Source organism: Neoarius graeffei, chromosome 26 (assembly GCF_027579695.1).
Source record: "Neoarius graeffei isolate fNeoGra1 chromosome 26, fNeoGra1.pri, whole genome shotgun sequence".
NCBI lineage: Eukaryota > Metazoa > Chordata > Actinopteri > Siluriformes > Ariidae > Neoarius > Neoarius graeffei.
In genome coordinates this window covers 48,401,353-48,689,710 of record NC_083594.1, presented here as the reverse complement: position 1 = coordinate 48,689,710, position 288,358 = coordinate 48,401,353, and the positions used below count along the sequence as shown (strand labels likewise).

General features: G+C 41.0%; 9 protein-coding genes across 27 annotated transcripts; 4 read left to right on the top strand and 5 right to left on the bottom strand.

The window, feature by feature from the left end:
• Positions 1–72,357: 72,357 nt before the first annotated feature.
• gata2a (GATA binding protein 2a) lies at positions 72,358–88,827 on the bottom strand. Of its 3 annotated transcripts, none has more exons than XM_060910456.1 (6): positions 88,583–88,827; positions 83,297–83,795; positions 81,659–82,230; positions 78,570–78,728; positions 74,968–75,093; positions 72,358–73,341 (listed from the first exon to the last, which is right to left on the bottom strand). In XM_060910456.1, exons 2-6 carry the CDS (start codon positions 83,520–83,522, stop codon positions 73,039–73,041), a joined length of 1,386 nt encoding a protein of 461 aa, XP_060766439.1. In that variant the 5' UTR covers positions 83,523–83,795; positions 88,583–88,827; the 3' UTR covers positions 72,358–73,038. The 3 variants fall into 3 exon arrangements, with proteins under 3 accessions (XP_060766439.1, XP_060766438.1, XP_060766440.1); XM_060910455.1 differs by lacking the exon at positions 88,583–88,827 and adding an exon at positions 84,020–84,395; XM_060910457.1 differs by lacking the exon at positions 88,583–88,827 and adding an exon at positions 84,020–84,394 and having other exon boundaries at positions 78,570–78,715; positions 81,658–82,230.
• A 21,566-nt stretch (positions 88,828–110,393) lies between these two features.
• rpn1 (ribophorin I) lies at positions 110,394–116,243 on the bottom strand. The gene is made up of 10 exons (XM_060909802.1): positions 115,872–116,243; positions 114,977–115,041; positions 114,203–114,509; positions 113,745–113,954; positions 113,428–113,620; positions 113,125–113,224; positions 112,797–112,935; positions 112,297–112,416; positions 111,364–111,609; positions 110,394–111,179 (listed from the first exon to the last, which is right to left on the bottom strand). Exons 1-10 carry the CDS (start codon positions 116,115–116,117, stop codon positions 110,997–110,999), a joined length of 1,809 nt encoding a protein of 602 aa, XP_060765785.1. The 5' UTR covers positions 116,118–116,243; the 3' UTR covers positions 110,394–110,996.
• A 907-nt stretch (positions 116,244–117,150) lies between these two features.
• pbrm1 (polybromo 1) lies at positions 117,151–156,188 on the bottom strand. 8 transcript variants are annotated; one of them, XM_060910976.1, is made up of 30 exons: positions 156,084–156,188; positions 154,569–154,729; positions 148,495–148,592; positions 148,075–148,222; positions 147,060–147,209; positions 146,855–146,965; positions 146,704–146,772; positions 146,527–146,625; positions 144,601–144,686; positions 144,400–144,491; positions 143,176–143,392; positions 141,415–141,556; positions 141,178–141,272; positions 139,094–139,373; positions 137,395–137,500; positions 135,443–136,082; positions 135,149–135,360; positions 134,723–134,908; positions 134,403–134,560; positions 134,044–134,298; positions 133,739–133,884; positions 133,487–133,644; positions 133,225–133,408; positions 131,145–131,349; positions 129,211–129,412; positions 126,843–126,998; positions 126,279–126,434; positions 125,817–125,881; positions 118,985–119,198; positions 117,151–118,002 (listed from the first exon to the last, which is right to left on the bottom strand). In XM_060910976.1, exons 2-30 carry the CDS (start codon positions 154,704–154,706, stop codon positions 117,830–117,832), a joined length of 4,941 nt encoding a protein of 1,646 aa, XP_060766959.1. In that variant the 5' UTR covers positions 154,707–154,729; positions 156,084–156,188; the 3' UTR covers positions 117,151–117,829. The 8 variants fall into 8 exon arrangements, 7 of the variants coding, with proteins under 7 accessions (XP_060766959.1, XP_060766960.1, XP_060766963.1 ...); XM_060910977.1 differs by having other exon boundaries at positions 125,832–125,881; XM_060910980.1 differs by lacking the exon at positions 126,279–126,434 and having other exon boundaries at positions 126,927–126,998.
• A 1,047-nt stretch (positions 156,189–157,235) lies between these two features.
• On the top strand, positions 157,236–164,944 carry gnl3 (G protein nucleolar 3). The gene is made up of 15 exons (XM_060910983.1): positions 157,236–157,303; positions 157,520–157,578; positions 157,852–157,992; positions 158,075–158,197; positions 158,439–158,528; positions 158,638–158,773; positions 158,862–158,965; positions 159,067–159,217; positions 159,366–159,453; positions 160,774–160,951; positions 161,279–161,421; positions 163,305–163,441; positions 163,569–163,756; positions 164,448–164,490; positions 164,659–164,944. Exons 1-15 carry the CDS (start codon positions 157,291–157,293, stop codon positions 164,766–164,768), a joined length of 1,704 nt encoding a protein of 567 aa, XP_060766966.1. The 5' UTR covers positions 157,236–157,290; the 3' UTR covers positions 164,769–164,944.
• Positions 164,945–168,031: 3,087 nt separating this feature from the next.
• glt8d1 (glycosyltransferase 8 domain containing 1) lies at positions 168,032–183,882 on the bottom strand. Of its 5 annotated transcripts, XM_060909806.1 has the most exons (11): positions 183,761–183,882; positions 183,551–183,604; positions 180,744–180,819; positions 173,975–174,073; positions 173,675–173,882; positions 173,478–173,586; positions 173,281–173,365; positions 173,088–173,200; positions 169,913–170,079; positions 169,657–169,769; positions 168,032–169,126 (listed from the first exon to the last, which is right to left on the bottom strand). In XM_060909806.1, the coding sequence occupies exons 3-11, from the start codon at positions 180,757–180,759 to the stop codon at positions 168,942–168,944; spliced, it is 1,095 nt and encodes a 364-aa protein (XP_060765789.1). In that variant the 5' UTR covers positions 180,760–180,819; positions 183,551–183,604; positions 183,761–183,882; the 3' UTR covers positions 168,032–168,941. The 5 variants fall into 5 exon arrangements, with proteins under 5 accessions (XP_060765789.1, XP_060765787.1, XP_060765791.1 ...); XM_060909804.1 differs by lacking the exon at positions 183,551–183,604; XM_060909808.1 differs by lacking the exon at positions 183,551–183,604 and having other exon boundaries at positions 173,675–173,876; positions 183,761–183,881.
• A 360-nt stretch (positions 183,883–184,242) lies between these two features.
• On the top strand, positions 184,243–186,721 carry spcs1 (signal peptidase complex subunit 1). Its single transcript, XM_060910469.1, has 4 exons — positions 184,243–184,368; positions 185,701–185,760; positions 185,852–185,938; positions 186,464–186,721. The coding sequence occupies exons 1-4, from the start codon at positions 184,333–184,335 to the stop codon at positions 186,584–186,586; spliced, it is 306 nt and encodes a 101-aa protein (XP_060766452.1). The 5' UTR covers positions 184,243–184,332; the 3' UTR covers positions 186,587–186,721.
• A 1,329-nt stretch (positions 186,722–188,050) lies between these two features.
• nek4 (NIMA-related kinase 4) lies at positions 188,051–213,478 on the bottom strand. 6 transcript variants are annotated; one of them, XM_060910463.1, is made up of 17 exons: positions 213,206–213,478; positions 209,434–209,700; positions 208,501–208,698; positions 208,076–208,183; positions 201,608–201,762; positions 201,394–201,520; positions 201,075–201,113; positions 198,760–199,299; positions 198,611–198,667; positions 195,808–195,945; positions 195,577–195,714; positions 193,791–193,857; positions 192,843–192,952; positions 191,083–191,204; positions 190,799–191,007; positions 190,478–190,611; positions 188,051–188,642 (listed from the first exon to the last, which is right to left on the bottom strand). In XM_060910463.1, exons 1-17 carry the CDS (start codon positions 213,290–213,292, stop codon positions 188,544–188,546), a joined length of 2,595 nt encoding a protein of 864 aa, XP_060766446.1. In that variant the 5' UTR covers positions 213,293–213,478; the 3' UTR covers positions 188,051–188,543. The 6 variants fall into 6 exon arrangements, with proteins under 6 accessions (XP_060766446.1, XP_060766449.1, XP_060766447.1 ...); XM_060910466.1 differs by having other exon boundaries at positions 191,083–191,174; XM_060910464.1 differs by having other exon boundaries at positions 192,843–192,949.
• Positions 213,479–216,785: 3,307 nt separating this feature from the next.
• Positions 216,786–224,512, top strand: LOC132874216 (uncharacterized). Its single transcript, XM_060910204.1, has 4 exons — positions 216,786–217,081; positions 217,373–217,655; positions 217,972–218,820; positions 224,375–224,512. Exons 1-4 carry the CDS (start codon positions 216,786–216,788, stop codon positions 224,510–224,512), a joined length of 1,566 nt encoding a protein of 521 aa, XP_060766187.1.
• Positions 221,106–288,115, top strand: camk1b (calcium/calmodulin-dependent protein kinase Ib). Its single transcript, XM_060910340.1, has 12 exons — positions 221,106–221,192; positions 230,700–230,810; positions 261,476–261,607; positions 271,526–271,600; positions 277,931–278,069; positions 278,544–278,670; positions 278,914–278,989; positions 280,750–280,862; positions 281,190–281,268; positions 284,410–284,497; positions 284,710–284,863; positions 285,590–288,115. The coding sequence occupies exons 2-12, from the start codon at positions 230,725–230,727 to the stop codon at positions 285,694–285,696; spliced, it is 1,176 nt and encodes a 391-aa protein (XP_060766323.1). The 5' UTR covers positions 221,106–221,192; positions 230,700–230,724; the 3' UTR covers positions 285,697–288,115.
• The last annotated feature ends 243 nt before the right edge of the window (positions 288,116–288,358 follow it).

Below are 288,358 nucleotides of genomic sequence, written 5' to 3'. Positions count from 1 at the left end.
CCCTATATTTTACTTATTTTGACTGAGAAATGTTTTATTGACAATTTTGATAACCCTTCACTTTTAATCCAGGTCTGTAGTGTGAAATGTTCTCGGCTGTGTTTTTGTTTAAAAATGTTTTCCAAATTGTAGCTGTGTTTAATTCATATCCAGAAAAATATATATTCCAATATAATATACTCAGCATAAACATTTTAAATAGATTCTATATTTTTGGTCCATCCATGACATATTACTAAAGTAGCCTATTTACTGTTGTTGATGTGGGTCACTTGCTCTTAGCCAATTCACTTTCTCGTACCAGGAGAGCTGAAAGGAACGAGTATTATTCCCTACCTTTTTCACCAAGTCAGTTTGAGGCGTTGGTCTACCCTGCTCTTTAATTTTAATTTTTTCCTCAAAAGGAAGACTGGCAAATGGCTTCACCAAAATTAAATCAGCAATGCTTGGCATCCGTGCGCAGCTTTCTTGCTAGCTGACTAGCCCCCTCAAGTTCAAGTTCAGTCACTCAAATAAACGAAATTTCTGGAACTAAGATAGCAAACTTGACAACACTATATTTACACTTTATTTACAATGAAAATATATACAAACTAAAAAAGCTGGTAGAAACCGTATGTAATGAATGAAATCGAAATGTAAGCTGATCTCTTACAATACACCACACCACTTGCGAATCTGCATGGGACTGAACTGAAATTCACCGCTGCCTGTCTATAGTTGAAATGAGCTGTCAATCAAAGAAAATATCCGGCTGCTTTCACCAATCACCAGTCTCCTCGCGGAAAGCTTTGCCATGTCACTGCCACTGTGAGGCTGGGAGTCCGTGGGGTGGGCGTTTTTGCAGTATTTATCCAATAACTGTCTTGCATTTTGAGATTGAAAAGCGCATAGCTCCCAAATGCCATTGAAGTCCACTGAGGCTGGGCTGCATCGCGCTGTCACGAGGGGGAAAAACTCACGCACACATTAGGCGAACTGGGGAAAGTTATAACGGAATGATTTCACACTGTAGTTGGGTTGAGCACATATATTTCTATGATTCTGGATCTGAAATAGCAATGTTATAAGGTCGGCTATAACATAAGCCTAGCGCAATTCATCCTACACGATGTTCGTCATTTTTAGAGGAGGCTGAGCCTCCCTCATTGTCTTAGAGCAATCGCCCGTGGTACACATTTACATGCAGGATGGAGAGAGAGAGAGAGAGAGAGAGAGAGAGAGAGAGAGAGTGTTAAATGTAAGTGGATAACTCACTTTAAAAGAAAGACTGTAGATGTGATTCTACACTGTATGTCTGTTGCATGTTAGATGAACACACAAACTTTTCTTTTGTCTTTGGTCTCGTCTCCACCCCCGCCTCGTCATGGTTTTACTTCCCAAACGCGTACACCTGTTCCTAGTTGTGCCCTTGATTAGTTTGTCTGTATATGCCCTCAAGTTCTTTTGTCTAGTTGCGAAGTCTTGCCAATTGTAATCATACATTGTTTCTAAGTTATAACTGCATGTTCATGTATTATGTAGATTTAACAGTTATTCCATGCAATCGAGTCGTACATGAGCTGATAGCCGACAAGGCGCATACGGTAGCACCCAGTCGGCTATCAGCTATATGCCACGAGATTGAGTGGAATAGCTGTTTTATTCTACTCACACTCATTAGATTTTGAGAAACAGAGCATTTTTGCAAATTTGATAAACAAAAATTTGACAAATCATCTGACAATCATTTCTGCTTAGAATGTAAACAAACCAGAAAAATGACAGGAGCAATTTGTGAAAAATGTGATCATAATAATCTTTGAAAAATAAAAAAAAAGATATGTTCTTACAAATAAAATACTTTTATTCCATATTTTGTTGCTTTTTTTTTTTTTTTGTATTTTTGGGGATGGTCTTCTTTAAGGTTTTTTTGGCAGTTGGCAAACCAACTTAAAGGTGCATTACTGCCACCGACTGGGCTGGAGTGTGAAACAGGAGATTGGAGGGGGGGGACCCCCCAAACAACTATCCTTTTAGCCATTTCTGTTTCTTTTAAATACTTGATAATATTTTTTATTCCCCACTGGCTGAAAGGCCCGAAGGGGGATTATGTCGTGGCGATGTCCATCTGTCCATCCATGGAAGGGTGCTCATCTTCTGAAATCAACTCCTCTCACAATTTTTGGAGGAATTTCATGAAACTTGGCAGGATTCTTTGTTATATATTGGTAGTATGCATATTGTAATTTTGTTCAGTTGGGTCACATTTTACCAGAGTTACAGCCCTTGATGAACAAAATTATACTTTGACAATTTCATGAGTGTGTGTTTTCCTTCTGAAATCAACTCCTCTCACAATTTTTGGAGGAATTTCATGAAACTTGGCAAAAGGCATCATTATGTGTCAGTAATATGCACATTGTAATTTCATTAAACTTGGTCGCATTTTACCAGAGTTGTGTCCCGTGATTAACAGCCTTGTCCTTTCACAATTTCATGAAGGTGTGCACGCCTTCTGACATCAACTCCTCTCACAATTTTTGGACGAATTTCTCGAAGCTTGCCAAAAGGCCTTGTTATATGACGGTAATACGCATATTGTGATTTAATTTTGTTTGTGAAAATTTTACCAGAGTTTTGACCCTTGATTAAATAACTTGTACTTTGACAATTTCATGAAGGTGTACGTTCTTCTGAAATCAGCTCCTCTCACAATTTGTGGAGGAATTTCACCAAACTTGGCAAAAAGCTTTGTTATATGACAGTTATACGCAGATTCAAATTTCGTTTAATTTGGGCAAATTTTATCAGAGTTATGCCCTTGATTATTAACAAACTTGTACTTCGGCAATTTCATCAAGGTGTGCTTGCTTTCTGAAATCAACTTCCCTCACAATTTTTATCCCCCGCTGGCCAAAAGGCCGGAAGGGGGATTATGTCATGGCGATGTCCATCCATCCCGGGAAGGGTGCTCACATTCTTAAATCAACTCCTCTCACAATTTTTGGAGGAATTTCACGAAACCTGAAAGGATTTTTTGTTATATCTCGGTAATACGCAGATTGCAATTTCGTTCAATTCAGTCGCATTTTACCAGAGTTATGGCACAGTTACCAGCGGGGGATACTGTGCTCTCAGAGCACTCTTGTGGGGTTTTGTTTTTGAGTAGAGTTTTTATTTCATTCTCGGTTAGTTCAGCAACATACGCTGCCATTTTGTTTCTCTCTACTCATGGTATACAAGCTGATATCCTAGTCGTAGAGTAGCCAATCTGAGCGTGTGATTGCTCATATCCAGTGAATGTGGATTCTAGTTGTGTTTTCCTTGTAGTGTTTTATTTCTCTTTTCCCATGGTCATTAGGCAGCCATTACAGTTTATTTATTACAGAACATTTACTTTTTATCTGCTTATAGTTACATCTAATGTACAGCAAAAGAAATTATAGCAGCTACAAACAGTGGTTCCTTCACCTTTCTTTCTGTTGAAGTGAAGACAAAAAAAAAATCAATTGATGGCCATATTACTAAGAAAAGAGCAGAAAGCCCTTCAGGTTACAGCTTTATCTCTGACATCTCGTCACAGATGATGTCAGAAATAAATTTCACCGTATTATTGTAATTATACACACACGGCATTGCTAATTAGAACATGTGCATTAATATAAACCTGTGATTTACCTTGTCGCCATCATTAGAGCTGCTATGCTAGAAAATTAATCAACACCTCCTTCTGACCAATCAGATTTGTGATTTCAATCGCACTGTGGTATAAAACTATACCATCAAGATATACTCTTTTCTTTCATATACACTCACGCAAAGTCAGCTATTCCATTTCTCAACTTTCCTTTCACACACTCTTAATGACTATTCCACATTCTCACACGTATACACACTTAATGATATCCTGCTCTACAACTCTGCCTTATCAGCGAGGCCGATCTCTCAAGCCGTGCGAGACGGGACTAATTTTTGTTAGACTGCTAACTTGTAACCAGAGACACTCTCGCCATCTCTCTCTCCGTCGATTTGGGTGGTGTTACAGGCTTTTACAGGTGCCCTGATTTGATTTCCAGGGCTATCTGAATGTCCTGAGTGCAATCGGTCTCCTCCTGTTTTTGTGCGATAAGGGCCGGAGGTTAGCATTACCCCTCATTGCATGCTCGTCCCTTTGTGCTAATAGTTTCTCGAGAAGAGACAACAGGTGTGTGTATTGACATAGCCATCGATCTGAGACAAGCTGTATAAACTGACCCTCATGAATACTGGAACAGTATTTTTATGCTTTTCAGTTGTGGTCAGAAGCTTACATACAGTGACATGAATGTCATCTTGGATATGAATGTCATGGCAATATTTGGGCTTTCAGTCATTTCTCTGAACTGTTCTTTTTCTGTGGCAGAATGATTGTACAGCATACATCTGTAATTTAAAAAAAACACTATAATTTGGTGCATAAGTTTTATTTTTCTTTGGGTTTTATGAAATCAACACAGAGTCAAAATTATACATACATGGTCAAAAGTTTACATACACTCACTTAGTTTATTAATTCAGAGGTGCTGAAACTTCCAAAATGTCTCTTATCTTGCCAAGGCCGAGGTTTCTTAACTTCCTGTTAGTGATCATGATTGACTACAGCTGGTAGCTTCTCTGTGCCTTCATAAAAAGGGTTTGTTTACAGCACTCATTGGATTGACCAACACACAGTAAAATGGGAAAGTCCAAGGAGCTCAGTGCAGATCTGAGAAAGAGAATCTCAGATATACATGACTCCGGAATGTCTCTTAGAGCCATTTCTAAACAATTGCAAATTCCAAGATCAGTTCAAACAATTGTATGCAAGTTACTGTGAGGTGTAGTGACTTTGCCAAGCCACTTTGCTTTAAGAAAACTCAAACTGTCACCCTCAGCTGAAAGGAAATTGGTTTGGATGATCAGGAACAACCTGGGAACCACCATGGCACAGCCCTGCCATGAACTTGAAGCTGATGGATCACTGTCTACAGTTCAGATCACCATGAACTAAGAGGCTGCTATCCAAGAAATAACCCCCTGCTCCAAAATTGGCACCTTCAAGCTTAAAGTTTGAAGCTGACCACACAGACAAAGAAAAAACCATCTGGAGGAAAGCTGTATGGTCAGATGAGACCAAGATTGAGTTGTTTAGCCACAATGACCACCATGTACAGATTGACACTGTACCAGCTGGTGGTGGTGGTAGGATCATCATGCTCTGGGGCTGTTTTGCTGCCAGTGGAACTGGTTCATTGCACAAAGTGGATGGAATAATGAAGAAGGAGGACGACCTCAGAATTCTTCAGCATCAACCATCAGAAATTTGAACACGACTTGGGACTTACAACAGGACAATGAACCCAAACACACATCAGAGCTAGTTGTGGAGGATAAAGCAGGCTAACATTAAGCTTAAAACAAGTCCTGACTTCATCTCTATTGAAAATATATGGACTGTGCTTATAAGTAGAGTCCATGCCAAGAAAAAAAACAAAAATTTAATCGAACTCTACCAATTCTACCATGAAGAGTCATGAAATATCCAACCAGAATTCTGCCAGAAGCTTGGTCATGGTAAACAAAAATGTTTGGTCAAGGTGAATCTTGCAAAAAGACATCTCATCTTATTATCTCTAGCTGCTTTATCCTGTTCTACAGGGTCGCAGGCAAGCTGGAGCCTATCCCAGCTGACTACGGGCGAAAGGCGGGGTACACCCTGGACAAGTCACCAGGTCATCACAGGGCTGACACAGAGACACAGACAACCATTCACATTCACGGTCAATTTAGAGTCACCAGTTAACCTAACCTGCATGTCTTTGGACTGTGGGGGAAACTGGAGCACCCGGAGGAAACCCACGCGGACACAGGGAGAACATGCAAAATCCACACAGAAAGGCCCTCGCAGGCCACGGGGCTTGAACCCGGACCTCCTTGCTGTGAGGCGACAACGCTAACCACTACACCACTGTGCCGCCCGTGCAAAAAGACATTTTACCCAAATATTAGGTGTGCTGTATGCATATTTTTGACCCTGTATGTATAATTTTGACCCTGTGTTGATTTCAGAAAACCCAAAGAAAATTAAAACTTGTGCACCAAATTCTAGTGGGTTTTTTTATTAAAGCTGTATGCTGTACAATCATTCTGCCGCAGAAACAGAACAGTTCAGAGAAATGACTGAAAGCCCAAATACTGCCAAGACATTCATATCCAAGATGACATTCATGTCACTGTATGTAAACTTCTGACTACAACTGTATGTTTAATGATCTGCTTGCAGATCACATGATCTTCACTTGCATTCAAGATGTACTTTGGAACAAAATTCTGAGTTAAACAGCTTTGATTGATATTGGTCTTTTCACATTGGTTAATGCAGTGTTCCATTTACCTCTGAAGCTGGAGCTGGTAATGATGTCACACACAAATTGACAGTACTCCAGTATAAGTCAGAAAACCAAGATGGCCAGTTTAGCCAATGTTAGCAACACCAGTTACGCGGTTTTGTGCATACAAACACCGTAGCAACATTCCCACAGATAAAAATTGGATAGTATTCTGTAGATGACTGTTTTAATGAGTCACAAATAAAACAGAATTCCGAATAAAAATTATATTATGATGACAGCTTTCACAATGTTCATGCACAGAGCAGCCATCTTGGATTTTGAGATTAGGACTGGTGAGATTCTTCCAACTTTCCAATTCAGAAATCCTACTTCAGGGGCGTTTCAGTTGACATTTCCAACTGGGAACTCGGAAATTCAGGCTTCCTAATTCAAATCGAACGCAACATAAGTTTCTTACATTATCCATCCTCCTGCTCCACTTCCTGCTCACAGAAACAAGTTTCCAAAACTCCATATTTCATGTCAACACCACCATCAGTGCAATCACCCTCATCATCTTGTTTGTTAACTATCCGAGTCGAATCTGTCGTAACTATGGCGCCTAGCTGCATTTCATGCCGTCTAAAGTTTGCTTCAGTGTCCCGACTATATCCAGATTTCTCATCGAACATCACTGGAAAACTGAGTGAGAAAAGAAGCTGTTGCTCTTTTTTTAAATTTGTTTTTAGGACCAAAACCATATTAATATCCCTTATGCTGTTTACATTTTGGCTTCTTCATACATGTCAACCTATACGGAATGTCCGTATTTTATACGGATTTGATTCAATAAACGTAGTATACGGGCGTATAAATAAAGTTATACGGATTCTTTAAAAAAACTTCAATATTTATTTAGAGCTATAATCAATTCCCACGATGATAAAAGAGCACATAACATTTACAAATGTACTGTACCCCACAGACAGCCAGTAAAGAGTCTTATGAAATCGCGCGTTATCTTGTGGTAGCGAGACTTCGTTCCACTTTTGATCATGCGCACACCGCATTGCGAGAATCCCGCCAACCGTGAAGTCATAGACATATAAACAGACGCCGCCTTCTGCGTAGAATCATACGTCATCCTCGCCGCCATATTGGATGTGGCAAAGTGGAGATTCTTCAACCGTCTCTGGTATAGCATCTAGACAGTAGCCGAGAATAAAGATGCCTCATTCATGTGCTGCGTTTAACTGTACCAACAGGTTTACCGTCCAAACGAGATCACATGGGATTACCTTTCACAGGTGAGACTGGAAAAATACTTTTCATTGTATTTGGTCATTATAACGTAATTTTACGAACAGATTTTCCTGACTTTGTGGCTAATATAAAGTCTCGTGCATAATAGCCGCTCGGTGAAACCTGTCTCCAAACAACGAAGTTTTTCCTTCATAACTACGCTGATAACACTGTGTTTTTGTCAAACACTGGAGCTTTGTATTCATTCTGAAGGTTTATTGTTATTAATATTGAATAAAAAGTAACTGGGATATATCATTGTTAATTATCATTCAAATTTTAGGTAAATTATTTTAATTTGCAGCTTATACGGATTTTATAAGGGAAATACAGATTTTGGAGGTTGGTTATACAGGTTTGATTGACCAAAGGTTGACATGTATGCTTCTTTGTAAAGGCAAATCGCTAAAGGCCCGGTCCCACTGGCCGATGGACACAAAACGTATGCAAAAAGGACACAGCAGACGAGCAAAATTTCGGGGGTGGCTCTATCCGTTTTCATCCGCTCCAGAAATGGACAAAATTGGCGAAAATTTGCGAAAACAGAACGGAAAAGAACGGACGTGGGTAGTATATAGCGGGGATGTTAAACGCATGTTCATAGGAAGCCTAGCGGATGAAAGCGGATGGAAGTGGATGACAGCTCCGAAGGGGTTACCGGTGATAACTGAGAAGCGGACGCATAGCAGAAAGAGCGGATGCATAGCGGATTAAGGGGATGCATCACGTACGCCTAACGGAAACAAAGGGCATGTTGCGCGGATGTATATCGGATGCAGACCGATTGTCCGCTAGTTGTCCTTCTACATACTCTAGACATACTCCAGACATCCTCAATATACGAGATACATCCCAGATATAAACGCTTTGTCCGTTTTGAATACTTTATATACGAGATGCATACGCTTATATCCTTTCTATTTCCGTGCTACTAACGATGAATAGACGTTTCATGTACCTTATCTTTCCTCCCTCTTTCCGTTTTCAGCTGCAGCGGATGTGAGTTGCGAGGATGCCCAGAGGATGCAGAGAGGATACAGCAGACGTTTAACAGATGATAACGGACATAGAACGTTTGTTGCTCGTATATGTCGCGGATTTACATCGTACACGGCGGAAAGTTCATCCGTTCTAAAAGTTTTGTGCAGCTCAAAACTTTTTGCGCGGATGAAATCACAGTGGACGGATGCTCGATGGATAGAGCGTATGAAGCACGTATGCAATGAGTACACAACGGATGCATAGCGTTTTCCAACGGATGGCAAAGATTTTTTTACGTTTTACATCCTCTTTGCATCCGTAAGTGCAGTGGGACCGGGCCTTAACTTCTGACAGAAATCGCAAACGGCACCAACCAAATGGCTGACAAATATTTCAACATGAGCGCGTTTCATGTGTTCCAGTATGGACTTTACTTTTCACACACCCTGGCTAACACCCTTCCCCCCCCCACACACACACACACACACAGCAACAGCGTGGCCTTTGCCTTTTAGCAAAGCTGCTAATAAGCCTAAATTACTGTCAAACAACTTGGAACCATCAAGTGCTTAAATGCTCAGCAATAATGACATCTGCTTCAGACAATTCAATTAGCGCCACAAACACCAGCAAGAGGTCCTCTGAGTGTGTGCGCGCGATGTGTGTGGGCGCATCTGTGTATGCGTGTGTGTGAAATGGACATAGAACGAGAGACAGAGAATGGGGTTGCCTCTGGGGCTTGTCAGTGAATTCACTTTGTGTGTGTGAGATACCTGCTGCTTTGGCTGGAAACTGTCACTGTCTGTGGCTAATCGGATTTGGAAAGCACCAGTGGCTAATGCAGGCTGTTGCTATCAAGTCCCCCATTTAAAGCACAAATGATCCGATTGCTGGAGTTTATTAGAAAATGGAGAAGCTCATGGTGTAGCCGCCAGCTAGCTCTCTCTCTCTCTCTCTCTCTCTATCTGTCTCCATCGCTTCCTCGCTCTCTCATTCTGCCTCATTGTTTCTCTCTCTCTAATATTGAGTGTAGATGGAAGTTGTTATCAGTGGAGGTACTTTAACACGGACTTGTTTTAAATGATTTAATGATGTAATGCAATTTCAGCAAACAGAAAACACCCCATCATCAATGAACACTTTGAACAGAGGCCAGGTACCACATGTCATTCGCCACTAGCATATCCATCCCATCTCTAACACTTCGCAACGTTCGGAAATCAGGTTTACAGCTTTACTCTTTTGCACATTTGAATAAACACAACTAATCATTGCACTTACAACATGCATCATCACTCCACGGATCCTTTTGAAGGCTCTGAATCATGTTTGTCAAATGAACATGTTTGTCAAATCTAAGTGCCCTGACCGGAACACATCAGTCACTACGTTTACATGCACATAGAGAGAATCGAATTTCTGCCGTTGCTCGACTGAAATCGAAGTTCAAAATGCTATGTATACACCTTAATTCGGCTGAAATTGAACCGAACTTGATTTCTCGGAATCGAGCTACACGACCTAGTTTATGCGATTTCTGCCGAGCTACTTTGTGCATGTAAACCCTATCGAGCTAGTTGTCGAGCTACTTCCGGAAGTCACAAGTGATGAGACCACAAGCGGGAAACACAACAGCCTCGGTCGGCATGACAACAGTAGTAGCGAGCAGCAGAAGAGGTCAGGAGGAACAAACGAAGAAGAGAAAATGGTGATGTAGAGCTCTCTGAAGTGTGGGTGGAGCACAGAGGACGGCAGGACAAAGCTTCTGGTACTAATAGGCTTTTTATTGTCAGACTTTTCAGTTTAACAGCCTACTTTTATTCTTGAGAGAAAGAAACACACACACACGCGCGCGCGCTGTGTTCTAGTCCCGGGATGAGCTCTCCCCTCTGCTCTCCCTCTGCCTCCTTAAATAGGGCGCGGTTACTGGGAAGACACACAAACACAGGTTAATTACCGTCAGGTGTTGTGATTCTGCCACTCACCTTCCCTGGCTCCGCCCTCCTGTCACAGACCGGCGCTTGACCACGCCCCCACTGCCACAGGCAAGCAGAAACGTGCACTTCTGGAGCAATGAGGAGACAGAGTTCATGCTCATTCAGCTTAAGGAGTTGAATATATTAAAATTCATGGACGGGAGAAAAACGCTCAATGGAGAACACGGAACTGATGACTTTGTTTACACTCTTGAATAGCTCTTCTTCATGACGACAACCGGAAGTGTACCAACACGATGGGGCATGTAGCGCCACCTGTGGCTCGGGTGCACAATGCACCTCACACAATAGCCCGATTTCATTGTGTGCATGTAGGATTGGATTTCTCTGGCACCCTGCTGGGACCTTCAGTTCGATTACCGACAGCAGCTCGATTTGGATGTGCATGTAAACGTAGTGATAGTTGTAGTTGAGTCACTAAACCTCAAGTCCAAGTCCAGTTTCGAGTCCCCAGTGTTCAAGTCTCCAGTGTTCAAGTCCAGGTCATCAAAGAAAATTTCGAGTCGAGTCTGAGAACAAGACTCCAACTGCACCATTTGACAGTGCCTGTTGCTGCCTTTATGTGAAAGTGTCTCTGCTACTGTGTCGGACAAAAGTTACCACTCAACTGCCCCATTTTAGTTAATAGGCTACAGATAAAAAGCTTGTTCATCGCTCAGCAAGCCCCGCCCACTAACACCAGGGCAAATAACATGAGACAGGGTTAACACGAGCTAGTTCATCGCTCAGCAAGCCCTGCTATCAACAGAGCAATGAACATAGTGTGTCACTTCCTTCTCTGGGTGGAGTCTCACCAAATGAAAATTGAAGTTCGAGGTTGTCCCCGTCGTCTCCTCTTTAGTTCTTCTACATATGGAACACATAGCAGTGCATTTTTTCCCACTGCACGAGAAGTCTGTAGCAAAGCGGACAATCCTGGAGCGTTCTCTCCAGGGATTTTAGCGCCATTAATGTTAGCTTGTTTCTGAACATGATGAATGAACAGGTGAATGCGCAGTCTCCTGCATGAAATTAGTATAAAAATTAATGTAGATATAAATATCTTATGCCAAATTATTATGGCATGTTACAAAAAAAAAAGAAAGAAAAAATGCACAAGTCCAAGTCGAAGTCGTCAGTGCTCAAGTCCAAGTCACGAGTCCTGGACTCGAGTACGACAAGCCTAGAACACATAGGTCATGTAACAACATAAGAAAATATTATGGTAAAGGTGAAGGATCTTTATTATCTATAATATTTATTATAACAGGATCTTCATTATCATCAAATAACACACAATGGAAAAAAAATAATAAAAATAAACAGTTGCAGAACTTGAGCAGACCTTAAACAACCCCGTGAGTGCAATTGTTTCTATCGGATGCAGGCGGAAAGGTCATGGAACTATAACGAATTGTCCCCAGAGAAGATGATTTCACAATGTGCTCTAAGGAACTGGTAAGAGAGAAGCCAGCACTTATTTGAATAGAATTTCAGGAAGAGTTGAAAGCAGCATTTCGACAAATTTGAATTATTTTGGTGCATTATACTCGTTTGATGAAAGAAAAATAGAATAATTTCACCTCATGTTTGGAGAAAGGTTGTGTGGATAATCCCTAAGAGCAGCATTATTATATTGGACTACCTCACTGTAAACAAAACTGGATGAATCATGAATGGAGAGATGTGCTGGAATATATTTGAGGAGAATTTAAAGAAACAAGAAGGTTATAATAACGGGATTGGAGGTTTTCATTGTCATCTGGTGAAACTCAAATGTTCCTTCTTCCCAGAGATCCAAACTCAGGTACCAGAATTTCCCAGAATTCCACTCCTGGAAGGACAAACATCTAAATGTGATATTGTCAGTGTAATGATGCTCATTAAACTTGATTTCACTATAAGCAGTGGATCACTTGGAGAACACAATCAAGGTTTAGCCCAGTCCAACATGCTCTCCATTCCTGAGAATTGGTGCATGGTTTTGTTTGTAACATAATGATCAGCACACTGAGAGTGTGTGTGTGATTGAAAAACAATGAGCACCTTGGGTACGTCACCTACCTACAAATAGAGAAAAGTGAAGTTTTAAATGAATTTTTATAGAGTCGTATACAGGTGGGGGGGGGGGGGGGACGTCACCATTGTGTGCAGCATGAAAATAAACGCGTTTGTCTTCGGCAGGAAACATGCTCCAGCTAAAACTCTGGATTTAGATCAGAGTGTGTATTTTTACCTCAGCATGTTGACCAGTTTACTGTGCACTGGGGCTGCTTTTGTGTCCAAAGGGTACTAGTTTGTCATTAAGTGCCAATATGTTGGAGGTCTGTGTGTTTTTCTATAACTGTGTGCTCACATTTGTGTGTGTGTGTGTGTGTGTGTGTGTGTGTGTGTGTGTGTGTGTGTGTGTGTGTGTGTCTTTGCCACATCTCGCCTCTCTCCCTGATGCCTCCTGATCTTTATCGCCACTCTGATTTTATTTGGCGGTCTCGGCTAATCAGAGGCCAACATCTGGCCAGTAACCATGGCAACAGCCTGACCAGATGAAGTCAGGGTAGGAGAGATCGACAACCATCTCCCCTGAGAGAGGAAGGGAGAAATTTGACAAAGGTGGCCTGAATGAGTGTGTGTGTGTCAAAAAAAAAAGCACACAAATGCGCACACCCATTCTGAAGCATAAACATTCTCAGAGCACGACAGGCCGCTCCACACCGAGGCCGACCTGTATTCTCATCTCCCTCGAGTTCAGGTTCCCACACACACACACATGCATGCAAGAATGGGTGGATTAAGCTGGTTAGAGCATTGTGTGTGCACGCAAGTTCGTGTGTGTGTGTGTGTGTGTGTGTGTATACATAATGCTGTATAACTGCTTATGTTTAACCCTTTGCTTTCCAAAGGTCCAAATAAATCAACATACAATTCTTTCATTCATTCATCTTTAGTAAGCTCTTGTTCCCGATCAGGGTCTCAGAGCTGATCCCAGGAACATTCAGTGTGAGATCAGAAAACATCCTGGATGGGACAACAGTTCATCGCAGGACACCATGCACCTCACATTTACACCTTCATTCACAACTACAGGCAATTTACAGCAGCCAGTCCACCGACCTGTACATTTTGTGGAGGAAACTGGACAACCAAGAGGAAATCCATGCTGAAACAGGAAAAATCTGTGAACCTCCAAATGGACTGGAACCCGAACTTGGGGTCAAACCAGGAATGTGTTTTTTTTTTTTTTTAGATTGATTGATAAATTAAATAAAGGTTTGGGTTCACGATGTAATGATTAATATGCCTGGATGAAAATCATATACACTCACCGGCCACTTTATTCGGAACACCCATCAACCTGTGGCTTTATGTAGTTCTCGAATCAGCCAATCCCTTGACAGCAGCACGATGCATCAAATCATGCAAATCCAAATCAAGAGCTTCAGTTCATTAATGTTCACTTACATCAAACATCAGAATAGGGAAAATTGTGATCTCAAAGTGTGATTTTCTTTCTTTCACTGTGGCATGGGTGTTGGTTTGAGCATTTCGGAAACGGCTGAGGTTTCTCCTGGGGTTTTCACACACAACAGTCTCCTGAGTTTACACAGACAGAATGGTGCAAAAAAACAAAAACCACTGAGTGAGTGACAGTTCTGTGGGTGGAAACAAAAGCCTTGTTGATGAAAGAGGTCAGAGGAAAATGGACAGATTGAGTAGTTTGAGCTACCAGGAAGGATATAGTAACTCATAGCAACTCTTTACAACCGTGGTGAGCAGAAAAGCATCTCAGCTTGCAACAGCAGAATAGAACAACACATTGGGTTCCACTTCTGCAGCCAAGAACAGGAATCTTAGAATCAAGAACAAGTTCCTTTTAAAGTGGCCGGTGAGTGTATATTGAAGTGTATTTCTGTTTGCTGTATATCAGAATAAAATAGAATTTAAAAAGAAATTAAAAAAAGAGAGAGACTACAACCTTCCTCTCAGATAAGTGTGGTTTCTTTGATTGTTGTGGCTACTGCCTCATAGAGGTGAAGCGAGGCAGTAGCCATTACATCATCGTGTTGTAAGAATGTAAGAATGAGTCTAACAATAGTGCACTGTGCATATGTCTAAGCATTACAATCACCAGAATGGCGAATTGTGATCTCACGATACGAACAGTTGATCTCGTGTTATCAAAGGTACACAAGAACGAGAGGCGGAGCCACCAGGTCATTGTGTTGTACGAATGTTAGTATGACTGTAACAATAGTGAAACTTCGTAACCAGTCAGCACTTGATCAAGTTCGATTACACGTTCTACTTCTTGATAAACTTCGGAACCAGTCAAAACCAGAAACGAAATCAGAGAAACCTCATTATAACTTTGTAGTATCGGAAGATAATTGGTAGATAAAAAGATAAACGAAATTCACCTCATGGTTCGCCAAGGCTGCTGATTCGATATCAAGTAAGCGGTGTTTGTTTGAAGAAAATTGACCTTTTGATTATCACAGCTTTTGTTTGGTCCTTCTGAAAGGTCAAATGAAAGGTTTTGTAAGTTTTTAGGGTTTTTTAGCTTTTTGGCAGCTATATTGAGAAGCCGATATCAAACTTCTGCTCTTCGCTTTAAATTTTTTTATTTTATTTTTGAGTCTTTACACTACACTTGTGAAACAAAATGTGCTCATTAGTAGTAAATAATGCTTCAAAGACAATTCACGAACAAGTGCTTTCTTACCATTTTGAAAATAGATCTAGTTCACAGCACTGTATTTTGAACAAACCACAGTAAACAAAATTGGGAACCAAAATACTCCAAGCCCTGATGCTGCTCACAGTTTGGTGATGCTTGCAAGAGATGAGGCGAGTGTAACTGATAACATGTATATATGCGATATTTACTGTATGGACATGGGATCAGAAAACTGTTTTATTTATAAGCAGTAGCCACACATACCCTATTTTTTTGTATATTATCATAAAGTGAAGTGCATTTATTGCCTCAAAGACAGATAATAACTGCGCAAACAACCTTGGGAAGTATTTTCAAAAATCATATGAATGTCCATAAAAAACAACCGAAGGAGAAGTTAAACTATCCTGATGTCGAGCTTTATGTTGATGTTACATAATTCAAATTCTACAGTTGAATTCCTTGCATAGTTCATATGCATTTGGTCAATAAAACTGATTTATTCACTCATTTGAATTTGTTTAAAAAAAAGTAATCGAAGCATACAATACTACATTTTATACAATAAGGAAAAACATGTATTTGGACACTTGTTTTTGAGATCAAATATGCTTCAAATGCACTTCAAATTTCAACATGTAATATGCATACTGTATTTTGACTTTTGTTTTTACGCTCATCTATGCAGACCTTCCTTCTCCAAAGATGATGAACTGAATTATCACCACAAAGATTGTTTCAAAAGAGTTCTGATTTGTTGAGAAGCTTTGACTTCATCTCTGTACTTATTTTGAATAGAGGAGTTTTGCGAGGAAGTGATTATGCTGCAGTTTATTGCTTATAGATCTCTGGAACTGTTCCTGCTGCTTTCAGGTTGTCCTGCAACTCTATTCAGTGGATTGCTGACTTCTCTCTAACCTTCCTAATCCATTAGTCTGAAAGTGTGTTGTGAAATCATGTGTGGCACACCTATCCTGAGACAGCTGGACTTCCATGAACTTTTCATATGTGTATTATTGAATCAATTTCCATTCCAGTATTGTTAAGCATGTCCAAGATGTTTATGGAGCTCCTTCAACTTCAGCATGATTGCATCAACATTTTTACTGCAATGATCTCAAATTTCATTTATTTTTATGGAACATTCACAAGCCTTTTTTTGCATTTAAGCACGGTCAAAAGATATTAGATGTGCAAATATCCACAACTTTCCCAAACTCTGACCTTTCCCATGATTCATTGCTGCATTATAGCGGAAGCTGGAATCTTTCTTCTGCTTCATTGTGTTGATGTTTGTAGCTAACGCTAACTGCAAGGTAGGCAAGATCAAAGATCACTAAAAGATGGTTATACGGGTCCGATTTTCTGATGTGCTCTGGGGATAATACGATCAAAGTGCCCCATCCATCTACCCTAATGAAACGGATAGACGATGAAGTTGTGGCCTGACATCAGCTACGTTAACATTGTCAATTATTTTATTCCTAGCAAGGGCGTTGATGGCGATGAGTGAAAGAACTACAAAAGCACAGAGGTGTACAATTATCTACACAGTAATAAAATTGGCAAAATTGTGTGTAAAAGAGGGAGAGGGCAAGTTTGTTCGCTGAGCCGAGCCAGAGCAAAAAAAGGGAAATCCTGCAGTCATGCAGTAGCTATCATCTGGAAGGTAGGCTATGTCAAAGTAGAGCGATCGTATTATTGTATTCGTTTACGAATAATGTAGTGTTTATATATTGTAAGTCGCTTTGGACAAAAGCATCTGCCAAATACCATACAGGCCCAATATGTATATGTATCAACTCAAGAAGCAAAAGCTACGAGAGAAGCATAGGCTAACCATTTTTAATGCAGATGCTGCCAAACTTTGGAAACAAACATACCATACTTCCAGTAAATAATTCCTTGTCTATGTATTTGTCCAAGCTTCCTCAACTTCTTAACTACCCTGATCATTCCAGATATTGGATGGTATCTGAAGACTATTTGTTGACACGAGTACTTCAGCACTGGTCACTCTTGGATTCTCTAGGCTCAGTGCTGTAGTTGAGTCACTAAACTTCAAGTCCTAGTCCAGTCTTGAGTATTCAAGTCTGAGTCATTAAAAAAAAATTCGAGGCTAATCCACTATTGATCCAAGTCAAGTCCGAGAACAAGACTCCAACCGCACCATTTGACGGTGGCTGTTTTAGCGCCATTAACATGAGTTTATTCCTGAACATGACATATGAACAGGTGAATTTGCATTCTCTTTATCAGGAAGTGTGAAGTATTCTGTCAGAGATGGTTGGGAGATGGATGTAAGTGCAGAAGGTATGTTTATTAATACAAGTGAAGACAGTAAACAATCCAGAACGGCAGGCAAAATCGTAAAACAGTGAAACAGGTGATAGGTCGAGCGACGCACAAACAGGCTATCATACTGTAGACTCGGCAGGATCAAAGACGAGAAACAGGAAATCAGGGATCAGGAAACCAAATAAGGAAATAAGGCTTGGTAATGTGTCAACAATGCAACTCAATACTTCGCAAAGTAAGTGTGTTTTCACAGTTTTCATACAGGCATGCTGATTGCGCCTTAATCCTGTGCAGGTGCAAGTCGTTTACAGAGCATGCGAGAGTCCACTTGGCGCGTGCGCTGTCCGGAGCATGCCTGAGGGTCTATCTGATGCACGCGCCAAGGCACGCAGGTGTGACGCTCTTGCATAAAATTAGTACAAAAATTAATGTAGATAGAAATATCTTATGCCAAATTATTATGGCAAGTTACAAAAAATAAAGAAAAAGTCTGTGTCCGAGTCTCCAATTTACGAGTCCTAATGCAGTTAATGCACGAGTCCGAGTCATCAGTCCTTACAATTAGGACACAAGTCCTGGACTTGAGTACTACAAGCCTGTCTAGGCTACATGCACTTACTATTCATCGATTTGAATAAAAACGCCAGACTATAATGTAGTGTAATGTTTGAATAGTGTACAATATCTAAACAACAATGGTGCTGGACAACATGTCTTGCAAGTCTGTTTGTGCTCAAAGCAGGTCCCATTCATAAAATCTTTCAGCTTTCGCGAGTTGTTTGTGCACATATTAAACCAGAAAAAGGCATAATTTACAAAGACGTGATCCTCTGACTAAAACATGGTTGTCGTAGCTACCGTAGCTCCGCTCAGCTACATTCGGCTCCCTCAGCTTCAGCTACTTGGATAAACCGGAACTCAAAGACCAGCATCCGGGAGAGGCGGGTGTCATGGAGACCCCCATTATCTCTCGCAGGTATCAAAGCCGTTGATACACCGGTACTGTATTACATTAAAAAAAAAGTCTCAGAATATGTATATACCATATATTTATTTTCTCTCCATTGTTCAGAACGTCAAAAGTTCAGACTTCAGTGTTGCCACAGCAACAACTAACAGAGGTGGACAGTAACGAAGTACGTTTACTTGAGTACTGTACTTAAGTACACTTTTTAAGTATCTGTACTTTACTTGAGTATTATTTTTTTGGGAAACTTATGACTAACTTCACTACATTTGAAAGGCAAATATCGTACTTTTCACTCCACTACATTTCTATCAAGGTCCTTGTTACTATGAAGCAGCTTTCAAAGTGGATTTTTTTCTTTTCTTTTCTAAAATGTGATTGTTTTTTTCGCAAGTGACACTGAGACAGCCGATCAGTAATCACTAGGGTCATGTCACATGGTCATATATCATGTATATGATTTTATACATAGACTGTATAAAATCAAGTTCAATTATTTATCAGCAGCATTATTTGAACATGATCAGTTGATGTCAGAATGGAAGGAGGCGGTTCTTCTGCGGAATGCACATACTCATGGCCCATGAACCCATATTTCAGTTTTCTGAAAGGATTAAAGATTTGTTTCATTTTAAATGTTTGCCAAAAACAAACCACATCACGGCCTCCAAAAACTCACTGTCCAACCTGCGGAAGCATATTGAGGTATATAAATGTTTTGTTCCAAGAGAAAGCGTGCAGTGATGTCGTCTGCGCTTTTAGAGCTAGCAATAACGTTGCAATAGCTATGCAGTCCAGTTAGTCAAATGACTTTCTATGGATTTGCCCGCCAAGTTGCCATCGCCTTGTCCACGGCTAACACATAGCTAGTTAACGTGGACACTGTTAGTTAGCATGTAAAAACGGAGTTACGCCAACATGAATAGTGTTAACTTATCTGAAGTCTTTTCAGAAATTTGTTTTAGCATAATCTTACCAAATAAACAATGTAGAAATCTTTCTTTTCTAATAGCATTAGCTACCCAATATGATTTTGAGTTTGAAAAGAGTTTGCTAGCGTGTCAGGTGGAGTTTCACTGACTAGCTAGCTTAACGTTAAACCACCATGATGGCACAGCATGCGTTCATTTTCTGAATTCACATTTGTCTCTTTGGTAACGGCATTAGGTTTTGTAAGCATTGTGGCAATAATGCAACAATGCATTGACAGAAAATGTACTTTTAATACTTAAGTATTTTTAAAAGCAAGTACTTCAGTACTTTAACTTAAGTAAAAATTTGACTGGAGAACTTTCACTTGTATCGGAGTAACATTTGACCAGTGGGATCTGTACTTTGGCTTAAGTAATGAAGTTGGGTACTTTGTCCACCTCTGACAACTAGCAGTACTAATGTCCTTAATTGTGATGAACAGAATCTGCCCAGTGACCAGTCAGTGTTAATGTTACGATGTTATGAAGATTATAACAGAAAGCACAATGAATATAAAATCAATTCAGGATATATTAATGATGGTAATGTGCGAGAATAGTAGAGTATAGTGTTAGTTCTAGATATACAGTGGGTGCACTTTAATACACCCTCAAATGTACACTCACAGTAACACACACTCAGTTAACAAGGTCCATTACACTTTGCTCCCCGAGGCAAGAAAAAACCTCATTTAGGCAGGTCTGTTGAGCCAAGACAGGAAGCTCTCCCCCCCTCCCGTAACTGGATTAAAGCAGGCTAGCGGATGAGCCCTAGGACAGGACACAGGGGTCCCGGCACTCTCGACCCAACCACTCCGGTACAGAACACAGAGACACAGGGATTTGGGATCAGGGAGGGAGAGAGAGAGTGAGACAGAGAGAGAGAATAAAAGAGGGATTGGGCATAGAGGGGGAGTTCCAACTGTAAAATCAAAATGTTTTTCAAAGCCGTGGATGTGAGCCAGTTTCTGTGATTTCCCCTGCTCTCTCTGTATATGTGTGTGTGTGTGTGTGTGTGTGTGTGTGTGTGTGTGTGTGTGTGTGTGTGTGTGTGTGTGTGTGTGTGTGTGGCTGGACAGGCTTAAGTACAGGCAGGTAGTGTGTAAATGATGTTCTGGAGCTGTAGAGTTCAAGCTATCAGAGCTTCATCTCTCTCTTGGAGCCACCAAGTCTGATTTGCGCTCTTATTTATACCAATAAGCACATAAAGCTGGAGGCCTCGCTTTCTGAGGCCTGCTATCAATCATACAGCATGCTCTGTCTTGACAGTACAGCACACACACATGCGCGCACACGCACACACACACGCACACACACACACACTAAACCGGTGTTAAATCATCATCCGCTCGAACACTATTACACACACAAAAGGCAGGTACGACAATATTAAAGAATAACACACAACCTGATTGCTTTTAACAACATGCTCTGACAAACACTGATTTCTTAATAGGAAAATGTCGGTTACAAAATAAAGGGGTATTTTGTTCTTCAATTCTATTAAAAGTTTGTCTTTTTGAGCAGTCTTGTTTCATGTGATCATGCGAGTCAAAGATTATCACGTGAATTGCGGAAATAAAATCATGTTAAAAAATGGAGTAGGATACAAAATGAAACAAAAATAAATAAATCATGTGTCAAAGATCACAGGTGGAATCGTGTCGAAAAAAATGAATCGTGTGTAAAAAAAAATTTTTAATTAAATGTGAAAATGAATTATATATAAAATGAATCATGTGCCAATAAAATGACATGTAAATGAACGAATGAATCATATGTAAAGAATCACATGGGAAAAAATGAAATGCGTGTAAAAATGAATCGTCGACTAAATTAATCGTGTAATAAATTAATCGTGTGAAACGGTCATGTGGAATGTTTTACAGCGTGCTTCGAAGATTCACATGTGCATCAAGTGACAGTGATGAAGCCAACAAAAACAGGCTTGAGTTAATAAAGGCTCGATTTTGTGTCATTTCCAATTTGGATGTTTTTTTGACTGACTTATGAATCACTTTGTGATTCTTCCCCTCGTGATTCTTCCCAAACAACTAGCTAACTAACTCTGAAAATCTTCAGAACATATTGTAATAATGTCTCCCAGATCACCAAATTGTGATGTCACAGATCTGGGAAAGGTGTTTTGTGTGTTCACAGGCTACAGGTTCATCATTTGATCCTCATTTTGAAAGAACACAGGTAATTACATCACTACAAATGGAAAAAAAATAGCTTGTACACACACACACACACACACACACACACACACACACACCTTGTTAATCTGTGTCCCAGGCACACGGCCCTGATCACAGGAGACTTTAATAGCATGATTGCTCGAACAGCGCAGAGGCTAAATTGTGCTGCATTGAAGGCTTTCACGGTTGAAGGAGTTTATCACTATACCCAGCGATAAGGAGCCTGAGAGACAGAGGACGCAGTGAGACACAGCAAAGCTCACGACCGTCGACAGACAGAAATACGGAGAGGAGTGAGGGGAATAAAAGATGAGCGTAGGAAACGGATTAAAGGCCAGAGACCGAGTGATGGAGTCAGAGAGAGAGAGAGGAAGGAAACTGATCAGAGTTCAGTGCTAACTATATCCGTGTTTGAAATTTGCAAGAGCAGTGACTCATAAAAAAATGAAGCACTTCCATCTTCTTTTCTTGCTTTATCTTTAAATTCATCTCTCCATTTTTCATGTAGCAGATCTCCTTCCTCTATTTTTGCTTAGCTTCTGCTATTTTCCCCTATTTACCACTTCCCAGCGTAATATGAATGAGACATTGATGCAAATGTCAGACTGAAAGTCTCAGAATGCAATGCAGCTCGACTCAGAGTTATGGCAGATACTCTAAGACAGGGGTTCTCAACCTTTTGCAACCTGGGCCCCACCAAAGCTGGTTCATTGCAGTTGGGGGCCCCTCTTCTCGCCCCGCCCCCATCCCCCCCCCAAACACACTCACCCGCAGTGACGCCACCCGACCTACAGCACCTTACATCGACCGATAGATAGATAGATAGATAGATAGATAGATAGATAGATAGATAGATAGATAGATAGATAGATAGATAGCCCTGGGCTAGATTATTATTATTATTATTAGTAGTAGTAGTAGTAGTAGTAGCAGCAGTAGTAGCATTATCCATTCCATAGAAATACATAGGCCTATTATCATTATTAGGCTATTGTTATAATTGGCAGTAGCACCACATTTCTAATCTGCTTTCGGGCATTATTATAATTATTATTATTATTATGGCCTATTATCATTACTAAGCTGTTGGCAGTAGTACAAGACTTATGTTCTTTCAGGCATTATTATTATTATTAGGCCTATTATTATTATTATTATTGCTGTTGTTGGTTGTTGATATTATTATTATTATTATTATTATTATTATTATGCTATTATTAATAATAGGCATCATTATTATTATTATTATTATTATTATTATTATTATTATTATTAGTGTTTTTATTAGGTATTTTATTAGGCTTATCATTAGCTGGCTATTGATATCATTGGGAATTGGGACCAGGCGTGAATTTAGGTTTTACTTTTTACTGTGCCTTTGTGATCTGCATTTGCGTTAATGCGAGACCTGAGCCTGCTTTGCCTTACAAAGATCCTCGATTCTTGGCGAAATGTTTGACAAGCACAGTCTCAAGTCATCCTCAATTTGCGCACGATTGCGATATTTCGTTTTGAGCGCAGTCATTTTTGAAAATCCTGCCTCACACAAGTAGGTCGATGCGAATGGGATGAGCAGTTTCAAGGCTACGTCACACAGTTGCGGGTACTCCTGCATCAATGCTGCCCAGAATGTCGAAAGAGGGCATGAGGTGAAGACTGCCTTAAGTCTACTGTCACTCTTCAGCTCAATAAGCTGTTCCTGCATGTCAACTGGAAGTTCGTCAGCAGTACACACAAATGGATCTCGAACCCACGCAAAAGAGCGATAATCCTCTGTGAAGTATGCCGCAAACTGTTTTCTCATTACCGACAGGTGCTCTGACGCTGCTTGAAAGACAGATGAGAAATCGTGGGAAGTGCCTGCATTACTGATAAAGTCTGCAAGGCTTGGGAACATATCACAGTTCCCCCGACTGATGCGGCCACACACACAAGATTTTATGATAGATTTTATAATAGTATTGATTTGTATGTAATAGTCCAATGTCCTGCATTTTGACATGGGTAAATGTGTTGTATCTGCTTAGCTACTATAGCCTGTTAGCCCCAGATTTTTTTTTTCCCTCCGTACATGAAGCCTACTCGCGACCCCCCTGGAGTACCTCCGCGCCCCACCAGGGGGGCGCGCCCCCCCGGTTGAGAACCACTGCTCTAAGAAAACGAGACAGCGACAGCTGATCTGTTGAGGAGATGAATGCGCTGCGTGGGCTAAAGGACTAAAGTGCCGCTGCATCGCTCTCTTTAGCTAAATCCCGGAACTGTCATGACTCACGTCGTTATCAATCCTCTGTGTGTTCCTACTTCAAAAAACACAAGTGCTTTCCGTATTCGTCTTTTGCAACATTTCAAGCCAGCCTAACTGTGATGAACAATGGATATTTACCTATAACTACTGTACTATTAGTATAAATACGCAAGTGATTATAGAAAATCGTGGGCGCCGATAGTATGAATTTCTCGACCAATTTCTCGATAATCATCTCAAGCGACTCGGCAAAATGGCTGCCAATCGCTTTGTCACCATAAGTAAGGAAGAATTACAGATTATGAAAGAGGATGCTGTTCTTATAAGCACTAAAGATGCTACGAAGTTTGGTCGAAAACTATTCAAAGGTAAAGTGGAATTGTGATTTATTTTATCGATTTCAAAACAAAAGTATTTTATGTGAGTCAGCGTAGATAAGTGACAAGTCTGCACTGCAAAGTTATTACATTTGCATGCTGCTTTTGAAGTTTGAAATAAATTTTTTTTAAATAAATCACCTGTGTATTTATACTAAAACAATTATCTGCCTCAGGCTTGTGAATATCAGTGATTATGGTACCTACAGGACACTTTTTTGATGGAATAAAAACGTGTTCTATTCCCTTGTAGCAGGTTTCATTCATTTGGTTTGATAGCATGCAATATTGTTAGCTTATCCTACGTGTATTACATCACTCTACCCAATGGAGAATGAGTGTTGAATATGGTTTACGATGTTGCATGGTTGTCAAGACAACATGGTGTCACACGTCAGAGATGTAAAACTTCAGTGCTAGCGAGTGAGCGACTGTGACAGTTGCCAGGTTTGCTTCGTTAAATACGGAAGATTTTGAGAGAATTTTGAAAGAGAAAGATGCGTTGAACACCCGAAAGGAATGTGTATGTAGTATAACCTTGTTATTATTGGCTGGCGTCTTTTTGTGGTATATCAGATATATTCCATTCAGTTACTCCCCAGATAGCAAAAGGGCATTGATTCGACGGGGAATCATCGGCATGTTCTTCGACCATACGCCGTCGAATCATCGTGGATCACCGGCGTTGATTCAACACCCCTTTGCTCATACGAGTTTGCGTTGAAACGACGTTGAAAAGTGGATGGTGGCCGACAGAGAATAGACCCCCTTTCACCCTTTATTCAGCTACGGATTTCGGTCGATTTATAGTTTAATTTAAGGCGATGATTCATCCAACTTTACTTCCTGTTTTATGTACAACAGGAAGGCTACAAATTAAGCAAAACAGGCTAAATTAAACTAGCTAACAATAAAGCATCGGGGCTCTTGCCTAGGATGAACACACACATGCATACTTCAACCATGAAAGTGAAACTTAATTTATATCAATGTGCGTAGGCTACGTCCTGTTTAATGTACAACAGGATATAAAAATGCATGCAACAATGCACCTCTCCTAATGTTTGTCAAGCTATCTAATGAGGCATAACTTTTAACATTTATAAGGAACAGAACACACTTGAACAAGTTCTTAGAAACATTTTATGATTAATTTATAATTGTGGCCTATTCCTCCTGCGGCGCAGACACCTGTACATGGAAACAGAAAAACATAACCAAAATTAATTTGATGCAGCATTGATAAAGAAAGTCAGCAGTAGGCTATGGGTTTCTAAATGCCACCCTACCTCATTATTTGGACATGGGGAAAAACTATATTTAAAATCCAAAGAGGGATGGAGGGAGGAAAATTAAAACAAAAGAAAGAAATGAAATATAGAGTAGAGAATATTTGATAAAATTAAGGATGTTTTTATTCAGTAAACATTTAAAAAAAATGTTCTACAACACTCTAGCCTAGTGACTTACCAGTAACAAAATAGACTTGAAGTATTCAGATCCGCTCTGCATAAAGCAGCTAAATCCTCTCTCTGTCTCCCGGCAGAAAGCTCCTTGGTTTGCTTGTTGTCTCAATCACAGCTGGTATTCTGTAGAAAGACTTCTTTTCACCTTTCCCATCAGCTTTGTTAGAACCCTAACACAGCACAAAAGTTTACCATTGTAGGTTTATGATGAACCAAGTGCCTCGTGGGTTCACATACCGCGCGCTGCCGTTATTTCCCCCAAATCACGAGTTTGTTGGTCTTCCAATGTGGCGCAGGGTTTGTTTACTTCCGGTTTCGGGTGACGTCAGTGAAAGGGGTCTAATGGGGGCATTACCGCCACCCACTGGATTGGGGTGTAAAGCAGTCTGAACAAAACGTGTAAACATAAACATAGGAGAAATGAACCCGTTTTTCTAACTCGTCCTCACTTAGTCTACTTTTCTTTTTTGATTAGTCTGGATTTGATATTGCAAATTAAAAAGTGAATCAATGTATATTCATCGGACATGAACAAATGAATAAATCTTGAGTAATCTTGAGGGGCGTGTGTGTCCGGGGCGCGGTGTCGCGGGGGGATCGAACGAACCCTCCGATCCCCCCTGGCTAGGGCCAGAATTAGTTCATCCTACCAATGTTGAAAACTGGCCGGCAAAAGTGACGATGGTTCAACATCGTATATTCGACCTTCTCTGACGGTTGACAGATCAACCTTTACCCACGTTGATTCAACAGTGATAAATCGACCTTCTCCGACGGCGGAGAAATCGACGTTTCACGGCGCCGTTTCAGTGTTGATTTTCTGACTTACGACGGAAATCGACCATTCTGACCAAGAATCGGCGCCGTTTCAACGTCCCTCTGCTATCTGGGTCGTTTTCAACTCGTTCAGCATCATGCTAGCTGAATGGAATATATCTGATATACCACTCAACGCCAGTCAATATTATTTAAATAATAGCCTCAACTCCATTTCACCTTCAGCGAATAATTGTTAAATGGTACAATGTTCCAGATTTAACAAGCTGATTTGTCTGGATGTTGATTGAACTAAAGCGAATGCTTGCATGCACAGTGTAACTTATTTAAAAGTGAAGAAGTGCTGCTTTGTTTACTGTCAATGCTGTGAGCAGTTGCTGATTGAACTCGGGTTTGAGAAGACCATCCCGAGTTGCTGAACGGGAATTCTGAGTGGATGGGGTTTTCTTTGATTTTATTTCAATGCAGCATTGTGCCTGGAGTGGCATTACAAAAACAACAACAAAACAGCAAGGTGGCTCATTTGACACGATTTGAAAGAAGCACGTCAGCCTTTAGTTTTTCGGCCTGGAGGTTGTCATGTGATGGAGAAGAATCAGCTGCCGATTGAGAACTGAAGTGAAAATAAATGGAGGAGGTAAATCAATTCAATAGACATGAAAAACAGTCATGTGTGAATTTATTTATGTTTTATAGACATGTCTGTATCATAAATCATGAAACGATCAATAGATATAGATAAGGCTGGGGCTGCCAAAAGTACAGCATGTGGTCTCGGAGGATGCTGAGGTACAAATACAGGTCCAGTCAAAAGTTTGGACACACCTTCTGTCCAATTCAATGTTTTTTTCTTTATTTTTAATTATTAAAAGTCACTTCATGTCTTCAAGTAATGATAGATGTCATTTCTCTTTACTTAGCTGTTCGGTTCTTGATATTACAGGTAGTCGTCGACTTACGACCTATGCGACTTACGACCGATCGACTTTACGACCGTCTGGTTATGACTGGCAAGTGTTTCCCAGCTGAGCTAGCTGAGCGTACGACAGTTTCCGCCCCAGCTCCCGGCAGTGCCTCTCGCCGTGTACAACAGTTTCCGCCCCAGCTCTAGGCACATGCGCAGTCTCTCTCGCGCTCTCCGTCATACAGTTTACGCCCCAGCTCCTGGTTTATAAAATGAGCAAATGCTCCCGCCAGCCTGAGCGCTGCAACAGCTGATGATGACGTAGACGACCCACAGCCAAGCACCAGTGATGCCAGCAGTCACTAAATTTTGTATTTTGCTATGTTTTACATTTGTATTTTGGTATGTTTCAAACTAAAATGTTTTCTATTTTTCACACCTGTATTATGTATTTTTTTGTTTTGCACATATTAAATGAATTGTACTGTATGCAGTGTAGTATGCAGTGTTTGACTTAAACCAAATAATGAGCCAAGGTAATGAAATAAGAAAATGTTGATAAAATAAGACTTTAAAATGATTACAATATCATTACACATCACAATATATTTATGTTCATTTAACACAGGCCGACTTACGACCAGATCGGTTTACGACCGGTCAGTCGTAACCAAACGTAGTCGTAAGTCGACGACTACCTGAATATGGATTACTACAGTTGTGGGTGGAATTGGGCTGTTTATTATTTACTATTTGATCTCAAACTCATTAAGGCGGCAATAAACTAGTCCACTAATTAACTTTTGACGAGGCACACCTGTTAATTGAAAAGCATTCCAGGTGACTACCTCATGAAGCTGGTTAAGGTAATGGCACTCGTGTGCAAAGCGTCATCCAGTGTTGTAGTCGACTCACTAAACCTCGAGTCCGAGTCCAGTTTCGAGTCCCCAGTGTTCAAATCTGAGTCACTAAAGAAAATTTCGAGTTGAGTCCAAGAACAAGACTCCAATCACACCATTTGACAGTGCCTGTTACTGCCTTTATGTGAAAGTGTCTCTGCTACTGTGTTGGACTAACATTACTGTTTGACTGCCCCATTTTAGTTAACAGGCTACAGATAAAAAGCTTGTTCATCGCTCAGCAAGCCCCACCCACTATCAACAGGTCAAATAACATGAGAGAGGGTTAACACTAGCTAGTTCATCGCTCAGCAAGCAAACCACGCTATCAACAGAGCAATGAATATAGCGTGTCACTTCCTTCTCTGGGTGGAGTCTTGCCAAATGACGTTTGAAGTTCGAGGTTGTCCCTGTCATCTTCTCGATAGTTCTTCTACATATGGAACACATACTGTCGCAGTGCATTTTTTCCCACTGCACGAGAAGTCTGTATAAGCAAAGTGGACAATCTTAGGGGCATTCTCTCCAGGCATTACAGCACCATTAATGTTAGTTTGTTCTTGAACATGACGTATGAACAAGTGAATGTGCATTCTCTTGCACAAAATTAGTATAAAAATTAATGTAGAAAGAAATATAAATATCTTATGGCAAATTATTATGGCATGTTACAAAAAATAAAGAAAAAATCCAAGTCCTCATCTCCAATTTACAAGTCCGAGTCCAAGTCAAGTCACGAGTCCTTAAAATTAGGGCACGAGTCGGACTTGAGTACTACAAGCCTGGCGTCATCAAGGTAAATGCTGGATACGCTGAAGAATCTAAAATATCAAATATTTTGGGGGGGGTTTGTGCCACATAATTCCATGTTCCAGATGTTATTTCACAGTTTTGATGTCTTCAGTTTTGTTCTACAATGTAGAAAATACAGAAAAACCTATGAATGAGGAGGGGTGTACAAACTTTTTTTTGGTACTATATATTACAGAATGTATACTGAGCCTGTAAAATATTGTTATTGTCTAGTTTTGTTTTTGTCCATTTAGTGTTACACTATAGCATGTTGCCTGTATATCAATATTGCTCGTACAGATGGTCCTCTGAAGGCTGTATTCTCCCAGGAACTGCTAATGCATAGAGAATTAGTTACTACATAAATATGGTTGAAAGTAAATTAACTAATAATAATAATAATAATAATAATAATAATGTCAGATTTTAATATGGTTAATATGCTGCTTTTGGTGGGTGAAAAAGTATAATATTTAAAAATAAATAAATCACTCATAAGCTCAGTGATGTATATGTTCTTTTTTAATAAAAAAGTACAAAATAATGTATTCAAAACATCCATCCATCCATCATCCGTAACTGCTTATCCTGTGCACGGTCGCAGGCAAGCTGGAGCCTATCCCTGCTGACTATGGGCGAGAGGCGGGGTACACCCTGGACAAGTCACCAGGTCATTGCAGGGTTTACACACAGAGACAAACAACCATTCACACCTACAGTCAATTTAGAGCCACCAGTTAACCTAACCTGCATGTCTTTGGGGGAAACCGGAGCACTCGGAGGAAACCCACTCAGACACGGGGAGGAGAACATGCAAACTCCACGCAGAAAGGCCCCCGTCGGCCACTGGGCTCGAACCCGGAACCTTCTTACTGTGAGACGACAGTGCTAACCACTACACCACCATGCCACCCTATTCAAACAAATAAATTATTAATAAGCTCTTACTTAGTAGTTAAATATGTTTAAAATAAACAGTTAACAATGTATATTTAAAATAAATGACTAATAAACTTCAACTTCAAGGTGGTTAAAAGTATTATTATTTAAAAATATTATTTATTGCTTAAACACATGACCGAGAAAGCTGAGACACAGCTCAGACAGGGTTAAATCTTATTTTTTTTTATTTGGAGAATGCATTCCTTATAGCCTTGAAAGTAGTCTAGTATATATTTTAAAAATTATATTCAGAAAAGTACTGAAATTCTGCCAAAGCTGATTAATTTCAAGCCTGAAACACATTTGTTTGATCCATTTTGCTTATTATTTGAAGCATTTATTTCGGGCAACAAAGCAACGTGCCACTACAAAATCATTTCAAGTTTGAAATTAATCAAAAATCAATCTGCAATCTTAATCTTAAACTCAGTGACAAATCTCAGATAAAGTGACTGAGAAACATTTTCATAACTTGTGAATAAAAGAGCTTGTGTTCGATTCCAGAGAAACACTGCACGACTGAGTTTCTTGTGCTGATAAAGAGATCAGTGATCAACAGGTCAGCCGACAGCGTGTAAATGCATACAAGTGACGTGAAACACACACAGTAACCCTCCGGTCTTTTTCTGCCTTCTATACTGACCTTGTTTTTTTTTCTTCTGAGGTGCCATCTTTACACACACACACACACACACACACGATGTTCTCTCTCTCTCCTCTTGAATTCTGTCTGGGGACCGAAGGTGTGACTGTTCTATTTGAGGCCTTCCAGATCACACACACTGCCACGAGTCTTCAGTCAGAGAATTTGTGGTTAAAAAAAAAAAAAAATGTGAACAAATACATCATTGTGTGATGGAAATATAAGAGAATCTCGGTTGTTATGCAATCTAAAGAATTAATCCTGATTTCCTGATCGGCTACTGATCACCTGGTCAATCACCTTTGAGGTGATTGATACGAATGGGTTCATTGCACCCAGAAATCTTCACAATAGCGTGTTTGAAAGTTGAAAGAAAAGAGACAGCTTGTGTTATTGGCATGGTTGTGCCACTATTGGTGCGTTTGAATGAGTTTTAAATGTAAACACAGTCCCGCATCCAGCTTGACAATGGACTGCGGAGAAATGGCGCAGAGGGACATTGTACCGTTACGGCAATTCCCTAAAGAGTGACAGAGAGCAAGGGGAGGCTGTGAGGCAGAGGCCAAAAGGTCAAGAGAGAAAGGGGGAGATGAAGAGATTGTCAGATTGAGAGAAAAGAAGGAAAGCAGCAGAAAGAATGGCGAGGTGGGCGAGTGTGTGTTTGTGTGGCAGTCACACGGTCCCCTCAGGCTTTGTGGTGATGAAGATGGACGCACAGCAGGAATGAGTTGGGCAAAAGGTAATTGTGTTAGTATTTCTGGCTCAGCCAATAAGCATCAATAGATCAATCTCAATTGCTACCTGTTTAGACTGAAGCTAATAGGCAGAGCTGATCTGAGCTCAAGCAGTGCTCTCTTTGTGTGTGTGTGTGTGTGTGTGTGTGTGTGTGTGTGTGTGTGTGTGTGTGTGTGTGTGTGTGTGCACATGCATGTACATGTCCTGAGTATTTCCAGTAGGAGACAAACTGGATAGAGATGCAAGATGAAGGGATAAAGGATTAAGACAGAAATAAAGATGGACAGGGACATAAATAGAGAAGGAGAAAGAGAATCAGACAGGTGGACGGATGAAAAGAGCAAGATAGACAGATAGAATGAAAAAAACTAAACAGGAGTGGTAAATGACAGACAGAGCAGGGACTTTGATAACCTTGCCGACTAAAAGCTTCCTCTCCATCCTCTGGCGCTTAATCAAACCCCCCAATTACACTGACAAGGGCTTTCTCCTGTCCCAGCATCTGATGTCCCCTTGATAAACGCAATTATTAATTAACCGCCACAATTAAATCTGTCTGTGACGGACAGGACATGGGGTGATTGGAACTGAAATACCTGACTAATTCAATCTGTTACAGTGATTCAGCACACACACACACACACACACACACGTCTCTCTCTCTCTCTTTTTTCTCTCTTGCCTACACAGACCACTACATTAGACCACCACCAACCTTGAATCCAGGGTTGATTAATTTTCCAGAACAGTAGCTCTGACAATAGCTTTGGCCTCAAGGTTTCTATTAAATGCTTTCTAATACATTACCGTTTCTATAGCAACACTTCATTCACAGGAATTTAAAAAAAAAAAAACATTACTCTTGGTGACTTTTCCATAAGAAGCTATTTATTTGACATTTATGGAAGGAGTCTCCAGTGTCAGAGTTTTGTAGCTTTGAGGTAAAGTACCTCATTCAGGATGGAGGACTTTGCACTTTTTCCAGTTTCTCACTAACACAACAATCTGAAGTTAAGTCTTATTAACTTCAGTTGAGATAGAAAAAGAGACACAGAGAGAGGATGGTGATGGAACAACTGTTTTTATTCTATCCATATTCACTGGGTATGAGTAATCATGCGCTCTGATTGGCTACTCTATGGCTAGGATATCGGCTCATATACAGTGAGGAGAGAAAAACAAAATGGTGGAGCGTATTGCTGAACCAACCGAGGATGAAATAAAAACTCTACTCAGAAACAAAACTTCAAAAAATACACAAAAAAGCAACAAAATATAGAATGAAAGTATGTGATGGGAAGAACATATCTTTTTTTAATTTTTCAAGAATTATATTATTATTGAGAGCATTTTTCACAAATTGCTCCTGTCATTTTGCTGGTTTGTTCACATTCTTCGTCTTTAAGCATTAAAATTTGTTTAATTTTTTTAGACTGGTTCAAAAGCTCAAAGAAGTTTGAAAATTATATAACTGAAATGTCCAAGAAAGAATTAAATATATGTCTAAAGCTATTCTATACCTCGGCACGACAGCAAGATGGCACTTTCTACAAAAAAAAACAACAACAACAATGCTAAAGTCAATTCATGCAGCCATCGATGGGTTTTTAAGAAGTCTGCCTAAGCAGAAATGATTTTGTCGGACGTTTTGTATAAAGTTCTTATTGACTGGATTTGCAAAAAATTTTTAAAAATGTTCTGTTTCTCAAAATCCAGTGAATGTGGATAGAATAAAACAGTTATTCCACTCAATCTCACACCTCTTCGTACATGGTTTATAGGCTATCAGCTCATGTACGACTCGATTTCTTGGAATAATTGTTAAATGGCTACTGTAACATGTGATGACAGGAACTAATGTGTTTCATGAACGGTCCCCAACATTAAACTATAAATGGATAAAAGTATGGGGTATAAAACTTCTGGATGTGCTATTATCGGAAGAGAATCAATCGTGGAGTGGTAACAGGAACTCATTTTTGAACAAAATGTCATGTTCTTGATTATTTTTCAAGAACAAAAAAGCAGCAAAAAAAGGAAACATTTAGCTTCCCAGATTTTATTGATTGTGCATCATGAAACTGGCATCATCAAGCATTACAATACTTTTTTTTTTTTTTACTATATATGCCCATATACGCCATTTGACTCAATATCACTTGTGTATTAAAATTGCAAAAAGTCTTGCTTAAAAAAAAACAACAATCGTGAAGTGCCTACAAAACTGGGAAATGCAAATTAGCACTTGATGAATATGCAAATGAGGAACCCCTAAACCTCTCGCACCCAAACAGTGGGCAAGAAACGTGTTGCAAAACCGGCTTTCACATCTTGAACATTTATATCTAATCTCACAACACCACTTTCTTATCACACAAATATTAACACTGGCTGATTGGATCCAGCTCCTTGAATATCTAATATTTTTGTGCAGTTTTGATAAATGATAAAATAGTTGAGTCTTATGGCATCAAGAAATATTATATATATATATATATATATATAAATCCTTGCATACACACCTAACACACATATTTGACTAGTTTGGGAAGGGATTATTCCTTCTTCCTTATTAAAAAAAAAAAAGAGTTTTAACTGACTGAATTAAATTGAAGTCATTTAACCTCTTTGTATGTGAATGTGTGTGTGTGTTTTAGTTTGGGAATGTTGTGGGTAAGAATATGCATTGGCTTGGCTTGGCTGGGCTGATGGTCTTGGGGGGATTGTGTGTGTGGCTTGTATGTGTTTGTTCATTCTAATAGGTGGAGGTTCAGAGGAATCAGATAAGGCCTCGTCACATATCAGAGCTATATTCACACGTTTGTGCTCCAATAAGAATAATGAGCTTGGAGGACACCAAGGGTCAAGGGTGTGTGAACGCAGTCATGAGGATGCTCTCAAATCAGAATCACGGCTCAGCGGTTCAATAGAAATTACCTTTGCATGACAAGAGGACTCTTGGGAGGTTCATCAGCACAATTCTATACATACAGACTTACAACCAGTTGCTTTAGGAACCATTTGGGATGTGAAGGATCTCTTGGGAATTTGAAGGTGATGGCTATCGGGTTGGGAACGGACAGTGGGAATGGGACACACCGGATTGGTCCGGTCTCACATTGATGAGCTAATGATCTATTGGACACTGTGGGGACTTGGATCACCTGGGGACCTCAAACCTTGGGGACTGCAAATTTCTTGATCTCTTTAGCATTTGGCACTTTCATTCATCATTCACCCATCTATACTTTTTTTTTAATTTTCATGCAATATACTACAAGTTTGTAAAATGACATGATTAAAATGGAATCCACAGAGCTTTCAGAGTGCCTCTGGACATGTTTAGGATCTGACTGAATGTCACGCCATCTAACAGTCATGGAATTTTCATCTTTAACTGTTGTCTTTTTGTTGTTACAGCAAATTACCTCCTTTGGCTTGAAATCTCTTGAAATGTAACCCACAGCAGTAATATACAGTATATATATACACAGTAATGTGAGACTTAAATAAAAATGTTATTCACTTGTACCATTACTCAGACAAATGATGCAGTCATGGCCAAAGGTGTGCTAATTAACATGGTTTGTATGTACATTCTGAAGCTAAAGAACTTGCAGAATGCTAACATCAACAAAGCCAAGCGCTCAAAAAACAAGAAGCCTACCTTACAATTGGAGAATAACTCCAAGCTATTCAAGAACAACCCAAAGCACACTGAATAGTGAAGGGTATATCATATTATATCTCAGTAAACCCTGCCCACTGTTCACTCTCTTGATTACACACCTGAGACAACTAATTAGCAATCAACCAACAAATCAACCTGAAAACAATCCTAAAACTAGAAGGGCACTCAGTAGAATGCATACCTCCACCAAGCCACATTTTTGGAATTGCATCAAAATCTAATCAATTGTTCCTTTCCTTGGTCTGTGGCTCACCTTTTCTCCAAATTTCATCAAAATCTGTTAACTATTTTTTGAGTTATGTTGAGAACAGGCAAAAAAAATCTTGGATCCGCATACACATCTGGATCCTGGATCTGCATATGGGGTAGCATCGTGGTATAGTGGTTAGCACTGTCGCCTCACAGCAAGAAGGTTCTGGGTTCAAGCCCAGTGGCTGACAGGGGCCTTTCTGTGTGGAGTTTGCATGTTCTCCCCGTGTTGCCGTGGGTTTCCTCCAAGTGCTCTGGTTTCCCCCACAGTCCAAAGACATGCAGGTTAGGCTAATTGGTGGCTCGAAATTGACTGTAGGTGTGAATGGTTGTTTCATTCAATGGTTGTTTCATTCAATGGTGAATAGTTGTTTCAATGGTTGTTTCAGGGCTATGTGTCAGCCCTGCGATGACCTGGTGACTTATCCAGGGTGTACCCCACGTCTCGCCCATAGCCAGCTGGGATAGGCTCCAGCTTGCCTGCGACCCTATACAGGATAAACGGCTATAGATGATGGATGGATCTGTGTATATATCTGGATTTGCATCAAAATATAAGCAAGTGTTCTTTGACCCATGGCCCAAATTTCATCAAAATCCGTTCATGACTTTTTGAGTTCCATTGGAAACAAGCAAAGGTGAAAACATCACCTCCTCCAGGAAAGCTGGCATAGGAAATCAGCAATGCTTTAGTCAGTTGAGCCAAGCTGATAGTACACTTCAAATCAGAAGCAGCAGAGAATAAATCAAAGATCCAAATCCATCCATTATCCGTAAACGCAAGCTGGAGCCTATCCCAGCTGACTACGGGAGAGAGATGGGGTACACCCTGGACAAGTCGCCAGATCATCGCAGGGCTGACACATAGAGACAAACAACCATTCACACTCACATCCACACCTACAGTCAATTGAGAGCCACCAATTAGCCTAACCTGCAAGTCTTTGGACTGTGGGAGAAACCGGAGCACCCGGAGGAAACCCACGGCGACACAGGGAGAACATGCAAACTCCATACAGAAAGGTCCCCATCGGCCACTGGGCTTGAACCCAGAACCTTCTTGCTGTGAGGTGACAGTGCTAATCACTACACCACCGTGCTGCCCGCAAAGCTCCAAATCCCAAATCCAAATCTTGTACAAAAACTTGTAAGTGTTGATATGGAGGACATTTGTGAAATTTTTTGGAAGGAGTCTCCAGTGTCAGTGTTTTCTAACAGCTGTAACTTTGTTTCCAGACACTGTAAAGTGTTCAGGACTTTCTCTGTAACATGACATGGCTGACAAAGAGATGCTGCTTCTGGGACGACTGTTTATAGCTCCTAGAATGAAAATAGGTACCCTATGGGTACATGGGGCTACTGCTTATAAATAAAATAGTTTTCTGATGCCATGTCCATACAGTAAATATATATATATATTTACTCTATGAGGCAGTAGCCACAAAAATGAAGCGTAATCCAAAAATGAACAATTTAAAAATCACAGAAGTAAAACAAACCAAGTGTCTGTACTTTATATTATTCTACTCTTACCTCTTACACTTTTCGAAACTGAAACCTCTGAACCGAGGCTGACATACACACGCTGTTGCCATGACCCAAACTCTTATTTCCCAGAAAAGGCCAGGCGCTAGAGCTCAGTGGTCTCAATACTCTTTTCGACAACTTCCTGTGACAACTTGGAAGTGCGTCACATCTCCATCACGCATGGGAACACTGGCCAAAGAAGGCGAGGAAAAGGGAGACAACCTGGAGTATATTTTAAAATAGGAGCGCACTTTCCCTCGGTAATAAGCATAAACGTGTCTGAAAGTGATTTCTTTAGTCTAGTCCATTTATTTCAAATGGTGAACCGAACTGTATACAGTCACCAGCCATTTTAATAGGAACACCTGTATGCGCATGCACAGTGTGCAATTGTTACACTCATTCTTACATTCTTACAACACGATGACATAGTGGCTACAGCCTCTAAGAGGCAGTAGCGTGACTATAAATGGATAAAACATCTATAGGAAAAAATTTGGGTTTTTTTTTGTTGTTGTTTGGCAAAATGCTCTTATGTGCAGTCGGAGGAATAAAACACTTCAGGACGTGCTTTTTAATGGAAATATTCTGTACTTCATGAGCTGGTGTGACTTACAGCATGGAAAATACTATTTGTCTCATCGACCCAAGACTTGGGTTTGGTGTTTTAAGCGTTCTCAAGAACACACATTAATTATCAGTGATTTCATTTAGTATTAAATGTCTTACAAAACTTTCTCGATAGAATAGGATTTATCCCACAATGTTCTGACAGATATGATGCTTTTCTGCAAGTGTAATGTGTGTGTGTGAGACTCAATCCAGTGTTTTCAGTATAGCTTTGACCGACAGACAACCTTTCAAATATATGAATGTTTCTTTATCCAGCTATAGTCTCCTCTAAGGCATAGTGTTAACATAGGGCTTTTGTCACACACACACACACGCGCGCACACGCACATGCAGAATCCGAGACTTGCCCGCTCCTCTTACCATGCTCTGACCTATTAACCTAATACACACAAACATACACACTGGAACACACGTTTGTTCACACACAATTACGAGTGCCGATCCCTCCGATCCCTAGCCCCATACACGTGCTCACTCGTGCACACGCACATTGGGAGTGTCGGACAGACAGACTGCCTGGCTCTCAGGCTAATTGAGTTGGGTGTGTGGCCCCGTGTAGCCGCGGCGTGACCTCGCTGTAGCCAGGGACGCCGCTGAGCTCCAGCTTTGATACATTTGATACGGTTTAAGTGTGGAATGAAGACCTAAGCCTGTTTACATTTGAACTGGATTAGCATAGGGGTGAGGGTGAGAGAGAGGGGCAAGGTGAGAGAGAATGAGCGTTGGAGTGCGAGGGAGGTGAGTAGAACTGTTTGTTTGTTGATGTACATAATTGAATTGGTGGTTCGGGTGCATACGGGCCCCGTGTGCTGTGATTTCGGGTGTGCTTCGGTTAGAGCATAGAGTAGCAAAAGACGTACACAAAGACAAAGGGTTAAACTTTTTTTTTTGCTTACTTTTAGGCCTAAAACAAACTGCAAAACAAAATTCAGATTTTGGATTGTCACTTTTTTTTTTTTTTGCATTTGTGTTTTTTTTCACCATTCAATTCAATTATAAAGGGAAGCCATGACCTAAGGTTAGAGAAGCAGGTTTGTGACCAAAAGGTCACAGATTTGAGTCCCTGGACCAGCAGGAATGACTGAAGTGCCCTTGAGTAAGGCATCTAACCCCCTACTGCTCCCCGGGATGTCCACTACTGTGGGTATATCAGGGTCCTGGTGTACATTGCTCTGGATAAGAGCGTCTGCTAAATACCTGTAATGTAAGACAAGAACAAGCCCAAACAGGAACCACCAGAACTTGAGTTTCTAGCTCATCTTCCAAGAAGCTAAGAGATGACTGGAACAACTGCACCATTTTTGCACACAACAAGTCCATTGTTAAGTTCAACCTGAGAGAAGAACACTGGTCCTGGTCAGCCTGGACATTTGCTTAACCAGTTTGTACTATTTAACACAATTTTAGGAAGATTTTAATAGGGCAGCATGGTGTGTGCAGCATTTCCCACCTCATATCTTCTCGGTTCGTTCCTGAGCTCAAGTGTCCATCTGTCTGGAGTTTCACATGCTCTCCCTGTGTCCTGTGGGTTTCCTCTGGGTTCTCTGGTTTCCTCCAAAAACATGCAGGTAGGTAGACTGGCGATGTTAAATTGCCCCAAGTTGTGTGGACGGAGCCCCGGACTGGTGTCACAGTTGGGATGAATTCTCCTGCCTTTCACCTGGTGTTTCCTGGAAAACACAAATTACTGACGATAAATGAAAGGCTCGATTAAATTTCAGCCTGTTATTAAAATATGACAAAACAACAGCAACAGGATAAAATGATAGTATGCATGCATTACACACTTACAAATAAAACCTTTCAATCTCAAAACTTTACAGGTTCTCTTGTTTGTCCCTTTGGGTCATCTTTAATGTTTGTTTTTTTCATACAAGAAAGCTACAAATCTTGAATTATCCCTAAAGAAGCCTTATAGAAACCTTTTTTCTAAGATTATATCATAAATGACGATGACGTAAGTGTTTCTGTTTGACGGCACAATAATAAAACCAAACGGCCGAGACTCTTTTATTCTGCCTTTGACTTTTGATTCTTTTTTCTCAACCAGTAAACACGGAATAGTGCCGTTAGCTCGACCTACCACAACCGGATCCTTAAGTCCTGGTAAGTGTGTGTGTGTGTGTGTGTGTGGGGGGGGGGGGGCACAGTTTGGATGTTGTTGGGGGGTGTTTTTGTTTTGTTTTTTTTTTGCACCAAAGGTTCATTAAGACTCATGACCCCCTCAAACAATCCTCATGACCTACAGAGCGTTGCAATAAGCAGTTCACTGCATGTCATGCTCTGCATGATTGTGCCACAAATAAAATTTTAATTTGAATTATGATTTGTTATACTATGCATTTTGGCTTGAAACAAAGGAAAAAATTATTTCTTTTGGGCAAAATTTAGGAACGATCCTCTCAAACAACATGCAAAATTCTAGTTTGTTGAATAACGTGTATTGTCGCTGCTCACTTGTGTTATTTTTATCCCTTTGTGTTTACGTCTGTCACTGTTAGTCTTACTTAGTTTCTTATACTACTGTCATGGTGTGTGTGTGGCAGAGAGAGAGAGAGAGAGAGAGAGTAAGCACATTTCTATTTGTGCCATCCTGGGCTCTAATTCACTGTGTAATGGTGTTTATTGTGGGTATCGATGTGCTTTTCTGCATTAGTTAAATGGGCCCCAGCACATTACTGTAATGGAGTGGCCGCATGAAAACACTGAGAAACCCGATATCTCTCTCTCTCTCTCTTTCTCTCTCTGTCCCCGTTTCCTTCTCTCCCCCTCTGTCCTAAAGTAATGATTTGATGTTGCTAATGGCTTCCTAAATTTTCTAGGAAGGGCAGAACCAGTATCGTCTTCGGTTACACTGGCTGGCAGACATCCAGTGAAGGGATGGGGGACCGGGGGAAGGGACGGGGGGGTTGTCTGAGAGACAGAAAGACAGGCAGAGAATGAAAAAGAGAACGCGTGAGAGCACAATCCATGGCCTTTTCACATTCTTTATCGATTTTTGATAAATACTACCCAAAACAAAACAAGATTTTGCCTGACATTTTTTCCCGAAAAAAAACCTTTATTTTTTAATTTCCTTTTAAAAAAAACAACCAGTGTCTTGTCTGAGACACCTGGTGCAAATTGATTCAACTAACTAAACTAAACAGAGAGAGGGGGGAGAGAGAGAGAGAGAGAGATTCATTGAGAGGTGAGCGAGAAAGGGAGAGACAGTCAATGCAGAGAGAGACAGAAAAAGAGTCATTGAGAAAAAGATGGAGAGAAAGTGAGAGAGAGAGAGACAGAACTGAAATTTTTCGAGATTCGTCATTTTGCATTTATTAAAGTTAACAAACCTTTGAAAGAACCTTGTTATATTGTGTTTTGCATTTTGTGTCAGAGAGAGAGAGAGACTTGCTCCAAAGAAGCAGCCAGTGGTGAGGTGTGACAGGCCAACACACACACACACACACACACACACACACACACACACACACACACACACACACACACAGGGACCTGTGATATGAAAGGCATAATGCCTTGTATTGTTGCGATTAGCACTAGCTCTCTGATTCAACCCCGATGAAAGAGACCCAGCCACATGCCAGTTAATATGTACATAAAATGAAGGAGAGATTGATCCGTCTTTATGTGTGTGTGTGTGTGTGTGTGTGTGTGTGTGTGTGTGTGTTTTGTGACTTTGGCAAATGGTGTCCAGCTCACATGATGGCCTATGGCAACCCCTAACAAACCGTGTAGGCGCCAGCAGGAGGAGGGGGGCACCGACGACAGAAGAGTCGGGCGGCTCGGGGTGCTGACTGGAGTCACATGACAAGGAAAGTTTCCAGCCAAACTCCCTCCCTTTACACAATGGAGTATTAATGCTGATGACACATGACCTGAGCTGAGGCGGTGTGTGTATCTGTGTGCGTCCGCGTGTGCAACTGTGTGTGTGTGTGTGTGTGTGTGTGTGTGTGTGTGTGTGTGTGTGTGTGTGTGTGTGTGTGTGAGGCCTCAATGCAGAGAAATGGAACAATCTGCAGTCTGGGTCAACATGCCTGTTTGCATCCTAGTCTTTCTCCTTTCTCTCCAACACACACACACACACACACACACACACACACACACACTTATATACAAACTAATTTATCAAATGTTTTTGTCGGCCAATCCGAATTAAGAATCCCCACCAGATTTTTTTCACTAATGCTAATTTTATTCATACTCAGGTTGATAAATGTTAATCAGCCATAAATCACTGAGTGAATTCACAGCACGGCTGATTTACCGTATATTTAGCCACGCCTACAAAACTCTATAAAAGGCAAAGAAATGAAGAAAATGACAAAATGACAACTCAATGGTCAAAGAATGCCTCCGAAATGTGAAATCTTTCAGCGAACTCCTTTTATAGAGTGCCATTTCTTTTGCCTTCATAGTCTTATTTGTCTTCATTCATGGATTTCTGAATGAATTGACAGATTTTCCCAAAAAGTTCATTAGATTTGTGTGTGTAATTGAAATAAAGGTCTGTCAACATAATCTGTCTACTGTAAAATTGCAGTAACTCATCTGCAGTTATGCGTTTTATCACTTGATGAGTCTCCTTTTTGTAAATTTAAACAAACTCAGGAGCTTGTAGTCTACGAAAGCTTTCCTGAATGAACTGGGTTTCGATGAATCCCACACTGCTTGTGTAGATGCTCCTCCAAAAATTCATCTCATCTCATTATCTCTAGCCGCTTTATCCTGTTCTACAGGGTCGCAGGCAAGCTGGAGCCTATCCCAGCTGACTACGGGTGAAAGGCGGGGTACACACTGGACAAGTCGCCAGGTCATCACAGGGCTGACACATAGACACAGACGACCATTCACACTCACACTCACACCTACGGTCAATTTAGAGTCACCAGTTAACCTAACCTGCATGTCTTTGGACTGTGGGGGAAACCAGAGCACCTGGAGGAAACCCATGCGGACACAGGGAGAACATGCAAACTCCGCACAGAAAGGCCCTCGCCGGCCATGGGGCTTGAACCCGGACCTTCTTGCTGTGAGGCGACAGCGCTAACCACCACACCACCGTGCCGCTCCCCTCCAAAAATTTACAAATAAAATTCATTTGTATCCCATGTGATAAATGAGGCCTGGTGTATGTCGCTAACACTGATCTAGTGTTAAAATCGCATATAAACACTAAACTTTGTGAAATGGTGCTGGAGTTTCATCTTAATAATAATATTGCAGGTAACTGAAATCTTTACCCTGCTAAATTGCCTCAGTACACGAAAACGCTAATGCTAACACGCAACTATTTAGCGATAGCTACAAACTGTGCTTGTCTGCTAATATTTTATTTATATTATTAACAATTATTAGCAGTCAATTATGAAAATCTCATCTCATCTCATTATCTCTAGCCGCTTTATCTTTCTACAGAGTCGCAGGCAAGCTGGAGCCTATCCCAGCTGACTACGGGCGAAAGGCGGGGTACACCCTGGACAAGTCGCCAGGTCATCACAGGGCTGACACATAGACACAGACAACCATTCACACCTACGGTCAATTTAGAGTCACCAGTTAACCTAACCTGCATGTCTTTGGACTGTGGGGGAAACCGGAGCACCCGGAGGAAACCCACACGGACATGGGGAGAACATGCAAACTCCGCACAGAAAGGCCCTCGCCGGCCACGGGGCTCGAGCCCGGATCTTCTTGCTGTGAGGCGGCAGCGCTAACCACTACACCACCGTGCCGCCCAATTATGAAAATAATACACTTAATATTACTGTATATATTCAGTATATAATACTTACACTGGCTCTGGAAGTTTACTTGACACAGAACAGGAAATTAGCGATTTATGCTAGCTGTGTCATAATACTACTGTATTTACATTTCACTCCTGTTTCACATTTCAAGAAATTGTTTTTTAACTGCTTGAAAACCTTTGTCCTTTGATTCTTTTCCTTCCTTTTAGCTTAACCTCCAGATGGGTAGACTTTTTAAGTCAGGGCAACGGTACTGTATTTAAAAAAAAAGCAAAAATGGAGCCATCTGAGGCCATTTTGGAAGGAGTCGTGTCCATTAGTGAATCTGTTAGACACAGTCACATAACTGTACAGTATAGTGTACAGTAGTGTATAGTAGATACTAATTTTTTGCATTATCTATGACTATTAAACTACCGGCATGCTACTATGAGGAACAGTATAGCGTATAGAGTGTATACTGGTTGAATATTGCATATACAGTGGACAAGTATGCCATTTTGAGACTTACAATTAAACACCAAAGGCAACAGACAATAATTAATTACTTTAAACGATCCAGAGCAGGAAAAACAAACAGTGAGTAATTCACACCATTCTGAGGTGTTCTTATCCAACTATCATTCAGATAAGATTTTCTTTGTTGTCCATTTTTAATATCACTAATATTTTTATGTAACATATAGCCTGAGAACATATCCCCCTACTGTTTTTTCAGACAAACTTTGTTATAGATTTCTATTTTATGACTTCTGCTTACATTATCAAGTCAAAACATTACAAAAACATTTTAGAGTTCCAAACATTTGTTTTCCAGCACAAAATTAAATGTTACATGAAAAAAAAATGTTTGTATCTGAGCATCATATTACCACCCCGATTCCAAAAATGTTGGGACAAAGTACAAATTGTAAATAAAAATGGAATGCAATGATGTGGAAGTTTCAAAATTCCATATTTTATTCAGAATAGAACATAGATGACATATCAAATGTTTAAACTGAGAAAATGTATCATTTAAAGAGAAAAATTAGGTGATTTTAAATTTCATGACAACAACACATCTCAAAAAAGTTGGGACAAGGCCATGTTTACCACTGTGAGACATCCCCTTTTCTCTTTACAACAGTCTGTAAACATCTGGGGACTGAGGAGACAAGTTGCTCAAGTTTAGGGATAGGAATGTTAACCCATTCTTGTCTAATGTAGGATTCTAGTTGTTCAACTGTCTTAGGTCTTTTTTGTCGTATCTTCCGTTTTATGATGCGCCAAATGTTTTCTATGGGTGAAAGATCTGGACTGCAGGCTGGCCAGTTCAGTACCCGGACCCTTCTTCTACGCAGCCATGATGCTGTAATTGATGCAGTATGTGGTTTGGCATTGTCATGTTGGAAAATGCAAGGTCTTCCCTGAAAAAGACGTTGTCTGGATGGGAGCATATGTTGCTCTAGAACCTGGATATGCCTTTCAGCATTGATGGTGTCTTTCCAGATGTGTAAGCTGCCCATGCCACACGCACTAATGCAACCCCATACCGTCAGAGATGCAGGCTTCTGAACTGAGCGCTGATAACAACTTGGGTCATCCTTCTCCTCTTTAGTCCGAATGACACAGCGTCCCTGATTTCCATAAAGAACTTCAAATTTTGATTCGTCTGACCACAGAACAGTTTTCCACTTTGCCACAGTCCATTTTAAATGAGCCTTGGCCCAGAGAAGACGTCTGCGCTTCTGGATCATGTTTAGATACAGCTTCTTCTTTGAACTATAGAGTTTTAGCTGGCAATGGCGGATGGCATGGTGAATTGTGTTCACAGGTAATGTTCTCTGGAAATATTCCTGAGCCCATTTTGTGATTTCCAATACAGAAGCATGCCTGTATGTGATGCAGTGCTGTCTAAGGGCCCGAAGATCACGGGCACCCAGTATGGTTTTCCGGCCTTGACCCTTACGCACAGAGATTCTTTCAGATTCTCTGAATCTTTTGATGATATTATGCACTGTAGATGATGATATGTTCAAACTCTTTGCAATTTTACACTGTCGAACTCCTTTCTGATATTGCTCCACTATTTGTCGGCGCAGAATTAGGGGGATTGGTGATCCTCTTCCCATCTTTACTTCTGAGAGCCGCTGTCACTCCAAGATGCTCTTTTTATACCCAGTCATGTTAATGACCTATTGCCAATTGACCTAATGAGTTGCAATTTGGTTCTCCAGCTGTTCCTTTTTTGTACCTTTAACTTTTCCAGCCTCTTATTGCCCCTGTCCCAACTTTTTTGAGATGTGTTGCTGTCATGAAATCTCAAATGAGCCAATATTTGGCATGAAATTATAAAATGTCTCACTTTCGACATTTGATATGTTGTCTATGTTCTATTGTGAATACAATATCAGTTTTTGAGATATGTAAATGATTGCATTCCCTTTTTATGTACAATTTGTACTTTGTCCCAACATTTTTGGAATCGGGGTTGTACATAGGAGAGGACTTTTCAGATTAAAAATGATTTACTGGATAAAGATTTACACTACAAGTCATTTTAAAGTGAACAGGTTCTCCAGGAAAAGTAAAAAAAAAAAAGACAAAGTGTTAAGTTACTGCACTCTCATGGGTATTGAGTAAGACACAGTGACTAGGAATATTTCAGATTTCTATAACAGGAGCCTGGACCTCTGTTTTAGAAGAAAATACAAAAAAAGTGTGTAATTTTTTATCTGTTCTGGGACAGAGAAGCCTTCAGGACGGAGAGATTTATGGCTTCTCAGTAACATGATAAGCTGTATTTTTTGTCTCGTGAAACTCGAGCTGTTTATGGATGCTATACCGTACTGTAAGTGATACCTGGAACTTATTCCATGAGTGAGTTAGTCTTGGCAAATTGCTGTCGTATAAGAGAAAGCAACCACTTCTAAACGTAATGATGTTGGAAAATAATTCACTTCAGGGTGGAAGTGGTACCTTTGCTTCATGTCAGGCCACAACACATCGTTGATTACTTTCCTACAGCCAGCTGTGGTTTATTCCTTGGCGTAATGTTGCCAAGTTTGCCAAAGCTCTACAAAAGCTGTAGGTATGTATTCTGATTTGAATTACGTTAATGTCACTTTATAGCATTTGAAAATGCATTCTTTGACTTTTACTCAAAAAGCGACGAGCAGCAACTAACACACTGTTGCAACACAATGTGAGACAAAAAGAGGATGTGCAAAGAGAATGAAAAACGCGCTCTGAGTGAGAAGAAGTGAATCTTTTTAATGTCACTTGTTTCGAGTGATCGATGGAGAGACTGGAAGAAGATGGAGCGAGAGAACAGAGTGGCCTTTTTCAGCACGTGGCTCTAGTTCTCACAGGCCTAACTGAGCTGTCATGTCCAATGCTCTCGGTTCATTAATCAGTGCAAGCGTGCAAGCTTGTGTCCTAATGTTTACTCAATGCCACACTGATCTCTGCCTGCCGGCCACACACACAGAAGGTTGATGGCATGCTGTGAAATGGGCCTGACACTATGTGTGTCCGTGTGTGTGTGTGTGTGTGTGTGTGTGTGTGTGTGTGTGTTTGTGTGTGTGTGGGAGGAGGAGGGAGGGGCACCTAGAGATAGAGGAAGATGATTCAAACATGCTTTCACAGGTCACTTTTTGTTTTTCACACGCCTTACTTATCTTGCATTTGAACCATGATCACACCATCTAAACTGAACCCAAGCATTACACTTAAATCTAGCTGTGAACATACCATTAGGCTTCCAGGGGTTCTGCAGTCAAAACAGTGTAACATTTCTGAGGAACTTATTCTTCGTTTTCACCCAAAACGACAAATCGACAACGTGTCACTAAACCCCCAGAAAGACATAACAGGAAACCATGCTGGTGAAAGAAAATGCTAGTCTCAGTGCTGGACACCTCGAGTTCCATAATGATGTCTGCTTCGTGGAAAAAATGACTTGGAAATGGAATCTAGTGAAATATAGTTGGTTGGGGTGGATCCAAGCGCTTGTCTACGCACAGAAAAATTCTACATTTAGGCTTTATGACTGCTTAAATCATCTTCTGCAACAAGTGGTGCGAATTAGCTAGGTAAGCATTTCACCGTTTCAAATAATAGCTTTTCAGCACAGGACATTTGATGTTCTATTTCATTTTCAGCACGCTGAAAAAAATACAACAGTGAAATCTACTCACATGTACACACACCATACACCTGACTGAGAAACACAAAGAGGTTGAACCAAGAAAACTTTCTGGAACGCTCGATTGTTCAAAAAATTTCATAATACAATAGCCTTCGGCATTAAAGCCAAAAAAAAAAAAAAAGAAATATTGAAAACCACTCATCCATAATACTGAAAATTAAAGTTCTCTGAATATATACACAAATCAAATTAAAAAGTCACGCCCCCACTTGCAGTATGTGATTGGTTCAAGAAAACTTTTTTTTTTGGCAAATGTAACCCAGGAAAGTAAAAATATACACTTTGGGTTTTTGTTGCAATTTATAGTCCATGAATTAATTATGAATTAACTTAAAGCTTTTAAATAATTCCAATTCCAGTATTTTTTTTTTTTAATGGCTGGTGTGGCTCCATGCCCTTCCATTCAACAGAAATGAAGCCAATATTCTTCCATTAGGTTCTCAAATTTGGAGCCAGAATCTGCGCCGTAGAGACAGGAGTCAAAGTCAGGTACCTGGACTCATATTTTAGTCCCGCCCCCTTCTCCCAATACCAATGTCCAGTGCATTGCCAAGGCTGTCAATCACTTCATTCCCAAGTGTATCCTTACCGTCTCATGATATAGCAGAATAACGTTTTAAAAACTGTGCGAAAATGATAAATATGCCGATATCAGCATCGAGAAAACTAACTGTTGGAATTAGACACTGTGGATAGAAAGGCAGTTTCGATGAGAAAAGTGACCTGAAGAAAAAGGCTGTTTTGTCATTGGAACACATGAGAATGGGTGGGGCTAGACATTATACTGCAGCCAGCCATCAAGGGGTGCTAGCTCTATCATGGTTTCACTTTTTAAAAATTTTACGCTGTCCATATTTTTTTACAGTCATTGAATAATTCTAATAAGATTTGTTTTTGTCATATTTACTGAGCCACTGAATCATTTTCAAATCATTCACTGCATCTTGGTCACAGTCATGAGGGATCCAGAGCCCATGGCAAAATATACACCAGCAATTTCACCAAATCTCAGATTCGGGGTTTTTTTTTTTGAGAGGTGGAAGGAAACTGAAGCATTCAGAGGAGACCCACACTGAGAACACATGACCGTACCTGGAGCATCAAATTCTAATCCATCCGTCCATTATCCATAACCGCTTATCTTGTGTAGGGTCGCGGGCAAGATGGAGCCTATCCCAGCTGACTATGGGTGACAGGCAGGGTACACCCTGGACAAGTTGCCAGATCATTGCAGGACTGACACATAGAGACACACAACCATTTCACACTCACACCTACGGTCAATTTAGAGCCACCAATTAGCCTAGCCTGCATATCTTTGGACTGTGAGGGAAACTGGAGCACCCGGAGGAAACACATGCAGACACGGGGAGAACATGCAAACTCCACACAGAAAGGCCCCCGTCGGCCACTGGGCTCAAACCCAGAACCTTCTTGCTGTGAGGCGACAGTGCTAACCACTACACCACAGTGCCGCCCAAACCGTAATGTCATTTTCCTAATTGTGTTTGACTTGTTGGTTCAAAATAAGTTCATCACAAAATTGCATTACTTGTTCCAATGAGAGGTCATTGACCAAACACAGTACACCTTAGTCCCAGCCTTGTTTTTAATGGCATCATAAAAATGTCTGATGTCCCTCAAGAACCCGATTCTGGAAGATCACACAATGCTATAACAGCTTTATGCTTATTATTATATTGGGTGGGAATGGTCAGCCTTATTGGAATGGAATGAGTTTTGGAATTAAGGGAAATGAACCAAGCTTTACAGTCTTACTCAGCAAGTCCGTCACTCTTCCTCTTTGCCCTCTCTCTCTCACCCCTTTTTTGTATCCCTTGATCACTCCTTTTTCCCTTCATGCCTGCATTCCTTACGGTTTTGTTCTCCTGCCAAGGAAACAAATCAAAAGCCCTCTACTTCTCTCTCTCTCTCTCTCTCTCTCTCTCTCTCTTTCTTTGCTTCCTCCTGACAGTGCAGTCCAGTGTGGGCTCTCTGGTGTGTGCACACTCCTCCGTGACCTGAGCAACTGATGATGTCATTGCCAGTTGACCCCAGGGCGAGTGTACTCGTGGCTGTCCTCGCGCGTGCTATGGGTGGGAGAGGGTCAGTAAGACGAGCTCGTTTCCTTTTGTTTGTCGAGCTGTTCTCCCACTTTGGCAATGGAAGAAGTTTTTTTTTCTCCTTTCACAGAGCATGTTTCATGGCAAATTAAAGCTTGATCTGTTGGTGCTGCCCTCCAGCCTTGCCTTTTCCATTCATGTCAAATGATTCTGTGTGCTTCATGAAGACTCTTTTCAGACTGTTCATTTTGCTTTGACATCTCAAGCAGATGGTCACAATGACTATGCAAGTGTGGTCCAACAGAAAAGCATAGTCTTCTCAGCGTGTGTGTGTGTGTGTGTGTGTGTGTGTGGAGTTGGTCAAGTTCTTCAAAATGACAATGATTTTTCTTCTAAGTAGTCCAACGGTGGCAGATTAGGCAATCACTGTTAAAAAAAAAAAAACATGAATGTGCAAATTTTGAATTTCCCCACGATAAACATTCCAGGGTTCTAGGTTTGATCCAAAGCTCTACATGGCATTTCACATGTCCTCCCTGTGTTCTGTCCATGTACCATTCCTACAGATTCTCCAGTTTCCTCCCACCTCCCCCAAAAACACACCAGTAGGATGAGGCGAGCAACTCCAAATTGCCCCAAGGTGTGAATGAGCATGTGAATTATACACCGATCAGCCATAAAATTAAAAACACTGACAGGTGAAAGGTGAATTACATTGATTATCTCATTACAATGCACCTGTCAAGGGGTGGAATATATTAGGCAGCAAGAGAATAATCAGTTCTCAAAGTTGATGTGTTGGAAGCAAGAAAAATTGGCAAGGGTAAGGATCTGAGCGACTTTCACAAGTGCCAAATAGTGATGGCGAGATGACTGGGTCTGAGCATCTCCAAAATGGCACCTCTTGTGGGGTGTTCCCGCTATGCAGTGGTAAGGACCTACCAAAAGTGGTCCAAGGAAGGACAACTGGTGAACCAGCGACAGGGTCAAAGGGTCATTGATTCACATGGGACACGCAGGCTAGCCCATATGGTCCAATCCCACAGAAGAGCTACTGTAGCACAAACTGCTGAAAAAGTTAATGCTGGCTGAAACAGAAAGCTGTCAGCAGGTCCCAGTGTTTACAGAACATTCTCTCCAGGTTATTTTGCATCAGAAAATGTTCCTGGAAAATTCTTTTATGGTTGCATTGTGCTTTTCACACAACATTCCTAATTAACTGGATTTTGGTATTTCTTCACAAAACCATACGAGGACTGTTTCTCAAACGTCGCACAGAGACTGACAGTGTAAACTGATGAGTCGGCATAATTACAGGATGAAATGGATTTATTACAATTCTTGAAGTTGAAGTTAATGGATTTACAGTCAAGCCGGTAAGTCTGCACACCCCTTTCACCTTCTCTATGTTTTATTATGTTACAGACTTATTCTACAATAGATTGAGTTCATTTTTGTCACAAAATTCTACACAAAATAGCCCATAATGACAAAGTGAAAGCAGGTTTTTAGACATTGGTGCTAATTTATTAAAAATCAAAATGTAAAATATCATATGTATACAAGTGTGCACACCCAAAAGTGATATGACAGCCAAAAGTGAGCTGAGGCGCATTTTGTTTCCACTGATACTGCTTGAGATGTTTCTACAGCTTAATTAGAGTCCACCTGTGGTAAATTCAATTGATTGGACATGATTGGGGATTGCCAACACCTGCCTATATAAGGTCCCACAGTTGACAGTGCATGTCAGAGCAAACTCCAAGCCATGGGGTCAAAGGAATTATCTGCAGACCTCAGAAACAGGATTGTGTCAAGGCATAGATCTGCAGAAGGGTACAGAAAAATTGCTGCAGCTTTACAGGTCCCAAAGAGCACAACAGCCACCATCATTCGTAAATGGAAGAAGTTTGGAACCACCAAGAATCTTCCTAGGCCTGGCTGCCCAGCCAAACTGAGCGATCGGGGAAGATGGGCCTTGGCCAGAGAGGTGAGCAGGAACCCGAGGGTCACTCTGACAGAGTTCCAGTGTATCCTTGTGGAGATGGGAGGACCTTTCAGAAGATCAACCATCCAGGCAGCACTCCACAAATCAGGCCTTTATGGTAGTGGCCAGACAGAAGCCACTCCTTAGTAAAAGGCACATGACAGCCCGCTTGGAGTTTGCCAAAAGGCACCTAGAGGACTCTCAAACCATGAGAAACAAGATTCTCTGGTCTGATGAAACCAAAATTGAACTTTTTGGCCTGATTACTAAGCGTTATGTCTGGAGGAAACCAGGCACTGCTCATCACCTGGTTAATGCCATCCCTACAGTGAAACATGGCGGTGGCAGCATCATGATTTGGGGATGTTTTTCAGCAGCAGGAATGGGGCAACTAGTGCTGATAGAGGGAAAGATGAATGCAGCTAAATACACCAAGATCCTTGAAGAAAATCTGCTCCAGAATGCTCTGGACCTCAGACTGGGGCGAAGGTTTACCTTCTAACATGACAACGAGCCGAAGCACACAGCGAAGAGAACAAAGGAGTGGCTTCGGAGAAAGTCTGTGAATGTCCTTGAGTGGCCCAGCCAGAGCCCAGACCTGAATCCAATTGAATATCTGTGGAAGGAGCTGAAAATGGCTGTGTACTGATGCTCCCCATCCAACCTGACAGAGCTTGCGAGCATATGCCAAGAGGAATGGGCAAAAATGTCCAGAAACAAGTGTGCCAAGCTCGTAGCTTCTTTCCCAAGATGCCTTGAAGCTGTAATTGCTGCCAAAGGTGCATCAACCAAGTATTAGGTTAAGGGTGTGTACAGATTCAGTATGTAACCCCTAAATAACCTAGTTTTGTCAGTAAAATAAAATTGCATATTTTCTAAAAACCTGTTTTCACTTTGTAATTATTGGCGATTGTGTGTAGATGTTTGAGGCAAAAAATGAACTCAATCTATTGTAGAATAAGTCTGTAATGTAATAAAACGTGAAGGTGAAAGAGGTGTGCAGACTTTTCGACTTGACTGTATCAATATACACATTATTACAAACAATTATTTTCAATGAGCAATGTGTACTGGGAAATTAACAATTGCTGGTAACTTTGTCTGGGACTTTCAAATATCGCTCCTAATATGACAATCGAATTGAGCATGTGCAGAGTGAGTGTAATCAGTCCTGGTCAAATGAATCAAATTCAAACAAAAAATTTATATATGATAAGTTGAAGCTCGTAGCTTTTATTACTATTAATTAATATTTTTCGGCTATTTATTTTTGTGCAATTTCTATCATTAATTTTTGTTTGGTTGTGGATTGTTCTTATTTTTTTTTTGTAAATTTTTTAATGAGATTTTTTGCATCTCAAGAAGTATGGGGGAAAAAGAGGCTGACTTGTCATCCTACTAATAGCAGATCATTTGAGCAAACCGTTAGAATCTTACAGATTCTGTTGCCCAAATTGCATCATGGGTAGATTATCAAGCCATATATCTTTACTGAGAAAATCTGTCGAAAACATGAGTGAAAGATTACAACGTGTGATTCTGTTTCCAAACCTACATGAAACATTTCAGAGTCGAAGGAGATTCTTATCAATGTCTTATATTCAGTTAGTGGTCACTTCCACGTACATTTAACCACCAACCATAGCATCTGGTGCCATCTCTTTCCCTCTCACTCCTCCATAGTCCCCTATCATGTGAGATTTTCCACTGATACAGTCCTAAACACACACCACAGGGCCCTCGATAAGGCCCTTCTCCAAGTCTGTGTTCAGCCAGCGTGTCACGCTGACGAGGACAAGCCTTTATCGGTGATGATGTTCATGCTGGAAACTGAGATCGCATCTTATTGATGACAATCCTGCACTGCTCCAGTACCATCACACACACTGGTTCTTATACACAAGCGCATCCACACATGGTTAAGTCAAGTGCAACCGCGTATGTTTGTTTACTTTTCGCTCGCGAGTAAATGTGTGCACACAGACATGTAGAGTATATTTCACCTTGGAATGACAGCTTAAAAGTTGAAAGAGATCAGCATACTGAGAGAGAGAGAGAGAGAGAGAGAGAATGAGTGAAGAGTGATGTTGAAACATATCGTTTGGCTCACGTATTTTATTTTTGGAGATTGTCATTTCCGACCATTTTGCAGATGCATATCAAATTCTGCAATCTGCCTCAGGGAGATAAGGCCCAAGAGATGCTGGAGTTGCAACATCCCACAGAGCGAGCAAGACAGCGCAGAGAGGTTCTCATAGCGATCTCGGAAAAGATACTGCTCTTCCAGCACCCTCAGCATCACTGATTACCATGCTAATCTTACAGAGACTGGCGTCTGCCAGGCTTCAGCACAAACAGACATAGGAACACAACCCTATCATGTGCAGGAACCATAACCATGCTACTAGCTTAGGAAAAAGAAGCTCATGATGGAAGTATCCAATTTGAAAGATGGCAGTCTTAAATCTCAACAGCTCCATGGATTTCCTGTCCAGTCTAGAATTTGAACTTGGGATCTGCTAGGGTTAGGCTTAAACCGACCTCGGAACATGGCCTTGTCACACGCAGGAACATTTCCAAGCTGAAATGTCACAGGACAGTCTTAAATCTCATGGCCAACTTGAACTTGGTGTCTTTTTGTCCCATGCAAGAACTGTATCTGTCCTCCAAGAGGAGAGGTTTGTGATGCAGGTATCTGAGGTATCTGCACTGCAAGATGGCAGTAAAGTTCTTCTTTTGCATGCAGGAACCATAACTCTGCTACTGGCCTAGGAGATAAGAGGCTTGTGATGGAAATCCAAAGCTAAAGAATGGTAGTAAAATCTCTAGTCCCAAAGCTTCTATGGAGCTCCATATCCTCTCAGTCCAGTTAACCTCCTTGAACTTGATGCCTGCCAGGCTTGGATTCAAACATGGCTCTATTCAATGCTGGAACCATAAATGTACTACTAGAAGATGAGAGGTTACGATGAAAGAGTCTGAGCTGCAATATGCCAATAAAATTTTAATTCTCAGGGCTTCGTGTGAGCTCCCTATGCTCTCTGATCAGTCTAGACCAAGAACTTGGTATCTACTAGGCTTAAACAGACCTCGGAACATGGCCGCATTGCGTGCGCAAACGATAAGTGTGCTATTGGCCCAGGAAAGAAGAGGCTTGTGAAGCTGAAAGATGGCAGTTACGTCTCAAATCCCATGGCTTTGTAGGACCATCATATACTCTCAATCTAGTCAAAATCTAGAACATGGCTCAGGTTGGTTTGAATTTGAAACCACAGACTTAAAAACAAATGAACTGAGAAAGCAATGACTGCAGAATCCATCATACTTGTTGCTCCAGCAACCTTGCAAAAATGAATTATTCATCCTCTTTTCACCGATCCATTAAATCAGTTGTGTTTGCCTTGAATCTTCAAACACTGCCAGCTCTTACTGAAGAAAAGCATTCCTTGGTTTATGCTGTCATGACAATACAAAGAAATGCTTCAAACCTGAATGTTTAGATTCAAAGAACCAAGATGGTGGTAGATGAGACACAACAAAAAGCAGAAGCATGTGTAAATAAGGTCGATGTTGCTCTAAACAGAGCCAAAGCTCGCTCTATGTGAATGAGAGGCCAAAACTTTATCAAATGAGGCCTATCAATCTTGGTATGCCAGGCTTTCTGATCAAACCCAGGGCTTGACTTCTTATCCATGGGGGCTAGGGGGTAAACAGAGTCTGTCAAATCCACCCTGAAATAAGACTTTACTTGTGCTTGGGACATTATTGTTCAGAGTAGCATCTCTCTCTCTCTCTCTCTCTCTCTCTCTCTCGCATCATTGAATAAGTGAAACATTGAGGCCTAGATTCTCTTCAGGTATCCAAATTCCCAGAGGAGTTCCTGCTGCCCTCTGTCTGTTCAGATACAGGCAACCACTGAGGCCTCACGGGGAAGATCTAGCAACAGACACCAGGTCCTCTCCATCTGTCTCTCTATAGCTCCACCACCCACATTCGGCTGTGGGCCAGTTTGGCCTGGCTTCACCCTCTCTGGTTACCTACTTGTGAAAGCGAACGGGGTGCGGATGGGGATAGCCTGTCCAGACTGTAGCTCCCCTGAGCCTGCTCTGGCATTAGCACTTGCCCCCTTCGTTCTATCAATGGGAAGCTGGATGAATGCAACTGTTTGTGCACAGACAGCAGGGATGAATTTGTCTACCTTAGAGAAGAACAGGAAGGCCTGAATACGTTGCCTCCTGGGAGGGTGCCATGAATGGTGAGACCATCTCAGGTGGTATGGATTAATGGCGTAGGAGTTGCTGAATGTTAATTCCCACAGGTGAGAGTGCTCTCAATCGTCGTCTCATCCTCACTGATATTGGTTCTCTCGTCTGAATGCTGCCCCAACGTTAACCGTTCTTGGGTTGTTGATACTCAAATAAAGCACACATTAGCTTAAGATTATCTGGAAGGAATATGCTTTCAAAAACTATTCAAAGATCAGCATAATTTTATTATTTTAAGTGTTCGCTCAAGTTATGCATTGAAAACCTGAGAGAGTAGGCTATTGCAAAGACAGTCTCAAAGTTAGGTCTAAATTGTGCCTAGTGCCAAGATTAATCTCTAAAACAGAATTAATTGTAATAATTTTAAATGATATCATCTTAGATGATTAGCTACCATAACTGAGAAATTTGGCAAGACTTTGGAATGGCCATGTTCCTGTTCTTGACTCGTCTCACAGTTTGTTCTACCTTGCGGTTCGCGAAAAGATCACTCTCGAAAGCAGGATCAGTAGCAATACTCAGTTCTCTCTCTCTCTCTCTCTCTCTCTCTCTGCTAGTCCTCTCAGAAGATTCGCTAGCACAACTTCAAACTCTCCCAAAACATTACTAGTCTCAAAGCTAGTTTTAGATTATTGCTAGCTGGCACAACTCAGAGCATCCAACTAGCCAAAAAAATCCAGCTAGGTTTTGTGTATTGTGCCAAGCTCTCAGGGGTAGGTTTAGCAGAAGTGCTATTTCTGATACACCATTCCTGAGGATGTCAAGTAGTAATTCAATTTGGTAAGGCTAGCTCTTATTATTTCAATGCTCCCTCTTAAAGGTGGCCCCTGTCTAACCTTCAGATCAGTTCCAACTCTCTGAGGTGTAAGATGGCTCACTGCTGCCTGTCCCAGGTGAGAAAACTGACCTATTTTCAGCAGCTAACATTGCAATCAGAAACACCTAAACTACACTCAATCCAGCAGACGTACTATACACTACAGTAGCACTAATATACCTAATATTGCAACTATTCCAACACAAATGCACACTGAGGCCAAAATGTTGTAGCAAGTGCAATGTCCATAGAGTGGCATCTAATTTTAGTAGTTGTACCACAGTTTAGATATAATTTACAGTTGTTTTTGAATAGTAGTTGTGTAATTACAACTTCAAGAGGTGCCAAATTGAAATTCTCCAAAGTGCAGTTACTTTCACAACACTGTAGGTCTTGCATCAATATGAAAAACCACAAGAAGCAATAAAAGTGGCTCATAACCACCAGCATTCATGTGAAACTCTCTCATACTTTTCTTTTTCTCTTTTTCACTTCTCTGCTGCGATGCACCGAGTCAGGGTGAGTCAGGGTGCTGTCTAAAACCGACACTCTGGAGAAACATACGCAGATGTATAACTTACATGCAACACGTCTGTCTGACCAAGCATGATGGTTCACTGCAAGGTTCCCAGCAGCTTGCTTTCTGACTTATTTGCAGACTTGTGACTCAAATGGAAGTAATAATAATAATAATAATTATCATCATAATCATCATCATAATAATGCAGTGGAAGTATTCCCTTCTTGTCATTTTCACTTCCTGTTTTCTGTATTTGGGGGTGGTTATAGACACTTATGTGCTTTATTAGGTGTAGGCCCAGCTGTGGTGGTGGTATGGGTGACATAGAGGGCAGACGGTATCAAGGCTGGGAAGAGACGTTAAAAAAAGAGTTACAGGAAGTGTATGCTTAAAATGCTGTTTTTTTTTATTTGCACTTTTGACACATTACTATATCTTGACAGATGTTATATATTTTGTCTTCCTCTGGAACACTTCAATGTCTCATCTCATCTCATTATCTCTAGCCGCTTTATCCTTCTACAGGGTCGCAGGCAAGCTGGAGCCTATCCCAGCTGACTACGGGCGAAAGGCGGGGTACACCCTGGACAAGTCGCCAGGTCATCACAGGGCTGACACATAGACACAGACAACCATTCACACTCACATTCACACCTACGCTCAATTTAGAGTCACCAGTTAGCCTAACCTGCATGTCTTTGGACTGTGGGGGAAACCGGAGCACCCGGAGGAAACCCACGCGGACACGGGGAGAACATGCAAACTCCGCACAGAAAGGCCCTCGCCGGCCCCGGGGCTCGAACCCAGGACCTTCTTGCTGTGAGGCGACAGCGCTAACCACTGCACCACCGTGCCGCCCCACTTCAATGTCTGAACATAAAAGTAAAGTATATTTTTATTAATGTTGATTATTGATAATGTGAAAACCTACCAAGCAGGTCTACATTCTCAATTTTCTTATTTTCTCACTTTTAATGAAGTAAACTGACATCTAGCCTTGTAATGCATCATAATTAGCATGACTCGGAAACGTTCAGTTAGTTAATGGAGAACATCTTGAGTAGCAACCCAAGACAGTTTGAATTGATTATTTTGGAACAAGACATGGATATAACGACACCAAGATGTTTATTATAGCATTATAGAATATTTAACAGTTATTCCACAAAATCGAGTCATACATGAGCTGATAGCCGACGAGGCGCGTAGCACTGAGTCGGCTCTAATCCATGTACGACAAGATTGAGTGGAAGAACTTTTTTATTCTCTCCGCATTTAGTGGATTTTGAGAAACAGAGCATTTTTATTTTTTGCAAATTTGATAAATAAAACTTTATACAAAACGTCCAACAAACTCATTTCTGCTTAGAATGTAAACAAGCCAGCGAAATGACATTTTGTGAAAAATGTGATAATAATGTGATAATAATAATTCTTGAAAAATGAAAAAAGATACGTTCTTACCATCAAATACTTTTATTCCATATTTTGTTGCTTTTTTTTTATTTTTTGGGTTTTCTTCTTCTTCACCAACTTAAAGGTGCATTACCGCCACCGACTGGGCTGGAGTGTAGAACAGGAGATATTGGGGGAAAAAACCCTATATTCTTTTAGCTATTTCTGTTTCTTTGAAATACTTAATAACAATTTTTGGGGTTTTGTTTTTGAGTAGTTTTTATTTCATCCTCGGTTGGTTCAACAACACGCTCTGCCATTTTGTTTTTCTCTCCTCACGGTATATGAACTGATAGCCTCATAGTAGAGTAGCCAATCAGAGTGCGCGATTGCTCATATCCAGTGAATGTGGATAGAATAAAATTCATTATTACAGAATGTATATGGAATCATTTCGAGATGCACTGACACACAGCTATAGGCTATAAATCTATTCTCTGTGAAGTTGATGTACCTCGAAGTTAAGTGTTACTAAGAATTCACATCAGATGCAACACAAGCAAGTTGTTATGGGAAAATAAGCAACGTCAGAGTTGTTGATTTTACAATAACTGAACGTCCAAAAGTCTTTCATTTTTCTTATATGACAGTAATTTGTTCAACACTAACCATTTTTTTTCTTCATTGAAATAACAGGTTGTAATTTTTACCATTTATGGTGACTTTTAACATTGTGGAACATCTATGAAGCAAGTTATTCCCTCTTATTGCTGATGTTATTGCTGCACTAGTCTCTTTTTTTTCTCTAATGAAGTTCGTAAGGCAAAAAAAAAAAAGACGCAGCTTGTCATGATAGTAACAAACCGAAAATTATTTTGCCCTGAAGGCTTTTCTGTGTCAGAAAATCACTACAGCTTTACCCTGTCATTTTTATTGCTGATATGGAGCATGCGGAAAATAATTAACACTTATTCCATGAAATCGCATAGTGTCGAGTCAGCTATAAAGCATGTACAACGAGATTGAATGGAATAACTGTTTTATTTGATCCACATTCACTGCATTCCGAAAAACAGAGCATTTTTATTTTTATATTTGCAAATTTGATAAATAAAAACTTTAGACAAAACAGCTGACAAAATCATGTCCGCTTAGAATGTAAACAAACCAGCGAAATGACAGTAGCAACTTGTGAAAAATGCGATAATAATAACAATAATAATAATTATTATTGAAAAATAAAAAAGATACGTTCTTACCATCAAATACTTTTATTCCATATTTTGTTGCCTTTGTTTTTTGTTTTTTTGGGGGGTTTTGTTTTCAAGTAGAGTTTTTATTTCATCCTCAGTTGGTTCAGCAATACGCGCCGCCATTTTGTTTTTCTCTACTCACGGTATATGAGCTGATATCCTAGTAATAAAGTAGCCAATCAGAGCATGCGATTGCTCATATCCAGTGAATGTGTATAGAATAATTCCCGAGGTTTCTCCCGTTGTTACTCTAGAACCGATCAGAGCTGCTGTTGTCGTAAAATAATCAACACCTTCTTCACAAAACAGTTTCGAGAATTCATTAGCATAGTGGTGTATTGTGTTTTCTCTAAGCTGCAAATACTCTCAGCCTTGGTCAATTGAAGGTCATTATGAGCTTGCTTACATTAAGCGCTGGGCAAAGAACAATATCCTGGTGTTTACCGAGGTAAATTTCCAGCGCCCTTGAGCTCATACAACTCACGCTAGTCTCCGTCTAGGCTTTATATTGGCTGTGATTGCTTCTCAAACAATGGTGTTAGAGAAGGTCAGGAAACTGGGAGGAATAACAGTGAGGAGGGAAGTTTGGAGAAGTGTTGCTGGTTTTCTCATGGCCTTGCCACAGTCCATCAGACAGGGGAAAATAAGTTCAAGATGGATTAATTGGTTTCCTCTTTTACTCTAGTAAAGCACTTTGGAAAAGGATTGTGTGTTGCAGATGGAGCTGGTTGTGTGTGTCTGTGTATGTAGAGAGAGAGGGGGGAAAGGAAGGGACACTTTCTGTACCTGTAGAATGTGTGACCGCCTACACAGTGTTCTCGAGCTATTGAGCAGTGTCGCTGTTACTCCTCCCCTTGCCTGGCATTTCACTACCAAGGGACTGTGCTTCTATGAATTTCAGTGGCCCCTGAAAAGAGGAAGTTCAGCTAATAATACCCAGTTTAATTCTGCACAGCGATGTGTGTGTGTGTGTGTGTGTGTGTGTGTGTGTGTGTGTGTGTGTGTGTGTGTGTGTGTGTGTGTGTGTGTGTGTCCCCGTCTGTCTCATCTAAGCCAAGCTGCTAAGCCTCTCAAAGAGCCGAAAAAGAGCCAAGTGATATTTGTAGTAGGGCCAGCATTTTTCATTCTCTCCCTCTCTCTTTTTCTCCATTTGTAATCTTTCTCATTAAAAATTCTCATGCTGTCTCAATATGAGCATTTCTCTCTATAAAGTCTTTCAACATTATCTTTTGTACAAAACGATCAAACATTCATCATCGAGCATCGATAACACAATCGAGCATTTTTACTTGGGACAAGAAACGCCACGTTATTGTTTTTGCCAATCGATATCAAAATGAGTGTGACATGCTGACACGTGTCACAAAAGCTTTTGCACTTTTTTAAAAAATCCAGGAAAGGAAGTGACATCGATAATGCTGGAGTAAGGTTATGCCTCTTATTTTCCTCTGTGGGGGAGATGGAAAGAGAAAGGGAGAGACAGAGGGAAGAGATAGAAAAAGGGAGGGCATGTTCCGTTAAAGCAGTTCTCCAAGGTCAGGCGTGTGACCCCGGGCGTTGGGAGAGACCCGCGGTTGAACTGCACTCTCCTCAGCTTTTATCTTTCATCTCGAGCTCCATAACTCGGCTCTGTGTGTGGACGGCCGGCGTACCTTTTGATTCTGTTAATTCAATTTAATACATAAACAAATACATGAGAGCGAGGAGGGAGAGTGAACACAGGGAGATGAAGGGAGATGCAGGAAGAGGGAGAGGATGAAAAGAAGAGAGGTAAAGGAGAAGAGGAAGAAAGAAGAGGAGTCTCGTCTCGATAATGGCTCTAATAAAGCTCTCACGGAGAAGAAGACAGGAGGCCACCATGCTGCTCTTAAAGCGGTGATCATAAGTTTCCCTGCACTATATTACACAGCCATTAAAAGAGCAGTGCTACATCTTATTAGTCATGATTTAGCCTCTTCATTAGGGAGGTAACATATTGTCACGGGTCAAGAATGCAACTGTGTTTGCTGTTTTTGTTCTGCTTCCTCACAAGATCAGAATAATCAAAGGAATCCAGAAAGCTCATAAAGACATAGACAAATACACAAACATGCACGGAGGGCACCACGCGAGATCGTCATGGTGGCTCATCTTCAGCGACGAATAAAGCAGCTCTTTCTCCCTCTGCCGTCTCTCTGACGCTGGCAGATCCTTTTATTATTTTGGGGAAGACAGCTCTTTCCCTTCGGAGGGGCCTCACTTGAGTCCGGTGGACATTTCATGCTCTGGGAGCCCAGCCAACTGGAACCACACTCACACACACACACATACACACAGAAAAAGAAAAACTCTAACAAGCAAACAGGGAAATAGAAGCTGTTACAGTAATGAAAGATTTTCATCCAAGCCTCCTGCCACCACAATTTCAGATTTTCATCCAGTTTCATCCAGTGATGTGAAGATTCAGGTGTAGACGAAGACCTTGATTTCTGTCAGTTGGATTCTTTTCAGTGGAGGCATATGACATTTAAACTTTGAGCGTTGTCAAGCTCCACTGAAGCAATGCATTGTTTCCTGAAACTGTCACAGATGTTAATAAGCTTTATCTTCAAACATGGCTGTCAAATAAAGTGTTGTTTGGTTTTTTGTTTTTTTTTTTGTGTGTGTGTGTGTGGGGGGGGGGCAAAGGCAGCAGGTGCTGGAAAATATTACAATTAGTCGTTATCCTTCATTTAAACAAACTATACAATCTCATTTGAGTATTGCTTTGCAAAACTTGTCATGAGCCTGATCATTTCTACAGTATATATGACAACACCAAATCAGAAAAAGCTGAGACTGTGTTCAAATTGAAATTAAAACTGAAAATAATGATTTGTAAAGAATCCTTGACCTGTATTGCAATCAAAACAATACAACAGTACATTATTTGATGTTTTTTTTACCTCGTTAAATTTTCTTTTCAAAATAAACACATTTCAATTTTGATTCTTGGAACACATTTTTAAAAATAAGTTGTCAGAGTAAAGCATTTACCCCTTTATAATGTTGCCATTCCTTCTCACAACACGTAAAAGCTGTTTAGCGACTGAAGACACCAAGTGATTAAGTGTTTCAGGTGATATTTTTGTCCCATTATTCCTGCAAACAAGTCTTCAGGTGTGCAGTAGTACGAGGTCATCATTGTCATATTTTTCGTTTCAAAATTCACCACGCATTCTTTATTGGGGACAGAGAGGTTGGGCACCCTCTTCTTCCACAGCCATGTCTTTGTAATGTGTGCAGAATGTGGTTTTGCATCTTCTTGTTGAAATCTCCCTGGAAAAGATGTCATCTTGAAGGTAGAATATGTCGCTCCAAAATCTCAGTGTACTTTTCTGCATTAATGCTGCCATCGCAGAAGTGTAAGTTACCTTTGTGAAGTTCACTGATGCAACTCCATACCATGACACACCCTGGATTTTGGGCTTGTTCCTGGTAACAGTCCGGATGGTCCTTTTCATCTTTGGTCCAGAGCACAAGGCATCCATTTCTTCAAAAAAAAAAAGACCTGGAATACTGATTCATCTGACCACAATACACGTTTCCGCTGTGTAATGGTCCATCCCAGATGCTTCCGAGCCCAGAGAAGTCGACCGCACTTCTGTACATGGTTAACATAAGGCTTCCTTTTTGCACAGCAAAGTTTTAACTGGTGTTTATGGATGTAACTCCATATTGTAGTGCTTGGCAAAGGTTTGCCAAAGTAATCCCAAGCCCATGTGGTTATATCAGTGATAGATGAATGATGGTTTTTGATGCAGTGCCATCTGAGGGATCAGAGATCACAGGTGTTCAGATTAGGCTTGTGCCCTTTACCCTTTACATACTGAAATTCCTCCAGATTCCTTGAATCATTTCATGATATTATGCACCATGGAAGGCAAAATATCCAAATCCCTTCCGATCTTTCTTTAAGGAACATTGTTTTTAAACATTTCAATAATGTTTTCATGCATTTGTTGACAAGCTGGAGATCCCCAGCTCATCTTTGCTCCTGAAAGACTAGGCCTTCCCTGGATACTGATTTTGTACCAAATCATGATTACAATCACCTGTTAGCGCCACCTGTTTCACATCACATCATTATTTAATTGTTTTTCCTCATTACTAGCTCTAATTTTCCCCAGTCCCAGCTTTTTTTTTTTTTTATCTGTGGCAAGCCTGAAACGCAGAAATGGATGGATATAAACAAATAAAATGAAGTTGCTTTCTTTTTTATTTGCATTTTCCATACCGTCCCAACTTTTTCTGATTTGTGGCTGTAATAAAATCTTCATCTCAAGTTTTTGTGAGGGCTCACAAATGTGTTAAATGTCTCACTTATTAGTTACCTGCTCGTCCTTTCAGTACCAGTAAAGAGGATTGACGCTAACATTGGCTCATTGGTCAGACAAATTGCTGTCTAACTATGCTAGCTGGCTAAGTACATGACAGTTGTCAGGATATGGTAGGTCAAATAAGATGATCTTAAATGATATTAGCTCGCTAATAATCATCATTAACGAGGTAGTAGTGACTGTATGTGTGCTCTGCAAGTAAGGAGGCCCCCAGAATAATTACTCACTTGGCAGGTGTTTTGCTCCAAAAACAACTGAGCTATGAAGATTGGGGGTTTTGCCGTGACAGGATTTGAACTCCAATCCAAGTGTCAAGCCTTAACCACTCAGTCACCACTGCTCTGCATTTGCTTGTTTGGTTCTGCATGGAAACTGCAAGTCATTTTTTTTTAATAGCCATTTTGTAAAATATTTTTTTTTAAACACATATATAGTAATGATATTTTCATCTGCCTTTCAGCTTCTGCCATGAATTTATTACAGATGTACTGTATTTGTCTCTGTTGTAAATTTAAACAACTTATTCATTCCTTCTTAATGAAATGATAGAAAATATTTAACAGTTATTCCACAAAATCATGAGCTGATGGCTGATAAGACGTGTAGCACCGAGTCGGCTATAAACCATGTACAACGAGATTGAGTGGAATAACTGTTTTATTCTATCCACATTTTCTGGATTTTGAGAAACAGAACATTTTTATTTTTATTTTTTGCAAATTCAATAAATAAAAACTTTATACAAAACGTCCGACAAAATAATTTCCACTTAGAATGTAAACAAACCAGTGGAATGACAGTAGCAATTTGTGAAAAATGCGATAATAATAATAATTCTTGAAAAATAAAAAAGATACAGTACATTCTTAACATCAAATACTTTTATTCCATATTTTGTTCCATTTTGTATTTTTTTTGGGGGGGGTCTTCTTCTTCTTCTTCTTCAGGGTTTTTTGGCGGTTGGCAAACCAACTTAAAGGTGCATTACCGCCACCAACTGGGCTGGGGTGTGGAACAGGCGATATTGGGGGGGGGGGGGGGGGGGAGTGTACCTATATTCTTTTAGCTATTTCTGTTTCTTTTAAATACTTGATAACAAAGTGTATGTGGCAGCGGGAGCGTGGCCAAGCATCGGTTTGTGAATGGAGGGAGCAGTCAGGGAAGGTGAGTGGCAAAGTCAGTACACCTGTTGTCGATTAATGTTGTGTTTGTGTGTTTTGCAGTGAAGACAGAAGGTAGAAAAGAAGGGACAGAGTGATGAGAGGGGAGCTCTCCAGATGAGAACACGTGTGTGTGTGTGTGTGTGTGTGTGTGTGTGTGTGTGTGTGTGTGTGTGTGTGTGTGTGTGTGTGTGTGTGTGTGTGCAACCACGAAGGAAAGCTGAAAAGCAAACTCAATAAAATAAAATTATTTGTGTGAACATCATCTCCCGCCTGCTGCGCTTCAGTATTCCACCCACATCAGGGAAATACCATAGTGATGTATCTGACTTGATGCGCTCCACCATTTTGTTTTTCTCTACTCACGGTATATGAGCTGATAGCCGAGTAGCCAATCAGAGCACACGATTGCTCATATCCAGTGAATGTGGATAGAATAATTCTAGTTATCCAAAATGGCTACCACCACCATGTTTCACATATAACAGTATAAGTGTCACAATTATTATATAACTACTTAATCACAATTACGTAAGAAAATTTCATGGTAGTGTTTGTACAGAAGGTTACTTTTGTCCAATAAGATAGTTATTTATAATAGGTTTGGTATGTTTAATATTATTTGTGCTCTGTCTTTCGTTTGAAATGTTGTACTGTTAATAATCTGATGTTATTATGTTCGGGGTTAATAAATGGCTGTCTGTATTATTATTATTATTATTATTATTATTATTATTATTATTATTGCTATTATTATTTCACTTATACTTTACAAAGCAGTACACAGATAAATCATTACAGTTCGCAGTTCATAATCATGATAGTCCGAGGTCATAATGTGACCCAAACCACATCATCAGTTCAGCATAACATTACTGAGGAACTGGATTCAGGTTAAGGCAGATATTAACTGAAAAGATTTCAGGTGAGATAGACTTCTGTTACGTGTTTGTCTGATCGCTCCAGTGCAAACATTAGACACTAAACATGTCTTGGCTGATCTAATGGTGCACATATTTGAGCTTGGGAAAAATATTTTTTAACCATTCATACATTTGATTTGAGTGGGGTGATTGATTGATTGATTGATTGATTGATTGATTGATTCATTCATTCATTCATTCATTCATTCATTCATTCATTGTGGGGTTTTTTGGGGGGGGGGTTTTACGTTTTGACAAATGTGAGTTTATATTGGATACGGAAGGAATTAAACAGAGATGTTAAAAAACCAGGGAAATAATCAATGAAGGAGTGGTGTGATTTGTGCTGATGTAAAGCAAGTTATTGTAATCAGTCAGAAGCTGATTACTTCCCAATAACAGCAGCACACCCAGAAGTGTTTCATTGCTCTTATTCCAAAGAAATTTGGCAAGGAATAAAATTTCTATTTATTAAAGTACAGTACATTTGCATGGCTGAAGTCCCTTTGAGCGAGGCACCGAACCCCCAACTGCTCCCAGGGTGCTGTAGCATAGCTGCCCATTGCTCTGTGTGTGTGTGTGTGTGTGTGTGTGTGTGTGTGCTTATTGCTCACTTGTGTGTGCAAGTGTGTACACTGCTTCAGATGGGTTAAATGCAGAGGAGGAATTTCACTGTGCTTGAGTGTGCATGTGACTAAGAAAGCCATTCTTCTTCTTCATTTCCATTAATATCTCTGAAACAGGGTGGCACGGTGGTGTAGTGGTTAGCGCTGTCGCCTCACAGCAAGAAGGTCCTGGGTTCGAGCCCCGGGGCCGGCGAGGGCCTTTCTGTGTGGAGTTTGCATGTTCTCCCCGTGTCCGTGTGGGTTTCCTCCGGGTGCTCCGGTTTCCCCCACAGTCCAAAGACATGCAGGTTAGGTTAACTGGTGACTCTAAATTGACCGTAGGTGTGAATGTGAGTGTGAATGGTTGTCTGTGTCTATGTGTCAGCCCTGTGATGACCTGGCGACTTGTCCAGGGTGTACCCCGCCTTTCGCCCATAGTCAGCTGGGATAGGCTCCAGCTTGCCTGCGACCCTGTAGAACAGGATAAAGCGGCTAGAGATAATGAGATGAGATGAGATCTCTGAAACAGAGCGGCACGGTGGTGTAGTGGTTAGCACTGTCGCCTCACAGCAAGAAGGTCCTGGGTTTGAGCCCAGCAGCCAGCGAGGGCCTTTCTGTGTGGAGTTTGCATGTTCTCCCCATGTCTGCATGGGTTTCCTCCGGGTGCTCCGGTTTCCCCCAAAGACATGCAGGTAAGGCTAATTGGTGGCTCTAGTTGACTGTAGGTGTGAATGTGAGTGTGAATGGTTGTTTGCCTCTATGTGTCAGCCCTGTGTTAACCTGGACTTGTCCAGGGTGTACCCCGCCTCTTGCCCATAGTCAGCTGGGATAGACTCCAGCTTGCCTGCAACCCTGTAGAACAGGATAAGCGGCTACAGATAATGGATGGATGGATATCGGAAATGTGTTTCTGTTCTCAAATTTATTATAACACCTGTAAACAGTCCTTCCCTTCCTTTCTCTTAAAGTTAATCCGACAAACTTGTCTTGTTATCAATCAATCCATGTCGCAGAAAATGTAAAATTACCTTTTGTTTTACTTTATCACCGTTTAGAAATCAGCAGCACATCAACAATTACACACTGTTTATATGAAGCATTCATGATAGAAGGCTTTTTCGATGTTGTTGGTATAGAAACAAAGAAGAAGAAGAAGAAGCCTTTATTTGTCACATGCACACTCAAACACAGTGAAATTCATCCTCTGCATTTAACCCATCTGAAACAGTGAACACACACATGTGAGCAATGAGCACACATACATACCCAGAGCAGTGTGTAGTTATGCTACAGCACCTGGGGAGAAGTTGGGGGTTAGGTGCCTCGCTCAAGGGTGCTTCAGCCCAAGGTTGCCCCCATGTTAACCTAACTGTATGTCTTTGGGGGAAACCGGAGCACCCGGAGGGAACCCACACAGACCCAGGGAGAACATCCACACAGAAAGGCTCCCGTCAGCTGCTGGGCTCGAACCCAGAACCTTCTTGCTGTTAGGTGACAGTGCTAACCACTACACCACCGTGCCACCTATATTAAGAGAAGAGCATTGATATCTACCTGTGCTCTACTGTTAGAGCTGCTTTTATAGAAAATGAGCAGCTTCTGACCGATCAGAATTGAGAATCAAGGTACAAAAGTGACTTTCCGAAGAATTATTTTCACACAAGGAGATCTTTTGATGGTTGTAATTTATCACTCTGGTGTAACTGTTAACATGAAAATTGTGTGTGTGTGTGTGTGTGACAGAGAGAGAGAGAGAGAGAGAGAGATGGCAGAGCTGGCCTCGCTTTTGTGCTCTTGGCCTCTCTGATTAGCTGCCGGTCTGGGCAGTGCTTTGCTTGCTCCTTTGGGTTAAATGCTCTCCAAATGAGAGCCGGTTAAAGGCTGTTTCCTGCAGCCTCAGCTGCGAGCACATCTGGGAGAGAGAAGAGCACTGAGCTCAAATGCCCCCCACGTGTTTGCTCACGGCTGGCCTGATTGCCTTTCCTTCCTCTGTCTCTCTCTCTCTCTTTCCCAGTCTCTCTCTCTTTCCCTCTCTCTCATGCACTCGACAGACTTCTTGTCCTTCCTCTCACTCCCCTCAGTGTTTTCAGAGGAATACGCCAGAGAGAACGATGACTGGACAAGTGAAGAAGAGGATGCATGGATGTGTGTTTGTTTCTCAGTGTGTATTCATAATAGTTCATGAGCATTGGCGTGTACTGTATTTTTGTCAATCTCTATCTATCTGTGTGTGTGTGTGTGTGTGTGTGTGTGTGTGTGTGTGTGTGTGTGTGTGTGTGTGTGTGTGTGTGTGTAAGAATTCTTAGCATGCACCACGTTTATGAGGATGTTGTTCTGAGTCAGACTGAAAAACCCCAACACTGGTAAACTACCACATGAGTGCTCAGGATACACACTCCCACACTAACTGAGGTGGAATTCCCTCCGAATGCAACAAGTGTGTATTTGTAGAAGTGAGAGGGTGTGTCCACATCTCTGTGATTAAGCTGTTCGTTTGCATGAATGCTTGAGTGAAAAGGAGTGCCGTGAGTAATAATGGTCTGAAAATGGAAAATTGGTCATGGTTTACAACAACACCACAAGATTCATATACAGTTTTCATGAGATTTAAAGATTTGCTCCAAAGGTGCTCTCAAGTTTACAAATGCATAACAATTGACATGACTCAGTTTGGAGGACAGAGTACAAAGGTTAAGCCTTTTAAGGGTGGAGTGAGCATTTGGGGGGGAGGGGGGTTGGATTAAATTGATTCAATTTCAGCCCTTTTTTCATCACATTTGTACAAATTTTTCATGACATTTGAAACCTTGAGCCAAAATGGTTGACAAATTCTTAAAAGTTCACACAATGTTGAAAATTTGTATGAAATTTTCTTAAGGTACGATTAGTGGTGGAGTTAGAATCAGTCCTTTTTTCAGAGTATATCTCTATGAAATTGACCCAAATCCAACCAAATCACACTTGTTTGTTTAATTTCTTCATGAGATTTGATCCAAAATGGTCTTTTCGCAAATTCATAACAATTCACACGCAGAGGTGGACTTTAACTTCATTACTTCATTACTTAAGTCAAAGTACAGATCCCGCTGGCCAAATGTTCCTCCAATAAAAGTGAAAGTTGTACAGTCAATTTTTACTGAAGTTAAGGTACTGAAGTACTTGCTTTTAAAAATACTTAAGTATTAAAAGTACATTTTCTGTCAATGCATCGTTGTATTATTGCCACAACGCTTACAAAACCTAATGCCGTTACCAAAGACAGAAATGTGAATTCACAAAAAGAACACATGCTGTGCCATCGTGATGGTTTAACTTTAAGCTAGCTACTCAGTGAAGCTCCAGCTGACATGCTAGCAAACTCTTTTCAAACTCAAAATCATATTGGGTAGCTCATGCTACTAGAAAAGAAAAATATCTACATTTTGTTTATTTGGCAAGATTATGCTAAAGCATATTTCTGAAAGGACTTCAGATAAGTTAATGTTCTTCATGTTAGTGTAACTCTGTTTTTACATGCTAACTAACAGTGTCCAAGTTAACTAGCTATGTGTAAACATCAGCCTTGGACAAGGTCACGGCAACTTGGCAGGCAAATCCATAGAAAGTCATGTGACTAACCGGACTGCATAGCTATTGCAACATTACTGCTAGCTCTAAAAGCACAGACGACTTCATTGTAAGCTTTCTCTTGGAACAAACCATTTATATACCTCAAGATGCTTCTGCAGGTTGGATGGTGAGTTTTTGTAGGCCATGATGTGGTTCGTTTTCAGCAAACAAAGCAAACATTTAAAATGAAACAAATCTTTAATCCTTTCAGAAAACTGAAACATGGGTTCTAGGTATGGCCATGAGTGTGTGCATTCCCCACAAAAACCACCTCCTTCCATTCTGCCATCAACTGATCATGTTCAAATAACACTGCTGAGAAATAATTGAACTTGATTTTATACAGTCTATGGATGTGACCCTAGTGATTACTGATAGGCTCTCAGTGTCACCTGCAAAAAAAACAATCACATTTTAGAAAAAAGAAAAGAAAAACATCCACTTTCAAAGCTGCTTCATAGTAATGAGTAACGAGGACCTTGATAGAAATGTAGTGGAGTGAAAACTACAATATTTGCCTTTCAAATGTAGTGAAGTTAAAGTCATAAGTTTCCAAAAAAAAAAGAATACTCAAGTAAAGTACAGATACTCAAAAAGTGTACTTAAGTGCAGTACTCAAGTAAATGTATTTCGTTACTGTCCACCTCTGCTCACACGACATAATTTGTATGAATAATTATAAAGATTAAGGTCCGGTTTTGGCACTTGGAGCATTTTATGACTATATTAGTCTGACACTGATGCAAATATAACTAAATTTCCATTGTTTAGCTCAAATTTGTTTCAGTTTTTCATGAGATTTGAAGATTTCATCCAAAATAGTCTTAAAATTCATATAGGTAAGGTTAGGGGTGGAGTTTGAATTTGTATATTTTTTAATAGCTGTTTTTCTATTAAATTGACCCAACTCCAACAATATTACACTTATCTGTCAAGATTTGTATACACTCTTCATGAGATTTAAAGATCCAAAACTTGAGCTCAAATTCATAACAAATGACATGACTCAATTTATATGAATAGTTATAAAGGTCAAGGGCAGAGTTTACAGATGTACCCTTTCTTCAGAGTTATGAACCATTCTCATCCCCCTTATTATCTCTAGCCGCTTTATCCTTCTACAGGGTCGCAGGCAAGCTGGAGCCTATCCCAGCTGACTACGGGCGAAAGGCGGGGTACACCCTGGACAAGTCGCCAGGTCATCACAGGGCTGACACATAGACACAGACAACCATTCACACCTACGCTCAATTTAGAGTCACCAGTTAACCTAACCTGCATGTCTTTGGACTGTGGGGGAAACCAGAGCACCCGGAGGAAACCCACACGGACACGAGGAGAACATGCAAACTCCACACAGAAAGGCCCTCGCCGGCCCCGGGGCTCGAACCCAGGACCTTCTTGCTGTGAGGCGACAGCGCTAACCACTACACCACCATGCCGCCCAATTTTGCACAAGATTTTATCCAAAATGGTCTGAGTTACAAATTTGTAACAACAACTCAGTTTGTACGAATACTGTTGTTACAAAGGTTAATGTAAGGTTTAGGGGCGGAGTTAGCATTTTTTACTTTTTTATGAATATATTTCAAAGAAATTGAGTTAAATTCAAATACTATATATGTTTGTTTGCATTTGTTTCCAACTTTCATGATATTTGAAGATTTCAATCACGTTTGCATGAAAAGTTGCAAAGGTTATGTAAGGTTAGGTTTAGGGGAGGAGCTAGCATTTGTACCCTTTCGTACCCCGTCATTCATATGAAATCCAACCCCGTTCAAATGTGTATGCATTCTGAATGAGATGTGCTTGAATAAAGTAATATTGTGTCAAATATAACCTCAAATTTCCATGAGACATAAAGGAGAAATTAGTGGATGATAAGTATTAAAACTTTATTTCTTTATTTGTGTAATGGAAAATGATAGAAACGTACAGTTCATCAATATCACCTTGGCTAAGATAAGTCAGTGTTCCTTTTTTTGTTCCTTTTTCCTTTCTTTTAATAATAACAATCAAATAATATTTATAACAATAAACATATGGTTTTGAGGAAAGCCAAAAAAAGAAATAAAGTGTGAAAATAAATTATCATAATAACAATTATAACAATAACGATAATAACAATCAGGCTTTATAAACATCTGTTTGCTTGCTAGTCATGTCCATAGAGTGTGCTCAGAGGCAGTCCGTGGCATGTGTGTATCCCAGCATGTTAGGCATTTTAAAACTCACAATTTTTCTTTTCTTGTATTTTTTTCTCTGGTTCAGAGTCCCAAAGCCATACATACACATAAGCCTGGTGCACACACACACAGTGACTCTGCTCTAACACACATCCTGTCTTTCCAGGCAGTACCAAAGTGACTTAGTACGAAATAAAGAAATGCTCGAAGCAACAACTGTCCTCGCTCCTTTCACGCCATGTCTGTGATTTGGGAACGGGAGGATTTATGAACAAGAAAAGTGTCCTCTTTCCACTTCTGGGTGTTTGTGTAAAAAAAAAACCTCACTGATGGAGGTCAAATAGGAAGGTTTGTTGATTTCAGGGATCCTCAGTGGGGCTCAGCCCAGACGGGCGAGCGACCCGAGTGATGCGGGTGGCTGAACGTTGGGTGGATGGGGGTCGGCGTGGGCAGCATGTGGCCTGAGTGGCTGAAAGGAGGCAGGTGGCCCATGTGGGGCATGTGGGCAGCCATGGCTCCAGCAGCGCCACCGAAAGGCAACGTCTTGTCATGCATGCACTTGGAGAGCTCGTCGAAGCCCTCGGACGCTCTCTTGTTCCGCTTGGACTTGCTGGACATCTTGCGGTTGCGTGTCTGGATGCCTTCTTTCTTCATCGTCAGTGGTCTGTTGACCTGCAGAGAGAGGGGCAGAGGGAGACGGATGTTAGATTGGCGAAGGTATCCATTTCAATCTGTGCCCGCAGGGACATTCAGCACATTTTTTAGTTCTAAAAATAATCAACAAGGCATGACTTTTATTAACGTGGAAAAAAGAGAGTCCTTGTTTGAGAAATAAGATGCATTTAATTGAAGCTTTGTGAACAAGGGATTTTATTTAGCAATTCTACTGAACCGATGCCATTCTCAATTATAAAATGAAAAAAAGATAAATATAATAATGCCTCTGAGGCCAATGCTGTTCTCAATTATAACAATAACCATTGCTGTGTTGCATGTCATGATTTTGTTTCTTCAACCTCAATGTCAAGAGCAATTATAAATACAGTCACCAAGGCGGCCATCCCAAAAGAGGTCCAGCCGTTTTGTCGCGCTTGTCTGATTAGGCTGAAAATTATTTATTCATCGGATTAAAGCACCTAATAGAAGCCAAGCTTAACATAAAAAAGGGGCGAACTTTCAGACGGCACTGAATCGGTTTAACAGACGCCGTGTGTGTGAATGGCTGTCCCATGCTCCGCTCTCTCTTGGGAATAACGCCTCCCATTGAAACAAAGCGGGATTAATCAAAAGCAAGAAACGGTCAGCGGCTTCTGCCTGACAGGAAAAAGCCGTCTTTGCGTCCCCATAGTCTCCTTCCCGTCTCCTAAATCGATAGAAGCTGTCCGCCCCTGTGACCGCATCGGCTTGGCCTTTCTGTGGCTGTGTTTTTGATGCACTGTGCTTGTACCTCACTCGGTTTATGATGAGGTGGCCTGGTTTATTTAAGGAACTGGATACAGGCTAATACAAACACTCGATGCAAATAGCTGAAAATCTATTATTTTAGATGATTTAAAGATTTATCTAATGCTGTATTACAGTCTTGAACAGGAAACTTGTGAACCGACACAGTTGTTCTCTTTTACACTGGCCTGAATAGGCTTTCACATTATTTGAGGTCAAAGTTGATGATTAAAAAAAAGCATATAGGCTCCATTAGTATAAAGTGGAAATCCATTATGAAATGCCGTATCACGTTTAAAGTGCCATACAAAAATTATTGGCTCTCGCCTTAACTCTAGGATTTTTTTCTTGAGACCGATAGTAATCTGTGGCCAAACTTTAACTCGCTAACTACATGTCAACCGGTCCTTCTCTTCATTTTCCTGTTTAATGATGGCAAGAAGGGGCGAAACATAAGGTTTTACTTTTGGGACCTGCATGGGGAAAGCAAGTAATGAAATGCGCAAAATAGCCAGCAACCACTTCCATGACAATACTCCTGTTAAAACAAGAACAACTTCCAAATGTCCTGACAAAACAAGTTTAAATTAACTCCCTTAGAAAGATTCGACTTAAGCCGACCTTGAAATATCCGAACCAATGTCTGGAGTTTTGAGTGGATTGTAAATATGAACTTGGAAGAGTGCAAGTGTGCATCTTAATAAAGTGTACGTCAGAATAACGATGGCTAGCATTTAATAGCATCCTTCTTTGACATGTTTAATGATGTGGTTTTGATTGATGACAGGCTCTGGAGAGTCTTATATTGTGTGGTAGTGTTGTGTTGTGTTTGTTGACATTGTGTTGACTACTTACATTGTGGAGTTTGTAGTAGAGGCCGCAGGCATTGCAAACCGGGTCACCATTGCCGTTGCGTCGCCACAGCGTGGTTGTCGTGGTCTGGCAGTTTGCACAGCAGGTTCCGGCTCGTCGCGCCGCTGACTGTGAGAAATACAGCAATGACCAAAGGGTTAGGGCTGAGCAATATATCAGTTCCTAATCAGTATTGTGATACATGTGATATCTCAATCAATATTGTCATATTCAAGAATTTCCTTCGGGATGAATGAAGTTCTATCTGATGTCATCTTATTTGCTTGTGTAGTGTTTCTTTAGCAGAAATCTACAATGCACACAGAAGCGCTTTCACCTGTTCCTGATTTCCAATTTCCAGCATATTTCCAGCTTTCTCAAAATAAATAAATTAAATACAGTAATCGCCTAATGCAAAACAATCTTTTATAGTGCTTTAGGATACTGCGAATCAAATAACAATCACGATATGCAGTCATAAGTATGCGTACAATATAAAATTCTGCTTTAACAAGATATAAAATGGGTGTGAAAATATGTTGTGCTTGTCATGAGTTACCCCTATTTCATGATTATGTTCCTCTCGAAGGCAGATATATGCAATATACAGTACACTATATCTCTGGTTTGGTTATGAAATGAATATTGCTACAGGCCTTGCTCTGGATGAAACCCTGACAGATGATAAAGATCTTTCTGGAAAAGCTGGGGTGGTGATGGATATTATGACTACTCCAGAGCAGGCAGAATTTCAGCGCTATCCCCAAAACAGCATCAAAGTTAAAGACACGACATGGGGGAGTCGAGTTAATGAAATATCTTCTGTGCATTTATGCAAGCTTAATTCAATTTTCCAATTTGCACCAGTTTTGCGTCTGGAAAGATTTGCTGGCTCTTGCTTTTCATGAAATGGCGCATTTCGGTAAATTTAAGCTACCAGATCCGTCATTAGTTAGTTGATCCCATTTCGACGCATTATTTCTCTTGATCCTGAGTGGAGTGCTGTGGGGGTGCAACGTCTCTGTTCGCATTGTGTCCATTACAGATCAATTTTTCACACATAATAAGAAACATTTAGAAGCGCACAATGCAATCCCCCTGCAGCCGGGGACGCGCAGAGCGCGCGCTTTCTGTTCCATTTACAATTGACGTGACTGTTCCTATTAACCCAATGCACAAAATGACTCCATACACACACAGACGCACACACACACATACAAAATGCCTTTGTTCATTCATGTTGAAGAATCTATCGACAACAACAAAAACACGCCATGCATTCCGATGCTTAGTGCCAACCGGGCAGGACAAAACAAGAGCGCGCGAGCGCCTAAATCCGGGGATTTTCCGCTCGCCGACTCGCACCGCGCGCTCCCGAGCTTCTCTGCTTAATCGCTTTCCACTGCCGGGCCTGGCGGGTCCATAGAAAATTCACTGAGGTTTGTTGAAGACGGAAACACCCGGGAGCCGTGGTTTCCTTATCGGGCCTGGCCACATATCCGGATAGGAAACAACTGGACGGCCTTTGAACGGGGAAGGGCTCCGAAAACAGCGCGGCCCACAAAACGCAGCGCGAGCTGCTGTGTACCCTGACTCCATGGAAAAAAAACAAAAAAAAAAAGCTTTTGGGCTTTTCATCTTTTATTTGGAGAGCACAGTACAGACTAAAGGCCGAGAACAAAATGTCTGCGGCTTCCCATAATAATAATAATAATAATAATAATAATAATAACAACAGTATGCACTCTCACTCTAGAACAAAATGGGTATCTTTTATCTAGAAATGTGCAGTGCACCTTCATAGCTTTAAAACGTATTCAAGGTATTTCCACTCCAATTATGTACCTTAAATACGTTTAAAGTGTCTAATAATAATAATAATAATAATAATAATAATAATGATGATGATGATGATGAAATGGGAAAGCTCACCCTGTGGTTGGAACAATGCAGAAAAAGGTTCTAATGGATGGAGAAACAACTATCCAGAAGGTTCTATCAGGTCTCATCGAGTAAGGTGTTGCAAGTTCTCAAGTGAGTTAACAAACCTTAGTAACCCTTTTTATTGGCTGTTGGCTTATGTTAACACCTATCATTTTAATAACAATAATATTAATATGCACTCTCAAAAAAAATGGGTATATTTTACATAGAAATGCACAGTGCACCTTCATAGCTTCACTCTGCTTGGTTTTCAAGGTATTCAAGAACATCTGGTTCAAGAACATATGGCTGTAACGCTCTAATTATGTACCATAAGTATGCGTAAAGTGTATAATAATAATAATAATAATCATCATCATCATCATCATCAGTGTATATACAACTCATTATTAATTTTAGATCCCATTTACAGTGTCGATGATCAATCCCGCCCATCAAAATCTTGCCTCATGCACTTTTCTTTCCTTGCTATTGGAGAATGTGAGAGAATCCCCTCAGAGATGTGCATCTTCAGTACCAACGGTCACTCAGGCAAGTGCAAATTCAATTATAACACCAGCCTAATGGAATAAAAGTGTCCCACTCAATTAAAACAGCGTTGAGGGTCGGCTGAGAGAGGAATGCAAGCAAACGACTAAAGAGAGGTCATGAATAGATATTTAAATACTCTACACTCTTTTTGGTGGTGGATGGAGGGGGGAAAGGGGGGGAGGTATGTAAACAGTTTAAGTAACTCCAAATGTCGCAAATATGTTAAATCCAATCTGTGAGTCGCTTTCGAACTCCAAATCCATTCCCTTGGGTTACCCGTGCATTGAATTTGATTTGATTTTATTTATTTGTTTTTTTTTTTTTTTAAAGGTGATTGGGTACAATTTGCATAAAAGCATGTTTTGTGCTCTGCTTTTTCTAATGTCAGCATAAGACTAATCCTGATCATCAACTATGAATGTTTTTCCTCCTTAATATCTTTTGAATGCACTTTCAAAAAATATTGGAAAGCATAAATATATTAAATATATATATATATATTAAAAAATAATACTTCACAATGCACCTATATACTTATTCCAATTTAAAAAAAAAAAAAAAAAACCTTGGCACTTTTGTAAAATACATTCCTGAACTGGAGGTAAGAAAAAGTTATGTAGTGATGACTGGTTTTGTGATTATTTTTTATTTTACTATGAATTCTTTGAAGATATATCTGGATATACAAACAATATCTCATATATATATTTAATGGCACCTAGAAGAACCAGATATATTTGAAGAACATATGGCTATCGGCAGTAAGAGGAATGAAATATCTTGTAAAGATCAGTCAGATTTCGGAAACATGTACAGGTCAGTCTGCACAGTCTTCCTGTCCCTGCGCTGAAGTGTTAATTAAGCTGGGTTAGGCATCGTGGGCATTGGTATCAGTAACAGTATCAGAACTAGCAGCAATAATGATCGCAGCAACAATGGCAATAGTAGCAGTATTGTAACAGGCAGTGGAGGGGATCACCGGGGGGTGAGAGCGACAAACAATTCCAGGAAGATCATAGGGAAAATATAACTTTCCTGGAATTGTGTGTATTCTCTCTGCTTCAGACTCCTATTTAGCCCTCATGTGTAAGTGTGTTTGTGTGAGACTATGCTGAGAATGTGCTACTCACCAGTCTGCGTTTGGGCTTGATCAGGGGCCGGTTCTGACCGTTCATCTTGTGATAGAGGCCGCAGGCGTTGCAGAGGTAGTGGCCTGTTCCATCTCTCCTCCAGAGAGGGGTGGAGGTCGCACCGCAGTTCACACACTCACGGCCCTCTGTGCAGAATTCAGATGGAGGGAAACCAAAGGGAATTTTATATAATTAAGAAGTTCACGTCACACTGATATACCTATCAACTCAAATGATCTGAGGCTGCAAAAATGTGTAAGGGGTCCAAACGAAGACACACAGGAGTGCACAGGTCATCGAGGAGGAATCTGGTCAGGTACGCTGTCCAAGTTCATTAACCAATATGTAATCTGACCGTTTCCATCGACAACGCATTAAGCTGTTCCTCATGATATAAAATCTCTCTCAAAGAATGATGAGAACAATACACATCCGTGCTTGGCTGACCCCAGGTCTGTCACTCAGCCTTGGTGAATCAGGAGGAATCAGAATGGACATAGACACCTACGTGTAAAGTAATCCACGAACGCATGGCAGAGAAGCAATGAGTGTCTAAAACCCAAGGAGCCCATTGAGAAACAGTATTACATAATTTATTGCTGAACATCTCTGTGTCTCTCATTTTGCCATATACTAAACATTAACATGTATAGTGCAAGGCCTGTAGGCTCAAATCCTAGCCAGTGATGTCACTCGCTAATTATACACTTCTAAAATGTTGGGAGTTTCCATGCACTCATTTGGCTTCATCAGCTTTACTGTTCGGATCCATTCTCATGCAAAAATAAATAAATAAATAAACCTCTTGGAGATTACTTGGTGCTTTAATTCATCCCACCTCTCTTCTTAGTGCTGTTTCTCCCAGGAATCATGCTTCCATTATTCTCTTTCTAATGTGTGAAGGACAAGCTGTCCCACCCAGCCCAGAGAAAGGAGTCCACCCTGGACAATAATGCTACTCCTTTTGAAGTGTATGTTTAGTAATTCAGTCATGGTGCTGCATTTTTCAGTGTAACCCTTCCTGTTATGCAAATGAAGCAGTATTGGTGCATTTGAGCTAAACTATGGGAGATGGGAGTGTGACGATAAAATGGCCACAGGGTTAGCGGGTTGGGCCCTGTGCTGCAGGCCATCTCAGAATCATGGTTGTTCAAAGATAACCAAATACAGCGTTTCATTATACTGACCCCTGACATGACTTCGATTCCATAATGGTTTTGTTTTACAAAGGTGTAGGATCAAGCTCAGATTTTGCACCACGCTCTGGTAAACAAGAAACAAATGCACGAGTGGGTACAATTTTTACAGTTATGATTCAATATACGAACTCTATAGGGACCACTAGCATGTTTTTTTTTCTTGGTCCTCTTTTCTTTTTATAGCTAATAATGTATTCACATGCTTTAAGATAAACTTGCCAAGGAGGAAGGATTTCATAGGATTGTCCATGTTTGATGGAAATTACATATGCAGCTTTGTAATGACGACAGGCCCCTGTCCAACTCACATTGTTCAGATCACCTTACCAGCACTCTGTGCCAGAACACACATCTTAGCTTTTACTACAGGAAGTAAGTCGGGAAGAACATGGCAATTTACATGGAATGATATTGGATCTGTGCAAAAATACAACATGTATGAAATTACACAATAGGGTGTTTAAGCAGTGTTCCCTGCATGTTGTTATTTGGAGGTACACTCACTCTCTCTCTTTCTTAAAAAAAAGTATTAAATTGTATGTTTTCACTATACATTTCTTGAGAGCTGGAGTGGTTCTTTTATATTTTGGTACACTAGATGCATCTAGGGAAGAGATGCACACTAAAGGTATAAAAGCTGGGAGCTTGTGGGTGCATGCAGTGACTGGTTTATTATAAGTTTATTACTCATGAAACCTGTGGTTTTGGATCCATATGGTACACAAATGAATATTGTATGAGTTCAACAGTGTAAATAATAATAATAATAATAATAATAATAATAATAATAATAATAATGATAATAGTTTGCTTATAGCCTACTTGTATCTATGCAAGCCGTAAGCCCTTCCAGATAACACTATAACATTAGAACATATAACCTTATGCTGTTAAATCTCACACTTTTGAGCAACAGGCGCTAGACTCGTGAGCCTCGTCCCGGTTTGTTGGCTTTGGAGTGGCGAGGGAGGGGAGCAGGTCGTGATTTGTTCAGTCAAAGGTACACAGGATGTGGCAGGAGCCAGTGCGTCGTGACTCCTGCATGATTTAAAAACGCAATAGAGCTCGATCAAGCACCAAAAAAAAAAAAATCTTAAAGTCGGTAGAAAAGCGCATGCGTGCGTCTGGACTGATTTAGGGCTTTATTCAATTTCATGACAATAAAATCAGATTTAATTTATTCCAGGGAACATTAAAAACCCTATTAACACCTCTCCTTGGATTAACTGTTTCTTCATATCCGACTGAACAGATAAATATGCATGGTTTTGCGCATGTTATTTTTCCCCACATTATCATGTTTTTATGCCTCATTTGTGCTTTAATTATTTTTGTCCAAGTCCAGAACATTTGTCTTTTGTCATCTCTGTTAAACCACGCTTTAAGTGTCTCATGTAACGGATTTTTTTTTTCCTTTAGCAATGACTCGTCTGGATGGGAACCATCACTGTCAACAAGGTTTTTTTTTTTTTAAGTTTGGGTTTGTTTGTTTTTTTTTCCTTCTCAGGAAAGACGTGGGGGGGGGGCATGTCTTTCGATATTATCTCAGCCTGTCAAATATTTCAAATATTAAACACACACACTCAAATCATAGAAACACGTGTCAAGTGTGTCCTAAGGTTGGGGTTGTAAATATACCAGTTCACCACCATATTTCACTCTGCATCTCGAAATTGAAAGAGCGTGATTAAAATTGACATTTTTTAAAATATATATGATGTGTTTTACAATCCCAACTCAAGGGCAGAAAACCCCCTTAGTCCAACACTAACTCTGTCGTGTCGATACCAAAATAACAACAAAATCCCATTTTGAATTATACGCTTATTATGTTTAAAAAGTGTTCATTTGCCTTCATGTCATGGTCAGTAAAAGTTGATGCAACTCACCCGAGCTGGATCGTGCCTTGCTCTTGCATTTGGGTGTGAAGTTAGAGGACGAGCCGCTGAGCAGGTTTGGGTGGAAGAGACCGGCTCCGTAGTCGTGCGCCGTGGGGAGCGAGTAGGCCGGGTACGTGGGGATCGGGTGGTGCGTGGACGGGGTTTGAGGTGCGCTCATGGCCAGGCCGCCCCTGAGAGGGCTGCATCCCTCCATCTTCATCCCGTCACCCACTTGGTACTTGACTGACTCCTTTTCGTCCATCCGCGTGACCGAGGAGGAGGATGGAGACGACGGTCCCGGGTCTGGCGACACGTCTTTCGGAGGCGTGGGAGGGAAGTTGTAGAGCGGGTGTGGGCTCGCGTGGCTCGCCGGTGCTAGAGTGGCGGAGGCGGGCGCCGTGGCCGAGCCGCCGCTGCAAGCGTAACTGGCGCTGGTGGCGTGAAGCCCGGCTTTGCTGAACGGACTGACCGCCCAGGCGTTGTGGTGCGCCGCTGAAAGAGCCGCCTTGCTCCCGTCCAGCCACGACAGGCCGGGACTGTGGAGGAGATGCGGCCGGCAGACCTGACTCCCAGTCAATCGAGCTGTAAACACAATTGATTTTTTTCCCCACATTAATTCATAATCAACACGCACTTTCAAATCGTTATTGATTAGGAACAAAAGCCGCAGTGCGCGCAGTAGATTTGTATAATCCTGTCCCGTTTCCTACCTGTTGATTCGGTTCCCGTATAGCACAAACTCGACATCTTCTTCAAACTAACACAGGCTATAAGATATACAACTACTGAAATGTTCACAGGAAGGGTTTTAGCCTAGTCCAGTCAAAAGGAAAGCCAACGCCTTGAACGTTTTCCTCTTGGAAATTATTATTATTATTATTCATCAGGCGAATAGATAATTATATCAAAAAATACCTTGTTCATAAAAGCGCCGATGAGCCGAATTCTGCTCCTCACACAAGTAGGTATGTGAACAAAAGACTGTTATCAGTGATTTTTTTTTTCGTTTCTTATTTTGTATCCGGGAAATGCCTCTCTCTCTCTCTCTCTCTCTCTCTCTCTAGCAGCCAAGAGAAGAAATGACACGAACTTCCCTTTCCTCCCTGTGTCACATTTTCTGAACATTCCCCCCCCCCCCCCCCCTTTTTTCTTTTAATCTTCAGGCCACGTTTCATCAGGATAGCAATTCAGCATCATCAACTCCAAAATTTAACAACGAGCTATAATCATTTCTCCAAAGCAAACAGCAGACTAACACACAAATAAAATGACATCATGCACTAACAGATTTTCACCTTTTTTTTTCCTTTGGATTGCAACTGATAACTGATCAGAGACCAAAAAGCATGCAGACAAGATGTCAGCAGGGTTAAGTTTGTTTACACTGTCCTGTTGAACAGTCGATGAAAAAGATTACGCCACTACAATCCCATGCAAAATATTCATGGAGAAAAAAAATACAGGAAAATATATTGATATGATAACTATGTTGTAATACAAAAAAAAGCTATAGTTTATAACAAGCAAATGTATTTGTAGAGAGGTAAATAGAATATACCAAACAAAAACAAATACAGGATTATAATAATAAAACACACTATAATAAAGGCCTGCACAAATGTTATTTCTCGAGCGCTTGTGTGCTTACCGTGTGCTTGGCTGTAGGACACTCTTGCCCTTGAGTTAGGGTAGTACGGATTGCCTTGTGAGTCCAAGTGATTTAGAAACACGTCTACTTCATCCGGGGGCAAAAGCGGCGCCATAGGCTCCATGTAGTTGTGTGTGAGGCCGTGATGATGTGAGTCCGGGTGCTGGCCGTTGAGCACCGCGTGATGATGCGCCATCCACCGAGACTGATCTGCAGCCACTTCCATACCTGAAGCCTCCGTACAGACGTGTCAGGAAATAGAAATCAAAATTTCCTGAATTTTTTAAATTATATGTAAATATTTTATCTGCAGTATTTAGGGCAGCTTTCTAAAAGCCGTGTTCATCTATAGTTCCCAAAACGCAAAGTATATGTGGTTAATCTACTGCGAAACAAAAAGAAGGTGGTTGTGGTTGTAAAAGCGTCCTTTTCACTTTGTGCACACTGGATGTTTGTCTTTTATATGATGAAGATGATATCCTCAGATGCTCTGATGCACCTGCAAAAACAAAAACGGACAGGTAGAACACATGAGTCGAGCTAATTTTGCACATCATTCAGACCCTGCAAACAAGCATGCCGATTATTATTATTATTATTATTATTATTATTAAAAATGGCAAACATGCACAGCCTAAAAATTCAGATTCCAATTAAAACCTTTTTTCCATTTTAAAATAAAAGAGAAAAAATTATTTTTGGCCAAAGAGGTAGCCTACTTACTGCACACGACTGCATTTCACTCCTCCTCCTTCAGTGTGTGTGTGTTTCTTTTTTTCTCTTTCTTTTTTATCTCGTGTTGGTCCGTTTGCAAATAAAGTTAATCCCCATGCTGCATCTTGACATGTTTGCCGCGGTTCTGTGTTATTGTGTTATTCGGTTGTTAAACGCGCTCTCTGAAGTGTTGTGTCTCCGTCCCGCGCGCTGCTTATGTTTCTTTTAATGAATCGCGCTCGCGCTCTGTCGGACCTGGCGCCAGCAAATTCCATATCACGCGAGTGTGGGCGGAGTCACGGGCTGCTGGCGACCTTCCGCCAGCCAATGGCAGATCGAGGTGGCTGTGATAGGCTCCTAGTGGCCTATGGAGCGCTGAGAGAAGCATCAGTCACCGGCGCGATTTATTGAGATCTACCTTTCCTTATGGCTTCATGCTCCGCATTCATAATGCCTTTTTTTTTTTTTTTTACACACCAGCTAAAAAGAAATGTACATGATTATTTTTTTTGCTTTTTATGTGGTTGAAAGATTATTATAGTCTACTTGTCTTTCATTATCTTTATTAAGCAAAAGTTTGCCATTTCATTATACCAAATATATATCATATCTTTAAAAAAAACACCATAATAAATGTATCATACAAATTTACAAAACAAAATTATCTCGGATCAAGTAGCCTAAACATCAAATCTTTGGTGCAGTTTCAAAGAGCCTGGAAAATATACTGCAGAGATATTAGGCCTATTATTAGTGCCATAAAGAAAACCATATATTAAAAAGAGAGAGACATGGCTGCAATCGTGCCGTCATTAAGACGAGCTCCAACCGTAAATGTTGGTTTGTCTGGTTTTTTTCTTCACGTCCAGCTGTAACGCAAACAAACAGCAGTCCTCACACCCCGGGCATTAATTTGAGGAGGAGTGCTTCATGGCCTATAAAGTGGGCGCCATTGTTTCGAGGAAACTAATTGTTTTTAATTAGTAGTCACTGCATTCCTCTTGCGCAAACATTGTTTTCTCGCAGGCGATCTCGAGCGATCAAACGTCGTTTTGCATCTTAATAGTCGGCCCCCTTTCCCCCTCTGCTTGCCTGGTGCCGGCAGGTCGCATGGGCTTGTCCGAAACAAGAGCCAATTGGTGGCCATTAGCGAGGCTTCGTTAATTTGCGCTGGCGGTGAAACGCTCAGCTCAGGCTGAACACCGCAGGCACGAAGACACGACGTCGCCAATTAGTTTGATAAGACCTGAGATAAACTTTGGAGCCAGATCAGCTAAAGAACCAGCATGCATAATATATAATAAGCTATTATACTATTTTTACCGTGGAATATACACTAATTTGCATAAGCTGGGTAGCGCACGAATATTACTGTCTTTCCGACATGTCGGAAAAAAGCTGAGTGCCAATACATTTCTTCAAAGTGGCATCTCATTGTTTGATATTTGAGTGTACTGTGTGTATTGTGTGTATTTAGCACAATTTGCATACAGAAATTATCACTGCACCAATAAATAATAAATGCTTCATTATTATTATTATTATTATTATTATTATTATTATTATTATTATTATTACACTTGAGCCAGAGCTTGCCTGCTCTCAGGTAACTCCAGCCCCAACCCAGGTTTGTTTCATTTTGTTTTCTTTAACGAGTCGCCCTTCATCTTCTGTTTCGCACCTTTTGTAACTCTGTGGTCTCTGACATCTTGTACTAACACTTTGTGTTTATTAATTATTCATTTAACTGCTCTGGATCAAAGGGAGCACTGTAAACGTTTTCTCAAGCCTGCGTTCCAGCTGGTCAAGTTCTGAGCTGCTTGCTTGCTTATTTATTTATTTATTTATTTATTTATTTTTGAGCAAATAGTAATTATGATGTAAAAAGTCTCATGTGAATGAAGCTAATCTCACATAGTCCTAGTTAAAAGCTACAGGTCAGGAACCTTGATGAACCGAAGAGCTTTATTTGTCGTGAATTCATTTCTTCTACAAATGGTGGCATTTACACTGAAAGTGTAAGAGGTCGCAGGTTGTCTGAACAAAAAAGATGATTGACAGATAAGAACCTGCCGACCTGCTGTCCCCGATTGACGTCACCAGATCGAAGGAAGAGAAGAAGAGTGCATGCTGTGTTGCTCATATATCTTGGCTGAATCTATGTTGTTTAGCTTGAGAGCGGTGAACATTTATGCATATGTGTGATAGTTCGTGTGTCTGTGTGTGAACATTTCGCTCCAACAGACTCCAACAAACCCCAGTCTGTTTAATGCCGACATCCCTTTGTTTTCATGGCGACTGGCCAGATGTGCAACACCCCTGGACTGTCACTGCCTAAAACTAATAAATAGTGTATTGCTTAATAAGGTGCATGGGCTCACTGTGCTATCATGCAGTTTAGGCAGACTCACATGGCATTAGGAGAATATATGCAGCCAGAGGCCTGTAGAAACAACACCATTGGCATCAGGGGATACATTCTGGTCATTTGGGACTGGTGGAAAATTTGTGAATTATGTTTAGGTCTCAACAGCACAGCAAGGCACCAAAATGGATGGTGACATTGCATCTAAGGCGCTTCATTTTATTGATTAAAAAAAAGTTTTCTCAGCCTCTTGTTGGGCTTTCTCCAAACATGCTAGTCATTAACTTTTGGTAGGCTAATTAACTGTTTATTAGAGCTTGATAAATGCTTTATAAAGTGTATGCAACACTAATGGTTGAATGGTTGCACTATAACTAAAGCAAGAATGATGCTAATGACCCTCCAGAATGACCCTGATCCAGCTCTTTTTCACACACAGCAGACCTCTTTGAAGCAGACTTGTGGTAAATGCTCACTTGTAATCCACCAGGTATGAATAATGCTTAGAACAAAGAGGAGGGAGGTTCTCTAAAGAAAAAATGAATAAATAAAAACCTCAGCAGCAGCATCTAGGTCTCTTCTACATGGAGGAGGGGATAAACGATCTCAAGGGCACTTTTACATGACTGAAGGCTCCATAAGCTGAGCACTTCTCCTGGCAACACGCATGCTAGAGCTCAGACGTCACGTGCGACTTGGTCTGGCGTGTAATGATGTCATCAAGGTCCAATTTTACCTTGAAACCAGTGTTCAGTGTGGGTTTAATGCGTAATTGAGGAAAGTCCCTCTAATTAACAGGTGCCACAGAAAGGGGTGCGTCCAGTCTGTGGGGTTTTATCAGGTTTATCATTCTTCCAGGGGTTAAAAGAAGGGAGGGGGGTACAGGAGGGTCTGTGAAGATAAGCAGACGCAGTGAGATGGGGCAATGAGTCAGAGCAGCTGAAGCAGCATTGTCCTTTACTCACGGGTAATTAGATCGGGACAGGGCATCGACGGTCACTCTTCTCTCTTTCTCCCTCTTCCTCGTTTCACCTCTTCACCGATTCGAGGCGTTTACCTCGGTTACAACCCCTCCTTCCTTTTCATAAGTCCTTACCGTCTCCATCTTTTAGGCGCGCGCGCGCGCACACACACAGTAGCCTAAACCAAAAGTTTCCAAAGCAGTGTGACTTTGATCAGCGCTGAAGTTATAAATCTCCACCATGATGACAGCTCGCCTTTCTGTCTGAATGCCTTTGCTCCTGATGCCTAAAAGGGCTCAGTCACAATACTGTAGAACTTCACGCGCACGCAGCCAAATCTTCTGCTTACCGTACATCCGTTATTGCATTCAGCCAAGCTACTTCTCCACACTAAGCATGACAACGGCACATGTGAAACGGTATCTGAAATATTTATCTTATAAGTAGCCTATACTGTCCTGAACTAAGCGAAATTATAAGGCAGATGCACTTGTGTACAGCTCACTTTTCAACACCTTGGATAATACATAAGCATCGTATGTATAGATCAAATACAAAATGTCTTAGCCTTTAATGAATACAATAAGCAACCTCTGTGGCATACACGAGTTTCAATAAAAGACGTTTTTTGACATATAGTAATATAATTCACAGGAAACCATCAGCAATCATATTGCCGACATTGTTTTTGTTTGTTTGTTTGTTTGTTTGTTTGTTTGTTTGTTTGTTTGTTTGTTTGGCTGATCTAAATGTACTCATGATTCTGGTTTTCATGACAATTTTTTCGTACTTGGAGTGAATCCATTAATATTTAAAAAAAATTGTATGTAGTACTGAGAAAAAAAAAAAAAAATATATATATATATATATATATATATATATATATATATATATATATATATATATATATATATATAAAATCCAGACTAATTTTTATATAATTCATGTCAGGCAGAAAATGTGACAATTATAGAGTATTAATAATAATAATAATAATAATAATAATAATAATAATAATAATAATAATATACACATTATTATTATTATTATTATTATTATTATTATTATTCCAAAGTGGCCATCACTGCCAGATATCACATGAAACCGGGTTGTCTCCTGTGTGTGTGTGTGTGTGTGTGTGTGTGTGTGTGTGTGTGTGTGTGTGTGTGTGTGTTGAAGCTCCTCATTGATAACACGCTTCAAAAGAAAACAAACAAACAACTCGTGCAGTATATACTTTCTCACCTGCTTTTCTTCTTGCGTCCTGTGTCTTCGGAAAATCTCTCCGTCTTGGAGGCAAAGTCCGTGTGCCAGTCCGTGTGGGTGCGTAAAGGATGGAATGCGGTGATTTCGGTTCGGTTGGCAGCGACAGAACCGACTACCGGACAGAAATTAATAAAACTAACTGACGAGCCCTCTCCGGTGACTCGTATGTATTCGTCTGTGCTCTCTCTCTCTCTCTCTCTCTCTCTCACACACACACTCTGTGTGTGTGTGTGTGTGCAAACTTGAGGAATAAAGGGCTGCAGACACGTAGCACTGCGCGTCAGCCAATGAAAAATAGCACGCCACCTATGGTAAATACGGTGGTATATTATTATGTTTTTACTTTTGGTTTTGTTTTTTGCTTTTGTTTTACATAATATTTAGCTACTACGTTCTGGCTCGAGTTTCAGCACCTGGAATCTAGACTCGAACCTGCTGGCATGTTTTTTTGTTTTTGTTTTTCAAGTCATTCACGCAAACCTGCAAGTGCGCGCGCATTGCTATGCACGTAGTACGTAGCTTGTGGATAAATCTCCACGTTTTTGCAAAGAATTGACACAGACAGGCTCTAGGGCTGTATGGACTGCATTTTTTGAGATAGCATGTCGCCTAGTTAATAGTCGGAATAGAGGGGTATAGGAGTGAGGCATTGTGACTTGGGCATCAACTTGCACGCTGTTCTCTGCTCTGCAGATGCTTTCTGAAGTGCTTTGAATATGTATATCTTTTGCCTGCATTAGAAGGCGACCCCGACTTAATGAATTCAATCCCCCTGCTTGATCGTGTCGATAAAGTGAGAGGCTGGAAGAAAAATAAATAAAGCGACTTCGCGCCTGACCCTGACCCTCCTCCTCCTTCTCCTCCTCCTCCTTTTTATTAAGAAGAGGGGAAAAAACACCCACACACGCATGACACCAAGTTTTAAAACATGCAAAGCCGCTGCAGTAAAGCCAAATCTCTGGCACGAGACCGTCCGGGGCTCCGCAAGCGTGTGGCTGCGCGAGGCAGGTGCAGGGCCGCGAGCCGCCGCCGTCTCACTGCGTCCCCACGGAGAAAGAAGAAGAAGAAGAAGCGAGCAAGATAGTAAACTCTGGCAGCCTTCATTCAATTGTCGGTTATAAAATGCACTAAGTCGCTAATGCAGTGTTTAAGGGCGCATGTTGTGTTTGGAATTCACGAGCTCGTGCAGAAGGAGAATGCCAAATCGGTTGTCAACACCACAGAACCGTCTGTCATATCCGAACAGTCAAACCGGGGATTACGATAAAAATCAGCATCCCTCCCCAAACCCCTTCTCCTTCTCCTTTCTTCCTCCTCTCGTCAATGAGGCTAAAATGAAAGATAAGAGGAGAGAGACAATTATTTGGCCACTCGACCGCAGAGATTCTGCCAAGTCCTTAAAACTTTTACTTCTGCACAAGAATAATGAGGCTCGTAAAGTAGAGGTGTAACACGCACTTCGTCCATCAGTTATCAGGACATCTTGCAAACACGGGGCCAAGTACTGTACACGAGGGCCCAAGCGTATCTTTTGCATTTCTATTCAACTTCACGTGCATAAAATTATCCCTTCATTCATTCATTCATTCATTCATTCATTCCCAGGTCCTCCAACCATGCACATTTTAGAACTGCGTTTTGTAAATGTCTGTAAATATCTAAACATGGCCTCGTGTTCAGTCCTGTAAACTGAAACACCCGGCTTCATCAATGCATCACTAATCACGAATCTACTGTACCATCAAGTACCACTTGAGTAGATTACATGTCTAAAAATGTGCATGTAGTGCAGCTTTAAAGATTTGTGATGTACATTCAATCATACACTGCTCAATATTAAATACAAGGTGTAAAGAGGAACCACTTAGTTTTGCAAGAAAAAAGGTACTCAGAGTACACACGTGCACAATTGCACCAGCTGTTGGACAAACTATTTGCAGAAGTTTGTAATAATAATAATAATAATAATAATAATAATAATAATAAGTTCGACATGGGTGTTGGTTGACCATTATTTGCTCCAGTTTATTTCGAGCATTTCCCCCCTTCTTCTTCTTGAGCTTCTTTTTTTTATTATTAATGCAGTCTTTTGTCATGCTAACTTGTCCTCGGCTCAGGTCGCCGCCGTGGCCTAAAGAAGCTCCGTCACGATGCGCCTGAGATAAGCGCTTATCAGCCGCAGCTCCAGCAGCACATAAAACCGGAGAGAGGCGCAGACACTTTAGACTAATAAAGGCGCTGTGCTGCAGAGCTCTGCCTGCTCTTTTCCTCATGTCCCACACACAGTGACATTTCCATCTTACCGTGTCCATCAAAGCAGGGCCTGTGCCTTCACAAGAAGAAGAAGAAGAAGGAGGAGGAGGAGGAGAATCTAATCCATATCTTGATAGTTCTAAAGACGTAAAGGTAAAATATATTTTTTTTGGGGGGGGGGGGGGGGGGGAATGCACATTTGTGGGATTGTATATGTGGGTGAAGGTTGTTGCAAAAAAAAAAGTTTTCTGATTAGTTTTACTTAGTCACAAATTATTATTATTATTATTTTTATTATTATATATTTTTTTCATGCGCATTCCAGCCTTCCACAGTTATTATTTATATATGCACGCATCAGATGCAGGGGCCCTTCTTCTTTTCATTATTAACCGGTGGTAATATTTCATCGGTGCGAGGCCATCTTTGTTCCGCGCGCCGATAATAAATGGCCTAATCGTTATCGGCTCGGCGCTGGAGGTGTCGGAGCGCACAGAGCTGCACGCGGGGCTCCGCAGAGGCGCTGGATAAATTGGTGTTTCTTATCTCACCCGCGCAGATTATCGGTGCCTTTTGAAACCCGGCACAACAAATACATTCAGCGCATCTAATGCATCATTCGAAAGGGGGGGTGGGGGTGGGTATGAGGGGAGTCGAGATCGTGCAGGTTGATAGAGACACACGGGCAGAAATATTTACACATTTTAAACGGGCCAATATGAGCTTGTTTTGAGCGCGTTTTATTGGCCGTTGCGCGCACACAAGCACACGCACACGCACGCGCCGCTTACCATATGAATGCGCTCCGTGCAGCATCGTTCATATCGCAGAGATGATAGATATCTGTGAGCTGATTCCTGCCTCTCATTAGATTTTGCAGCGTGTTGTATTAGGGGTGAAATTAGCCCGTTTGGTCCGATCGCTTGTTTTTCCCCCCTCGTTTATCCGCTCCATCCATATCAGCCAAATCATCGCCGCGTTTGCTGTTTTGTTCCTTTTGTGCTTCTTCTTGTTCCTTGCATGGGTTCATGTGACTGCTTTATTGCTCACCATGTTTTATTAGGCGGCTCAAGAATGAAAAGAAAAATCTGAATAGTTATTATGAATTGGGCGAAAAAAAAAATAATACCCGCCATTCAATTCTCATTTGCCAGCCATAAAGAAAGCAGACTATTGACTTCCCATTCAAAGTTTTGTCATGTCTATAGGATTAATCAGTGTGTTTTGATGGGGTCCTTGCTTTTTTTTTTAATGTCTGATTGATAAAAGTGCTGCAAAATGACAAGAATGAGCCTCGTGAGCGTCAAAATTTAATATGCATTCAGAACATCTACAACTAGGCTAATGATTATTATAACTATTATGACACATGAGGACACTGAGGCTATGGAGTATTTGTGGCACAATGATGTGCACCTCAGATTTCAGTCCACAGTGTGAAGCAGGAGCAGCAGTCTGTTCTATAAAGCTCTGGGTTGTTTTATTTTGGCCACGGATAAGCACACAGTGCATGGGCCAAGAGCATTTAGATGTTCAACCTTCACTGCTCATTAGTCACACAGGCCTGAGTGAATTGAATTCCTCTACTTTACAGAACAGGTAAATTGTGGAGAAACATTACACGATAGACCAGCTGTAGTCCAGGATATATAGGTGGATCTAATAATGAGGAATTTTTTTTATATCCAGTTCTACCACAGCAGACGGTAGACACACAAAACATGATTCTCTGTTCCATCTGATTCCTCTGATTGGTTCATGAGTCTATTTTTTTTTCCAGGGTTCGGCGGCATGGAACCCTCATCCTTTTTGTGAGGAACCTTTTTAGGAGGGTGCTCAATGGAACCTAGAATAATGCAATTCACAAAAAAACCCCACCAAATTATTATTATTATTATTATTATTATTATTATTATTATTATTATTATTAAATACATACATTAAATCATCATCATCATCATCATCATCATCGCTATCATAACTGTTGTTGTTGTTGCTTTTGTAGCCTGTATGATTATTAACTCTTATCAGTTTTCTACACAAGGTAACATTTCTGAATCTCTGGTTCTGACCGGTTTGCTAAATCCTATTTGTCGGATCTAATTAAAGTCTGCTGCGTTAATTGATGTCTTCAATAATTAGCTTGCCCAGGATGGTTTAGTAGCCTATTCGTGTCTACAGATCTCTGTCTGTTCATTTTGTTGAGACACCTTCTTTCAGTCTGTTATAATAATAATAATAATAATAATAATAATAATAATAATAATAATAAATAAATAAATAAATAAATAACCTTCTTTGCCTAACTGTGCTCTCCAACCCTTTTTTAATACTGGAAAGAAAACAGGTTCCCATTCATAATGGAGCAGGTACCAGAGCGCAGCCCTGAGTGACACTTATGACAAAAAAAAAAAGCGCCCGGTCCAATATACACAAACTCCCCCGTTTAATAACGCGCCATCTTCCCGGCGTGCGAGCTCCGATCGTCTCCATGGCAACCGCGATAACGGCGCCGCACTTTTCCATATCGGCGCCCGAGTCCATTATACAGGGGGATTAGCTCGTTTTTCCCCGAAAAGGTCAACCACAAAGTCATGAAGCGCGCTGTTTTCACCCTTCCGCGCGCGTTCCCGAGCACTGGCGCGCGCTGCCTGCGTCTCTGCACCGTTTAATTTCAGCTGATTTCATCAGAATAATTGCTTTCAGTGCGGCGAGTTTCGGGCCCGAGTTACGAAGCCTGTGCGTGATCAAGAGTTGGGGGGGGGGGGGGGGGGGGGGGGGGGGGGCATCAGTAATGTTAAAGAGCCGAGGAATTGATGGAAACCGTTCAATCTCTGGTGCTTTGTAGTGTAGCGACCTCTAGTGGTCAAGGAGAAATGTATACATGAACCCATAAAGTCCTTCAACACTTCGAAATGTAGTCTACTGGCAGTGCATGTTCATACAGGATGAACTGCTGAATCATAAAGGCCCGAAGTAAGTGTGTGTGTGTGTGTGTGTGTGTGTGTGTGTGTGTGTGTGTGTGTGTGTGTGTGTGTGTGTGTGAGAGAGAGAAAGAGAGAGAGAGAGAGAGAGAGACTACATTTCATGGTTGGAATGTCCCACATGGGATTCCCAATGGCTGCAAAGGAAGTGTGTGGAGTTCTGGCAGGAAGTGGACGCTGGGTGGGGAGAAAGCGGCTCGTGGATCATTTCCTGCTGCCTGCTGGCATTCCTCTCAACCAGCTTCAGCTCTGCAGTTCTGTTCTCCAAAACGGCTCTTCCGATTAGGCAGGTGACACATTGCTCTCTCTCTCTCTCTCTCTCTCTCTCTTCAAAATCCAAAATCCCACCTCCAGCATCAACCTCCAAAAAACCACCACGTCCTTGCCAAAAAGCTCTGCCAAAAACATCTCGACAGTGGTGCACTCCAAAAACACCAGATTCCCCAAAGCCATTCTTCAAAGAATCCATCTCAATCACTTCCATACTTGAACTGGCTGCATCACGATGTATATGTAGCCAAATGGTCACACAGGTTTTCAGTCCAGTGCTTCTTGGAGATCTTTCAAAATGTGTTAAGTGTAAGTATTTCACAAATTCTCAAACTATCGTGATGTACTCTTAGCAGTATAGACAATTTTTGGCAATACTAGAATAACAAAATAGAAGAATACACACATCTGAAACTACAATTGCTTTAAGTAGTGCATCTGTATTTCACACAATTGTGGTTGATAAAAAGTGGCAAATGTATAACAATATACAGTATAGTAAACATCTGAGACGATTAAAACCTGTTTTTCAAACAGCACTGGTGTACGGCAATATTCTCATTTAATATTTGACTCCAGTTTATCAAAGTGAATCTTTTGAGAATGTTTAATGGCAGAACGTTTATGGATATGCAAGACAAAGAACTAGATTGGCCCTAATTCTTATTCACATTTATCACCCTTAAAATATTTTCACAGATAAGTCTGTAGACTTCTTTAGCAAGAAGGCACAATCGCCACTTGACTGCAGGCCAAGAGACCACTACATTTCCTTTGCCCCAGCGCAAATGGCTGTTAAAGTCGGCTCAGGCGCTTGACTGGCTGCACAGAGGTCAGATATTAAAGGATCGGGTCAGGCCAACCAGCAGGCAAGTCAGTAGAGGGATAAACAGGAGAGGGCGCAAGACAGGAAGCAGCAATAATAGGAGGTTACTTCCTACGCATCTGCCAAGTTCAGGCGTCAATGTTGCCCTGGCCACTGGCATCATCATTTCTCTTGCCAGAACACCTGGCATCACCTCCAAATGTGTCTCATGCAGGTGGAGGCCAAAGAGTTAACGGCTTGAGGAAGGATGGACAGCTGGAGCAAAAGGAAGGGAAAGAAGGAGTGAAAGTACATCCAAAGTAATAGAGAGGTACATATATGAAATAGTGGAGGAAGAAGGAAGAATCTTTTTCCGTTAAGGTCACTGGACTGTCTGGGTTTCCTATCAGTTTTGAAGTGGGGGAAGTTGTCTTCTGGAAAGCAGAAGATTAGCTTTGTGACCAGTGGGAAGTGCCCTTATTCCTCTAATCAGTACGAGGAAGTGTGTGTCTAAGTGTGTATGTGTGTAAAACCACTCTATCCTGGTGCAGTTGAACAGAAATGCTGAAACGGATGTGGGAAGAGAGGCAAAACTAGAAAGCAAGCAAGTCACGCAATTACTCGAGGCCCTAGTAATTGAAGACAGCGTCCCGTGGCAATGGACACCAAGAAGGGCGTGTGCTAAGGAAACTTAAGCCATACTGGATTTTTAGTAATAAAATAATCAAGCAATGCATCAACTTAATTAACTTCTTATACCCCTTTTTGACCAACAGGGACTGGGTTCTTGAACTGGTTCCATTCAGGATTCTTTGAACTATGGTGCGAGCTCGTGATTCAGCCCATGTTTACACCAGTTTTGATCAGAACCGTTGTAATCAAGGATGCGTCATGAAAGGAGGGTGTCGCACAATTCACAACAGGAGTAAACAGTCGTAGCAAGATGGCGGTGCATATCGATTGCCTGCAAGCTTTTGGTCTGTTATTACAGATATTTGTTTTTGGTCCATTTTTTCTGAAGATGTGTCCTTTACTGTTGCGTTCTCCATCGCTGCACTCTGCTTCCTCTCCAAACTAATGACATGCCCACTGATGTCATCATGGCTTGCACTGGAAAAACCAGCTATATTTTGGTTCCAGCTGGGAACCAAATTTTCAGCTTCCAAACCGATTTATTTTTGGTCGAAATGCTCTAAACAGTTCAAAATTTGCTGCGCGAACAAGAACGGAACCTATTCCCTGTTGGCCAAAAAGGGGTATTCGTGGAAACATCAAGCATCATCAGGTAACAGGTCACCGCAGGACTCTAACATCCCCCTCTGCAAAGCAAAATGGGAGCAAAGATAGTCCTAATAAAAATGTCATGAAGATCCAAGGAGGTCACAGTCAGTACTACTGAGTTCATTAGAATTACTCTATAGCTTACAATCTGAGGTAAGAATGCTGTAAAATGGTGCACTATAATGAACATGTACTCTTAGGAATAGTCTAAATTAGGTAGGAATATCAGGGTAATGGAATGGTTCTCAAATGGCTTGTGTCCTCAGATGGCTAAGTCACAGGATCCTCTGACAGGAAGCTGGATATTTGAACCTGATTCCCGCTGAGGCAAAGAATAACTCACACACATTAAAAAACATTAGAACGGGATCTGACACACACACACTTTAGGTAGAGATGGACCAGCGGAGGCAGGAGACTCCCTGTGGAGGCCCCAGTGCAGAAAGCCTTTGATGGGATGCCATGTGGTGGAAAACACAGGTTGTTCGCTGGAGATTTGGACCGTACCGCATGAAGATGTAAAAATGCATGTGCACAAGAGCACACAAACAAATACATGTTCCAATCTGAAGGCAGCTGCCTCTGTAGCCATGTTTTTCAAAGTTTCATTGGACAGAATTGCAGTTAAAGAGGAATTTATGATGCATACAATTGCTCACTATCACTCACTAGTTCATCGATATACCTGAGAAGGATCTCAGACAAAAACTTGGGAGTGAACATAACTAAACCTGTTTACTGAATAGAACATGATTAAATGAAAAATTTGTGCTAAATCAAAGGCAATTGGATTCTGTTCAGTAGGATACAAATGAAATTCAATAATAATAATAATAATAATAATAATAATAAGCTCAACTTATATAACACCTTTCTCACACCCAAGCTCGCTTTACAATTATTTAAAAAAATAAAAAATAAAAAAAGTCCACCAAAAGAGCATCAGGATGTAATTCCAGTGGTGTAGCTGGAATCCCACAATCCCACCAAAAGGTGCATGAAGGTATATCCCACACCGCCTGTACAGCCACCGTGACGCCACTGGGCAACATCGCTCGGAACACCATGCCATGGATCCACAAAGTGAGCACAGAAACACCACCGGACAGAGTGCTGATATGTCCCAAACCGCCTGTAAAGCCACCACAATGGCACCAGGCAACATCGCTCGGAACACCGCACCAAGCAGAAAAGCACCGCTGGACAGAGCGCTGGATAACCCCGATGCTCAAAAGAACAACGAGCTCATTGCAGTCCATAGTGAGGAGCACAGGCCTCACCCACGGTGGCCCAAAGCCTGAAGGGAATCAACACCCAAAATTGGGTCCTGAGCTACGCCACGACCGGCAGACAAAACATTCAAACAAAGAACAAACGCCAAATCATACCATCACAAAAGAAAACCAAAGTGGAGAAAAAAATTAAAAATAAAAAGCTCCGGTGAGAAGCGGCAGCCAAAACGCACACAGCGTACTCTCAACCAGAAACAGAAACGGCTTCAATCAGTTCAAATGAACACCAACTTCCCATGGCTACATTTACATTAGACCGTATCTGTCTCGTTTTCTTCGTGGATGCACTGTCCGTTTACATTAAACCGCCTGGAAACGCCGGGAAACGGGAATCCGCCAGCGTCCACGTATTCAATCCAGATCGTGTCAGCTCTGGTGCTGTGTAAACATTCAGAATACGCGGATACGCTGTGCTGAGCTCTAGCTGGCATCTCATTGGACAACGTCACTGTGACATCCACCTTCCTGATTTGCTGGCGTTGGTCATGTGACGCGACTGCTGCAAAACGGCGCGGACTTCCGCCTTGTATCACCTTTCATTAAAGAGTATAAAAGTATGAAAATACTGCAAATACTGATGCAAATACTGCCCATTGTGTAGTTATGATTGTCTTTAGGATTGCCATCCTTCCACTTGCAAGTAGTAAGTGATATGCGCTGGGATCACACACACAGCGGCTCAGTCCCGAATCGTGGCTTGTGCACTTCACTCGCGCGCTGTGTGAGCTGCGCAGGGCCGGACGTGCGCACCCTCCAGAGGGCACTCGCTGTTCAGGGCGGAGTGATTTGGAGCGCAGGATGCCTGCGGAGCCGAGCGTATCTGTGTATTGGCGTTGCTATGTGCACGCAAATCGTGTATTGGTGTTGCTGTGTGCACACTAATCGTTTTAAAAACGTTAATCTGATGATCCGCTGATACGGTCTAATGTAAACATGGGCTAACCCTGACCTTCTGCTGTATCACATTGCAGATTACGCAAATCATTACAAATGTGCAATTTTAGCACCATGTTCATTGAATAATCTTTAGCTAGCTAGTTAGTTAAGCCAGAACTAGCGACATAACCGGGCGGCACGGTGGTGTAGTAGTTAGCACTGTCGCCTCACAGCAAGAAGGTCCTGAGTTCGAGCCCAGTGGCTGACGAGGGCCTTTCTGTGTGGAGTTTGCATGTTCTCCCCGTGTCTGTATTGGTTTCCTCCGGGTGCTCCGGTTTCCCCCACAGCCCAAAGACATGCAGGTTAGGCTAATTGGTGACTCTAAATTGACCGTAGGTGTGAATGTGAGTTTGAATGGTTGTCTGTCTCTATGTGTCAGCCCTGCAATGACCTGGTGATGTGTCCAGGGCAACTTGTCCAGCTTGCCTGCGACCCTTTAGGAGAGAATAAGTGGCTACAGATAATGAATGGACGGATAGCGACTTAACCTTAGACGCTAAATTAGTGGCTCTAGCAAGTTAGCTGAGTAGGCTGTACAGTTGTGTTACATTACGCTTAACCAAAGAACTCCTTGTCTTTCTATCTTAGTTTTAAAAAACTCTAAAGGAGTCCTCTGGAACCTTTAAGGTTGTATATACCTGTATAACCAGAACCCTTACAGTAGAAGTGTTCCCTTTCAGTGTGGTTTCCAAGAAAAAACCCTTTGGGAAGCTAGAACTCTTAACAACACAAAGAACCATTGAGGAACCCCTTTCTACAAGAGCATGAGGAGGTGTCGAGGTGGAACCCAGTGATAATCAAAGATGTAATGGAACCTAGCAAGATCATTCACACTTCACATTATGGGTACATGCAGAGAGTGCTGCTGAACATCAGTGGACACACACACACACACACACACACACACAATTTCATTGATATTTCACCTCTCTCTCTCTCTCTCTCTCTCTCTCTCTCTCTCTCTATATATATATATATATATATATATATATATATATATATATATATATATCTGTCTCCTTTCGCCTCCCTTCCCCCTCCCGGGTCCTCTCTCGGAAAGAATGCATCTCTCGGCACCCAGGACCCAATCCTGTGTTTGAAGTCTCTCCACCAGAGTCTTCCTTCCATCTTTCTGCCTCCCTCCACCCTGTCTTCTGCAGTGGCTGTCTGTCTGTCAGCCATGCTCATCTCCGCCCCCTGCAGCTGTGAGGGTGGAACAGACCATGTCTTTGTGTCCCTCGGACGCTGCCGTCCGCTTGTCACTTACCGCCCTGATCACACCTGCCCACCTGCATGGCACACCCACCCACCTGACCTTTCATCCCTTGCTCTCTGTCTCTCTCTCTCTCTGTCTCTCTCTCTCTCTCTCTGTCTCTCTCTCTGCCTCTCTCATAGGATGGAACGAGAGAGTGGCCAGCTTTCATCTTTCTCTGATTCTTTCTCTTTTTCTGTCTCTCACTTGTTATTCCTGCTCTCATTTCTTTTCATGTTTCACCTCTCTCTCTCTCTCTCTCTCTCTCTGAGTGCTTGTCAGGGCGGAATGGCTGAGACCGGCTTCACTCACAGAGCCCATTGTCATGCCTTCGGCCTCCACTTCCAAACCATCGTGCTCGCTTTTCATAAGCGTCAGGCCAAATTACACATTCTCCAAAAAAAAAAGTGCCAGAATGCACTGAAAGCTGTGTAGCTCTCTCTCCCTCTCTCTCTCTCTCTCTCTCTCTTTCTGTGTACAGGAGGAAAGATGAGAGCAGAGGAGAAAGGAGAGGAAGAGAAACCAGGATAAAACAGACAAGGGCTTGGAGTGTGGACATTTAGGGGTCATACAGTATGTCCACCTGCACACAGATGAGTGATATGTGTAGGATTGTACCTGAATGATCCAGAAAAGTCTGGATTCTTAGCGCTTTACTTACATTTTGCAGCCCCTTTCATTGTGAAAAAAATCCTACAGATGCTGTCAGTATCAATTGTCCACTGATTCAGATAATAAGCTCATTATTTAAATGTGTATAATAATATTCTTGCTGTTTATTAGAGCCATGTTGCTTTTTGTTTTTGAACTTTCCACATACAGGACACATTAGGTCCAAGTTTGGATTCACATTTTATCCACAGATCCCCTGTGGGCCCTGGACCCCAATTTGGGAATCACCGGTTTAAAGGATCTGGGGAGTTTTTTTTGTCTCAATATTGTGTAATTATTTATAGAACAGACAAGATGTTTGTTTAAAGCAGAAGGTATCTGTAGTACTGCCAGTGTTTACAGCCTTATATTATGGCTCTTTCAACGGCTCACAAAAATGCTGATTTTTGATCTGGGTAGAATTTGAGTTTGACACCAATGCTGTAATGTATAAACTCACTGGCCACTTTATTAGGAACACCCATTCATCAACCTGTTGTTTTATGCAGTTCTCTAACCAGCTGAACCGTTGACAGCAGCACAACGCATCAAATCAAGCAGATACAAATCAACAGTTTCAGTTAATGTTCACAATGTTCAAACATCAGAATGGGAAAAATTGTGATCTCAAAGTTTGACTTTCTTTCTTTCACTGGGTGAATGGGTGTTGGTTTGAGCCAGATGGACTGGTTTGAGTATTTCAGAAACTGCTGAGGTTTCTCCTGGGGTTTTCACACACAACAGTCTCTCAAGTTCACACAGAATGGTGCGAAAAACAATAGTTCTGTGGGTGGAAACAAACGCCTTGTTGATAAGAGAGGTCAGAGGAAAATAGACAGATTGGTTCGAGCTTTTTTTGCCAGGAAGGATATAGTAACTCATAGCAACTCTTTTTAACCGTGCTGAGCAGAAAAGCATCTCAACATCTCATCTCATTATCTCTAGCCGCTTTATCCTGTTCTACAGGGTCGCAGGCAAGCTGGAGCCTATCCCAGCTGACTACGGGCGAAAGGCGGGGTACACCCTGGACAAGTCGCCAGGTCATCCCAGGGCTGCATCTCAACATGCAACAGAAAAAAGAAGAACACACTGGGTTCCAGTCTTATGGAGAAGAACAAGAATCATAGAATCAAGAACAAGTTCCTATTAAAGTGGCTGGTGAGTGGAATCTGCAATGTATTTCATCTCATCTCATTATCTCTAGCCGCTTTATCCTTCTACAGGGTCGCAGGCAAGCTGGAGCCTATCCCAGCTGACTACGGGCAAGAGGCGGGGTACACCCTGGACAAGTCACCAGGTCATCACAGGGCTGACACATAGACACAGACAACCATTCACACTCACACTCACACCTACGCTCAATTTAGAGTCACCAGTTAACCTAACCTGCATGTCTTTGGACTGTGGGGGAAACCGGAGCACCCAGAGGAAACCCACGTGGACACGGGGAGAACATGCAAACTCCACACAGAAAGGCCCTCGCCGGCCCCGGGGCTCGAACCCAGGACCTTCTTGCTGTGAGGCGACAGCGCTAACCACTACACCACCGTGCCGCCTGCAATGTATTTATTCAATAAAACTTCTTTGAAACATTTAAAATTGGAGACATTTTTCTACTCTGGTACCTTGACACACACACGAAAAAGATGTCACCAAAATTAAAGACGGTTTCAATACTGTTGTTAAAGCAAATGGAGCGATTTACATTTTTACAGGAAAAAAAACTTGGAAGAGAATTTGGTTTGAAGGATGCAATAGCTTTAGGATTAGGCCATAACTGTTAATTGAAAACCTTTTTAAGTTGTAAATTGTTGTTAATGTTGGTATTAGATAATACAGTGATGAGAGAACTGGCTTTTTTGCAAAGCCAGGTTTCTCCTGATGCTTCTCGCTGTTGCACACTGAAAACTGACCAGTTGGAAGCATCTGAACAGGCAGAATTAAATTAAAGATTCAATTTGGATCTTTCTGGATGCTTTCCTGAAACACGGACAGTCTGTTTAGCAGGATTGTATAAAAATACTACTAGAAGTGGATAGAGTTGTATGAAAGTCGATGGATATAAGAAGCTGAAGATTTTCTCAAAGGCATTTCCTTCGACAGCCTGCACACGGGTGCACGTTCATTTGTATATGTGTGTGTGTGTGTGTGTGTGTGTGTGAGATGGAGTGCGGACAGTAAGGGCGGTGGCTCTGTCACCGTGGTGATTTATGAGCGTGCTCAGTTGCGAGGTGCACAGTGCAGGATATTGTTCCCTGACACTGACTGTTCTCTGCAGGCTGTCAGGGAGCGTGCCCATGTGTGTGTGTAGAAGGCCTGCAGGTGAGCCTTGCCAGCCCAATCAATCAGCAGCATGTTCAGTCCAGCCTTGCTCTGCGCTTTCTGCTATTGTAACTTCTCTATCACTAATTAACACCAGCCAACCCGAACCTCTGCTTTGTATTTTCGTTGTCTTTTCGCCTGCTGGAGCTTTGAGCTCACATTTTCAGAGGCTGTCATTCAAGCCTATGCACAAGAGAATGTGTGTGTGAGCACGACCACATGGTTTCATCTAACCTATAACCCCCCATCTCTTCTCTCTCACACACACACACCTCTGTGTGTGCATGGCAGCTTTCACAGTACACCACGTCAGGATACAGTGCTGCTTGTGGATTCCGGTTTAAACAGAATTTCAGCTCCGGTTTGGTCAACAGCTCAACCGCAACTCTGGCACAACAAGCCGTGTAGAACTCAGCAGGGGAGATACATAGATAGAGAGAAAACAGAGAGAAAGAAAAACAAAGAGAGCAAAAGGAGAAAGTCAGTGGTTAGATAGAGAGAGAAAAATCCACACTAACGAACTTCAGGCTTTTCTATCTAATCTACTAATCAGCACACATGTGAATAAATAAGAGTATGCTCTTAGAAATAAAGGTACTAAACTGTACTTTTTTTCTTGTTTGAGAGGTACTATCAAGTACCTTTAGTGTGTATTGTTTGCTTGGGAAGTGCAACCTTTAGAACAGCTTTAAGGAAACATCAGTGGGCCTTAATGCCAGTCTGTCTATCTATGTACCTATCTGGTGAGGGTTTTTGGTTTATCCTTAGGTTCCTACTTATTATTATTATTATTATTATTATTATTATTATTAAGGGCGGCACGGTGGTGTAGTGGTTAGCGCTGTCGCCTCACAGCAAGAAGGTCCTGGGTTCGAGCCCCGGGGCCGGCGAGGGCCTTTCTGTGCAGAGTTTGCATGTTCTCCCCGTGTCCGCGTGGGTTTCCTCCAGGTGCTCCGGTTTCCCCCACAGTCCAAAGACATGCAGGTTAGGTTAACTGGTGACTCTAAATTGACCGTAGGTGTGAATGTGAGTATGAATGGTTGTCTGTGTCTATGTGTCAGCCCTGTGATGACCTGGCGACTTGTCCAGGGTGTACCCCGCCTTTCGCCCGTAGTCAGCTGGGATAGGCTCCAGCTTGCCTGCGACCCTGTAGAACAGGATAAAGCGGCTAGAGATAATGAGATGAATGAGATTATTAAGGGCGGCACGGTGGTGTAGTGGTTAGCGCTGTTGCCTCACAGCAAGAAGGTCCTGGGTTTGAGCCCCGGGGCCAGCGAGGGCCTTTCTGTGCAGAGTTTGCATGTTCTCCCCGTGTCCGCGTGGGTTTGCTCCGGTTTCCCCCACAGTCCAAAGACATTTAGGTTAACTGGTGACTCTAAATTGACCGTAGGTGTGAGTGTGAATGGTTGTCTGTGTCTATGTGTCAGCCCTGTGATGACCTGGCGACTTGTCCAGGGTGTACCCCGCCTTTCGCCCGTAGTCAGCTGGGATAGGCTCCAGCTTGCCTGCGACCCTGTAGAACAGGATAAAGTGTCTAGAGATAATGAGATGATTATTATTATTATTAAAGTCCTTGAAGGAACCTTCTACAGTTTTGCTCTGAAGAACATTTCCTGGAACCTTCATTTTGAAATCATTTGAAGAAAAGGCAGTTCCAATTCCAGACAAAGTTGAACTCCTTTAGCAAATAAAAACCTTAACCATCCAAAGAACCTGTGAGGAACCCCTTTTTTTTTATTTATGTTCATTAACTGCATTATGACTCAGGATGTTAGATGCACATTTACATGTAACATCCTGAAAGAAGCTCACTCTCAGAAAATAAAGTACATTATTATACATACAGGACACTTTTTTGATGGAATAAAAACGTGTTCTATTCCCTTCTAGCAGGTTTCATTCATTTGGTTTGACAGCATGCAATATTGTTAGCATATCGCTTATCCTACATGTATTACGTCACTCTGCCCAATGGAGAATGAGCGTTGAATATGTTTTACGATATTGCATGGTTGTCAAGACAACATGACGTCACATGTCAGAGATGTAAAACTTCAGCACTAGCGAGTGACTGTGACAATTTGTAAATAAATATAGCTACCAGGTTTGGTTTGTTAAATATGGAAGATTTTGAGAGAATTTTGAAAGAGAAAGACGTGTTGAACACCTGAAAGGAATGTCTCATCTCATCTCATTATCTCTAGCCGCTTTATCCTTCTACAGGGTCGCAGGCAAGCTGGAGCCTATCCCAGCTGACTATGGGCGAAAGGCGGGGTACACCCTGGACAAGTCGCCAGGTCATCACAGGGCTGACACATAGACACAGACAACCATTCACACTCACATTCACACCTACGGTCAATTTAGAGTCACCAGTTAACCTAACCTGCATGTCTTTGGACTGTGGGGGAAACCGGAGCACCTGGAGGAAACCCACGCGGACACGGGGAGAACATGCAAACTCTGCACAGAAAGGCCCTCGCCGGCCCCGGGGCTCGAACCCAGGACCTTCTTGCTGTGAGGCAACAGCGCTAACCACTACACCACCATGCCACCCTTAATAATCTCATTCATCTCATTATCTCTAGCCGCTTTATCCTGTTCTACAGGGTCGCAGGCAAGCTGGAGCCTATCCCAGCTGACTACGGGCAAAAGGCGGGGTACACCCTGGACAAGTTGCCAGGTCATCACAGGGCTAACACATAGACACAGACAACCATTCACACTCACGGTCAATTTAGAGTCACCAGTTAACCTAACCTGCATGTCTTTGGGGGAAACCGGAGCACCCGGAGGAAACCCACGCGGACAACATGCAAACTCTGCATAGAAAGGCCCTCGCCGGCCCCGGGGCTCGAACCCAGGACCTTCTTGCTGTGAGGCGACAGCGCTAACCACTACACCACCGTGCCGCCTGAAAGGAATGTATAATAATAATAATAATAATGGCTGGCTTTTTTCATGCTATATCAGATATATTCCATTCAGCTAGCATGATATTGAACTCATATTTGACTCGTTCAGTATGATGCTAGCTGAATGGATTATATCTGATATTCCGCTCAACACCAGCCAGTATTATTTAAATATTTTATCTTTCGGGGTACAGCAGCTTGTCACTGGGGCAGTACCCTCTAAGGTACTTATTTGTACACTTTATATCCTGCTTGGGAACATATATGGACCCTTTTGGCCCTGAAAAGGTACACATAGTTACCTTGAGGTCCAAAAATGAGCCTTAGGGGTCCATTAGTGCAGACCTTGGGGGAATGAAATTGACTCCCCTTGTACCCCTATTTTTGACAGTTTTTTTTTTTAAGCTTTATACCTTTTGAGGAATCTTTAAAGGCTCTATCCAGAACTCTACTTCAGACAGGGATCCAAGCAAAATCCCTTTCAGGGCCTAAAACCCTCAGTTGTCTTGATGGGATCATTTTCTTCAGTGCTGCTAAATAGAAGGTTGTGAGTTCAAATCCCAAATCTAGTTGAACTCTCTGAGTTACAAGAACGAGACATGGTACATTTTATCCATTAATAGTGACAAAACCAGTCAAAATTTTGGACACGCCTACTCATTTGAAGATACATTCAAAGTTCTTGGAATTTTCCAGATTGACTGAGCTTCATGTCTTGAAGTAATGATGGATGTTGCTTCTCTTTAGTTACTTGAATGGTTCTTGACATAATTTGGATTACTACAGTTGTAGAATAGGGCTTTTGACACATCCTGTATCATTGTTATTTACTACTTATTGTTTGGTCTCAAACGCATTAAGAAGGCAAGAAACAAGTCCACTAATTAACTTTTGACGAGGCACACCTTTTAATTGAAAAGCATTCCAGGTGACTACCTCATGAAGCTGGTTAAGATAATACTAATTGTGTGAGAAGCTGTTTCAAAGAATCTAAAATATAAAATGTTTTGCTTACTACATAATTCCATGTGTTATAGTTTTACAATGATGCTTGAAAGTTTGTGAATCTTTTAGAATGTTCTATATTTCTGCATAAATATGACCTAAAATATCATCAGATTTTCACACAAGTCCTAAAAGTAGATAAAGAGAACCCAGTTAAACAAATGAGACAAAAATATTATACTTGGTCATTTATTTATTGAGGAAAATGATCCAATATTACATATCTGTGAGTGGCAAAAGTATGTGAACCTCTAGGATTAGCAGTTAATTTGAAGGTGAAATTAGAATTAGATGTTTTTAATCAATGGGATGACAATCAGGTGTGAGTGGGCACCCTGTTTTATTTAAAGAACAGGGATCTATCAAAGTCTGATCTTCACAACACAAGTTTGTGGAAGTGTATCATGGCACGAACAAAGGAGATTTCTGAGGGCCTCAGAAAAAGCATTGTTGATGCTCATCAGGCTGGAAAAGGTTACAAAACCATCTCTAAAGAGTTTGCACTCCACCAATCCACAGTCAGACAGACTGTGTACAAATGGAGGAAATTCAAGACTAAAAATCATGTGGACAAGCCAGAAGGCTGTTGGAAAAATGTTTTGTGGATGGATGAGACCAAAATATAACTTTTTGGTTTAAATAAGAAGCGTTATGTTTGGAGAAAGGAAAACACTGCATTCCAGCATAAGAACCTTATCCCATCTGTGAAACATGGTGGTGGTAGTATCAAGGTTTGGGCCCGTTTTGATGCATCTGGGCCAGGACGGCTTGCCATCATTGATGGAACAATGAATTCTGAATTATACCAGTGAATTCTAAAGGAAAATGTCAGGACATCTGTCTATGAACTGAATCTCAAGAGAAGGTGGGTCATGCAGCAAGACAACGACCCTAAGCACACAAGTTGTTCTACCAAAGAATGGTTAAAGAAGAATAAAGTTAATGTTTTGGAATGGCCAAGTCAAAGTCCTGACCTTAATCCAATTGAAATGTTGTGGAAGGACCTGAAGTGAGCAGTTCATGTGAGGAAACCCACCGACATCTCAGAGTTGAAGCTGTTCGGTACGGATGAATGGGCTAAAATTCCTCCAAGCCGGTGTGCAGGACTGATCAACAGTTACCGGAAACATTTAGTTGCAGTTATTGCCGCACAAGGGGGTCACACCAGATACCGAAAGCAAAGGTTCACATACTTTTGCCACTCACAAATATGTAATATTGGATCATTTTCCTCAATAAATAAATGACCAAGTATAATATTTTTGTCTCATTTGTTAAACTGGGTTCTCATCTCATCTCATTATCTCAAGCCGCTTTATCCTTCTACAGGGTCACAGGCAAGCTGGAGCCTATCCCAGCTGACTACGGGTGAAAGGCGGGGTACACCCTGGACAAGTCGCCAGGTCATCACAGGGCTGACACATAGACACAGACAACCATTCACACCTACGGTCAATTTAGAGTCACCAGTTAACCTAACCTGCATGTCTTTGGACTGTGGGGGAAACCGGAGCACCCGGAGGAAACCCACGCGGACATGGGGAGAACATGCAAACTCCACACAGAAAGGCCCTCGCCGGCCCCGGGGCTCGAACCCAGGACCTTCTTGCTGTGAGGCGACAGCGCTAACCACTACACCACCGTGCCGCCCCTAAACTGGGTTCTCTTTATCTAATTTTAGGACTTGTGTGAAAATCTGATGGTGTTTTAGGTCATATTTATGCAGAAATATAGAACATTCTAAAGGGTTCACAAACTTTCAAGCACCACTGTGCATTACATTACAGGCATTCAGAAGACGCTCTTATCCAGAGCGATGTACAACAGACCCTAACATTCCCACAGCAGTGGGCAGCCAAGGGAGCATTTGGGGGTTAGGTGCCTTGCTCAAGGGCATTTCAGCCATTCCTGCTGGTCCAGGGAATTGACTCAGCGACCTGTTGGTCCAGGAAATTGAGCCAGTGACCTTGCATTTTGATGCCTTCAGAATCATTCAACAATGTAAAAAATAACAAAATAAAGAAAAACCACTGAATTCGAAGGTGTGTCCAAACCTTTGACCACTACTGTATATCACTGGATTGTGAGTCAGTTGTACATGGAAATTGCTTTGGATTGAAATCTGGTATTATTTTCTGCTCCATTTTGCATTTTCCTCCTGTCTAATATGTCCATGAAAAATTTTCCTCCTAAACATGACAGCACACAGGGGAAAAAATATAAGAATACATCCAAAGCAAAAGGGTTCCCAAGAACTGTGTGTGGTTTTGACAATTTGAATAAACGTGACACTCGGCATCTGTATTGATCTATCGCTCAAGTTTCCACTGTTTGTACATTTAAAGAGTCCAAAACACTTACATCTGCACTTTAACAAGCTATTCTGACAATCATAACATGTCTGCTGATGTGTGAAAAGGAAAGTTTGAGACAGTTTCCCACCCTTCACTTTCCACGAGTGTGTGCTTTCATTCTCCTCGGGCATCAGTGCTTGGTTTCCCACCAGTGTGTATTTTGCAGAATGATTATTGAACGGCAAGTTTACAATACGCTCGTGTTAATAACAGAGCCGAGAGGGGATCTTGTTATTTCGGTCCAGGGAATGACTTCACCGTGACCTCTTGAGGAAAGCGAGGACCTCAGACTGGCCCCTGGCTTCATTAGGCCTGCTTTTAGGACTTAGCTGGAAGTGTAACTGTAGACACACAGACAAACACAGCAAGGAATTACCTTCACACATGCATGTGCAAGGCAAAGTGGGAGAAATCAGGAAAATCAGGCTCTTTATTACCTAAAGGTGAATTGGCTGCACTGGGATTAAACATAGCTCTCGACTAAATCACAGAGCTGATGGTTATCACTATAACACAAATATTAGAGATTGTTTCCAGACAGAACTCTCGATTTCTTTTCTCACATGACTTATGTAGCATCTAACATATATATTTTAATTTAAACAATGTCTTCCTGCAGCTTGAAAGACAATGTACACAGTAGATGTTATTTAAGTAGTTTAGGATAAAGTTGTAGCAACTTTTCCAATAATTGTATGAGACATTTCTCTCACGGTCTTCGTTAGTTTTGTGGACATTTATGTAGCTCGTTGGTGCCACCCTGTGGCCATCATCTGCACCTTCAATTCAATGATTCCAGTCACAGGACATTTTTGCTGGGTCAGCAAATCCAACGATAAAAGTTTACGGTTTTTTCATTTGCTGTGCCAATATTGATTAGAAAAGGTTTGTAGGTAGAGTAATTGATTTCAAAACCAGGAACTTTCATGCTCTTGGAAAATCCTGCGATGAACGTTAAACTTAAAAGCTGCTAGTTTGGGAAAAAGTGTCATAGTATTACAGAATAGCGAGTGAAACTGCAGGAAATCTCTCAAATGACAAAAAAACACTTATACAAATACAAAATTAATTATTGAGAACAACAAAAAAAAATTATCAGTCAGGAATAAAACATGATACCGTTATAGAAAAAATAGCAAGAGTGACAGGATGTGGTGGGAGGTACTGTCACGATGGCAATAATTTTCTTTAAACACACCAGAGAGAGCACATCTAGTAGTGATGTATTCCTCTTATCCCACAATCTCTCACACACACAAAAAAAAAGGAAACTTTTTTTTTTAAGTTGGTAAATTAAATTTTTAATTTATAAATATAACTACCAACAAATTTGCAATGGTAACAGTAACTCTGCTTCATGATGGGCCACCTCATCACTGATTATTCTCCTGTAAGGGCATGCTACGCAGGTTTTTTTTTTTTAAACACGTTTATCCAAAAAAAATAAACAAAATAAATCCATGAGACTAATTAATAACAACGTGTTTATTTTCAATTTTCAACTTGACACTTAAAGAACTTAACATTCGGCATTTCCTTCAACCCCCAACACACACATACCTTGTGTTCGTCCACTAAATTCATGGTATGAAAAAGCACAACACTTACAAAAAAATGGAAAAATTATACCAACAGCAAAAAAAGAGGCAAGTCAACAAAATATGGGGGAGAATTTTTCAACAACATGCCATCCATTGTGTCGATATTTTTGTATTTGTTTCAGGGCAGAAGAAAAAAAAAGTTTAAGTGCCAAGAACGCATATGGTCAGAAACGTTTCAGCAGGTGGTGACATAGCTGGAACCTAGAAACATGCCCTCAAAAAAAAAAAATTAAAAATGCATCTAAAGCCCCCAACCCACATGGCATTTCCCTGTTGATCAGACACAAAAAGGAAATCTTGAGGGATGAGTAAATGTGTATGTGCACAGCCCTCTCACACAGCCTCCAGGATGAAAAAGGCACCACACGCTTTCTGGTGGCTGATAGTGCTCACGCAGATAAACATGACAAAGCGTGTGGATGAGGGGGTTTGGGGTGTATTACAACGGCACTGTGTGCGTGTGCCGTGTGCTTTAGAGAGCGTCGAGGAAGCCATCGATGCGTGTGATCAGATCCTGTCTCTTGCCAGACAGCGATTTCTCTGACGCAATATACGCCTCCTTCTTTACCTTCCCGGTTACGAGGCGCTCAGACTCCTGACAGGACTGCAATACCAAATCCTTCACCTGGCCGTCCAGCTTCTGGATCTCTCCCACCTGAAGGAAAACATTTAGCAAAAGTTACTTCCTGGACAGCAAAAAAATAAATAAAATATGCCCCCTAAATGACCTGAATCTTTCTAATGCTCATGTGAGTTTGAGAGGCACCAAATAGTGAACGAAAATTAAATTATGAACTGATTGCTTGGGTTAAACTTCATTCTTGGTCTTTAATTTGTACCTTCTCAGCGAGGTCGGATCCTTCAGCTTTAAGGCGAGCCTGCAGGCCCGTGATGTCGTTCGTGAGAGCGCGGTGCTCAGCCTCCAAATGCTTACGGCCCGCATTGAGGGCACCGGTGTCACGCGACTGCTTGTAGCGGTTCACCACCTCATCCATGTGTCTGTACAGACCAAGCCTCTTATTCACCAGAGTCAGGACTTGCTCCGTGATGGAGGCCACCTTCATCCGCACCTCTGCTGCAGGGTCCTAGAGGAAAGAAGAAAATGATAGAGACATGAGCATGTTCAGAGAAACAGATACAGCAAAGAAGAAATATTGATATCTGGATCTTTATTTTTTTAAAATCAAAGGAGATTCCCGAACTATGTAATACAATAAGTATTTGTGCTTTCTTTGTTAAGGCTTGAGCGCTGAAAACGGCTTATCTGTTCAAAGACAAATGTGTGTGTGTTGTGTAGTCCCACATGATGGGATCAATAACAACTAATGAGACAAGATTCCCTCCAACTTTCAATCTGTAGATTACGGATCTTGCACATCATTTGACTGTAGAAAAATTTCATTATGCTACAAGAGGCCATGACCTTAACTTTAACACCATTCGGGAACCACCTCAACACCAGGTAGAAAAGATGGACGCTTCAGTCATTGTAAATGACTAGATACAACACCCCCCTCCCTTTTCATTTTTAATTAAATTTCTTTTTTTAAACTCCTTTATGTTTGTGTCTTTTATAAATTGTTTATTATACTTAATGATTTGTCATTTTGGAATGGTGCAACAGGGTCAAGGTTATTTGTGGGATGGGAATTTGTTAAAATATATCAAACTATTTTATATTGTATTTTGTATACCTGGGGAAAAAAACCTAATAAGACAGCATTTGTTGTATGCCTGTAATAACTTTGCAGTTGAAAGAACCATCCACACACCTTGGTGATGGAAAAGTCGAGACGAACGTAAACGATCACCGTGAAGAATAAGATGTAGAACGCACCGACCACCAGCAACGGCTCCTGCAGCATCAGGATCTTATTGAAGGTGTAGTGAACCTGGAAAGATGCACAAACATAAATGAGAAGTAATCCCACGGTTTATAGCATCATCATGCCACATAAATTAAGATCTACAGCTAGTGGCTATGACTTCTAGAAATATAACCAGTAACAGGATGGTCAGATGTGGGCCAATGTGAAGCAGAGTTACTGTCATCACCCTGAAGCTGATTATTCTGAAACAGCACATCCTTGAGTGCTTTATTCCTTGTAACTCTCAGCAATTTGCCAATTACCACAATTTTTATCCATTTCTCATTACAACTGTTGTGAAACATCCATGAAACAAGTTAGTTCTCTTCTCACGTCAATAAAACAGTTGTCCCCTCATCAGACTCCTTCCGCAAACGTCAAATGGCATCTCCAGTGAATCTTACCACCATGTCCTGAATGTGCTGTTCCACCAGGTTCTTTTTAGTGGCCACCAGAACAGGCCTGCCAAAAGTGTCCAAGTACGTGTAATGCAGCTGGTCAGGGCTTCGCTCGATGGGGTATGGAGTTTCCAAATGTACATTCCTGAAAAAAAAGTAGCAGGTTATGTGGTTAATTTAGGAACAGCATTATTAAAAAATAAAAAAGCACAGCTTCTGCAAATGATTTTTAGTCTCTCTATGATTTCTAAATACTTTAGCAGGTTATACATAGTTACCAAGATTAAAATGTCAAACTGCTTCAATTTCCTGATCTGAAATGAACATGTGATACCTTGCTCCTTCTGGGAGAATCAGTTTGACCCTAAGTTCATCAATAACCTGATCGTCATACACGTGATCAACCAGACGCATTTTCAAAGCATACTGGTCACCTGTGGAGCAAAAAACAAGTATTAAATAGCCAAAAGCTGAGTATTAATGAGCTCTCAAATATTAAAATGTACAGCCAACAATTATTACAAGGAATAAAAGCGAATAGAGTGCAGTTAAAATTTGTGCCATTTTAAATAAATACACATAAAACGTAACGTGATGTAATATCAGCAATTTGAAGCTTTCATAAGGAAAAACGCACCCAAGGTGTAGAGATACTCGTAGCTAGGCAGATTGTATCCGATGATGTAATGCGTCTTCCACCCTCCAAATAGGGGGAAACGGGGGCGGACTTCGACCTCAACAGAGTCTTCCAGGACCTGCAGGTGAGAGGTGGAGATGTTCCCAATCTCGTCCCGGTAGTACACGTCTTGCGCAGAAGCAGGGAGGATCGTCTGTAAGCAGAGGAAATTGAAAATATTTTTTTTTCAGGGGGGCACCTACAGGACAAATAAAGTCAATCCTTTCTGAGAACAGATTGTAATGCAGAGATGGTAAGAAACAATTTGCAGATCCAACCTTGAAAGATTTGATGGAGGAGATGCCACTATCAGACTGCCTCTGATAGTCGTAGCGGGAGAATGGCCCCTTAAGATACGCCCCTGTGTGTCTCAGGTCGATGGTTTCCTCCACGGCGATGTTGCCCCAGTGGGAAACCTCAATGGTGCGCGTGATGCTGCTGATTGTGAGGAACGGTGCGTTATTCTCATAGTGGATCTTCATGGTATCCTACAGGAATAAAAGGGCACATTCTGAGTCACATAACACAGTCTAGGATTTGGGGGGGGTGGTTTAAAAACTTACAATAATCCAAGCAAAGCTAGGTTGAATCCCCAGACAGCACTTATGTGGATTGTTTATCCAGTGCAAGATTTAAAAATACTGTAGTGTGTGCATCAGTGCCAGAAAACCAAACACCACTATTAAAACTTAAATTAGAGGATTTTTTTTTTTGGACTCCATCACATTCTGTTTACCTGACTGAATGCAGGGATGTCCTTGAACGGGCCGTACTCGATCACCTCATCATTTTTGCTCGGGTTGCCCAGCTTGGTGTAACTCTCGACGGTTTTAGAGGCGAGGCGCACGCGGGTGGTCTGGCTACGGGTGAGGTAAGGCGAATACAGGTAGTGATTGCCCTGGAACACCACCAGCTGTCTCTCGGCCTGCGTGATGTGAGTGGGGAAAGGTGTGAGCACATGGCTGAACACAGTCTCCACCTTCACACGCAGCTTAGCACCAGCTGCCAGGGCCGAGGGCAAATGTACCTCGAAGAATGTCCCACTGCAAGAGAACGAGACACAGCAAGTGAGATGGATAAGTGTGTTTTTGCAGCAGCAGCGAGACCCAGTTTTGCATATGGAGTTAAAGTGACCTTTGTATCAGCATTGAACTCAGACAGGCACAACAAAGGAGCTGACATGTTCAGGAAATACATGACTATTTCATTCATGTCTTGTCATTCACACTGCTCCTTACTGTCCACGTTCTTAATAGAATTTACAGCATTTTGTAAATACGCAAATAGTTAGTCGATTATACTATGACCAAAGATAACTGTCATCATACAACTATTCTATTGCATTCCGAATGTCAATAGAAAAAAAAACAAAACTCATTGTTCAAGTAATAAACATTGATATGCAAATAAACACGACGAATGTGCAAAGTAACTTATGGCATCATTTGGCAACTTCTGAGTTTGAGTCTGCATTTGCTCATTTCCTCTAAAAGGAGCTCTGTCCACTCACCTCTGTCCTTTAATTGTTGTCTCCTTCAGTTCTAAAGCTTCATCTTCCTCCTCTTCACCTTTGACCTGGTTATAATAAGAGATCAGAATGTCAATTTGAGGGTACTTTGTAGCACACAGACAGGAAGTCATGTGGGATTCATCCCAGGTGAACAAGGCGTTAACAAAAGCTCTGCAAATGCAGCACATGCATCTGAAGGGGCAAAAAATTGGTTATAATACTGTAGTAGTTTAATCTGAATTATGGTTGTAACAATGCATTATCTGCCCTGTGTAGTTTGTAAGAGCCCAGGGCACGAGAGAACAACCCGGAAGTGTTTACTTCACACAACGCTTACGTGTCACGCAAACAGTGGCGCTCTGCAAACGCACGCGCTAATGCTAACATTTTCAAAAACACACAAATTAAAAGTATTTAATTAAAAAAAAAGTTAAAGCATTTTTACATTATAATTTTGCACTTTCTGTCCAGTAATGCAGTTATTATCCAAGCTCTGGAAAGTGCTTAAGCAGGCTTTAGCTTTGCTAAAGTTGCTAGCGCTAATAAACAGTCGATGCTAGTTAAGCTAATTTGAGGGCTGTTTATTACACATTAATAATTACGTTGTTAATTTAACTTGTGGTAAGTGTCGGCAATTTGTAAAAACAATGTACGAGCTAGTTTAGTCGAGTTAGCGCCGGTGGTTAGCAGGCTAGTAAGTTAGCAAAAGGACTTCGACTGAGTTCCAAATATCTTCGTGTTCCCTACATAGGTAAGGGAAGTAATAATGGCGCCCACGCTTTATGTAGTGGACTTTATTTGTCACTGGGAGGCATTTGGTATACAGCCGTCGTTTCAGCGTGAATGCGCTGTAAATGTTCCAGCTTTTCTCCGGTATATTTATTGAACTACTTACAGACGCTCCGATGTAGGCGAGGTGTGGGGCGAGCTCAGGTTCCAGGGCGAGGGTGAAGCTCTGCACAGCGGAGTTTCCGGGGTTTGCTAGCAGGATTTCGGCGGATATTTTGGCGAGGTGCGAGCTGAGATCCAGCGTCCGCTTCACGTCCTCATTCACCAAGCCGTCAGTCCAAACTCCACACAACAAGCCGCTGAAAAACAACAAGCAACTGCATGAACGCAGCGCCATCCCTTTTCTCTGCATGTCTGAAAACTTATTACTTTTGCTTGAGGGAGAAAATAAAATATAAATAAGACAGTGCAGAAAGGCCCTGTTCAACCGCCCTCCACTCCCGCAGCCTGGTGTTATTTTCCCACCTGTACTCCGACAAACCGCGCTCGGATTGGCTCTGGTCGTAAGCGCCCACATGCACGCTACTGATTGGACAATTCTACGAAGAGTCTCGAATGCTCACCAATCATGGCGCAGAAGGTGGGATCTATTAGAATATGGGTATTTCTTCTTCTTCTTCTTTAGGGTTTTATAGCGGTTGGCAACAAACTTAAAGGAGCATTACCGCCACCAACTGGGCTGGAGTGTGGAGCAGGGCGATATATGGGTAGGACTGCTGGAAGGATGACGCTTCATTCAGTCCTGCAGTTAGTGACGCAACCCCAATCAAACAAAAGTAATTGGAATTACTGGAATTGATTTATTTTATTCCAGGTTGTAATGTCTATGCATTTCTCCTGTGATTTAAAAAAATCAAAATTATTATTTTTAAATGAGGAGTCCAAGGTTAAATGAGTTCACATTTTTATCTATTTTTGTTTTGTACAGTTATTTATTTTTATGACTTTTTTGCACAATTTTAAATAAATAAGAGAAGCAATATATCTTTCATAACATACATCATAATCATTAATTTCATTATCATAATTATTTTCATTTTTGGATCCAAATTATAATGTCCATCCATTCTTCGACCAATAAACAGTAAAAATGTACTGTTTATGATCCCTCTTAAAACTTTCAAGCAAGACTATTTATTTTTGCATTTAAAAAAATTAATACATTAAAGAAAAGTAATTAAAACATAACGGATGAATTGATGTATTCTATTCCAGGTTGGAATGGATATGCATTTCTCCTGTGATTTATTTTCATAAAATATTTTGTTTATTCTTCAACCAATAAACAGTCAAGATGTACTGTTTATGACTTCTTAAAACTTTAAAACAGAACTATTTATTCTTTATTTAAATGTAAACTGGAAAAAAATGAAAGGGCAAACAAGCACTGTGAATGGCAGTTTTATTGAAGCACTGGCTCAGCAGCAAATGATATTTGCTGTGTGAAATTCTTTCAAGTTCATGTAAATGAAAATATAATCAGGCCACATCTTGTGAAAAAAAACCCCACCTACGTCTGGTAGGGAACCACTTTACTGAACTAAAGCTGCATTCAAAATGCTCATAGACATCATGAAGACGATTTTACTTTCCTAACCAAGAACAAAGTCTTAAAACAAAATCAAGTCAGTCATCGACGACTGTTCCATAACATTGTATGAAAGTCTCTATCTTCGAAATGGTGCATGGAAAATGAAGGCATCAACAATCATAGAAGATTTAATGAAAATCTATATCTGAGAGCAACATTTCATATCAAACTAAAATACAAATTGGTTCAAAGTGCTAGGAGTCACACTACACACAAGAACACGAAGGACTACGGTGGACATTTTACAAAACGACACATTCAAACTATAAAGGTGACTCTTGTGTTAGCGAATGAACAGGAATGGTTTCAGTTAATTGTGTTACATCTCGGAGTGCCACAGTTTAGTGTTTTCTTCATGTGAAACCCCCTGACTGAACTCATCCAGGTCAATGTTAAACCTGATGAGTCTGATCAGATGTGTTCGGCGACTGAGAATTTGTGCAATGCTGCTGCTGTGGCACTCCAGTACTGGTTTAGATGTTCTGGATGTTGTATGTTTGTCTGATGTTTAGTGTGTCTCTTAACATGAGGTCTCTCAGGCGCCACAGGGCGTCGGCCATGGTCGTGTGTGCCCCTTTGCTCTTTAGCCAGTGAGATGGAAGTCTGCTCTCCTGTTCTTTTGTGAGGCGTACGTCTTTCCTTCGGGCTGAGATAACACACACACACACAGACATTTTGCTCACACCATATATCCAGTACTGTGCAAAAGTCTTAGGCACCTGATTTTTTTCATACAAGCTTTGTTATAGATTTCTATTTTATGACTTCTACATAATCGAGTCAGTACAAAAACATTTTAGAGTTCCAAACGTTCGTTTTCCAGCACAAAATTAAATGTTACAGAATTTTTTTTTATATCTGAGCAGCATATTACATAAGAGCCCACTTTTCAGATTAAAAAAAGAAAACATAATGAAGGCTACTGGGTTTTGGTGCAAAATTAAGAAGCAAGTGTGACAATCAAAGCGTCCAGAAGAACTGTGGCTGGTTCTGTAAGATGCTCAGTAACACCTCCAGCTCATTTCCTTATAAAACTGCACTCATTGTACCTGAGACTACTATTTTTTTTTAATGCAAAGGGTCATCTCTCACCAAATATTGACTTGGTTTCATTTATTATGGCTTACTGCTTACTTTATTTTTTAATGTTGAAACATTAAATTTCATTATTCTTTAAGCCATTTTTGGTCTACAGCATTTCTTTACATGTGCCTAAGACTTTTGCACAGGACTGTATGTTTGTGATTTAAGTGTCTAATAAATAAAATATGCAGGTAACGTTAATTATTTCAATTGAACATTGATGTCACAAGTGTTCTGGCTTATCTCCAAATATCACCCTGGTTTTGGTAGATAATTTCACTTCACTGCTTTAGGTTTGGACTGAGGAACTGCTGCTGGAATCATAAAGACTTTCCTGTGCTCATCTCAGGACTCTTCATCACCGTGTGCTCAGACTGAACATCCTTTCAACACTTTCTACACCTGGAGATTGTAATGACTTATCATCCCACTATCTGGTGTCTGATAGGTTCTATTTTGAGTTTGATTCCTTGCATCATCTCTGGAAGTTTTTCCTCACCACTGTCTCCTCTAAAACTACACCCAGATTTATTGCATGCTCTCACCTGACAATGTCTGGTCCCATTTGCTGACGGTAGACGACTCTGCGTTGAGCCCCTCTATGTACCTGAGGTAGGCCTCAGAGTGGAGGAGCCGTTGTGGTTTCGGTGGAGGAGCCACGAATATCGGGGTGGAGGGCTGCTGGAGGGAGGGCTGGCCCACCTGTCCTTGTCCTGGGTAAGGGGGCGGGGCCTGTTGATTGCCACCAATCATGCCTGTCTATAGAGGCACACACAAGCTCTGAAATGTGTACTGGACAAAAGGTGTATGATAAAGTGGAAGATACTTCACTATGATTCATTGCTGAAGCTTCTAATCAAAATATGGAGTGAAAATCTTCATTACTGAAACAAGTTCAGGGCAAAACCTTGGAAAAGTAGCCTATATATCTCAAATTTTACACTGAAATATTCATTCATTCATTCATTCATTCATTCATTCATTTATAAATAGGAGGACTGATTCATAATAAATGACTACTACTAATATTTTTTATTTCGCATAATCTTTTTAGGCAAGAATAAATCTTCCTAAAATAGGTGAAAAGAAAAAAAACTGAGACGAAACTGCTGAACAGACACACTGTTCTGTGGGGATTTGACCTTATACATGACCCTGTGTGTGAACCTGGGAGTGTTTTGTTGGACTGTATGAAAGTTGTGTCTCTGCCCATTTTCCACAATTAAACTGAATATGAATTGACATTAATATAAAAATCACGATCTAAGTATGAAGCCCCACCCCATAAATATACAATTATCTGAAATAAGACCTTTATCAGAACGATCCATGAAGTGCAAATCGAGTAGAGTTGGAGAAAAAGCTATTTAACAATTATTCCATGAAATCGAGTCGTTCATGACCTGATAACCTGTAAGCCATGTACGACAAAACTGAGTGGAATAACTGTTTTATTCTATCCATATTCACTGGATTTTGAGAAACAGAGTATTTTTATTTTTTTTGCAAATCCAGTGAATAAAAACTTTATACAAATCGTTTGACAAAATCATTTCCGCTTAGGTGGACTTCTTAAAAACCTATCGATGGCTGCAGGAATTGATTTTAGTGTTGTTGTTGTTGTTTTTTGTAGAAAGTGCTATCTTGCTGTTGTGCCGAGGCATAGAATAGCTTTAGACATTTATTTAATTCTTCCTTGGACATTTCAGTGATGGAATTTTCAAACTTCTTTGAGCTTTTGAACCAGTCTAAATATTCAACAAGTTTTAATGTTTAAAGATGAAGAAAGTAAACAAACCAGCGAAATGACAGGAGCAATTTGTGAAAAATGTGATAAGAATAATTCTTGAAAAATAAAAAAGATACGTTCTTACTATCAAATACTTTCATTCCATTTTTTTTTTTTTTTTGTATTTTTTTGGTCTTGTTTTCGAGCAAAGTTTTTATTTCATCCTTGGTTGTTTCAGCAACACACTCCGCCATTTTGTTTTTCTCTACTCATGGTATATGAGCTGATAGCCTTGTAGTAGAGTAGCCAATCAGAGAGCGCGATTGCTCATATGCAGCAATAATAAAAACAGATATCAACTCTACTAAAAAATATTAACTAAATAAATAATAAATAAAAAGGCAGAAATGCTCTCTTTGTATTTTATCCATGTGTGGCAGTGGGGGCATGGCCAAGCAGCAGTCTGTGAATGCAGGGCGGGGTTAGGGAAGGTAAGTGGCTAAGTCATTCCACCTGCTGTCAATTAGTGTGTGTGTGTGTGTGTGTGTGTGTGTGTGTGTGTTACAGGGACGGAGCATAAAAGGAGGGAGAGAGCAGAGAAAAGGGGCTCCCTCCTGACCACAATACAATGAGTAGAGTAGAGTAGAGTAGAGTAGAGTAGAGTAGAGTAGAGTAGCTGAGCTGAGCTGAGCTGAGCTGAGCTGAGAAAAATAAAGTGCTTGTGTGTGACCAACAACTCTTGCCTGCCGTGCTTCTGTGCTCTACCCACATCAGGAATTGCTACAGTGGTGCTGAAACCCGGGAGCACAGAAGGGAACCACCCCATGGAGTCCTCCCCATTCGAAGAGCTCATCCTTGCCCTCGTTACTGCCCAGCAGAACCAGCATCAAGTGCTGATCACCCTCCGAAAGGAACAAGAGCAACGCTTCGAAGCCTTGATGCTGGCCCAGCAGGAAGATTGCCAGGCGTTCCGGCACCTGCTCATATCAGCAGGGGCGTCAACCACCGCAGCCGGCACCCTCATGAAGATGGGCCCACAGGACGATCCAGAAGCATTCCTCGCCCTCTTTGAGTAAGCAGCCGAGGCGTGGGGGTGGCCACTGGAGCAGTGCACGGCGCGCCTCCTCCTGCTCCTGACTGGCGAGGCGCAGCTCGCAGCGCAACAGCTCCCTGCTGACAGCTGACTGGTGTATGCTGACCTGAGAAAAGCCATCCTGCAGCGGGTCGGCCGCTCCTTGGAACAACATCGCCAGCACTTCCGGACGCTGGCATTGGAGGAGGTCGGCCGGCCGTTTGCATTCGGCCAGCAACTCCAGGACACCTGCTGGTGGTGGATGAGGGTGGAAGACTGCGACGCTGATGAGATCATCGATCTGGTGGCAATGGAACAGTTTTTCTCTCGACTTCCGGAAGGAACGGCGGAATGAGTCCAGTGTCATCACCCGGCGTCGCTGGAACAAGCCATCGAGCTGGCGGAGGACCATCTGGAGGCGGCTCTGATGGCAAGCAGACAAGGCATCTCCCCTTGCTTCTCTTCTCTTTCTCCCCCGTCTCTCATCCCCCTCCCCACCCTGTTCCCCTGCCATGGAAGCGGCGGCCGGCTCCTCTCCAGCCGGCCCGTCACACCCGTGGTGTCCTCCCATCTCCCTCTTCTGTGTCTGTGTTGTCTCCTCCTCAGGTAAGTGACACCCATAACACCAGTGCAGAGGGAAAGCCTAGGCCAGTGTGCTGGCGCAGCGGGGAATTGGAGCATCTCTGGAGTCGGAGCGCCGCAAGGGAGGTGGAAGCTGTAATCCGGATCCCCGATGCGCCAGAAACCGCCCCCATTCAGGCCAGAACGTATCGCATACCAGTAGTGTTCAAGGGGGTACATAGCACGCTTTGGTGGATTCCAGTTGTAATCAGACCTCAATTCACCAACGCCTGGTGCAAGGTGAGGCATTGGGGAGAGCACAAGCGGTGAAAGTGGTGTGTGTGTGTGTGTGTGTGTGTGTGTGTGTGTGTGCATGGGGATGTTCACAATTATCCCTTAGTGTCTGTCCGTATTCTATTCCGGGGCCAAATGCATAGAGTAATGGCGGCGGTTAGTCCTCGTCTCACCCACTCGTTGATTTTGGGTACTGATTGGCCAGGGTTTAAAAAGCTGATGGAATATTTAACATGTAGTGGGTCCTGCACTAGTAGGTCACGGAAAGATCCCGGTGTGGCATTGACTAGAGAAGCTGTCACAGAGCCGTCTATGTCAACACCGCATTAGAGTGAGGAGCAGCCCGCTCCTCCTCCCTCTCTCAGGGATTACCTTGGGGATTTCCCGTTAGAGCAGTCGCGAGACGAGACTCTGCGGCATGCGTTTGACCAAGTGAGAGAAATCGATGGTCAAACTCTTCAGCCAAGCGCGGCACCGACCTTCCCTTATTTTGCTATTATTAAAGATAGATTGTACCGACTGACGCAGGACACTCAAACTAGTGAACAAATAACCCAAGTGTTAATCCCAAAGAGCCATAGGGAACTCGTATTCCATGTGGCTCACTTTAATCCCATGGTTGGACACTTGGGGCAAGATAAAACACTAGCCCGAATAATGGCCTGGTTCTACTGGCCAGGGATTCACGGGGATGTCCGTCGGTGGTGTGCAGCGTGCCGTGAATGCCAATTAGTAAATCCTGTGGCCACTCTAAAAGCACCGTTGCACCCTCTTCCTCTAATTGAGACCCCGTTTGAGCGAATTGGGATGGATCTCGTTGGGCCATTACATTGATCAGCACGGGAATATCGCTTTATTTTAGTTCTGGTGGACTATGCAATGCAATATCCAGAAGCAGTGCCTCTCTGCAATATCTCAGCACGCAGTATTGTGGAAGTGCTCTTCCGCTTTATCTCCTGGGTCGGGATTCCGAAAGAAATCCTGACAGACCAAGGTACTTTGTTTATGTCACGCACACTGTGCGAACTGTATGGGTTACTGGGGATTAAGTCTATCCACACCAGTGTCCATCACCCACAAACGGATGGCTTAGTAGAGCGATTTAACCAAACACTCAAGAACATAATCCGGAAATTTGTAAGTAAAGATGCGCGTAATTGAGAAGTGGGTCGAGCCCCTGTTATTCGCAGTACGAGAGGTCCCGCAAGCCTCTACGGGGTTTTCTCCATTTTAATTATTATATGGGCATAAGCCGTGTGGCATTCTGGATGTGCTAGGGGAAAGGGAGGAGGGACCTTCACCTAGCAAAAATGAAATCCAGTACGTTCTTGACCTGCGCACAAAACTCCACACCCTCAAGCACCTAACCCAGGAGAATTTGCGACAGGCACAAGAACGTCAAATCCGGCTGTATGATGGGCACGCGCCTTAAAGAATTCATGCCGGGAGACAAAGTACTCGTATTATTGCCCACGTCAAGCTCCAAATTAGTTGCCAAGTGTCAAGGACCCTTCAAGGTCACACAGTGAGTCGGGGACGCCGACTATGAGGTGAGGCGAATGGATAGGGGTGGGGCATTGCAAATCTACCACCTCAACCTTTTAAAACACTGGAATGAGGGGGTCCCCGTGGCGTTGGCGTCGGTAGTCCCAAAGAAGGCAGAGCTGGGGCCGGAGGTGAAAAAGTTAACATCTCGGACCACTCTGGTCCCTTGTGGAGATCACCTCTTACTGGCCCAACTCATGGAGGTGGCCAAGTTGCAAAAATAATTTTCCGACATGTTCTCGCCCCTTCCTGGTCGTACCCACCTCATAGAACACCACATCGAAACGCCCCCGGGGGTGGTAGTGCATAGCCGCCCTTACCGCTTGCCCGAACACAAGAAAAAGGTGGTTCGGGACGAACTCAAGGCCATGCTCGGAATGGGCATAATCGAGGAGTCCCACAGTGACTGGAACAGCTCAGTGGTCCTGGTTCCCAAGACTGACAGGTCAGTCCGGTTCTGTGTGGACTATAGAAAGGTCAATGCGATGTCTAAATTTGACGCACACCCAATGCCTTGCATTGATGAGTTGTTTGATCAGTTAGGCGCTGCTCGCTTTTATTCGACGCCGCATCTATCAAAGGGATATTGGCAGATCCCCTTGACTCCTCTATCCCGAGAGAAAACAGCCTTTTCCACACCGTTTGGTTTACACCAATTTGGCGCCTGCTACGTTCCAGTGGCTTATGGACAAGGTCCTCCACCCTCACGCTGCCTACGTGGCCGCCTATCTGGACAACATAATAATCTACAGCCATGATTGGCCGCGGAACTTGGAACACTTGAGGGCCATTCTAAAGTCGCTGAGGCGAGCGGGCCTCACAGCTAACCCGAAAAAGTGTGCAATTGGGTGGGTGGAAGTACGGTATCTGGGGTTCCACTTGGGTCATGGGCAGGTGTGTCCCCAAATGAACAAGACTGCAGTGCAGCCTGCCCGAGGCCCAAGACCAAAAAGGAGTTGAGACGGTTCTTGGGGCTGGCTGGCTATTATCGTAGGTTTCTACCTAATTATTCGGACGTCACCAGCCCGCTAACCAATCTCACTAAAAAGGGGGCTCCAGATCTGGTCCAGTGAACGGAGCAGTGCCAACAGGCCTTCTCTGAGGTAAAAGCTGCACTGTGTGGGGGGCCACTTTTACACTCCCCTGACTTCTCTCTTCCCTTTATTTTGCAGACTGATGCATCGGACAGAGGGCTGGGGGCTGTTTTGTCCCAGGAGGTGGAGGGCGAGGAGCGCCTCGTGCTGTACATCAGCCGGAAACTGTTGATACGTGAAAGCAAGTACAGCACAATTGAGAAGGAGTGTCTTGCCAACAAGTGGGTGGTCCTCGCCCTCTGATTCTACTTGCTGGGGCGCCCTTTCACTCTCTGTTCGGACCACGCGCCCCTCCAGTGGCTCCCCTGCATGAAGGATGCCAAATGCGCAGATCACCCGTTGGTATCTCGCCCTCCAGCCATTTAAGTTTGAGGTGATCCACAGGCCGGGGGCACAGATGGTGGTGGCGGGCTTCCTGTCCCGTCGGGGGGGTTAGCTTCAGGCCAGACGGCTCCCCGGCCTGAGTCGGGCGGTGGGGGTATGTGGCAGCGGGGGCGTGGCCAAGCAGCAGTCTGTGAATGGAGGGCAGGGTCAGGGAAGGTAAGTGGCTAAGTCATTCCACCTGCTGTCAATTAATGTATGTGTGTGTGTGTGTGTGTTTTGTTACAGGGACGGAGCATAAAAGGAGGGAGAGAGCAGAGAAAAGTGGCTCCCTCCCGACCACAACGCATGTGTGCGTGTTGAGTGAGTGAGTGAATGAGTGCTGAAAAAAGAAAAATAAAGTGTTTGTGTGTGACCAACAACTCTCGCCTGCCGTGCTTCTGTGCTCCACCCACATCAGGAATTGCTACACCATGTAACTGTTTTCCTCTCATTTTGCCATGAAACTCTTCGCTGCTTTTGATCTGTTTTGTTTCATTTTTTTTCTTCCGCATTCTGTTTTTCTTTTTCTTCCTTTCTTTCCTCCTCTTCGTTTCTCTCCCTCTTTTGAGTGGCTTGAACAGACCATGAAGTATAATTTTATATACTGCTGTCAAAGTCATTTTAATATATTTTAAATATACAGTATAATGTTATGATGATACATTATATATTAATGACAGGCCTATAGTTTCAGTCATATCTTTACACACTTCTTATACCTTGTTATCCTTTACCTGGGATCCATAGTGGTTTCCTGTAGATCCAGAGCCCATTCCATTCATACCTGGGAAAGCAGTCGTAGCGAAAACATACACTGAATAAAAGCACTGACTCAATATAGGTTTGCGATTATCTTTACCTCCAAACGTGAACTCAATCAGCGCTCTTAATGAAATTAGGTTTAAAACCTGGTGGCAGTTCATTGCAGCACTGATTTATAAAATGCTTAGTGTGCTACTGGAAAATATTTGACTATTACACTAGATTGCGATATACTGTTGTTAATCGTTACTACAGCACTCTTTGGTCGTGTTACTCAACAGAAGCTATTTCTCATGACCAACTCAGGCTGGTTAGGTCATGCCCATTGAGCCTATGGTACAGGTAGCCCCTCCAGTTTGAGTTTGAGAGGCAGACAGGAAGCAACTGCACAGGTGAAGTGGGCATGTGGCTGTCCTTACCCGGGTACAGCATGCCAGGGAAGCCACACATGCCTGGCGGGTGATGGCGGTGTAAGACAGGCAGGAAATGCAGCGGCATGCCAGCCATGCTAACAATGCAATCAACTGGATCTCGCAGCGGCAGCATGGGTGGCTGAAAAATGCGACCCATCATGCCTTTGGGGAGTCAAAGGAAGAAAGATGGCAACACACACACAAAAAAAAAAAATCCATGCATCAGTAAGCTAACTATAGAGCAGCTAACTATAGAGAAGGAAATCATGCGCTGTGTCTAGCAAAAGAAAGCTAATTATCTAAGGGATGTTAAAATAAAGCAGTTAAGTGTTATGTCTATTGATAGAGCTCAGGCACATGCAACAGATTAACATGAGATTTTTAATACAGTGCAAGGATGATGCTGCATTCAATATTTGAGTCAGTTGGAGGCAAATTATTAAGGATGAATTTGAGGAAATGAGGACTGGATGACTGGAGAAAAGGAAGTGTGTTAGCAGTTAGGCTTCTCATTGCAGCTCTGTGTGGCACCGGTGTGGTGTTTCCACCAGCGCAGCTGAGAGGGGTTACCTGCCATAGGCGTCATGCTGTGGTTAAGCATCCCCATAGGGCTCGGAGGGGGTACCACCCCCATGAGCGCCCCTACCGGGGTACCTGCTCTCGGCGAGTTCTGCTGCTGAGCCGCTCTCTCACGCTCCTGCTGCTCCGCCACTTTGGCGGCCCTTTCTGAAACACACACACACACACACACACACACACACAAATTGCTATATTAATATACAACCCCGATTCCAAAAAAGTTGGGACAAAGTACAAATTGTAAATAAAAACGGAATTCAATTAGTTAGTTAGTTAGTTAGTTAGTTGACTTTATTAGTACCCAAAGGTAGATTTGGTTTGCAGTCAAGTGATCTCTGCTCATACAAAACACCCAAACATCTTGGACACACATAACATACAAACATTCCACACTAAACACAAGATATAACATACAAGCAATTCACACTAAACACAATGTATGTTGTTTAGTGTGTTGTGTTCAATGATGTGGAAGTTTCAAAATTCCATATTTTATTCAGAATAGAACATAGATGACATATCAAATGTTTAAACTGAGAAAATGTATCATTTAAAGAGAACAATTAGGTGATTTTAAATTTCATGACAACAACACATCTCAAAAAAGTTGGGACAAGGCCATGTTTACCACTGTGAGACATCCCCTTTTCTTTTTACAATAGTCTGTAAACGTCTGGGGACTGAGGAGACAAGTTGCTCAAGTTTAGGGATAGGAATGTTAACCCATTCTTGTCTAATGTAGGATTCTAGTTGCTCAACTGTCTTAGGTCTTTTTTGTCGTATCTTCCGTTTTATGATGCGCCAAATGTTTTCTATGGGTGAAAGATCTGGACTGCAGGCTGGCCAGTTCAGTACCTGGACCCTTCTTCTACGCAGCCATGATGCTGTAATTGATGCAGTATGTGGTTTGGCATTGTCATGTTGGAAAATGCAACGTCTTACCTGAAAGAGACGTCGTCTGGATGGGAGCATATGTTGCTCTAGAACCTGGATATACCTTTCAGCATTGATGGTGTCTTTCCAGATGTGTAAGCTGCCCATGCCACACGCACTAATGCAACCCCATACCATCAGAGATGCAGGCTTCTGAACTGAGCGCTGATAACAACTTGGGTCATCCTTCTCCTCTTTAGTCCGAATGACACGGCGTCCCTGATTTCCATAAAGAACTTCAAATTTTGATTCGTCTGACCACAGAACAGTTTTCCACTTTGCCACGGTCCATTTTAAATGAGCCTTGGCCCAGAGAAGACGTCTGCGCTTCTGGATCATGTTTAGATACGGCTTCTTCTTTGAACTATAGAGTTTTAGCTGGCAACGGCGGATGGCACGGTGAATTGTGTTCACAGATAATGTTCTCTGGAAATATTCCTGAGCCCATTTTGTGATTTCCAATACAGAAGCATGCCTGTATGTGATGCAGTGCTGTCTAAGGGCCCGAAGATCACGGGCACCCAGTATGGTTTTCCGGCCTTGACCCTTACGCACAGAGATTCTTTCAGATTCTCTGAATCTTTTGATGATATTATGCACTGTAGATGATGATATGTTCAAACTCTTTGCAATTTTACACTGTCGAACTCCTTTCTGATATTGCTCCACTATTTGTCGGCGCAGAATTAGGGGGATTGGTGATCCTCTTCCCATCTTTACTTCTGAGAGCCGCTGTCACTCCAAGATGCTCTTTTTATACCCAGTCATGTTAATGACCTATTGCCAATTGACCTAATGAGTTGCAATTTGGTTCTCCAGCTGTTCCTTTTTTGTACCTTTAACTTTTCCAGCCTCTTATTGCCCCTATCCCAACTTTTTTGAGATGTGTTGCTGTCATGAAATTTTCAAATGAGCCAATATTTGGCATGAAATTTCAAAACGTCTCACTTTCGACATTTGATATGTTGTCTATGTTCTATTGTGAATACAATATCAGTTTTTTACATTTGTAAATTATTGCATTCAGTTTTTATTTACAATTTGTACTTTGTCCCAACTTTTTTGGAATCGGGGTTGTAACTTGAATACTAATATTTAAAAAGATATATATTTGTTTGCTTCAGATTTGCAATGGTCGGTTACATTTTAGCATTTCTGTGGAATATAAATAAGATTTTCAAAAGATAAATTCGATATCGCTGTTCAGTATTGTTTCATTTTTATTAAATATAAAAGGTCCATTTTGATGTTAACAAAACGTACAGGGCGAAGTAACACACAGAGTCTGGATGAAACCTGAAAATATCATCTAATCAATGATGATATTATTATACAACATGTTTAGTATAATAATATAAGATCTGCAGTGCCTTGTGAACACACACTGCCTTTGTCAGCAGACGTATCATTTCTAATCCCGTCTCACCTTCATACTCCGCTTTCTTGGCCGACTCCAGATTTCTCCACTCGGTGCCTACGAGACGGCTCAGCTCACCGAAAGAGAAGTCTGGGTGCTGGGCCTTGATCACCGCCCGCATCTCGCTGCTGAACAGGATGTACCCGCTCATGTTGATCTTCCTCTTTGCGCCCTCCTTCTTCGACAGACCCTTAAAGGATTTTGGTGTCGACTGTAGGACAAAAAGATTAACAATTTATATGTACGTCCTTATATACAGTGGTATGCAAAAGTTTGGGCACCCCTGGTCAAAATTGCTGTTACTGTGAACAGTTAAGCAAGTTGAAGATGAAATGATCTCCAAAAGGCATAAAGTTAAAGATGACTCATTCCCTTTATATTTTAAGCAAAAACAATTTTTCATTTTCATCTTTTACATTTTTAAAATGACAAAAAAGGAAAAGGGCCCGAAGCAAAAGTTTGGGCACCCTGCATGGTTAGTACCTAGTAACACCCCCTTTGGCAAGTATCACAGCTTGTAAATACTTTCTGCAGCCAGCTAATAATCTTTCAGTTCTTACCTGGGGGATTTTCACACATTCGTCCTTGCAAAAGGCTTCCAGTTCTACAAGTTTCTTGGGCTGTCTTGCATGCATTGCTCTTTTGAGATCTATCCACAGATTTTCAATGATGTTTAGGTCAGGGGACTGTGAGGGCCAGGGCAAAACCTTCAGCTTGTGCCTCTTGAGGTATTCCATTGTAGATTTTGAGGTGTGTTTTGGATCATCGTCTTATTGTAGGACCCATCCTCTTTTTAACTTCAACTTTTTTACAGATGGTGTGATGTTTGCTTCCAGAATTTGCTGGTATTTATTCGAATCCATGCTTCCCTCGACCAATGAAATGTGCCCTGTGCCACTGGCTGCAACACAACCCCAAAGCATGATCGATCCACACCCATGCTTCAGAGTTGGAGAGGTGTTCTTTTCCTGGAATTTGGCACCCTTTTTTCTCCAAACATACCTTTGCACATTGTGGCCAAAAAGTTCTATTTTGATTTCATCAGTCCATAGGACTTGTTTCCAAAATGCATCAGGCTTATTTAGATGTTCGTTTGCAAACTTCAGACGCTGAATTTTTTGGCTAGGACGCAGGAAAGGTTTTCTTCTGATGACTCTCCCATGAAGGTCACATTTGTTTAGGTGTCGCTGCATAGTAGAACAGTGCACCACCACTCCAGGGTCTGCTAAATCTTTCTGAAGGTCTTTTGCAGTCAAACAGGGGTTTTTATTTGCCTTTCTAGCAATCCAACGAGCAGTTCTTTCAGAAAGTTTTCTTCATCTTCCAGACCTCACCTTGATCTCCACTGTTTCTGTTAACTGCCATTTCTTAATAACATTACGATCTGAGGAAACAGCTACCTTAAAACACTTTGCTACGTTTTTGTAGCCTTCTCCTGCTTTGTGAGCATCAATTATTTTATTATTCAGAATGCGAGGGAGTTGCTTAGAGGAGCCCATGGCTGTTGATTTTAGGGACAAGTTTGAGGAGTCAGAGAATTTATACAGCTTTGAAATCTGCATCATCTGACCTTTCCTAACAAAGAATTTGAACAAGCCACAGCTCAGTAAGCTAATTAAGGTCTGGAACCTTGGTAAAAGTTACCTGAGAACTCAAATGTATTGGGGTGCCCAAACTTTCCCATGGTGTTCCTTTTCTTTTTTCACTCTCCAATTGTACAAAACAAAAATAATACACAAATCTTGCAAAAAACGCTGAAAAGAAATGTGTTGTCTTGACCTTTATGCCTTTTGGTGATCAGTTCATCTTCTGGTCACTTAACTATTCACAGTAACAGACATTTTCAGTAAGGGTGCCCAAACTTTTGCATGCCACTGTATTTAATCTACTTGTTTGTATTCTGTGTAATTTTTCTTGCTTTGGTTCCAACATGCTCCAGTGACCTGTATCGGTGTGTAGGACAACATGTCCAGATCGCTGTGTAGCTGCGTCTGGAGCTGAGACATTCCCTGGCCGTCCAAGCCGTCCCCGTCGTCATCGCCCAGGTCTTCCAGCTCTTCGTCTGTCATGTCAGCAAACTTGGCCTCCAGCTCCTCAATCTTCTTGTCCAGCAATGGAGACGGTTCCTTCTGAGGCACGATCAGCTTCCTGTCCCATAAACAGATATGAAGTAACTGTTTTTTACATTTATCGTATTAACTACACCATTAAGAATGGAGTTCTCAAATATGATCAGGTATTGATTCCTTTTCTACAACAGCAGCCAGCGTATTCCTGAACTTGCAATAATAAGCTGACATTTTTTATTTAACGCTGTAGTGAAGTTTTCTAAGAGATGTTAATTTCGCATTTATGGAAGGAGTCTCCAGTGTCAGAGGTAAAGCTGTGTTTTTTGTTCAAGGAGTGTTGGATCTTATCCACATTGCATTAGCGGCCAATCAAATTTTGCATTAATTATAAAATACGACTACTGACCTTTAAAAGCATTGAATGCTCTTGTGCTACAAGGACCTGAGCGACCTTCTGGTCCTTTCTGACCCGTCATGCCTACTTTGATCAAAAGGTGCAGGCTATTTGTTGGTACCTAATATAGTGAAGGCTACATCAGGGGGCAGAGCCTTTTCTTACAAAGCCCCACAGTTATGGAACAGCCTTCCAAGTAGCGTTTGGGACTCAGACGCAGTCTCAGTGTTTAAGTCTAGGCTGAAAACATATCTTTTTAGTCAAGCCTTTTGTTAATAGCTTTTTATTAGGTAAAGAAGTAGATCTGGAGGGTCCTCAGGCATAGTGTTTTGGTAAACTGGGATGTATGGATGCTGTCACCCACCCACTCTCACACATTCACTTGGGTTTGTTGACGGTGTAGTGGCTGGCTGCTTTATGTCCCAGGGCTCCCTCATGACTGTGTTACCTTCTGGCTCTCCCTTTTAGTTATGCTGTCATAGTTAGTCTTGTCGGAGTCCCTGCTTGCACTCAGCGCAAAATGGATACTGTTCTTAACCATTAAGTGACACTGGGCAAACCTAACAACCCGTGTTCAAACCCCCCATCTCTCCCTCTGTCTGTCCCTCTCTGTTGAGTTACATGTCGATCCCGAGACACCAGTGATGTTGACCTCTTCTGCTCTCCGGACCTGCCTGATCCATCCTGATGCCCTACGTCTGGTCGGAGTCTCATCACATCACTCCTGTGGAGGACGGTCCCATATGGACAGTCGAAAGTCGCACCTGGAAGATGGCTCTGGACACTTACAGTTTTGCTCTGAAGGTTTACGACTAAAACTGACATGACAACTTTAGGACTGTGGTTGTCATGAACAGTTTTGCACTCAAGTCTCCATCAGTGAACAGTTGATAACATCAACAAAATAGACTTCATGCTAAAACTATAATGAATTTCTTGGTTACACATTTGCACTTTGTGACTCTATAGGACACAGTTATAGAAGCAAATTATTTAAAATCATGCTATCTTTTCATCCAAATGAGGATGGGTTCCCTTTTGAGTGTGGTTTCTCTCAAGGTTTCTTCCTCATGTCGTCTGAGGGAGTTTTTCCTTGCCACCGTTGCCACAGGCTTCTCATTAGGGATAAATAAATGTATTAGGGATAAAATTAGCTCATGTTTAAAGTCCTCAATGTTCTGTAAAGCTGCTTTGCGACAATGTCTGTTGTTCAAAATGCTATACAAATAAATTTGACATGACTCGTTGGAGGACTTTGAGGTTTGTCGGTAGGCAACATGACAAACTGCATTTATTTGTCATATTAGCTTCAAGAAAGATACGAGGCACATGAGGGACATGTTAATGTTTCCATTACGTTAAACCTGACTACTAACAGATACAAAGTATGTTGTTCTTTCATAATAAAAAAATGCAACCACTGGCAAATTGCTGTTAAGGAAGAAAAGGAATAAAAATTCAGTTCTAGGAAAAATAATAATAATAAATCAACTTTGGTATAGCAACCGCATCACACCATGCCATCATGTTTTATCCTTTACATAACAAAAGGGAACTCACCTAAAATAATAGATTTCATCCTCCACTACTTTGGCAGAGAGGGAGAATCGCTTCAGCCCTTTAAACTTCTTCATCTGCTTCTCACTCTCAATGTAGCGACTCTCACACAGCAACACGTCATCTTCAGGCACTTCGGTCGGACGGCACGACAAGTAGTCTTTAAACGAGGACACTGTGCACTTCCCTGAGGAACAGACAAGCTCTAATTGAGTGAAATAATCAAAAAATTGGCTTGGATCATAGACAGAGCAGCAAAGGATACCAGTAATGCAGGTCATGGGGCATGACTCCTCCAGATTGCTTAGAAACACCTCCTTTTTATAGAACATCTTGGTAGGTTCGTGTTCTGTCTCCTCGGGATAGATGAAGATGGGCCCGAAAAAGTAGGCGGCCCCGTCCCGCACCCACATTTTCTCAATTCTGTTGGGGAAAAAAAAAAGACATCCAACACTTTCAAAATCCAAATTTCTGTAGAAGAAAATACCAAGTCTGTGCATTTGTGTTAATCCTCTACCTGCCCACACGGTGGCGCACTAGGCCGTGAGAGCGGATGTAGACGCAGTCTCCTACTTTAAGCCACATGTCGTTGTAGCAGAGCTGATCGTAATACTGACAGCCTGGCTCACCGTTGCTCATCTCCACAGGAACGTCCTCCCTCTCCTGCGCACAAATCACTTGTGTTTTATATTTTGTCTTGCTCCCTAAGAAGCAATCTAGCAAGAAAAAAAAAAACATCTTGACAGGAAAAAAAAAATCACCTTCTGATCATGGTACAATCATACATATCCAGTTCTATTCAATCTCATTTCTGATTCTCACCTTATCGATAACCAAGGCTACAATTTTGTTGTCCTCTGTCGGCTCGGCAGCTTTCTCGCTTTCTGGTTTCGGAGCAAACATGGAGGCCACCCGGACCACTGGCAACGGCACGTCACGAGGGACAAACTTGACCGAACTCAGAGGCATGGTCCACATCTTGATCTTTTTGAACGACTTGGTTTTGGCCGAGTAACGGGACTCACAGACAAACACGTCCTCGGGTCGAAAGCCTTCGGGGCTGAGCTTGAAATATTCCTGGATAATATTAACAGTAAGGAAATTAAACAGATGTTCAAAGCAGCAACCATTCTGCTATTTAGTTATCAACAAGGTTGTACAACCCCAGTCAAAGAGCCTACCTTAACAAACATGACAACACATTTGCCCAGAATTTTGTTAACGGGAATTTTGTTGTAGTAGTCACTTTTAAAGACTTCCTTCTCCAGAAATTTGCGTGTGGCGAGATGGAAAGTCTCGTTGGGTCTGTAAAACCAGCAGCCATAAAGCCACTTCTCTCCTAGAGAAAAATAAGTTTCAGTAAAGAGATCTCACTTCAGTCCTGAAGTGATTGGGATCCGACTTCATATTAAAAATGTGTCTTTGGTCTAGATTTAATCGATATTAGCCTGTGAAAGTAGTTCACACCCTTTCCTTTTGTTTTCCTGAAGGAGTATAGTACCTGTGTCGTCCTGCCAGAGGCGCTCGATACAGACGATGTGAGGCTGGAGGTTCGCCTCAGCAGGCTCGACGTAGACATAGTCCCCTACGTGATACATTCTGTCACGGAAACTGCAGTCCTGACTGTAGGTGCGCTGGAGGCTTCCCTGCCACGTCCCCGTAGATGATTCTTCACTTTTCTCTGCTTCTGATGTGGGAAATTTGAGAGAAATAGTCATGATTCATGATCGCCCCCTTACTGAATGATATCAATGGTGGTATTTTCTTGCAATAACATTAACAAAAACGGTGCATGCTTAAAGATGAATCGCATTTGATTATGGTAAAAGACAAGAAAGTCACAAGAAAGTTCCAGATACTATTTAAAATAGTGTCGATTTAAATCCAACAGCTTTATAGTTCCTTGTAAGGCAAAGGATTGTCGTACCTTTTTTCTCCTCCTCCCTTTTGATCTTGTCTTCCTCAAACTCTTTGGGCAGCTTCTCTTTCTTCTCCTTCTCCACATCACTGTGCAGGTGTTTGGAGGTGTAGCTGAGTGCTGGGGTGAGCAGGATCTCTCCGTTCTTACACAGTTCATCTCTGATCCGGATGAAGAAGTGCTGCAGCTCCACCGCGTCCTCAAAGATCTCAGAGTCCGTCCTGTGACAAAACCCATTTCTTTTTCTGTGTTCTGACAAACGTAAGAGAATAAATAAAGGCTTTACTGATGACGGAACCTTACCTATGCATTCTTCTGGCCTTCTCTAGGACTTCAAACATGTGGTCCTGGAAGACATCCAGCCTCTTGTAGCGCCCTTTTTCAACGTTAGCCCGTATGATCTCAAAGTTCAGCCGAGGCCTGTCGGGATTGGCCGGGTCCTCGGCTGCGACCTCGGCCAGCGAGTCGCTATAGCAACGACCTTCGTCATCCTGGTGACCCAGAACCGAAACGAACAGGCTGCGAATCAGATCCTGGATGAGGCGAGGTACGTCAGGAACGCTGGAGTCGTCGCCTCCTTCCAAGTCCCTCCTGGTCTCCAGAAGGACCTTGTGAAGCACCAGAGCATCTTTGTAGATGAGTGACTCAGGCTCGTTATAGGTACACGCATTGTTAAACATCAGCACAAGGTCCTCCACTAGAGCGTCTACGTCCTGGTACTTGTTGGCCAGCATGTGGCTTTTGACTCGCTCCATGTCTATAGGCCTCTTGATGGCCAGGTAGTAGTCTGGGAGCTCAGCTCGGGACGGCAGGCGCAGGAAGATGGTGCTGAGGCGACGGCCTCGCTTGTCTGTGTAGTTCTTCACCGCCTCATAGAGCTCATTCAGCTTCTGCTGCAGAGGCGTCAGGTATTTGGACTTCTTTGGGGAGATGCCACTCTTTCCTGGAATGACAAAAAAGATGATTATTCAAGTTTTTCAGACTTTACTATCATGGCTATTAATGTATCCATTCTCGTGAAGACGAGATCGTATAATCTTAGAAGAAGAAACCTTTATTTGTCACATGCACACTTCAAGCATAGTGAAATTCATCCTCTGCATTTAACCCATCTGAAGCAGTGAACACACGCGCGCGCACACACCCAGAGCAGTGGGCAGCCACACTACAGCGCCCGGGGAGCAGTCAGGGGTCAGGTACCTTGCTCAAGGGCACCTCAGCCCAAGGCCGCCCCACGTTAACCTACTGCATATCTTTGGACTGTGGGGGAAACTGGAGCACCCGGAGGAAACCCACGCAGACACGGGGAGAACATGCAAACTCCACACAGAAAGGCCCCGCCGGCCACGGGGCTCGAACCCAGAACCTTGTTGCTGTGAGGCGACAGCGCTAACCACTACACCACCGTGCCACCCCATATTTGCATAATGAGAGACTAAATTTCAGAAATGATTTACGTTAACAGTGTTGAGTCATGTGGGCGGCACGGTGGTGTAGTGGTTAGCGCTGTCGCCTCACAGCAAGAAGGTCCTGGGTTCGAGCCCCGGGGCCGGCGAGGGCCTTTCTGTGTGGAGTTTGCATGTTCTCCCCGTGTCCGCGTGGGTTTCCTCCGGGTGCTCCGGTTTCCCCCCACAGTCCAAAGACATGCAGGTTAGGTTAACTGGTGACTCTAAATTGACCGTAGGTGTGAATGTGAGTGTGAATGGTTGTCTGTGTCTATGTGTCAGCCCTGTGATGACCTGGCGACTTGTCCAGGGTGTACCCCGCCTTTCGCCCGTAGTCAGCTGGGATAGGCTCCAGCTTGCCTGCGACCCTGTAGAAGGATAAAGCGGCTAGAGATAATGTGATGTGTGATGTGTGTGATGTGTTGAGTCATAAAAATAACTCTAAAGGAGCCGTTTATATTTTTTAAAGCATTCTGCTATTTGAGTTTAAACAAATATCAAATATTGATGAAGTCTTTCAGGGCCAGAAAAATTAAAACAGAGGCTTGAAATGAAGAAACTAGCCAGATCCATTGCACAGACTGCAAATCAGAACAATTCTGCGGAACTGTCCAAATGATTATCAGTCTAGAAACACTTTTAAAAGTATCATACTGCAGCTTTAAGTTATATTCCTGGTGTCATGCTCAGCTTCTGATTATGTTCTCTGTAGTGGTGTGTAGTTGATCCATGACAAAACCGCAGACTTGTCACAATATGGTACAGTAAACAATGCTTTCTGTGTTCTTTTTGCGTATCCAAGTAACATACTTATTTTGAGTTTTGGTGAGATGATGTCATCGTCTTCTGGCGCAGGCCCGAGTTCTCGCTTTTTCTCCTTCATAATCTTTTCCAGAGTGTTTGCATCATTATACACCTATCGATAAAACAGCATGTGAGATTAGCACAAACATATTCACAAGGTATGTTAATAACACTGTATTACTATTAAACAATCTTTGGGTTTTTTTTGCTTAAAAAAGTTGCATTTGTGACCATTTCAGAACTACACACAGATTAAAGACCAGACCAGACTCTTTTTTTATGCTCTTCAAAAAAATTAAGTCTACAGCTTTGAAGTCCACACTTACTTACATTTCATACATGGTGCATTAGCACAGCGCTGCTGAATTCTCGATTCTGATTGGTCTCTTTCTGAAAAGGCCACTCTGACACTAGTTTCAGCGATTCTACATTATTCTATCCACATTCACTGGATATGAGCAATCGCGCGCTCTGATCGGCTACTCTACTACTAGGCTATCAGCTCATATACCATGAGTAGAGAAAAGCAAAATGGCGGAGCGTTTTGCTGAACCAACCGAAGACGAAATAAAAACTCTACTCGAAAACAAAACCCCCAAAAATACAAAAAAGCAACAAAATACAGAATAAAAGTATTTGATGGTAAGAACATATCTTTTTTTTTCAATAATTATTATTATTATTATTATAATATCATTTTTCACAAATTGCTCCTGTCATTTTGCCGGTTTGTTTACATTATAAGCGGAAATTATTTTGTCGGACGTTTTGTATAATGTTTTGATTTAGCAAATTTGCATAAAAATAAAAATGCTCTGTTTCTCAAAATCCAGTGAATGTGGATAGAATAAAACCGTTATTCCACTCAATCTCGTTGTACATGGCTTATAGCCGCTATCGACTCATGTACGACCCGATTTCGTGGAATAACTGTTAAATAATACGTAAAGTATCATCGTTGATATGGTTAATTTTTTCGTAAGGAGGCGTTCATTTAACATTTAGGGAAGAAGTCTCCAGGGTCGGAGCTTTGTAACAATTGCTGAGAGAGGACTCTGTGCTTTCTGACAAGCTGTGTTTTTTCTCTTGAGAAAAAAGAAATGCTGGCGAGTCTCTCATCTCATCTCATTATCTCTAGCCGCTTTATCCTTCTACAGGGTCGCAGGCAAGCTGGAGCCTATCCCAGCTGACTACGGGCGAAAGGCGGGGTACACCCTGGACAAGTCGCCAGGTCATCACAGGGCTGACACATAGACACAGACAACCATTCACACTCACATTCACACCTACGCTCAATTTAGAGTCACCAGTTAACCTAACCTGCATGTCTTTGGACTGTGGGGGAAACCGGAGCACCCGGAGGAAACCCACGCGGACACGGGGAGAACATGCAAACTCCGCACAGAAAGGCCCTCGCCGGCCCCGGGGCTCGAACCCAGGACCTTCTTGCTGTGAGGCGACAGCGCTAACCACTACACCACCGTGCCGCCCCATGCTGGCGAGTATGTAATTTAAATATAAATGTATTAATAATGTATATAATGTGTCATTCTTTTTATAAAAATTTAAATCATGGGTTGCGTTGTGTTTCATTGCTTACTTTTCACTGCCCTATTCCTCGAATAGCTGATTACACTGAAACTAGTGTCTAGTCTTTCTGGCCACCACTGTTTTGTCACTACAATTTGTTTCATTTATAATCCACCTGTGAGCCCTCTTCATTGTAGTGTCTCGCATTGCGGAACATCAGCTTCATGTCCTCCACCATGACATCCTCGTTGGTGTATCTGTCTGCGCGGATGTTGTGGTCTATAGTGCGCAGGTCCATGGGCTCCAGTATGATCTTATAATAATCTGGATAGTCTTTCTTTGAAGGTTTAACCATGAATAAGTCACAGAGTCTACGACCGGTCCCCAGCTCTCGCGCCTCAATCACGGCCTGGTACAGAGACTTCAAACGGTTCTTCTTCGTGTTCTTTTTGTAACTGTGCGACATTTAATATTGGACAAAAATGTGAACAAGAAGAAGGAAAAAAAACAGAATTCCATTAGTTTGAACCTCAAACTTTTATCAAGAAATTTTGAACTGCATTGTTTAACCAGATTGTTTAACTACAACCCCGATTCCAAAAAAGTTGGGGCAATGTACAAATTGTAAATAAAAACGGAATGCAATGATGTGGAAGTTTCAAAATTCCATATTTTATTCAGAATAGAACATAGATGACATATCAAATGTTTAAACTGAGAAAATGTATCATTTAAAGAGAAAAATTAGGTGATTTTAAATTTCATGACAACAACACATCTCAAAAAAGTTGGGACAAGACCATGTTTACCACTGTGAGACATCCCCTTTTCTCTTTACAACAGTCTGTAAACGTCTGGGGACTGAGGAGACAAGTTGCTCAAGTTTAGGGATAGGAATGTTAACCCATTCTTGTCTAATGTAGGATTCTAGTTGCTCAACTGTCTTAGGTCTTTTTTGTCGTATCTTCCGTTTTATGATGCGCCAAATGTTTTCTATGGGTGAAAGATCTGGACTGCAAGCTGGCCAGTTCAGTACCCGGACCCTTCTTCTACGCAGCCATGATGCTGTAATTGATGCAGTATGTGGTTTGGCATTGTCATGTTGGAAAATGCAAGGTCTTCCCTGAAAGAGACGTCGTCTGGATGGGAGCATATATTGCTCTAGAACCTGGATATACCTTTCAGCATTGATGGTGTCTTTCCAGATGTGTAAGCTGCCCATGCCACACGCACTAATGCAACCCCATACCATCAGAGATGCAGGCTTCTGAACTGAGTGACGATAACAACTTGGGTCGTCCTTCTCCTCTTTAGTCCAAATGACACGGCGTCCCTGATTTCCGTAAAGAACTTCAAATTTTGATTCGTCTGACCACAGAACAGTTTTCCACTTTGCCACAGTCCATTTTAAATGAGCCTTGGCCCAGAGAAGACGTCTGCGCTTCTGGATCATGTTTAGATACGGCTTCTTCTTTGAACTATAGAGTTTTAGCTGGCAACGGCGGTTGGCACGGTGAATTGTGTTCACAGATAATGTTCTCTGGAAATATTCCTGAGCCCATTTTGTGATTTCCAATACAGAAGCATGCCTGTATGTGATGCAGTACCGTCTAAGGGCCCGAAGATCACGGGCACCCAGTATGGTTTTCTGGCCTTGACCCTTACGCACAGAGATTCTTCCAGATTCTCTGAATCTTTTGATGATATTATGCACTGTAGATGATGATATGTTCAAACTCTTTGCAATTTTACACTGTCGAACTCCTTTCTGATATTGCTCCACTATTTGTCGGCGCAGAATTAGGGGGATTGGTGATCCTCTTCCCATCTTTACTTCTGAGAGCCGCTGCCACTCCAAGATGCTCTTTTTATACCCAGTCATGTTAATGACCTATTGCCAGTTGACCTAATGAGTTGCAATTTGGTCCTCCAGCTGTTCCTTTTTTGTACCTTTAACTTTTCCAGCCTCTTATTGCCCCGTCCCAACTTTTTTGAGATGTGTTGCTGTCATGAAATTTCAAATGAGCCAATATTTGGCATGAAATTTCAAAATGTCTCACTTTCGACATTTGATATGTTGTCTATGTTCTATTGTGAATACAATATCAGTTTTTGAGATTTGTAAATTATTGCATTCCGTTTTTATTTACAATTTGTACTTTGTCCCAACTTTTTTGGAATCGGGGTAGTACTGTGTCAGGACGAATAAGGACACTAAAAGGCTTTAATAAGATTTGTATACATCCTGAACGATCGTACCTTTTGCGTTTGGTAGTGCTGCCATCTGACAGAGTGGAGGACAGCATACTGTCACCATCCTCATCTTCTCTCCTTCCTAGCTCTTTCCTTTTCAGCTAAAAACACACAGACATGTATTTAAATTTAACTTAATACTGAAAATTACCTCAGAGTCACTCAGGATGATGCTGAGCCAAGACTGCAAACATAGCAAACATTTTACACCCAAATGAAAGAAAAAAAAATTCATGTCAGAACCTGAAGAATGTGCTGTAGTTTCAGAGCCCGTTTGTAGATATGGGAGGTGGCAACATTGTAGCGCTTTGCGTTTTCAAACATCATGTTCAGATCAGCGTCCATCTGCTCAACACTCTCGTATTCATTATTCTTCATCTTATCACTGAAAACATGAAGAACAGCTCTCATGCTAAAGTCAAAATTAATTATGGGTCAGCAAGTATTTTAAAGAAAATTAAAAATTAAAGAAAAATGCTGCTTGCATAGGTTTTCAACCCCTCAAGTTTCGGAAGATCCAGATGAAAGATCTGAATTGTCTTAATTAGGATTAGGACACAATTGGCTTATTTGATCTTCACCTGTGAACTATTAAAACATTTCAATGAACAAAAACCACCCCGGTTAAACTGGCATGAAAGCAACTGTCAGTCTTTTCTGGTGTGAGGAGCCCAAGCTCGATATACTGTATTTGGGCAGGTTTCAAACACTACTGTGTGTTGAAAACCTAAAGTAGGCCAAACCTCAATTAACACCATCCCTACAGTGAAACATGCTGGTGGTAGCATCATGCTCTGGGAATGCTTTTGATCTCCAGAACCTGGACTTCTTGTCAAAAGAGAATGGATGAAGGAAAATACAGGTGGATATTACAAGATGACCTGTTTATTTACCTGCTAGCCTGAAAGTCAGACAGAAGCTCCACCTTTCAGCAGGACTATCATGCCAAATACCAGGCCAAAGCAAAACAGAAGTGCTTTCAAAAGGTGAATGTTCTACAGTGGCCAGTTAAAGTTAGTGTTCAGGATGCAGACACAGTATTTCTTTTGTCATGTCTTTTGTTAATGGCTTTTTTGTTACCACAGATACCTTAAAGATTTCTGTGGATCATCTCTTGCTTAGAACAGTTTACATTTAAGTCTTATTCATTACTCAGTCAGTAAATAACTTGGATACTATAAATTTAAAGCTAAAGAATTTTATGAAATTAATCATGACTCTGGCACCGTTTGATTTTATATAGTTAGTGATGATCAACCCGGGCGGCACGGTGGTGTAGTGGTTAGCGCTGTCACCTCACAGCAAGAAGGTCCGGGTTCGAGTCCCGTGGCTGGCGAGGGCCTTTCTGTGTGGAGTTTGCATGTTCTCCCCGTGTCTGCGTGGGTTTCCTCCGGGTGCTCCGGTTTCCCCCACAGTCCAAAGACATGCAGGTTAGGTTAACTGGTGACTCTAAATTGACCGTAGGTGTGAATGTGAGTGTGAATGGTTGTCTGTGTCTATGTGTCAGCCCTGTGATGACCTGGCGACTTGTCCAGGGTGTACCCCACCTTTCGCCCGTAGTCAGCTGGGATAGGCTCCAGCTTGCCTGCGACCCTGTAGAACAGGATAAAGCGGCTAGAGATAATGAGATGAGATGAGATGGGAAACCCTGTCAGAAGAAGATGGATTCCTCTCAAGATCTCTCAGCTCATGGCAACAGATTATAAATCCGACAGCGCCCTCTGTCTCCCTCTGGTGGCAGAAGCTGGTCTAGCAGCACTTCTGGCTGCTGTCTACCTCCCTCTAGTGACGGCACAAGGCCGAGCTGGCTTACAACATAAACGAGGTTATATGAAAAATCAACAGCTCTGCATGAAAATACATCCCTGAATCACAAACATCAACTATAATAAGTAATGTACATGAGTTCCTATCCAAGTTAATGCAAATAAATGTGGGGAAAGTAATTACCGTTCCTATTTTGTGCTATATTATTTATATTCTCCATTTTCAGCCCTACCATACCGAATCTGCTGGAGGGAGATGGGCTGGCTAATCTGCTGGTAGTAGTCTGGATAGTCCTTCCTGGAAGGCAGCTGAAGAAAAGGCTCAGCTATGAGCTGCCCTTGACTGTTCCTGCCTCCTCGTATAGCCTCGTACATCTGGAAGATGGGATTAGACATGTCCATGTTGGAGTGGATGCTCTCAGCCTCTGATTCGCCCTCATCATAATGCACCGAGCCTGGGATGACAGAGGTACAGGCAAAGTATTTATCATTTAGAGGTGGATGACGTTGTGGGCGAGTCAATCATCGCAAACTCTTTTACAGCTGCAATTACAACTTGGTTGGTGTGGCATTTGAACTCATATTGACTTGCAAAATGTCTCACCGCTTGCAGAAATTTGTCAGAAATAAGACAGGGTATTTGGTCATGTGACCTTTTCGACAGACAATTAGACGGTTATTTTTGTCTCATCTGTCCAGAGGATGTTGTTCCAGAACTGTACAGGCTTTTTAAAATTCATTTGGTAAGCCTCAAAAGACCAAATTAATGTTTTCTGTCTTGTCGTAAAACCCTCTGTATTTACTCCAGTGAAGTCTCGTCTTGATTGTTGACTTTAACACAGATACCCCTACTTCCTGGAGGGTGTTCTGAAAGGCCAACTGTTGCAAAGAGGTTGTTCTTCACTGGGGAACAATTCTTTTGGGCCTTTTGGTGTTCCTGAGCTCACCGGTGCATTCTTTCTTTTTGACTTGGCCAAACATAATGTTGTGGCTTTCTCTCTGAATGGGTTTGGTTTCACTTTCCAGCCTAATGACGGCTTGGTTCAGTGGCGGTGACAGCTATTTGGACTTCATCTTGAGATTCAACAGCAACAGAATCCAAATACAAATGCCACACCTTTTATGTGCTTATTGTAAGTGAAATAATGAGGGAATAATGCACACCTGGCCATTGGACAGCTAGACAGCCAATTGTGCAATGACTCAATGACGACTCATGGTGGGGGCTGACATAAAAAGTGCTCTAATTCACACACTGTTGACTGATGTAATTTTTCATTTCTTATATACTACAGTGAGAGCCCTTTACAAGCTATAGGAATCACACAGCTGTCCACGTGAGCAATGTATGAAATTAAATTAAAAGTAATTATTTTGAATGAAAAGGAAAATTTTTCCCTTGTAGGAAGATTTCCTGCCGTCACTATAAGTCAATAATAACCAGTAATCAGGAGGAAGGTACCTGTGAGGATGCCGTCTTCATCGCTCTCTGAGCCATACTGTAAAGCCATGGTAATTGAAGAGAGTCTGTCTCCATGCACAGATTTTCTGTTCCTAGTGAAGCCAAGATAAAACAAATCTATACAAAACTATACAAAGTTTTAACCTCTATCTACTTTTTACTTTACAGGAAGAACTGAAACAAGTATTTGAAGGAACTAACTTGATCCGGATGCTGCTTTTTATCGGCTCCATGTGCTCGAGCTCCAGCTTCCTCTGGGAAAAGATCTTTTTGATCGTGTTTGCGTCCTGTAGGTTCATCATGACAGATTATTCTGCTTCGAAAAACACTTACAAGTTTGAAATCATAGGTTTATATTAATGCCCTTGTTCTGATATGGAGCAAGTAATATACAAGGTGGAAAACACTCACAATCTACGCCAATCAATAAATGGATGAAAAACAGATGTTATTTAAAGGGATCCTCCAGCAGATTTATTCTCAAACTTATATGATGTAAAATTAGTCGTAGATTTCAAAAATCAAACTGTCATTTTCGGAGACCAAATAGTGTTCGAGAAAAATGAATTTTCTTTAAAATGTCAAATAGACTTCCTGCGGTAGTGACGTATGTGATTACATCATGTCGTGGTCGCTTGAAGCATCTCAACTGTTTATATTCTCTGTGTACATCGTAGTTTTGATAGTTTTACAAGTATTTTACAGAATTTATCAGTTTTTAAATCAGTATGCCTCATTGTGTCGCATATAAATGGCACAATGATGCTAAAAAGAAAGCACAAGCTGGAACTAGACTGCATTTCCGGAGAGAAAATGCAAAGTGTGTTTGATCAGCTGGAACAGAGTGTCACCCACAGAAACTGGATCAGATATGAGACCTTGCGCTGCAAAATCTTTTTTTACATGATCTACAGATCGTGTGTGTGTGTGTGTGGGGGGGGGGGGGGTAGTGTGTTTGGCAAAATGTGTGTAGTGTGTGTGGCAGTGTGTGGTGTATGTGTATGGCTGCGTGCTCTAAAATCACAGTTTTAAATGGCTCAGTTTAAAACTTGCAGCGTGACATGACACTTCACACTTTAAAATATTTTTTTTCCCCATGATCTACATGGTGACATTTTAAAGGTCAACTGCCTTTCAGATTTTTCAAATGTAGGTCATAAAAAGAATTTTCCCCAACACCTAATTATTTTTGTTGAGTGGACCGAAAGCTACTGAATTTGAATCACAGACTTCCAATTTTATTTTTTTTTTCATAGAGCAATTAATGAATTTAGAGCTACATGGCCCTAAATTCTCTGATATTTTTTCCTGCTTCACCATGACCCAGTTCAAGATACTACATCATGCATGACGTGGTGGGCTTTCCCCGTTCGCTCAAGGCATTGTGGGATACAAATTTGAAACAGGAGAGAACAATGGATGACATGAGTGTGCGAATGAAATGTGAAAGACCGACTACAGTAATGGAAAGCGAGAAGAAAAGATGTTATGTGATATACGAAGGAAAGATAACGCAGGACCAAAGTAATAAATATCGGCGGTCAGCGAGCACCTCGGTGTGATCAGCTGTTCGTTTAGAGACAGAATGATGTAACTGTCAGTGCACGGTCAAAGTAAACCTGTGTATGCACACACACACGGACTTCCTCTGTCTTCTTGACTGCGCGAAGCGAGTGATTTCATGCACATTATTTGCTCAGGAATCCCCTCAAATTAAATAAATTTCCCAGCCACGGAATGGCCTGTTTTGTTTTGGGTTTTTTTAGATATTATAGAAATAAACATATATCTAAAATTTCACCGATTTGATGAAATCGAAAGGCCATCTAGCTTTAAAGAAATTTTTAAGACAATTCTGACACTTTCAAGAAAATTCATTTTTCTCGAACACAATTTGGTGCCCGAAAATTAAAGTTTGATTTTTGAAATCTGCGACTACTTTTACTTACAATAAGTTTGAAAATTAATCTGCTGGAGAATCACTGATGTGGTGAAATGCGGTCATTGTCTAAGTGGAAGAAGAAAAAAAACCACTGCTGAACTGAATGACATGCTTTTATAAGAAAATAATGAACTTTGGGTGGTTTTTATTCCTTGCTCATAATGGATTCATACATGATACATTACCTTGAACACCTGTGAACCAGGCTCATTGTATGTTTTAGCATTTTTGACGAGCAGGTCGATGTCTTTGAACATATGATTCACACTTTTATAGTAGCCGATCTGGAAGAGAAATATATCTCATTTCAGTGGAAAATGAATGTTGTTAAATACTTGACATGTAATTTGGATTACAGATACCTGTATCCTTTGTGCAATGGCCTTGAGATCTATTGGCTCTTTGATAATGGCGTAATAATCCGGATATTGCTGCAAACAAATCAAGCAAAACAGTGAAATTTTCTTATGTTATGTGATGGTACATTACATTATGTAAAAATTATATTCCTACTATTTTAGAAGGAAGTCTCTGGAAGAGTTCGCTGATGAGGCGTCCGTGTTCGTTGTGTCTCAACACTGTGTCCAGCAGCTGCTCCAAAACCTCCTTAAGACTGGCTGCAGCCTGAGGAAGAACCAGACACAACTCATTCCTCAAGCTCACACATCAATGTTGTATTCACAAACACAATTAGAAAATTTTCTCTGTCCAATCTCGCCTCATCCTCCATGGCGCTTCCTGGAGTTTCTCGTGCATCATCACCGTCATCATCATCTTCATCATAGTCTCCTCGCTGCACAAACTCATTCTTGGTGCGAATGTAAAGGTCCCATAATTTACATGCAGCTCGGTACTCTGGGGTTTCAGGCTGGACAGAAAGGAGAAGGTTGGCTTTTTTTTTTTTTATTTAATCAATCAATCAATCAATCAATCATCGCACATCATTTTGTCTCATGTTCAAAATAGTGAGAAAATGCTGTACATCTAGTGCTCACTTTCCCAACCAGGGGTGCACAATAATGGCTGAATAATAGATACAATTATTAGAAAATAATAATAAAATAAAATACAGTATCATATAAAATGATGTAAAATAAATATAATAATAAATTGCAATTATTTTGCTCAAAATGTAAATTATTATCTCAATAATGATAAAATAATACCAAATAAAATAAATAAGAAATAATAGTAACATTAATATAATTATTTATTATGATTAATAATTATTGTAATAATAATGTAATGATTATAATTAAATATATTAAATAATTAAATGATTAATCAATTTAATTACATTGATTAAATAATAAAAAATAATATTCACAATTATTTCACATTTTAATCACAATTATTTTACTTTAAAATTGAAAATTTTAAATTATTCATTTTATTACACCTTTTCTATTGAAACATGAATAAAATTTGAAATTGTGTGTTTTGGGAAAAATATTACTTTAGTTTATTTAACACTGTGGTTTATGGTGCAAATTTCACATATTTTTCATGAAGGGTGCCATTAATTCTGGACTTGACCATATGTGAAAACATATCTTACAGTAGTCAGATTTTTACTTTAGGTAAGCTTCCCCATACTGTTAAGCTTACAGTAAGTTATTACTACTGATTATGATTAAAACTTCATTCATTATACTCTATTTCAATAACCTGAAACTGTAATAAGCAAAAATTTAAAATGACAAGAAATCTAACTCGATAGAATGACGGCCTACTTTGTAGTAGGTCTTAGTGTTGTTAAAGAGGAGCTGGAAATCGAGGGTGAGCTGCTCCACGTCATCGTACTCCTCCATTTTCAGCTTCTGCTGGATCTTCATCATGTCAATGGGCTGAGACACCACGTCATAGTAATCAGGCTGGTTCCTTTGAGGGAGAAATTGCCGAGGATTATTGTTCACTCTGTCCGGGACAATGTAAAGTTTCCCGAGGGTACGGTTTCAGTCTGTGTCTCACACATGTGACATTTCAGCTCAGTCAAAATGACTTGATCTAAATTTTTAAGTGAGATATTAATGGAAAACTTACACTGTGACATAGAAACCAATTGCTAGTCATTTTGTGTGTGTGTGTGTGTGTGTGTGTGTGTGTGTGTGTGTGTGTGTGTGTGTGTGTGTGTGTGTGTTGGTGTTTCTCACCTTCTTTTTGGTGCTCTGATAAAGAGTTCACACAACATCCTGCCCTGGTCATCCTTATAGTCTCTGATGGTGTTGTAAAGTTCATGACACACTGCAATCTGAGGGGTCGAAGACAGACAACGTGTGTAAGACAAAGGAAACGAGCATCTATTTGATAAAATACAACTAGTCTATTACAGAGCATAAGGACAGAGCTAGAGTGAGTGAGTGTAATACTGGAAAAATGGACAGATAGTTGATAGAGAACCCAGTTAAACAAATGAGGAAAAAAAATTATAGTTGGTCATTTGTTTATTGAGGTGCATGATCCAATATAACATATTATTATCCATACAGGACACTTTTTCCATGGAATAAAAACACACGTTCTATTCCCTTCTAGCGGGTTTCATTCATTTGGTTTGATAGCATGTAATATTGTTAGCATATCGCTTATCCTACGTGTATTACATCACTCCACCCAACGGAGAATGAGCGTTGAATATGGTTTACGATACTGCATGGTTGTCAAGACAACATGACGTCACACATCAGAGACGTAAAACTTCCACGCTAGCGAACAATTGTGACAATTTGTAAACAAACATGGCCGCCAGGTTTGCTTCATTAAATACGGAAGATTTTGAGAGAATTTTGAAAGAGAAAGACGCATTGCACACCTGAAAGAAATGTGTATAATAATAATAATAATAATAATAATAATAATAATAATAATGGCTTTTTTCATGGTCTATCATGCTAGCTGAACACTGCAAAAAATTGAAAACTGAATTTGAGGAGCAAATGACTTAATACTAGTGAAATTTTCTTGCTGCGTGGACAGATATTTTTACTCGACAAGACATATCAGAATAAGTTGGTTACAATCTAGAACTAGGTATAATAATCTCAGAATTGGTGTCTTGTATTCTTCTAATAGGAAATGCTAGATCGTTTCAACTATTTTCAAGATATTTTCACTTGCTAGGATATAATTTTTTGTAGTGAATGGAATATGCCCTGCAGGCCATGGATACGTAAACCCAACCGCTCGGCCTGATGATCAGCTGGGAAAAAAACAAGGCTCAGTGCCTCAGCAACTACGAGACACCCCAAGCAGGACTGGTGATCAACTCTCACCCCGTGGAAGCTGTTGACAGGTTTTGCTATCTCGGAGGCACAACAACGTCTGACTGCAAAGAGCAATTCTGACATCCAGCTCCGCATTGGTCATGCCACCTCTGCGATGGCAAGCCTTGACAGCGTATGGTCCAACAGAAAACTCTCGGTCCAAACTAATATCAGGCTGTATGACAGCCTCGTGCTGTCCATCCTCATGTATGGAGCCGAGACCTGGACTCTAACAGCTGCCCAGGAACACCGCCTGGATGCCTTCGACACCAAGTGCCAACGAAGGATCTTGGGGATCAGGTGGTATGACCATGTTTCCAATGCCACCCTGCGTGAGATCACCAACCAGCCTCCACTGTCCAACAAGATCCGCTTGGCCCGTCTCCGCCTTTTCAGCCACATTGCCAGGGCAGAGCCACCCCTAGAACCAGCCGCCCTACTGAGGGAACAGACCCCCACCACCTGGTCCCGTCCCAGAGGCCGACCCGGACGCACATGGTCCGACCAGCTGAGCAACGACGTGCAGGCTGCTGGCCTCAACATCGCCACCGCCTGGGAGGCTGCCAGGAACAGACCCGCTTGGAGAGCCATATGCAGAGGCGCCACGCTCCCTTCGGGAGCATGCAGAGCTGAGTGAGTGAGTGAGTGAGTGAGTGAGTGAGTGAATGGAATATATCCGATATACCACGAAAAAACCCAGCTAATATTATTTAATGAGTGAGTGGCAAAAGTAGATGAACCTCTAAGATTAGCAGTTAATTTGAACGTGAAATAAGTCAGGAGTTTTCAATCAATGGGATGATTTTCGATCAGGTCTAAGTGTCGACCTGGTTTTATTTAAAGAAAAGAGATGTATCAAAGTCCGATCTTCACAACACATATTTGTGGAAGTGAGAAAAAATATCTGTTTGGCATGCTTGAAACTGGTACAGGTGGTCCTGATCGCTACTTGTTTTGGTTAAGTTAAATCTTTGAGATTTATCTTCGTGCACACATTCTACTCTCTGCTTAATGAAGCTGATGTTGACCAGTAATGTCTTTCTTCTTTTCAGAAGACTATGATCCTGAAGGGTGATGTAATAGTGCATAATGTCTCTCTTCTTTCATACAGTAGTGTAGTCTCAACCAGTGATGTAATGCATCATCGCCCATTTACGTTATACATAGGTAACTTGGCTTCATCAATTAAATCATCATCCAATCACATAGCTATAACACACTCTTGAATGTGAATATATACTCATGTTTGTCCGATGATAAACTGAGAAACATCTCTGAACAGCTGTGTCCGTGACTGTTTGCTCCCGGATCGATCCGTGAGGCAGAATCTCTTCGGCGACAGAGGTCTACATTCCTAGATCATACTTTGTCAATTCAACCTCCTTCGCGACAGACCTAACAGGAAGTGTATCATGCGATGAACTCAGGAGATTTCTAAGGATCTCAGAAAAACAGTTGTTGATGCTCATCAGACTGGAAAAGGTCACAAAACCATCTCGAAAGAATTTGGACTCCAGCAAGCCACAGTCAGACAGATGGAGGAAATTCAAGACCATTATTAAGGCCCAAGTATACTTCAGCAGACGCGGTCTGTGCAATTGTCGGCTGTGCGCATTGACTGTGAATGTCGAAACTGAGAGTGAAGTAATACATGGTAGTGCGCATGCATTCATAAAATCGAGTATACTGTAGAGACACCTATGTACACGTCTGCAGAAGTACAATAGACTTGAGCCTTTACCTTCTCCAAAAGTGGTTGACCGACAAAGATCACTCCAAGAGCAAGGCGTGTAAGAGTCCACGAGGTCACAAAGGAACCCAGGGTAACTTCTAAGCAACTGAAGGCATCTCTCACACTGGCTAATGTTACTGTTCATGAGTCCACCATCAGGAGAACACTGAACAACAATGGTGTGCATGGCAGGTTGCAAGGACAAAGCCACTGCTCTCCAAAAAGAACACAGCTTCCCAACTCCAGTTGGCTGAAGATCACGTGGACAAGCCAGAAGGGTATTGAAAAAATGTTTGTGCATGGATGAGACCAATATAGAACTTTTTGGTTGAAATAAGAAGTGCTATGTTTGGTGAAACATATACGAACCGTATCCTTGCTGTGAAACATGGTGGTGGTGGTAGTATCATGATCTGGATCTGTTTTGCTGGTCGGCTTGCCATTATTGATGGAACAATGAATTTTGAATTAAATTATTCCAGCGATGTCTCAAGGAAAACATCAGGACATGTCTGTGAACTGAATCTCAAGAGAATGCAGGTGATGCAGCAAGACAACGACTCTAAGCACACAAGTCATCCTACTAAAGAATGGTTAAAGAAGAATAAAGTGAATGTTCCAGACTGGCCAAGTCAAAGTCCTCATCTTAATCCAACAGAAATGTTGCATGAGCAGTTCATGTAAGGAAACACACCAACATCCCAGAGAAGCTGCTTTGTACAGAGGAACGGACTAAATCTCCTCCAAGCTGATGTGCAGCACTGAGCAACAGTTACCAGAGACATTTAGTTCCAGTTATCGCTGCACAAGGAGGTCACAGCAGATATTGAAAGCAAAGGTTCACATATTTTTGCCACTTTGAATCACTTTCCTGAATAAATAAATGACCAAGTGTAATATTTCTGTCTCATTTGTTTAACTGGGTTCTCTTTATCTACTTTGAGGACTTGTATGAAAATCTGACAATGTTGTAAGTCATATTTATGCACAAATATAGAACTTTCTAAATGGTTCACAAACTTTCAAGCACCACTGTATATACTTTCGAAGGTTCACGATCACCTAGAATAATTTATACCATAAACGCTTTACAACCCCGATTCCAAAAAAGTTGGGACAAAGTACAAATTGTAAATAAAAACGGAATGCAATAATTTACAAATCTCAAAAACTGATATTGTATTCACAATAGAGCATAGACAACATATCAAATGTCGAAAGTGAGACGTTTTGAAATTTCATGCCAAATATTGGCTCATTTGAAATTTCATGACAGCAACACATCTCAAAAAAGTTGGGACAGGGGCAATAAGAGGCTGGAAAAGTTAAAGGTACAAAAAAGGAACAGCTGAAGGACCAAATTGCAACTCATTAGGTCAACTGGCAATAGGTCATTAACATGACTGGGTATAAAAAAAGCATCTTGGAGTGGCAGCGGCTCTCAGAAGTAAAGATGGGAAGAGGATCACCAATCCCCCTAATTCTGCGCCGACAAATAGTGGACCAATATCAGAAAGGAGTTTGACAGTGTAAAATTGCAAAGAGTTTGAACATATCATCATCATCTACAGTGCAGAATATCATCAAAAGATTCAGAGAATCTGGAAGAATCTCTGCGCGTAAGGGTCAAGGCCGGAAAACCATACTGGGTGCCCGTGATCTTCGGGCCCTTAGACGGCACTGCATCACATACAGGCATGCTTCTGTATTGGAAATCACAAAATGGGCTCAGGAATATTTCCAGAGAACATTATCTGTGAACACAATTCACCGTGCCATCCGCCGTTGCCAGCTAAAACTCTATAGTTCAAAGAAGAAGCCGTATCTAAACACGATCCAGAAGCGCAGATGTCTTCTCTGGGCCAAGGCTCATTTAAAATGGACTGCGGCAAAGTGGAAAACTGTTCTGTGGTCAGACGAATCAAAATTTGAAGTTCTTTACGGAAATCAGGGACGCCGTGTCATTTGGACTAAAGAGGAGAAGGACGACCCAAGTTGTTATCAGCGCTCAGTTCAGAAGCCTGCATCTCTGATGGTATGGGGTTGCATTAGTGCATGTGGCATGGGCAGCTTACACATCTGGAAAGACACCATCAATGCTGAAAGGTATATCCAGGTTCTAGAGCAACATATGCTCCCATCCAGATGACGTCTCTTTCAGGGAAGACCTTGCATTTTCCAGCATGACAATGCCAAACCACATACTGCATCAATTACAGCATCATGGCTGCGTAGAAGAAGGGTCCGGGTGCTGAACTGGCCAGTCTGCAGTCCAGATCTTTCACCCATAGAAAGCATTTGGCGCATCATAAAACGGAAGATACGACAAAAAAGACCTAAGACAGTTGAGCAACTAGAATCCTACATTAGACAAGAATGGGTTAACATTCCTATCCCTAAACTTGAGCAACTTGTCTCCTCAGTCCCCAGACGTTTACAGACTGTTGTAAAGAGAAAAGGGGATGTCTCACAGTGGTAAACATGGCCTTGTCCCAACTTTTTTGAGATGTGTTGTCATGAAATTTAAAATCACCTAATTTTTCTATTTAAATGATACATTTTCTCAGTTTAAACATTTGATACGTCATCTATGCTCTATGCTGAATAAAATATGGAATTTTGAAACTTCCACATCATTGCATTCTGTTTTTATTTACAATTTGTACTTTGTCCCAACTTTTTTGGAATCGGGGTTGTAGAATTCTTGATTCTGACTGGTCAGAAGGTGCTTAATTTTCTATAACAGAAGCTCGGACAGTCGTTCAAATCACCAGTTTATGTAGAAGCACTCAATCTATTTTGTTGCTATTTTTATCGTACGGACGAACACTGAGACTTGTATGGATCTCAGGGAAGGATTCCCCAGTGTCAGTGCTTTGTAAGAGGATGAATTCCATTCTGGAAAAGTCTAGAACTAAAGAACGAACGTGATAATGATTTCGGGATGTTCCACAACATGGAATGTAACTATAAACGGATAAGACGTACAAGTTTCTGAACGATTCTGAATCAATGCACTAACTGGGTTTTTACACAGGCTTATGGATATGTTTACCAAATAATTTTGATGAAAAATAAAATCATAGACTATACTGTATAGAATTTGAGATGAAGAACAAGTAGAAGACAAATTTGTTCGATGGAAATACACCAAGACTCAGTGATGTACTCATTAAATAAATGAATCCTGCTATCATTCTCCATTTCACCAGGACAACATTGAGCTGCTCACAGGATCAACCGTAGGAATGTTCGCTGTTCTTCTTCTCTTGCGGCTGGACGAGGAGGTCGGCGCCGGCTGGCTGTCTTCAAAGTCTCCACCGCTCACGCTGCTGGACGGGGAGGTGGCCCTCCTCCGCTTAGAGCCCATGGTGAAGGTGATGGTGAAGGTTCCTGGATGAAAAACAAACAAAACATCCATCCATTATCTGTAGCTGCTTATCCTGTCCTACAGGGTCGCAGGCAAGCTGGAGCCTATCCCAGCTGACTACGGGCGAAAGGCGGGGTACACCCTGGACAAGTTGCCAGGTCATCACAGGGCTGACACATAGACACAGACAACCATTCACACTTACATTCACACCTACGGTCAATTTAGAGTCACCAGTTAACCTAACCTGCATGTCTTTGGACTGTGGGGGAAACTAGAGCACCCGGAGGAAACCCACGTGGACACAGGGAGAACATGCAAACTCCGCACAGAAAGGCCCTCGCTGGCTGCTGGGCTTCAACCCAGGACCTTTTTGCTGTGAGGCGACAGTGCTAACACTGTGCTACACCACCATGCCAACCCAAACAAAACATTCAAGCACTAAAATTAGAAGTTTGCAAAGAATCAGCTTTTTTTGTTTTCCTCCCACTTATCCTGGTGTGGCTCGAGATGGCAACAGGCTGAAGTGATCCCAGACTCCAGCATCTCCTGGGGGATCCCCAGACGTTCAACTGTGAGATGTAATATCTCCAATGGGACGCGAGTGATACAACTCGAGCTTTTAATCGTTGATCTCCTTTGAGCAGAAAGCTCATTTCTTTTGCTCGTACCTACCACCTTATTCACTGTTAAGTCAGGACAGGTTATCTGGTCTTGGTATAGTATTGATGCTCTAATATGTAATCTTTACTTTAAAGTAGTGCACAGTGTCTTTACACGTAGTAATACTGAGTTGTGTTGAATATTTTTTCCATTTTAGTTGAATGGATCATGAGATCATTGGACACAGAAGGAGGATTTTTTCCCCAAAAAGCATAGTCTTATTATGCACTGATTTTATTTGTAATGCGTGCCATAACCGTTCATGTTGCAAGGCTGCACACATGCATGCATATTTACTTTGCAAAGGTAAATGCATGCACAGAAATCTCCCTCAACCTTTGAATAACTCCGGCTTTTGCAGAGAGCTGATATCATTAGTGCTGCAGCACCGTTATGTGCGGCTGAGGACAAGGGTTTGGGTGACAGTTCCTCAACAGCGTCGCGACGGCACACAAACACAAAGGCAACGTCCCAAACAGCACATTCCCGTCCTACTCGGCATGTCAAAGCACCGCGCTGTTTTTTTCACGACTATTTTATTCCTCGCACACTATCCAGTACGCTAGTATGCATCTTCAGACGTAGCCCGAGCTAGCAGTTAGCCGATAATTGTTCTTCACCGGCGCTTTTCTATTCAACTAGCGGCGATGCTAACTCACCATGAACGGCTGAAGTGGAGGGAAAAAAACTTCCTTCGCGCTACACAAGCCTTACCTGCAGTTTCTTTTCAGCCTTCTTTGCGAATGTGAGCAAAACATTCGCAAAACCCTGTTTGATTTATTACAGGGAAAAAAAAATTAACCATTTGGAGTGCGTTATTTTTTCGCACCCGTTTACCGAGACGTCCCGCCTTCTGCACTCGGATTGGCTAAAGCACATCGGATGGACAAACCGGCATGTGATTGGACAGTTCAGATGTCGTTCACTGTTTATCACCATAGCAACCATAGGACGAAAACTGCTCATCAATAAATTGGGGACGCATGTTAGATTTAAATTTTTTTCTGTACACTTTTTTTTTATTTTGTAATGATTTTTATGCTTTATTAGAATAAAGTAATAAATGTGCAGTTCCTAATGTGACAAAATTCCACATTATTATTATTATTATTATTATTATTATTATTATTATTATTATGGAATTTACAAACAATATGGCATATTACGTATATCACAACAAACAGCAAAAAGTTATACATTCTATACAAAATTACAAAACACGTGAGGGAATCAAACATTATTTTAAATTATTAAATAAAAACATATATAAATATTTTATATAAATCATTTTTTTCTCTCCACGGGTCTTCAAAATGATTAAATTTGGAGAGAGAGAGAGAGAGAGAGAGAGATGCAAGCTGTGTTATTATTTTGAGTAATGCAAAGTAAATACATAATTGTTTTTAATATTTATATTACCATTAATAATAAACTCGGGACTTAAGGGCTTCAAGTATTGTAAACTTAAGTAATATTCACGTACCTCACAACAAACAGTAAGAAGTTATCCATACGATACAAAATTACAAAACACGTGAGGGAATCAAACATTATTTCAAAAAAAATTCAATTAAACATATTTACAAATATTTATAAAAGCAGTTTTTTTTTCCTCTACGGGTCTTCAAAATGACTAAATTTGTAAAGAGAGAGAGAGAGATGCAAGATGTTTTATTATTTTGAATAAGTAAATAAGTAATTGTTTTTAATATTTCTACTTTAATAAATAATAAACCAGGAGCTTAGAGACTTCATGCATTGTAAACTAAAGTAATATTCAAACCAATCCTGATCCCACGGAGGCGGGGTTCGGCGCAATACAGGCGCGAAAAACACACGCATTTAGAGTCAGTTCGCACGACCGGAACCGGAAACAGACGGGAGAATCCGCGTGCGAAGAAAGCGTGTGGCAACGACAACCATGAAGCGACCAAGTGAGCGCGTTTATATGTCATATTTACACAGATTTATAGCAAAAATGGATATTAAACTGTCATTGAATAATGAATTGTATTTATTACATGTATTTGTTTATCTGGTGAACAGATATATTTAATTACTTCTTGCCATCTTTAGTTTTAGAGTGAGTGGTACAATATAAGCTAACTCAGCTAATATGCTGAAGTACTTAAAATCTTCTTCTTCTTCAGAGTTAAAAAAGGCGAGTAAGCGCATGCCTTGCTCCAAACGTTATAAAATCCAGAAAAAGGTAAGAAATCTGAAATAAATAAATATACACACACAAAATGTGGTTATGTAGTTATTTTCACTGATAAGTTCCTTTTGCCACTGTTTCAGCATGTTTTGCTTTGTCACACCGTGATGTCAAACCCACCCTTTTCCCTACTCAAGTGCACTTCTTAGGGTTAGGGGATGAAATAACGGTTTCTCTTCTCGTACACTGAGGACTGTATGGTCACTAGACATCCAGATGTTTTCAGTTTTGACAACATTTCAGATCTTTTCTCCTCTGTTCTGCTAGGTTCGAGAACATAACAGGAAACTCAGGAAAGAGGCGAAGAAGAGCGGAATCAGACGAAAGGTCAAGAAGGACATCGGCGTCCCGAACAGCGCACCGTTTAAGGAGGAAGTCCTCAGAGAAGCAGAGCAGAGAAAGCAAGAGGTGGATCTGAATGACATGTCTGACTCTTTGCGTTATGTATCATTATAGTTCCCCAACTGACCCATGTGTTTGTGCGGTGCAGCTTGAAGCGCTGAAAGAGAATAACAAATTAGCGAAGCAGAAGGCGCGAGCTGAGAAGAGAAAGAAGAGCAAAGAAGAAAGCAGTGAGGATGTGCAGGCGAAGAAAAAGAAAAAAATGAATAAGGTGATTGTCACTTTCATTGGTAAAGATTACTGGAATGTAAATAGACCCATAACAGACAAACTACAAGCAATACCAGTGACATGAATCTAGGGTTTGTTTGCTCCTACACCATCTTTGCCACTCCATTTGTAGAACTTGCCTCACTCATTTGTAGCTTTGGATTAAAAAAAACCCACCTTTACCATGTGGAGAAATGTAAATATTATGTTTTTGTGATGTGATGCCATTGTTACATTTTCAGGAGGAGAAAGTAAAAGCACAGAGGGAAGCGAGGGCGGCTGTAGCAAAACAGAAAAGCTCAAAGATGTTCAGATGCACCGAATTGAATAAGGTGAAACTCGCTCAGACTTGTGCTCATCTTTCAGAAGGTGTTGTTATGTAGGGTATATTTCAGGACGATCATGTCTCATTTGTTTCTCATAACGTTATGTCTTCCTCAGGTTATCGAAGCCTCTGATGTAATTTTGGAGGTCCTGGATGCTAGGGACCCGATGGGCTGCCGCTGTCCTCAGCTGGAGGAAGCAGTGTTAAAGCACGAAGGCAAGAAACGGCTGCTGTTTATATTAAACAAAATCGGTATGTAACCAGTACGCTGTTATGATTGCTGTTGAAACATAAGATAGCGAAGAACTGAGTCATTTTCTTTCTTTCTGCCTGCTATCAGATCTTGTGCCCAAGGACAATCTGGAGAAATGGGTTCGATATCTTGAAGCACAGTGTCCTACATTTGTCTTCAAATCATCTACACAGCTACAGGACAGGACTGTTGTATGTACAAACCAGAAACTCTTGTGATTTTTTTTTTTTTTTGGTGTTTTGGAGGATCTCTTCTGATGACTGTAATGCATTGGTTTGTTGGCTTGTTCTAGCTTGAGAAGAAGCAAAGAGCGAACAGTGCTAACAGTACCATTGACCGGAGCAGAGCAGCAGCATCGTTCGGCTGTGATTCTCTCATGCAGATACTCGACCTCTTGGCTGATAATCGAGGCAGTGAGACTATGCTCAAAGTCGGTGTTGTCGGTAAGGCGTGAACTTCACACTGAAAATCATGAATATTATGATTGTTCATTTATAAAGTGACACATGATGGGTTTTCTGTTACATACAAGTCGGTGATGACTTTCTGGAATAAGCACTCGTTAAATATCGGTTATCTGCATTTGTTCAGGTTTCCCTAATGTCGGAAAGAGCAGCATCATAAACACTTTAAAAGGTATCAGAGTGTGTAATGCTGGAGTACAGCGAGGACTGACCAAGTGAGTTTGTTTGTCACCTCAACCAAATATCAGAGGTTCCCAGTTCAGTCGAGGACATTCAATGGAGCAGAAAAGGACCTATCAAGGTTTACTCCTTGAATATTTTATTTATTTTTTACTTCTGACTGTTCAACTGCTGACAATGGGAGCTCCTAAAAATCTTCAATGACACATTAATTACTGTTTTTGTTTTTTGTCATGCAGTTTCTAATATACTCAGCAAAAATAAAAACTTGACACTCATTATTTTTCAAATAGTGTTTAGAAACTTTTCTTGAAAGAGTTCTTGTTGTGATTATGGTTAAATGCATTGTCAAGGGCATTACGTCACACATTCATTCTACTGGTCGGGCCTACGTAGCACGTGCGAGAGCACTGCACGCTAAAATCACGTTTCCACGTGACACAAGTGACGTGACCTATTGATACACGTGCAATTGATCTCACGGTAGCAGAGTAGAGTGTCATCTCAGAAAAACAAGGTTTTATGGTTAATTATTCGTTAATTTGCAATGCCACGACTGTCAAACATTCAGCGTGAACGTGCCATTGGCATGCTGAATACGGGAACATCCGTCACTGACGTTGCGAGGGTTATGGGATGCAGTCGACAGACCATCCATAATCTCCAGACATGTCTCCATCAAACTGGCACCACAGGAACCACTGGAACCCTCCACAGAACTTGCAGGAGCTTGGTGCCATGTTGGTACAAATATGGTGGCGCATTCCCCAAGCTGTGTTCAGACGCATCATCCAATCCATGAGGAGACGTTGTATCGCAGTTGTGAACGCCCATGGAGGACACACCCGATATTGACATGATTTCATTAAGTTGTGACTCACAGTTTTTGATCATGGACATTGTCGTCGCATTTCCGGTGGAACCGATTCCATGACAAACATGATCTGTATGCTATAGCATCTTTAATGACAAGATAATTGAATACAATCGTTATTTCAAACCTATTTTCCAAAATGTTCAAATTATTGACTTTGAAACGAGTGTAAAGTTTTTATTTTTGTTGAGTTTACATGATTCAGGGAGTTGGTCTTCTCCACCTCTTGATTTCCCAGCTCTGTTTTCTGAGGAGCAAAATTGGCTCCCCCCCGAAGTCTGTGCCTGGTCTGGGAACCTTTGCTGTTTGTCTCTTGTGCACTGTGGGAATCTTATGAAGCATGATGAACTAACTGTATTGATCTGACCATGACCATGGAGTCTGAATTCAATCCAACACTGAGCTTCAAAGTGTTTAAAAATCTTTAAAACTTGCGAGTAAATTAATGCTTGGATTGAGGATGTATTGTCTTATTTTCCAGATGTATGCAGGAAGTACATATTTCTAAAAAGTTGAAGATGATCGACAGTCCAGCTATAGTGGCAGCTCCGTGTAACTCTGGTGAGAAGCTGGCTCTGAGGAGTCTCCAGGTGGACGAGAAAGAAGAGAATCCTCTCGAAGCTGTCAAGAGTGTGTTGAAACAGTGCAACCAGCAGCATGTGAGGAGAATATTTATTTTAAATCTCTTAATTTTAAATATTTAAAGTGTCAATGATTGCACTTATCTTTGGATTGACTTTATCACAAACTGTATATGTAAGTCAGCACTCTTCTGCAATAGTAAATGAAAATCCTTTGCAAAATCCAGACTCTAGACATCCAAGTATCTGAGAGAAACAATGTTCCTGGTATAGTCTTCTCTTGCTGTTTGGACACACATTCAAAACATTAAATGTTATGAAAGTAGAAGGGTTTTGGATGATCTTTTAAATGATATATCATTGCATGCAGATAAATAAATTGCATCTGAAATGTTTCTTCTTCAGATCATGTTGCAGTACACTGTCCCCGACTACAGAAACTCACTGGAGTTTTTGACTTTCTTGGCCAGGAAACGTGGCTTGCTTCAGAAAGGTGCGCTGCCCAACACGGTGCAGGCTGCAACGGTGTTCCTCAATGACTGGTCTGGGTGAGTTGGTTAATTTTACAAGGATGTGCTTTAAGAAATGCACAATAAATGCGTCGTTGTTACGTATTTAATGTGTGCATGCTTACTGTAAATTTTAGGTCTCGGTTTTAAGATACAGTAATATTGAGAAATACTGTGTGACAAGTACCAAAATCAGTCATATGTTCAATCCTGTATAAAAAATGACAGGATCAACAAATCTGTCTCCACATCGGTCCAGTGTTTTAGGCTGCTGGGCCATAGAAGGTTCACGCTGCATGCTGCACACTACACGCTACACGCGTGTAAAGAAAAGTGGACAAACGTAGCATGACTTGCTCTGGGCCATAGAACGGCGTTCACGCTGCACACTTCACGCGTGAAGCGAGAAATGAACATGCACACTTTTTTCTAGGCGTGAAGATGGAAATTCCAGTCAATGCATGCGGTCACCGCCGCGCCAGCCAATCAGAACGGGTCTAGGGAGATAACTCTATGCTTTCAGGGGAAAACTTCAGAAAAAATATAATTGAATGGTATAATTGAAAAATAGTTCTTCATCGGGATTGTCAAGCAGATTATAGAATGTTCGGTGAAATTCACCACGGGTTTCTCTCAGAAGGAAGTGTTCTCGGCTCCAAATTCTGTTCCTTTTTCTCTTCCTCTGTCTCAGTAAAAGCAGAATGAGGCAATTGTCGTCATCCGAAGAGTCCGTATTGTTGGTTACTCGGTCAAAGTAGAACAGACGCAACACGTGAACATCCAAGCATGAAGTTTAATGGCCCAGGGTCCGGTTCTTCACGTGAACGTGTAGCGTGCAGCGTGAACCTTCTATGGCCCAGCAGCCTTAGGTGAATGTAATGTAGTAGTGATATTGTGCAATGATAAATCGCAATACAAATTTGACTATTTGAATCAATGAAATAAAAAAAAAAATTGAGATTATCAGGCTGCGTAATCTGTTTTTCTGAGCTGTAACTGCATCGTTTAGGCAGCAGAAACACATTGCCGGGAATAGACATGACTTCACCCTAGACGGAAGTATCACAGCTCTAATATCATGAAAACACAGATGTACAATAGGAAAGAGCTGTTGTACGGTTGACTGAACAAATTGATTTAGCAAGAAATCAGAGCTGTCTTTTTAGAGTGCTGAAAACTAAAGAAAAGAGAAGCAGATGCAGATAGTACAAATGTTCATAAGTTTAAGAAAAGACCTATTTGTTAACTTTCCAATTTTAATAAAATTAATATTTTTAAGTCTGTTATTTTACTCCAACGTTTACAAATGTGGGGAAATTGTTGTGATTAAGAAAATGAAACAAAAGCATTTTTTTAATTTAACAAAAGGAATATTTAAGTGGATGATAGGAAAATCTCATCTCATTATCTCTAGCAGCTTTATCCTGTTCTACAGGGTCGCAGGCAAGCTGGAGCCTATCCCAGCTGACTACGGGCGAAAGGCGGGGTACACCCTGGACAAGTCGCCAGGTCATTGCAGGGCTGACACATAGACACAGACAGCCATTCACACTCACACCTACGGTCAATTTAGAGTCACCAGGTAACCGAACCTGCATGTCTTTGGACTGTGGGGGGAAACTGGAGCACCCGGAGGAAACCCACGCGGACACGGGGAGAACATGCAAACTCCGCACAGAAAGGCCCTCGCCGGCCACGGGGCTCGAACCCAGACCTTCTTGCTGTGAGGCGACAGCGCTAACCACTACACCACCGTGCCGCCCTGATAGGAAAATACATTTCTTTAAAAAAGTTTTTTTAATTGTTGTGGGAAAATCGAGTCGTGAACCCAAGATTATGAATTGAGTGAATCATGACATGCCTTTGACGTAGTGTAGATTAATTCTGATAATTGCTTGATTAAGTTTGTGTTTATCTTCCAGAGCTAAACTGAGCTTCTGCAGCAAAGTGCCAGAGAGAGAAGGAATCCCTCCACATCTCACTGAAGCCATGGTTACAGAAATGCAGACGGGTGTGGGCTTAGACCAAATAAAAGTGGCCAACAAGCAGGTTATTAAACGTATGGTCCATCTCCTGTTTTGTCTTTTTAGTACACCATAACATTGTGTTTACTTTAGAAAGATGACTACTTCATGACATATTTGGTGAATCTACTTGTAGACGTTAATTGAATTCCCCCCCCCCAGGTGTACGGAATCCAAACCTGTCTATGACTATAGCATTTAACTCGAAGGGCCTGACTGCTGGAATTCTGAATGTTGGTGAAATCCCTGAAGAAAAAGAGACACTGGGGGAGAGAAAGGTAGAAGAAGGAGGAAGAGAGGAGGACGAAGACATCTTTGAGGAAACGGCAGAAACGAAGGACACTGAGGAGGTATTTGGACTGTTTATAAAACAGTAGAGCTGAGTGCTGGCAGCTTCTTCACAGTACATCACTCACTAGATCTTCACCTTTTCAACAGACTCCAGCTTTTTCAGCTTCAGAGCAGTCATGCTGTGTTCCTCTTGACAATGTCTAAACTTGCCTTTTCTGGATTTAAAAAAAAAAAAATTCATAATTTTCTAAATGGTATATTGGTGCACTTTCAAAGTCCAAGTGTGAATGCTCTTAAAATGAATTAGATTAAAATGTTGACGTTATATGTGCATGGAACTATAATGCAAATTTGATAAAATGTATGTAGTTGGAGTGTTTTGGGGATTTCACAATCTAAAGTCTTTTAAATGCATTTTGAATCTTTTTAATTCCACCAGTTTTATTTTACAGATTGGTCAAAGTATAAAACTGCACTGTAACTTAATTTTTGCTGCCAGCTAAATGCACTTTTCATCCCAATATGTCACTAAAAGCAAATGATGAGTCATGATGAGTCCATTGTGTCATATATACTGTACTTGATGAGTTGATAATCCAACTCTGAACTCATCAATGTTACTGATGATTTCTTCAAGTATATCTCTGCCATTTAAACTTGCAGAACTTAATATGACCTGTCTTCTTTATGGATTCTTCAGTCTTGTCCTGTGCTAATTTGTTTGATTCTCATGTTTGAAACGCATTTTAGATCGAGACTACTGACTCAAAGAAGGCTCAAACTCCGAAAAGACGTAAGTAGTTAAAAAGCTTTCTTTTCCTCTGTCCTGTCCAATTAACATATCGGATGTAAATTCCAAAAGGGCTTGATTTATTAATCGCAAAGAGCTGACATTCTGCATTCAGTAAACTTGACATTTTATGACTTGATGTAGCTAAATTTTCTATCTTGTCACTTGTAGGTAAACAGAAGAAAGGAAATTCACATCCTGTTTCTGTCAACATTGATCTGTTGGCTGTGCACAAGAATGATGATGATGATGCCTATGATTTCAGCACTGACTTTGTGTGAGATGTTGGAGCCCCAAAACAGATTTCATTTACAAGAGTCAGTCAGTGTGTCGATTGTGATTATCTATAGCATGTATAATCCGTTTGACTGAAATATCTGGTTGAAAACATGTTTTCTGTCGGTCTGACAGAACCGGTTGTATATATGATGGATAATTAAACTTTTAATTTTCTGTACTATGGGTTGGCATTGTTGTTGTTGTTGTTGTTGTTGTTGTTATTATTATTATTATTATTATTATTAAGCTTAAGGGATTTTCTGAAATGCCCAGTGCTGGTATTATGTTTACAACCATGCAACAAAAACATAAGTGCTTCTAAAAGATGGACTGGACTGAATATTTCTTAAAACTTGTACCACAGTGCTGTTGAATTTAGATTCTGATTGGTCAGGAGGTGTTGATTTTGATTCACAGCAACTTTTATATTCTCTGCAGTCAAAAGTTTACAGACATGTACATGAAGGCTACCACCACCATGCTGTATGGTTTGTTTAGTGTTCCTCTGTACTTTGTCACCAAGTAACTTAACCTTTCTTATCTGACTAGGAAACTTTGCCTGCGAGCTTTGCCTTTTCTTAGACAGCAGACTCAGTCCATGGAAATATAAAACTAGACAGTGGCACTGGTGTTCCAGAAGTTTCCAGTTCATGGCAGACCTGTGCCTTGGTTGTTCCTGACCATCTGAACCAGTTTCTTCTTAGTGGAGGCTGACAGTTTGGGTGTTCTTCCAGAAAAGTGGCTTGGCAAGGCGTATACATCTCTCAATAACTTGTACTTATGTACACTTGTTTGGACTGATGATCTTGGAAGCTGTGGTTGTTTAGAAATGGCTCCAAGAGACATTCTGCATGTGTAAATCTATGATCCTTTTTCTTGGATCTGCACTGAGCTCCTGGGACTTTCCCATTGTACCGTGTGTTGATTGATCCCAGGAGTGCGGTCAAACCATTTCACTCTAATCAATCATGATTACGAGTAGGAAGTTAAGAGATCTTGGACTTTGCAAGTTGAGACATTTTAGAACTTTCAGCACCACTGAATTAAAGTGGGTGTATATACACTTGTGTTCAAAATAATAGCAGTCCAACACGACTAACCAGATCAATCACTGTTTTTGGTGGAAATTATATTACTACATGGCAAATAATTTACCAGTAGGTGTAGTAGAGTCATAGAAAACCAACAGACCCAACATTCATGATATGCATGCTCCTGAGTCTGTGTAATCGAATAATTAAGTGAAAGGGACGTGTTCAAAATAATAGCAGTGTGGAGTTTAATTAGTGAGATCATTCATTCTGTGAAAAAACAGATGTCAGTCAGGTGGCCCTAATTTAAGGATGAAGCCAGCACGTTGTACATCCATTTCTCTCTGAAAACCTGAGAAACATGGGTCGTTCCAGACATTGTTCAGAAGAACAGCGTGCTTTGATTAAAACATTGATTTGGAGAGGTAAAACGTATACTGTAAAGAAGTGCAGAAAATGATGGGCTGCTCGGCTAAAATGATCTCCAGTGCTTTAAAATGGACAGCAAAGCCAGAGAGACGTGGAAGAAAACAGAAGACTACCATTCGAATGGATCGAAGAATAGCCAGAATGGCAAAGACTCAGCCAATGATCAGCTCCAGGATGATCAAAGACAGTCTGAAGTTACCTGTGAGTACTGTGACAATTAGAAGATGCCTGTGCGAAGCTAATCTATCGGCAAGAAGCTCCCGCAAAGTTCCACTGTTAAAAAAAAGACGTGCTGAAGAGGATACAATTTGCCAAAGAACACATCGACTGGCCTAAAGAGAAATGGAAAAACATTTTGTGGACTGATGAAAGTAAAATTGTTCTTTTTGGGCCCAAGAGCCGCAGACGGTTTTTCAGACGACCCCCAAACACTGAATTCAAGCCACAGTACACTCTGAAGACAGTGAAGCATGGTGGTGCAAGCATCATGATATGGGAATGTTTCTCTTACTATGATGTTGGGCCCATTTATCGCATACCAGGGATCATGGATCAGTTTGCATATATCAAAACACTTGAAGAGGTCATGTTGCCTTATGCTGAAGAGGAAATGCCCTTGAAATGGGTGTTTCAACAAGACAACGACCCCAAACACACCAGTAAGCGAGCAGCATCAGGGTTCAAGACCAACAAAATGAAAGTTATGGAGTGGCCAGCCCAATCCCCGGACCTTAATCCGATAGAAAACTTGTGGGGTGACATCAAAAATGCTGTTTCTGAGGCAAAACCAAGAAATGCAGAGGAATTGTGGAATGTTGTCAAATCATCCTGGGCTGGAATACCTGTTCACAGGTGCCAGAAGTTCTCAGAAACCGTGGTTATACAACTAAATATTAGTTTAGTGATTCACAGGAATACCTTAAGGAAATCCTTAAGATTTTTTCAGTTTATACAGTAAATATTTGGAGTTTGTAATGAAAAATGCAGACACTGCTATTTTTTTGAACAGCCCAATGTTCATTTTTCATTTTCTGTAAAGTAATTAAAATATTGATACATTTTTCTTCATGTTTTAATGTAGAATATAAATGTGCAGTGTTCCCAATGCATGGAAATAAAAACTATTATAAGGATTTTGAGCTTTACTCACATTTTTAAACACACCGCTATTATTTTGAACACAACTGTACATTTTTGACCCTCTGTGTATAATTTGGACCCTGTGATTTTCAAAAACCCAAAATAAAATTCTATTAATGAATGCTGTACACTCACTCTGCCACAGGAAAAGAACAGTTCAAGGAAATCATTGAAAGCCCATTATTGCCATCACTTTCATGTGTCAACCTCTGATTGCAACTGGCTACAAAAGGAAAACAACTTAGGGTTAAGATTTCTGAAAAAAAAAAAAGCCCTTTATTTAAGGAGACTTGAGTGCCAGTGTCAAATATTTAGGAGAGAGAGGACTTTGCCTTGTGTGGTTTTGTACAAACAAGCTGCATTTTTAAAAAATGTCAGAATAAAGCAACAGGAACTGAACATTCCACAACATTAAACAGAACGTGTTCTTTAATAAATAAAATATTGTAATTGGTAGCAGGTTGCTGTGGTATAAGAGGAATAACACTTCAGGACATGGAAAGTCATCTTTATTTCTTAAGTACCAATTTTTCTGCTCATCACATTGATTTATTACTGAGTGAATACCTGTGTAACGTTCAAATGTTAACTGGATGAAGATTCTTTACAACTGAAGAACAGTAACATGCAGTTTGTTAAACAATAACCACACCACAAATTAACAATGTTGCTTCACTTTCTTTAATAATATAGATTTTTGCTTTATGTACACATTTGTTGGCACACACTTCCATACGAGTAATGAAGCAGCTGAAAAGGGAAATGACTTGGTCAAGAAATGAAATGTGCTCAAGATGCTTGTAAGACAACAAAAAAGCCAAACATGCTTTAGAATTGTGGAAATCAAAATTAAGTGGTTCTGTCGTATGCTTGGAAGAGGAAAAAAAAAAAAAAAAAAACTAATTGATGTTTGACTACCCCTGAAACAACTGTATACTTAAAACAGTCAAAAAAGTAATCTGAAAAAATGCTGGATCTTTTGAATGTAGGCAATATGGATTGAGGTAGTATTTTTAGTGTTTTTGTCCTCCAAATGATCTTGGGTATGATCGTTTTGATGAGCTGGTGTTGGTGGAACGAAACATTAAAACATATGCCTTTAATAAGATTTTGAGATGCTGTCATTGATATTCCCATCTCAAGGGTCCTTTTAGCTTTTAGCTCAGGTGAAGTGTAAAGTCGCCATACCTGTCCAGAAACCAATATGGAATGAGGAGAAATTAAATAGTTGGTATAATTAAAGACACAGATCAGACTTCCTGTTCTGATCAATTTCCATCAAGGCATCATACCAAACACCACTTTAATATTTTGTTAACTTGTTTTCAAGCCAAATTGCCAAGGAAACTGCTTCAACTATAGTGTGCATGCTGCTGACTGAAAGACACCATTTGAGTCGTGGACCTGCTTAATAACCACCAGATATACTGGAGAATTCCAGAAGTGAAGCAACCCAACTCTTTTCTTATAAATTTCAGACCTGTAGGATTGCAGAACGCTGTTCAGGACAATTCCGATGTCTTAGAGAACCAAAATATTTGTGCAAAGTGTTACGATAAATTTATCTTCAAGTCTTTACTTGTCCCCTGAATGTCTTCTGATTGGATGGAATTTACCAGTGGGATCTGGAATGTACCACTTGTCCCAAATATTGGAGTAGGACGAGGTTCTGCCCCATGGTTTATAATGTCCAGTCCAGTGGAGGAGTTTAGCAGCGTTGATGAACTGTGCCGAGTAGCGATTTCCAGGTCCGGTAGCTCCTGAAAACAGATCAGAGTCAATAAAATGGATTCATCATGCCCCTATTTTAGTCTTCTATAACCACTCAATTACATGGCTTTGTTGAATACCTGATTCTGATTGGTCAATTATGGCATTCTATGGTCTATTATTTCTGTATAACAGACCGGTGATATGGATCACGTTCTTAGCGGAAGCAATGAAAATTACTTTTACCACCCAAATGTTGATTATTTTCTAATAACCATGTCCTGAAGCACTTCTTTACTCCTTGTGTACCGTAGCAATTTACCAACAATAATAAATAAATAATTGTTAAAACAATGCACGTCTGTTGTTCAATTGTCTGTTGATAGTCATGTTGTTCCTTGCTGCCAGACTACTGAAAATACTGCTGTTCTGGAAAATTACTCAACACCTGCTGACCAAGCAGAATCAAGAATTCAACATCACTGATCAGAAAAGACCCACAAGCCTCAATGTGAAAATTCCAAGAAGAACCATTTTCTCCATTTTTAGGCTCAACTCCAAAAGTATCAGAAATCCTCACCGAGATGTCGGACGTGCCACAGGGGCTCAATGGTGGAGTGGCGCTTGTAAAACACGATAAGTAGCGGTGGTGTGGTGAAGCTGTCTGCCAGCATGTTGCTGTAAAGACCTTCCCTGGTGGAGTGAATGAAAAGAATACAGTAATTATTTCAAGATGGAGAAAGTGGCAAATTACGTATTCAGCCACGCAATGGAAACAATGCAGATTTCATCCCAGTGAAGCATTACTGGTCCATAATCATAACCAAGCCACTCACTTGACATTTCGTTCCATCCACATTTCAAGCTGCTGGGTGATGTTTTGGTGTTTCCATTCGGTTAAGTTTGCCACGATCACTCCAGCATTGAAAGAGCATGTATTTGCTCGCATTCCCAGTTTCCTAATAGCTTCCTTTTTGAAGTCCAGAAAGCCAATGTAACTGTTCTGTTAAAAAATAAAAAACAAAAATAAAACCCAGCGTCTCAGCAGCTCACATGGCCGTACCAGTCACAAAACCAGGGAGTAACTATTGTGCAGATTGATTAGCTCTTCCAAACCAAACAAAAATCAAAATCCATTGAAAACTCAGGGAGGAGTAGCAGCAATTTTTGTGAATTGTGGACAGACGACGATCAGCCTATGGCTGGTGAGCTAAATATATGCATGTAGCACGTGAAAATCTTTAACAGTAGAACACAGCCATGGATGACTACTCCATTATAAACAAGAAAACTGAATCATCTATATCCCCCACCCTATATACCAAGTTTCAAGATATTACTGCATTTGTCACGTTTTTCAAGTTCTGCTGCAGGAAACCAACCCTACCTCTTTACACCGGCCTCAGCAGCCCATAGCATAAACCCACCAGACCTTTGGTCCAGGTGAGCTAAAAATGAAAATTTCCTCACATTTCTTAGTATCAAAAGGAACATACACATTACTTAAATCAACACACAGACCAACTTTCAAGACCATATCACTCAGTTTTCAAGTTCTGCTCCAGAAACAAAACCTACCCCTAAGACTAACCTGTCTACATCATCTTGTTAACACGTATACCAAGTTTCAAATCCGTATCATGAATAGTTTTGGATATATGCTCCGGAAACGAACATTGCTCTTAGAAACTAAGAGCTATTTTCTTTATATAAAAATTTGAAAAATACTTTTTTTAAAAAATCCAAAATAGCAAAAGGCATCAGTTCACATGTTGCTTGATATGTATACAAAAGTTTCATGAAGATATCTTCAATAGTTTTAAAGACATGGCCTGGAAACGAAAACGTGACCGGACGGACAGCCGGATGGATGGAACCTGTTTCTGTATCCCCCGCCAAACTTCATTTGGGCGAGGGATACTTAGCAACTTGTAAATGAAAATTCAACAAACCCAATAGTAATTTTTGTGAAGACTCCCAATCATCCAAATAAAAACCCACAGAGAACTCTGCTTGGGAAAGCAAATTTCCCAGAAAAGTTCAAAAGATCTTCAAAAGAAAACAATCCGAATCAAAATCCATCGAAGACTCCGAGAGGAGTAGTGATTTTCCTGAAAGTTCGTTAATCGGTCTAATTGGCAACTTGTTAATGAGAAATCACAAAACCAGGGAGTGACTATTGTGCAGACTGATTAGATCTTCCAAACAAAAAATAATCAAAATCCACTGAAAACTCAGGGAGGAGGAGCAATTTTTGTGCTTTGTGGATGGACGGATGACGGACACCGCATGATGGCACTCACTCATCGCCTATGGCCAGCAAGCTAAAAAAAAAATTGAGCGTTTCAATTAGGGGTGGGCAAAAATATCGATATGGCGATATATCGCGATACGTTGTCTTCCGATTCAATATCGATACTCAAAATTTGAATATCGATATTTTTTCAAATAAATCATGTTTCAGACGGGTTGTAAATCCAGTACGACTTCCGCACCTCCGCTCCGCAAGGTGTCGCTGTGCCGCTACCTCACTGCAAGGCACTCTTCGTCTTCTCTTTTTTTCCCGGTGGTTGCAGTGAGGGGAAAAAAAAAAAAAACACAAGCAAGCATGGCTGTTAACGTAAACCTAGAGACGCTGCCGAACTTTAAGGCAGATGTTTGGAGGCACTTTGGATTCCAAAGGAAAGGAGAAAAAACAAACAAACAAACAAACAAACAAAAAAAACCAGTGAGCTGGACAAAGAGTATGCACTTTGAAAAACCTGTTTCGCTCCAATTAGATATTCAGGTAACACAACAAACTTGCGAACTTACTTAGCATGACACCACCCCCACATATTAGCTCAGCCGGAGCCACCGAAACCCGACCCGAAGCAAACTACACTGGACAGCGCCAAAGTCCTCCTGTCTACTTCAGTGATGTGTGACTTACTGTAACTGTGAACTTAATTTTGTCATTTAAGGCCAAAGGCAAGAAGCTGCACTTTATTTTGCATTTTCAATTTTAGTGTGTGTGAGGTACTGCATTTTATTTTGAGTATTTACTCAAAGTTCAGAAGAAACATGATTCACTGAGGTTTCAATTCAGTTTCAGTGTGTGGACACTGACCCACACTGCACTTTGTTTCATAATTGTGCTCAGGGAGACTAAGATGCCCACTGCACTTTTCAATGTGTTCCAGACAGTGTGTTGTTCCTGCAAATATGTTGTAACTTGTGCTTGTATAGTTACAATAAAATAGCATGGATAATTTGAATTACATTGTTTTGACTCAGTTTGTCCCATGAATTATCACCATCATCTGATGTACATACAACTCGGATTTTAAGATGCATAATGCAGTTTACATTTTTCAGTGAACTATGTAGAATATCGCAATATCGTATCGTGACTCAAGTATCGTGATGCGTATCGTATCGTGACTCAAGTATAGTGATGCGTATCGTATCGTGAGGTCCTTGGCAATACCCACCCCTAGTTTCAATCCCAGGACTTGTCAGAAGGTCTTGTCCATCTGAGTTTCCTGACAAATGAGCAGCCCAGTACAAGCAACGTCTTTTTGTCAAGGCTTTTTTTTTTTACAGCAACTTATTTACTTGCAAAAAAAATACAATTTACATTTAAAGCTTAACACAATTCACGGTGTTGCAACATACCTCAGAACTAATTATCACACATTAGTTACTCCAAATCTGGCAGATTATTTCACATGCTTGTTGCCGAAAACGACTTTGCACGATCATATAATCAATCACTTCTCCTCAGTCGTACGTTTAAGACACTTACCCAATTAATTATTTCACTATATGAACTTGTATTACGTTAGCAACCAATTTTCAGTCTTGTCAACTAGGTTTCCTGGCAACCGAAACGTGGGACTTTGTGGTTTACTTGCCTGGTGCTGAAGATAATGACCGATTTGCCCATCCATGTCACTTTTCTTGACAATTTCATGCAGCTTCATTGGAATTTATCATCATAAAAACTAATCTGAATGACACTCCACATACCTGGTTTCCTGCTCCTCGAACGATGCCCTTCGAAGATGCAGAGTCGCAGTCATCTGAAAAAGCGGCAGCATGGCCAGGCTTCAGACTCGTGTCAAAAAGTTCCTGGATGTCTCCTGTGATCAAAAACGTTTCTTTTTACTGTCGTAACAAGACGTGTGACACAAACAAAGTGCTCGTGGAACTTAACGGGTACCTTGAACAATAATGTCATCATCCAGGTAAATTGCTTTCTCTGCATCGGGTAAAAAGTTCGGCAAGTAGAATCTGGCGAAAGTGAGCTGGAGAGAGGGGGGAAAAAGGATTTAAAAAAAAAAGAAGAAGAAAGAAACCTGTCGAAGATGAAGAATTTCCATAAAATTCTTAAAAAAAAAAAGTGTTTGAAGAGATTACCGGTTTTTCCACATCAGATTTCTGAGCATTGGAAGAAATCTTCCCCTCCAGGATTTTTGGCTCAAACGTGATGATCTTGTGCTTGATGTCTGTTTTACTCAACCAAGTCCTAACCCAAGACGGCCACACATTAGATCCATGTTCACAAGCTTAACGTATGGCACGCTTATTGGCATGTTGAGAAAAGTTGCCCTCACCGGAGATGTTCCACAGACTCGTTGAGTGTCACGATGCTGAACACGATGTTGGCTTTGCTGTTCTGGTTGACGCTGTTCATGGCAGCCACAGCGGCGCCCAGTCTCTCCTCAGAGGCCGTGATCACTACCGGGATCTCCTCCCCTGTCCTGACCTTACGCTCCGCAAAGAATCCACTTTCAAAGGGCAGGATCGCACCCGGGGCTGCATCTCACAGAGGAAATGAGTTTTCACAGCATGGTGTAGAAATACGTATGTGCTTGAAGAGAACAAGACGACTAGCAGGTGTTAAGATTTAATACCTGAACCATCTCGCTTCAAGAAGTCACTGAGATTCAGCAGATTTCGATGCACAATGATTAAAAAAGCGATCGAGAGCAGGACGAGGATCACCACGTTCACTGAAATGAAACACAGTCAACTTTATTCTTTATTACCTTTTGTAATTTTATAGAAGTACCAAAATTAGCTTGAGCAAGTTCAGTTTGAATAACATGTTGTAAATTTGTCTTTTATGGCTTTGCCTACGTATATCCACAGAATTTTGATTTGCTTTATTGACTTTCAGCAAGTTCTCTGAAATGATACGGTTTGATGGTCATTTATGAATCAACAGGTTTTTAAAAACATACATTCGATTTTTCAGCGAGTCACATTATCTGACTGATAAGAGTCAACTTGTCTCTATTTTGACTCACAAATGCAGATCAGATGCGGCAAAAAGGTCACGGCATTTTGATTCAAATCACACAGCAAGAGTCAGAGCATTACCTACATGTAGAAATACACACACACACACACACACACACACACACACCTGTGCAAAAGTCTCTGGCACCTTTTTTTCCATACAAACTGTTATAGATTTCTATTTTTTTACTTCTTCATTATCGAGTCAGTACAAAAACATGTTAGAGTTCCAAACATTCGTTTTCCAGCACAAAATTAAACATCACAGGAAAGAAAGGAAAAAAAAAAAAGTTTGTATCTGAGCAGCATATTCCATAAGGGAGCTCTTTTCAGATGAAAAAAAGAAACCATAATGAAGGCTGCTGGGTTTTGGTGCAAAATGAAGAAGCGAGTGTGACAGTCAAAGTGTCCAGAAGAACTGTGGCTGGTTCTGTAAGATGCTCAGTAAAATCTACAACTCATTTCCGCATAAAACTGCACTCACTGTACCCGAGACTACCATTTTTTTTTTAAAGCAAAGGGAATTTCATCTCACACCAAATATTGACTTGGTTTCATTTATTATGGCTTACTGTTGACTGTTTATAGGATTTTTTAAATGTTGAAACATTTCATTATTTTTAAGCCATTTTTTGTCGACAGCATTTCTTTACATGTGCCTAAGACTTTTACACAGCACTGAGTATAAATAAAGGAGATGAATCTTTGACTCTTTCACAAAACACCACCTTTATGGAGTTTGAATCATAATTTTTAGAAAATCCTGGATCTGAAGGTCATTATTTTGACATTTTTTTAAATTAATTTAACCCCTTCAGACACAAGGGAAAATGCTACAGAACTTCATGTGTACAACTTATGTTTATAATGTGTACACTGTGTACACATTATGTCCGAAGGGGTTAAGATAGTGATTTTACAGACAAGGGCCCGAGCACTGGAGGTGCTCAGCCTCCGGTGTCCACCAGGGGGCGCCGCACCGAGGTGCAAGCATAGATTTACATATGGCCCTTTTCCACTACCCTTTTTCAGCTCACTTCAGCTCGCTTCAGCTCACTTCAGCCCGACACGGCTCGCGTTTCGACTACCAAAAACCAGCACGACTCAGCTCGTTTCAGCCCTGCTTAGCCCCTAAAACTCGCACGGTTTTGGAGTGGGGCTGAAGCGAGCCAAACCGTGCCGACTGAGGTTGGGGGCGTGAGCAGACACTCCCCTGTGCACTGATTGGTGAGGAGGCGTGTCCTCACATGCCCACACACGCCCCGCGAGCACGCTGGGATCTGTAAACACCGCAAACCCGGAAGGAGAATAATTATGAATTACGAGAATTTCTGAAGCCTTATGCGCCTCGCCTCATCTATACGCTCTTGCCAGTATTTGTCCGCGTTGTCGGTGACAACAAGCCACAGCACCAAGACCAGCAACACTAACGACTCCATGTCCTCCATGTTTATTGTTTACTATTCGGGTCGTGAGACTACCGCTGAAAAGATCACTGAATCAGTGACATACAGAGCATCGTGGACGAGTTCGCGGAGCGCAAGGCTCGTCGTATGCCCTTCAAATAATGCGCGCAGTAGGCTATTGATGTTTTATTATGAGCCATGTACAGTATGTCGCCTAATGTTTTTTTGTTTCTGAGTTACATGTTCGTTTGAAGGACTTAATGTACAAAATAACATAGTTGCACCCCGTAGTGTTGAAATTGGTAAACACAGTGCATTCAGTGAGGTTTGCACCGCCCTCCTTTTATTTCTGACTCTTCCTGTCACCGGTGCAACCTCTGAGCGCTCATTCGTATGCCCTTCAAATAATGTGCGCAGTATAGGCTATTGATGTTTTATTATGAGCCATGTACAGTATCCTAATGTTTTTTGTTTCTGAGTTACATGTTCGTTTGAAGGACTTGATGTACTAAATAACATAGTTGCACCCGGTAGTGTTGAAATTGGTAAACACCGCAGTTGCGGACATTTTGTAGCCTAAAATGATGTTATGATAAGCTTTAATAAAGGGCCCGGTCATTTGCCCCGCCCCCGGCCCGGCTCTGACTTGTTCCGCCACTGTCACTGATGTCACTGTTTGCGCTGCTTAACGACATCACGTGACGTCCACCCACTTTCGCTAACTCCACCCAATGTGTCCACCCACTTCCAGCCAGCACGGTTCAGCGCGGTTGTAGTCGAAATGCAACTCCAACAGCCCCGCTCAGCTCGACTCAGCTTGACTCGGCACGGCATGGCCGCGTTTGTAGTGGAAAAGCGGCAATAGAAGACTAGATGCCTCGTCCCCGTTGCCCGTCAACGAAGTCGAACGTCCGCACATGCCGGCCATCTTACCTCAGACAGCTAGCTTACCCATTACATTGTGTTGGTAGCGATATGTACTTTTCAGATGACTGTAACGTCCTCAAATTTCAATCGATATTCAAACGGTTTGGTTTGTTATATAAAAAAAACAAACAGGAGTATGTATTTATGATATTAATGATGAATAATCATTTTATGTTAAAAAAAAAAAAAACCAGATAGCTTGGCGAAAATATTTCAGTATACTACAGACTGAAAGACAGGATACATGCTGAAATTCCTATGCTGTGAGAAGCCTAACACTGCATACTTATGGATAACTGTGGCCTTAGGACAAATAACCATACAATTTATTTCCAATTTTTAGTGAAAATATTTTTACATGTGATAGGGCCGTAGGGGAAGCTAAAGTTAAATAAACAGCTTACTCACTTCTGAAACTTCAGAAATACTTCATCCACCTCAAAAACCTAATGCACTCACATCATAGCATAATAACAAATGCACTGCCCGAGTAAGTGATAGTATAAAACAGTGACAGCGACTCACAGTAGTTTGTGACAAAAAAAAAAAAGCATTTAATTAAAATCACGTGGTTATACTTCCAAGGATAAAAAGATATCTTTACATTTACAAAAAGAACATTCAAAGCTGATTATCATGTCAAAGTCAATACATGTTAGCACAGAAGACTGAAATTTCATTTGACTAGGCTCCAATGTACAGTTAAAATAAAACTAAACATACTGATATAAACATCTACAATTAAAACACACAGACATCATCTTGTCATCAAAATCAGTACTTTGATTTCCTGTAAATCATAATGTGAGTGCTGGGCTGTGCTGTGCTTGCGCAAGTCTTCATACCCCTTGTCTGTGGTAAGATGGCCGTCCTGTGCGGACGTTCTGGAATACGCGGTGAGGAATCTAGTCTTCTATGTAAACCTATGGGTGCAAGGCCCTATTGTTTTCCTAAGGATTCTTGTTATTAATTTGTGCTAGCAGCACTGGCGCAAATTGTTCCTCTCACTCAGGATCTTTATTATTATTAGGATTTTATTTATGAATAATAATGTTATTTAGGATGCTATTTCTCCCTCAGTTTTCAACCATCCATCACCAAATTTCACATGAACACCTCTGGGCTGAATTCCTTTGCTATGACTTTTGGTGCTGATTCGGCTCACTGAACCAGAATGAGCCTTGAAGAACAGGATTTTTAGCACTGCGGTGGTTCCCACGGTAGCCTGGGGGGGGGGGGGGGGGGGGGGGTGTGTTTAACATTTTTTTTGCCGCTCTGCCATGCTAGTGCGTTTTACCGGGACATGAGATTTCAGCATTTTTATTCTTCTCGGTCTGTAGCTTGAATAAAGTTTAGGCTACTGAATAACACTTTTCAGTTAAAGTTGAGTCTGGTGCTTTTGTGCTGACGCTACAATAGCCTACTATCACAAATATCCCCCGTAACATTTCCCGTTTTCTACTCATCTTTCTGTGATTGCCCCTCTTTCCCACGGTTGTATGTTGTGGGTGTGGCATTAGGTGGGAAAAGTGCTTTTTAGAGATTCATCAGATCATTCAACTGAGAGATAACTGAGCGCTGGTTCGAACCGAGCTGAGAAATATATTCGCTATGCAGAGAATAATGGCATTTTTTAAAAGCAATGATGGTGGAAACAAGAATAAAAGAACGGACGAGGAAGAAAGTGTAGTGAAGAAAGCTAGAACGACGGGAGAAGGTGCGGGAAAATTATATAATGAGATGGAAAGCACACACCCCAGTGCAAACATTTAGATAGGAACATACCGTACAACACAGCAGAAAAACAAATAATATACAGTATATACAAATGGTGCATGTCACAACACAGCAGAAAAACAGAATATATATATATATATATATATATATATATATATATATATATATATATATATATATATATACACATACACACAACTGGGCATGTTGAGTTGCAGATGTTAATTGCACATTAGTTATAGAAACTCAGTTCGGCTACAAAACTCAGGATATTGCACTGTATTTGGTATTGTATTGGGTATGGATGTAAAAGTGTAGAAATATAAAATATACAAAAGCTATAAAAACTAAAAAAATAAAAGTTGCTCTGTGAGGTTGCACTGTAATAAGTATTGCACTGTATCAGGTAAGTGCGAGAATATTGTCCTTTTAGGTCCTTGTTGGTGCATTGTTGCACCTGCCAGAAGTGGCATCAGTCAGTGCATGTAATTAGCCTTTTTCACATTACGTCACTTGCAGAAGAACCTCACATCCGTTTTCAGCCTTTTGAATGGAAGAAGAGGCGGCATGCTAATCTGCTGGCTAACAAGTAGCAACCATAGAAAGTCAGTAAACTTCCTTTCCAAAACAAGGCAGATAGGTGACTGGAATGGTTGCTAACAATACGTAATGATAAACAACAATGCGCAATATTATTATCAATCTTATCTGTGAATGACAGTTTTGTTAACATTGCCGCCGTATACCTTTTCTTCCATTCAAAAGGCTGAAAACGGATACGAGTTCCCCTGCAAGTGACATAATGTGAAAAAGGCTAATTGTTCAAGGTGGTTATGGCCTGTGGGAAAAAACTGTTTTTGAGTCTGTTGGTCCTTGCTTTGATGCACCTGTAACGCCTGCCTGAGGGCAGCAAGTCAAAGAACTCAGAGCCAGGGTGGGAGCTGTCCTTGATGTTGTTGTTAGCTCTGCTGAGCTCTGCTCTCTGTTTAGCTACTGTTTGTTCATTCATTCAGTTGTTTGTCATTAATTCATTCGTTCATTAATTCATTCGTTCATTCATTCATTCTCAATTGAATTTTGCGTTTTGTGTGTTGGTGTGTCTAAGGTTTGCGCTGCAATAAGCCTTTAAAATGAAAACCTGCTTGTGCCCCCATTTTTTTCCCTGTGCTCCTAAAATTAACTGAAGGCCAATTTATGCTGACAACGCAGTCCTCGCAGATGGCATCGCAGATGGCGTCTGCGTAGCCCCCCGCCTTTCGCAGACGCTCTGCACGCACCTCCCAAAAATTGCGACCACCGCAGAAGCCTCGCAGACAGCGTCGCAGACAAGAGGGCTCTGATTGGTCCACTCTACATCCGCTGTACACGCACTTCCGCTTCCCTACTTTCCCGGTTTGGTTTGTTTTCACGACCGCCATTTTTAAAAACACGAGCGAAGATGGAGCAGCACGAAGAGCGGTTGATCGAGGAAGTGAGGAAGTACGTACATCTATACGACTCCAGTTCTAGTCATTATAAGTAACCGGAGGATAAACACTCCACTAACCACACCCACCAACTACGCCTAGTGATTTCGTGACTTCGCGCCCCCTTGCGTTGTGGCGGTGAATAACATCACGCACGCCTATTACTCCCCGCTCAATGATAAATTACAACTGTCTGCGAAAGCCTTGTCGCAAGAGCATGCAGAGGCCCTTAGGAGCACGTGTGCTCCTGAAAAAAAAAAAAAAAAAAAAGTTAGCGTTGAGCCCTGCCCAGGACCCCCTCAGCTACGCCCCTGGCTTGGCCCCAGATGTGTCCAGGGAACTCCAAAGCACCCCCACATATCATTGAGGCTTTTGCCCAGTATATAGTTTCACCTATCCCTGTCAAATTTGGTAGATGTGTGGGGTGCCCCAAGATAAACAAAATTGTAATGTACATTGTATTAGCCATACTCAACAGGAAGCAAGTTATTTTTGGTTTTGTGTGTTTTGACACACATTACATTTTGACGTCCTCCTCCTAGGCAGTTTGTTGGATTCATGCCAGATTTGGTATACCGGAGGTGCTCGGGCCTTTCATCACCACTTGTGGCGACATTTAATTTTGCATTTCCAATGTTCAACCACACACCCTTAAGCGTGAAATACCCATTTCAGATTTTTGTTGGCTCTTCTGCAAACCACAAAATTCAATTTCAGGTACAACTTCGAATTTTTAGAAATCGAGATTTACACGATTGTATAATCCATAAATAAACATCAGTAGTAAAAACATACTTTGGGTTCAATGAATATGAAGGAAACTTTGAAAATGAATTGCTGATTACCTTTCCTGAGTGTCATGTTACTTTATTTTTACCCTGTAGCAGTAAACTGCATCACATCTACAGCTGCACGCCGGCTCTGAAAATGAAATGAACACCACGGTAACTAAAGGAAAAAAAAAAATATATATATATATATATATATATATATATATATATATATATATATATATATATATATATATTAATCAATCAGTGATCCATACAAACAAGTTTCAGGAACACAACATTAAAGGCAACATTATGAAAAATTCACTTTTTCAGTGCTGGTGCACGTACATTTGGGTACGTAGAGCCTACCAACCCACAAACTCTGAAATAAACCACCCAAATCAGTTTCTTCTGCTCTGCCAAGTTCAGCAACCGTGAGCTTCAACAAGCTGTTCAGATTTCTCTCCCCTTTTCTACATTACTCATTAGAATAATCCCACCCCTTCATCTGAGTCTCTCCACTCATGGCTTGAGAGCTGCCTTAGCGAATGAACATCCATGAAGACAGTGCTACCTGATTGGCTGGTGGAAGAAGGGGGTGGGGTGAGCAGTGGTTTATCATCATTTAAAGGAACAGGATCTCAAAATCAGCTGTTTTGACCAGGGCTGTTTAGACAGGGTGAGAAGGGAGCTGTTTTTTTTCCTTGTAATATTTTGACCAAAGCATGTCAGACATTAAGACCTCAGGGAACTGAGTCAACTTGTGGAAAAGGGGTCACCTTTAAGATAAAATCAACTTGGATTAAGTTACAACAAGAATGATAATGAGAATACACTCCCACTATGTATGGCCAAAAGTTGTTTTTGTTGGACATTCCATTCCAGACGTATTCTCCTTTACTCTTATTATTACCTCCACTCTTCTGGGAAGGCTTTGCACTTTTTTTTAAGATTTGAGTGTGGCGACAAGAATCTGTGATCATTAGTGAGCTACATTAAAGTGTATAAAAGTGTAGTAAAGTGTAAAGTGCCTTTTTGTAATGCTTTAAATTAATATACGTCATTTGTAATTAAAATTAATTTATAAAGCAGAGGGGAAATAATATTTATTATTTGTTATTTTATCAAGCACAAAATTATCAATAAATTGCGGCTTCTGGATCCCGGAAGAAGGCAGCCTTGCCTCAGGGCACATCTTGCACGACGTCGCACACGGAACCCCAGTTATCTGGGCCATTTCCGTTCATCTGACTCCGTGCTTGTTTACTCACCGAGACTGGATATTGTTGTAGGAATCTTACAAAAATAACGATGGGAAAGTGCTGCACTGGGTTTGGATGTTCAAATTCCTATACAACAGGACATTCGGTTCACGAATTTCCGAGGAGGGAAAAAAAAAACCCCACAAATCTAAAGTGACAGTGGGTGAGGTTTGGGCAGATTTCATGTCGCCTACTAATAATAAATCTGATTCAAGTGTTCATCACCACCAGAACGACCACATGGGAATTACTGGAGTAAAAAAGAAACCCATTTATTTAATAAATGACATTTGAGCTGACGTTTGGACAGTTCATCGATTCCCCCATCACCATACACACAGTGCACTAGATGCAGGATTATGAGCAACATTTACACGCTCGTGACATCCGATCTTATCATATCTGATGCACTTTAACAGGAAGAAAAATGCGCACGTGCCGTCAACATCATTAATTATTAACTGAAACGTGTTAAATGCACTCAGATTGCAATATTCAATTTGTTTTTAGTTTTGTTCAGGAAAACATGATGAAAGGTAACCACCGTGTTCGGCACATCTCTCCCTCTCTCTACATCTTGCGCAGGCTACAGAGGAAGACTGTCATGAACTGGCAGTTTCTCGTCTTGGTGGCTTGAAAAGATAACCATTTACTCAGGAATATCCTTGATAATCACGTTCATCCGACATACAAGAATCCCATCACCATCAAAATTCTCTCCAAAAACGTGATATCGAGACTGGTCTAACCACTGCTGCGCACGTGAACAAAACCGATACCTGGATTGTTACACGTGTGACATCACGCACCCCTTCGGCAGATTCCGTGAAAATCGGCTGATCTTATTGATTTTCCATTAATTTATGGCCTTTTGGATCAGCTACGGTTCGAAAACACATGAGCAATCAACATAATGATTGTTGCTTTGTACAAGGAAAAAAAGTGGGGTTTTGAGGCATTACATACACCAAGACAAATCATGTCTTCATGGAGCTCGCTTTGTGCACAGGAACATTGTCATGCTGGAACAGGTTTGGGCCTCTTTTTTTTCGCCTCCAGTTAAGGGAAATTGTAACATTACAGCAAATAAATAAATATTTTATCTCATCAAGTTTGTGGCAGCAGTTTGGGAAAGAACCATACATGTGTGTGTGTGTGTGTGTGTGTGTGATGGTGAGGTGTCCACATACTGTTGGCCATAATGTATGTAGAGCAGTAAATAGCTGCTTCAGAACATGTGCAGAATTAAAATATACTTACTATTCTACACTCACTATATGGTCAAAAGTATGTGGACACCTTGCCATCACACACATTATACGAGTCTTTCCCAAACTGCTGCCACAAACTTGGAAGCACCTGATGGGATAAAATGAATTTGTTTTTGCTGTAATGTTACAATTTCCCTTCACTGGAGGAAGAAAAAAAAAAAAAGTCCCAAAGCTGTTCCAGCATGACAATGCTTCTGTGCACAAAGCGAGCTCCATGAAGACATGATGAAGCTCTGGTGCTGGACATCAGAAGATTTTTCCAAGTGCAAAAATTACAAATGAGTGACAGCTACATGAAATCTACTGAAGGATAAACGAGTACAATTCATCAAGTGACCGTCCATACGTGCTGAAGATGGTTGGGTCTACTGAAAACTTCTGAACCTTTAGTTCATCATTCCTGAGCAAAAGAAGAAGATGAAGCCAGAAGAGTGAGATTTTACATTCCTTTAAGCGCGTGCACAGCTGCAAAATGCACTCTTACTCGGAAAAAAAAAAGGCTTTAAACACTCAAACAAACCTGCAAGCAGAATAAACACACTGCTCATGGATTTACCTGCGTTTGGGCTCCTAGTCGGGGTTTTCACCCAAAACGCCAACTCAACATCAACGATGCAACTCAATGCAGCATGCGACGCTTTTCTTCTGGAAAACACGCAAATCCCAACCCGCACACGACTTCCTCAGATCATTACATCATCCCATGACACGCCAGCAGTGAATCAAATGTTTCCCTAAGCATCCACATAGTCTACAAATCATCATCCCAATTCTTCCCCATTCACGAGCGCCTGTGAGGTGTCCAAATTACTGCCGAATTAAAAATCTTTTCGCTTTATTTGTTTAGTTAGAACACACACGAACCTAGTCTGGTACACAGAGAACTAATTTCTGCTTTAGCGTGATGAAAATACTCACATCGCATATAAATAAAATTTTTCAAAACAATTGCTGGATTAGAGCGAAAAATAAAAGGGCACAGTGATGCGCAAATGTTGCGCAGTTTGAACTCACTTCAACACTTTCACTCGGGTCCTTTTCAAATCTACGTACGTTTTCGTATAACCGGAAATCCTCGCTTCAGTCTGATTTTAGAGATTTCTTCTTCTTCTTTTTTTCCATTTCAAAATGTTTTCTGTGTTTAATTCCATTCCAACTCACATGGTAAGAATTGTCCTGTTAAATAAATAAATAAGCGTGACTTAGCGAGCTTAGCATGCCTGATTGTTTTATTATTATTGTTTAGCAGCCGTTAGCGAGCAACCGTTAGCCATTTTATGGAGAGATGCAAAATGTCTTGTAGAGTTTTATTACCGTGAAATTATATCGTTATTTATACACAGTGATAACAATTAAACACTTGTACCGCATGCTACTAATGCGACATAAAGACATTTTATTTAATATTAGTTTTACAAGCATTAATTGATAACGTATTTGTTGCCAGATATTTATTTTTAAAGCAGACACTCTAGGTGAACTCTTTTTTTTTTTTTAAATTTAGATTAAATCAAGAAATCACAATTAATCTTTCAGGATTTGCTGATATTACAAGTGATTTTTGCATTTCAGCTTTTTACATATTTACATATGTAATTTACATATTTAATTACACAAATTAGATTCGGTTTATTGAATGGATAGACACTTTATATACGTAAAATTAAAAATTTTAATTCACTTAAATAATATTATTGGGCGTGGAACTTTGGTTTCCAAATTTACATATTCATTTATGCAAATGAGGCGTTATTCATCATGCACGCATTTGCATACGTAGTAATACGAAACAAGTCATTTGATGTTAGAATGAAGATGTTTGACCATAAAGACACTATATCAGGAGAAAGACTTTCCAGAAATGTTTGTTGGAAAAAAAAATTCTAAAAAAAAGGACGTGTTTTTGTAAAATGAGACTTCTAATTAAATACATGTAACATTTTTATATTTCTAATTTTTGTAATTGTTTGCTTGTGTTACATGGTTTGTAAAGCAAGCAAACAAACAATTACAAAAATTAGAAATATAAAAATGTTACGTCATTAGGAAGGCGCTTGAAACATTTGTGATTTCCTGTATTTTCACTCTAGTCGGTGTGATTTTATAAGGATTATAAAGGAATCTGATCTGCATCTCATGGAATGACCCGTTCACACATCAAGGGGAGGAAAAGCTTTTCAGGAATAAGACGTCATGATGACGTAATGAACAAAGTGGGCGAGGCTTAACGCCTTATTTTGAGGCGTTGCGAAACGAAAGAATCTGGTGGTTGTGAGTAAAGAACACCACTGATTATAGAATTAAAATAAATTTGGGTTTATTTGGGTTTTTTTTTTAATTGTTACCTCAGTTTCGGAGATGATGTTATCGATTAGCCAGAAATGTTTGTTTTTCCTGATGTGACCAAATAGTCACTTGTACCATGCGGCCTTAATTGATGTGTAAATTCATCAGGATGTCGGTGTTTTAATTTTTCTGTCCTTTTGGATTATTTAGGACTATAAAGGTCAGAAACTTGCAGAGCAGATTTTCCAAGGAGTCATTTTGGCCTCAGCTGTAAGTAACATTCATGCCATGATTCTTTACCTTTTCATTCTCTCGCTCTCTTAGCATCAGTCGCTCTCTTGCACGTTTTATCCGTTTCCAGATCATTGGGTTCATTTACGGTCTGATTATCGAGCAGTTCGGGTGGACTGTTTACATCATGTTAGCCGGATTTGCCATCTCCTGTTTGGTAAGCAGTTTTTTTTTTTTTCTCAATTTAGTCCAAACATAACCATAAATATTGTGAATTAGAGAGAGGACAAATATAATGGCAGAATAATGTGATTTGCAAGTGTTCGCATCTCCTTTGGACAAAATGAAGAAGAAAAATTATCAACAAAAATTTGGCGTGTTGGCATTCTTTTAGATCAGGTTTGAAGAGTCTTGAGGCAAAATTTAACCTTTTTGGAATTTGAAAATAATCGACTTGAATCGTCTCCATTTCATTGAAAAACATTAGGGGGTGCAAACTTTTGCAATCAACTGTAGAATGTCCTGTGTTTAACAAATTCAACAAGTTAACAATTTCTTTCTTTTGTTGAATTGTGATGCCATTCCCATTAAAAAAAAGTTAACGTCTATATTTTTTTTTCATGTCATATGGAAATGACGAATGATCAAAGATTTGAGAGCTGTGTTTAGTTTGGCTCTTGTGTGCAGTTTTGATTCATTCTTATCTTACACACACACACACTATACGTTGATTGTGTCGCAGCTCACCCTGCCTCCGTGGCCCATGTACAGACAAAACCCCCTCACGTGGCAGCCGATTGTACCAGAGACACCCGAGACCCGCGAAAAGCCTCAGGAGAACTTGAAGAAGAAAAAACACAAGTAGAAGCGTGTGCCACTGTTTCGGCTGTGGGACGACATGTTTGTGCAGTGGACTTGGCGAAGCAGAAACGATAGATGACTTCATTGTTTTCATGTAAAATTCCACACGAGTTGAATAAAGAGGATTATTTGTATTGTACTGAAAGTTTATTATAAATCTGACTTTTTTAGAAACAATTTCATAGACAATGTGTGGTTTTAAAAAAAAAAAAAAACTTACGGTATAGACCAGGGGTAAGTTTCCTGATAACGTTGCCCTTTAGGGCTAAAAAGTGCATTTAGAGATGCTCTTAAGCAATGAACGTTGTCTCTGTACGTGGTTTTCCTGAACACACTCGTAAACAGGAGTTTAAAGAGCAACATTACCAAGAGCTTCTTTGCAAAGTATGTCCCTGATCTAAGCATTAGTTGTTGCTAAATCCAGTCGATGAGGTCACATGGTGTTTTATTTTTAACCAAGAACCAATGAAATATAAATTGTCATTAAGCATTACATATATAATGTGGTAATTAATTTAAACTATTTTAAATATTTGGAGAATAATTATTTATTCCACGAAATCGAATCGGACATGAGCACATAGCTATAAGCCATGTACGACGAGATTGAGTGGAATAACTTTTATTCTATCCACATTCACTGGATTTTGAGAAACAGAAAGTTCTTATTTTTTGCAAATTTGATAAATAAAAACTTGATACAAAACGCCCGACAAAATCATTTCCACTAAGGCGGACTTCTTAACCTATTGATGGCTGTGTGAATTGACTTTATAGTTTTGTTTTTTTTTTGTAGAAAGTGGTGTCTTGCCGAGGTCTAGAATAGTTTGACATTTATTAAAATTTTCCTTGGACATTTCAGTGCTGTGATTTTCAAACTTTTTTGAGCTTTTGAACCAGTTTAAAAAATTTTGACAAATTTTAATGCTTGAAGATGAAGCATGTAAACAAACTGGCGAAATGACAGGAGCAATTTGTGAAAAATGCAATAATTCAGGAAAAATAAAAGACGCGTTCTTACCATCAAATAAATTTCATTCTATATTTTGTTGCTTTTTTTTGTATTTTTTGGGGTTTTGTTTTCAAGTACAGTTTTTACTTCATTCGTGGTTGGTTCAGCAACACGCTGTGCCATTTTGTTTTTCTCTACAAACGGTATATGAGCTGATATCCTAGTAGTGGAGCAGCCAGCCAGCGTGCGATTTCTCATATCCAGTGAATGTGGATAAAATAAACATGCACACTGTGTGCGTGCGTGTGTGTGTGTAAAAGGAGGTCAATTCAACCTCCTTCAGTACACACAAATCAAAACCTTTCTCTCTCTCTCACACACACACACAGTGTGAGGTACAGGAATTTGTCTCATGTATGACACTAATGAGGATCTCTCGCCTAACAGAGTTAAATTTAATTAAAATGTGGCGATATCAGTGTGACATGTTATCCACATGTGATTCCATAACATTGATAATGTTTTGCATATATTTATTTAATAATTAACTCAATGTACTTGCAATGTACAAGAAAAATAACTGAACAGCGGCAGCAGATTCAACACCAGTCTCCTCCTGTTGGCTGTGAGAATCCCTCGGGGTTGCATTTTGTGTATCCAGTGGTGAGCGAGTCACTCTTTGTTGTGAAAGAGTGATTCAGGTCCTTCGTAAATTCATAGCAAAATAAAGTCCTCCTTTGGCTGCAATGTTGTTTGGGAAAACCACATTAGCTTGACGATGGATCTTAAGAGATAATTAAAGACGCTCTTAGCTTTAAGAGGCTTTCAGGAATCCCAGCCCTATCTGAACTTTACAATCGTACAGCAGAAATTAAATGCTGGTCATTTAGATCAGTTGCATAAATACAGCTGATAGTGCAGATTGTTCACATCAGTTCATATTTACAAAGGCATCAAAATATAACCGTGAAAATCCTCCATCATCAGTGGAGTCAGGATCAGTGTTTGCTCAGCATTTGGACCCAACATCCTCGAAGAATTTCAGCTGCCGTACCATAACAGCATACGTCTTGTATTTCTCTTCCCCCATCTGCTGCCGGAGTAAAACCTGAAAGAAAAATCGATCGAGAAAAGATGTTGACTTCCCGAGTATTTTATACTTTACATACAGAAATAAGTTATATGGCAATATCGAGGTACATCTACATTCAGGAAATCTAAAACGGTGATTCATGATGTTGGAAAACAAACCTTTGTTTTGATAAAGTCCTTAAATCCAAGTGGAGCCGTAATTTAAAAGTTAACTTTTCAGTCTGAACTGAATGGAAATTTGTAAACGCAGTGTGCGTCATAAGCCGGCCCGGATACATCGAACGTCATTGTGTTCAGGCATAAAAGAAGTGCAACTACACAGTGATAGACAGGAGCCGCAGTACGAAGGAAAAGGATTTCGGATTTTAGCTGAAAATTTGTACTTTTTTTTTCTTGCTAAATGGTAAGTTAAAGGCAGTAGGCATGTATCAATATCACGTCTCACCAAATCTCTATTTTTTTTTATTCTATCCACATTCCCTAGATATGAGCAATCGCGCGCTCTGATTGGCTACTCTACTACTAAGCTTTCACCTCATATACCGTGAGGAGAGAAAAACAAAATGGCGGATCGTGTTGCTGAACCAACAGAGGATGAAATAAAAACTCTACTCGAAAACAAAACCTCATCTCATCTCATTATCTCTAGCCGCTTTATCCTTCTACAGGGTCGCAGGCAAGCTGGAGCCTATCCCAGCTGACTACGGGCGAAAGGCGGGGTACACCCTGGACAAGTCGCCAGGTCATCACAGGGCTGACACATAGACACAGACAACCATTCACACTCACATTCACACCTACGGTCAATTTAGAGTCACCAGTTAACCTAACCTGCATGTCTTTGGACTGTGGGGGAAACTGGAGCACCCGGAGGAAACCCACGCGGACACGGGGAGAACATGCAAACTCCACACAGAAAGGCCCTCACCGGCCACGAACCCAGACCTTCTTGCTGTGAGGCGACAGCGCTAACCACTACACCACCGTGCCGCCCCGAAAACAAAACCTCAAAAAATAAAAAAAAAGGCAACAAAATATGGAATGAAAGTATTTGATGGTAAGAACGTATCTTTTTTTCTTCAAGAATTATTATAATTGCATTTTTCACAAAATGCTACCGTCATATCGCCGTTTGTTTACATTCGAAGCAGAAATGATTTTGTCGGATGTTTTGTATGAAGTTTTTATTTATCATATTTGCTAAAAATAAAAAACAGGATAAGCGGTTACAGATAATGGATGCTAAAAATAAAAATGCTCTGTTTCTCAAAATCCAGTGAATGTGGATAGAATAAATAATTGTCAAATAACCTCTGGTGTTCGCAGGTGTGTGAACACTTCAGTTTATGCCACACTTTCTTGACACACAGACTAAATGACAGAGAACACACTCGGTAAAAAAAAAAAAAAAGAAGCAAATATGGAAAGCAACTTGGTGTAAAAGTTTTGTTCTCAACACGGAGTACACTTATTATTAACCCCGCCGACAGTAGTCGGAGGGGTTATTATTTTCACCTGCGTCAGTCTGTGTGTGTGTGTATCTGTCTGTCTGCAAGATATCTCAAGAACCAATGGATCGATTTGGACCAAATTTTGTATGTGTTGCCAATCACCCAGGAAGGAAACCATTAAATTTTGGAGGTCAAAGGTCAAGGTCATGGCAGAACTTCGAAATTTTCGCCCAATGTATTTTAATAGGGAAAAGGCGGGGTTTGCACTCGTTAGAGTGTCCCTGTCTAGTTGTTCCTTATGCTGTTTGGGACTCAGCCTTGAATTCTGTACAAATTCCAAAAACTGATGTTATGTTGCTTGAAATTCGAAACGAATCATCTGTAACAGCAGCTGACTTGCCTCTCGCTTGTCTTCATCGTCCTCCTGCATGATGTCCAGGACTTTTTCCAGCAGTTTCACTCCGAGTCCTTTCACCACATCTGTACGCAGACGCTCCACGGCTCTCCTGATCTTCGCTGGCCCTGAAGAGTCATCTAAAGATAGACGGATTAACCAATTAACTTTATTACAAAGCAGTAATAAAATATAATGAAGCGATAGGACTATCCTGAGAATTTATGACACTGTCTAGCTTCATTATCGAACACATGAATTTCCACTTCACACAAGTCACTGTGTAAACAGTTCCGTTTTAATTAAAACTAGTTTTATGAACCGAACCTGAGCGGAAGTCACTGAGATGGAAGTCGCAATCTCCGTCTCCGCTTTTCCCATGAAGCATCAGCGTGTCTCGGTACTTCCTGTTCAGTTTGAACTCGGGCAGCATGGTCGAGCTGCACCGCGAGCTTTCCAGGATGTCTTTGGCGTCCATTCGTAATGTCTGTGTCATCATCTGGACCAGGTCTTGCATCTCGTTGGTTTCACTTTTACTACAGAAGGCAGAATTAGTGTCTGACTGATTTGCAGAAAAATATCCGTCTGAATACTGTTCGAAACCTCCTCACCCCTCTTTGTAGTCTCCCTCAGAGCGCTCTGTGGAGCTGGTGGATGAGCTGCACTCTTCCTCATCCGAGTGACGCCATGATGATTTTCTCTCCTGTTCCAGGACAGAGATCATGAAAGGATTCTGGGAAAGATTTCGAGAAACTTCCCTTGTCGAACTGGACAAAGCAGCATACCAGACATCAGACAGATGCACACGTAGTAAAAAATATATCTCAGGGAGTGAAAAGGACAATTTTGTCCAATTGTACTTTTAACGAGATTGCAAGAAAACCCCGTTTCTATACATTGTTATGAATTTCAAGCTTGACATGGGCTTGTTTTGGGAGATAGTTTTGCTTAATTGAAGAATTTCTTTTGAAAAAGAAGCAAAATTATCAACCAGAACGCCAAGGATGTAGTAGCTCATCTGGCCTGCCATCAAAACAACCCTGACTACCAAAACATCAAAAAGAATTTAAATGTGATGATGTGAGCGAGGACCAACCTCCACGACAGATTGTTGACAACAGGAAAATCAACAAAGGACTAGATTTTGTTCCCCCAGGGAAGATCGACCCAAAACATCGATCAGAACTGAATTCGCATGATAAATGAGAGAGAAGATACAACTCTAGTCAGAAGAAAATGTGTTAAGTTGACCTGATTACTAACTTGTTAGCATTTGTTAGCTAATTACTAATTTGACAATACAATGACCAAGTTTTGTATAGAAGGTCTCGTTCTTTCAAATAAAACAATCGGAACTGAAATCCACCGAGAACTGAGGGAGGATACACGATTCGACTGAAAATAAACAAAGTTGTAAACAAATTGTTTCCAACAAGAAAATCAACAAACAAATGACCAAGTTTTGTTCCCTGAGGGAAGATCGACCCAAAACATCAATCAGAACTGAAATCAGGTGAGAATTGCGAGAGGAGATACAATTCTAGTGAAAAGTCAGAAAACTCGTGAAGTTGACCTCCTCGGCAGTTCGTGAGCAAAAAATTTGACAATACAGTGACCAAGTTTTGTGCGGAGTGATACGTTTTTTCAAACAAAACAATCGGAACGGAAATCCGTGGAGAACTGACGGAGGAGATACAATTTAACTGAATTGTGGACAACAGATGGACGCCATGGCAACAGCTCATCGGCCTTATGGTCAGATGAACTAAAGAGGAAAAGAGAAATGGTCTTTCAGATCTGTTTCCAGCACACACACACCAAAAAAAACCCCGACAATTTTTCAAAAGGACGGCACGGTGGTGTAGTGGTTAGCGCTGTCGCCTTACAGCAAGAAGGTCCGAGTTCGAGCCCCGTGGCCGGCGAGGGCCTTTCTGTGCGGAGTTTGCATGTTCTCCCCGTGTCCGCGTGGGTTTCCTCCGGGTGCTCCGGTTTCCCCCACAGTCCAAAGACATGCAGGTTAGGTTAACTGGTGACTCTAAATTGAGCGTAGGTGTGAATGTGAGTGTGAATGGTTGTCTGTGTCTATGTGTCAGCCCTGTGATGACCTGGCGACTTGTCCAGGGTGTACCCCGCCTTTCGCCCGTAGTCAGCTGGGATAGGCTCCAGCTTGCCTGTGACCCTGTAGAAGGATAAAGCAGCTAGAGATAATGAGATGAGAATTTTTCAAAAGCTGCCTTTTTATATTTTGGTGGCTCTTTTTAGTTCTGATTACGAAACCCGGAAATTCACTTTTAACCTGTAAAAGCATTGCAAGATTCTGAAATTTGCAGAAACAGGAATCCCAGTTCTAACTCTTAGTTCGTCATCCTACCTTGTGTGTTATAGCAGGTACACTGGCAGGTCTCGGGTAATCAGGCTGGTCCGTGTGCTTGGCGTTTAACAAGGCAACATCACAGGATGCCCTTCTGACAGCAGGAGCTGCTTTAAATGAGACGAAAAGCTTTAACAAGAGATCATCCAGCACAAAATATGCCGACCCAAACCACTATTCCCTTTTATCCACACTCCGACATGGTCGACCTGCTGTTTTTCATCTCGGAGCATCTTAGAAAGCTCCAAGCAGTCTTAAACTTATGAATTAATATTGTCAGCGTCTAAAGAAAGCTTTTCATCTCCATTTCAACAGGAGACGCAGAGAAAAAAATGACATTTTCAGGTTTTGGATAAGGAAGGAAAAAGACATTTCCGAGCATGCGGTTTTTGGAAATTTATCCAAGATGGAGTGGTGTGATGCGGCTCAATCTGAAGTGAAGTCACTGTTACCACCTGAAAGTTGATTAGTTTCCAGTCCCAGAGTGTTTTATTCCTCTTATACCACAGCAATTTGCTAACCCTAAGAATTTTTATTCATGAATGAGCGACACGTCAAACTTTTTATCCGTTTACAGTTGAGTTAATGTTGTGGAACGTGCACGCTGGAGACAGTGGAGACTCCTTCTGAAAATGTCACAGAAAGCTCCACCATATCAACAATTACAGACGTTTCAGAAATACATTTATACCGAGCGTCCACTACACAAGTCCCTGTTTTAGCTGCTACATGAGAAGCGATAATATAAATATATGACTTAAGCTGCTGTTCGAGAAAATTTGTCAACAAACTGGGACCAGTGAGAATCAAGAATTCAGTAGTTATGTGGTATAAATTTTAGCGAAAGCTAAGAGATTGAGAAGTTTAAATACAGGATAATTTCTAATTGGCAACAAGCTGTAATTATTTTAATTCAGTTTAGAAACAGTTCTATACATGTTTACATACCTGATTCGCTCTGGTTTTCTCGTGACTTCCTCAGCCGCCTCCTTTCTCGGGCTGACAGAGGCCGATTCTGCAAGTGAAACAGAACACGTTGAAAAAAATAAAAATAAATAAAAAGGTCCACATTCAATCCCAATTCCCTTCACTTCCCCTTTATTTGCTGTTCATTATGTTTAAGTTCATTTAAAAAAAATATATTTTGTCTGATTTTATTTACTCAGGAAAGGTCAATGTTTTAGATTCCTATTTATTTACTTATCTCCTGATTTACTCCCCCCTACCATCCTTGATATTTCGCCAGATTTGGCATTTCTTTGGCAACCCATGATCCATGAAAAAAAATCTGTTAAACAGCACCACATTTACATGCAAGAACAAAACAGCATTAATGTAAAAAGTGTATGTGTGATGAATAAAGTTGTTCTTCTTCTTCTTAATCACAAACGTACATGGAAATTTGAATCAGATTAAAAACAATCAAATGATAACATTTCCTGCTCTGCTGTTTTTCCAGAAATAAATATTGAATCTATTTAACAGTTGGGGCGGCACGGTGGTGTAGTGGTTAGCACTGTCGCCTCACAGCAAGACGGTCCGGGTTCGAGCCCCGTGGCCGGCGAGGGCCTTTCTGTGCGGAGTTTGCATGTTCTCCCCGTGTCCGCGTGGATTTCCTCCGGGTGCTCCGGTTTCCCCCACAGTCCAAAGACATGCAGGTTAGGTTAACTGGTGACTCTAAATTGACCGTAGGTGTGAATGTGAGTGTGAATGGTTGTCTGTGTCTATGTGTCAGCCCTGTGATGACCTGGCAACTTTTCCAGGGTGTACCCCGCCTCTCGCCCGTAGTCAGCTGGGATAGGCTCCAGCTTGCCTGCGACCCTGTAGAACAGGATAAAGCGGCTAGAGATAATGAGATGAGAGGAGATATTTAACAGTTATTCCATGAAATCGAGTCGTACATGAGCTGATAGCTGACGAGATGCGGAGCACCTAGTCAACTATAAGCCATGTATGACGACATTGAGTGGAATAGCTATTTTATTCTCTCCACAGTTACTGCATTTTGAGAAACACAGCATTTTTATTTTTATGTTTTGCAAATTCGATATATAAAAACTTTATACAAAACGTTCGACAAAATCATTTCCGCTTAGAATGGAAACAAACCGGTGAAATGACAGGAGCAATTTGTGAAAAATGCTATAATAATTCTTGAAAAAAAAAGATGCATTCTTCCCATCAAATACTTTTATTCCATATTTTGTTGCAGGGTTTTTTTTTTTTGTATTTTTGGGGGTTTTGTTTTTGAGTAGTTTTTATTTCGTCCTCTGTTGGTTCAGCAACATGCTCCACCATTTTGTTTTTCTCTACTCACGGTATATGAGCTGATATCCTAGTAGTAGAGGAGCCAATCAGAGCACGCGATCGCTCATATCCAGTGAATGTAGATATAATAAATAAATATTTCATTATTACTTGATACAGTATTTTATCTAAGATATAAAATGTGACTTCTGAAGCCTGATTGCACCAGAACTAATTTAGGATTCTCACAGCAATGGGGTGAAGATTTATACAATCACAATAATTTTTTTTATTTGTAAATAATTTTTCAAAACTATGTTGCTTTTTTTTCCTACCCACTTCAGTATTATGGGTGATTTTAGTATAGATAAATGACATCTAATCCCAGTTAAGTGCATTTCAGTTCTAGGTTAGAGCACCTCAAAATATGGAAAAGTTCAAGGGGGTGAATACTTCTGCAGACACCAAAGTGTGAAGTGAGTCCCACCTGTGGTACAGGTTCTTGAGAGTGAGAGTGTGTCAAGTGTTCAACCATTTCAGCTTCACTTCCGTCTCTCCTTTTTATGCCTACGGATTGGGGGTTTTCAGGAAGAGGAGGCAGAGGCCTGGAACTGGCTACTTTCATCTAAAGAATTGGAAAAAAATGATAATAAAAGGTTAAAAAGAAACATGAAGAAGAAAAATTAAAGGAAATGATGTTGCCATCTGCATCACTTACTTTGCTCTCATCGTGGGCCGCTTCTCTATTTCTCTGTCTGCGCTGCCGGGACATGGACAACTCAGAGGAAGAGGAAGGAGGATGAAGAGGTTTGCAGTTTAATGAAGGAGCTGTATGCGGCTCTGGGTTGTGAGGCTCCTGGTAAAGAATCAGAATTTCTTTATTTGCTACATGAATTAATACTATTTCACTCACTGGCCACTTTATTAGGAACACCCATCCATCTGCTGTTTTATGCCGTTCTCTAACCAGCCAATCCCTTGACAGCAGCACAATGCATCAAATCATGCATATACAAATCAAGAGCTTTAGTTAATGTTCACAATGTTCAAACATCAGAATGAAAAAAAAAATTGTGATCTCAAAGTGTGACCTTCTTTCTTTCACTGTGGCATGGGTGTTGGTTTGAGCCAGATGAACTGGTTTGAGTATTTCAGAAACTGCTGAGGTTTCTCCTGGGGTTTTCACACACACCAGTCTCGAGAGTTTACACAGACAGAATGGTGCGAAAAACAAAAAACATTGTGTGTGGGTGGAAACAAATGCCTTGTTGATAAGAGAGGTCAGAGGAAAATGGCCAGATTGGTTCGAGCTGCCAGGAAGAATAAAGCAACTCGTATAATCACTCTTTACAACTGTGGTGAGCAGAAAAGCATCTCAGCATGCAACAGCAGAACAGAAGACCACATTGGGTTCCAGTCCTGCAGCCCAGAACAGGAATCTTAGAATCAAGAACAAGTTCCTATTAAAGTGGCCAGTGAGTGTATATATATATATATATATATATATATATATATATATGATACACTATACTATACTATATTTTTGCTTAAAATATACAGAATTTCCACTGCTACTGAAATCTTTGTTGGATGAAAATTCAATCCTTTATACAGAATTCAGTACAAAATGATCATGCTTATATCACAATGCGGTGGTTGATAAAATACGGACAGGTCCTGGATTACAGACTACGGAAATAAAAAAAAAAAGAAACAAAATAAGGGGAAGCCATGGCCTAATGGTTAGCGAAGCAGCTATGGGACCAAAAGGTTGCCAGTTCAATTCCCTGGACCAGCAGGAATGGCTGAAGTGCCCCTGAGAAAGGCACCTTACCCCCAACTGCTCCCCAGGCTGCTCTGGGTATGTTGGATGTCACTCTGGATAAGAGCATCTGCTAAATTAATGTAATGTAATGTAATGGAGTGGTTACGGATTTTAATACGGATGCATCATGGATGCTAGTAACGTATGGATTGGTCATGGACGTTTCAGTATATTACGGACTGGTTACGAATTTCACCCATAGACTGATTTCGACAAGAAGTTTACGTCCCATTGTCGCCAAACTTGAAGCACATCGCAGTGTTACATTACATCAGTGATGAATCTATATCTAAACCAAAGGCACACAGAAATTGCATAAAGCAAACAAAAATATCCATAAGACCAAAGCCTCCCGGCATAAAAAGATGGAGGAGATGGTAAAAAGCAATACGGACCGAAGTGCCCATGAATTATACAAAGAGTACCTAGCCACAGAAAAGAAGGCGGAAATCACGGACATGCCACGGAATGTCAGTCATATCCATTCCCTTAAAGAGAAGAACAAAACAGAAGAAAGGTCGACTAAAGATGCCCGAATCAATTTGCAAGCAATTGCATATGAAGACAAAGGATTTGTTCATTTCATTGCAACTTTTCCGGATCTTATTGTAATTTTAGGCATGGAAGACATGTTGAACGAATTAAACCAATGTCTTCAGTTTCAACTTCGTAAAACAAATTAACAAGTCTAAAACAATTAAACGTCTGGACTGCTGAAGTTCATAAGTAAAACAGCTTACCTGCATTTATGTGTTTATTAATTTACTGTTGATATTTCATGGAAAATATCACGTCTGTGAATGAAAGATTCGTACTTTGCATTATATTTTTTACTTTCCGTGAATCTGTATTCTGTGCCTCGTCTGTATTTTGTAAACGGTGCCACGATGCTGCTTGATTCTTGATTCTGATTAAGGTGCTGATTAATGTGCTCATTCTAATACGTTATTTATTAACTCGTTTTACTTGCATGGCGGGCACTCGACATCACCTATACCCATATTTACTGGATATGAGAATCACACGCTCTGATCGGCTACTCTATTACTAGGCTATCGGCTCATATACCATGAGTAGAGGAAAAACAAAATGGCGGCACGTGTTGCTGAACCAACCAAGGATGAAATAAAAACTACTGGAAAAAAAAAAAGCAACAAAATATGGAATACAAGTATTTGATGGTAAGAACACATCTTTTTTTCTTTCCAAGAATTATTATTAAAGCATTTTTCACAAATTGCTCCGGTCATTTCACCGGTTTGTTTAGATTCTAAGCGGAAATGATTTTGTCGGATGTTTTGTGTAGAGTTTTTATTTATCGAATCTGTTTCTCAAAATCCAGTGAATATGGATCGAATAAAACAGTTATTCCACTCAATCTCGTCATACATGGATTACATCTTCTCATGTACGACTCGATGTAATAAACGAATTAAAAAACATGCTGATCTCAAAGAACTGTGTATAAATCTTGACAAGTTGCTACAGTCAAGATTTATCAAAGATTTAAAGCAAAATATATTAAAAAGGGAGAAGAAGAGAGGGATGAACTATAAGTAACTGCTGGAACAAACTTCGACAACAGCCAGACAGTAAACGGGGAAAAACATAAAAGAAAATGTCGTTGCTGATTCCTGTGATGTAAGTAGAATAAAACGTTCAGGATTTCAGAAAATAATACAACGTTTCTTCTTACCATCAGCTCCACTGCAATATAAGGCTCAAGCAGCTTCTCGGTGGATTCCAAACTCGTCTGAAACAAACATGGTGAAGGACTGAGTGGTTTTTTTTTTTGAAATCGCAAATTAAATTGCAATCTTTGTGTCATTCCAGACGATAACATACCCCTCTGTCTCCGAAATGATGCTCTGCCTCTGTTTTTTGGTCCTCCTTGTCCTCAGTAGTGTCCTGCTTGTCGGTTTTTACGTCCTGCATGGCTGCCTGCTGCAGCAGTTTCATGGTGTCTTCCTCCACAGACATGCTAACGTTCAGCACATGACAGCCTTTTACTTCTGGTTCAGTTAATTCTGTGGGTTTTGGCAGTACCTTTCCACTTGAACCCTGTGAAATGAGCGAGTGTTCTTCCTTTCTGAGAAGGACACCTGATACTTGTTTTCTGGGGTGTGGCTGAGGAAGGGCGGTATCCTCTTTCTTTTTCTCATCTCTCTCTGTCTGTTTGGCAGCTGAAGGTGCAGGTCGAGGAGGTTTTGCTTTCTGGAGCTTGTCTCTGTGCTCCTGAGGTTGGACCTCGATGTCGATGTTGCTGATGGTCGCCATGTTCTGACCTGTTGCGTTCAGGACGTCCTGACTCGGGGAGTTTGGGAGAATATTGTCGTCTTTGATGCCGTTATGATGTTTGGATTGATTGGAATGGTTTTCTTCTAACTGAAAAATATAAAATTTCACATCAATATTATATGTTTACTGGTTTTTTTTTATATGAATGTCGTTTCAATGCAACACTATTAGCGTGATTTCCACTCATGTCTTGTCCCTAATACCCCAGAATGACTGAATTCTCAATTCTGATTGGTCAGACGGTGTTATTTATTATTACTATCCATACAGGACACTTTTTTGATGGAATAAAAACATGTTCTATTCCCTTCTCGCGGATTTCATTCCTTTGGTTTGATAGCATGCAATATTGTTAGCATATCGCTTATCTTACGTGTATTATGTCACTCTACCCAATGGAGAATGAGCATTGAATATGGTTTACGATATTGCATGGTTGTCACAACATGATGTCACATGTCAGAGACGTAAAACTTCCATGCTAATGAATGACTGTAACAATTTGTAAACAAACATGGCCGCCAGGTTTGCTTTGCTAAATACGGAACATTTCGAGAGAATTTTGAAAGAGAAAGATACGTTGAACACCCAAAAGAAATGTATAATAAAAATAATAATATCATTGGCTGGCTTTTTTTCGTGGTATATCATATATATTCCATTCAGCTACTCATCTTGGACTCGTTTAATATCATGCTAGCTGAATGGAAAATATCTGATATACCACGAAAAAAAGCCAGACAATATTATTTAATTATTTTATAACAGCAGCTCTGATAATAGTAATTACGGTCTCAGCTGATTCGACATATAATCATTTAACAAAGAAAATATGCACGTGTCTGTGTTGTTCTGGTAAACCTTTCTCTCAGGAAGGAGTATCCAGTGTCAACACTTTATAACAGACTTAAAACTCTTCCTTTAGGTTTTCCACTATGGGAAAGTCTTCAGGACACAGGACATTATGGATTCTTTGTCATAATTTGCATAATTAACTGAACAGAACAAAAATCTATAGCTGCCATCATGTCACGTTCCACAATGTTAACAGCAACTATAAATGGACAAAAAGTACAATGAGTGCATTCGGGCAAATTGGTATCGTAGAAGGAGGATCAGAATCACGTTTACTGGCCAAGTATGTTGACACAGACAAAGAATTTGGTTCCGGCAGTTGGTGTCTCTCTCACGATACCGAAGAAGTGTGACTATATCTAAGTTATGTATACGTAATACAAGAAAAATGTACATATGTGTACGTAATGTACAATATGGACAATACAGACATTGCACAATAAAATAATAAAAATATGCAATCGACATTTAACAGTTATCCCACGAAATCGAGTCGTACATGAGCTGATAGCTGACGAGATGCGTAGCGCCGAGTCGGCTATAAGCCATGTACGACGAGGTTGAGTGGAATCACTGTTTTATTCTATCTCCATTCACCGGATTTTGAAAAACAGAGCATTTTTATTTTTTGCAAATTCAATAAATAAAAACTTTATACAAAATGTCCGACAAAATAATTTCTGCCTAGAATGTAAACAAACCAGTGAAATGACCGGAGCAATTTGTGAAAAATGCAATAACAATAATTCTTGAAAAAAAAAAAGAAGATACGTTCTTACCATCAAATACTTTTATTCCATATTCTGTTGCTTTTTTGTATTTTGGGGGGTTTTATTTTCGAGTGGAGTTTTTAGTTTGTCCTCGGTTGGTTTAGCAAGACGCACCGCTATTTTGTTTTTCTCTATTCACAGTATATGAGCTAATATCCTAGTAGTAGAGGAGCCAATCAGAGTGCACGATCGCTCATATCCAGTGAATGTGGAGAGAATAGAACGCAGAATGCTTACCCCTTCTGTGTCTTCTCCATGTCCCATAGAGTGCCGCTTCTCCAAATAATAAAATAAACAGAATCAAACACTTTGGAATGTCCTATTATTGAAATATAATCAACTCCTTTTCACGTCAGGACATGTCACACCACCATGTTGTTGATTATTTTCCTATAATAACAACACCTCGCTGAGTGTTTTATTCCTTACTTAAGTTTGATATTTGACTGAAACTGTAGACTCATACCCAACTCTGACTTGTCAGGCAAGATATAATTTGTAGCTAAAATCATTAACAATCCCAAATACAAATATCTGGAGAGTGTGTGTGCTTTACCCTGTTTTCTTTGCATTTCATCTCCGATTTGACACACTGTGACTCCTGCTTTTGAAGGACGGGCGCTTTGGCGGGCAAGTCTCTGTTTGGCTCGTTGTTCACCTTCTTTCGGGATTTGGCAGTTTTCCTGTTAAACAGCTATTTGTAAGAAACGAACACACTCTACCAAGTTTTCTGACTAAACTTTATTAGCCATAATTAATATTATATTTACTCTTTTGTGGTCTCCAAAAAGACGGCGATCTGCTGTTTGATGTAGGGCTGCCGCAGAACGTGTTTGACATCAGGTCTGTCGTCTGGCCTCTTACACAGCATGCGCTTGATCAGCTCTCCGAGCTGAGGATCATACTGACTTGGCATCTGAGGCAACTAGGGAATAAGAAGCAGAGATTCTGGGACTGAAGAAATACTAAGGAACCAAAAATCATTTCTTGTTTGAGGAATGTTTCACAGAAAAATGGATTGATCACATAAAATTTTGTGTGAGGAGAAATAATAATAATAATAACAAATGTCTAAGTAAAAGTGCAGTTTCTCAGTATGAGGTCATGCTCAATAGTTTTGGCTCTCCTTTAATCTACTAATATATAGATTTAGACACTGCCTAAAAACGGAGCTCCCATCTGTTTCTGGGTTGTAGAATTTTCTGATATCATAGCCAGCCTCTTTTTAGTGAGACTGGCTTAGATTCAGGTGTGGAGCTATCAAGTTTCACAAAACTGCCGGAAACGGAAGTGAGGGAGCTGATTGCTGGATGTAGTAAGAAAACGTGTAGCATCGATCCAATGCCGACATCCCTGGTGGTTGAGTGTATTGATGGCCTGTTGCCAGTTATAACAAAGATAATTAATTTGTCACTAGAGACGGGGAGTTTTGCTGATGACTGGAAATGTGCTCTTGTCATTCCTTTGATGAAGAAGGGAGGCCTGGATTTGACATTAAAGAACTATAGACCAACGAATAATTTGCAGTATGTCTCCAAGTTGACGGAGAAAGCTGTTTTCAGCCAGTTGCATGCGCACATGACTTCCAACTCACTCTATCCTGAGCTACAATCATCCTATAGAGAGTTTCACAGCACTGAAACAGCGCTATTAAAGGTAATGAATGATATCTTGATGAAAATGAACTTGCAAGAAGTCACCCTTTTGATCACATTAGACCTTAGTGCCGCATTTGACACTGTCAATCACGGAATTTTACTTAGTCGTCTCTCTGATGAATTTGGGATTGGTGGCAAGGCCTTGGAGTGGTTTAAGTCTTACCTGTAGGCAGGGGACAGTGTGTTTCTATCGGGGGGGTCAGTATCGCGACGGTTTAATTTGGACTGTGGTGTCCCTCAGGGGTCGTGTTTAGGACCTCTTCTTTTTGTCATGTACGCATCGGAGCTGTTTAAAGTGATTAAGAACGATCTACCTGAAGCCCATTGTTATGCAGATGATACTCAGTTGTATCTTAGCTTCAAACCGGATTCTAGTTCCTCACAAGAAGAAGCTATAAGTGCTATGGAGCGCTGTATCGAGAATATCAGATGCTGGATGATACATGACAGGCTCATGATCAATGATGAGACTGAATTTATACTTATAGGAACTCGCCAGCAGTTAAAGAAAGTAAGCTCTGTAAAGGTAATTATAGAGAACGAATTGATTGAGTCTAGCTCCAATGTAAAGAATCTTGGCTGCTGGCTGGACTCAAAGTTGGGTATGTCAAAACACATTACGAGCATCTGTAAAGCAGCTTTTTTCCATCTATACAATATAAGATGCATAAGGAAGTACTTGTCTAAAGACTGTCTAGTTACCTTAGTCCATGCCTTTATTACAAGTAGGGCGGATTATTGCAATAGTTTGCTGTATGGTCTCCCTAAAGAGCAGATCGCCAAATTACAGCGTATTCAAAATGCAGCTGCAAGGTTTATACTGGATGTCTGAAAATATTCACACATTACTCCGTTGTTGTATTAGTTGCATTGGCTACCCATACATAATCGTATACAATTCAAAGTACTTTTAATTATTTTCAAGGCCATCCATGGCTTCGCACCATGACATATTTGTAAGCTTATCAAAATCAAGGACAAATCGTCATACAGCCTGAGATTGAACAATGGCATTCTACTTAAGCATCCCAATAGCAAGATGAGAACAAACCTTGGCGCACGTTCCTTCACAGCCGCAGCACCGTTATGGAACAGTCTTCCAATGTCAATTAGGAATATAGAATTACTGACCGATTTTAAGAGAGTGTTAAAGACGTATCTATTTAAGCAAGCTTTTACTTAATTTTATAAATCTTTTGTCTGTATTATGTATGGTTTTATAAGAGTCATATATGTACATTTTGTAATTGTTTATATATTTGGATACTTTTATATAAATTTATATTTTAATGGAACATGTAAGTATTTTTCTTGACTTTGTAACCGAATTGTAAAGCACTACTGATCTGCCATTGCTAAATGGCGCTGTAAAAGTAATAAATTATTCATCTCATCTCATCATCTCATCCTTCTACAGGGTCGCAGGCAAGCTGGAGCCTATCCCAGCTGACTACGGGCGAAAGGCGGGGTACACCCTGGACAAGTCGCCAGGTCATCACAGGGCTGACACATAGACACAGACAACTATTCACACTCACACCTATGGTCAATTTAGAGTCACCAGTTAACCTAACCTGCATGTCTTTGGACTGTGGGGGAAACCGGAGCACCCGGAGGAAACCCACGCGGACACGGGGAGAACATGCAAACTCCACACAGAAAGGCCCTCGTCGGCCCCAGGGCTCGAACCCAGGACCTTCTTGCTGTGAGGTGACAGCGCTAACCACTACACCACCGTGCCGCCCTAGGTGGTGTGTATGACTGGTAACTACTAACACTGTCCATTAAGCGGCGTGTATGACTGGTAATTACTAATACTGACCACTAGGCGGTGTGTATAACTGGTAATTACTAGCACTGGCCACTAGGCGGCGTGTATCACTGGTAATTACTAGCACTGGCCACTCGGCGGCGTGTATCACTGGTAATTACTAACACTGTCCACTAGGCGGTGTGTATCACTGGTAATTACTAACACTGTCCACTAGGCGGCGTGTATCACTGGTAATTACTAACACTGTCCACTAGGCGGCGTGTCTGACTGGTAATTACTAACACTGTCCACTAGGCGGCGTGTATCACTGGTAATTACTAGCACTGTCCACTAGGCGGCGTGTATCAGTGGTAATTACTAACACTGGCCACTAGGCAGCATGTATCACTGGTAATTACTAACACTGTCCACTAGGCGGCGTGTATCACTGGTAATTACTAGCACTGTCCACTAGGCGGCGTGTATCAGTGGTAATTACTAACACTGGCCACTAGGCAGCATGTATCACTGGTAATTACTAACACTAGCCACTAGGCGGCGTGTATCACTAGTAATTACTAACACTGGTCACTAGGCGGCGTGTATCACTGGTAATTACTAACACTGTCCACTAAGCGGTGTGTATCACTGGTAATTACTAACATTGTCCACTAGGCGGCGTGTATCACTGGTAATTACTAACACTGGTCACTAGGCGGGGTGTCTGACTGGTAATTACTAACACTGTCCACTAGGCGGTGTGTATGACTGTAATTACTAACACTGGCCACTAGGCGGTGTGTATGACTGGTTAATTACTAACACTGTCCACTAGGCGGTGTGTATGACTGTAATTACTAACACTGGCCACTAGGCGGTGTGTATGACTGGTTAATTACTAACACTGTCCACTAGGCGGTGTGTATGACTGTAATTACTAACACTGGCCACTAGGCGGTGTGTATGACTGGCAATTACTAGCACTTCCCACTAGGCGGCGTGTATCACTGGTAATTACTAACACTGGCCACTAGGCGGTGTGTATGACTGTAATTACTAACACTGGCCACTCGGCAGCGTGTATCACTGGTAATTACTAACACTGTCCACTAGGCGGCGTGTATCACTGGTAATTACTAACACTGGTCACTAGGCGGGGTGTCTGACTGGTAATTACTAACACTGTCCACTAGGCGGTGTGTATGACTGTAATTACTAACACTGGCCACTAGGCGGTGTGTATGACTGGTTAATTACTAACACTGTCCACTAGGCGGTGTGTATGACTGTAATTACTAACACTGGCCACTAGGCGGTGTGTATGACTGGCAATTACTAGCACTTCCCACTAGGCGGCGTGTATCACTGGTAATTACTAACACTGGCCACTAGGCGGTGTGTATGACTGTAATTACTAACACTGGCCACTCGGCAGCGTGTATCACTGGTAATTACTAACACTGTCCACTAGGCGGCGTGTATCACTGGTAATTACTAACACTGTCCACTAGGCGGCGTGTATCACTGGTAATTACCAACACTGGTCACTAGGCGGGGTGTCTGACTGGTAATTACTAACACTGGCCACTAGGCGGTGTGTATGACTGGTAATTACTAGCACTTTCCACTAGGCGGCGTGTATCACTGGTAATTACTAACACTGTCCACTAGGTGGTGTGTATCACTGGTAATTACTAGCACTGGCCACTAGGCGGCGTGTCTCATCTCATCTCATCTCATTATCTCATCTCATCTCATCTCATTATCTCTAGCCGCTTTATCCTTCTACAGGGTCGCAGGCAAGCTGGAGCTGACTACGGGCGAAAGGCAGGGTACATCCTGGACAAGTCGCCAGGTCATCACAGGGCTGACACAGAGACACAGACAACCATTCACACTCACATTCACACCTACGGTCAATTTAGAGTCACCAGTTAACCTAACCTGCATGTCTTTGGACTGTGGGGGAAACCCACACGGACACGGGGAGAACATGCAAACTCCGCACAGAAAGGCCCTCGCCGGCCATGGGGCTCAAACTCGGACCTTCTTGCTGTGAGGCGACAGCGCTAACCACTACACCACTGTGCCGCCCCTAGGCGGTGTGTATGACTGGTAATTACTAGCACTGTCCACTAGGCGGCGTGTATCACTGGTAATTACTAACACTGGCCACTAGGCGGTGTGTATGACTGGTAATTACTAGCACTGTCCACTAGGCGGCGTGTATCACTGGTAATTACTAACACTGTCCACTAGGCGGTGTGTATGACTGGTAATTACTAACACTGGCCACTAGGCGGCATGTATCACTGGTAATTACTAACACTGGCCACTAGGCGGCGTGTATCACTAGTAATTACTAACACTGGTCACTAGGCGGCGTGTCTGACTGGTAATTACTAGCACTGGCCACTGGAAGGTGTATATGACTGGTAATTACTAGCACTTTCCACTAGGCGGCGTGTATCACTGGTAATTACTAACACTGTCCACTAGGCGGTGTGTATGACTGGTTAATTACTAACACTGTCCACTAGGCGACGTGTATCACTGGTAATTACTAGCACTGGCCACTCGGCGGCGTGTATCACTGTAATTACTAACACTGTCCACTAGGCGGTGTGTATCACTGGTAATTACTGACACTGGCCACTAGGCGGCGTGTATCACTGGTAATTACTAACATTGTCCACTAGGCGGTGTGTATCACTGGTAATTACTAACACTGTCCACTAGGCGGCGTGTATCACTGGTAATTACTAACACTGTCCACTAGGCGGTGTGTATGACTGGTAATTACTAACACTGGCCACTAGGCGGCGTGTATCACTAGTAATTACTAACACTGGTCACTAGGCGGCGTGTCTGACTGGTAATTACTAGCACTGGCCACTAGGCGGTGTGTATGACTGGTAATTACTAGCACTTTCCACTAGGCGGCGTGTATCACTGGTAATTACTAACACTGTCCACTAGGCGGCGTGTATCACTAGTAATTACTAGCACTGGCCACTAGGCGGCGTGTCTGACTGGTAATTACTAACACTGGCCACTAGGCGGTGTGTATGACTGGTTAAATACTAACACTGGCCACTAGGCGGTGTGTATGACTGGTTAATTACTAATACTGGCCACTAGGCGGTGTGTATGACTGGTAATTACTAACACTGGCCACTAGGCGGCGTGTATGACTGGTAATTACTAACACTGGCCAATAGGCGGCGTGTATGACTGGTAATTACGATCATTGGTATGTTGGCAGGCGCAGGACCGAAACCATCAGAAAACAACTCGATGGGTTTTTTTTTATGTATCTGCACTCTATGCCTATGGGGCTCTGCAGGAACTCCGCTAAATAATGTACAGCAAGTACCAGGAACTTACGCTGCAGATGTCCCACAAAATAATCTAACTATAAATGGATAAAAAAAATGCACCATTTTCTATTCAATTCAGATTGTAAGCACTGGCTGTAGAGTTTCAGGATGTGAATTTATATTAAAAGAAACTGAACTTCCGGGTATCATACCATAACAGCATGACTAGTCATGCTTTATTCTTTGCTCACTGGACAATTTATATCGTCTTTCATTATAAATTTTTCCTATCATGAGATTCTTGATATTCAGTACCAGGATCATACGTGGTCACAATTCTAAATAAAAATAAAAATAAGCCCCACAAAGAAAAAGAAGCTGTTGTGACGACTACATTTGAGCGTTTCTTCATTCAGAGTTGTACAGGGGGAAAAATATGTAACCATGAAAACATGCCTCATCAGGAAAAATAAAATACAAAACGTTATCGAATGTTCCAGAAGTTACCTTTCCCTCGACGATGCGGTACACGAGCGAGTTCATGTCCTTTGCGTTGAAGGCATGTTTCAGAGTTGCCATCTCGTACACACAGCAGCCCAGAGCCCAAACATCCGACTACACAAAGAAAACTTAGTGCTTAATAGAGAAGGAAATTACTTCCTGAAGAAATTAGGTTTGTTTTCATTATCTATTCTTCATCAGTGTCAGGACCACATCTCTGCGCTCTTGTTAGTTTCTCCATCCTGAAAATGGACCACCATTCATATAATACCTGCTCATCGGTGGTCCATTTCTGTTGATTGACAGGACAGATGGAGCTTGATATATAATGCAGACCAATAAAAACACGACAACTGGTACACAATCATGCACATACTGTCGATGGGAGTTCAACCTGATAAACTGGTACTTCGGTATATTGTGTGCGATACCTTGTAGTTGTACGGTTTGTTGGAGAACAGCTCGGGACTCATGTAGTACGGCGTTCCGATCAAGGTGCTAGCCATGTCGTTCTGATTCTCCAGAACCCGCGCGATGCCGAGATCACCCACTTTGATTATGTTAGTCTTGGTCAGGAAGATGTTCTGCGTTTTCAGATCTCGGTGCAAGATGTGTTTCTCGTGTAAATACTAAAGAGAACAAGAATAAGAAAGATTTTTTAAAAAATCAGAGTGCTACCTATTATTATTCTATCCACCTTCACTGGATATGAGCAACTGCACACTGATTGGCTACTCTACTACAAGGATATCAGTTCATATACCATGAGTAGAGAAAAACAAAATGTTGCTGAACCAACTGAGGATGAAATAAAAACTTGACTCGAAAACAAAACCCCAAAAATACAAAAAAGCAAAAAAATATAGACTAAAAAGTATGTGGTGGTAAGAATGTATCTTTTTATTTTTCAAGAATTATTATAATTATAATTATTATTATTATTATTATAATAGCATTTTTCACAAATTGCTCCTTTCATTTTGCCGTTTTTTTTACATTCTAAGTGGCAACAATTTTGTCAGATATTTTGTATAAAGTTTTTATTTATCGAATTTACAAAAAATAAAAATGCTCTGTTTCTCAAAATCCAGTGAATATGGATAGAATAAAACAGTTATTCCACTCAACCTTGTTGTACATGGCTAATAGCCAACTCGGTGCTACGCGCCTTGTTGGCTATCAGCTCATGTACGACTCGATTTCGTGGAATAACTTAAATAGCCAGGAGTGGATCTGATTGTATAATGCATGCTGTTGAATTCTCAAATCTGATTGGTCAGCTCTCAAACTTTACCTTTGCCAACATGGGAAAGTCTTCAAGACGTATTTAAACAGCATAAAAGATGAAAGGAAAGTTCGACTACCTGAAGTGCCATGGCGATCTGGACAAACCACTCCACCACCTGTCTCTCAGGCAGCAGCTCACCCTTCTGCTGCTTCAGCCTGTGATACAGATCTCCTCCCTCACAGAAACGCATAACTATGTAAAGCTGATAGTCCGCTCCTTCCCATGATTCCCGGTAGGTGACAATGTTGGGATGTTTGAGCTGGGACAGGAGCTGTGCTTCCTGTTCAGCTGCCCGACGCTCTCGTTTCGACGATGTTCTCAGGTTCAGCTTCTTGATGACGTACTGGGTGAGAAAAAACGGTGCGTTAGAAGAACCACTCGAAGTAAAACAACATGATACTAAATACTGATCCTGTATTCAGTCAGGATCTGCAAATATCAGTGAAACACAAGATGGTGGCTCCTGTTCGTATGTAGCAGGAATCACCTTCATAAAATACTGGAAAAGGCAGGGTTTTGAAAAAAATTAGTTTTTTTGAAATATCAATAACAGACATTCAAAAGTGTCCACACACACACAGTACTGTGTAAAATTCTTAGACACATGTAAAGAAATGCTGTCGACCAAAAACGGCTTAAAAATAATGAAATGTTTCAATATTAAAAAAAAAACTATAAACAGTAAGCCATAATAAATGAAACAAAGTCAATATTTGGTGTAACACGACCCTTTGAGTTAAAAAAAAAAAATATATATATATATATATATATATATATATATATATATATATATATATATATATAGTCAGTTCAGGTCCAGTGAGTGCAGTTTTATAAGGAAATGAGCTGTACATTTTACCGAGCATCTTACAGAACCAGCCACAGTTCTTCTGGACACTTTGTCACACTCGCTTCTTAATTTTGAACCAAAACTCAGTAGCCTTCATTATGTTTTCTTTTTTCACCTGAAAAGTGCTCTCTTTTGGAACATGCTGAATCGACTGAATTGTATCTTGTGGTGCATTTGTATATTGTAGCTGCAGCACAAAATCATATATTAAGAATTTTAACGAAGCACTCAGACTTTATGCTGACGATACTACTCTTTACTCCAGCGATTCATTTCTTGAGCTTTTGGAAATCAAGATCAACTAAGATCTCATTTCAGTTACTGACTGGTTCTCTGTTAACTATCTATTTATCAATCATTCAAAGGCTATCCCCTTTGGTAATGGTGATACCATCCTGACTTTCACTCTCAAGAACAAGGTCACTGAACAGAAAGACAATTTGGAACTACTTGGCATTATTATTGATAGTACCTTGTCTGAGTCTTTATATTAAGAACACACTTAAAGTATATGCTAAACTTTCAGCCATCAAATAAATAAAAAATGTGATCTCCATCAACACTGATGTGACGCTATATAAGGCTTTCATCATAGTGCATTTTAAATACTTTACTCAAGTAATAAACTTGAGAAAGCCAATTGTTTTGGTCTTAGCTCTATCTTCAAACTGCCTTATGGCTGTTCATATAAAGAGGCTTTAGACAAGGTCAACCTACAGACACTAACACAGACAGTCATACCATTCCTTGCCCTTGGTTTATCAAGCCTTAGTCTCTACCTGTGGCCCGAACTACATAAAGGAACTCTTTCAAATACAACAAAACCATTATAAATTAAGAGGGGTTAACCTTAGACTAGCACAACCAACACCGAACAGCAAATGGACTCGGATCATTTACCAATCTGGTGACTTGTATGTGGAACAATCTCCCTACAGAACTGAGACATCTTGATTCTCTAATCAAGTTTAAAAGTGCTATAAAGAAAATGAATCACACTCGTGGCACATTGTGCAAATGTAATATTTGTGATCAATAGAGTTAAACTGCATTTCGTTATCTTTTCGACTTGACAATATCTCATTCATCTCATTATCTCTAGCCGCTTTACCCTGTTCTACAGGGTCGCAGGCGAGCTGGAGCCTATCCCAGCTGACTACGGGCAAAAGGCGGGGTACACCCTGGACAAGTCGCCAGGTCATCACAGGGCTGACACATAGACACAGACAACCATTCACACTCACACCTACGGTCAATTTAGAGTCACCAGTTAACCTAACCTGCATGTCTTTGGACTGTGGGGGAAACCGGAGCACCCGGAGGAAACACACGCGGATACGGGGAGAACATGCAAACTCCACACAGAAAGGCCCTCGCCGGCCCCGGGGCTCGAACCCAGGACCTTCTTGCTGTGAGGCGACAGCGCTAACCACTACACCACCGTGCCGCCCCGACTTGACAATATTTGATTTTTAATTTTTTTAAATGTAATATTATGTCTTATGCTTGGTTTTTATATTTTTCATTTAGATATTTTATTATTTAGAATGTATTTGTTATGAGGGTGGCACGGTGGTGTAGTGGTTAGCACTGTCGCCTCACAGCAAGGAGGTTCTGGGTTCAAGCCCCAGTGGCTGACGGGGGCCTTTCAGTGTGGAGTTTGCATGTTCTCCCCGTGTCTGCGTGGGTTTCCTCCGGGTGCTCCGGTTTCCCCCACAGTCCAAAGACATGCAGGTTAGGCTAATTGGTGGCTCTAAATTGACCGTAGGTGTGAACGGTTGTTTGTCTCCATGTGTCAGCCCTGTGATGATCTGGCGACTTGTCCAGGGTGTACCCCGCCTCTTGCCCATAGTCAGCTGGGATAGGTTCCAGCTTGCCCGTGACCCTGCACAGGATAAGCAGTTATGGATAATGGATGAATGGAAGGAATAAGGTCAGAGACCCCCAATAACTAAACTCGAACCCCACACTTCCAATCTGTGACATTAATGCACTTCATCTTGAAATGTGCAAAATTGCAGTTCAAACGTCATCTTCATTCTGTGAACTTTTATTGCACATTCCAGCACACAATGTACAGCTTGGCTATTTATTTAACCCATTGCACATATTCTCTTCTTCTCACACATACATTCATGCTATGACTATTCTCAATCTTCATCATGTGATCTGTTTTTGCACATTCTGTGACATAATGTACAGCTTGGATATATACGTATGTCTGAAGGTTCTCAGTCAGTCATCCAGGTCATCGTAAACTGTAGGTCCTAAAGAAGGCAACTGGACTTGCTTGAAATTCTTGAAGATGTTTCACCTCTCATCCGAAAGGCTTCTTCAGTTCTGAAGAAGCCTTTCGGATGAAAGGTGAAACAGTGGTGTAGTGGTTAGCACTGTCGCCTCACAGCAAGAAAGTTCTGGGTTTGAGCCCAGCGGCTGACTGGGGCCTTTCCGTGTGGAGTTTGTATGTTCTCCCCATGTCTGCGTGGGTTTCCTCCGGGTGCTCCGGTTTCCCCCACAGTCCACAGACATGCAGTGGCACACACATATGCAGCGGCTTTGCTCTCCTATGATGAACTAAATTCCATTGTACATTTGTGCAGTGACAATAAAGGCATTCTATTCAAGAATTTCAAGCAAGTCCAGTTGCTTTCTTTAGCACCTACAGTGTACAGCTTGGATTTCAACAAGCCATGCACATAGCCCTGAAATATGTCCACTTTTCAAATTTGTATATTCTAGACTCTTTTTATTTTTATTCCATTTATATAGCTACTTTTGTTGTCTTTGCTAAATTCTTCTATCAATTCAATTCAATTCAAGTACAAAATCACCAAAGCAAATTCCTTGTATGTGAGAACGTACTTGGCAATAAACCTGATTCTGAAGATCTTCCCATCTGAACTGCATCACTCAGGAAAGTTCTCAGAATGACAACAGAAATCATTTCCCCCGCACACAATAGAGATGATTAGACTCGACCTGTCCGATCTGGTCTTACCTGTTTGCGGTCAGATTTGTGTTGCACCAGGTTCACCTCCCCATAACTCCCCTTCCCCACTACTCGGATGAAAACATAGCTCTCCATAATTCTCTGTAAATTCCTAATCGTAGTCCTGCAGAACGGATCAATCGACTAATCCCAAGTTTACATTAAGTTTCACTTCATGCACGAGAGACCATTTTGTTGATACTGTCCAAGTTCAAACTTTGATTTTTTTTTTTTTTGTGTGTGTGTGTCTCAGCGATGCTGCAGGAAATTACCAAACTAGGCTTCTTCGTCACCAAGCAACGTAGTCACATGAACGTGAGGACTCGCGATTATTGGCTCGATCACATAGATGGGATTTTTAACAGCGCCATCTTGCGGTTTGGAGGATATTTACTCTGTATTTGCCTTGCTTCATCTCAACCCAAAGGTTCCTGCACTTACTGTAATTATATAGTAATTACACAATATAGCCAACTGTTATACATACAAAACACTTTTTCGATGGAATAAAAATACGTAGACTATTCTATTCCCTTCTAGCGGGTTTCATTCATTTGGTTTGATCACATGCAATATTGTTATCACATCGCTTATCCGACATGTATTATGCCACTGGAGAATGAGCATTGAATATGATTTACGATATTGCATGGGGGCGGCACGGTGGTGTAGTGGTTAGCACTGTCACCTCACAGCAAGAAGGTCCGGGTTCGAGCCCCGTGGCCGACGAGGGCCTTTCTGTGCGGAGTTTGCATGTTCTCCCCATGTCCGCGTGGGTTTGCTCCGGGTGCTCCGGTTTCCCCCACAGTCCAAAGACATGCAGGTTAGGTTAACTGGTGACTCTAAATTGACCGTAGGTGTGAATGTGAGTGTGAATGGTCGTCTGTGTCTATGTGCCAGCCCTGTGATGACCTGGCAACTTGTCCAGGGTGTACCCCGCTTTTCGCCCGTAGTCAGCTGGGATAGGCTCCAGCTTGTCTGCGACCCTTTAGAACAGGATAAAGCGGCTAGGGACAATGAGATGAGATATTGCATGGTTATCAAGACATGATGTCACACTTCAGCTCTGATGCAAATATTCAATGAGAAAGTTTCCTGCTACACATGTGCAGAAGCATTTCTTTGTTTGCTGGTGGTGCCCGCAATAAACTGTCACAGTGAATACGTATTACACGTAAAACTTCTGCGCTAGTGAGCAACTGTGACAATTTGTAAACAAACATGGCCACCAGGTTTGCTTCGTTAAATGTGGAAGATTTTGAGAGAATTTTGAAAGAGAATGACCTGTTGAACACTCAAAAGTAATGTGTACAGTATATAATAATAATAATAATAATAATAATAATAATAATAATAATAATAATAATAATATTGGCTGGCTATTTTTTTGTGGTATATCAGATATATTCCATTCAGCTAGCATGATATTGAACTCGTATTCGACTCGTTCATTCAATATCAGTTGAATGGAATATATCTGATATACCACTCAATGCCAGCCAATATTATTGAAGTGTTTTATATACCCATATCATTTTTTTCCCCTCCAACATCTCATTTCAGATTTATTACCCTTATAAATCTTATAATAACCTCCACTCTTCTGGGAAGGCTTTCCACTAGATTTTGGCTGTGTGAATTTGTGATCATTCAGAGCATCAGACACTGGTGTTTGATGAAGAGGTCTGGGGTGCAGTTGACATCCCAGTTTATCCCAGAGATGTTCAGTGGAGGTGAGGTCAGGGATCTGTGCAGGACACTCGAGGTTTTTTTTTTTAATTTAAATATATATAGGAGTTTGCCCTAAGAGCACTAAATACTCATCTATAGGGCTCACTCTAGTTCTACCACTCCAACCTTGGCAAATCATGTCTTAACAGCGCTTGCTTTGTGCACAGGGGCATTGTTGTGCTGGAACAGTTATGGGCCTCTTAGTTCCAGCAAAGGGAAATTATAATGCTCCAGTATACAAAGACATCTGATAATCATGTGCTTCAAACTTTATGGCAACAGTTTGGTGTCCACAAGGTGTCCACATTGTGTAGTTATACGATCCTGAGCCAGTGTGATGTAACATAAATCATAAATTCAACTCGTAAAAATGGACCATCTACTCACACTTATAGTATACGATATAAAAATATATTATATATACGCGAGTGTTTTACTGGGAAATACGCCACTCGTATTTTTCATACGGGCGGCAGAGTGATGTAGTGTGGTAGGAGTGGTAGGCGGCAGAGTGATGTAGACCTACACCCAGGACCTTCTCGCCTCACAGCAAGAAGGTCCTGGGTTCGAGCCCCATAGCCGACGAGGGCCTTTCTGTGTGGAGTTTGCATGTTCTTCCCGTGTCTGTGTGGGTTTCCTCTGGGTGCTCCGGTTTCCCCCACAGTCCAAAGGCATGCAGGTTAGGCTAACTGGTGGCTCTAAATTGACCGTAGGTGTGAATGTGAGTGTGAACGGTTGTCTGTGTCTATGTGTCAGCCCTGCAATGATCTGGTGACTTGTCCAGGGTGTACCCCGCCTCTCGCCCATAATCAGCTGGGATAGGCTCCAGCTTGCCTGCGACCCTGTAGGACAGGATAAGCGGCTACAGATGATGGGTGGATGGTATTTTTCATACGAGCTACATCCGGGACATGGAGAACCAAAACCATGACATAATCTCTATATGTCACTTGTGAGGAAATTGATGAATTGCTTCGATCAATTTGGGTACTTTTTGTTTGTGAATGTGTCTATATAATAAAAAGAAAATCATATGTTGGCTTGAAGATATGAAGTTTATCTTCTCGTATTAAAAAAACTCACATTTTTCATATGAACATCATGGATCTGAGTGAGATATTTCCCGATATTTCACTCTGATGATGTTACTCCTAGTATTTTCCTGCTGATTTGACATGCGTTGTCAAAATGGCAAACCGGTTCAACATTAAAATTCTTTGGATTACAGTTTTTCTCAATTGGTTTGGCTCATTTCTTGAAACTGAGATGACATTCTCAAAATAACATGGACAAATCCCCAAACCCACTTGCAATTTCTCACAACAGATTGGCATTTCTCATTGCTTTCATCAAATTGCAAATCCTTTGTACATGTCTCAAGTGTCTAGTGCATCCTTGCAAATGGTTATGTACAAGTGGCCCACAGTTAACACAATCATCCCACATTTAGCACAACTTCCAAATGAATAGATGTTCGTAATCCATCCCAATTAGCTGTTTCTCAATGTAATGGTCGTTCCCTCCAAAACATGTCAGAACAATTTCATCGTATAAGTCATCATATGCAGAATAGTCTGCTCAATTGTCAAAATTAGTCAAGGACATAATACAATATAGTATATATATATTTTTGGAAGATTTTGGAAGATTTTTGGAATAAATACATGGCAGTCAGGTGAATAAGTGACAGGTGAATTCAGGTTTTGACTAATGATGGAGGAGTTTCCCACATCACAGATGACCAATCCAACAGTTTGTGGAGTTACCTGGCAGGTGTTGTGTATGACTGTGACTGCTGCCATACATGTATATTGTATATAGAGCTTGGCCTGGTGCCAGTACTATTTGCAGAGTGAACATGGAGGAACCTCAACAAGGACAACTTCCAGCTGGAGGAAGGGGAAGAGGAAGAGAAGGAGGAGGAAGGAGAGGAAGAGGAAGAGGAGGAGGGGTGCGGATGCGTGGTGGTGGAGTAGGGGGAAGAGGGCGAGGAGTGCGTAGGCATCACACTGTCCCCGATGAAATTCGAGCCACCATTATTGACCATGTAGTCAATCATGGCCTAACCATGGCAGAGGCAGGGCGCCGAGTGCAGCCTAACATGCCACGCTCTACAGTCTCCTCCATCATACAACCCTTTCGCAGGGAAAACAGGTATGCACTCAGGCAGTGATGGAATTACAATTTTTTCTAGGAAAGCTGTGTGTGTGTGTGTGTGTGTGTGTGTGTGTGTGTGTGTGTGTGTGTGTGTGTGTGTGTGTGTGTGTGCACGCCTGCACGTGTGCGCATGTGTGTAGGCCCATACTGCAAAATCGTATGATGCAGTGTTGCGTATATAAAGTGACAAAGAAAAAACTACAGTAAATTGGACAAAATAAAGTAAATTACAGTAGCAGTTTAGAGTAGTATTGCAGTGCAAATTGTCATGTCTGTGTCTATCTGCAGAATTGGGCAACAGCCTCCTTTGGGCGGTAGAAGGAGATTGCTCACAGATCCCCAGGAACAAGCCATCTGCAACATGGTTATACAAAACAATGCCATCACACTCACACAGATCCGCAATGCAGTCCTTCAAGACGAATCCATCTTCCACAATATCAACTCCATTAGCATCTCAACCATAGACCGGGTACTGAAGAGAAATCATATGACCATGAAACAAATATACAGGGTACCATTCGACAGGAACACAGAGAGGGTGAAAGAACTGCGGTACCAGTATGTGCAGGTAAGTCAATTACTGTATTTGTTTTCCACCATTGTAACCTATACACTATGCAGAGGTTCAAAGTTTGGGGGATTTTCCGTATCTTTACTGTGCCTTTGGAATCCAGTATCTGACCACAGAATTTTGCCTAATGACTGTAACAGAAAACTGTGATCAGTATTTCTCCATTTTGTGTCAAAGACCACCTGGAGTACCTCTGCATAGGCCAGCATAGGTTTGGAACCGCTGCAGGTTATATTGACTTTGTGAAGAACATATTACTGCTGTGTATGACCCATCTACATGATTTGGTTTTACCTATATTTCTCTTTTGTAGAGAATAATGGCATTGGAGGGGATTGAAACACCTCATCTCCTGGTGTTTGTAGATGAGGCTGGTTTCAATCTGGCCAAGAGCCGCAGGCGCGGACGTAACATCATTGGCCAGCGGGCCACAGTGGACGTCCCGGGTCAAAGAGGGGGAAATATTACAATGTGTGCGGCCATTTCTGACAATGGTGTGGCCACACGTATTGCAAGCCTGGGCCCATACAACACTCAGAGGCTCCTCCTCTACCTGGACCATCTGTATATGGATTTAGTCCCCGAAAATGAAAGGGGTCTCGAAGCACCCCACCTACCACAGTTTGTCATTGTGTGGGACAATGTGAGCTTTCACCGTGGCCCACTCATCAGAGCATGGTTCAACAGCCATCCAAGGATGCGTAATGTGTTTTTACCACCATATTCGCCGTTTCTCAATCCTATTGAAGAGTTTTTCTCTGCTTGGAGATGGAGAGTTTATGAACGCCACATTGGGGATCAGAGGTCTCTCCTCAATGCGATGGATGCTGCCTGTGAAGACATCACAGGCGATCAGTGTCGGGGTTGGCTAAGACATTCACGCCGCTTCTTCCCATGCTGCATCGCAAGGGAGAACATCCGGTGCGATGTAGATGAAAATCTGTGGCCAAACAGCAGCGGATGGATGGCCAGGAGGATGAGGATGGTGACCAGGAGAGGGTGGGGGAAGACGGCAACAGCGACTAGTCCAAGTGTTTCATTTCTGGAACTTTATTGCTTTTTTGGTTCATGTTTATATTTTGCCATACAGCCTTTCAGCGCGAGGACGCATGATATCACATGCAGAAGGTCAATGAATATTTTCCTTTTACCTATATTCTCTGTACGTAATGCAGTAATGCATGCAATTTGGTTTGTGTGAAAATTGTGTGAATAAACAATTTCCTTGGCGAAATGAGTGCACTGTGTGTGGTGTCAAACTTTGGAGGCTGCTCTCACTGTAAAACCCTATTTCTCCAGTTTTATATATAATAGTATTCCTTTAGCTAGACCTCTGACAAAATGTCTAAGCATTTTGACTTGCAGTGCTTACACAATGCCAAAGGGACAATGGATTTTGGGGGCATTGACTATTTATGTGAGAAGGATATTTAGTTTTGACACATGGGTAAACTGTTTTGGGAGAGATATGAGCATTTGCAGATGATCCATGTAGTTGTGCTGAGCCATCCAGGTCATTTAGACAGAAGCACTTAATGAACGAAAATGAGGCCAAGCAATTGAGAAGGATCTATGCCATTTTTATGGTACTGACTATTTATATGGGAAAGGGATTTCATTTTGAAGCATGAATGAACAGTTTTGGGAGACATATGACATTTTGCTGGTTATCTGAAGGGTTGTGCAGAACTGTAACACTGTTTGGCAAAATGACCTTATAGTTATAGGAATGTCATCTCAGTTTCAGGAAATGAGCCAAACCAATCGAGAAAAACTGCAACTTGCATATTTTATATACACACACAGACAGACAGACAGACAGACAGACAGACAGACAGACAGACAGACAGACAGATAGATAGATAGATAGATAGATAGATAGATAGATAGATAGATAGATAGATAGATAGATAGATAGATAGATATGTCCATATAATATAAAGAACATTACATGGTAGCATGAAGATATGAAGTTTATCTTCTCATGTTGAAAAATATATCACTTGTTCACTTTGCTCATTTGTGAATATGTACATTCACCACTTGAAGATAAACTTCATATCTTCACACAACTGTGTAATATCATCTATACATATCACTGTATATACATCATCTTCTCAAGATGATTTACCCTCATTTATTTTGGGTTGGTTCGTCACCTTTTCTTTTTTCATAAATTACTGTATACCTGTAAATAGGTCACTGAGTTGTTTATTATCTGTTTATACACGTAGGTTAAAACACCTGGTAAAATAAATTAATAAATAATGCTGATTATGTAGGTAATTTTTTAATCAGGGTCAAATCAACCCATTAGCAAACATTCAAATTTTTTTCTCTAGTGAATTTGGTAAAGGTGTTAAAGCTTGTTTTCACAACCAGACGACATGATTCCTAAATAAATATATGTTTTACACCAGTGTCACAAATAACATTCATATAAACATCAGATAGCAATAAATGGGGATGATAAAAAGACATACCCTCATTTTATTTGCTTGAGATCAGATCAGGCAAATATGAAGCCGAGTAACCTAGATAAGATTGTGTACATTAAATATACATAAGGCTAATGTGTACATTCAGTGGATAAGTTTATTATTATTATTATTATTATTATTATTATTATTATTATTATTAAATGACAGCTAACTATGACAATTGTTGCCAAATATATTGCAAGAGTACATTTTTACTAAGGAACAAAATATATCCAGATTGCCTGAACATTATTTCCCCCCCCCCAATAATCCCCTAAAATTGTCTTCTGTTAATAAATATGTAGGCTAATAAATGAATCATGCCTGTAGTCAGCTGGGATAGGCTCCAGTTTGCCTGCGACCCTGTAGAACAGGGATAATGAGATGAGATCTCATCCATGCTTAGCAGATTATACATTTTCACTTTGCATGATTAAATAAAAAAAGTGGATTTAAAAAATGAAAGATGACAATTCAAACAAGCCAAAAAAATTTTTTAAATTATTTTCCCTGCAGTCCTTTCTTCTTCTTCTTCTTCTCCTGATATTATTATTATTATTATTATTATTATTATTATTATTATTATTATTATTATTGGTGGGTGGGCTCAAGGGTGGACAAGAATGTTTGCATTTCTGTTTTCAAATGGATCGCAATTGAAAAACCGATGAAACCGAATGCTCAAACAAATAAGATAAAAGCAAACAAGCCAAAAAAAATTATCCAGACACTGGAGGACCGACCTGCCAAAGCTTATCAGTTCCCACGAGACATGCTTAAAAAACAAATTGAGCATATCAGCCAATCACAATCGCTCCTTGAGTTACCTGAGGAGCTTTTATTATTATTATTTTTGTGTGTGTGTGTGTGATTGGTGAGCAGTTAATAAGCCACGCCCCCTTGCGTGCCCCCTCTCCCCCTTTCTGAACGAAAGCTGTGACGTCAGCGGTGCGCTGCTTTTGGAGGGCTCGTGAGAGGAAGCGGATCTGCACTGCACACATCGCGGGCTGGGCACGCGCACGTCAGGTCGACTTATTTCATCTCTGCCGTTCAGGTAGGAAGCTCTGCTGCCTGTTACACACACACACACACACACACGGGTGAAATTTAACACAAATATGGGATAGAATCTTGAGATAAATTGCAGGTTATTTTCATGCAGATCCTTCTTATAGAGGAAGAGAGACGCGCGCGCTGTGCACGAATAAGTCTTCAGCGGAAGATGTTCAGGTCATTATTTAAATTATAGCCTGTGCATCAAGTGAGACCATATTTGCAATGCTTTATGACCCGTTATATCACTCTTAGAGCCCGTGCACGCTTTTATCTCTCGATTTGAAATGCATAGAGATGCAGATGAGTCCAGTCCCAGTAATTAAGGATGCAGGCTGGTCCTCTTCTAAAATCCCATTCAAGCAAAGAAACACAGCTCCAGTGCAATCAAGAAGGACAACTTATGAATGAACTAAGGGAAGTGGTTAGTCATAGCAGCCTACTGGGATAAGAAAACAAAAGACATGACTTCGGGAAACCAATATGTCCAAGTTTGACAGTAAGCTGCTGGAACCTTATGAAAAGGCCATTGGAAGCAGGAGTTTCCTAAAACTTTCCAGCTCCATATAAGGTCAAATAAATGCAAGCCAATACTTCTGGAAAGAAGAGTGGTAAATATTTGGGTTCAAGACTTGTGGAAGGCATATGGTCCACTTTCCTGCCCGTCTGTCCATTCATCTCTGTCTCTGTCTCTCTCCAAACATTTTTTTTTAAATTGTTGCTGCATTGATGTATGCTGATCTTTTTTAGACACTATCTTGCTTTTACGTTCTGCATTTGGTCTACTCAGAAGTCTGTCACAAATGCTTGCAACTCGTCTCACATGGACAACAGGTTAAACTTTACAAGTAGCAATATATTAATAGTTAATATATTATGTAAACATGTCTGGCATGAATAATCTGCAAGTCCTGTGCTAAAGGTATGTGAAAGGACATGTTAAAAAATAATTTGCGCTCACTTTCAACATCACAATTAAGGAAGTGCATTGAAGGTTTTTTTTTTCTAGCCCAGTAACATAATTGACATAACAGAAGCTGGACTTCCTTTTCCTCTGCCCAGTTGGTATTGAAACCATCTTGACAAACTTTGCATCTTGCGTTATGCTTTAATGCAAAGTGTATTGCAAATGCCACACGAACAGGAAAAGATTGTTATCAGTCATCAGTCAAAGTTAGATGACTGTAGTGGCAGCAATTTGACTACTCTCTGGGTTATCTCCATGTCATCAGCACCACAAAAATCCCCCATTTTGTTGCCCCTTCAGACCTGGAAGGGGAAGTTGTGGAAAATGCTCCTGAAAAAAATGCACACCCGTCCACACACACATGCACCACTTTCCCATGCTGGATATAATATGGAGGAAACAATGCACTTTTAATGAGCGTGTGGTGTGTGTTTGGTTGCTGTGTTCATGAGGATGATAATAAACAATAGTCTCGTTCCAGATCCAGGAAATGGATGTGAAACATGAACAAAATAACAAACTTGATTTGCATAACCCAAGGGAAATATCTGCACAGAAGCTCGGTAGTTATCACTGCTTGGTTGTTTATGGTATTTTATTCTTATAGAAATGTCGATCTATTTTAAAAGCATATGCTCTGTGCTTGAATAGACTTTACCCAACATGCTCAAACTTTATCCCCATTTGAGTGATAGAACCAATATTTATAAAGACAGACACAAAAAATAATACAGGGGCTAAAATTAGTGTGTTGTTTCATACTGACATGTCCGTGTCCCCCACCCACTGTTGTTCTCAGGTCACAGTGTCAGAGGTGTCAACATCTACAGTTTAGCCATAGCATTTACAGTTTTGAACCTGAGCAGTTTCTACTTTCTCAGATAAAACAGGTCCGTGAATAAAATTGGCAGGGCAGAAAAGGAAATTCTCTGAAGAAGAAAGGGTGTGGGACATGAAATACTCAAATTTGCATCTGCGAGCAGTTACTTTTGCCTCACGATAAGTTTATCTAGGTAAACGCTGACCTGGGAATACTTGTGAGCCAGTAGAAAACAGGAAACATGTAGGTGGGAGTATGATCTCATTGGTCAGTTTAAAAAAAAACAAAACACGAGTAGGTGTTTATTCTTAAGTTGTGGTTGCTGATGCCGGACTTTTACCTTGCTGTATTGTAACTGTTGCGTGCATCTGGGGGAAAAACAGGGTTAGCTCTGCATGTTGGCATCTCTGCATAATGGCCTAGGCATGCTGTCTGTAATATAATTTATATACATATAATATGTATATTTAAGTTATTCCACGAAATCAAGTCGTACATGAGCTGATATCTGGTGAGGTGCGTAGCACCGAGTTGGCTATAAGCCATGTACCATGAGATTGAGTGGAATAACTTTTATTCTATCCACATTCACTGGATTTTGAGAAACAGCATTTTTATTTTTTTATTTTTTTGCAAATTCGATAAATAAAAACTTCAGACAAATATACAAAATGTTGGACAAAATAATTTCTGCTCAGAATGTAAACAAACCGGTGAAATCACAGTAGCAATTTGTGAAAAATGCTATAATAATAATAAATAATAATAATTTATTATTATTATTATTATTATTATTATTATTATTATTATTATTATTATTGGGGGAAAAGATATGGTCTTACCTTCAAATACTATAATTCCATATTTTGTTGCTTTTTTGGGGGGGTATTTTTTGGGGTTTTATTTTCGAGTAGAATTTTTATTTCGTCCTCGGTTGGTTCAGCAACACGCTCTGCCATTTTATTTTTCTCAACTCACAGTATATGAGCTGATAGCTTAGTAGTAGAGTAGCCAATCAGAGCACACGATTGCTCATATCCAGTGAATGTAGATGGAATAATGTAATATAGACTTTATATACGTTTAAAAAATCCTTCTTTTTTTTTTGTTAGAATACTTGACCCGATTTGGTCAAAATTGTCCCAATTTTAGTAAAACATGTCCAGGGGAAAAAAGAAAAAAAAGAGAGATTTATCCACCCAGGTATGAGGTGTGATTTTTTTTTTTTTTGTCTCTCTTCTGAGCAGCCATGGGACACCAGTGAGTATCTTCTCTTTCTGATGAGCTCCGACTATTCTGAATGCTGCATGCTGGATACAACTTTCCCAATTTGTCCAACTTGTAGCATAGTTACTTCCTGCTCAATACCACTCAAGCTCTCCTTCTATATCCTCAGTCCAAACTCATTGATGAACATCTGAACCCTTATGACCTTTCACCCTGCATGCACACCAAGCAGTCAAGCTCCTTTTTCTTGGATAAACCTGATGTGAGCCATGCCAAAGTATTTTTACCTGTCGACATATCTCAGTGATGCGAGTGTCTCAGAAATGTTTCTGTGCTTGGTAAAGGATCTGTTTGATACATCAATCTTAGTTTAGCTTGAAAACAGCCTTGGAGCATTTGTAATTTTGGAAAAAAAGAGATTACTGCAGAGCTAATGCAGAAGACAGTGTATATCTTTGGCATCATCTTGCATGTTTAGATGTGATCTAAATATGACCATGTGTTACATTCCTCACTGTCTTTGGCTGTAAAGACGAGCGTCTTTGGCTTGCCAACTTTCCAGAAAGAAAACAGTTGCAAGAAAGTTTATTTTCTCTAATCAGGTTTGGCGAGTTTGGTGTTAAAAAAGAAAATCATGATTCTCTGGAAATTAACTTTCTGGAATAGAAAGCATGGCATTTCAGTTTTATTTTCTATTTTTTGCGATCCATAGCCAATATCATACTGATGCTCCAGTCAACCCAATTCCCGAAACTTCCCATGGAAGTCCACTCGAATAAAAGAAGACCAATAAAGCATTTCCAAAGAACTAATCTCAGTTGATGCTGAAGTAGCACAAGAAAAAAAAAAACCCAAACAAACCAAGATTTACTGACAGAGGAATGATAAACTTCTCAAGACACTCACATTAAAGGGCATATTCTGGACCAATTTCGGTTTTTCTTATATGAAAGTATGTCCCTTTACACACTCATCCAGAAGGGTAATTTTGCATAAGGCCATCTGTCTACAGCAGAAAAAAATAAAATAACAAAACGCATCTGGAAAAATCCCAAGGGAGTCTGGAGCCAGAATCGTGATGTTATCTGCGGAAGTGTGAGCAGGCTGCGCGAGCTTTGCACGGTTTCAGGGCACAGCCTGTGTAGACTAAGCGCTCGTATTTCTCTCTCATTGTCTGGTCTTTTGGAAAATGATGAGTAGATGAGACTAATCCCATCAAGATTGGTGTTGCTACACCCTCCTACGATACATCTGTTAACCATTTTAATAATTACGCGATAACGTTGAAGAAATTTGCAGAAAACCACCAGGCCGTTTTCTCATAAGCAAACCAGCGCTGACGTAGGATTCAGAAGGAGGCGTCCCGCAGATGATGTCACGAAAATCAATGTCTCATCTCATCTCATTATCTCTAGCCGCTTTATCCTTCTACAGGGTCGCAGGCAAGCTGGAGCCTATCCCAGCTGACTACGGGCGAAAGGCGGGGTACACCCTGGACAAGTCGCCAGGTCATCACAGGGCTGACACATAGACACAGACAACCATTCACACTTACATTCACACCTACGGTCAATTTAGAGTCACCAGTTAACCTAACCTGCATGTCTTTGGACTGTGGGGGAAACCGGAGCACCCGGAGGAAACCCACGCGGACACGGGGAGAACATGCAAACTCCACACAGAAAGGCCCTCGCCAGCCCCGGGGCTCGAACCCAGGACCTTCTTGCTGTGAGGCGACAGCGCTAACCACTACACCACCGTGCCGCCCGAAAATCAATGTTTGCCGGGAAATCCAAATGCCAAGTTTTTTCAGAGGCGGACGAATTCGCCTCAAATGGCTTGATTTCAACTGAATTTTTCTGGTATTGCGCAAGGTAAAAAAATTGCAGAGAATGCAGAATGTTGCAAATATTTGACCAAAGTTTAATATAAAATAGGAGAATTACATTGATCTTGCTCCTGAATTTACCCGTGATATGCCCTTTAAACTGGATACCGGTTTAGCAAGATGAGCTACGTACTTTTCGTCCAGTTGTTGGGACTGCATGATGCATGTCAACCCTCAGACTCAATATTTTTTACTGTGATTTACGACTTCTAGCCATTAACCAAGCAAGTTATAAAGTCCAGAAAGATATTACCCAATATCATGCCTTTACATTGCACAACTGTGCTCTTTTATGGAAGTGAAATTTCACATCCTGTGGTCAGCTGAGACTCAGAAGCAGCGAGGCTTCCTTATTAACTTCAGCCACTTCAGTCTGAGACTTCCTGGCTTACTTTAAAAAAAAAAAAATTAGAATAATATTTTCAACAAATATAAAGGCCATTACAACCCAAAGAGATGCTGCAGACATTTATTTGTCACTAAAATATACAGGTAGACATAAATCTACAGCCAATATCTTGAATCAGTAAAATTATAACAACATTGTAAGTAACAATTGTGATATGAAATTTAATCAACACACACAAGATTTGATTCATTCCCATTTGAGAACTGTCTGTGAACATCTTCAGGGTTAGGTACAGGAAGGTAGTCAGGATGCATTTGCAGTAAAACTGTTTTTATATCGAAAACACAGCAAATAAGTCCAAAATGTCATGCATGACAAAATCCAACAAGGACAGGATCAAAAAACAGAAGGCGCAAGAACAAAGCAAATATTGATTGGCAAAGTCAGACGTGGGAGTTTAGAAATAGCACTTTGCGATCTAGATATGTGTGTGTGTGAAGGGTCTTTATATCCGGAGTCTGTAATCAGCAGAAATGCAGAACAGCTGTCTGTGATTGCTAGGCGTATGTGCGGACCTGTGGTGCATCATGGGAACTGAATTCAGGACGTGTAGTTCAGAGTCGCGAACCTGGAAATAGTTGTTCATCTGCTACCCCTTTTCCGCCAACAGGGAACGGGTTCTTGAATCGGTTCTGTTCAGGAGTCTTTGAACCTTGGTGCCAGCTCGTGAACCAGCCCGTGTTTGCACCAGTTTTGAGCAGAACCACTGTAATCAAGGATGCGTCATGAATGGAGGGTGTACAATGTACAACAGAAGTAAACAGTAGCGGCAAGATGGCGGTGCACATTGATTACTTGCAAGCTTTTGTTCTGTTATTACAGATATTTGTTTTCATTCCATTTTTTTCTGAAGATGTGTCCTTTTCCATTCTGTTCTCCATTGCTGTGCTTTCTCTCCAAACGAATGCCACGCCCACTCACTGATGTCCTCATGCTTCACCAGCTATATTTTGGTTCCAACTGGGAACCAACTTTTCAGGTTCCGAACTGATTTATTTTTGTTTGAAATGCTCTGAATTTGTCAAAATGTGTTGCGTGAACCAGAACAGAACCCGTTCCCTGTTGATGGAAAAGGGGTATGTGTGAGTCAAGCAGAGCAGCACTCGGACCAAGGGAGAGTTCATGACGTTCAGCATGATCTTCACTTCCATTTTCAGGTCACTCCAAGTTTAAATGAGTCCCCTGTTAGATTAAAAAAAAAAACACCTTGGCATGTGGACAAAAGATGCGCTAATGTGCTGTTGTTTCTAAGTTAAGAACTCAAGACCATCACAAATTCCTTTGCATCTCCACAGTGTTTTTTTTTTGAAGAGACGATCAAAGCCAAACAAGATGTAAATCATCATTAACTCTATACTGGGTCAGGCTGCAGTGTAGGGCCTGAAGAAGCAGAATTTGGCACATCTCCCACAGCATCTATCTCCAGAGTCCTGGAAAGCAGACTGTTATTAAGCTGGTTATTTTGGTCCGAGAAGTCCTCCCATTATTGCCTTTGAAAGGCTGTGTGTGTGCATAATGACTGATGTGCCCACTATTTGTGCCATCGCAATGCCCTAAAAATAGGCACAATGCGCAGATTCCACATAACACAGCTCCACCCAGGGTATTCGGGGTTAGATGGAAAATATAATAACTTGTACAAGAGTTTTATATAAGGCATTAGTTACTGTATTTCACTGGGTTTGGTGGGCATATGAGCTCAGTGAGTGATGTACACTAAGCATGGCATGATAAATTTCACAATTTCATACTAACACCAACACTATGACATGTACATTCCTAAAATCTGAATGGGGATCTCGAAGATCTCTGAGCATGCAGTCAGAATCATGCGATATCATTTTATATATGTGAGATTTTTCAGACGCCTGTGAGAGTCTCTCTGATCCTGGAGTTAATGCATTTTTTAAATGAATGGTGAACTCACAGGGAAGCTCTTGTGGGGAGTGTGTGGAGGCGAGGCGAGGCTATCGCAAAGAGGAGCTCAGCCACTCAACTCATTGATTGTCTGCTCATTGATCCTGAGTGTATCATGGAACGGCCCATAGATTTCATCTTTGCAGATGTTTAGATAGCAAATTTGAGGTCGAGCTACGAAATCAATTCTAGAACACGGAGTAATTGTTATGAGACTTGCTAATGCAGTTCGTGGAATGAATATTGGAATACATCTGCTAATGATGTTTCCGAGGAAGTCATTTGAAATGATCTTGACTATATTCTCAAGAATTGAACAGTTTATGGCTGTCAAACACTCCAAATAAATGTCGATTAGCACTTCCAGTGTTACTGTTGAACTGTGACGCATATAATTGCCTTATAACAATTATCTTCAATGAACCAATTTGCATATCTTGGAACGTAACCTTTTAGGGAAAGCTTCTTGTTTCATAACCTTCTTGTATGCATTCGAGAAATTTATCAGTGCTATGATTGTGACATTGTTTGGGAAGATTTGCAACTTTTTTTTTTTGTAAACTAAGGGCCTCTGCATGCTCTTGCTACAAGGCTTTCGCAGATAGCTTTTCGCAGACAGTTGTAATTTATCGTTGAGCGGGGAGTAATAGGCGTGCGCGATGTTATTCACCGCCACAACGCAAGGGGGCGCGAAGTCGCGAAATCGCTAGGAGTAGTTGGTGGGTATGGTTAGTGGAGTGTTTATCCTCCGGTTACTTATAATGACTAGAACTGGAGTCGTATAGATGTACGTACTTCCTCACTTCCTTGATCAACCGCTCTTCGTGCTGCTCCATCTTCGCTCGTGTTTTTAAAAATGGCGGTTGTGAAAACAAAACAAACCGGGAAAGTAGGGAAGCGGAAGTGCGTGTACAGCGGATGTAGAGTGGACCAATCAGAGCCCTCTTGTCTGCCACGCTGTCTGCGAGGCTTCTGCGGTGGTCACAATTTTTGGGAGTTGCGCGCAGAGTGTCTGCGAAGGTGGGGGGGCTACGCAGACGCCATCTGCGACACCATCTGCGAGGACTGCATTGTCAGCATAAATTGGCCCCAAGAATGAAATAAGGATGCCCTCCAATCCAGCTGTAACCTTGGCCTTATTCATGTCTTTTATAGGGGTGTACATATTGCTTTTCTCGAAATGCAACATTCTGGATCTTAAAAATGTATGGTAAATGCAAATAAATCTAAGTAATATATCAACAGAAACATTCAAATTCCCTTGACATGCTTCGGTGAATAGCATTCACAAGCTGACCACAGATGTAGAGGCTGACATTAGTAACCTGAGAAACATTACTTTCAGTGCATTAAAATAGTTCTTCAGGAAGTTCAAATCCTTGCTTCAATTGGTCAAATTAAATAATTGTAATCATTTTGACAAAAATTCATCTTGGAATTGAATTTAAAAAAAGTTTATGAATGGAATCCATTGGCATCCCTTATATCTTGTTGGGAATGTCTCATATCTGATTGATTAATGTTATTGATTGATAAACTTTGTTAGAAACTCAATTTAGGCAAATATAACAATGCAGTTTAAGAGTTTTTTTCCCCCTGCAATTGTTATAATGGTCAATGCTCATCAAGGTAACATTTCCATAGGATTACCGTAAGCCCGTTTCTGAAAATGAATGCTTTTGTTCTGTTTTTCAGAGGAATTATAGTCCCACTACAAAGACCATTTTAATGTTGCATCCATTTCTATTTGGTAGATGTGTTTATCCATGCTGAAGAGGCAAGTGAGGCCTCTCTGGCTGTTCTGTGATTTGAATTCACTTTCACAACCTTAAACACTGGACTAAGAGGGGAAATGGAATTTTTTTTTTAAACATTCATCGTATAATATAAACCCTTGTCTAATGTGCACTTTGACCCATGCGCTGACGCTATAAAAATGTGCATTTCTAAGATTGCGCCACTCAAATGACCCAAGATGAGTTGGGTCACTTGAGACTTTTCAAAATGCACTTTAGCTGTAAACTTTTCCCTCTGCAATCTCATTCTTGATCTGCACTCCCTTGTGCACATGGTAAAATAATGTGACTTAACCTCTCAAATTACTGTGCCAATCTCTCCCATCCTCTACCAGTTTACAGAATACCAAGAAACTTCCATTATAATAGCTGTAAACAGTTGTTCTTTCATCAGTGACATTAATCAGACAAAATAATGCAGCTTACTGGATTACGTACCAAGAAACCTAGCATGGGTGATTGAACTGTGCTTTCTGTCTCCCAGCTACACAATATTTGATCGTAACAAGATGCCCCTGGGTGAAGATGGACACTCGTGGAAGAAAAAGACGTCTGATATCAAGGAGATCTACGATTTCAAGGATGTGTTGGGGACGTAAGTATTGCTATTTTTGTTACTAGAGCTTGATTAAGTTATCGACATTGGATTGTAAACAGACTTTACTGAGGCTTTCCACTTGATTTGTGTCATGCTTAATCTCACACTTGGAGTGTGAGCTTGCAGCTTGTGGTCAGGGTGGTGATGAGAGTGGCATGTTGTAAGCACTTGAAAATCAAGAGGACATAATTAATTTAGAGCATGGTGAACACACTTGTTATGAAAATTAACCATGGACTTTTTATGCAAAATATATTCATGGTTTTCAGTAATAATCATGATTACACCATAGTTATTATGATATTTCTTTGAAATAAAAGCCACCATAAGAATCAAAGTAAAACTGTGGTAATATCCTGGCCAAGCGTATCACTACCATAACAAAGTACACTAGCAAACATGTGGCTGTGTCATGGTTAAATGTTATAAACATATGCTGTATATTGTTTTATGAGATGATTGTACCGGAATGACTCACTTATTATGGTATTCCTAACTCCCAAAGTCAAACTTTTCTCATAGCTTACAGTTCTTATGAGTTAGGACACGGCATTGATGTTTTCAATACAGCCGTGCCTATGCTAAGTATGATTACGAGTGAAATTTTAGACACACAACCTATTTTTTTTTGGCAATTTACCAACACGTGAGGAAGATGTTGACGTTCCCAATATTCCTGTCCCATTTCCAGTGTCATTCTGCCTTTCCTTTTTTGTATAAAGACGTGCTAGTTAGTTACATTAAGCCTCAGTCATAAGCTAGCATATGACTGGCCAGTTGCTTAGCAACAGTGTTCTCATAACTTTAACCACATGAACTGTGAGCATATTGTGTTTTCTCTTCTCGGGTCAAAAGCATGAAATTTCGAGTTACTTTAAAACAACAAAGTAAAGTCATAGTTATCATTAAGTACCATAATAACACTGTGGTATCTATTAGTAATCTACAGGAAAATAGTGCTTCAGTTTAACTGGTATAAAATATTAGCATAGCCATAATCTCGATGCTATAATCAGTCTTTTTGAGGCTTCATGGATTAATTGTTGAATTCAGTAAGGATTCTATTGATTTTCTTTCTTATTTAGTCTTCACTGTTTCCTCATCTGTTTTGCTCAACAGAGCTGGAACATGTTAATGTTGCCAAACCTTGCTGGTCTTGGGTGAAGAGGTTTCTTCCAGTTTGTATATTTGTATAGTCCTTGGTGAAGTTAAAACTGTACTGTAATTTTAATAATGGTCCCCGATTTAATTTCCACAATTGACACATCCTGTTAAATAAGCACCAACAGATCTTGTAACCAGACCTCTAAGGACTTCTTTTACCAACATTCTTTTTTATTGCTTTTATAACAAGACAACAGGAAAATACAAAGAAATACAGTTATATGTCTTGAACGAACATGCCCCCCCAACCCAACCCCACCCCATCACCCGCTCTCCAAATTGATCCAGTTCTTGGTTGGGAATCAGGTTACTAAGTTTGTCCATTTCAGTTATTGAATAGGGAAAAAGAAAAACGCATTTCTGCCATATTAGGTACCGCAGAGTGCCACTGTTTACATGTCTCCGGGCTCTTCCATTACACGTGAAAAATCTGTTCTCAATACATAGCAAATGAAGGGGTCCCAGATCTGATGAGAATGATGTTGTTGATGTTTTATTGTATGTGTAATTTTCTCTAAGGGGAGAGTTGTAGATAGTTCAGACAACCACTTGCTTACACTTGGCTTTGTTTTTCCATGAGAGGGCTATTACTCTCTTTGCCATTAACACACTTAAGTCTACAAACATTCGTTGATATTTTTTAATCTTCAAATTATCTGGATATAAACCTAATATAAACAACTGTGGGATTAAGGGTATTTGAATCTGCAAAATATTTTGAATACATTGTTTAATTTCTTTCCAGAATTTTTGCATTTCTATACATTGCCAAATACAATGGAAAAATGTACCTTTTTCCTTCTCACATTTAATACAAATATCAGGTATATTATATCTGTTAAGTTTTTCTGGGGTGATGTACGTTCGCATCAACCAATTGTATTGCAGTAATTTCAGGCGGGTGTTCGTAGTTCTCGATTGTGCTTTAGAACATGCCTCCTCCCATTTTCCTATTGGGATGTCCTCCTGTAGATCCTCTCTCCATGCCCCCAACCGTCATGTGGATGTTTCTGTACTTCCGTCTATCAGGCATTTATAAATTTTGGAAATTAAACCTCTCCCTAAACAATTTTATTCATTAATTTTTCTATGGTAGACATTTCGGGGATGCATAATGTTTGATTTTGATGTGTTCTGATGAAATTTCTCAACTGTAGGTATTTAAAAAAATGATTGCGGGGTATGTTAAATTTATCAACCATTTCTTCAAATGTCATCAGCACATTTTGCGAGTTGTAAAGATCTCCTATTTTTCCCAGCCCCTTACTGGCCCAAGATTTAAATCCCCCGTCTGTTTTACCTGGAGGGAAGGAGTCATTTCCCCATATTGGGCTGAAGACAGACAGAGAGAGAGAGGACATTTCTCTCAGATATTTTTTAACTTGATGCCACACTACAATCATATTTTTCACAATAGGATTTTTTGTATTCTTTTTAAGGATTTTAGTGCTTGCTGAGTACAGATATATTGGGAGGGGTAGACAGCTGGAGTTCCTCCATTTCTTTCTAGAGAGGAGCATCTCTCTCTGTAGAGTAATACAACAGTGTTCTTAATTGTGCTGCCCAATAGTACCAGAGTGGGCTGGGACATTTGAGTCCCCCTCTGTCATATGGTAAGTACAATAGCGACAGTCGTGTCCGGGGACGTCTGTTATTCTACAAAAATCTAACAAACAATCTTTTAAGTTGAGTGAAGAGGTTACTTGGAGGAGGAAGTGGAAGATTTTGAAACAAATACAGTAGTTTAGGCAGTATATTCATTTTAAGGACGTTTATTTTCCCTATTAGTGACATTGGTATGGGTGTCCACCTGTCCAGTAACTTTGCGATTTCTTGCATTAATGGTTCATAGTTACTAGCTACAATATATTTAATTTGTGGGACAATTTGAATGCCTAGATATGTAAAGCAATCCACAATTTTAAACTGAGTGGCTATTTTAGGAGAGCTTTTACTTTCTAATTGATTTAAGAACATTATTGATGATTTTGATTTGTTTAATTTATAGCCTGAGATTTTTCCAAATACATTAATGAGTTCTAGTCATTCAGGAATTGATTTTTCCATCTTTTTAAGAAATATTGTTACGTCATCTCCAAATAGAGCCGGTATTCCCTCTGTCCAATTGCTATGCCTGTTATGTTTTGGTGTGTTCTTACCGCTATTGCCAGTGGTTCTATAGCCATAATGAACAGTAGAGGGGATAGGGGATCTCCTTGTCTACATCCTCTTTGTATCTTAATGACCTTGGATATATTACGATTAGTCATGATTTCAGCATATGGTTCTGTATAAAGTAGTTTTATCCATTTATTAAAGTTTTCTCCAAAGCCAAAATGTGTGAGGATTTCAAATAAATAGAGCCATTCCACTCTGTCAAAAACTTTTTCAGCGTCCAATGACAGTAATGCTGTATCTGCTGCTCCCTTTTCCTCGAATATTATATTTAGAATTCTCCTAACATTATGAAAGCCTTGCCTACCTTGTACAAAGCCATTTTGATCCTTATCAATAATATCCGGAATTATTTTCTCAAGTCTCCTGGCTATTATTTTACTCAATTTTTAAATCCACATTTAAAAGACTGATTGGCCTAAAGTTCTCACATTTGTTATTCGGTTTGCCCGGTTTTGGCAGCAAAGTGATTAGTGGTCCCCTTAAAGATGTTGGAAGGATTCCATTGTGAAAAGATTCCTTAAACATTTCTAATAATGGTGGCATCAGTCTATGCTTGAACATTTTATAAACTTCAATGGGTATCCCATCTGGCCCAGGGGTTTTCCCTCCTTTGATACTATCAATGGCTACAGATAATTCCACTAAAGTTATATCTTTCTCTAGTTCTCCCTTAATTACTTCTGATATCTTGGGAATGTGGATGCTGTCCAAGAAATTATTCAAATCAGATGTATTTGGACCTATTTCTGAGCTATAAAGCTGTTTGTAAAATTTTTGGAAGTTTTCATTTATTTCAGTTGGGTCCACAATATTTTCATTATTATCCTTTTGCAGTGAGGTTATTAATCTTTCATTCTGAAGTTGTTTGATGCGCCATGCCAGCACTCTGCCAGGCTTTTCACCTTGATCATAGAACGTCTGTTTAAGTCGTAATAAGCTTGATAAAGCTTTTGATGTAGATATTTCATTATATTGTGTTATATTGTGAGGCCCCAAGGTGGGGGAGGAGCCCTACTCCTCCCCCACCTTGGGGCCTCAGATCACTCCACTGTTATGCTAATGCCAGCATACAGGCCGCTGGTTAAAGTCACCAAACCAGCTACAAAACAGATACGTGTGTGGCCAGAGGGGTCCTCAGAGGCACTCCAGGACTGTTTTTCCACCACTGACTGGAGCATGTTCAGACAGGCGGCCACCTACAGCAACATCACAGATCTCCAGGAGTACACGGAGACCGTCACTGCCTACATGAGGAAGTGCATGGATGACGTTACGGTCACCAGAACCATCTCCATAAGGGCCAATCAGAAGCCATGGCTGACAGGGGAAGTCCATAGGCTCCTGTGGACTCGGAACGTCACCTTCAGAGCTGGGGACGAGGTGGGCCTGAGGACAGCTAGGGCTAATCTGTCACGAGGCATCAGGGTGGCCAAGAGACAGTATTCCAGGCACATTACTGACCATTTCAACGACAGCAGAGACACCAGGAACCTGTGGCGGGGGATTCAGACCATCACAGACTACAAGCCCTCGCCGCAGACCTGTGACAACTCCACGTCTCTGCTGAATCAGTCGAACGACTTCTTCGCTCGCTTTGAGGCAGACAACAGCACCATGGCACAGAAGACCCCACCACCTCCCAGCGACCAGGTGTTGACGCTGTCCTCAGACAGCGTGAGGAGAGCTCTCAGGACGACAAATGCACGAAAAGCCCCGGGTCCTGATAACATTCCTAGTCGTGTCCTGAGAGACTGTGCCGAGGAGCTCACAGATGTCTTTACAGACATCTTCAACATCTCGTTGAGCCAGGCTGTTGTCTCCACGTGCCTCAAAACCACCACCATCATCCCGGTCTCGAAGAAGCCGTCTCCCTCCTGCTTCAATGACTACTGCACTGTCGCACTCACTCCCATCCTCATGAAGTGCTTCGAGCGGCTAGTCATGTGGCATATCAAGTCCGCCCTCCCCCCTGCCCTGGACCCTTTCCAGTTTGCATATCAGTCCAACCGTTCGACCGATGATGCCATCTCCACTGCCCTCCACTCAGCCCTCACCCACCTGGAGACAAAAGACTCGTATGTCAGAATGCTGTTCATAGACTTTAGCTCAGCATTCAACACAATCATTCCTCAGCAGCTCATTCATAAACTGGACCAGCTGGGACTCAACACCTCCCTGTGCAACTGGCTGCTGGACTTCCTGACGGGGAAACCACAGACTGTACGGGTTGGCAGCAACTCCTCCAGCACCATCACACTGAACACGGGGGCCCCCCAAGGATGTGTGCTAAGCCCCCTCCTCTTCACTCTGCTGACCCACGACTGCACACCAACATCCAGCTCAAATCTCTTCATTAAGTTTGTGGATGACACGACTGTGGTGGGTCTCATCAACAATGGCAATGAGACAATCTACAGGAGTGAGGTTAGCCGCTTGGCCATGTGTTGCAAGGACAACAATCTCCGTCTGAACGTGGAGAAGACAAAGGAGATTGTTGTGGACTTCAGGAGAGAGCACACCCAGCATGCTCCACTATCTATCGACGGTGCTGCAGTGGAGAGGGTGAGCAGCACCAAGTTTCTGGGTATGCACATCTCTGAAGACCTGTCCTGGAGCAACAACACCGCATCACTGGCCAAAAAAGCCCAACAGCGTCTGTACTTCCTCCGCAAACTGAGGAGAGCAAGAGCCCCGGCCCCCATCATGCACACTTTCTACAGAGGCACCATTGAGAACATTCTGACCAGCTGCATCACCGTGTGGTACGGCGCCTGCACCGTATCCTGCTGCAAGTCTCTGCAGCGCATCGTGAGAGGAGCTGAGAGGATCATTGGTGTCTCTCTCCCTTCTCTAATGGATATTTATAACTCCCGCCTCACCCGCAAAGCCATCAGGATTGCAGGTGACCCCACCCACCCATCTCACAGCCTCTTCAGTCTGCTGCCGTCGGGGAGGAGACTGCGGAGTCTCCGGGCCAAAACCAGCAGGCTCAAGAACAGTTTCTTTCACCAGGCAGTCAGGAGGCTCAACTCCCTCCCTGTTCTGCCCCTCCTCCCCCCTCTGCCCCCTGCCACAGATTCTGCTCGCACACCCCCCTGCCCCCCCTTCAGCATCTGAAATATCATCCTCACAGTTTCCCCCCCCCAAACACACACATACATACATACATACACGGCACGGTGGTGTAGTGGTTAGCACTGTCTCCTCACAGCAAGAAGGTTCCGGGTTCGAACCTCACGGCCGACAGGGGCCTTTCTGTGTGGAGTTTGCATGTTCTCCCTGTGTCCGCGTGGGTTTCCTCCAGGTGCTCCGGTTTCCCCCACAGTTTAAAGACAAGCTGTTGTGGTTTCCCATGCCATGATGTATGTACATATATATATATATATATATATATATATAGAGAGAGAGAGAGATCTTCCTATGGCAAAAGCTAAATAAATAAATAAATAAATACATCGTTCATTAACACACTGAACTCAGGGACCGCACATCTCACTTTACCTTGCTCATTTGCACTATTCCGCACTACCTCACCTTAACAGCTGCTAGTTTGTTTATAGTGCTTATTTCATGTTTACCTGCTATACCTCAAGTGCCCTTGACTGTTTGTTTATTTGCACCAATTCATGTGTGTGTGTGTGTGTATGTATCTGAGTGTTTAGTCTACGTCTAGTTCTTATCTAGAGTGTTTTATACTGTTTATATTGTTTGTTTTTTAAATTATTCTATTTTTACTTTTATTTATTGCATTGCCTGTTTGCACCATGGGTCAGAGAGGACTGAAATTTCATCTGTGCTGTATGTCGAGCATGTATAGCATATTTGACAATAAAATTGACTTGACTTGACTTGACTTCTTAACAGAAGTAATCTTTGGTGGACATCTTGAGAACCTGATTGATAATATTCGTCTTCTAATTTCTTTATTTCTGTTTCTAATGATTTTGTTTTCTTGTAAGTTTCTTTGGCCTTAGAGCTAGTCATGTTAATTATTTGTCCCCTAATAAAGGCCTTAAACGCTTCCCATCTAATACCTCCTGAGGTTTCTATTGTATTTGTTTCAAAATAGTATTTAATCTGTTCATCTAGAAAAGAAACAAAGCCAGTATCTGCCATCCATTTTGTTTTAAATCTCCATTTGGGAATATCACTAGTCAATTTGGAATCATAATAGACTAAAGAGTTTGGAGCATGGTCTGACAGGAGTATGGCTTCATAGGAAACCTCTTTTATTTTATATTTTAGTAATGCTGAGACCAGAAAGAAATCTATGCGGGAATATGACTGATGTGTACTGGAGTAGCATGAATATTTTTTCCCATTGGGATTATCTTCCCTCCAAACATCAATTAGACTCATTTCTTTCATGAAATGAAGAATTACACCCCTGCTCCTCGGATGTGATTGGTCCACTCCTGAACTTTTGTCCTACCGTGGATCTAAGGTGCAATTAAAATCACCTGCCATAATACAAGCACCAGGCAAAGAAGCAATGGTAAGAAATATGTTTTGGAAAAACTTGGGTTCGTCTGTGTTTGGAGCATAAATATTTATCAGAATTAATTGTTCCCTAAGAATTCTTCCCTGAATAATCAGGTATCGCCCTGCCTTATCTTTGATAACTTTATGAATTTGTAGTGGAATAGAATCATGGATCAAAATCATGACACCCCTTGCCTGAGAGGTAAAGGGAGCTGACAGAATTTTACCCTTCCACCTCCTCACTTTAAGCTCGTCTTCATGTGTTAGGTGGGTTTCTTGAAGAAATACTATATTAGACTGTAATATTTTAATCCTGTTCATAACTTGTTTGACCTTGTTTGTATTTTGTAGCCCTCTGCAATTCCAGGATGTAATTCTAACCTTTAGATCAACAGACATATGGACAAGTAGTATTGCATTTTCCCAACACTTTGAGTAATTTCAGACTAAACAAAGAAAAAAATGAACAAAAAACTAAATTATTTCCTTTGGCCATTACCCATCCACCTGAATATTACCCCGTCAGGTGTTCCCCCACCTTCATATGCTGGACCTCCAGAAAGCAAAGAGCTGGTCCACACAGCATGAGGATCAGTATAGCTATACTGCTGTAAAAAAAAAAATCAAAGCAAAAAGAAAAAACAGAGTAAGCGTAACTACTCTGCTACTATGATTCAGAAAATTCCTTTACAACAGCCCAGCAAACAAAAAACGCATCCCTATTTGCTTAATTAAACCGTTCATATTAAATCAGAGAATTGTTCCTTATCAATAGGCTGGAGAGGCAGAGAGAGATCAGACCTCAGTGTAACAACTTAACTTTCACTCTGCACTCCGCTCCTGTCCCTACGCTGTATCAAGATATCAAAATAATGTTCCATCAGCAGTTTTGGATGACATTTGTTACGGTGTCATCTGCTCATCAATACCTCAGTCTGGATGAATATCCAACTGGATCTTCTTAATGAAGCGCTCGGCTTCGTCAGCGCACCTGAAGATGTGTGAGCACTCCTTGTAGGTGACTATAAGTCGGGCAGGAGGGATCATACCGTACCGGAGCCCCAGTGAACGGAGTTGTCGCCTCGCCTCCCCGAACTCTTTCAGCTTCTTGTGCGTCTCTGCCGCCATGTCCTGATAGAACCTCACCGTCTGGTTCTTGTAGAGGATCTGTTTTTTCGCCCTAGCCACTCTCATCACTGCTTCCTTGTCGCTGTAATTTAGAAACTTCATTATGAGGGTTCTAGGTGCGGAGTTAGTATTATCTGGTCTTCTTGGTCCAAGCCTGTGTGCTCTTTCCACCGTAATTTTCCCCTGGAGCGGCGCTAGCTCCAGCGCCTCCGGTATCCAGCTCTCCAGGAATCCACAGGTGTCTTCACCCTCCACGCCCTCAGGTAGATTAACAAGCCGTACTTTGGAACGACACGAGCGAGCTTCTAGGTCCAGTACTTTCTCTTCCAAGTCTTTATTTTTCCCCTCTAAATTTTTCACCTTCTCTTGGAGCGCAGTAACATTGTCTTCTGTTGTTGAGATTCTCGTCTCTGCCTGTGTGACTCTTTCTGAGCAGTCTGTAATGTCTCTCTTTACACTTTCAATCGCAGACAGGATGCCATCAAATTTGGATGAGAACTCAGTTTTCATGGTGTTAATAGCTGCCAGTATTGTTGTCAAAGATGTACTGGACTCCCCCTCGGCAGTAGTAATGTCTCCCTCTGACTGTTTCTCGGGGTTAACGGTAGTGGCAAGGCCGGCGCCAACTCTAGCTTGTGTAGCCTCGCCGCTAGTGGCCATCTTGGCTTTGGCAGTTGGTGTTGCAAAATTCGTTAGGTCGGTTTGGTTTGTCCGGCCGCGATTTGTCTTCCTTTGACTCATCGGTTTTCCTTAAATCTTCGTGTTGTAGTTGGGCTGAATGATGCACAAAATTGAGCTTTTTAGAAAGGATTTGAAGATTGGAGTAGCAGAGCAGTCTTGCACGCGTCTGTTCAGCAAGCTGCCATAACCGGAAGTCCCTCTAAGGACTTCTTAATTGTTTTCATTGTAACAGCAACCATATGTGGCCACTCTTTGGTAACTCCTCTGATGTAGAAATCAGTGAGCTGACCTCTGCGAGGAATTTCTAGGTCTAGTTTTCCCAAGCCGGCATTCCCAGAGCAGAGTCGTGCAGAGCAGTCGCTCTCAAGCAGTTATCAGGCAGGAATTTTGAGGCATGCTCTGCTGGGAGGTCCTGGGAGAGATCAAGCTAAAGCATTGTCTAAAATAACAGCTTGCACCATGGCCCTGTCACAGTATTTCATTTAACTGTATATCTATGTGGATGAGATATGGCTCGTTCATTTTATTCATTTGGCTGACATTTTAAGTCAAAATGACTAAAGCAGAATGTGAGACCAATTTAGTCATAGAGCTGAGGAGGTAAGGGCCTTTCTAAAATCCAACGCCAACACCACCATCAAGGGTTATCTTGTAGTTCTTTGGCTGAACTTGTCACCTTCTGGGTGCTAGAACAGAATCCTAACCACTGTGTTCCCACTGGCCCAAAGCTTTGTTTTGCTTTGTGGTGCCTTTAGTCACCGTGAGCCTCTCTACCCAAGGTGTGGTTGCTGAAGAAAGATTTCCAATGAATTTTGTACACGTCCTATGAAAAGGTGTCATTTTTCATTCCAAGACATCTGTTCCCCGATACACTGCAAGCCTCGGCATGCATGCAGCCTTACAACCTTTCAAGCTCACCTCACACCATGGTTGAGTTTTCCAACCCTCCTCTTGTTCAGGCACAGTGGGGAAAGCATCGTCAGCTCTCAGTGCCTCGCTTAGCTCCGAGTTCACCGTGGGCTGGTTGTCTTGGCAACAGGAGCAGACACTTTCCATATGGACTAAAACAGTTGCTATGGAAACAAAGTTTTATTTTCTATTAATAATCTTGCAGATGAATGTGTGAGCATTTGTGAGGTTCGGTTTAATGATTTCTTGCTGAAATGATTTTTTTTTCTCGGTCATGGTTTTTGCTCACTACTTTCAGAAAGGGGCAGTTTCCAGGAACCCTGTCTGAGATTTTACACCCTCATATGTAGTTTCTCATTCACAGGAACCTTTATAGTTCCTGGTTTCAAATTTACTTGTACTACTTCATTTTTATTTATAGATAATTACATGAAATGGAGCACGTTATTAAAGTGGGAACTCAGTGGTGCGGCCTTACAGAAGGTTGAGTCCAAAACCCAAATTGTTTGTTTCGGATAAAACATTGACCAAATGAATAATTGTAAATGATATTTTGAGCTCAGAGAACTATTTGTTGTCCTTTCTTTCTAAGTATTTGCTCAAAAAATCTATTAAACTGGGGTTTCAAGATACAAATACGTGCCACTTGGGTGGTACCACAAGTGTATGCCTTTTAGGCATTTAATTCGAGGATTATAAAAGCAGAGCTTTATTAAAAAGTACATAAATTGACATTTACTTTTTTCTTCTTACTGTGTATGAAGCAGACTTAAACAAAAGTCTGTCCTATTCTGTCTTCTCATGTCTGCTCATCTCCAAAACAATGGTCCTTGGTGTTGTAAGGCTCCATGTTTCCTCTGTTGTTCTCTAATTCATATTAATGTGGAGCACAATCCCTGTACACATTCATTAAATTTCAAATGGAGTCTCTTGTTCATCCCACACTGCTTTCATTACAGAAACAAGCATTAGCTTTCAGGTGACATGATATGACTGGCTGTATATGACTTTCCATTTCTCCAGAAGAACACTTTGCACAGAGCAAAGCATAGTGTTCTGTGATAAAGTTTGCAAATTTACCTAAAGGGAAAGGTGTGTGTGTGTCAAGGCTAGCAAGAAAATTGCTTCAGGTGACTTGGTTGGTCTCATGACTTTTATGTTCAGTTTATCGGTGGTTCCTGTATACCATCCTATTAAAGTGCACTTAGATAAACTTCACTCGATCATAAAATGTAAACTCATATATTTGATGTGTTCTATTTCTACAACATCCTCCTAACTCCAGTTCCTGGCTAGAGTTATGACACCGTGATTAAACGAACTTGGTAGGATCATGATGATTCTCTTGAGTCAATGTTTGGGTAAGTAAGTAAGTATTGTGGATGTCAAACAGACTTTATTTTTTTTCGCCCCCGGAGTTGTTTCGAGATAACTTAACAAATGTGCTTTTGTCCTTTAGGGACTGCAGTGTCCAAAGGCAGTGGGCTGTGTAGCTCTGTTTCTGGGTTTCTTGACTCCCAGCTCCTGTAATTAAAACAGAAAATAATTAATGAGTGCCAGCATTGCTTCAGAGTTGCAAATTTCTCTGTTTTCTCTCTCTGTCATTTATGTAGACTGGTTTGGTTTTCATCAGCACCATTAGAGAAACAAAATGACCGATTCCAGCTCTTACTGATCCCATATTCCACTGCATACTTAATGTTATGTATGAGTATTAAGAAAGATGGCATTCGAAACACTCGCCCATAACACTGAGTCTAAAAATGTCTTCAGATAATTCCTTTTATTTTAACTGTTTTAAAGTTTTAAAGAGACTTATCATTGTTTTAAAGAGATATATTATTATTTGGCTTTCGCCCGTAGTCAGCTGGGATAGGCTCCAGCTTGCCTGCGACCCTGTAGAAGGATAAAGCGGCTAGAGATAATGAGATGAGATGAGATGAGATTATTATTTGGATGAGGCCAAGGAATGACAAAAGTTCGTTTTTCCAGTTTGACTGATTTAACTGTAATCATGATGCAAGATTGTGTAAGACTTGGACTGAAACACTGCTGCATGACCTGTCAAGCTACCTCAGAATATCTGAGATTTCTTTACAGTCCTGTGCAAAAGTCTTAGGCACATGTAAAGAAATGCTGGAGAGCAAAAATGACTTAAAAATAATGAAATGAAATGTTTCAACATAAATAAACACTATAAACAGTAATCAGTAAGCCATAATAAAATAAACAAAGTCAATATTTGGCGTGAGACGACCCTTTGCTTTTTAAAAAAAAAAGAAAAAAGTAGTCTCAGGTACAATGAGTGCAGTTTTATAAGGAAATGAGCTGTAGGTTTTACTGAGCATCTTACAGAACCAGCCACAGTTCTTCTGGACACGCTGACTGTCACACTCGCTCCTTAATTTTGCACCAAAACCCAGCAGCCTTCATTGTGTTTTCTTTTTTAATCTGAAAAGTGCTCTCTTGTAATGTATTATACTGCTCAGATACGAACTTTTTTTTTCCTGTAACATTTAATTTTGTGCTGGAAAATGAACATTTGGAACTCTAAAATGTTTTTGGACTGACTCGATAATGTAGAAGTCATAAAAGCAAAATCTATAACAAAGTTTGTATGGAGAAAAAAACCCCCCAAACAATAGGGTGCCTAAGACTTTTACACAGTACTGTAGTCTCCTCAAACTGAAATGAAATAAGATTCAAGGCTGTTGTTCAGGAACCAGATTGATTCAGGCACAACATGTCTATGCTGTGCGCTATTGATTTTGCTGGTGTGACCAGCAGATTGCTTTTCTTCTCTGGGTCACGCTGGTCTGGATCGGCTAATAAACTCTCTAGAGTAACACAGTGACACAGCGTGATCCATGACAATTCCCAGCATGCTTTGCGGATGATGGTTGGTGGGGTTCAGGACTGGAATTATTTGAAAATCAATATGGAGTATGGATCTGCTCCTTTCTGCATGGCTGTTGTTATACTGTGCTGTGCTGGTGATATTGGTGTGACCTGTTTTCCATGTCACAAAGCTAAGTATGGTAGTCCTTTTCATTTTGAGTGATTGAGGTGGTGTGCCACCCATTTGTCTGATCAGTGTTGCCTTGATGGAGGAGTTTCTTGCCTTCTTAATGCATTTGACACCACCAAACAGTAATTAATAATACAGTAAATAGCTCTATTCGACAATTTTTTAGCAATCCATATTCGTCAAGAACCACTCAACTAAGTGAAAAGAAACGCAGTCCATCATTACTTAGACATGAAGAAGTGTCTTTTAATTAATAAAATACTTAATTTAAGAAAAAAAATACTGAATTAGAAGGTAGGTGTGTCCAAACTTTTGACTGGTGCTGTAAGTTTCTCGGATTTTGCAATGGCCAAATGCAATGTAGTAGTACTGCGAGAATTGTTTAATTTACTGTGAAGGGATTTGACCCTATGACATGTATGCAATTCCTCAATGAACCATTAATCTTTTCGATCTTAATGGTCCCCTTCCCTGCCACAAATAAATAAATACAGAACAAGTTGTGCTTTTGAGTCTTTTTGTGACTGAGAAGCTTGAGACCATTTTTTTTGGAAATTTGCACAAAATTTAGGAAAATATTTAGTTGTAAATATACTTCAAAACAAATTTCCCAGTACCATGTCATGAAACTCCAGCTCACAAACATCTCACCTTGTTGGTGTTGCTATCTGCAACCTTTTCTCCACATCTATAACACCCAGTGAAGTGTCAGAGGCTGTAAACTCTTCTGTCTGCTCGGAAATGGGGTTTCCTTACTTCCTGGTAAGTATCCACAGCTTTTATTGCCTTAAATATAAATTTAAGAGTTGATGTGGTTAGCCCTGAGCGAAGCGTAGGGTAGCATACATGCTGTTTTTACTCAGCGGTTTTCTTTTCTTTATTTGTAATCATACCACTGCCTTTACTGAGCAGTTGTGTGACCTAATGTAGCCGTCATGTGTAAGTCCGTGGAGGTGTAAGGTTGAGGGCTATTTAGTTTCAAGACTGAAAGGTGTACTGTTTTGTTCTTTTTCATGGTGTTACTGCATACATGTCAACCTTTAGTAACCCATGCCCTTACAAAGGCTACGTTTACATTACGTCGAATCAGCGGATCATCAGATTAACGTTCTTAAAACGATTCGCGTTTACACTAAAACCGTTAGCCGTGCACACAGCAACGCCAATACGCGGATACGCTCGGCTCCGCAGGCATCCTGCGCTCCAAATCACTCCGCCCTGAACAGCGAGTGCCCTCTGGAGGGTGCGCACTCCGGCCCTGCGCAGCTCACACAGCACGCGAGTGAAGTGCACAAGCCACGATTCGGGACTGAGCCGCTGTGTGTGAGATCCCAGCGCATATCACTTACTACTTGCAAGTGGAAGGATGGCAAGCCTAAAGACAATCATAACTACACAATGGGCAGTATTTGCATCAGTATTTGCAGTATTTTCATACTTTTATACTCTTTAATGAAAGGTGATACAAGGCGGAAGTCCGCGCCATTTTTCAGCAGTCGCGTCACATGACCAACGCCAGCGAATCAGGAAGGTGGATGTCACAGTGACGTTGTCCAATGAGACGCCAGCTAGAGCTCAGCACAGCGTATCCGCGTATTTTGAATGTTTACACAGCAACGGAGCTGACACGATCTGGATTGAATACGTGGACGCTGGCGGATTCCCGTTTCCAGGCGGTTTAATGTAAACGGACAGTGCATCCGCGAAGAAAACGAGACAGATACGGTCTAGTGTAAACGTAGCCAAAATCTGTACTTTTTCCTTACATACACCCATGAGCCCTTATACACGAGAAAAAATTTCAATATATAATCCAAAGCACCGAATGTTTTATTCCACATTATACACTCCTATTGTAATAGGCATATTTATCACACTGCATCAAGTTAAAGGGATCAAATAAGCATGGACTGAATAAAAAGACATTTTAGATCCCAGAGAAAACAACTGAATTAAAAAGGACTATATGTACAGTCAAGTAAACAATTATCTACTAAAGAGAATAACTGAACTATAAACTTAATTATTTAATATACATTGTATCAGTAATGCCAGAATTATTGATGTAAATTTTTCAAATAAAATGTATTAATATTAAATAGTTCATAAAAATTACACAAAGTTCTATTTGACAAGTGTTGACATCACCTACAATATTACATTCCACCAAAGAAAATTACTTGAAATATAACAGCAGTACTAAGTAGGTATGTTAATTAAAATAGTAGGTTACATGTAATAAATTATATATAATCATGTCAAACAGTCAATGAAGGTTAGTAAAAGTTCAATTTGAGAAAAAAAAGTGTTGACACCACAAGCAGTGTTAGATCCAACTAAAGATGACTGAAGCACATCAAGTATATTATGTAAACAAGGATAAGTGAAAATATTAATAAATTATGAAGTTAAATTGAAAATCTTCCCAGTAATTTATAACAAGAATTTAAATCTTATTCCTTTTTGGAGTGTTCTTTGTTGTACAAAGATGTTGCAAATTTGGCACGAGCTATAATATCACTGCTTGGGTAGCAGTTGTAGCTCCTCATCACAGTTCATTTTAATTTCTGTTTTCAGTATGAATTTTCCTAACCAATGAAAAAGCCCTCTCACTATCTGCATTGCTCTGTGGGAGGCACAGCAAAGCAGTAAAAAGTTGTTTCAGCATTGGAAACCTGACAACACCCAGAGCAGTTTTTACATCGAAGACCTTTCCCCAATATACATCTATTATTTTCCTGGTCAATAAAAGAAAATCAGAGCACGGCAAACATGTAGATGGTGTTAAATTGCTTCCATCCCCTACTACACATTTTAGAGACAGGTTACCAACAGTCGTTACCACCATTACTCTTCATTCAATACTTTTCCAGTTTACTGACAACTGATGGTAGTAACGGGTGTTGGTCATCTGTGTCTACATATAATGTCTATCAGCAATTAAAATGTTTAGGGAAGCGAAACCAGAAAGCGCCGGGTAACTACAGTTGCCGTTGTATAAACGGCGACTCCCAGTATCACCTCCCTAAGTTATCATGATAATGGAGGAAGCTTTCCTACATGCAAACAGTAAAAACTTTTAAAAACAAAACAAAACACATGCTTACCTGTGCAGTCTTTGAGTCGGGAAACCTTTTTTTTCACTTGCTGTGAAAAATGGTCTGCCACAGTCAGGGGGGATGTTGTTCCATGAGAAATTGGCAGAACATAACTTCTGCAGCCGTCACAGAAGTCTGGGCAGTCCGAGCCGATGTACTTAAATGACCGAGAAAACCACGTGCAACTATAAAACCACATAAATCGAAAATAGTTCTGTTTCATTGGGCATGCGTGTTTGAAAAAATAAATGGTGCATGCTAAGAAAATTTTCTCAGAGTAACAGAAAAAATCTCTGATACAAAACGTAATTTTCCCGTATGAAAATCAGTGTACGCAGCATTAGCCAAAAAATTACATTTTCCTGTACAAAATACAGGGAAACCGTATAACTTGACATGCATGTTACTGACCTCATATCCTGAACTGGCCAGTTCATGAGAATAGAACTACTACAGTAAGGTTCAAAAAACACCACAAATAGAAATAACTGTTTGATGGTGCTTTATCTTAATGATTAGAGATATGAACTTTGTCTAGGTGTTTGTTAACTAAAACAGGTACTTGATTAAGGTGGATGTAATTATACAAGCAGCGGGACTGGGTGTTAATCATCTCTGAAGTCAAGGTAGTTTTCGATTAAACAGTGTTTGTGCTTTCTTTGAAAGTTGTGTATCAAGATTTGAATTTGAATGTGGTTGGGAAGATTTGAATTTGTTTGTTTGAAACTAAGCTTTAACATGGATCACATGTCCAAAACAATTCTGTTCGTCAGATTCAAATGTACGGTACCAGCCAAAAGTTTGGACACACTTTTTAATTCATTGTTTTTTCTTTATTTTTATTAATTGAGACACTTCATGCCAAAGTAATGATGGATGCCGTTTCTCTTTGCTTAGTTGAGTGGTTTATGACATAATATCAGAGGTGAACAAAGTATGTAGCTTCATTATTTAAGTCAAAGTACAGATCCTACTGGTCAAATGTTACTCCAATACAAGTGAAAGTTGTACAGTCAAATTTTTACTTAAGTACTGAAGTATTTTGCTTTTAAAAATACTTAAAGGAACAGTCCACCGTACTTCCATAATGAAATATGTTCTTCTCTGAATTAAGACGAGCTGATCCGTACCTCTCCGAGCTTTGTGCGACCTCCCAGTCAGTCAGACGCGCTGTTACTCCTGTTAGCAATGTAGCTAGGCTCAGCATGGCCAATGGTATTTTTTGGGGCTGTAGTTAGATGCGACCAAACTCTTCCACGTTTTTCCTGTTTACATAGGTTTATATGACCAGTGACATGAAACAAAGTTCAGTTACACAAATTGAAATGTGGCGATTTTCTATGCTATGGAAAGACCGCACTATAATGACAGGCGTACTAACACCTTCTGCGCGCTTCGACAGCGCATTGATACCTTCACTCAGGAGTGAAGGTATTATCTTGAGTACTGCACCTAAAAAAGTTACCACATTTTGCTGTGAATGTAATTCTGTTACCCTTTTATTCCGTGTCCGAAATCACTCTCTACTGTATAGTAGACTATATCGTGAGTTTGCCATTTTGTAGTGCAGTCCAAACGTATAGTGAGAATTATTACACCCTATATAGTGGACATAAGATCCCACAATGCATCGTGAAAAGTAGTGTCCAACTGATGGTCACTAACCAAGCAATATATGCCATCATGCATTGCAGTTGCACTGAAAGAAAAAAAAAAAGTGTGTTGGGGTGAATGGATGGAGGAAAAAACACATAATAAACAGACATTCAAGTACATTTAAAAACAGTGAGAGAATAGAAGAAAGCTAAAATAGAATAAGGCAGATAAAATACAAGAATAAAAGTGAAAGTGCAGAATGAGGAATTAAACAAAAGCCTCAAATTTGATTGAATAAAAGGCAGCGGCAAAGAAGAAAAAAGTATTCAGGCTTGATTTAAAAGAACTGAAAGATGCAGCAGACACACAGTACTTTGTATTTATTAATGTGGGAAATATGCTCAGTTTAATATGTATCTATCACAAAAATACACGCATTTATTATTTTGAAAACCCATCAGCCGACTGATCTGGCACGTTTTAATTGTGCAACAGTAATGACGTAAATAACGTCGCGGCAGAGTAGTGTCCGAAAGGTATTTATTTATTTATTTATTTATTGAGGATTTTTATCTTTTTATTTTACCAATGAGCTCACTATATAGTCCTCTATACAGAATTCCGTAGATAGTGAGTAGGGAGTAGTGAATAAGTGAGTGATTTTGGACTCCGCCATCGTCTCAACATCCAGAATAGTTTGAAACAGCGATGTTCTACAAGATGTGTACAAAAAACATTTTTCTATTTGAATGTATGAAAATTATTAGTGGAGGTTTCAGTGTCAGCACTTTAACAGTCAGTAAGTTTTCTCTCAGTTTGTATGTCTGAGCGAGGGGAAAAAAAAAGCCATCCTGGAGGAAACGACTGTTTGTAGCTGTTAACATATAAGTGAGAACAGGAACTAATTTGTTTCCGATGTTCCACAACATTTAAAAGTAACTCCAAAATGTGCTAGGAAATAATTAACTTTGGAGTGGTAACAATAACTCCGCTTCATATCAGTCTCATGACACCACTCGGTCACTGATTAATTTCCTATAAGACCTCCTGTCATGTTTTATGGCCTATTTTGGTGTAATTGTGCAATATTTTATTGTTATGACAGAACCTACACTGTAAATTCCCCTTCTAGATTCTGATCAAGACTCGTTTATAAGCGGAGGCTTAACCAGGCAGATTATAGTGTTGGAGTTAAGCAGGATGGGTGTGCTTGGCTGTGAAAGTCCTCTTGCGGTTAAAGTTTCTGAGCCTTTTAGTGTCTTTATTGTGGAAAAGGGGAGCACAAAGGAGTATTGTTACTCCCGTGGTGCAGAAGGTCTTATTTCACGCGGTTCTATGTGCTGGACAGGATAAGGGAAGTCCCAGCTTATGACTATTAAAAGAACATGATGGTTTATTTTTCAGTATGTATCACTTATGCATTAAACAGATTGTTAAATATTGAATGGAAGTGTTTGAAGGTGGAACGAACATGCCATTTAACTGCACCCTGTATATAATATAATATTAGTTTATCATGCACAAGTCCATGTGTAAGCAGAAGGTTGGTACTAGTGTGTGTTTGACTGTGTGGCTGTATGGATGGATGGTTAAATTATACATAGACACTTACTTGTGTTTACCAGACTGCTACAGACACCTGCTCCTTCCTCACTCATGCCTGTAAATGCACGCACGCATGCACACACACACGCACACGCGCACACACACACACGCGCCTACCTCCTGCTCACACTTCCACTAGAACAACAAATTAAAACAAATGAAACTTTTCACACACAAAAAAAAAACAACACCCCAGTGCATTGTACAAGATTACTTACATTTATCACTTTTAACTATTTTATCCTGGGATTTAAACCTACAACCTTATGTTGTGAAGCACAATCACTGAAATACCACATGCATGGTGCAAATGCACGCCAGCCAGGTTAGTTGTTGTTGTTGTTGTTGTTGAGTTTCTAACCATGCTGATCTGCTCGTTCAGTGTAGAACCTTAGAATGAATGTGATTTTTCGATATAACATTTAAAACAACATTGTGTATGCTTTTATGGACACAAATTCCACTAATACTGAGAAGCTTGTCATGTGAAACCTTAACATTATCTGATTTTAGATCAGATATGATTTGAGTTCACAGGAGTTATGAGACTCTTAGTTGTGACTTAAAGCCTGAAACTTAATTTTTTTTGCCTGAATTTCTGTAGAAACGCCTACAATCCTTTTGGGGATCAGCTTTTGTGGGTGGAAACACAGTTGGAGAAGCAGTTTATCCAGTGAAAATGTTACACACACACTTATATACTGTATATATTTTGTGTGTGTGTATGTATGTGACTGGTACCGGATGAGATTACTTGACCCCAGCTAGACAAGAGAAAAGGTGAATTTCAAATGGCTCTTGACTGAAGAGTAGTGCACTATTACAGTGTAATGCATTTGTTATTATACTTGCACTTGTCGTGCACTGCATAGCGTGTGGCTTTTTTTTTTAAATAGGTCTGATACGTGAAAACGCAGTTAATCATGCTCTCTGTGAAGTTTTGGCAAGTATTTGATTAGCTGTGTCTACAGTATTTACAGAGCAATATTCATGGTTTGCGACAGGATATGTCTTGAGGATTAGTTGGTTGAGCCCTTGTGTGATCATTCACAGACAAAACAATTACATACCAGAAGCAGATTTGTTTATTCCACAAGTATTTTGAAAAGTTATTCCATGAAATCGAGTCGTACATGAGCTGATACCCGATGAGACGTGCAGCATCGAGTTGGCTATAAGCCATGTACGATGAGCTTGAGTGGTAGAACCATTTTATTCTCTCCACATTCACCGGATTTTGAGAAACAGAGCGTTTTTTTATTTTTATTTTTGGCAAATTCGATAAAAACTTTATACAAAACGTTCAACAAAATAATTTCCGCTCAGAATCCAAACAACCTGGTGAAATGACAGTCGCAATTTGTGAAAAATGCTAGAATAATAATTCTTTAATTTTTTAAAAAAAGATACTTTTTATTCCATATTTTGTTGCTTTTTTTTTTTTTTTGTATTTTTGGGGTTTTGTTTTCGTCCTTGGTTGGTTCAGCAACACGTGCCACCATTTTGTTTTGCTCTACTCACGGTATATGAGCTGATATCCTAGTAGTAGATTAGCTAATCAGAGCGTGCAATTGCTCATATCCAGTGAATGTGGATCGAATAATTAATTAAATAATATTGGTTGGCTTTGAGTGGTCTATCAGATATAGTCCATTCAGCTAGTATGATATTGAATGAGTTGAAGATGAGTAGCTGAATGGACTATATCTGATAGACAATGAAAAAAAGCCAGCCAATATTATTATTATTATTATTATTATTATTATTATTATTATTATACACTCTCTTCATATCAGCATTCTCGAAGGCCAATGCTAGAATTCTGTAAATCTTATCAAATGGTTCTGAATTGGTTGTTTGTCCATTTGCTGGGGATATGCAGTTAGCAAGAATGCACAAATCTCACGGCACCATCTCTGAATGCTTCCTTTGTTGCATAGTGCAGTCCAAAACCGCCTCAGTGAATTATGTTCGTCAAACATCCGTTTGAAGTTGATGGCTCTCGTCCGGAGAAAATTTGGGAACGAATATTGCCCTGGTGGAATGGGGTTAACCACTGCCTTCATTTCTTCATCTGGTGAAAGAAAAGGCAAGTTTGAGTCCTCAAACTTTTGGACCATATACGGTATCTAGCTGGAATTACTACTGCAAAACTATCGAGAAACAATGTAGATATCAGAACAGTTGAAGAGCGGACTCTGAGTTTTGAGTGGGCACAATTTGAAAACTGGTCCCAAGTCAGTTCGAATATCACTGTCAAATTTGAAGAAAGGACATGTTTCTGAAGGCGTGAGGTGAAAAACCTGGACTGAAATCCCCAGCACATTTCATTCGAATGGTTACTGAGTGTATGCCCATGTGGGAGGTGATATCTGTTTATTGTATTACTGAATAGCTTGCCTTTACTTGTATAAATGTCCCGGCAACCAGATGACATTGGCTTCATAACTTCAAGTTCAAATACAGAATGCATTTTTGTTTGTCATTTTCTAATTTCATAGGAGTTTCATGGATTCCTTTCTGGCCCCCAAATGCTGTTTGAGCTTCTTCATGCATGCTTCGGCTTTGCTGGTGTTACAGCTGCTAAAAGGATCATGAATAGAAGATGAGATAGAATAATCATGCTAATCCTGTTCAGTTGAGACAACAGAAGCCAGAGGAAGAAGGATGGACAGGAAGAGGAAAGGGAGGAGAGGGAGAGATTTGGAGAAAGTATTTACTAATACAAGGATCTTCAAAAAGCTTCCACTATTTAGACCAGAAGGTTTTCTGGTGGATTTCTGTCTTCCTGTGTTTAACAGTCTCACATACAGGGAAAAAAAAAAGTGACTCCATTTTGTGCAGAGAACAAAATGGTCATCTCAGCTCCACTATCCTGATGGAAAGAACTAATCAGAGTTTGTGCAAACCAACTAAATTTATCCCGCTTATGCATCAGTCGTTTTTGGCAGTATAATCTCCACTCCTGCACGTCATTGCTGGCTGTAACCCTCATGGACAGAATTTATTCTGTTCACTGCTTTTAGTTTAGTCTGCAAGTTGTTCATGCTTTTTTGTATTCGATGATTAAACTTTCTCCTGTTTCTCTCACAAAAGGTGATCGAAAGAAGTTGAAATATTTTGTTTTCTTTCACAACAAATACATCCAATATATCTGTTCATTTCAGTTTATTTATATTAAGATATCGTGACATGTACCTCGGTCTCAATAAAGGCTTTATACAATTCTCACCAGTGTTAAAAATATTAGAGACTCCAAATATAATGACAGCTTTTTCACAATTCTGGATTGTCAATCAAATGTTATAAAAGGTTATAAAGAGCCCGTCCTGAAGTGTTTCACTTTTTCCATAACAATTCATTGTTGATTAAAACTTGTATTTATTAAAGAATGACACTTTGTACTTTTTATCTGTTTATAGTTACATTTAAAGCTAGACAGCCTTTTGATTTCATAAAATCAGTGAAATTTAGTTCCCTCTGAAATTTGGTCATTGTGATTTTCGTTTAGTTCTGTAATATCTAAAAAACACCAGGCCATTCTGTGGCTGGGAAGTTATTTAATTTGAGGGGATTCCTGAGCAAATAATGTGCATGAACTCGCTCGCTTCACGCAGTCAAGCAGACAGAGGAAGTCCGTGTGCGCATGCGCAGGTTTACCTTCTTCTTTTGGGTTTTACAGCAGCTGGCATCCACAGTGTTGCATTACTGCCATCTACTAGTTTACAGTACCTTTGACCGTGCACTGACAGTTCCATCATTCTGTCGCTAAACGAACAGCTGGTCACACCGAGGTGCTTGCTGACCGACGATATTTATTAGTTCGGTCCTGCGTTTCCTTTCCTTTGTATATAACATTAATGTCTTTTCTTCTCTCTTTCCAGTACTGTAGTTGGTCTTTCACATTTCATTTGCACACTCATGTCCTTCATTTTTTTTCTCCTGTTTCAAATTTGTATCCCACAATGCCTTGTGTGAACGGGGAAAGCCCACCATGTGATGCATGATGTAGTATCTTGAATTGGGTCATGGTGAAGCAGGAAAAAATAGTGGAGAATTTTGGGCCATGTGGCTCTAAATTATCGTCTCGTCTCGTCTTCATCCGCTTTATCCGGGGCCGGGTCACGGAGGCAGCAGTCTGAGCATGGAAGCCCAAACTTCCCTTTCCCCAGACACCTCGGCCAGCTCCTCGGGAAGAACACCGAGGTGTTCCCAGGCCAGCCGAGAGACATAGTCCCTCCAGTGTGTCCTGGGTCTTCCCCGGGGCCTCCTCCCGGGGGGACATGCCTGGAACACCTCCCCAGGGAGGCGTCCAGGAGGCATCCGAAAGAGATGCCCGAGCCACCTCAGCTGATTCCTCTCGATCACCAAAACCCTTATGAATAAAATAAAATCAAGGACTGTGACGTCGCCCGGTATGGCGCAGCCAGGGCCCCACCCTGGAGTCAGGCCCGGGGTTGGGGCTCATATGCGAGCGCTTGGTGGCCGGGCCTTTGCCCACGGGGCCCGGCCGGGCTCCGCCCGAAGTGGTGATGTGGGCCCGACCTCCTGTGGGTTCACCACCCGCAGAGGTAGCCGTAGGGGGCTGGTGCAGTGTGGATTAGGCGGCAGTCGAAGGCAAGGGCATCGAGGACCTGATCCCCGAACACAGCGGCTAGCTGTTGGGACATGGAATGTCTAAATTAATTAATTGTTCTATTTTTAAAAAAAAATCATAAAATTGGAAGTCTGTGATTCGAATTCGGTAGCTTTCGTTCCACTAAACCAAAAATAATTGGGTGTCTCGGAAAATTGTTTTTATAACGTGCACTTGAAAAATCTGAAAGGCAGTCTACCTTTAACAGTTAGTCTACAAAATCGAGTCATACATGAGCTGATAGACCACAAGGCGTGTAACAACGAATAATTGTTTTCTTCTTTCCACATTCACTAGATTTTGAGAAACAGAGCATTTTTATTTTTATTTATTGTAAATTTGATAAATAAAAACTTTATACAAAACATCCGACGAAATAATTTCTGCTTAGAATGTAAACAAACCTGCGAAATGACAGTAGCAATTTGTGAAAAGTGTGATTAATTAATAATAATAATTCTTGAAAAAAAAAGATATGTTCTTACCATCAAATACTTTTTATTCCATATTTTGTTGCTTTTTTTAATTTTGTATTTTTTGGGGTTTTGTTTTCAAGTAGAGTTTTTATTTTGTCCTCGGTTGGTTCAGCAAGACGCTCCGCCATTTTGTTTTCTCTACTCACGGTATATGAGCTGATAGCCTAGTAGTCGAGTCACTGACTACGTTTACATGCACATCCAAATCGAGCTGCTGTCGGTAATCGAGCTGAAGGTCCCAGCAAGGTGCCAGAGAAATCCAATCCTACATGCACACAATGAAATCGGGCTATTGTGTGAGGTGCATTGTGCACCCGAGCCACAGGTGGCGCAGCACGCCCCATCGTGTTGGTACACTTCTGGTTGTCGTCATGAAGAAGAGCTATTCAAGAGTGTAAACAAAGTTATCAGTTCCGTGTTCTCCATTGCGCGTTTTTCTCCCGTCCATGAATTTCAATATATTCAACTCCTTAAGCTGAATGAGCATGAACTCTGTCTCCTCATTGCTCCAGAAGTGCACGTTTCTGCTTGCCTGTGGCAGTGGGGGCGTGGTCAAGCGCCAGTCTGTGACAGGAGGGCGGAGCCAGGGAAGGTGAGTGGCAGAATCACTTCACCTGACGGTAATTAACCTGTGTTTGTGTGTCTTCCCAGTAACCGCGCCCTATTTAAGGAGGCAGAGGGAGAGCAGAGGGGACAGCTCATCCCGGGACTAGAACACAGCGCGCGCGCGCGTGTGTGTTTTTCTCTCAAGAATAAAAGTAGGCTGTTAAACTGAAAAGTCTGACAATAAAAAGCCTATTAGTACCAGAAGCTTTGTCCTGCCGTCCTCTGTGCTCCACCCACACTTCAGAGAGCTCTACATCGCCATTTTCTCTTCTTCGTTTGTTCCTCCTGACCTCTTCTGCTGCTCACTACTACTGTTGTCATGCCGACCGAGGCTGTTGTGTTTCCCGCTTGTGGTCTCGTCACTCGTCACTTCCGGAAGTAGCTCGACAACTAGCTCGATAGGGTATACATGCACAAAGTAGCTCGGCAGAAATCGCATAAACTAGGTCGTGTAGCTCGATTCCGAGAAATCAAGTTCGGTTCAATTTCAGCCGAATTAAGGTGTATACATGGCATTTTGAACTTCGATTTTAGTCGAGCAACGGCAGAAATTCAATTCTCTCTATGTGCATGTAAACATAGTGACTGATCAGAGCTCATATCCAGTGAATGTGGATAGAATAATTAATGTTATCTTGCTATAAAAAGTCATTCCCTCACCAGCCTGTTTATTTTCTCTCTTATTATAGAGCTAATAAAACAAACAAATAAACTTTCTGACTGTTGCAAAGTGCTGAAAAAGTTTAATACGAACAACACATTTGTAAAAATGTTTATAACTTGACTTAGATTCATATGCGGAGCGTCTGCTGTACAAGTCCGTGTGCAAGATGTTACTATAGAAGCGATATTAGAAAAAGAGCATTAATATAAACCTTGCACGACTGTTATAGAAAATTAATCAACATCTAACTAATCAAATTCAACAGCACTGTTGTGCCAATCAATCAGTCAATCAATTTGGTTATCCCTAATATAATCCATTGTGTGTGAGCAGTGAGCGCTTCTGGTAAGTGTAGGAAATGTCGTCACCTCCAGCAGCCATGGAAGATGGTCATACTGCATGTCCAGCTGCTCTGCTTCTGCTAAATGCCTCTTTCTTTCCACTTGTAACCTCTGTGGAATTTATAGCCTGGCTCTTTTCAGTCCCAGGAGCTGCATTCATCAGTTTCAGTGACAGAACTTGGCTTTTTTTCCATACGGTATATTAAATAATGTTTCAGGACTAAGTGGGAGTGTGGCTGATGCTTAAATCTAACTTCTGAAATCCAGTATAAAAAATAGTGTTATGAAGCCGATGATCCCCTCGACGCATTCCTAGGAATGTCGAGTGATTAGTGTTGGAAAGATCTGACCAGTTGCAGATGTTCATGTTAAGTGGTATATGAGAGGACTAATCCCAGGTGTCTGTGCAGCCTGAGAGACTCCAGGTGTTCCTGTTGATGGAGGAGCATGTGCAGTATCAACTAGACATAATTATTATTTGCAGGATTAAGTGGGTATCATTGTCATTCCACATCTCTCGTGTGTGTGTGTGTGTGTGTGTGTGTGTGTGTAATGCCTGGTGATGCAGTGCAGCTCGTTTAAGAGGTAATAAGAGTGCATCATGTTTGCCGGAGGTTGCTGTTAGCAACAGGGTCTGGACACCAACTCTGCACAAAAATAGGCATTAACCTTTTTCAAATGAAACTATTTTTTTTTTCAGCTCCTCTCAACACATTTTTCTTCTCCTGTTTGTGCTTCAGGATGTTCTCAATCCAGCACATCTGGTGATGTTATGTTTAGCTAAAACAGGCTTCTCTAGAGATTCCACCATGACACTCAAGAGACAATATACTTTCACTCGGTTTCTCCGGAGCTAAATACATGCACAGGGCACTCCTTAATTCACTCATACATACACACACAGTTTATTTGCTGAAAGGGGGCTCATTGACCTATTCTGAAGCCGTGTATATCTCAGAGGTGTGTGTATATACAGAAAGATTGTTATCAGGTAACAAAATATAAAGCTAAAACCGATCCGACTTTCTCTATCAGGATCGGAGTGATGTGAACTGGCCGATATCCAATAATGAGCCAAAACTGGCATCTAAAACTGACTGCACCGAGTTTTCTTTTGGCAGATTGATATATGAAAACAGACTTCAAACTTATGACGCAATGAAAACTTAAAAATGATCTCGAATAGAATTAAATATACATAGATATCTTTTAGTGCATGATTCACGTGACTGAAACTGACGACTGGTAGTAAGAGAATAAGCCTTTTCAAGGATTTTATAGCGTGTGTTTGTGTGTGTGTTCATGCATTCCTGTCTCTGAAGAGCAGACACCAAAAATAACTCCACAACCTTCAACCTGTTCCCAGAACGGGACTACTGTATTACCGTATTAACCAGATTATTATAACTAAACTTAAAAATATCAACTACGCACAAAGTAGATACAGTTTTTGATCCTCATGACTGAATTGGTTGGCTTCACTAACACACACACACACACACACACACACACACACACACACACACACACACACACACACCTTTGTCTTGTGTTTAGTCTGACCAGTGTGAGACTCTGTGTGTGTGTGTGTGTGTGTGTGTGTGTGTGTGTGTGTGTGTGTGTGTGTGTGGACAAAGTATAGTGTGTCTAGCCGGAGGTGGGTATGACAGTCATAATCATGTCCTGTTAACCAGTTCGGATAGTTCTCTCTCTCTCTCTCTCTCTCTCTCTCTCTCTCTCTCTCCCTCCCCTTGCTCTTACACACACACAGAGCCTGATCTCTGTCTGTTCCTTATTCAAATCGAGAGCAGGATGGGTCGTTTACTTAAGTTATCAGTGTTCAGATGAATTTTCCCAGAATGTTTGGTGTTCACATGTGTGATAAGCTGTGTTTGCTTGAACTGAACTTGAACACAGACTCTTTTGAAAGTGGATTAGATTAGATCAGATTCCACTTTATGATCACAGAACAAGTGCAATTACTTAAACAGCAAAGTGCAGTTGGCATTGAACCAGAAGTGTAACTTAGCATAAAAGTGCAATGCATGTAAGCTTATTGTGGTATGAATATGTAATTAGAGTAATAGGATAAATAAATATGTACAGATAGATACAGATATCTGCACACACATACATATATTAAAATATACAATATAATATATACTGTACATACGTACACATACATGTGCAAATACAGTGCAGTGTACTTATGCAGATAGAGTGCAACATATAGTACAATATGCAGTGTGCATGTGGATAAAGTGTGTTAGTGCAACAATTTGTGTGTGTTCAGTCGAGAAACAGCTGCAGGGAAAAAGCTGTTTCTCAGCCGGCTGGTATGAGTGCAGAAGATTCTGTATTGCCTTCCTGAGGGTAGGTTTTTTTTTTCTTTTTGAATCGTCTGTTGTTGGGGTATGAGCTGTTCTTGATGATGCTCTGTGCCCTCTAGAAGCACCGTTTCTGATGGGTGTCCTCAGTGCAGGGGAGATGGGTGCCAGTGGTGTATTGGGCGGTTTTCAGTACCCACTGAAAGCCCTTCCTATCAGCGACAGAGCAGTTCCCATCCCACACTGTCATGCAGTGGGTCAGCATGCCCTTTATAGAGCACCGATAGAAGCTCACCAAGATTTAGGCACAAGCTGAGCTTTTTAGTGCTCTCAGAAAGTCCAACTGCTGTTGTGAGTTCTTGATGAGCAGAGATGTGTTCATGGGCCAAGAGAGATCCTTCATCAGGAACTTAAAGCTTGAAACACACTCCCCTTCAGACCCGTAGATATAAATGGGTTTGTGTGCTGGCTCAAGTTCTCCTGTAGTCCACAATGAGCTCTCTTGGTTTTCTTGGTATTCAAGTCCAAATGGTTCACTGTGCACAAGGTATCCAGGTGATCAGTCTCCTCCCTGTAGGTGGATTCGTCGTTGTCAGCTATTTGTCCTACCATCGTGGTGTCGTTTGCAAAGTTGATGAGGATGATGCTGTTACTATCATGTAAAGCTTTGCAGTCGTAGGTGAAGAGGGCATAGAAGAGGGGACCGAGGACACAGCCATGTGGGACCCCAGTGCTCAGAGTTAGGATGGCCAAGGTTTATTTCTCCAGTCTGACTGTAGCTTGCTGGTCAGGAAGTCCAGGAGCCAGTTACATGTGGAGGGACTAAACCTGATCATCAAGAGATCATGAGCTTGAACCCTGAAGATACCACAGCCATCCGTGGGCGACGAGGTCAAGAGAGCAAAATTGTCCGTGCTCTCATGGAGGGAGGGGTCAGTATTCTTTTCTTTATCAATTACAGCGCAACTAGTCAGTCATGGATGGCTGTGAGTTCATGCATGCAGAAGTGGGCGGATAGCGCGTTCCTCCTTGTGTACATCAAGGAACCATGCAGTGTTAGATCTTAGTGAACAAATGCATAGCTTTTTTTTCTTGTTTTTTTCTTTTTTATGCAGTTAAATTTACAAATTAAAAAATAAAATTTGTCTTAAAGTTTCACAACTATTATTCTCAACTAAACAAGTCACTTCTTGTTTATTTAATGTTGTATTGTAATGCATCACATCACTCAACACTCCGCACAGCACAAACACCACTGCCATTCTACTTGAGAGTGGCACTTCCTGTTGCTCCAGTCTGCTCGTCTGCACATGTGCATTAATGTGTGAGCCTTGTCCGCACACGCATCTTTAAGTGATCCTTTATGTCTAAACAAACCCTTAAGGGGAAATTGAGAGAGAGAGAGAGAAACATATTATCTACGATCTGATGTTTCTCTGGAACTTCTCAGACATGCATAAACAAAGGAAGCAAATTCTTGGAAGTGGTTTAATCTTTCAGGTCAGGGGTTGTGCTCTCTGACAATTGCTGCTGAATCTGCATCAATTAGTTGAACTGCAAAGAGAAACCAGAGAGCTATTGCACTTCGGCTGAAAGATGAACTCTCAGAACAAAACTTTCAATAAACATGGAGTCTTTCAAATGTGTTGTAATTATTTTTAGTTTGTTGATCTGTTTATTAACTCTGAAACTTTGTGTGTGTCTGTGTATCTCTCTCTCTCTCTTTGTCCATGTGTGGTGTAGTGGTGCGTTCTCCGAGGTTGTCCTAGCCGAGGAGAAGCGAACATGCAAGTTGGTGGCGATAAAGTGCATTCCAAAGAAAGCACTGGAAGGGAAAGAGAACAGCATTGAGAACGAAATCGCCGTTCTTCACAAGTGAGTAACCGTTTTTCCATCATACTACTCTTACCCCCCCACACCACTATCACCACACACAAACACACACACACACAGATTTACACTTGTTTTCCAAAGAATCCTAACAGATCATGGAATTTCTGGAATGTCACGGAATTTTTAAAAGTCTACTCCAGACATGGAAAGTCAGGGGATTTGATCATTTTTTTGGGCCAAATCATGGAATATCAGGGAAATTTTAGTTGCCATTGACCAAAATGTAATTTAAAATACATGCAGGTATTTTTTTTAATCATGTTTACGCAATAAAAACGTTAAACTTTGTCCTGAAAACTAGTACATAAAGTTCGCAAATTGTTGGGTTTAAAATGCCGTGACTGGTTGTTGTGCGCTCAGCTCAAAGCCGGCTTGTTTTTCCCGTTCATTCGATTAATCTTTTTAAGGCATGAAATGTCTGGGAATATGACATTTGATTTTTGAGTGGGAACCCAGTTTCCATCCCACACTTGCATTGATTCCCACATCCTTTTACACACACAAACACGCACTCGCACTAAGACTCGGACACGTTCTCATCTCCTCATATGGTATGCCTCTGTGTTTGTCGTGTATTTGATTATTCAGAATCTGCTGCCAAACTTTAATTTCAATAAAAAAAAACCTGTTTATGCACTGCACGGTTACAGATGCTAATATTCACCGACTGAGATTACTGTTCACTTATTTAGTTATAGTTCAGTTAGTTACATTGCATCATAGGAGATCAGGGAGGAAAGGTGTCAGAAAGTGGTCAGCATTGTGGTGTATCACCAGACTCATTTGCTAAAACAACCAGCGAATGTGGGCGCATATGCATATATATATATATATATATATATATATATATATATATATATATATATATATATATATATATATATGCGCGCCCACATTCACTGATAGTCCCATAGTTAAAGGATTTCCCGTTTGAACCGCTGGATTCACCAGGCATTCTGGAAAACGACAGGCTCTGAAGGCGCTAAAGCTATTTTTAGGATGTGTGTCTCTGTGCACGTGTTGCCTGGGTTACTGCTGCCACACTGACCTGGAGATCAGAGAGGGATGTGAACTAATGTGTGATGCAGGAACAGGAACATCCCCCTTCCTTCTGCACATCGATACAAGAACATGCTTCATGGAGCATCCACTTAGTTCACAGTCTTTATTGCCGTTTTTATTGTTTTTAGCATCAACTTTCCAAATTGAAGCATCTCTTGAGGTGATGTTTCTGTTGGAACCTCGGAGTGATTCACAGTCGCATCTGATAGACGCATTTACTGTATGTTTGTATGCTTGTAGGGGCAAAAAAGTAGTTCAGTTTAGAAAACAGGCCTCGGATCTTTCAGTCTCTAGTTTCCAGCACCACATGCTTAACCATATCAGCGGGAGTTTAATTCCCAACAATGCCACAGCTATCCATGCCTGGGAGCTCAGGAAGTGAAACTGGCCCTGGGAGGGATAGCATACATACTTGAGCCCTTTTTATACAGAGATTCCATAATATTGACATAAATAAGACACCTTGGTATTCTGCCTTTGGTTGTTTCCACTGAACTAAATAAAGCCACACCAGTATTTGGTTTTACATTGCGAGCTGGAGTTCTGCAAACAGAGGCATGACGTGTCACAACAGAGTGTCGGCATTTAGGGTGAAGTATCTACCGGTACGTGTTGGATATTATGAATATCCAACCTTAGTCCCTAGAGATGGAGAATTTGCGCTGGTCTCAAAGATCATCAAAAACGTCACACCCCTGTCCCGCTGTACCGGCTGTCCCTTTTACACAAATATAAATTCCGGCTCTGTTATTACAAATCGTTCCAGGTCAGAGGCAGAACAGATACTCCCCGGTCCGCATTCGGCCTTGAACAGGTTGTGTCCAAGGGGCTTCTCAATCCCTGATCAATCACAGGCATCTGTGAGCTCATGGATGCAGAAGAGGGTGGAAAGCGGTTTCCTTTGTGTGTCTTACGCAGCCCTGTGATGCAGCATGAGCAGCAGTGCAAGAAGATGTCAACGTAGGCTGGCGTCATGTCTCTTGGAGGAAGCTGTTGGATGACAGGGATGAGCTTGTTGGTGGGTGGGAATTGACAGGTGACCTAATTGCAGAGGAAAATGAAAGGAAAATACATTGTAGAGTCATGTCTAATGTGACAATAATGCTATTTTGCACTTCTGTTTGATTTCCTTTCACTTGGCGGTTCCCAAATGAGTGTGGGTTTTGTTTTTTTAAGCCCAAGCCTTGACCAAATTACAGATTTATAATCCAAGACTATTGTAATATTTGAAACTTTTATATACAGTACTGTGCAAAAGTCTCAGGCACCCTGTTGTTTTTTTTTCATACAAACTTTGTTGTAGATTTCGATTTTATGACTTCTACTTTATCAGTACGAAAACAGATTGTTTTCCAGCACAACATTAAATGTTAAAGGAAAAAAAAGTTTGTATCTGAGCAGCATATTACATAGTAGAGCACTTTTCAGATGAAAAAAGAAAACATAATGAAGGCTACTGGGTTTTAGTGCAAAATTAAGAAGCGAGTGTGACAAAGTGTCCAGAAGAACTGTGGCTGGTTCTGTAAGATGCTCAGTAAAACCTACAGCTCATTTCCGCATAAAACTGCACTCACTGGACCTGAGACTACTATTTTTTTTTTAAAGCAAAAGGTCGTCTCACACCAAATATTGACTATTTCATTTATTATGGCTTACTGCTTATAGTATTTTTTTATGTTGAAACATTTCATTATTTTGGTCTTGTAGCATTTCTTTCCATGTGCCTAAGACTTTTGCACAGCACTATGTATAGGTCTGATACTTAAGCGGGGAAATTAACTTCCTCTTAATACCCAAACAGCTGAGTCATTTACAGTCTTCAGATGATGTCGAAAGACCGACCATTTTCTGAAGTACTTTTTTGGCAACATAACCTCCCCAACAGAAGTTTTTAGACTGATCATATTCTTAATCTGTGAACTAGAGAACTAGTATCAGGATGTTTTTTTTTTTTTTTAATAGAGATAAAGCACTTCTGCACTGATAAGGGCGTCTGCCACATGCCATACGGTAAATGTAATTATTCTATCCACATTCACTGGATATGAGCAGTCGCGCTCTCTGATTGGATTTTTCTTTCTTTCTTTCATTCAAAATGCCTGTATCTCCCTTCTTTCTTTGTCTTTCTTTCAAAATGCCTGTATCTTCTTTCTTTCTTTTTCTGTCTCTTTCTATCTTTCTTTCTTTCAAAATGCCTGTAGCTTCTTTCTGTCTCTTTCTATCTTTCTTTCTTTCAAAATGCCTGTAGCTTCTTTCTTTCTCTTTCTATCTTTCTTTCTTTCAAAATGCCTGTAGCTTCTTTCTTTCTTTCTTTCTTTCTTTCTTTCTTTCTTTCTTTCTTTCTTTCTTTCTTTCTTTCTTTCTTTCTTTCTTTCAAAATGCCTGTAGCTTCTTTCTTTCTTTCTTTCTTTCTTTCTTTCTTTCTTTCTTTCTTTCTTTCTTTCAAAATGCCTGTATCTCCTTTGTCTTTCTTTCTTTCAAAATACCTGCGTCTTTGTCTCTTTGTTTTGTCTGTCTTTCTTTTTCTGTCAGTCCATATTTTTTTCCTTTTTGTTGCTTTGTTATTTTGTCTCTTCTGTCTGTCTGCTTTTCTTTTTCTGAAATCTGTCTTTTTTTTCTCTCTCTCTCTCTCTGTCCCAATTTCCTGTCTTTCCTTCTCTGTTTTTCTCTGTCAGGCTTTCGGTTTCCTTTTTTTCCCTTCAGTCAGTCTCTCTGACATAAAAAAGAAGGAAAGGTAGAAAGGCAGTCTGTCTTTTTTCCTCTGTTATCTGTCTGTCCCTCTTTTTTCCTCTCTGTCTATCTTTTGTCTGTCTTTCTTTTGTCACGTCAGATGAGAAGCCTCTGCATGTATTAGAAGAGAACATTGTTTCAGTTCTTTAGTGCTGTGCCTCAAACCACCCACCACCTGTGGAGTCGACCCGGACCCCACGCACAGAGGAGGTGGAGAGTCAACGAGCAAGCGAGAGAAAGACAGGGGGAACTGACAGCATGTACAGGACGTGACCAGTGCCTGGGGAGAGAAAGTTAGAGAATGTGAGTGTGAGAGAGCAAGAGAAAGGAATGTAAAGCTCAGTAGGCATGGTGACTCACCTGCATGTGCCGGTCGTGTTCTGTGCCTCAGGCGTGTGTGGGAATCCACAAGGCAACATGGTGAGAACCCACACATCGTCCTCTGTCTGTCTCACACTTTTAACCCAGCAGGTAAAGAGAAAGTAAAAGAGAATAATTATTGACTGGAACTGAAGAGCGGGAGAAAGGAATGAAGAGGTGGACAGTGATGTCACACCTCTCGAGGTCATTAATACATTTAACACTTTATTAACCAAGACAGCACCTTACACTACAAAACATGGTAAATAATCCACTGAACGAGTCCGTCAATGATGGCGTAGCTCATTCGAGCCCCGTCTAGTCCAGAAGGAACGATCTAAAGTGGGCCACCTTGTGCAATAAATGTTGCAAGCTATATACACACTATATACAAGCTATATATAGAAGCTATATACACCCTAGGAATACTGACCTCTTTGCCAGAAAGAATCCAACATGGCGAGGAATTGACCGAGAAGAAGCGATTTTTGTTGAACTGCTCATAAAAGCTTAATTAGTCCATAAGTTCATTAATAATGGTAATTAAGCAAATCTGGGTAGAAGTTATATGCACCCTAGATACCCCTACCTTCACACCAGAAAAAATCAAAATCGGTGAAGAATTGAGGGAGAAGAAGCAATTTGTTTGGAAACTGCTCGTTAGGGATTGATTAATTACCCCATATCTTCATTATTAATTGCAGTTGTGCAAATTTGGGTGGAAGCTACAACCCCGATTCCAAAAAAGTTGGGACAAAGTACAAATTGTAAATAAAAATGGAATGCAATAATTTACAAATCTCAAAAACTGATATTGTATTCACAATAGAACATAGACAACATATCAAATGTCGAAAGTGAGACATTTTGAAATTTCATGCCAAATATTGGCTCATTTGAAATTTCATGACAGCAACACATCTCAAAAAAGTTGGGACAGGGGCAATAAGAGGCTGGAAAAGTTAAAGGTACAAAAAAAGGAACAGCTGGAGGACCAAATTGCAACTCATTAGGTCAATTGGCAATAGGTCATTAACATGACAGGGTATAAAAAGAGCATCTTGGAGTGGCAGCGGCTCTCAGAAGTAAAGATGGGAAGAGGATCACCAATCCCCCTAATTCTGCGCCAACAAATAGTGGAGCAATATCAGAAAGGAGTTCGATAGTGTAAAATTGCAAAGAGTTTGAACATATCATCATCTACAGTGCATAATATCATCAAAAGATTCAGAGAATCTGGAAGAATCTCTGTGCGTAAGGGTCAAGGCCGGAAAACCATACTGGGTGCCCGTGATCTTCGGCCCCTTAGATGGCACTGCATCACATACAGGCATGCTTCTGTATTGGAAATCGCAAAATGGGCTCAGGAATATTTCCAGAGAACATGATCTGTGAACACAATTCACCGTGCCATCCGCCGTTGCCAGCTAAAACTCTATAGTTCAAAGAAGAAGCCGTATCTAAACATGATCCAGAAGCGCAGACGTCTTCTCTGGGCCAAGGCTCATTTAAAATGGACTGTGGCAAAGTGGAAAACTGTTCTGTGGTCAGACGAATCAAAATTTGAAGTTCTTTATGGAAATCAGGGACGCCGTGTCATTCGGACTAAAGAGGAGAAGGACGACCCAAGTTCAGAAGCCTGCTCAGTTCAGAAGCCTGCATCTCTGATGGTATGGGGTTGCATTAGTGCATGTGACATGGGCAGCTTACACATCTGGAAAGACACCATCAATGCTGAAAGGTATATCCAGGATCTAGAGCAACATATGTTCCCATCCAGACGACGTCTCTTTCAGGGAAGACCTTGCATTTTCCAACATGACAATGCCAAACCACATACTGCATCAATTACCGCATCATGGCTGCGTAGAAGAAGGGTCCGGGTACTGAACTGGCCAGCCTGCAGTCCAGATCTTTCACCCATAGAAAACATTTGGCGCATCATAAAACGGAAGATACGACAAAAAAGACCTAAGACAGTTGAGCAACTAGAATCCTACATTAGACAAGAATGGGTTAACATTCCTATCCCTAAACTTGAGCAACTTGTCTCCTCAGTTCCCAGATGTTTATGGACTGTTGTAAAGAGAAAAGGGGATGTCTCACAGTGGTAAACATGGCCTTGTCCCAACTTTTTTGAGATGTGTTGTTGTCATGAAATTTAAAATCACCTAATTTTTCTCTTTAAATGATACATTTTCTCAGTTTAAACATTTGATGTGTCATCTATGTTCTATTCTGAATAAAATATGGAATTTTGAAACTTCCACATCATTGCATTCCGTTTTTATTTACAATTTGTACTTTGTCCCAACTTTTTTGGAATCGGGGTTGTATACGCACCCCAGACAGACCTACCTTCCTGCCAAATAAAATAAAAATCACTGAAGAATTGAAAGAGAAGAAGCGATTTTCGTGGAATGTGGATGACGTCAGATGGACGACGGACAACACACGATGGCATAAACTCATCACCTGTCGGCCGGATGAACTAATAATTGGAGTGAAAATGAAACGGTCATGATGGCCTGGTTGCTTTGGGAATATTATTAAAAATGCAGTACATGGTGGATCAGAATCACGGTGGAGCCACAGCATCAACCACAAACACTGTCTGTGAGATGTACAGTAAATCTACTCTGGATGGGGTGCCAATCAAACCCAGTAACCAGACACGAGTTTTTAGTTATTATTCATTATTAATGATTTTCTTCTCCCTTTTGTTTTCTCCTTGCATGCAGTATACTGTCGTGTGTACTCTATCTGAAGCCACATTTACAAAGAATCTGGTCTTACCACGAAGACTTCTCTAGAAATTTCTTAATGGTCATTAATGTAATGGCCCTTAAGACATCTTCATGAAATTGTGAGGAAATATTAAGGTGTGGTTGCTATTATTGTCTCAAATGACTGATTAATGTCAACAAGTGAAACCTGCTGAAGAACAAAACAGGACATTAAATATTTCAGACACAATTATTGCATTATTATCCACGGGAGGCTGCCATTATGTATTCCTAATCCCCTCTTAGTGACAGGAATTATGCAATCTAGGAGCTGATTTTACCTTTAGACTGAAAATTTGCTCAGCAGTTCAGATAAACACCCATTTTCAAGAGTTTTGCTTTAATTTTTCTTGCGGTGGATTAGATATGCAGTGTTAAAAGCGGTCTGGTGTGGTCTTTTAGAGTGAGTCAGTCACTCTTTTCAATCAGAATGAGGACAAAACTCGTGCGGGTTCTCTTACCTCATGGGTATTGTTTCATATTGCTACCATTTCACCATTATGTCATCCTCAGCTTGGGAGTATTTGCGTCTACATTGGATGAATCATCTGTTCACTCGAAACAAATGAAGCATTGATTCATAGGTGGCCATAAAAACAAATGCATTATGACTAAATAACCTTTGGTCTCTTCAAATGTTGTGGGTTGCGGCTCATTTTCATACGGATCCCACCTGTACTGATGCAAATGCCCTTTAACCTCATAGTCCATTGTTTAAATGCAAATGTCCATTGTGCTGTAGTGAAGTGCATAAAAGCACAAAATAAAAAGTTGTTGCCATCCAGTCACATATGAACTACACTGCGTGTCCTGGGTTAGTTGGCCTTTAAAACATGAATAAACAGGAACAGGACCTGGTTTATTTGCAGAAAAATTGTTTACTTAGGGTTCTGAAGGGTGCTAAGAGGAATTAAATTACTCAGCATTTTATTTTTTTCTTCTGTAAAGCTTGTGGGACTCATCAACTAACAAAAATAGTCAAGTTAATAATTAGCTGGATCAGGTGCCCTAGCATGGGAAATATTATCATCCTGACTAGTAGTCTGCATCTCGAGAAATCGACACACTACATGGACCTCTACTTAGTCATTAGGCATCATGTGATGATAAACTGTGGCACAAATTTATGACAATAATCGATCAAAAAACGAATTGTGATTATTATCAGGCTGCATAATCTTTTAGGTTTTTCTAGTTGTAATTGTGTTCTTTAGACAGTAGAGGGCACGATAATCAGACAATAGCAGGAATGCACATGACTTCACCCTAGGTGGAAGTAACACAGCTCTAATGCCAGGAAAAACCACTGAGCTCTGTATAAAATCTGGAGACTCACAGGCTTGTCAGATTGAGCCCATCTGGCCGCCATCTTACCACTCGCATCGCGTGTATTTGGCTGATGTGTGAAACCGTCAAATTTGCCCCAAGAAAAGTATCTCCTGACTTCTTCTTTTCCCTTTCATTTCCTCCTCTTATTTTCTCAGTTTCACCCCATTTGTTACATATCTTTATAGCGCTCCCCTTCACTGTTTTTTTCCTTTTCCAGTCCAGTCTCTGATCATTTTTTAAACTTTTACTACTATAATTCTTTTTACAGAGATTATTTCAGTTTTTCTCTTATACAGTGTATCTTTCTCTTTCATATAGTTCTATCTATCTATCTATCTATCTATCTATCTATCTATCTATCTATCTATCTATCTATCTATCTATCTATCTATCTATCTATCATCATTATTATACCAACACAAAGGCTGTACAATTCTTCCTTTCTGTTTAGGACAGTTGTTGAAAAGGATTATTTTCTCATGTTATTTGCCATTTACACTTCATTCTCACAGTCATGTCTTAACAGTATTTATTGGTCACATAATTCACTGTCAATATTCATGCAGCTGACGACTGTGAGAATGAAGTGAAAATGGCAAATAACATGAGAAAATAATCCTGTTTCAACAGCTGACCTAAGCAGAAAGGAAGAATTGTACAGCCTTTGTGTTGGTGAGATAGATAGATAGATAGATAGATAGATAGATAGATAGATAGATAGATAGATAGATAGATAGAAGAAATATACGAAAGAGAAAGATACACTGTATATGAGAAAAACTGAAATAATCTCCGTTGAAATAATTATAGTAGTAAAAGAGCCATTCAAAAAAATGACCAGAGACTGGACTGGAAAAGAAAAACAATAACAGTGAAGGGAAGCACCATAAAGATATGTAAGGAATGTAGGTAAAGTTGAGAAAATAAGAGGAGGTAATGAAAGGGGAAAAAATCAGGAGATACTTTTCTTGGGGCAAATTTGATCAGATATGACGGTTTAACACATCAGCCAAATACACGCGATGTGAGTGGTAAGATGGCGGCCAGATGGCTTCACTCATCATTCATTTTATTAAGAGCTCAGTGCATGAAAACACTGCTGAAAGCAAAAGAAAAGAGAAGCAAATGGAGGAAATACAAATGTTGATAAAAGTTTTTGAAGAAAAGGCCTATTTGTTATGATTTTTTTTTCATTTTTCATAAAAGGAAGATTTAAAATAATGGGTTAGTACGTGACTTCAGCCTTGAAAAATTGGGGTAAATAAGTATTGGTGATTTATTAAGAAAATTAAACAAAAGTTTATTTAACAAGTGGAATATTTAAGTTGATAAAGAATCGGAAAATAAATGTTGCATTTTTTTAATAAAAAAATTTCTTCATTTAATATTTTTTTCAAAAACATCATGGGAAAATCGAATTGTGAACCCGATCTTGTTAGTTGGGCGAATCGTTCTGTGCCTCGTTGTCAGGATAACGGTGCAGGAATATAATTTTGAGGTCAACTTGGTGCTTAGTACATCATGGAACATTCAGATACATTGTCATTACATACCAACTCTTGAATATTTCAAAATATGGTGATGTATATTAAGGTTATTTATCTCTTTCCCTCTTTTTTATTCTTTCCTATAGGATTAAACACGCCAACATTGTTTCTCTGGAGGACATCTATGAGAACAAGTCGCACCTCTACCTCGTCATGCAGCTGTAAGTGAAGTCTCTGTTTGGGCTGAATAGAGAGCGAGTGCGTGCCTGACTTCTAAAGAAGCAACTCGTGATCTAGTTCAGTTGCCTCTTTTAGCCCCCTATTTCAAACGACTTATGTTTTGAATCTTGACTGCATTTTTCACAGAAGACAGAATGGTGTGCATTTGTGGTTGATGATGCAGTCAAGAGAGTTTCCACAGTCAAATAGACTGGGGCATGATATACAATACAATACAACACGACACAACAACACAACACACAAGCTTTAGATACATGCTTTTGATTATAAAATATATGACAGTCTGTTTAAAGTGCAAATTTTAGTCAATATTTATTTTTATAAAAGAAAATGCGGCACGGTGGTGTAGTGGTTAGCGCTGTTGCCTCACAGCAAGAAGGTCCTGGGTTCGAGCCCCGGGGCCGGTGAGGGCCTTTCTGTGCGGAGTTTGCATGTTCTCCCCGTGTCCGCGTGGGTTTCCTCCGGGTGCTCCGGTTTCCCCCACAGTCCAAAGACATGCAGGTTAGGTTAACTGGTGACTCTAAATTGACCGTAGGTGTGAATGTGAGTGTGAATGGTTGTCTGTGTCTATGTGTCAGCCCTGTGATGACCTGGCGACTTGTCCAGGGTGTACCCCGCCTTTCGCCCGTAGTCAGCTGGGATAGGCTCCAGCTTGCCTGCGACCCTGTAGCACAGGATAAAGCGGCTAGAGATGATGAGATGAGAAAATGTGGCACGGTGGTGTAGTGGTTAGTGCTGTCGCCTCACAGCAAGAAGGTCCGGGTTCGAGCCCCGTGGCTGGCGAGGGCCTTTCTGTGCGGAGTTTGCATGTTCTCCCCGTGTCCGCGTGGGTTTCCTCCGGGTGCTCCGGTTTCTCCCACAGTCCAAAGACATGCAGGTTAGGTTAACTGGTGACTCTAAATTGACCGTAGGTGTGAATGTGAGTGTGAATGGTTGTCTGTGTCTATGTGTCAGCCCTGTGATGACCTGGCGACTTGTCCAGGGTGTACCCCGCCTTTCGCCCGTAGTCAGCTGGGATAGGCTCCAGCTTGCCTGCGACTCTGTAGAACAGGATAAAGCAGCTAGAGATGATGAGATGAGATAAAAGAAAATCTTATACCGGTAGATCCAGTTACTGATATCTGGACATCAACTGCACATTTGTTTGTTTTTGTTTATTTGACTCATTTTTTGGAGGCATTGTTTTTGTGTTTTTGAGGATTTAGTTGGTTGGTTGGTTTGTGCTTTGTTTGTTTTTTTAATTTGCTTGGCAGGTTTATTTTGTTTAAGTTGGTTGATTTTGGTTTGCTTCAGTCCTTTATGAAGTTTTATTTGTCAAATTCGGTAGACTCTGTAAACAGTTTAGCTTCACTTAAGCAAAGTAAATTAGTCGCGACAGAAATATTTCATCCAAATTATCCAATTAGCTTTTAGCTTCGGGAGACAAATCAGCAGTACAAGTTATTGCGAGCTACATTCTGCAAAGTAATAATAACAGCTTATGTGTTATTGCTCGAGGCACCCATCTGACACACTGCTCATTTATTTACTCATACTCTGATGGACCACGTGATGCTGTGACGTGAGCCTTGATGCTCACGTACTTTTCTGTACTAAGGAACATAATGACTGCGATCCTGAAGCATTTCCTGATTAATGGTGGAAATGAAATCAAAGCAGACTGCAAGCTATGCTGTGTGAAATATCAACAGGTGGAACTCTAACATCTTCCGACAATACAAGTAACCTGATAATAGAGAGCATGAGAGAAGCCAAATTAAAAATATCATCACCATTGGCTGGGGAGCTCGTCTTCATATTGACGAAGGCAATATTCCGATTAACAAAGAATAATTTGTACAGCCCGACTGCATAGCCTAATATTGCTTTGGAAGCACTATTGAAAGAAGCATAATAAACATGTGAACATGAACAGTTTTGATATTTAGCTCGAAGCTGGTGCCCGCAGAACACCATTACTGGATCAGGAACCCGTGACCTGATACTCTCAGTTAGGGATCAACTGTAAGCTGCACTTCATGTAATATTCTTCGCATGGCTCAGCACCATTAAGGAAGATGATAGTTGTCAGATAGTGTCTGAATTATGTCTCTGTCTAAGCAGTGTCCTCGTTCATAGCTGTACATCAGCAAGAGTGACTCCCAGACAGCACTTTCATCTCAAAAGAAAACACATTACACGGCCATGTGTCACCACTCGCCGGGATCTCTCCTGCTGGATATGAATCTTCCCTTCCGGCTTGGGCTTTACTTTTCCAGCCCTCTTTTATGAAGCACATCTTTTTTCACAGTCAAAGTTGCATAAAGAAACTGATCAAGAGAACAAGATCCACATATGTGCTCTTGATAATCTGCCAGAAAGAATAATAGGCTACAGTTAACAATTGATTGTTTTATTCTATCTACATTCACTGGATTCTGAGAAACGGAGCATTTTTATTTTTTGCAAATTCAATAAATAAAACCTTTAGACAAAACGTCTGATAAAATCATCTCTGCTTAGGCAGACTTCTTAAAAACCTCTCAATGGCTGCATGAATTGACTTTAGTGTTGTTTTTTTTTGTAGAAAGTGCCATCGTGCCGAGGTATAGGTAGAATAGCTTTAGACATTTATTTAATTCTTCCTTGGACATTTCAGTTTTGTAATTTTCAAACTTTGAGCTTTCGAACCAGTCTAAAAAAATTTCAACAAATTTTAATGCTTAAAGATGAAGAATGTAAAAAAAAACAAAAACGAAATGACAGGAGCAATTTGTGAAAAATGCGATAATAATTCTTGAAAAATTAAAAAAGATACGTTCTTACCAGGGGCGGCACGGTGGTGTAGTGGTTAGCGCTGTCGCCTCACAGCAAGAAGGTCCTGGGTTCGAGCCCAGCGGCCGGCGAGGGCCTTTCTGTGCGGAGTTTGCATGTTCTCCCTGTGTCCGCGTGGGTTTCCTCCGAGTGCTCTGGTTTCCCCCACAGTCCAAAGACATGCAGGTTAGGTTAACTGGTGACTCTAAATTGACCGTAGGTGTGAATGTGAGTGTGAATGGTTGTCTGTGTCTATGTGTCAGCCCTGTGATGACCTGGCGACTTGTCCAGGGTGTACCCCGCCTTTCGCCCGTAGTCAGCTGGGATAGGCTCCAGCTTGCCTGCGACCCTGTAGAACAGGATAAAGCGGCTACAGATAATGAGATGAGATGAGACGTTCTTACCATCAAATACTTTTATTTCATATTTTGTTGCTTTGGGTGTTTTTTGGGGTTTTGTTTTCAAGTAGAGTTTTTATTTCGTCCTCGGTTGGTTCAGCAACACGCTTCGTCATTTTGTTTTTCTCTACTTATGTATATTGCTGGGTTTCACGTGACGTCACATCCGCCTCATTAGTTATTCAATACTTTAGCTGGTGGTCTACCAAAGCTCAGTTGACAAAGTGTTTGTACAGAGAAGGTGCATCGCTTGCATGAAAAATGCCTTACGCTTGCATTGTTTTAGGTTGTTCGAATCGATCAAATCGTGAAACTGATAAAAGTTTCTTCAGGGTTCTTCGTGAACTAATAAAAAAGGGTGAACACAGGATTTCACAAAAAGATGTCAAGAAAGGCAGCTTTTGAACCTCTCGCTGAAATCGAAGGGAGCCGAGTCAAAGCATGCTCGAGTTTGCAGTGATCACTTGGTGAAAGGTTTGTATTTCCCTCTCAGCTCTGTCCTTAGTGTTTTCCAAGTACTTTTCTTGCTTGTGTCGTTATTTGACGGTACTTTTTTTTAGTCACGAAGCGCTAAAGTTCCCAGCTGTTTCTTTGTTTACTCCTCACTCCTCACAAAGTCCATATGCATGAAGGTCGCGACAAAATTTTTCCCCAGCCGTACAGTTACAATGCGCCGTGATCACTTCTCCGTCTTGTTTAACTAAGATCCAGGTCTTTAAAGGGGTTTCTGATGATCTTTGTGAATGATTTACCTGAGAGATAAGTGAACTGTTGTTTGTTGACACTTCAACTTGCAGCGCTTGATTGTAAAGACGTGAATGAAAAGCTTAAAAAAAAAATAAAATACTTACACAGGCAAAAACAATCCAGGATTCATTCGGCAGCGACTTGATAGCGAGGTCCTTTACCCAGCCACATACAAAAAAGTTGTAAGTCTCCATACTTTTCCACGCTTTCATCTGTTTTGCGGTGTAGAAGGACGTCTGCAACACCAGATAGTTGGAGATGTCGGGGAACTCAACTGAAGGGTAGTTTTCGAGATCGGATGACAAATCCTTCTTTCCCAGACTGTAGGGGTCGATTCCATTGTGCATAGCAATCTTCTGAATATATCTAAAGCCAGCAGTAGCTTCTAGATTACGAGTGTACTCTGATAAGTTATCGCTAGTTGCTTGCACTAGGGCAGAAGTTTTGCCAGCTATTTCACTTCTGGTAAAACCGCTAAGAAAAGTCAGGTGACTGAAACCCAGCAATATGAGCTGATAGCCTAGTAGTAGAGTAGCTAATCAGAGTGCGCAATTGCTCATATCCCGTGAACGTGGATAGAATAATATTGATTATACAGTCTCTGGATTGCATATAAAGGGTGTTGCCACCTCACAGCTCCAGAGTCCCAGGTTCAATCTGGCCTTTAAATAAGTGTAAATGTGCCTGGAATTGTTTATTTGTGATACCAACAGTTAAATCAAATTATAAGTGAATCCTTTCCAGTGTATAGAATCAACTCCAAAGCTTTGATTCAGGGAGTTGACTCTTTTTGAGATTCATAACATCGACCAACTAATCAATAACAGCATTTATTATTCAACTATTTTTATTCTATGCGTCTGTCACTTCTCGCCATGCTTTCTCTCTCTCTCTCTCTCCCCTCTGTGCAATGTCAGTGCCCTTTAATTACATACATGCCTTGGAGACTCTCTTATGTCTCGTCTACTGAGAAATCAAGGTAAAGTCTGACAAACACACTGACATACACGTGCATGAGTACACATCCACCATACACACACACACTACCCGCCCACTGAGAAGCCCAGGGAACATGTGCCCACACCTGTGTCCTCCCACCCGCCAGCTGAAATGTCACAAAAGAAGAACAGGGGAGATAAATGAGGGAAGAGAAAGAGAGCGAGCATTAACCAGAACATGGCCAGGTTTCGATTACAATAGAGAGCAGGGATGATAATAATTAGGACATCTGGGAAAAGGAGGTTGGTGAAAAAGGAGGGCTGGGTGGAGGAAGGAAGACAAGGATGGAGAATAGCCTTGGAGGGAGGGGTAGAAGGTTAGTAAAAAATAGTGATGGATGAAAGGGATGATGAAAGTGAGCGATTATAAAGGGAAAGGAAGGTGGATGGAGGGAATGACAAGAATTGAGGGAGAATGAGTAAGAAAGAGAGGAATAGCATGATGGGGTGGGGAAAGGAGGATCAACAGAGAAAGCAATGAACGGAAGTTTTGAGAAGGAGATTGAGGTGGATTGTTGTAATAAATGGACATGGATGGAGAAAGAGAGATAAAGAGATGGATAGTGAGAGAGATGAATGGGGAAAGGATGGATGGAGAGAGAAAGGGAGGTGATGGAATGGTGGAATAGACAGGTTTGGAGAGATGGAGGGATGAAGAGAGGGATGGGGAAAGTGATCAATAGAAGGATGGAGAGAATGGTCAAGAGATGGAAGGAGAAGGGGTAGAAGGTGGGTTGGAGAGAGAAAGTGATCAAAGGAAGGATGGAGAAGGTGGTCAAGAGATGGAAGGAGAAGGGGTAGAAGGTGGGTTGGAGAGAGAAAGTGATCAAAGGAAGGATGGAGAAGGTGGTCAAGAGATGGGGCGAGGAATGGAGAGATGGATGGAGTTTAGTGGGACAAGGAGGGATTAACACACAAGCTGGAAAGTGCTGAGTCTGCCAGGTCTTTCATCTCAGCTAGAGATCAAGTGTGTGTGTGTGTGTGTGTGTGTGTGTGTGTATGTGTCGTATCACTCGCTAGGAGTTGGTTGTTTTTCTATTCCGCTGTACCTTCACTCGAGCAGATTGAAACAGGGGAAACAGATTGCACACATAATGACGCTTGATTTACAGCAAAGCAAAATGTTTCTCTGATTTGACACTGGAGTCGACTTTAACCTGCGTGAGTGGAGAGTAGGAGGTGGAAAACAGGCTTAAGAGTGCCTCCTGCTGGTGAAGGAGGGCTGGAACACCACCAGCTGGCCACAAGGATCCATGCTGTGATACAGTCTGTCTGAAGTGGAAGAGTGTGTGTGTGTGTGTGTGTGTGTGTGTGTGTGTGTGTGTGTGTGTGTGTGTGTGTGTGCAGCTTCCACAGCATATTTCTCTCTTTGCAGGGTGTCTGGCGGCGAGCTCTTTGACAGGATTGTGGAAAAAGGTTTTTACACAGAGAAAGACGCCAGCAAGCTCATCCAGCAGATCCTGGATGCTGTGAAGTATCTGCACGACATGGGCATAGTGCACCGAGACCTGAAGGTGGGACCAGAAGGAAGCGTGTGTGTGTGTGTGTGTGTGTGTGTGTGTGTGTGTGTGTGAGAGAGAGAGAGAGAGAGAGAGAGAGAATCAAAATAAGCACAGTTCTGAAAGTGTAATAAATTCAGTTTAATTTAATTAACCGGTTTTTCTCCCTGATATTCAACCTTTCCTATTTTATGTTGCAATCCCGTCTTCTTCCTTTCCTGCTCCAGTTTGAGAAGCCTGTGTGCACTGTAACTAATTTACATGACGTTTATTTTCTTCTCCGGTTTCTGAGGTCACAGTTATTAGTCTTGTTAGTCTGTGAGCTAAACAAGCTCATTTGCTTACATGCAGTGACGTGAAGGACGTACAGATTAATTCTTGTGCATGGCTGAACTAATTAAGCCTCTCATTGAACATGATTCAGATCAGTGAGAGTGAGGGAGAGAGAGGGAGGGGTTGACTGTGTTTGCATTTTTTTTTTTTATTCAGCCAGAGAACCTGCTATATTACAGCATGGACGAGGACTCGAAGATCATGATCAGTGATTTTGGCTTGTCAAAGATCGAGGGCTCGGGCAGTGTGATGAGCACAGCATGCGGAACTCCTGGATACGTAGGTAAGAGGCGCACTTGCGTACATCACCTCTATCCACTCGTCATATCCTTCCTCATGGGTAGGGAAGTCATTCGTCGAATAGAAAGTTTATACACCCATTTGTCAAATCTATATGATTTAGTCTTAAATTATGTGGAGCGTCCAATACACAAGTCCCTGTGCAAGTTGTTACTATAGGAACAGTCACTGTAAGATGACCTCATACATGCGTGAAGTGTTAATAAGTTGTTTTGTTGCTTGGCAGCTCCAGAAGTTTTGGCCCAGAAGCCATACAGTAAAGCAGTGGATTGCTGGTCCATCGGTGTCATCGCGTACATCCTGTAAGTATTATATACACGAGACTGATATCCTGAGTGAGTGTCAGACACTCTGCACGCTGTGTCTGAATAGTATGATAAATAGTATAATAGCACATTATTCTATAGTAATCACGTGATTTGATTATATTTTGAATACACAATGATACATTGTGCAACAATAAATTGCAATAAAATTTTATGATTTGAATCAGTCAACTAAAAAATGAATCATGATTATCATCAGACTTGGCTTTTCCTAGCTGGCATTGTGTGATTTAGACAGCTGAAGGTGAAAAGTGGCAATACACGTGACTTCACCTCAACCTAGGCGGAAGTAACCCAGCTCTAATGCCGCAAACTCACAAAAAAAACCAGATCTAAAATGAGAGAGCGGTTGTTATGCAATTAACTGTGCAAATAGATTAAACAAGAAATCAGAGCTCTTTTTTTACAGACAGGAGAGGGCACAATGACATGACTTCATCCTAGGTGGAAGTAACACAGCTCTAATGCTGCAACAACACACTGCTGAAAGCTAAAGAAAAGAGAAGCAAATGGAGGAAATACAAACATTTATAAAAGTTTATTCAGAAAAGACCTAGTTGTTATTCATTTTACTAAAAATGGAAGTTGGCTATTTAACAGTTATTACATGAGATCGAGTCGTACATGAGCTGATAGCCAACGAGGCACGTAGCTCTGAGTTGGCTATAAGCCATGTATGATGAGATTGAGTGGAATAGCTGTTTTATTCTATCCACATTCACTGGATTTTGAGAAACAGAGCATTTTTATTTTTTGCAAATTGATCAATAAAAACTATACAAAACGTCCGACAAAATCATTTCCGCTTAGAATGTAAACAAACAGGCGAAATGACAGTAGCAATTTGTGAAAAATACTATAATAATAATTCTTGAAAAATAAAATCGATGTTCTTCCCATCAAATACTTTTATTCCATATTTTGTTGCTTTTTTTTTTGGGGGGGGTTCTTCCTCTTCTTCTTCAGGGTTTCTTGGTGGTTGGCAAATCAACTTAAAGGTGCATTACCGCCACCGACTGGGTTGGAGTGTGGAACAGGAGATATTGGGGGTGGGGGGGACTTTTTTTTAAAGCTATTTCTGTTTCTTTTAAATACTTGATATTTTTGGGGGGGTTTGTTTTCGAGTAGAGTTTTAATTTCATCCTTGGTTGGTTCAGCAACACACTCCTCCATTTTGTTTTTCTCTACTAACGGTATGTAAGCTGATATCCTTGTAGTAGAGTAGCCAATCAGAGCGCGCGATTGCTCATATCCAGTGAATGTGGATAGAATAATGTATTTTACTCCAACCTTTACAAAAGTGGGTAAATAATTATTGTTGGCTATTTAGAAAATGAACAAGGTTTTTTTTAATTTAACAAAAGGAATATTGAAGTTGATAAAGAATAGGAAAATCGAATCATGAATTGGGTGAATCATTAAATGCCTAATTTTGAGTAATAGAACATCCTGAAGTGTTTTGTTTCCATTATACCAACTACAAACTACAGTTTGCCAACACTAGCATTGAAGAATGACATGTCATATTGTTTATCTGTTTCTAATTAAATTTAATCTCATGGAACATCCAAAATCAGCCATGATGCAAGTTTTAGACCTAAATATACCTGTAATATAAAATGTCCATCATACATATTCTCCTTAGAATTCTCCTGCATTACATGCTGTCTCTCAGTCCTTGGTCTCATTTCATAAGAGCCAACATCTTAAATCCTCCCTCTCTGTCTCGTTCTCAGTTTGTGTGGTTATCCACCATTTTACGATGAGAACGATTCCAAGCTGTTTGAGCAGATCCTGAAGGCCGAGTATGAGTTTGACTCGCCATACTGGGACGACATCTCCGATTCAGGTAGCACTTTCTCCATCTTTTCATAACTCCCCTGCTTTACTTCAGGCCTGGATTATTTCTGTCCAGATTTTGGTGTGTCCCATTGAACACGTGCCAAACTGCTTGTTAATAATAATAATAAAAATACTCTTGAACTCTTGAGTTTATGACTACATCAGGCCCTGGGAGAGCAGCTAATCAAATTTTGACGGATGTTGAAATCAGGCCAGCTTTTTTTCCATCCTGAGCCTGTTCTGTGTTACCAGATGACCTTATGGAATGAAAAAAAAAAAAAGGTGTCCAGCACTCATGTCATGCACTGAACCGTAACTGTAATTTTATTCTCAGCCAAGGACTTCATCATACATCTGATGGAGAGAGACCCCAATCTGCGCTACACGTGTGATCAAGCACTGCAGCATCCATGGTATGAAATACGTGCATTTTAGTCTAAATGTTAATTGTTCTTATTGTAAATGTACCAAATTTTCATGTTTTTTTTTCTCATTTTTGAACCTAATTTTGTTCATATTTCGCATTTAAACTCAGCACTAAATGCGAATAAAGAGCATAAAAGACAATAAATGTATGTCAGCATTAAAAATTACAATATTAAAGATGCAGTTTGTAATTTTTCCACGTGGGTTTCCTCCGGGTGCTCCGGTTTCCCCCACAGTCCAAAGACATGCAGGTTAGGTTAACTGGTGACTCTAAATTGACCGTAGGTGTGAATGTGAGTGTGAATGGTTGTCTGTGTCTATGTGTCAGCCCTGTGATGACCTGGCGACTTGTCCAGGGTGTACCCCACCTTTTGCCCGTAGTCAGCTGGGATAGGCTCCAGCTTGCCTGCGACCCTGTAGAACAGGATAAAGCGGCTACAGATAATGAGATGAGATGAGTTTGTAATTTTTAGTGCCCTCTGCTGGCCATGCGAACATGTCCAAACTTCTCACTCCCATCAGGTCCTAATTGTCATTTAAATAGACATATGGCCCTTTTCCACTACCCTTTTTCAGCTCACTTCAGCTCGCCTCAGCTCACTTCAGCCCGACACGGCTCGCGTTTCGACTACCAAAAAACAGCACGACTCAGCTCGCTTCAGCCCTGCTTAGCCCCTAAAACTCGCACCGTTTTGGAGTGGGGCTGAAGCGAGCCAAAGCGAGCCGAGTGAGGCTGGGGGCGTGAGCAGACACTCCCCTGTGCACTGATTGGTGAGGAGGAGTGTCCTCACATGCCCACACACGCCCCGCGAGCGCGCTGGGATCTGTAAACACCGCAAACCCGGAAGGAGAAGAATTACGAGAATTTCTGAAGCCTTATGCGCCTCGCCTCATCTATACGCTCTTGCTAGTATCTGTCCGCGTTGTCGGTGACAACAAGCCACAGCACCAAGACCAGCAACACTAACGACTCCATGTCCTCCATGTTTATTGTTTACTATTCGGGTCGTGAGACTACCACTTAAAAGATCACTGAATCAGTGACATACAGAGCATCGTGGACGAGTTCGCGGAGCGCAAGGCTCGTCGTATGCCCTTCAAATAATGCGCGCAGTAGGCTATTGATGTTTTATTATGAGCCATGTACAGTATGTCGCCTAATGTTTTTTTGTTTCTGAGTTACATGTTCGTTTGAAGGACTTAATGTACAAAATAACATAGTTGCACCCCGTAGTGTTGAAATTGGTAAACACAGTGCATTCAGTGAGGTTTGCACCGCCCTCCTTTTATTTCTGACTCTTCCTGTCACCGTTGCAACCTCTGAGCGCTCATTCGTATGCCCTTCAAATAATGTGCGCAGTATAGGCTATTGATGTTTTATTATGAGCCATGTACAGTATCCTAATGTTTTTTGTTTCTGAGTTACATGTTCGTTTGAAGGACTTAATGTACTAAATAACATAGTTGCACCCGGTAGTGTTGAAATTGGTAAACACCGCAGTTGTGGACATTTTGTAGCCTAAAATGATGTTATGATAAGCTTTAATAAAGGGCCCGGTCATTTGCCCCGCCCCCGGCCCGGCTCTGACTTGTTCCGCCACTGTCGCTGATGTCACTGTTTGCGCTGCTTAACGACATCACGTGACGTCCACCCACTTTCGCTAACTCCACCCAATGTGTCCACCCACTTCCAGCCAGCACGGTTCAGCGCGGTTGTAGTCGAAATGCAGCTCCAACAGCCCCGCTCAGCTCGACTCAGCTCGACTCAGCACGGCACGGCTCAGCCGCGTTTGTAGTGGAAAAGCGGCAATAGTCATAGGTAGACCTGAGAAACTGTTCTGGTTGTGTAGGTAGAGGGGAGAAAAAATTTCAACAGAAGCCTTAAAGCTAGACGGCCTTTCGATTTCATAAAATCTGTGAAATTTAGTTTTCTCTGAAATTTGGTCATTGTGATATGCTTATTTCTGTAATCTCTCTCAAAAAAAAAAAAACCCAGGCCATTCTGTGGCTGGGAAGTTATTTAATTTGAAGGGATTCCTGAGCAAATAATGCGCATGAAATCACTTGCTTTGCACAGTCAACCAGACAGAGGAAATCCGTGTGCGCATGCGCAGGTTTACCTTCTTTTGGGTTTTACAGCAGCTGGCATCCACAGTGTTGCATTACTGCCAGGTTTAACTTTGACCGTGCACTGACAGTTCCATCATTCTGACGCTAAACGAACAGCTGATCACACCGAGGTGCTCGCTGACTGCCGATATTTATTAGTTTGGTCCTGCGTTTCCTTTCCTTCGTATATAACATAACATCTTTTCTTTTTTGGTTTCTGTTACTGTAGTTGGTCTTTCACGTTTCATTCGCACACTCATGTCCTCCATTTTTTTCTCCTGTTTCAAATTTCTATCCCACAATGCCTTGCACGAATGGGGAAAGCCCACCATGTGATGCATGACGTAGTATCTTGAATTGGGTCATGGTGAAGCAGGAAAAAAATAGCGGAGAATTTAGGGCCATGTGGCCCTAAATTCATTAACTGTTCTATTTTAAAAAAAACTAATAAACTTGGAAGTTTGTGATTCGAATTCAGTAGCTTTGGGTCCACTAAACAAAAATAATTGGGTGTCAGGGAAAATTCTTTTTATGACCTACACTTGAAAAACCTGAAAAGGCAGTCTACCTTTAAATGGAAAAATAATATTGAGGTCAATTACAGGGCGGTACTGAAAATCAGTTTTTTGATCAGGTGTCTTTGAAACGGAGTGATTATTACTGATTGAGATGCACCTTTAGAAATACAAAAACAGCCTCTTTAAGCAAAAATAAATATTTTGGCATGATCATGTACCCAAGTTCAGTTTTTTGAGTTTCTATTTCATTGAGAGCAAAATGCTGTCAGTTACACTTGCATCACTGGAGAAAATAATTGTTCTGCTCAACATGAGTTTAATGTTTTCTCATGACAGAACGCATTGCTAATCCGGCTCGATCCAGTTCTGTTTTGGCTCCTTCCAAACGGCTTTAAAGCCTTTGCTTTCCTTGGCAAAAATGCAGCCAGATGACTAACTTGGATCTCATTGGAAGGAAATGAACGATTTATTTCTGTTGTTTTTTCTTGTTATTTTTGCCAGGATTGCCGGCGATACAGCACTGGACAAGAACATCCATGAGTCTGTGAGCGCTCAGATCAAGAAGAACTTTGCCAAGAGCAAGTGGAAGGTCAGTATTGTTGATCATCACATAGCCTGCTTTTTAAACACTATGTTTGAAAGCTAAATGGCATGATCTGTCCAAAATAATGCCTGATTTCTCACATGATAGAATGAAATAATCATGTGAAGCATGTCTAAATGTAATCCTATCAGATTAAGAAAACTTCTCCACAAGCACAGGTTTATATTTTCAAGCTTTCTTTCGTCTGTCTCTCTCAGCAAGCGTTTAATGCCACAGCAGTGGTCCGACACATGCGTCGCCTCCAACTGGGCACCAGTCAAGAAGGGCAGAGCCAGCTGTCGCCCCACAGCCCCTGCAGCGAGCGTCTCCTGCTGCCCGAGGGAACTGAGGAGGAAGAGGACGAACAAAGCAGTCAGTTCCCAAAAATTCACTTTATTAAAATCCCGTTTGCTGGGGGAAAAAAAAAATCATGTTTACTTACCCAAATATAAGTATAGTCAGTCTGCCAAGATGATGTCAGTCTGCTTCTTTAGTTTTGCCCTGGACTGATGATGTGTTAGTGGAGTGAACAAATAATCATGCTCAAAATCTCTTCCCAAATATTTCGACATTTCTGGATGGAAACATGGCACAGTCTAGAATAGGTCATATTGAGAAATCCAACATTGTACTCGAGACATTGGTGCAAAAGTTTATTTGGACTCAGAGTTCCAGAATGCAGTGCAGCTGTACGATGCAGTCGGTTCGAGCATAGAAAAAAATGAAGCTTTGGAAACTGATCTGTTTCCTGAGAAGCCATGACCTAAAGTTTGGGACCAAAAGGTTGCCGGTTAGATTTCCTGGACCAGCAGGAATGGCTGCAGTGAATGTCTTGAGCAAGGCACCTAACCCCCAACTGCTCCCCAGACTGCATGTTGTATGTTGCTCTGGATAAGAGCATCTGCTAAATGCCATTAATGTAATGTAATTTAATGTAAAGTGCTGCTGCATTGCTGGCTTTATGTACCGATGAAGCAAAGCACAACTATCAGCAGGAAGTTGCACTGCATTGTGGGTAACATAGAAAAACGTTAACCAAAGTGAAATGTCAATTCAAGAATCCAATAGTTATGAGGTGCATTATCTCTGTCTCCGTAGCCTCTCAGAGGGACAATAACGGCTGCTCCGAAAGCGCTGGTGAAGGGGCGGGGCACGACGGCATCCAGAACTGCGCCTTCCGCCTGCACCCAGCCAGCCGGGTCTGAGCCTGTCAATCGTCCTGCTGCAACCAATGACTTGACTGTGCCGTGTTTCTACTGGAGTCCTGCCACACCCCCAGTCTGGCCAGGAATACTGAGTAACTCCAGCGCTTGGCCACTAGGTGGCGCTGCAGTGTAAAGAATTCCAGGTGGGAAAGGGGGTCGCTATGCCAACTGAGGGATTCTGTTTCCAAGAGAGATGAGCTTTGTTAGAGGAAGGACAGAGAGAGACACAGCTGACAGAGAGAGCTGCATTATGAGTAATGGACTAAGATTGGACAGTGTTTTTAACTTCTGTTTTACAAACGACATCATGGTTCATCATCTTTGGAAAAGTGGGTTTAGATGTGTTTTCAGTTGTAAAATGGGTCCAAAAATGAGATCTTTTCAGCCTGTTCACTAAACAATTTCATGTGCGATCAGCACATATTTAAACACACACACATACACACACACACTTGTCTAACCACCGTGATTACCTTCCATTGACATTAATGCAGCCATTTAATGTTGTGCTGCACCTAAATCTACCCTGAACTGAACCTCATCCTCAGTAACCAAAACTAAACTTTAACATGCTTGTTGTTCTTTTTTATTTTTTCATAAAGCAGCCAGATGTCCCCACAAAATTACAATGGTCAGAAATTCCGATCTAAAATATTTCTTGTAGTTTTATGAACCAAAAGTGAAGCTGAAACTCTTAACTAGGTAATGAACATACAGTACATGGAAGCGTTATGGTACTACCCCACACACACACACACAGTCTAATTAACATGAACATTATTTCAATCATTTATACAGCATATACTTGCAAACATTTGATCCATATTTGACTGATCAATAACTTAATTTATTCATGTGCTGCAACAAATCATTGTTTCATGGACCTGTGGGTTTTTTTTTTCCCATGTATCACACAGTCTTCAGTGCCTTCGTGGTTGCAGTTTGTTCAGGTTCTCAATGCTTCATTTTTACATCTCGTCATCGTCATCGTGATCTGTCTGAGTGCTGGATGCTTTCAATGTATAAACCGTACTATTTAGGGAAAACACTGCAGTTGTGCCCTGTGTGTGGGTGGTTGAGGGGGGGTGCACTTTTATACATCGAAAACTATTACCATTTATGTAAATGTTTTTATATAAAACTGTTTCTCTTAACTGATGGTTTTACTCAGGGGATGATGGCGTGTTCAGGATTTGGGATGGTACAGGATTCATTATTTTACAGATAAATATAATATATTAACGTGGTAGCCTGGGAAAACGTCACGCTATGGCTGAAACCATAAATCCTGTATATTTCACAAAAATGGAACAGAAACTATTATTATTATTATTATTATTATTATTATTATTATTATTAAGTTCACAGCCTCCGTGTAATTGACTGGTCTGTTCGTACTGTTGCATGTCCGTGAGGTCCCCATGACCTCAGAGCGACAGCACCTTCCACAAGATATTCATGGTTCCAAGCAATGCAGATTTTTGAAAGACCCTTACGTTGTACTTGATCTTTAACTGGTCCAAGAAATATGGAAGTTTGTGAGGAATTGACCCCAGTGCTCCTATTATTATTATTATTATTAACTTTCTAATCTTGCCTTGGCTAGATTAGAAAGTAAATAATCTTGTCCTGCAAAGATCACGTTGAGTGAAAAGAGAGAGAGAGAACATTCAGAAAACTTTGAGTTAACCTAAAGAGACGTTCAATAGTGAAGGTCACGCTTTAATCAAGTTGTTGAATAGTTCACATGTCATAGTGACATAATGTAATATCATCCTAATTAATTCGGTTTGTAATCAGCTGTTAAAATGTCTCCGATACAATCTTAGAAAGTAATGTCCTTCTTTTACACCTCATTTATGGTAACCAAACCCTTTCACTGCAAGAACTTAACTTCTGATATGGGTTGTAAGAGCATCATGGTTTCACGTTTACAGTTAGTCACGTTGTACAATCGAGCCATTGAACTTTTTTCTGAAACGCAGATTAAAATGCAGTTCTGTTCATTTAGGGTACGTGATCAATACTGACAGTGAGACTTTATTCTTCAGTCAGTCTGAAAAACAAATCCACAAGGAAGTCCAGTTAATTTATTTGTATGACTTTTTTTTTTATTTCTTAAAGATCCATTAATACTGTGAAACCATGATATTTCTGAAGTAGATTGTAATACTGTGAAAATGTCAAACATTAAAAAAAAAAAAAGAGAAAAATATTTAAATTCTGGAAATTTTTCAGAAACTCAGCACTGTGTGAAGGGTTGTCCCAGGCTGCCACATATATTTAGACAGAGGAAATAATATTTGCCCTTGACATATGGGGTGGGGGGGTGTTTGGGTCTGTTGTAATATTTCTAACATTCGGTATTGCACCACTGAAGCTATCCACAAGTGAAAGGCATTAAAGGCATTTTGTTGTACCTCATGCGTCTCATTTGATTTGTTTCCATACACCATTTTCTGTGATGCACTCATCTGCTTTCTGTATACTGGACCACTTTTTTTTTTCCTTACCATGCTCAGTTTTGCAATACTATTCCCAATTACTTTCTGTGCTACATGAAATCATCTTGTTCAAACATTTTATGAAATTCAACTGAGATGCAAAACTCATAAAAAAACAAACAAACTACAAGGTCTATATTTGGAACCAAGGAACAACA

Coding starts and splice junctions, on each gene's coding strand:
- pbrm1 (XM_060910976.1), bottom strand. CDS start 154,706: ATGGGCTCTAAGCGGAGGAGGGCCACCTCCCCGTCCAGCAGCGTGAGC. Junction 143,393..144,399: donor TGAAGACGGCATCCTCACAG/GTACCTTCCTCC, acceptor CTGTCATCCCAG/GCTCGGTGCATTATGATGAG. Junction 118,003..118,984: donor ATGGGACCAGACATTGTCAG/GTGAGAGCATGC, acceptor GTGTTATCTCAG/CCCGAAGGAAAGACGTACGC.
- LOC132874216 (XM_060910204.1), top strand. CDS start 216,786: ATGGAGGAACCTCAACAAGGACAACTTCCAGCTGGAGGAAGGGGAAGA. Junction 217,082..217,372: donor CCCTTTCGCAGGGAAAACAG/GTATGCACTCAG, acceptor GTCTATCTGCAG/AATTGGGCAACAGCCTCCTT. Junction 217,656..217,971: donor TGCGGTACCAGTATGTGCAG/GTAAGTCAATTA, acceptor TCTCTTTTGTAG/AGAATAATGGCATTGGAGGG.
- rpn1 (XM_060909802.1), bottom strand. CDS start 116,117: ATGCAGAGAAAAGGGATGGCGCTGCGTTCATGCAGTTGCTTGTTGTTT. Junction 115,042..115,871: donor TCGCCTACATCGGAGCGTCT/GTAAGTAGTTCA, acceptor TATTATAACCAG/GTCAAAGGTGAAGAGGAGGA. Junction 114,510..114,976: donor ACAACAATTAAAGGACAGAG/GTGAGTGGACAG, acceptor GTTCTCTTGCAG/TGGGACATTCTTCGAGGTAC.
- gata2a (XM_060910456.1), bottom strand. CDS start 83,522: ATGGAAGTGGCTGCAGATCAGTCTCGGTGGATGGCGCATCATCACGCG. Junction 78,729..81,658: donor GCAAGGCACGATCCAGCTCG/GGTGAGTTGCAT, acceptor TTCCCTCCATCT/GAATTCTGCACAGAGGGCCG. Junction 75,094..78,569: donor TCAAGCCCAAACGCAGACTG/GTGAGTAGCACA, acceptor TATTTCTCACAG/TCAGCGGCGCGACGAGCCGG.
- glt8d1 (XM_060909806.1), bottom strand. Junction 173,587..173,674: donor GAGTCTGTGGAACATCTCCG/GTGAGGGCAACT, acceptor GTCTTGGGTTAG/GACTTGGTTGAGTAAAACAG. Junction 173,201..173,280: donor TGATGACATTATTGTTCAAG/GTACCCGTTAAG, acceptor TTTTGATCACAG/GAGACATCCAGGAACTTTTT.
- spcs1 (XM_060910469.1), top strand. CDS start 184,333: ATGTTTTCTGTGTTTAATTCCATTCCAACTCACATG. Junction 184,369..185,700: donor ATTCCATTCCAACTCACATG/GTAAGAATTGTC, acceptor TGGATTATTTAG/GACTATAAAGGTCAGAAACT. Junction 185,761..185,851: donor GAGTCATTTTGGCCTCAGCT/GTAAGTAACATT, acceptor ATCCGTTTCCAG/ATCATTGGGTTCATTTACGG.
- gnl3 (XM_060910983.1), top strand. Junction 158,774..158,861: donor GTTTATATTAAACAAAATCG/GTATGTAACCAG, acceptor GCCTGCTATCAG/ATCTTGTGCCCAAGGACAAT. Junction 158,966..159,066: donor AGCTACAGGACAGGACTGTT/GTATGTACAAAC, acceptor GGCTTGTTCTAG/CTTGAGAAGAAGCAAAGAGC.
- camk1b (XM_060910340.1), top strand. CDS start 230,725: ATGCCCCTGGGTGAAGATGGACACTCGTGGAAGAAAAAGACGTCTGAT. Junction 278,671..278,913: donor CGGAACTCCTGGATACGTAG/GTAAGAGGCGCA, acceptor GTTGCTTGGCAG/CTCCAGAAGTTTTGGCCCAG. Junction 284,864..285,589: donor GGAAGAGGACGAACAAAGCA/GTCAGTTCCCAA, acceptor CTGTCTCCGTAG/CCTCTCAGAGGGACAATAAC.
- nek4 (XM_060910463.1), bottom strand. CDS start 213,292: ATGGAGAGCTATGTTTTCATCCGAGTAGTGGGGAAGGGGAGTTATGGG. Junction 201,763..208,075: donor ACCGCATCGTCGAGGGAAAG/GTAACTTCTGGA, acceptor CTTATTCCCTAG/TTGCCTCAGATGCCAAGTCA. Junction 199,300..201,074: donor ATGGAGAAGACACAGAAGGG/GTAAGCATTCTG, acceptor TATATTTTTCAG/TTAGAAGAAAACCATTCCAA.